Below are 236,855 nucleotides of genomic sequence, written 5' to 3'. Positions count from 1 at the left end.
TGATTGTGACCGCAGTTGCTCTTTGAAGCGTTTGTCCAAACTGAGAAGTGACAGTTCTGACTCCACAGCTCCTTACGCTGGGTGAGGAGTCGTTGAAGGAAGGACTACAGAGCTGTGTTTTACCTCTGAGCTGTACAGTCTGACAACACAGGTTGAAACTGGATTCCTGAGTTTTGCTGCCCAAACTTCCTCCATTTTTCATTTCTTAATTTTGAGTCAGTTCTAGGTCAGCTGGAGCTAGGTCTGAAGTAATTTCTTTTTTCCCCAAGGAGAGTATATCGATGATGTACTTTTGAGGCTCTGTGCCTCTGAGGGTATGTTTTTGTTCCATACACTTGTGAGAGCTGTCTAAGCACTATGGGGATTGCCCTTGGCCTCCCTTCTGTTCATTTGGATGACGGTTGAATTTCCATCTCAGACCTACAGCTGCTGGCAGACTGATTTTCCACATCTCCTAGTCTAACTCCTAGTTTTTATCTAGAACTGCTCAAAGACTCATAGAATCTTCCACACTTGTGCTTGTGCTGTCATTAGTTCCTCTCTCCACTCTGCCTCTCGTTTTGTCAGTTTTCAAGACATTTCCATTTCTGCAGTGATGTAGGAAGAGGTCTTCATGGTGTAGTGCAGGATTTCTCAACTTCGGCCCTCTTGACATTTTGGGCTGGATAATTCTTTGTTGTGGGGGCTGTCCTGTGCGTCATAGGATGTGAGCAGCATCCTTGGCCTCTGCCCACTAGATGCCAGTTGCATCTATCCCTCAAGTTATAACAACTAACTGTCTCCAGACATTGCCAGATAGCGTGGTGTAGAGGGTGGGCCCAGCACCCTGGCTGGCTCAGGAAGCGGCAACTGCACTTAGAAGTGTGGCTGCCCGTTTCCTGCTTGGGAGCAGTCTAGTATTTTTGATCCAGGCAACAGTTAGTAGAGGAGAGCAAAAGGCCTTTTTATTTTTAGATGGGCATGCCCACCTCGTTTCTAATGGCGTCATACAGGTAGTCCACCAATTATGTCAGTCTGTCATCCTTGCAGTTTATGACTGTTCCTCCCAACTCCTGACAACAGGTCAGCTCTGAACGTCCGATATTTATCTTATGTGTCTCCATAGTTATTTGTATGCCACAGAGACTATTGAAACCTTTTTAAACAGGAACACGTTGAAATCTTTAAAAGAACTTCCCATTCATTCAACAATGTAGTATGGTAGGTGGTTAAGAGACTGAGAGATTGGTTAAGAGAAGAATGTTATACTACTGTTGCTAAGGGGTGGCTATATCTTATAACTACACACCTAACTTTTTTTCTATTTCTAATTTATAGTATATTATAATTAGTAGAGTTCTGAAACTGGTTAACAGAAAACAACATTGGTGTCGCAGAATTGCTTCTGGGCTAACTTTCAGTTTTTCCAGCCCACCTGTATAATTCACCATATTAAGCACTCTTTTACACCAGGCACTGTAGAAAAGAAAAAGCAGTAAAAGTGGTGTGAGGAGAAAAGGGAGAAGATGGGAATGGTTCAGTCTCTGCTCCCCTGCCTCGCCTATTCCCTCGGCCCAGCGTGGAGATTCGCAGGTCAGGTTTCTTCCCCTCTGGGTGGACATAACTTACAGTGGATATGGTGTTAATGGGTTTTCTCCTCTGGTTCTCATCTGTCCCATCCTGGAGAAAGACCTATTTGGATTGGGTCACAGAACATCACCCCAAGGTGTAATGTCAGCTGCAGCAGGTCTGGTTTACATGCAGGGGTCAGATCTTACACGGTGCTCTTGGTCCCCGTCTAGAGCACAATCAGTCTTCACTCATTGCTTCTCCCCAATCTGTTACAACAGAAATGGGGTGAGGGACGGTTAGCTCTCGTTTCCTTATTTCCTTCAAAGGCTCAGTAAGAGGAGCCAGGGATCTAGTGACTCATCTATTTTATCTTTCTGAAAGATTAATAAATTAAATTGACTTTGGTTCATGATACATTTTGAGCAAAAAACATACTATCTGAACTCAGAATATTACTATGGCCTTTATTTCTGTTTTCAAGAAGAAAAAGGCCGTAACAATATATAGAAAAATCTAGCCTAACACCTTTATGTTTTTCTTCTCAAATTCCAAGGTTGGTTGGACACAAACTGAATTTTAAGGAGTATTCTATTCAGTAAACAATAAATATTAGAATTTCTCATGATTTTACAATATACTGCAAGTAATAAGCCACTTTTACAAATAGACCATCACATATCTATAGATAACAATAATATTAAAGCGATGTCTCCCATTATATAAGAATTTCTCTAGATTTTTACTTACAGAAAAGGTCTATTAGTTTATGCATCATGTATTGAAATAGAGAGAAATTGCTAGGCTTTAATCCAATCATCAGTAATTGCCTTTGCTGTACAGGGTATTTGTGTTAGGTTTGTTCAAGATTCTTTCACAAACATTCCATTGATCCCCAGTGAAGAGAACAGGTGTTTCCCCCATTTTATAAACGATGAAGCCAAGATCAGAGAAATCGAAGTGACACGCCTAATCTACCATATCTAGGACAAGGCAGGGCTGGACCTGAGGCTCTTCAGCTGTGCTGCACTGCCTGCTTGGTGAATCACTTTAAATTACTTTACCAAAAGGGGAAAGACGCTGAAACCAAAAACCCTACAATCATCTTTGACCCAACCAGACTCGTTTCCTGAATTTACTTGGGTTAATTTATTATGTAACAATTTATTAACAAAGTATTTGTTTGAACAATCTATACTTTCCTGGCAAATATATTTTACTAGAAAAATGGGATTGTTGATTTCTCTTTGAAGGTCTACGTTTGCTACTAGATGATCTAGTTTGCTACATAATGCAAGAAAAACTGATTAACAAAAATGTATTAATAGCTGAGCTGGTTATTCTTAAAGTTCTTATTAACAAAAAAGCTGGTTACAAGATAATATATATGTTTCATAGTCTGCTCTGTAGCCAGCCCCTCTCCTTAGAAACATACATTTCAATATTTGAGTTACTTGTGAAAAATCACAAGTTAAAATCTGAGATTTTGGGGGCTGGCCCTGTGGTGTGGTGGTTAGGTTTGGTGCGCTCTGCTTTGACGGCCTGGCTTCGTGGGTTTGGATCCGGGTGTGGACCTACACCGTTCATTCGCCACGCTATGGTGGCGACCCACATATAAAGTAGAGGAGGATTGGCACAGGTGTTAGCTCAGGGCTAAGCTTCCCTAGCAAAAAAAAAAGAAAAAAAATCGTAAAAAAAATTCTGAGATTATGAAGCCCCAGCTTAAAACTTCACAATAAAATGTAACATTTGTAAAATGTTCTTTAATATTTGAACAAAAAGAATGTTGGCTTTGGCAAAGCCAAAGCAAACCTCAAATGCTGCATGCTCTTGACTATGGTTTAATTTAAAGACAGCTGTGAAATAGCTTTATACTAATTCAATTTTTTTATATTAAATAAGAATGAAATGGAAATTGGTGATTTACTCGACAGATATTGGACCTTGAAAATGAAATAATTGTTCTAAAAACATTAGCTCAATGCTGATTTGAAATGCCTGCTTTGTAATTAGTCATGAGTGAAGTGTATGTTTAGTTCAAGTTGTGTTTTTGGTTTATATTAGCATGAGTTGATTATAAAGTAAAGGAAAAATACAATCCAAATATCTCTGCAAGCCTCTGAGTTTGTTTCATCCTAAAACACTAGTTAGGTTGATTTTTTTTTTTTTTTAACTCTTCTGTTAGTCTCTTAATTATTGATTTTCCTTACTATTCTAGTTTCTAATCAGGCAAATCTGGTCCTGATAATAGAGTAAATGAGGATGTGTGTGTGTGTGTGTGTGTGTGTGTGTGTGTGTGTGTGAGAAATCAGGAAGCAGTCAACTTTCGGGTTAAAGAACTAGTAGAGAAGGCTTCCTAAGTGGAAATTTGAGGGTACCTGTGGCCTCTTTTAAAACAAAAACTTTGAGTACATTTCTTTTATTGGCTGAATTATGATGAACTTGTGGCTTCTCGGAATAGAACTGATTCTTTGGTTCACTTGAAGTCAGTGCATTCGGCAAGCATCTCCTCTGTGGCTGGCCCTGTAGTAAGTGGAGAGCAGTCTGGTTCAATCTTCTGGAACATGTGGGTGCAGCTTGTGTTATTTGTCAGCCCGGGCATGGAGTATAGGTGAACTAGTCACATACCACCCTACCCCTACTGGGGGCAAGCTAAAGCTCTCCCTGGTGGAGAAACTTGGGGGAATTCTTGAGGTAAGAAAATCGGCCTCTGACACTTCTTTTGGTTGTATACCTCTAAATAAACCAAGAACCAACATGGCCATGATGTTGCTGGGAGCTCAGATACATAGTCTCCTACATCCTCAGGTTCCTTATCTTCAGAGTTAGTGTCAGGCTTCAGAGTGTGAGATAGAGGCCAGATCTTTGAGGACCAAGTAAGGCAGTGAGAAGGAGGAGAGGGATGGATGCGCATGGGGAAGGCAACTGGTAAAGAAGACACACGGTTGACAAATTCTGCAGCATGAAAAGATCCCAAGTCTTTCAGCACAGGTGGTGTGTGTGTGTGTGTGTGTCTGTAACGCGATGACATCTCCCACGGGTCTGTGAGTCCTTTTAGGTATCACAGGCTCTATCCAGTGTTTTGAATGGATAATGGAGACATCACATGAGTAGAGAATCAGGGCATCCAGCAAAGTGTAATGAACAGCAGTCCAGGGTAATTGCTAAGTCTAGACATTGTATGAAACTTGCTTTTATGTGCCAGGCATACGGCACAAGCAAGCCCACTGAATATAAGGCACCAAGGACAAAATAGACAACATACTGTGAAGGAACTACATACGCAAGTTTAGTGCTAATGGCTCTTCAGAATCATATATATATATATTTTTGTGTGTGCGAAAGATCAGCCCTGAGCTAACATCCACGCCAATTCTCCTCTTTTTGCTGAGGAAGACTGGCCCAGGGCTAACATCTCTGCCTATCTTCCTCCACTTTATATGGGACGCTGCCACAGCATGACCTGACAAGCGGTGCCTCGGTGCGCCCCCGGGATCTGAACCTGGGCCGCCAGCAGCGGAGTGCGCGCACTTAACCGCTATGCCATGGGGCCGGCCCCCTTCAGAATCATATTTTGTATGTATAATTTGAGATCAGCACCAGCACAATAGGTGCTCAGTAAGTGTTAAACCATTGAATGGTATGTAAAATCTAGAATGTCCGGGTGATCTGTTTCCTTTCTTTAAAAATTGCCTTCTTTTTAAACATTTTCTTCTATATTTTTTAACTTATTTCTCTATATTTTAAGCTTATTTCTCTAACCTTCTAGTATTTGTTCATATATATGCCTAATTTATATATTTGAAGCATGAATACCTCACATTGTATTCTGTTTTTATTCATTATATCACATCTAATTTCTTTTTCTTTCTTTTTTGTTTAAGGTAACAACCCACACATGGTTCAATATTCAAGAAGAATAAAAGGGAATAGAGTGAAAGTCTCCATCCCCCTGTGTCCCCCAGCTACCCAGTGTTCTTCCCCAAAGTCACCCAATACTGTAAGGTTCTTATATTTCCATCCAGAAATATTTTACTAACATACAAGTCGATACATATAAATGGTCCCCACCTTTTCACAGTAGCCTACACTACACACTTTCTTGTACCTTGCCTTTTTCACTGAACGATATGTCTTAGAACTCATTCTATGTTGTGTACATTTTTTAAAAATTGCCCGGGATTTGTCATCACCCTAAATTACTCCAACGTGCCACTGACCTCAGCCTCTCTCTCACTTCCCTACACATGCTTTCTGGCTTCATCATGATCTCTCATCTCCTGACTCTTCACTATTCTGCCAATCTATCAGCCTCCTTTTATGTTTCCTGTCTGCCCAGACGCCACTCCCAATGGCCTTGGTGCGCTGCCTCTTTGCTGCAGGTTTTTCCAGCTGAAGAAACTGTAACCATGGATGTGTCCAAACATCCTTTTCCATTTTCTTACACCTGGGCTGCTGGGTGCTCTAGAGAAAATTATACTAATGTGCAGATGGGTGCCACAACACATTTATGATAACTGATATCATAGGTCCCACAGGCCCAGAAGTTATATGTCTCTAATAAGCTCTTCAGCTCGTGTCTCCAGTCATTCTTCCCGCCAGACTGATTTTTCTAACATGCAAAAATTCCATGAAGTCAATCCCTCCTCCACCCAAGGTAACCACTAATCCCCTCTGTCACCATAGATTAATTTCATCTGCCTTAAAACTTCATGCAAATCAAATCATACAGTAGCTAGTCTTTTGATTTTTTTACTTAGCATGTTTTTGAACTGTATGCATTATTACATATATCAGCAGTTCATTCCTTTTAATGCTGAATAATACTCTATTGTATGAATATACAATAGTTGTTTTAAATCCATTCATCAGTTCTTCACTTCTGAGATAATTTCATCTTGTCTGTTTTCTCTGTTCTCTCTGAAACTCCTACTGGTCAGATGATAGACTCCTGGACTGATTCTCTAAGTATCTTATCCTTACTGTTGTCTATATCTTTGGCTTTTTTCCCCCAACACTCTGGGAGTTTCCTTTGAATTTATCTTTTTTTAAATGACTTTATTTTTTTAGAGCAGTTAGGTTTATAACAAAATTGAGAGGGAGGTACAGAGATTTCCCATATACCTCCTGCCCCCACGCATGCATAGCCTCCCCAGTTATCAACATCACTCACCAGAATGGTACATTTGTTACCAAGGATGAACCTACATTAACACATAATCACCCCAAATCTGTAGTTTACCTTAGGCTTCACTCTTGGTGTTGTACATTCTAGTTCTATGGGTTTGGGCAAGTGTATAATGACATATATCCATCATTATAACATCATACAGAGTATTTTAATTGCCCTAAAACCCCTCCGTGCACTGCCTATTCATCTCCTCCACCCCTGGCAACCACTGATCTTTTTATAGTTTACTCTTTTCCAAAATGTCATTTGTTTGGAATCAAACAGTACGTAGCTTTTCAGGTTGGTTTCTTTCACTTAGTAATATGCATTTAAGGTTTCTCCATGTCTTTTCATGGCTTGATAGCTCCTTTCTTTTTAGCACTGAACAATATTTCATTGTATGGATGGACCACAGTTTATTTATCCATTCACCTACTGAAAGACATCTTGGTTCCTTCCAAGTTTTGGCAATTATGAATAAAGCTATAAACATCCGTGTGCAGGTTTAATATGGACATAAGTTTTTAACTCCTTTCAGGTAAATACCAAAGAGTATGATTGCTGGATCATATGGTAAGAGTATGTTTTGTTTCGTAAGAAACCTCCAAACTGTCTTCCAAAGTGGCTGTATGAGTTTGCGTTCACATCAGCAATGAACGCGAGTTCCTTTTGCTTCACATCCTCCCCAGCACTTGGTGTTGTCAATGTTCCATATTTTGGCCATTCTAATAGGTGTGTAGTGATCTCTCATTGTTTTAATTTGCATTCCCTTCATGACATATGATATGGAGCATCTTTTCATATGCTTATTTTCCATCTGTACATTTTCTTTGGTGAGATGTCCGTTAAGTTCTTTGGTCTATTTTTTAATCTGGTTGTTTGTTTTCTTACCGTTGAGTTTTAAAGAGTTCTTTGTATATTTTGGATAATGGTTCTTTACTAGATCTGTCTTTTGCAAATATTTTATCCCAGTGCGTAGCTTGTTTTTTAATTCTCTTGATATTGTCTTTCACAGAGCAGAAGTTTTTAATTTTAATGAAGCTCAGCTTATCAATTATTTCTTTTATGGATTGTGCCTTTGGTGTTGTATCTAAAAAGGCATCACCGTACCCAAGGTCATCTAGGTTTTCTCCTATGTTATCTTCTAGGAATTGTACAGTTTTGAGTTTTACATTTAGGTCTATGATCCATTTTGATTGAGTTTTTGTGGAGAGTGTAAGTACTGTGTCTAGATTCATTTTTTTGCATGTGAATGTCCAGTTGTTTCAGCACCATTTGTTGGAGAGACTGTCTTTGCTGCATTGTACTACCTTTGCTCCTTTACCAAAGATCAGGAGACTATATTTATAGGGGTCTATTTCTGAGCTCTCTATTCTGTTCTCTATTTGTCCGTTCTTTCACCAATACCACACAGTCTTGATTATTGCAGCTTTATAGTAAGTCTTGAAGTCAGTAGCATCCGTCTTCCAACTTTGTTCTTCTCCTTCAATATTGTGTTGGCTATTCTGGGTCTTTTGCCTCTCCATATAAACTTTAGAATCAGTTTGTCAATATCCATAAAGTAAGTTGCTGGGATTTTGATTGGGATTGCATTGAATCTATAGGTCAAGTTGGAAAGAACTGACATCTTAACAATATTGAGCCTTCTTATGCATAAAGTTGGAATAGCTCTCTATTTATTTAGTTCTTTGATTTTGTTCATCAGTTTTGTAATTTTCCTCATATAGATCTTGTATTTTGATAAATTTATACCTAAGTATTTCATTCATTTGTGTGCTAATGTAAATAGTATTGTATTTTTAATTCCAAATTCCAAAGCAATTAACTTTTGTTTATTAACCTTGCTATAATCACTTATTAGTTTCAGGAGTTTTTTTGTCAATTCTTTCAGATATTCTACATAGACAATCATGACATCTGTGAACAAAGACAGTTTTTTATCTTCTTTCCCAACCTGTATACCTTTTATTTCCTTTTCTTACCTTATTGCATTACCAAGGACTTCCAGTATGATGTTGAAAAGGAGTGGTGAGAGGGGACATCTTTCCTTGTGCTTGATTTAGTGGGAAAGCTTTGAGTTTCTCACCATTAAGTATGGTGTTAGCTGTAGGTTTTTTGTGGATAGTCTTTATCAAGTTGAAAAAACTCCTTTCTATTTCTAGCTTCCTGAGAGTTTTTTTTCCCCCGCAAAGCCCCAGTAGATAGTTGTATGTCATAGCTGCACATCCTTCTAGTTGCTGTATGTGGGACACAGCCTCAGCATGGCCGGACAAGCAGTGCATCAGTGCACGCCCGGGATCCGAACCCAGGCCGCCAGCAGCGGAGCGCACGCACTTAACCGCCAAGCCACAGGGCCAGCCCCCTCCTGAGAATTTTTATCATGAATGGGTATTGGATTTTGTCAAATGCTTTTTCTGCATCTATTGAGATGATCATGCGATTTTTCTTTCTCAGTCTGTGCATGTGATGAATTACATTAATTGATTTTTGAAGGTTGAACCAGCTTTGCATACCTGGGATAAATTCCACTTGGTCGTGGTGTATAATTCTTCTTATACTTTTTTGTTTATGATCTGCTAATATTTTGTTGAGGATTTTTGCATCTGTGTTTATGAGAGATATTGGTCTTTTGTTTTCTTTCTTTGTAATATCTGTCTGGTTTGGGTATTAGGGTAATGCTGGCCTCAAAGAATGAGTTAGGAAGTATTTCCTCTGCTTCTTTCCTCTGAAAGAGATTACAGAGAATTTCTGTAATTCCTTCCTTAAATGTTTGGTAGAATTCACCAGTTAGCCCATCTGGGCCTGCTGCTTTCTGTTTTGAAAGGTTATTAATTGTTGATTAAATTTCTTTAATATATATAGGCCTATTTAGATTGTGTATTTCTTCTTGTGTGAGTTTTGGCAGATTGTGATTTTCAAGGAATTGGGCCATTTCATCTAGGTTATCAAATGAATCTTTCCATTTCTGGGGTGTTGAAGTCTCCAATTATGGTAGTGTATTCATCTGTTTCTCCTTGCAGTTCTATTAGTTTTTGCCTCCTGTAATTTGATGCTCTGTTGTTAGGTGCATACACTTTAAGGATTGTTATGTCTTCTTGCAGAACTGACCCCTTTATCATTATGTAATGCCCCTCTTTATCCCTGATAACTTTCATTACTTTGAAGTCTGCTCTGTCTGAAATTAATGTAGCTACTCCTGCTTTCTTTTGATTAGTATTAGCATGGTATATTTTTCTCTATCCATTTACTTTTAATCTATATGTGTCTTTATATTCAAAGTGGATTTCTTGTAGTCAACATATAGTTGGGTCATGTTTTCTGATCCACTTTGACAATCTCTGCCTTTTAATTGGTGCATTTAGATCACTGACATCCAAAGAGATTATTGGTATACTGGATTGATAGCTACCATATTTACTACTGTTGTTGCTCTTGATCTTTGTTTCTATTTTTGTCTTCCACTCTTTTCTGCCTTTTGTAGTTTTCACTGAGCATTTTATATAACTTTCTTTTCTCTCCTTTCTTAGCATATGTTATACCTCTTTTTTAAAATTTTTTTAGTGGTTGCCCTAGAGTTTGCAATGCATATTTACAACGTATATTTACAACTAATCCAAGTCCACTTTCTTTTTTTTTTTTAAGATTTTATTTATTTATTTTTCCCCCAAAGCCCCAGTAGATAGTTGTCTGTCATAGTTGCACATCCTTCTAGTTGCTATATGTGGGACGCGGCCTCAGCATGGCCGGAGAAGCGGTGCGTCGGTGCGTGCCCGAGACCCGAACCTGGGCCGCCAGCAGCGGAGCGCGCACACTTAACCCCTAAGCCACGGGGCCGGCCCCAAGTCCACTTTCAAATGACGCTATACCAGCTCACAGGTAGTATGAATACCTTGTAATAACAAAATAATCCTACTTCCTTCCTCCCATCCCTTGTATCATTGCTGTCATTCATTTCACTTATATATAAGTAGACATAAGCATATATATTCATAATATATATACATAAGCACACACAACTGAATACATTGTTGCTATTATCTTGAACAAATTATTATCTGTTAGATCAATTAACAATAAGACAAATGAAACATTTTATTTTATTTTCACTTATTCCTTCTTCAGTGCTCTTTCTTTCTTTATGTAGATATGAGTTTCTGACCTATATTGTTTCCTTCTCTCTAAAGAACTTCTTTTAACATTTCTTACAATGTAGGTCTAGTGGCAAAAGAAATTCCCTCAATTTCTGTTTCTCTGAGAAAGTCTTTGTTTCTCCTTCACTTTTGAAGGATAATTTCTCAGGGTACAGAATTTTAGGTGGGTGAGTTTTTTTTCTCTCAACACTTTAAATATTTCACTCCACTCTGTTCTTGCTTGCATGATTTCTGAGGAGAAGTCAGATGTACATCTTATCTTTGTTTCTCTACAGGTAAGGTGTTTTTTCCTCTGGCTTCTTTCAGGATTTTTCTTCATCTGATTTTCTGTAATTTGAAAATGATAGGCCAAGGTGTAGGTTTTTTTGGCATTTATCCTGCTTGGTGTTCTCTGAGATTCCTGGATCTGTGGTTTGTTGTCTGGCATTAATTTGGGGGAAATTCTCATTCATTATTGTTTCAAATATTTCTTCCATTCCTTTCTCTCTTTCTTCTCCTCCTGGTATTCCCTTTATGCATGCATTACACCTTTGGTAGTTGTCCCACAGTCCTAGGATATTTTGTGCTGTATTTTTCAGTCTTTGTTCCCTTTGCTTTTCAGTTTTCGGGGATTCTATTGGTTTATCCTCTAACTCAGAGATTCTTTCCTCAGCCACGTCCAGTCTGCTAATCAGCCCTTTAAAGGCATTCTTCATTTCTCTTACAGTGTTTTTTATCCCTAGCATTTCTTTTTGGTTCTTTCTTAGAATTTCCATCTCTCTGCTTACATTGCTCATCTGTTCTTGCATGCTATCTATTTATCCATTAGAGCCCTTAGCATATTGATCATAGTTGTTTTAAATTCCTGGTCTGATAATTCCAACATCCCTGCCATGTCTGGTTCTGATGCTTGCTCTAGCTCTTCAAATTGTGTTTTTTGCCTCTTAGTACGCCTTGTAATTTGTTCTTAATAGGTGAACATGACCTACTGGGTAAAAGGAAATGTGTAAATAGGCCTTTAGTAATGTGGTAATGGTGTAGAGGGAGGGGAAGTGTTCTGTAATCCTGTGATTAGGTGTCTTTAGTGAGCCTGTGCCTCTGGACTGTGAACTTAACAAGTGTTTCTCATTTTTTTCTCCCCCTTAGGTGGTACAGGATGGCTAGAGTAGGCTGCAATTGGGTATTTCCCTTCCCCAGGTAGTTTAGGCTCTGATAATACCCCAGCAGGTTAGGTTCTGCCTAACTAGTTTCCTGAGTGGGCAGGCCAGGTTCTGCTTAACTAGTTTCCTTGGTGGGCAGGCCTTGTTAAGAAGAACAGAGTGCTCTGGGGTATTTCTAGATGGTTCCACCTCTCCACCCCCCAGTAATCAAGAGAGTTGTGCAAAAGCATAGACATGGAAATCAATGGAACAGAATAGGGAATCTAGAAATAGGCCTACATAAATAAAGATAATTTATTTTTGACAAAGATAATTCAATGGAGAAAGGAGAGTCTTTTCAACAAATGGTGCTGGAACAATTAACACCCATATGCAAAGAAATTAACCTTCATCCATACCTTGTACCATATGCAAAAATGAGTCATAGACCAAAATGTAGACTGTAAAACTACAGAAGTTCTTAAAGAAATCATAAGAGAAAATCCTCGTGTCCTTGATTTAGTTAAAGATTTTTTCGATAATACTCCAAAAGCACTATCTATAGAAGAAAAAATTGATAAATAGGACTTCATTAAAATTTAAAAGTTCTACTTTTCAGTTGCACATCCTTCCAGTTGCTGTATGTGGGACGTGGCCTCAGCGTGGCCAGAGAAGCAGTACGTCGGTGCGCGCCTGGGATCCGAACCCCGGGCCGCCAGCAGCAGAGCGCGTGCACTTAACCGCTAAGCCACGGGGCTGGCCCCTAAAAGTTCTACTTTTCAAAACAAACTGTTAATAGAAGAAAAGACAAGGAATATACAGAGAAAATATTTGGAAAATATATGTCTGATAAAGGACTTGTTTCCAGAATATATGAGGAAATCTCAAAATTCAATAATAAGAAAGTAAATAACCCAATTTTAAAAATGGACAAGGGATTTGAAGATACTTCACCAGAAAAGACATAGGAATGGCAAATGAGCACATGAAAAAAAATGCTCAATCTCATTAGTTGTGAAGAGAATACAAGTTAAAACCACAGTGAGATACCACTACACATGACTAAAAAAACAAAACCAAAACTGACAATGCCAAGTGCCAACAAAGATGCAGAGCAAGTAGAACTCAAATTCTGCTGATGGGAGTACAAAATGGTACAATAACTTTGGAAAATACTTTAGCAGTTTCTTACAAATACACACTTAACCGTATGACCCATCAATTCTCCTCCTATCCCCAAATGAGATGAAAACTAGGTTCACACAAAAACACGCAAGTGAATTTTTATAGTAGCTTTATTCATAACTGCCTCAAACCAGAAATAACCAAAATGTCCTTCAACTGGTGAATACATAACTGTGGTGCATCCATACAAGGAAATATTACTCAGCAATAAAAAGGATGAACTGCTGATTCTTACAACATGAGTAACTCTCAAATGTGTTACACTAAATGAAAGAAGCCAGACTCAGAGGTCTATATTCTGTATGATTCCATTTACATGACAATGTGGAAAAGGCAAATGCAGATCAGAAAATAGGTCAGTAGTCGCTAGGGACCACAGGAGGAGAGAGGGACTGACTATAAAGGAACCGGGAGAATTTTTGGGGGTGATGAAATTGTTCAATATCTTGATTGTGGTGGTGGTTACAGGTCTGTAAGCATTTGTTAAAACTCATAGACCTGTACATGAAAATGTGATTTATTTTATACAAATTTTACCCCATCTAAAAAAAAAAGAAGCAAATGACCAATAGACCACTTTTCTTCTAAGATTCAGCTTTTCTGCACTTTTCTAAGATTGTGGTTCTAATTCCCTGTTACCCCAGGGAAATGTTACCTTTGCCTCCTCATGATTCCATATCCATTCAGCTACTAAGGGCCATCTAACCTTCTCATTTTACCTCAAGTTCTCAAAACATAGGAAGGTTTTCATTATGATTGTTAAATCGAAGCATTCTGCTTGCTTTTCCTCATTTAGCTCATCTCCAGTTGTATAATCTGCTGGGTATTCTGGGTGTCCTACCTGGAATTATGAGGGTCCACATAAGATGTTCACTGATTTACCTTCTTCTGTGACCAAGATTACCACCTTTAACTATCTGGAATCAAGGTAAGATTGAGAGAGAGGCAAAAATCTCCTTTTCTCTGTTACTTTTCATGGGTTTGGGAGTTTGGAGCGTGTGCTCATTAGATTTAGTTGTGAGTGAAAGAAAACCCAAAACAACAGTGGCTTAAACAAGTAAAAGTTTATTTCTCTCATGCATACAAGTTTGGAAAGAAGCAATGGAGAGCCGGCATAGCATCTCTGCTTCACCATCTCAAGGCTGTGCTTCTCTTCCTCATGACCCAAGACAGAGGTCCAGATATCACACCCATGTTCCAAGCAGCAGGGTGGAGGGAAAGGAGAGAGAAGGGCATGCTTCTCCCTTTAAGGACATGACATTGTATATACCACTTCTTTTTACATCTCATTGGCTAGAATTGGGTTGTACTGACCACTCCTAGCTGCAAGGAAAATGAGAAATGTAGTCTTTATTGAGGGTAGCCATGTGCCCAGCTAAAAGATGGGAGTCCTGTCTCTAGAGAAGAAGGAGAAAATAGCTAGTAGAGGTCCACTGTCAGTCTCTTCCACAGCAGTGTCACATGCAAGACATTCCCATTCAATCTTGCTAGGATATATCTTTATCCTTGAATATCTTGAAGGACTCAGGAGGTGGTATTCCCATCAGTTCATGGTCCAGCTTTGATGTGGAACTATGGATCTAAGGGCAAGTGTCTATGGGGACACAGGGGTTCTTTGTGGCCACTGGTTACATGAGATTTTAGTGCCCTATTTGCATTTATGTTTGATCATGTTGGCTCCAAGTAGTACTTTAATAGCCAATAAGAAAAAAAACATAGGCAACTTAATATATACATTATTTGTTGACACTAATGGCAGCCAAATGACACTGTACAAAGATTTCTCAATACATCTAAAATAGAAAAGTGGTGGGCACCATCATACGATACCTGATGTGATATGAAAGGCACCAAACTTGAAATTTTACAGTGGCTTATTGAATGAAATGTGCATTGTGAGTCTTTACGTAGTCTAAAAAAAAAAAAAAAATATATATATATATATATAAAATCTATCACATCAAATTAATAATAATTTGGATGGAATTGCCTTTATAGTTGTGCTTATATTTAATTTGTAAACTTGGTTGGTTTTCATGGTCGTATAAGAGATACAGACATAAGGAATTTATACCAAGATTTATGTTTGTACGTCTTTAGATAACATATATCATCATCATAATAGCCATGGTCTACCCCCAGCAGGCCACAGAGAATCTCTTCCTTTTCAGAAGGGTCAACACATTACTCAAGGAAAGGACACGGGCCTGGAATTGTCAAGTCTGGATCCACAGCGTGACAGGTCTAGACTGCAATCAGGACCCTGACCTTTAGTCAATGGGTGACCTTGGGCAATGGTTTCCTCATTTGTGAAAATGGTAATGACAATAATGTCCTCCTTGGGATTTGTGGAAGACGAAATGAAATAATATACTGAAAGTTCCTGCCTGCTACGGCGCCTGGCTCACTGTAGGTCTGCTTCCCTTCTGCAAGAAGTAGTTCCTATTTGTTCAGTTTTCATCAGGTATCAGCCCCAAATAAGTCTTTAGGAAAGCACTCCAGAAAATGCTCACTGCAACCTAAAAATATGGGAAAGACAAAGTGGAGAAAAAACTGCAATAGAAATTATTCCTTCAGAAGACAATTTTGTCAAGGGCACTGATGTTGAGCTGCACAGCCCTGGCACAGCCAGGAACTGTGTACTGTCCAATCGCTATTAATCAATGCAGAGGAGGAGGAGGAGAAAGAGATGGTCCTCATCCCTATAAATGCCATGTTGACCTCCATTTTGACTTGGCTCTCCACAGTGACTAAACTCACTCTGTGTTCTATAGTTAAAGATTTATTTCTTCTTGAATATTGCGTTAGAATTTCCAGTTGCCAACAAATTGTGATTGAAATCACTATCTAGGTATTTTTTCTTGGCTAAATGCTTGGAACCAAGAAGTGTATTACTGACTTCTTATTAGACTGTATGCATATGTTTTTATTTCTTATTATTTTAAGATTCTGTGTGGCTTATTTTATTTCATCCCTATTTTGTGAGGAAAGGAAAAAGCACTTTGAGCTTTTGGGATAAGAGGGAAGGAAAAGGCCATTATTTTAATAAGACAACACTCCTTAACTAGCTTATTTTGAACAAATGAATTGTTTCCAAGCATCAGCATGGAGAAAAGTAAGTATTGTTAATGCCGATTTCATAAGAGAACCAAAGAAAGATTTAGAGAAGAAACCAAAACACCATGTGATTCTTGGGGAGCAGCCAGCAATTTATCCTAAGAAACAATGCACTTAGCCCTTACTAAAGCAACTTCCTTAAACCTCCAGTGACTCATTTTCTGAGAAATAGTGTGGATCTCAAATCCAATGTAACTCACATAATTTGCAGTATGGGGGGGGGGGTCTATGAGATTTATGGATATAATAAAACTGTATTTTCCTCTAATTTTTAGTGGCATATTAGATTCTCCCCAGCTGGGAAATTAAAAAAAAAAAAATAGGAAGGAGAAAGTTGTGTTCTAGTTAGGGCATTAACAGGAGTTCAGTTTTGGGTTAATATTGACACAGAGTTTTATTTTTTATTTCTAGCCTATTTTATTTTTTCAGAATTTCTTAGTAGACATTTACCATGAAAAACTTTAGAAAATATCTCTTGATTTTTCTGCACAATATTGCATTGTGAGATTATTCTTTTTCTTCCTTCAAGAGAAAATGAACTCTCAAATCCTCAAAAATAAAAACTCTACAGAAAAAGAGAATTTGCTGAGAAGAATGCCATTATCCTCTTGCAAATCCTTTCCTTTCTCTTATTCTCGGTCCTGCTGTCTCATACACTGACAATAGTACAACATAGTTTCAGTGTGGTGATTGGTGCTATAGAAAAGCAGAGTTAAACAGAGACCCACAGGAGCCTCCTTCAGGGTAACGATGGCTTCTGTCAACAGAGAAAGCCAAAAGCCTCAAAGCACGGGAAAGCACAACTCAGAATTAAACACTTTCTGGATCCTGATTATTTTTAACACAGAAGCTTTAGATGCTATATTTCCAAGCACAGAATGAAAGAGAACAAACAGTTTTTAATCACTACTGAGGAGAGGTCAAGAAGAAACACATTTAAGAAAGATGAGACACAACAAGTTTCCTGTTAGCAAGTGTTATTAAATAAGGAAAAATATTACTTTGAGACATTGGTAAAAAATCTTTCTTTAGAAATCCATCAAAACCTTATGATGTGATCTCATCCCCCTGGGAAAATTAGATGTGATTTACCTAGAATATAGAAAATAATAGCACTGAGGAGTGTTCCTTTCTCTGCCCAACCCCAGGAATTGTGATTTAACAAAAATTAAATTTTAAAATTAACATTGAATGTTTCTGTCCTACACAATAATGTTTACATTGTAGTTCAAGAACAAGTTTTAAATGTTTGTTTTTAAGTTACAGTATCCCATGTCAATGCAAACGGCCAAACCCTGAGGCCTTGATTTTAACTGTGGATGAGTTCTGTGATATAACTCACCCCACTTCAGACGTCTCTGGTCTGGAATTTACTTCCAATCTCTGAGGAAGACTCTAAAAGACAAGGCACTCCAGAAGGTCAATGTTTTTAAATAACAGTCTCTGATTATAAATGTTCCAAAATTTACTTGGAAAACACAAAGAAGAAAATTTAAATTACCACTCCCCGATGGCAAAAAGATAAGTACTATGAATATTTTTCTCTCCAAGATGTGTGTCCTTGTATTTCCCTCCAATCGTTCAGACGTATATCGTCTACAAATTGGGGTCATACTAAGCATTATATTATGATTTTTATAAATTAAATATCTGTCATAAATATGATTTTAAAGTCTGCATAACATTTTGTTATTGTGGCAGTACTATAATTTATTATAGTACCACTCTACTGTTGGTAAATGTGGGCAGCTTAAAAGAGTCACAGGTAAAGTCTAAAATGGTCAGTCCTTAAGCTACCTTTGACACTTGGGAAAGCACAATTTGGCTGACAAAGTTAAGGACAAGTACGTGGACAGAGATGAAAACGGGGAGCAGAAATAGGAATTTGGGCGTCTGGATCCAGGGGATGAGGCCTAAGGCAGCTCCCTTCCCCAACGTATTACACACACACACACACACACACACACACACACACACACACACACGACATCTAGCTAAAATGAGCATCAAACACCAATTCGGAAGAGAATAGAAAATAGCAGGGGAGCCACAAGCCGTCTGGAGGAGGAATCTGGAAAGTGGCTCTGGGTGTGTGAGGAGAAACATTGATCTGTACCCACATTATAGAATATACAGATACAGTATATACCCCATAAGCGCAGATGAGGTTCCTTTAACAGTCTGGAGTTAAGTCTTTTCCCCAACCTATTGAGTCTTGGCATCACTTCTAGCTGTTGAATAGCTAAATCCTCAAAACAAAAGTCTGGGGCCTAGGCCCGCTTGTTCTCAAACTTGGCTGCCCGCAGACCCACGGGGGAGGGGCCTTGTCTTGTGTGTCCTGGGCCCCGAGGCGCCCACCACTGACGCTGCCGAGTGTGAAGGTGAGAGGCGGCCGGCGCCGCGCGCCTGTAACCCGAGCCGCAGGTGCGGGCCCCAGAGGGCGTCCCGGGAGGAACTGCCAAGCGACGCCCAGCCCCACGTCTGGTGGGCGGCCCGCGGGCCCGGGCCCCGCCGTGCTCCCCCGCGGCCCCGCCAGAGGGCGCCAGGACCTCGCCGCGCGACCTGAAAACGCCCGGGCGCGGCAGGCGCGCCGCGGGAGCCCGGGGCACCGCCGGCTGGAGGGGGCGCCTCCTCCAAACCCCTGGGCGCTGCGGCTCCCTCGAATCTCGCCCTCGCGTAAGATCTTGTTTTGTGTTTTGTTTTAAAAGCCTTCTCCGCCCCCGTACTGCTTTAAGGCGTAAATGAGAGAGGGTGGGAGGGGGTGGGAGGGGGAAACGGAGAACAGAGGCGCTGGGGGACTGAAAGCCTTCTTTAAATTACTGCTGACACCTCGGTTCCAGGCCCCTAAAATCTCAATCAACAATCCATTAGAACTCAACAGGAGTAAAACGAAATCCTCGTTTAAGTGTATTTATCCGATCTCCTTTCTCTCTTTCAAATGCTAAATCCATTTCAGCATATGCCCCCTTCTTTCTCTCGCCTTTCTCTCCAGACTGGCAGCCCATCCCACTCTTGTAAATATGAAAGATGCTAATCATATGACATATCACGTCTCCGTCGGAGCCGGAATAAAGCCTTCAGATTTGGGATCATTGCCTTCAGACAACAGCTTCATCAGCCGGAAAGTTGGTTTTTTTCTCCTTTCCTTCAACTCTCAATCCCTTCTTTGTCTAGAGGAAAATGCAGCCGACTCGAGCCACCCAGGCCATATGGTTCACTCTGTATTTTCTTAGTTGAATTCTGAATTGTTTCTGTGACTTGCGAAGTTTTTTTGGAAGTGCGTATAAAGACATAGAAGAGCTACTTGTGCTGCGAGCGCTGCCCGCGCGCCGCGGCCGCCCCCTCCCGGCCTGGAGCCCCGGCCCCGCCGCTCGGCGAGGGCAGCGTCCGTGCTCGCAGCATCCCCCGGCGGGACCGAGGACCACAGGCCGCGGCTGTCTGTGCGCTGGCGGGGCGGACTCCGCGCCCCCTCGGCGCCTGGCGCACAGTAGGCGCTGGAGAAATATTTGGGGGAGGGAAAGAATGAATAAGGCAGCTATAAGGGTCGCCCCTGAAAATTTTGGGTTCTAAAGCATCACTTTGGATCTCTGAAAATAAAACGTAGCCTCGCTCTTTCCCGGCACTCTCTATTTTATTAGACAATAAATAAATATATATTATTAGACATAAAACACGGTTTTCTGACTTATGTAACTCTTCTTTTTTTTTTTTTTTTGGTCTACTTATTTGAATGGAAGCTCTCTGGGGGTAGGAATGTTGTCTGTCTCGTGCGTGGCATTGTTCCCCGGGGTTGGTCCAGGGCCTGGCACACACTGGGCGCTCATTAGTATATTTTGAATGTCGGAAGAAGGAATGATTGAATGAATGAGTTAAAGTAGTAAACTGATGTCCTATTCCCCAACGATACAGATTAAAGAAATTTCTCTGCTAAAGATTCGAACTTATTTACCCCCAACTTCACCCTTATAATTTATATCAGCAACAACAAGCAATGCATTTATTTCCAGAAGAGAATTCAGTGTTTTGGGGGTTTTCGTTTTTTCCTTGGTGGAGAAGAGAGGGAAAGTCAGCCTTCGGATCTTGCTCCATTGCTCTCAATAAGTTTTGTGTTTTCCAGGTTCAGGACTGTCCTGAGAGGGAGCCGGCTGCCAAATTTCCTTTCTCTCTAACTCCTTACACAAACCCCAAAGGGCCCTTTCACCAAATCATTAAATTCTACAGAGGTGGTCAAGCTCGCACTGCTTTTCATGAAACGGAGAAAGAAAAGGGTCCTTGAGGTTTAGAAGATGCCCAAGGAAAACTCCTTGAATGACATCAAAAGAATGAGTTTCCATAGCTGTTGAAGCACGAGGGCGGTGTATCCGCACAAAGGGGGACCGGGGCACCGGGACGGGCCCACCACTCTGTCCCAGGACAATTGGGTCACTGAAATAGGGAATTAATTACCATTGGAGAGTGGGCAGCCCATTCACCACTGGCTGAGTTTTATTAAACGCCAATATAAATAACAAAACAACTCTTGTGGCTGCACTATTCCTACACGCCAAAGGAAGGATTATGCTGGGGATTAACATCTTAAGGTCTATGAGACTTTCTGACTCAAGGCTCGGAGCTGGTAATCGTGTTTGTCTCCTGGTTCAGCGATTAGTGCTCTCTTTCTTGCACTTTCCCCTGGATAGCCAATGTCCCTTTTTGCAGGCACAGAGGGTTGGGGGGGCTTCTCTCCCTAGTGGGCCCCCAGCCCCCCATTCACGCGCCGGCTGTTCTTTTCCCCTTACCTGAGGAGAACAATCAGAAAGCTGGCGGAGATTGGCAAAATCCCCTACAGTGATCTCTCTCCTTCGTGGGAAAGGAGAAGGGCGCCTGGGTAGCGGGTCGCATAAGGGGTGAAGGGAAGCGGGCGGGGCGCTGCCTTCCTGGGGCGCTTGGGAGGCGGTAGGGCCGGCAGAAGGGAGGGGGCCTCCCAGTGCCTGCCGGGCAGATTTCGCCGCCGTCAGGACGACCTTGTGCGTCAACCCGAGTCCCTGAATGTTTGGTTGGGGCACCGAAGCGCGCCGTGCGGCCTGGGGCAACGGTGGGGGCACGGCGCTCGGCGCGGGGGACGATCTTCCCGGCCTCGAGTCTCCTCTGGGCGAGTCCTCCGCCGCCACCGGCCCACGGTAGCCGGCGGGGCTGGGCCGGGAGGCGGCCGCGCGGCGCTGGGGGTCCGACATCTCTGCAGGCCTCCCTGGATGCCGAATCCTCCCGGACAGGAGTCCAGGGAAAGCGAGGGTGAGACTGAGAATTCCGTGCAGGGCTCCAGGCCGAGGTGGGGCATGAGTTTACGTGGTTATTTCTCTTGGTTTCCTTGGCTCCCGGAAGGGGACCGCCCCAAACTCCGAGCTCGCACCCGCTCCCGGCTCTCACCATCACCAACAAGCAACCGTGGCATTGCGAGGAGTCCTCCGCTGGGGGAGAGCGAACCGTTCCCACCCCGGCCTCCCCGGCTCGGGAAACCGCGTTTCCCGTTCAGCGGAGAACGAAAGATGTTCCGGACTGGCTAACTTTTCCTCGCCATCTTTCCGCCTTTCGGAGAGGATTAGGATTTAGGCTACAAAGCCCCCCTTGGCAGGCACGTCGACCCGTCCTTTTAGCAGAGCGTAGACGCGCCCTCCCCCAGCGGGCAGGGTGGTTTACTGTGAATCGGGGGACAGGCTCGCCGGGCAGGCGAACTTTCGCTCTTGCTCTCTGGGGACAGCGCCCCCCACCCCCACCCCATATTCACCTGCAACAGCGAGAGTCTGGCGCGGGGAGCGTTTGTCCTCTTTGGCCACTTGTGAGGTCGAAGTGTGGATGGGATGTAGCCTACGGCCCCACAGCAACACCTACCCTAAACTTTAGGGCTTTGGGGTCGTCTCAAAGTTCAAGCTTCTTAGAAGCAACAAAGACTTTCTAAAGATCTCCACCCCTTCACCCCTCCCCTCGCTTCACTTTTCTCTCGCTACACGCACTGGGCCCCTTTCTTTCTAAGGCTTGGGGATGCGTTTAAATCATCGTGCTCCCATTTCTTGATAACTGCCTGCGTTGAGCTTTTGTTCTCGTAAAGTAGGATTGCACACTGAAAGAGGGGCTGAAGATGAACAGTTTGACCCTTCGGGACAGTTCACGCAGTGGACAGCAGCGGCCCTCGGCCCCCTCCTCGCTGACGCCATTCACACGCTCCCCTCCCCCTCCGCGCGATATTTCAGCCTCGCTTCATCTGGACAATCTTTCAGACCACACAAGTGCCTCTTGAATTTATTTAAGTTAAAAGAGTGCTAGAAGAGTCCAGCTAAGGATATTTGGCGTTGGTCACGTCTTTGCAAATCTGAGTACAAATCGAAATGGCTTTCTTTCAGCGAAATAGAACAAAATGCTCAACAAATAGAATTCTGCAACTGGGTGTGAATGGTTGGTTTCTGGATTGCACCAGCATCGTTACATTGTTCTTAGGGTTGTTTCTTTTCTTTTTTGAAATAATACTCTTCATGTTGGGAAATATTTCCAGAAGTGTTCTATTATCAAGAGTGATACTTCAGTACAAACACACAACCAAAATTCTGGGATCAGAAATGTGCAATTTAGCCTGATAATATTTTACCGTTACTGAATATCTGCACAGGATACACTTATATATCCATTATTAACTTCTCACAGACAGTACAGAAGGTTTGGATTTTGACAAAGGAAAGCATGTACCCTTTCAGTGCATCATAAAAACATAAAATCTTGGGAGAACATAAAAACTGGGGAGTCAGAGGCCCAAATACTGTTAACAATCAACCAAAGAAATCCATTGTGTATTTCACTAGCACTGAGCACTAGATGGGGCTTTATCTCGGTGTTTGTTTGCGGTTATACAAAGCTCATCAGGTTTTCCTTTAAGCCTCTACTTAACTGGGTTCTGATTCTGTTCTTCCCCCAAATGTATTTTATCATCAAATCAACCCAGCACTTCCTAGCCAAACCAAAATTTATAACCACCTGTCCAAAGAGCTTTCTACTGATACTAAAACTTTCCTCTGTTTTCTGTTACAGTAACCTATTGGCTTTTCTTTGCAGGCAACGCAGTGAGATGTAGATACGTAAAGACTGACTCTCCAGGGTTCCTCCCATCATGCCACTATTTATTTTTCGCAGTCTTTGAACGTCTCCTCAGAACCTAGCTATCTCACCCTCTGTTTCATTCAAATTAACATAAAAATCCTGCATCCACTCGCACGTGTTCCTCGGTCTTTCCCAGGCTAGCCAAGACCTTGGAGGGTTTTCTTTTAGGGGGACTGTGCAGAGTACTTACTTGTTTGTTTGTATCAGTGACCACCACCCATAAAATAATGCTAATATGTCCATGCAACCAAGGTAAGCGCTTCTGGGGTCTGTCACTACTGATCAAACTGTTTTATTAATTTCTCATTCTGCAGGTTCATGATACAGAGCCAGAGACCCAAAGAAGTGTGAGGGAGGCAGATGCTGTATTCTGGAGAGACTGAACGTGTCTCTCTCTTCTTTCTTTTTTTAATCTCTGCACTTCGAACAAATAAAATCAAGCTGTTCTGAAAGGATTGAGGAGGGAACTGGGGAAACAATGCTTTTAAATTTAGGGAATTTATTTTAAAAGGGGAGGAGATGCAAAATACAACTATCAATGGGCAAAGTGAAAATCGTAGAGGAAAGTGGAAGTTGGAGAGATGAGGCAGGTAACAGTCTCATGGGACTCCAATGTTCATTTTCTTTACTTTGTGCCTTCCCATCCTGCTTGTTACCTCCCAGCAGAAAACATTAAACAAATTAAAACCATGCCAAAACACTAACAACTTTCATCTAACCAACACGACTTTCATCATTCTGTTCTCTGAAATACAACTTGTTTCCAATTTCTACAAACCAAATGAGACAGAGACCCGCAGAAAATATTCTTTTTCTCTTGCAACTTTTCAACTCCTAACATTCCAACTGCACCTTGCTTAAACTTAATTTGCAAAAGGCGTCCCAAGGGACTCCTCCAATCTGCTTGAGCTTAGATCCATCCCTGCCACTCATGCACGGTCTAACTCTCTGCCCAGCACACACTTCTGGGGGCTCTAGTTCCGTTTCTAAGGAAAGTCAGCTACGTCGACAAGAGGGTGGGCGTTGAGTGTGGGGAGGAGAGAGGGAGGGCCGACGTGCAATTCAGAACAAGTTTCCTCCAAAGTCCGGTAGCCCTTCAGCTCTTTTTTCCTATTGAAAAGCCAGAGAATCGGGCGGACGGGCCCCATGTCCCTACAACGCCCCCCAGCGCGGAGCAGAGGTCACGGAAGTGTCAGCGCGGCCCATTCGCTCCGGGAGGCGCAAGTTCCCGGCTCCTCCTGCTCGGCTCGCCGCCACCCACGCAGGGAGCCCCCTGGCTGCTACGCCCTGACGTAAACTGGGGCTAATCTAGAAAAAAGCCCACCTGTGTCAGTGACCGGGGTCTCAGTGTATCACAGGTAAAATGAGGAGGTCCCTTTCCGCTCTAACATGTGAGTGCTTTTATTCTCACAGCCCCTAAAAGCCCATCAGCTGCTCCCCACTCCATCTCCCCTTCCAGGAGACGCCTCTGTGAATCCCCCAAAGTCCTCTCCCTTCTCCCTCTCCCGTTAGTCTCTCTGGAACCTAAACACGCTTGCCCAGGATGTGCCCACCGCTCGCCACCCACACCCCATTCCTCCCTTAACCAAATGAATGCGTTTAAAAATCATTTACTATTTGATACAGCTCCTAAGAGGCTTTGCCAAGAGTCGTCCGGCAGCACCGGGATGCTGACCCCCATTAACTAATTCCTCGGATCCCGACGTCCGGGAGCGAGGAGGCCGGGCCGCGCCGGGTGCGGTGCGTGCGCGCGCGCCGGGCAGGGGGTGGGGTGCGGCCGCGAGGACGGGGGCGGGGATGGTCTCCTCGGTCCCCCCACCCGCCCCCAGCGCCCCGGCCCCTAATGAGCCGCTGAAAGGGAGCGGGCTCCGGTGCGCGTGGCTCGCAGGCCTCCCGGAGTCCAGGGCGCCCTGATTGGCCAGCTGCGCCTCGCGACCTCCATTCATTAATAAATTAGCGGCACGCTCCAGCCGAGCGCGAGCCACCAATCACAATGGGCAGCGGCGGCGACAACAGCCGCAGCTTGAGCCGCCGCCGCCGCCACGGCTTCAGCCGCTGCGACCGCAGCCTCGAGCTCCAACAGGAGCTTTAGAACCATTTTATGCTGATTAGATAAAGGGGGGAAAGAGAGGCGGGGGCGATGGGAGCAGGATGGATGGCAGGGCCAGGGGAGGGGGACGTGGGTGAAGAAAGAGAAAGAAATGAATGATGATAATGCAATGAAAAGAGTAAGCCCGGGGAGGGAAAAGCGGGGGAGAAGGGGGGCACCACGGGGGGGGAGGGGGAGGCGGCAGCCGGGGGTGGGGGGGAGGTAGGGGCCCCGGGGGCAGATCTGATTGTTTTCTTGGTGGTATATAAGGGGTTTTAAGGAGAGTCGTGTGCCAGACACGCAGCCACTGAACCACAAGCAGCTTCGCTTTAACTGGAGTGCCCGGGAGTCGCGTGCCAGCAGCCGCACGGCCGGGGACTGACTGACAGACAGACACGCACCACCACCACAACACACGAGACCCGGGCGGGTCGCCGTGGCCGCCGGGGCTCTTGGCAAACCCGCCGGTGGGACAGGGCCCCCGCGGGGCCGCGCCGCAGCAGCGCCGGGCCGGCCGCTTCCGAGAGGAGAAGGACGCGGCGCGGCGCTCCCGGCGGCGCGGAGAATCGCTGCCCACGCCAGCGGGAGAGCGACGCCGAGCGCGTGTGCAGAGCCAAGTGAGTGAGTATCCGCGCTGCGGCTCCAGCTTGAACGGTGTTTCCCGCACTCCGTCCCACCACGTCCGAACGCCCTTTGCTCGCGCAGAATCTTTGTCGCGGGGCCGCGGTCCCTTCTCGGGCGGGACCACAGAGTGCGGGACCCGGCTGGCTGGCGGCGGGGTCACAACTGGGGGCGCTCCTGAGCTCGGAGAGCACTGGCAGGGCTTCCTCTTGAGCGCGGTTCCGAACCAGTCCTCTCGGGCGCGCGCAGGATAATGTCCCTGTGGCACCCAGAACGCGCCTCTGCGCCTAAATTGACACCTCGTTTGGTTCTTTCTCCTTCCCTGCTCTCTTCGGTAGGATGTTCGTCAAATCCGAGACCTTGGAGTTGAAGGAGGAAGAGGACGTGCTGGTGCTGCTGGGTTCGGCCTCCCCCGCCTCGGCGGCCCTGACCCCGCTGTCGTCCAGCGCCGACGAGGACGAAGAGGAGGAGCTGGGCGCGGCGGGCGGGGCGCGGCGGCAGCGAGGGCCGGAGGCCGGGCCCGGGGCGCGGGGCGGCTCGCCCGCCGGAGCCGAGGGCTGCCGGCCCGCGCGGCTGCTGGGGCTGCTGCACGAGTGCAAGCGGCGCCCCTCCAGGGCGCGGGCCGTCTCCCGCGGCGCCAAGACGGCCGAGACCGTGCAGCGCATCAAGAAGACGCGCAGACTGAAGGCCAACAACCGCGAGCGCAACCGCATGCACAACCTCAACGCGGCGCTGGACGCGCTGCGGGAAGTGCTCCCCACTTTCCCCGAGGACGCCAAGCTCACCAAGATCGAGACCCTGCGCTTCGCCCACAACTACATCTGGGCGCTCACCGAGACCCTGCGCCTGGCCGACCACTGCGGGGGTGGCGGTGGAGGCCTGCCGGGGGCGCTCTTCTCCGAGGCCGTCTTGCTGAGCCCGGGAGGCGCGAGCGCCGCCCTGAGCAGCGGCGGAGACAGCCCGTCGCCTGCCTCCACGTGGAGCTGCACCAACAGCCCCGCGCCGTCCTCCTCCGCGTCCTCCAACTCCACCTCCCCCTACAGCTGCACTTTATCTCCCGCCAGCCCGGCGGGGTCCGACATGGACTTTTGGCAGCCCCCGCCTCCCGACAAGCACCGCTACGCACCTCACCTCCCCATAGTCCGGGACTGTATCTAAAGCCGCCATCTCTGCCACCCACGCCAGGCCTTAGTGGAGTTCCCTTCCTGTCCCCGACAGAGCCCTCCTCCCACCCCTCTCCTGCCCCCATTTTCCACCACTTCACAGAGCAGATGTAGCCGTTCTGATTCCTCGGTTGTTTGTGGCGTTCCTTGGGTAAAGGTTTCCTTCATTCAGACGGGCTCTAATTTATTGCAAGTGTGATGGAGCTTATTGTCAAAGAGGATGGTGGAGTTTGGGGGGCACTCCTTACGGCTAAAAAGATGCTGGGAAGAGACGAAGGCGGCACGTCTAAGGAGTTTGCCGCGCGGACTGACGCTCCTCCCCTCTCTGTAACGTCGGAGGACTCGGTACAGTGCGTGTGAATCTCCCGGGGGAATGCAACTGGTTCCTGTGATCTCTTCACCTTTGCTTCTACATAGAGATGTTAATGTCGAGTAGAAAGAAATGTATCTTAGCATCTGAATGATTTTACCGGTAATAATATTATCCACAGATTTGCAATGGCTGGCATCTGCTTTCTTCCCATTGCTGTCTGCGGGCTGTGGGAATTTCACCTGTCAAACCGAACTTTCCCTCTCTCATGTGCACTTTGTTCTGTTTCCCAGATTCGTCACAATACCTATTGTCCCGTCCTTCTCTTTCCTTTTTCTTCTCCATTTTGCCATCTGTCTCTTATGATTTATAAGGGGGAAAAAGTTGTTTTGTTAGAGGGCCAGGTTAGAAGTCATTGTATAATTTGTAGCCTTTGTAATGACTGAATGCGAGCGTGGAAATTTAGGCTGAACTCTCTATCAAAAGGAAAAATGTGAAGGAAAAGGGAAAAATCAGGAGGGAGGATTGCTTCATGCATTATTTATCTCGACCTTTTAGGGGAGAAGGAACTCCCCCCTTCTTTCAAGAGATTAAAAATAAATCAACAGACTGAGAACCCAAGCAGACACGGAGCATTATCCAGATCAGCCACACACGTGTTCCTTTCTATTTATTATAAAGAAAATTTTCATGGGAAAAGTATGTATTTTTTGTATATTCTACAGAGTTTATTCTAGTATGTATTTACGTCTTGAAGAACAAGGAAGTTGTTCTTGTGATTAAACTATAAATAAAGTATCTAATTTTCATAACTTTTCTGTGTTGTATTATAACTTTTTCCTGCTTATGTGGTTTTTAGAAGAATGAGTTGTGTTTTTCTGAAATTCTCCCTATATCAAATTGAGTACTTGTATTTTTCATCAGCATCAGTGTGTAGCATTTCACTGACACATAAAGTCTAAGAAATCACAAGAAGCTGAATCATAGTTGAGACACTAACACTGACATGAGTGTAACTCTCAGTACAAACCAAACTTGGTTTTTAAGAAATCAATTTCTGAGCAAACAAGATTAGTAAAAAAAAAAAAAAAAAAGGAAGGGGAGATTTAAATGATAATTAAGTAGTGATAAGCTCCAAAGTTCAGAAAACTTGATTTAAAAAAAATAGTGAAGTTGAAATTTCTTGGAGTGTGTAGAAACTTGGTTCTTACACTTAACTTGGAGCTTCAATGGTCCTCTGTAAACTGAAGGGATTCTAAGGGCCCCTTCCAGCTCTACCATCTGTGAGGTCACTGAGTGTTCATAAATTCCTTACTGGAATCAGTATGAGCTATTTTAACAAGCTTGTTGGTTTGAAAAGCAAACTCCCAGAGAAAAGAAAATATTCAGAGGGAGCTGGACTAAAACAGCATCTGAAAGAAATAGCTCAGATTTCCAATCTTTGTTAAAATAGTTACAATCAGAACTTCAAAGAGAAATTGAAAATGGTTTTCTAATCTTCAAGATACGTAACTCTAACTTGCACCTCAATCTCCACAACAGAAATGAATGACCTTTGATTGGCCTTGGGTCAAGAGGACCCAGTGAAGGTTGACCACCTTCTAGGTTTAAGCCCTTGGGGGGCAGGGGAGGATTTCACCAGTCAAACCAAACTGATGTTTTAAAACTCTCATGCTACAATTGCTTTGCTCACTGGCTTGGCTTTTTTAAACCGTAGAAACATAAACGTGAATATAAGAGAAATACCACTTCTAGTGATGATGATGCTAATGTGACATATGGTGCTCCTTTGGGACACTTGCCAAAGAAACAGTTGACGGCACAGGTCTGTGGAGGCAAACTCTCAGATGCAGTTACTCTTCCAAGACTATGGGGAACCTCCTCAATTGGTGAGGCGATCCCATAACCAGCCGACCCTCGTGGCCTAGTTGGAGAGGCATGGATGTGGAGACGGTCCTGTAATCACAGCTTTGAGGAAGGGTAACATAGCTAACAACTTAACCCATGACCTAGCTGAACCTAGCAGCCACCTCTGCAGTTTCTCCCGGTCTCTGGGCCGGCCCTGGCAGGTCCGCATATACATCAGCACCATGTCATACATGGCAGGAACTCCATCTAACGCCTGTGATCTACACTTAGGCTTCGCCCCCATCTACAGCAGACCTTATTTTACACTAAATTGGCGCGATTATTTTTTATGGTGTCTAATCACTTTTAGCCGTTAAGAGTGATGGTCTTTCTGCCTCATTTCGCGCTGGGAGGAGTTTTCCTACATAACTTGCCACGGCAACCTCCACGCCTACGGGCCGAGGCCCAGCGGTCCTCTCCCCTCCCCTGTAGGAATGAGAATTACAGGGCGAAGCCGCCACTCCTGCAGTGTGGCTGCTTTTCTCTTTCGTCCGTTTCCGTCCCCGCCTGGTGCCCGCACTGTGAGCGGCCGGGTCTGTCTGCGCCCAGCCGGCTCGTGGGGGGCTGAGCCAAGCCACTCTGTTTCTGGCAGCTCTCTGAGGAGAAACGTTTCAAACAAGGCAATGGAGATATTCTTCCGATGACAGTCCCACACCTCCAGAGTTTCTAGATCTTTCCAGCGCCGGCGAGCGCGCTGCGGCATGTTTACCTACGCGCGCAAAGGTGCCAAGGTCGGTTCTGTCCACACTGGAGACGTGGCTTCAGCGTCGCCAGGGCCGTGGCGCTGGTTGCATGTATTTGTTCTGAAGTGCCCAGGCCTTGCTAAGGCTTCTTTTTCTCTCTCCAGATTTTAAATAAATCCATCTGAGGGTCAACAAGGGGGAAAAAGCTGCAGAGAGGCGGGCTGCCTACCACTGGGCGCGCCGCGGGCCCGGGTCCAGGCCCAGCCGAGGCAGGGGGCGGGAGGAGGACCCCGCGCCGGGGCAGGAGCCGGGTGGCGAGGGCGAGGGCATCGGAAGGCCCCGGGCGGCCTGGGCCAGGAGGGAACGAGGGTCCACTCGGCCGTTCCCGGAGTTGAGCCCGATTCACCGCGCAGGGCATCCAGGCCCAAGGCCCGCTCCAGCCGCGCCACCCTCGCGTCTGGAGCGCAGGGGCTCCGGGCTGCAGCCGGGCCGGGGCTGCAGGAGACGCTGGGCGCTGCGGGCCCCCTCCCGCCGGGGGCACCCCCTGCATCGCAGCCTTGGGCAGGTTGTGACTCTGGGCACCGACACCTGGAACCGGTTAAAAGCGCGTCCTCCTCACCCGCCCCCCCCCCCCCAGGCTCCCGGGCTCTAGGCGTGCTTTGAATGCATTAATTAAATAAAGCGGGCGGCCCCTGAATCGCGCCAATGCAGGGCGCTCCCGGGAGCGTGAAAGTCCTGGCCTCCGAATCCGCAAAAGAAAATGTGTGAAAAGAGAATTAGTGAAATTAGGTTAGACCAATAAAACGTGAGGGCTCCACACCCCCTCCCTCTCCCCCAGCCTGGGGCTAGAAGGGCTATCTGGTCTGATCTATTGTTTCCCGCCCTGGCAGGGGGCTCATTGTGTGATAAATAATTCCCCCTCCATTTTATTCTTAAAAAAAAAAAAATGGGTATTTGCATAATCACTGCTTTGATGTGGCCAGAAATCGGAGGCTTGGTCTCCCCGAGTCCGCTATTGGTAGCGAAGCAACAAAGCTCGATCCAGATCTTTCACCTCGCTGACAGTGTATGGGGCAGATTGTCAGAAACGGCAGCGTTAAGCGGCTGCCTCCCTTTTTTAAGGATCCACTTTTAATGATTAAACTTAAGGAATGTCCAAAAAAGGGAGGAGAGGGTGAAAGACGAGATTCTCACCCCGCTGCACCTCTCCCTGTCCTTCGGGGCTCATTGTTCTCGGCAGTTTCTTTTCCAAAGCCCGCGGGAGGGGCTGCACCTCCCGCGAGGCCGCCCCACGTGGCTCGCAGTGGGCCCCGCCGGGGGTCCGCCCGGCCCAGGAGGGGCGAGATCTGCAGCAGCGGGCATCCTCGCCCCCACCCGTTTTTCTTTTCCGCGTTTGGTTTATCCAGCCTGGATGGGGTTCGTCTTATGGAGGACGCCGAAGTGAGCTGCTTTTTAGTCCCCGAGTGGAATCCCGGGGGGGGGGCGGTTCCCCTGGGAACGCAACCGGGGGGCAGTTTCAGATGGTTCCCGACAGGAGAGAGGAGCAAAGAAATTCAGTCATCCGGAGAGCAGAACGGGAAAGCCAGTGTGGCCGGAGCTATTATTCCCCTGCAAGGTGGCGTGAGTCGGGAGGATGGAGTGGGAAAGGATCCTGATGGCGTGTGCGCTACAATAAATGACTTTTTTATTCTCTCGGTGCCAGGGTCGCGGGAGGCGGGAGGGCAGTGGGAGTGCTCCTGTCTGCTCTCGCTCGCACCGGGCTTCTCCAGCCACTCAAGCGCGAAGGGGGGAAAGTCAACTTGGATTATTGAATATGAACAACACGTGAAAGGCCGGGTGTCCTGAGCAGCCCGACAGGCGCCAGCTCTGCGCTCCAGCCTGGGTAGGTCACCCTTGCGGGAGAGAGGCTCAGCCTCCCCCAACCTGAGCGCAGGGATCCGGGAGGGCTGGAGGCGGGGAGATGGCAGGCGGGAAACGAAGAGGATCCGAGAAGCACCTGCACGTCCAGGGCCGCGTTCCTTCTCCCGCTCCCTCGCCCCAGCATCTCGCCGAGCTGACCCCGGGCCATTCTTCAGGCGTCCCACCAGCTTTTGCATCGCCGAGCTTCAGCGGTGGTTAGCTCAATATCAATTCCCTTCTTGCTTACCCTTCCCTTTTACTTTTCAAGGCTGTAACTGTATAAGCATTCGGTTTTCTTCATGTCAAGTTTCTCACAAAAGTCATATTTCTTAAGAAATAAAAGGACTCGAGAACTAAGATTCCTCCCAGTGGGAGCATGCTTTTAATTGTGGTTGGACTTTGGGGGCAGCGCCTTAGATTCATGTTACCTGGCAGACACTGAATTCCAGGGATGTACGAAATCAAGAGGCAAAAAGTTCAAGTTATTTCAAAGGACGCACCTCCAAGAGAGGCTGTTAGGACTGTAGCTGGCCTTTCAAAGATGCAACCGCCTGTGTGTATCTCCTCTGATCTTGTTGAACTGTAGAGCAGGCTGTATCACCAATATTTTCCTTCATTTCTCCTTCCTTTCTAAGGATTCCATCATCACTTTCCCTTTGTTTCTCTTCACTCCAGTACCTGGAGGCATACCTGGAGATATTAAACAAAGGATCCAAGAACCAAAACCTTTCCCCTAGTTTATTTGGTCTAGCAACAGTTTGTAAAAGTGCTGCAGTCTGTATAAAGTGGAAACAGGAACCTTCAAAATAAGCAGAGAGAACTGGGGGCTGGTTTCCATGGCAGCAGCTTGCAGCAAAGCCTAATTCCTTGTGACAAAGAGGTCATCTTCCTTTTCCACTGTGTTTATGATCCCTTTGTGCATTGTATTTTGTCATAAAAGCCCCTCTGCATTGTCAGGGCTCCTCGGGCAGCTCTATGACTCTCGAGGGTGTTTATTGCCTCCTTGGTGTGAGAATAGCAGAAAGAAGCCAAACTAGTGCCAGTGGGACAAAAGAGTAACCCCATAGGCTTGCCATTGCTTTCTTCCTGTAAGACATAAATCTTGCCATGCATTGAAATAATTAAAAAATGAGGGATTCTGGGATAACTTTAATTTGATTTTGTGTTTTTTCAACCTTTTACATGTACTGAAACAACCACATGCAAACAAATACAAGAAAATTGATTCAATGGAAGGATATGATTAATTTATTTTCTTGGCTTACTTTCCAGATAATTTTGGAAAAAGAAATCAAATGAAGTAAACCTTGAACATACCTTTGAAACCAGGTGGAGGAAGTCTAACCACAAACTTTAGATTAAAGTTCTGTGTTCATGCATTAATACTTCCTTCATATCATGGTTCCTAGAACATGATCAAAAGTGTTTTTTGAGTCAAATGTATCTAAACTAATAATATTTTCCTTAGCTCTCAAAATTGCCATGGCAGCAGCTTGGAAATAGACAAGGAAACATGATTTGCTGGGAGAGCAGTTAAGCAACTCAAAAGTCCTGAGTTCAAGTCCAGCGTTTCCCATGAATTAGAAAGAAGTGATTTCACCACGTCTGCATGACAGTGGGCGTGTGCACAGGCTAGCCTCTCCAGTGGAACTCTCCTTGGCAGAGGGAGCTTCTATCATTTTCAGTGGACCTAGGAGAGTCCATCTGACAACATCTCAGTCTGAGAAGTGTCAGAAAGACTGTAGTGAAATGAGTTTTATTTTTCTGTGAGCAAATAATTTAAAGAGGGTTTCAGTTCTACTTGAGTAAAACTATTCTGGAATCTTAACTCTTCTGCTCTCCTACACTGGGGAGAGTTTTCTAGACTTTAGAGTTTTTTCAGAGCAAAATGGTTCTAACCTCCAGAAGATGAAATAGAGCTGATGAAGGCACTGACCAGTGAGACCCACCTCACCTTCACACTACCCTGAACTCTTGGACTCTCCTGTCTTCCATAACAACGTCTATAAGATGGTAAGGACGATAATAGAGACTGGGGCAAATCCCTATGGTGACAGCTACTTGTCACAGCTCCCCAGGTAATTGCTACTTCTGTATCTTGTCACCCAACAGAGACCAAAGCTCAGTTTTCTTCAATAGCTCCCTTTTCCTACCCCAGCTAAATAAGTGATGCTACAAGATCTTCAATAGGGGACTAGAAAGAGAGCATTCATAAGCATTAAGCGTCTCGACTTTTTTCTATTCATGACACACTTTCGAATCTTAGAAATTTTGTTAGTATATTTGAAGGGATTAGGGGTCTCAAAGCAACGTTGAACAAGGCAGTTGTGATTACACCACAGAGCATCCTCACTGTGTAGCACAGAATCTGCAGCATTCACAGCCATCAGCTGTTGCCCTTCAGCATTGTATCACTGTTTGAGTAGAACTATTTCTTGTCCTGACAGAGCCTCCCTTATACACTAGACAATATTCTGCATGTTCCAGGAAACGTAATTTCTTTGGTACTGTCTTGACACAACACTGCAACTCTTATTCAAAGCCTCTTATTTCATTTCATTCCATCTGACAAAACCCTGCCGCTGGACATTGTAGAGGACATTCCTAGACTCCACCACTAACTGATGTTCTAACCCTTCTGGGCATGCTCAGGCGCCTTACAATTGGGTGGGGCCCCGTCTCTGGTCTATCTTCTTGTCTTGAGATGGTGAGGCCAAAATATCAAAGCTGGTTGGGCTTCTGAGTGACCACATAAAGAGCAGTAGTCCCCATGAGTCACCTAAACTCACAGTGGCTACTGCATGAGGAAGGAAAAAACGTATGAGTTAAAAGCCACTAAGATTTGGTGGTTGTTACTGCATCATTCCAACCTATTCTGATTAATACGGATATATATTTATTTGAGGCCTATATAACTTATTTGTAGCAAAAAAGAAAAAAAATTCTTATTGACCAAGACTTGGTGGCTCACCTAGGAAGAGTTTGAAGATTGTGTTATAAAAGTCATCTTTATTTTTATTTTTATTTTTGGCCATGCAAGAAAGCTTTAATACCTCCAAGTCTACAGCAGTCATAAAAGCAATTTTAAAAAATTGCCTTAACCATTTTTAAGTGTACAGTTCAGTAGTGTTAAGTATTTCCACATTGTTATGCAACAGATCTCCAGAGCTTTTTCGTCTTGAAAAACTGAAACTCTATACACACCAACAACAACTCCTGTTCCCCCTCCCCCTGCCTCTGGCAACCACTACTGTACTTGCTGTTTCTATGAATTTGACTACTTTACATACCTTATATAATAAAAGCCATTTTTATTTTTAAAGCATAGAGTGTCCCTGTCCCTATTTTCCTCTATCTCATTTTGATAAATTTTAATTTTGTTTCTCCACACTGCTGGTGTAGAAGTAAGCATGTGTAAAGTTGTGTCATTCACCACCTCTAGCCTTTCTGCTATCTCATGGGAAATAGTTAATAATACAGAGCTGCACTCCCCTTTGTATAGTGTTATTGATGGATTGAGGGCAATTTTGCAGGAGGGCACCCGTTATCTGGGTACTTGTCCCTCTTGAACGAAGCCTCTTGAGAGAGCCTTGCGGGCGATTGTGTTTTTGCCCCATTCTATCCAGAATGTGCTTGAGGTGGTTCGATAGGTTCTGGAGGTTAGTTTAAAGAGCAGATTGATTCCTGGGACACTATGGGTAAAACTCACTGTGATAACGTCATTTGATCCTGTTGTACCCAAGCCTATAAGAGGACAGTCTGGTTAAACCACACATTTAACTGAAGTACTATCATTAGTTTATTAACTTAGAGTATGTGATGAAGCTTTTTCGTTTTGATGAAGCCAGAGCACTGGCTTGAGTCAAGAGGCTGAATTCATGGCGAGAGTCCTTTTTGTCGTTGAGTGGCTGTGTGATCATGAGAAAGTCTCTTAGCCTGAGAGGCTTAAGGTCAGACTACATATTTCCAAAGTCTCTTCTAGCTCTGATTTTCAATGCTTTTATGAAATACAATAGGCTTGCTTTTAGCGACACTTTTGGACAAAACCTATCAGTTATATCTTGATATATTTTCAGAAAGATTTATTTAAAAAAATTTTTTTAAAGATTTTATTTATTTATTTATTCCCCCCAAAGCCACCGTAGATAGTTGTATGTCATAGCCGCACATCCTTCTAGTTGCTGTATGTGGGACGCGGCCTCAGCATGGCAGAAGAAGCGGTGCCTCGGTGCGCACCCGGGATCCAAACCCCGCTGCCAGCAGCAGAGCACGCGCACTTAACCGCTAAGCCACGGGGGCCGGCCCAGAAAGATTTATTGTTAAAGGAGCCATATCGTTTTTCAAAAAGACATGAAGAAACCAAACGTTAAGTTGCCTTTTATAACTTTGTCTTTAAAATGAAAACTGGAAGCTTGAGGAAGGCAACTGACATGTCCCTCAAGCTAGGCTAATATTTAACACTGCCATCTGACACATATCATGCACATTGAATCCAGTCTTGTTTTTCAGTTCAGCCCTTGCACTGCACGGAAGCCAAGCATTTTAGGGGGGGAGATAAGCAAACCTTTAAAAAAAATTTCTCTCTTTTAAACTGCTTCCAGGCAGACAAGGACTATTTCATTTATTCAGAGACTCATACTCCTTCATCTACCTCCTTTCTCCCTCATCTTTAAAGGTGTCTCTTGATTCATAGATCATGGATCTATGAACACATCACACAAGTATTTTAAAATTGTTCTTCTTGGGGGGAAAACAGATTAAGTCTCAGCTCTCCATGAATAGCTCTGCTCTCTCCTTTTTAATAAAGAAGAGTTAGACTGGACCAGTGCCGATGGCATATTTACCTTCATGACCTAAAAAAAAAAAAAAAGGAAAAAAAAGTTAATTACTGCTCGGAGCAAGTTAGTCTGGCTGTCCTGAGCTGTCTTTTATTAGTTGTTCCCTTCATTAATTTCCTTCACTGGATTTGCTGCTAATAGCTGCCTGGTCCCAGTCAGCTCAAAGCCGCATCTGTGCCATTGAGCAGAAAAGTAGGAGCCTGGCCAAAGGGGGGTGAGACAGGGTGAGGGAGACACTCTTTACAAATCAACTCTTATTAACATGATGATCTGGTTTTCTGAAGAGGGGAGAGGGTAGGGTGTAGAGAGCAGTGAGTTGTAGAGCAGAGGAGAGAGAGAGAGATCTGAAGGATCCAGCACCCAGCATGGCGGCTGGGACGTTTATTTCACTCCTAGGAACTAGTGTTTTCCTGGCATCATCTTAGAATTGTCCTTTTTCTCCCCAAAGGCTGGATGAAGTGTACTACTCTGTCACTGAACTTCAGGAAAAGTAACAAAAGTATTGATCTTTCAGTAGGAAGGATCGATTTTCCTTATCTGATGCAGAGACTTTGAGAGATCCAAGTCAACAAATGACCTTGTTCCTTTATAAGCCCATAGCTTATTTTTAGATATTAGTTCAGTTGGAGACAATGTATTGAATCCATATATAATTTTTTACTCTTCTTCCACTTATGATCTACTCCACTTTGGAAATGCCCAACTGTCTTTGTTTTTCTCGTACTTATCACCAACAAGTATACTATCTTATTAATTTATTTTGTGTACATTGTCTCCCTTCATTAGAATGTAAACTCCAGGAGGACCTGTGTGTATATGTGTGTGTGTGTGTGTGTGTGTGTGTCTGTGTATGTGCTTTCTTCAATGCTGCTATCTCCAACATCTGTAACAGTGCCTCCCACACACACAGTAGGAGCTCAATAAATATTTGTGGAGTTATTCTTGAAGAATGAAGGAATTTTTAATAGGTAAGGAACAATCAGTTCTAAATTCCTATTTATATGCATACTGAATTAAGACACATCTCAAAGACCCTTTTATTTCTCTTTGATAAGAAGCAAGTATGTAGTTTATTCAAATGTTAACCCTTCCCCCAACCTCTGTCATAGATGGATGTGGTCATAGATGAGTCTGCCTAAACAGTAATTTTTCTTCTTTGTACAATAGTTCATCTTTTCAAGCTGCATCTAGAATCTTCCAAAGCTGAGAAAAGCATACTTGCAACAATACTGCAAGGTAGTGGATGAGGCGAGAGTTAGGGGTTCAGAATATATTCTGTATAAACACAGTTGCTTGAAGAGATTAAGTGGTAATAGTACCACCTTTCTGTAAGCATTGTAATATACTTGAGCTTCCACTCACATTACTCTATCACAATCACATAGGAAAATTAAATTTTAATATTACATGACTGGGCTTGGCTTCAAATCCCACTTCTAATATTTATTAGCTCTATAGTTGTAAGCATCTAATTTTGGCCTTAGTTCCCTATTTTTAAATAGAGTTAAATGAGCTAATACATTTAATGTGTTTGGCACATAGTAAGTCCTAAAAAATGGTTGCTATTTCGTTATTTTCTTAAAATAAATGAGTAATAAATGTACATAGTATTTTAAGTATTAAAATTATAGAGCCTTTAGATTTTTAGTTATTTAAAAAATAATGTTTTATTGACGTATCAAAGAAAAATCCAAATTAGTAAAAATCTAGAATAATCGTAACTACCATTGACTTTAGAGTAGTGTTATTTATAGTTAATAACTATAATTAACATAATTCTTTGGAGAGGTGAAACAAAGTACTTAATCCTTTGATAATATACCATGGAGCAAGAGAGGAGCCTATGTGGTGTGGTTTTGGAGGGGGTGTTTCAAAAATTAAAAAGCATATGCCCTTTGAACCAGAAATTCTATTTTTAGGAATTTACTCTACAGAGACTCTCTCTCCCACTCTTCATCTTTACACACACACACACACACACATACACACACACACGGATGTTTGTTATAGTGTTGCTTGTAAAATAGAAAGTTTGGAATCAATTTAAATGTTCATCAATAGAGAATAAGTTAAATAAGACATGGCACATTCAGGCGGTGGAATACTACATACCACCATAAAAGGATGGAATATTGCTAAAGGAACTGACTCGCCAGGGTGACCAGAAGCTCATCTTCCACTACTGTTACTGCTAATTCACTCTCCAGGAAACATTGATGGTTCCATTGTCTCCAAACGTGGCTGATTGTCAGAATCACTTTGTTATATTTTATAGATTCCCAGCCCATTCCCCAGAATTATAGAATGAGACTTTTTGAAGCTAGAGCCAAGAATCTGTATTTTTTAAAAAAACTGAAATGATTCTGATGCAACCAGCTTGGCACCAGTTCTGGGATCAGCATTCAGAAACTGTGGAGTAAGACAGTCAAGATGAATGTGCAGGATTGTTTCCAGATGGCCTTGGTTAAAGTACACGTATATAATTTGGGAGGGCTCTTTTGCAAGAGGGGCTTTATTAGCTATGGAAATGCTTTACATTTACATTATTCTTGGGAAAGTCTACCCTGGGCAAAACTGGGAAAAGGTAAATTGTCCACAATATTTTAATAAATGAAAATATCAAGTTGTAGTACATTGTGTACGGAATCATCCAATTTTAATAAAAGTATCAAGATATTTTTGTCTATATCCACACATTCATATGAGCACAGAGAAACATGAAAAGGTACACATCAAATAGTAATAGTAGCCATTGTGGAGTGGAATTGGATTGCTGGGGTAAGGGAGGCCCTTTTCCTTCATGATGTACAATAGAGTATGAAATGATACAGTAGAGCATGGAGTTTTATAAGTTTGTATCACCCGGGTAATAAAAAGAACCAATAAACACATTAAATATGGTTGAGACAAGCCTTCTAAGGTTCTGTCAAGGTGTATATTTGGTGTTTCCCAGGTTGGGATTTGACTCCCTTCTTTAAACCAGGTCTTATTTTGCTTTAGCAGTGAACAAAGAGGCAGCGATTTCAGGACACCAAGCACCCTGGAGAGCAGTCAAGGAGCAATCTCACTGCCACTTTATTTCCTGCTTCTCAGCCTTCAGATTAATCCAATTAGTTTCAGCCCCTTCCTTTGGAAATTTCTTCCTTTCACCTCTAAGCAAATCTAGACTCTCCAGTAGGGTTTGCCCTTAACCTGGCATCTGCTTCAATGTCACCAGAAAATCATCTCAAAGCCGCAGCTCAGGCAAACAGGATGGGCAATGAAAAAATCCAGTCCCAACTTCATGACCTCATTGAGCCAGGGTGAATGGGTAGGTAACTCTCTCTTCTTTGGTAGCAACATTCAACAGTAAGCTGGCATAATTTTTGAACAAAGATTACCCAAAAGAACTTTGCAAACATTACATTCAATTTGTTGCTGTGTTGTGAATTTTTTTCTTTCTGAGAAAGATGCACAGTGATTATGGTGGGACTTACTTGAGAATAGTTATGATGTGTTATTTCAGCTTTTTATGAAAAGAAGGGAAAAGTCATTAAATATATTTTGAGTATTAAGGGAACTTTAGGCCTGTGAAGGGTAATTTGACAAAAGGTCTCCCGTAAGGTGACCACATATTCAAAACGTCTGGTGTGCATAAGGCTCTCAACTGGATGATGGTTTGAGAACAAAGCAGGTGCGCGTGTTGGAACAAAGTTCTGACAATGGCCTTTGCTAGGACAACTGGTAGAGGGGAGACTGAGAATTCCCGCAAGCTGATCTCTCTCTCAAAAAAGTCAATGTCTAACACTCTCGCCTATACTGTACTGATGGTTAATGGTTTGATATCAAAAATACTATATTGAGAGAAAGAGCAGAGCATTTGTAATGGAAGGGTCTGGTTTGAGTTTTGGCTTTCTCTGTATAATTCTAAACAAGTTCTTTAGCCTCTCCGAACTCTTTTTTTTAAATTGACGTATGACTGACATATAATATTATATTAGTTTCAGGGGTACAACATGATGATTCCATATTTGTATACACAGTGAGATGATCCCCACAATAAGTCTAGTTAACATCTGTCACCTTACATAGTTATGAAAAATTTTTCTTCTTGTGATGAGAACTTTAAAGATCTGTTCTCTTAACAACTTTCAAATATGCAATACAGTGTGATTAACTATAGTCATCATGATGTACATTACATCCCCAGGATATATTTATTTATTGTTTATATTTTTTAGTTTTCATCTCTTTTTAAAAAAAATTGCAGTATAATTGGCATATAACATTATATTAGTTTCAGATGTACAATGTGAAGATTTGATACCTGTATGTATTGTGAAATGATCACCACAATAAGTCTAGTTAATACCTGTCACAATACATAGCTACAAATTTTTTTTCATGTAATGAGGACTTTAAAGATCTACTATCTTAACAACTTTCAAGTATACAATACAGTGTTATTAACTATAGTCACTATGCTGTACATTACACCCCATGACTTACTTATCTTATAACTGGAAGTTTGTGCCTTTTGATCCCCTCCACCCATTTTTCTCACTCCCCACCCCCTGCCTCTGGCAACCACCAATCTGTTTTCTGTATCTATGAGCTTGTTTTTTTTGTGTGTTTTTGTAGGGTTTTTTGGTTTTTTTAGATTTCACATGAATGAGATCATATGAGAAATAAGTCTGTCTGACTTATTTCACTTAGCATAATGCCCTCGAGGTCCACCCACGTCGTTGGAAATGGCAAGGTTTCATTCTTTCTTATGGCTGAATAATATTCCTGTGTGTGTGTGTGTGTGCACGTGTGTGTGTGTTTATCTCACATTGTCTGTATCCATTCATCCATTGACGGACACTTAGGTTGTTTCCATATCTTGGCTATTGTAAATAATGCTGCAATGAACATGGGGGTGCATATATCTTTTTGAGTTAGAGTTTTTGTTTTCTTGGGATAAATACTCTATTTAAGGATAAATTTTACAAAATATGGGCAAGATGTGTATGCTGAAAAATAAAAAACGTTTATGGGAAACATTAAAGAAGACAAATAGATGGAGAGATATATGGTACTCGTGGAACAGAAGATTTAATATTGTTAAAATGCCAATCTTCCCCTATTGTGGTCAGCCTGCAGATTCGAAATGGATCCCCTGGCCCGTCCAAAATTTGGATTTCGAGACTGATGGTGTCACACATGCACCAAAAGGGCGTGAAAAGATTATTACTCACATAATAAGGCTTTCTGGGGAGAACAAGGGAGGCTCCAAAGCGAGTCTAAAATATCTTGAAAGAATGGGCTTAGGGTTCTATGGTGTTTGGACAGTGGGGCTGGTGGAGGGTGCTTTCCATGGGCTGGGGTTTGCATGCTTTTAACCTCCTGCTGGTGCCAAAGGAGAGTGCCTGGGCTTTCTGGTCAGCTTGCCTAGATGTGGGGCAGAAAGGTGACGGGGGTGGTGGGGCTTCAAAGCCATCAACAATCAAACATCAAAAATGGAGTCAGGCACTTTATTAGATTCCCGGTTTGATCTACAGACTCAATACTATCCCCACTAAAATCCCTCTTTATCCCTGATAGTAATCTGTTTTCTGAAGTCTCTTTTGTTTGATATTAACACAGCTACTACAACTTTCTTTTGATGAGTGTTTGGTCGTGTCTCTTTTCACTTTTATTGATGTGGTTGGATTTAAATCCATCATCTTTCTAGTTGTTTTCTCTTTGTCTCGTGTGTTCTATGCTTCTCCTTTTTCCTCTTTTTTTGGTCTTATTTTTGATTGAGTATTTTGTATGATTCCATTTTATCTTTGCTATTGACTTGTAATTATATTTCTATTTAAATTTCTTCATAATGCTTACTCTAGGATTTACAATATCCCTTGTGAATTTACCACAGTCTGTCTTCAAACACCATCATTTCACTTTATGTATAATGTAAGAACCTTACAATAGTTATTTGTTACATTTACTATTGCAATTTTTGCTTACACAGTCAATTATCCTTAAGTGATTAAAAATAAGAAAATCATTCTTTTTTTTTTTGCTGAGGAAGACGGGCCTTGAGCTAACATCCCTGCCCATCTTCCTCCATTTTATGTGGGACGCCACCACAGCATGGCCTGAGAGGCGGTGCGTCGGTGCACGCCTGGGATCTGAACCGGGCCGCCAGCAGCGGAGTGCGCGCACTTAACTGCTATGCCATGGGGCCGGCCCCAAGAAAATCATTCTTTATATACACATTTACATTTATTTATTTATCATTAACTAATTAATTTTTAACATTTCTAGCACTCTAGTTTTTGTAGATTCAGCTTTCTGTCTGGTATCATACTCCTTCTGCGTGAGGAAATTCCTTTAAGATTTCATGCAGCATAGCTTTGCTTGTGATGAAATCTTTCAGCTATTGTTTGTTTCAAAGTCTTTGTCATCATTTTTAAAAGGTATTTTCATTAGGCATAGAATTCTGTTTAACTTATTTCCCCCCAATACTTTATTTTATTTATTTACTTTTATTTATTTATTTTTTTTGTGAGGAAGATCAGCCCTGAGCTAACATCCATACTGATCCTCCTCTTTTTGCTGAGGAAGACCGGCTCTGAGCTAACATCTATTGCCAGTCCTCCTCCTTTTTTTTTTTTCCCCTGAAGCCCCAGTAGATAGCTGTATGTCACAGCTGCACATCCTTCTAGTTGCTGTATGTGGGACGCGGCCTCAGCATGGCCGGAGAAGTGGTGCATTGGTGTGTGCCCAGGATCTGAACCAGGGCCGCCAGTAACAGAGTACACGCACTTAACCGATAAGCCACCAGGCCGGCCCCCCCCCCCAATACTTTAAATATATTATTCCATTGTCTTCTGGTTTGTATAGTTTCTGACAAGAAATCTGTAATTCTTAACCTGGTTCTCTTGTCTGTCTTATCCTACCCCCATCACTGGCTGCTTTCAAGATTTTATCTTTCTCTTTGGTTTCAGCAGTTTGCCTATGATGTGTCTAGGTGTGGCTTCTTTTGATATTTATACTTTGGGAGATTCTCTGGGTTTCTTAAATCTGTGGAATTTTGTCTTTTTTTTTTTTTTTTTTTGGTGAGGAAGATTAGCCCTGAGCTAACATCTGTTGCTAATCCTCCTCTTTTTGCTGAGGAAGACTGGCCCTGGGCTAACATCCATGACCATCCTCCTCTACTTTATCTGGGATGCCACCACAGCATGGTTTGACAAGCAGTGCGTAGGTCTGCACCCAGGATCCGAACCTGCGAACCCTGGGCCACCGAAGCGGAATTTGTGCACTTAACCACTGTGCTACTGGGCCAGCCCCTGTCTTTTTTTAACTTTGGAAATTTCTCACAAATTATCTCCTCAGTGTTTCTTCTTCTTCTTTTTTTCTTTTTTTTTGTGAGGAAGATCAGCCCTGAGCTAACATCCATGCTAATCCTCCTCTTTTTGCTGAGGAAGATCGGCTCTGAGCTAACATCTATTGCCAATTCTCCTCCTTTTTTTTTTTCCCCAAAGCCCCAGTAGATAGTTGCATGTCATAGTTGCACATCCTTCTAGCTGCTGTATGTGGGACATGGCCTCAGCATGGCCAGAGAAACGTGCATCGGTGCACGCCTGGGATCCGAACCTGGGCCGCCAGCAGCGGAGCCTGCACACTTAACCGCTAAGCCATGGGGCCAGCCCTCTTCAGTGTCTCTGCCTCATTCTCTATCTCTCCTTTTTCTGGAAATCCAATTACACGTATGTTAGTTCTTTTGATATTTCTACACAGCTCTCAGTAGCTCTTTTTTTTTTTTAGTCTTTTGACTCTTTGCATTTCAGTTTATATGATATATGCTGATCTATCTTCAAATTCACCAATTCTTTTTACAGCTGTGTTCAGCCTGCTGAATAGCCCATCTGGGGAATTCTTCATCTCTGGTAATGTGTGGTTTTTTTATGTCAAATATTTTCGTTTGACTCTTTTTTAAATAGTTTCTATGTCTATGATGAAATTCCCTGTCTGTTCATACATGTTATCAACCTTTTTAATTAAATCCTTTAAATATTAATTAGAGTTACTTAAAGTCTCTGATTGATACGTTCAACATCTGAGTCATTTCTTATTCTCGTTCTGTTGGTTGCTTTATCCCTTAACAATGGGTTGTTTTTTCATGCTTTTAAAAGTTTCATATCATTTGAATGAAGGCTTGACATCATTTGTAGAAAATAGTAGCAGCTGAGGTGAATAATGTTTACGTCTGGAAATGAGCATGCTTCTTCTTTGGTGCTGTTATGTTGGAGTTGAGTTAGTCTGGTCAGAAGTTCAGCCGGGTTTGGGTTGTGTTGCTGGTCTCATTTTCTTCATTGCAGTGCACGCTTATGCTCCTTCAGTGGTGGCTGTTGTTCTTTGTGCTCAGAGTGGAGGGGGCCTGGGTCAGTGGAAGGGTCTTTTTCTTCTAGCCCCTGCCCCACCTGCAGCTTTCTGTACTCCCCACATGCCTGTACCCCAGAGGGGTCTCCTCCCATGTCTCTTGTCCTCCTTCAATTGCAAACTACTGTTGCTTATTACTGCATGCTGACTTCGTGATGAGGAAGACAGGATCTTTGTTTTCTTGGTATAGCTTCAGTCTTTGACAGAGTCTCTGTGCCTGATCTCAGGAATGGGGCTTTCTCAGTGTTTCCTACCCCTCCTCCCAATGCCTGCTGAGGTCTGACTTTGGGTCATGGATAGAAAAGGGTTTCCTGTCTATTCCCAGAAGTAGTACACCTCTCCTTATCCCAGTGCAGGATCCTGAGTCCAAGAGTTTTCCTGCTTTTCCCCAGGGGCATAGAGCCTTTGCTTCTGTTCATACCCCAGAAGCAATAGGTTTGACTTTTCCTCCAGACTTTTTTCCTTTTTATGAGAGGAGGATCCAAGTCAGTGGGTGAGTTTTCATACCTCTGCCCCAGTGGCAGCCAGAAATTTCCCATATGCCCATACCACTGATCCCCTCCTGCCTGCCTTCTCTAGTTTGTCTGTAGTTCTTCTCGTGAGCTCCCAGTGAAAAGGAACTTGTGAATTAGGGCAAAACCGCTTGGTGTCCTGGACTCTCAGCTATTCTGAACTGATGCTTTAGTCCACACTTGACCTTTAAGAATTCATTAAACTTTTAGCTATTTCTCCTTACTGGCTTACATGGTGGTCATCTCTTTCTTCTGTGCTCTGCCAAAGGTAAAAGAGTTTGCATTTCTGATATCTCCCTGGAGGGGCTTGTTATTCTTTGGAACTTAGTTTATTTGATTGCCTTGTAACCTCAGCTCTCTTACGGCTCAGGAAAAGTTTGTAGATTTTATAGCCTTTTCTGGTTGCTGAGGTGGGTGGCATGTTTCTCTTCTGACATTCTACATCCTAAGTAGAAGCAGAACTCTAGAAATTTAAACTTGAAAGACAGAAAGGAGCCAATCAGGGAGAGTGGCTAAGTTATGTTAATGGCAAATCACCAGAGCAAAGATTTACTAACTCCTGCTATGGGGTCCGTGTCTGCTTTAGGTCTTGGATTTTCATGTGAGACCACTTCCCTTACTATCTCATGTGCACCCAAATTAACTCTCCTTAAAGAAGTATCTGTTCCTTGCAACTAAAAACCTTAAAGCATGTACGAAACCCAGTATCCCAGAATCAGGAGAACCGAACTCGAATTGCATGGTAGACAGAATTCTAAAGATGGCTCCCCAAGAATGTCATATCTTGATTATTCAAACACTTGTCTAGGTAATTCTGTAAAGAGATTTTGCAGATGTAGTTCAAGTCTTGAAGCAGTTGAGCTTCAGATCTGGAGATTATCCAGGTGGGCGTGACTCCTTTTAAAAGGTGACACTTTTAAAGCAGAAAGTTTTCTACAGCTGGTAGCAGAAGTCAGAGAGACTGGAAGCATGAGAAGGATTCAGTGCACTGTTGTTGGCTTTGAAGGTGGAGGGGGCTCTGGGCAAGGACCAGAGAGTGGCCACAAGTAGCTGAGGGCAATCCCCAGCTAACAGCCAATGAGGGAATGGGGACCTCTGTTCTACAGCTGCAAGGAACCGAATTCTGCCAGTAATGGGAATGAGACTGGAAAAGGAACTCAAGCTCCAGATGAGAACAAAGCTAGCCGACATATTGATTCCAGCCTTGTGTGATCCTGAGCCAAGATCTCAGCTACACCATCCAGGGTTTCTGATCTTCAGAACTGTAAGATGATAAATGGGTCTTGTTTTAACATGCTAAATTTGTTACGCAGCAATAGAAAACTAATACACTTTGATTTCAGGTGAATGGAACTCTCTGGAGCTGTGCAGTGCTGCGGCCCTGATCATGAATAATTTTGTGACCCTGTATTACCAGAATAAGAGACATTTGGAAAGACACATTTTCATAATCAGGATGCAAGATTCTTCGTGTTGAATGGACTTAAAGCAGAGGTTGAATCATAGAAAACATGGAGGAAATAGCGTGAAACAACACTTGAATTAGGGGAGGTAACTTTGCAGGAAGCAGATGCTCTCGATAAACAAGAATTAGAGCAACTCGCGTTCATAGAGAAACTAGCCTCAGCACAAGCGGAAGACAAAACTGAGGTTGACAGCGGTGGCTCTACTTTGGCTTAGACAGTGAAATATGGTGGATAAACAACAATGATGATACTAAAAACAATAGCAACAACGACAATTTATGGGACATCTACCCTGCGCCAGGTGATGCTGTAGCAACTTCTCATGTGCTCTGTCTAATCTCACAAAACCCTTGAGGGTGATACTATTAATCTTCATTTAACTTTTGGGTGGTGGTAATGAAGAATGACCCTGAGATTAATCAGGAAAAAAACAGGAAACAAGGGCAGCGTTTGGGTACAGGAAGTTGAAGTGCCTGTTTTATGAAGTGCCTTTAATCTCAATAATGCTTATCTGCTCTGGCTAAAGGGGGACCTACACTCTTTAATTCATGAAACTTGAAAAGCACCCTTCTTAATGTACTTAAAAAAACCTGGTTTCTGAGCCAAGACCAATAAATTAGGCCTTCTTTATTACTTATTTTTAAAATAGTTCATGCTTTATCTGAAGCATATTATGTAATAATACATGTAACGTGGGTTAGTAACATTTATCGATTATCTTAAAAAATTGGATTACCAACACATTTTGGCCACACAGTAGTAGAGCGCTCCTAGAGATAATTATGCCTATAGCTAGAGTCTGAGAAGAGATGGTAATCAATTTCTCCAGCGTTATCTGATTTGCAGATATATAAGATAAAGATAAAAATCAACATTGATACAACACTAGGAACTATTATTTTTTTCCAATTTTTATTCATGTACTACAAATAGTTTAATTTTCTTAATTAAAGAAGCACTAAAATCAAAATCATGGAAAACAGAGAGGACTGAATCTCCCTAAGGAATGAAGAAGTCAAGCATTTTTACTTTTTCACCCAGACAAAAAAACAGAACAAATAACAAACAAACAAAAAAAACCTGTCCAGCCAGGAGCTAATCCATTTTCCACACACATTATCATTCAGATGGGCCTTTTGTAAGACAAAGATGTCGGCCTAGTTTTTTTCAGTGTCTGAAGATGCCTTTTTTGTTTGGATTGTACAAATAAAGAGGACCCTCTGGATCTAATTAAGAGATTTTTCACCTGCCATCATTCATGCAGTTCACAAACATTTATGGAACACGTGCTCTGTGCAAGGCACAATGTTAAATACTGTATTACACTAAGAGTTATGCCACAATGGGCCAATCATAAAACTACACTCTTAATTAATCTTGTGATTTTTAATGATTTAATTCTTTCATTCAACAAGGCCTTATTAACAACGAAGTGCCAGGCCAGGCACTGGGGCTGACAATAAGAGCTCACAATCTCTGTTCTCATGTGCTCATAACTTAATGGGGGAGGCAGATACACAAACCAGTAATTACTCTGCCTTGAGGTCCCACCATAAAGGTTTGTGATGGCGTAATGGAGCCTCTGTGTGTGTGTGCGTGAGTGTGTGTTTGTGTGAATGAGCACGTACCTGTGTGTGTGTGTGTGTATGTTCCTAGAGGGGAGAAGAGTCGGATAAGGTCTCCCTGAGGAGATGACCCTTGAAAGACAAGGGAGAGCTTCCCAGGGGAGGCAGGGGAGGCAGAGGAGGCTATTTCAGGTGCAGGAAGGAGCCTTGGGAAGCACAGTTGTGGGAGGGCACGTCATGTGTGGGGAACTGCACTCAGGCAAGGCTGGGAGGACGTTGGGCTATGTGGAGATGAGGTTAGAGAGATAAAGAATGAGAGGATCATGTTTGAGTATTAATTAGGTTGAACCTGTGAACTTGCCAATATTATTTTGACTTAAAAAACAGCAAATCGATATGGCTTAAATACTATTTCAAGGTGCAACAATAATGATGAATGAGCATCAGTAAACAACTACATGAACAGACTCTATTACTATTGCTGTCCTTGTTATTATTTGCATTCCCCACTCCCCACCCTGATCAGAAATCACTTCTCCCAGGACCGAGGCTGTTCCCTGTGTCTGGGGGAGATTCTGAGCCTACATGCAGATGACTAGTCTCTGCCACCAAAGTTAGGGAGTGTGGGACTGGGAAAGTGAATTCTGCAGGACTGCACTGGGGGAAGAGCTTGGATAATAACGATAATAAAACCCTATCCTTTACTGAACACCAACATGTGTCAGCCGCTGTCCTAAGTTCTTCACAGGCGTTATCTTTAAGCTTCACAACGCCCTCAGGTGTGTCTTTTTAGACCCACTGTGCACGTGGGGCCTCTGAGGCTCTGAGGGGCTCGGTGCCACTCTTCTAGTACTTAGCGGAGCTGTGATTGCACCAGGCACTGCCCTTCAAGGAGGCCTAACAAGAGTGACTGCAGGCAGAACTAGAGGGGACCTGACCACCAGCTGATGTTCAACAGTTATTCCCAGAGGAGTAAAGACCAGAAAGTGCATGTAGCCCCGTGAATTACTTCAGTGTCAGAAGTCATTGCTTTTTCATTTTAAACTTTTTGGCCTCAGGGAGGTGGGAAGGGAGAAAGAGGGGAGGGGGACGGCATATACAGGAAGGAGTTTGGTGATAAGGGATGAAAGTGAAGGCAGGGCACTCTTTCCCCTCCAACCTCCCAGGCAAACAACCAGCTGGCTCTATCCTTTCACTCTGTTTACTGTGGCAAGAACAAAGCGCATTCTGCTTAGTGACGTTCTTCTCAACAGCAGCTACATAGCAGAGGGAAGATGATTTGTGGATATCAAGTGATGAAAACATTTTCCTTGATTTATTCTTCTAAAGATGTGCATAGAAAGGAATATGTAATCAAGAAAATATAATATCAAAATTGAAGCAGGTTACTAAGGGAGTGTTCTTAGCTGGGAGACGAGCCCATCGCTTTGGGATGGTGGTCCAGCGGAGATGCTGCAGTTCCCTGTGGCCTTGTATCTCGAAGCCACCCGGCACACTACAACACGCAGTGGGAACAATGCCTCGGGAGCCACGTGATCCATGAGCGCAGCATCTCATCTATTATCCCAGGGGCCTATTCTAGAAACCATCTTTTGGGTGTGTCTTTTCATTTGTTTCTTCTGTCCCACATGCTGAGAGTGATGACAAGGGTCATTTCTAGTTAATGCTGTGGACAGTGCACTCGAAATGACCTTTCCAACTGAGAAGCGGCCATTCACAGTCTGTGTTTTTAAATGGTTTTCTCAAAAAAAAAAAAAAAAACGTGGGTACATTTCCTTAAAGGTGACACTTTTGAATGTAGACTGAGGTGCCTGTGTCTGTCTGAGTCTTGCCTCCTTTCATAAAAAACGTATGATTCTGTTAGGATTGAAAGAGAAAATAACTCTTGGGTTGCTTTGCAGGGGCAAAAGGGAAGCCATTTTCCACAGAGTGGAAAATATGTTTAATCTTTTCAATGGAAAAACACTCTAGTCAATAGGCAAACATCTTAGCAGGGGCTCCTCTCTCTTTCAGCAATTGCGTGAGTCAGCTGCACCCAACTAGGAAATGCTTCCTGAAAACAATATTTTCTTAATAACTGGACTGATGTCTTAAATTGATAAAACATTAACTTTCCTCAAGTGCCTTTTTCAGTTCTTCTTTTTAGTATTTGATATACACTCTGGTTGGTAGATGTACACTCTGAGCACGGCATTTTGGGCTCATCTTCGAAAACCATCAAGGAAGTAAAACAGTTGACATACCCCGAATGAGCAAGCACTTAATTCATCTTGATCTGTATTTTAATTTAATTTTTAAGTTATTGGTGACTAAGTCTGGCATTCTCCTGATGTCCAGGGCAATTTGGATCTGTCTATCTCCCAGTCATCAGCTACCATATAGCCACCGAACGATATAAAAAGTTGTTGGCCTATGTAGGATGGGTCTTAAACAATAGTCTTCTTTTTGATTGTTTGCATTTTTTCTCTCCCCTCTGGTAATCAAGAGTTGAATGTAATAAAAGCTGATACTTGGCAGTGCAGAGTTGTAGAGACGCCAAGTTTAATTCACCTTTATATGTGATCCTGTTGTCTCAAGATGCTTAGGAATAAGTCTTGTTTGTTGAGTGTGTGTCCTTGCTCAGCTCAGACAGTGTGGACGCTGAGCTACCGGGATGGAGGGAGGAGAGGAGGCAGGAGGGGATGAGCTTGGGTCTCTGTATTTTGCAGGAGGTTGTTGAGGTCTTGCTGAACTGGGGAGCTCTCTCTAATATCCAGTGAAATCTCAGGTCATCTTCCTTGGTGCTTGTGCAAAAGTCCTGGACTTTGATATTTTAAATTGCCTTTGTCAGAACAATTTATGGCTTTGAGTCTTTGCACAAGGCATGTTTCAAAGGCTCCTGAGCTCCATTGCTCTTAGACTTTATCTATCGCCATTAAAGGAGCTTGCTAACTTGTCTATGACAGGGCAAAGAGGCCAACCGCTCCTATGGACGCCTGTGTGCTGGTCTGTGCTGGGCTGGCTCCTGCACGAGCATGCCCCGGAGGCTGGGGAAGGATACAGCCGGCCAGAGGCTCCTGGCCCTCATCTACCATCCTTTCTGATGCAGGTGGCTCAGTGACTGCTGTCCAGCCCGAGGGAATGCTGCACATGATCCAGGTGCTCAGCCCAGAGAGAATGTTCCCTATTGAGAACATGTTGGGAACACGGCCCTTCAAAGCCAGTCGCTGTGGGTCCTTCTGTTATTTGGAAAAGACCATGTCAAATGTCTAACAAAAGTGTTTAAACAGTTCCTCTCCTTGTTGGTGATTTGTGTAGGAAAAGGTTAAATCTGGTGTCTGTCCTTGGCAGAGAAAAATTATGTATGGTGGTGTCACTTACTCTTACAGAGCACTTATAGAACATAACAGCTGGTTATGGATAAGCAGTTTTTGAAAATTTGGTTAAAAATAACAAAATAGGGCATTCTTTGATTCTAAATCCCTTGACTAGAAAAATAGTCTGTACTCAACAAAGAATTTGGCACGGTAAAATATGGGCAAATTGTAAATCATGAAGTTATTTCTAATAACAGTGTTGCCTAAAATTCATCAGAACCTAAAAGAAAACACAAAATTCTTTCTCTTTAACATGTGTCAAATTGAAAATTACTTTAAACAACAAATATAACACAGTTCTAGATTCAGTTATTTAAAAAATACTATTTTCTATAATATGATAAGTCTTTGCTTTGGCTTGGGAAAGTAAAGGCTGTATCCCAGCCTTCCTTTGTGAGCTCATTTCTGTATGAGATTCATTTAAAATTTTATTACTGTGTAGACCACACAATGGAATAACAGTGTTAATAACTTGATACTGTAGCTGCAGGATTTGCAGGCTACTCTTATGAAGCTAACTGCCCCGGGGCCAGCGGCTGCTCATTTATTTCACCATATTTAAATCAATTGTGGAGGCAGTCAGACAATAAATTGTGGGTCCATCTCTGGTAATAAAATTGGCACCTCAAACAGCAGAGGCGTGTACAAAGGAACAGCTCCCCTTTCAGGATGGATTCTCCTTTGTACCATCTCCTGCAGGGAAGGTGCATAGATGTACAGTAACTTTCCTTTTCTGTCTTGTTAAATTCTCTGTTTTACCTCCATATAGTTGAGTCCAACTTTTTCAGCTTCTGTAAAGCTCCCACTTACTGCTGGAGGGGAATTCTTTTGTCTGAACAGCGGAACAAGATAACGGACTTAATCTTCCTAGTAACACGTGAGTCGTCATGTATCATTTTAATCTGCAAAACACTAGGGCTGAGTACTGTCACATGCTGATTTTACTTTTCTATGAGAAAGTGACTCCCTGATTCAATGATGGATTGCTTGTTCTCTTTAAACAACAGTCAAGATGGTGAATGCCCCCGGGTGATAGACAGAGTGTGCAATGGGAATGGGGGCAAATCTGATGGCCCAGTTCAAGTTCACCTGACAAAGCTGGAGCAGTCTGCAAGCAGCACTCGAGAAAGGATTATTCACACTCGCATTATAGTGTTGAATGCATTTTTCTCCTTGTGCAGCTGCAAAGCTCCCTCACACTGAAGGTTTATGCACCATAATAAAGAGATTTATTTTTTTTTCTCTCACTCTCTCTTGCTTCTTACACTTACACCTAGTTTCTGCTGAACTGTTCAGGCAGAGGACATCTGTACATCCAAACTACATGGAAGAAACATCATCTTCAAAACAATAGCAGTGCTGAAAGACAGTAACAAAAGCCTGACATTTGTGATGTCTGAAGGGACAAAAATTAAGTCTCCTTAAGTTGCACTCAACTCTTGAAACTTAGCTTTTTACACATTGTCATTTCACAACTCTACACACAAAAGATTGAAATAAAAATGAATCATTTAGTTCAATTTGGAAAAATGATAATGGGGTTTTTATGAAAATTACTTGAAAATTTCCCAATATCCATTTTGCTATGAGGAATAAACATTAAAGAAAGGGGGGAGGAAATTAGAAAAGTTTAAACAAAAGGAAGCAAAACAATTTTCCTTATAAATTAGAAGTGGGACTGAGGAAATTTTATTTGTCCTTCTTTCCTTCCAACTTTCCATCCTTCTGTCCATCCAATTATCTGCCCCCATCCCACCTTGTTGCAGAATGATTTTCTGAAGACTGAAAAGCTTAGACATTCTTTACTTCTGTAACTAAGACATAAATCCTTACTGCCTCTTGCCTTATGTAGCGAGAGGTAGTTAGCTAATAAGGACTTATTGAGCATATAAAATGCATAGAATTATCATGAGGTCTCATTCATTTACTCACTTATGCACACAAAAATGAAATAAGCACCAGCCATTAAGCAGACACCATAATAAGCAAGTGCTGGGGGTACAAAGAGGCACAAGGCTCAGTTTAGGCTGAAGAGATAGAGTCACCACCAAGACAGCCTCCAGTGATCCCAGCCTCCTGGTTTCATGCCCTTTTCGTCTCCTCTTACGTTGTACCAGGCTGGTCTGTGTGACTAAGATAATACAGAAGGAGTGATGGTGTGTCCCTTCTGAGGCTAGGTTATAAAAGACATGGTGACTTCTGCTTCTCTCTCCCTTGGATTTTTCCCTCTGGTTGAAGCCAGCTGGCATGTTTTTGTATGGACAAGCCCATGCGGTGAGGAACTGAGGTCTCTGACCAACCACCAGCAAGGAGGAGGAGTGGCCTTCTGCCAACAGTCACATGAGAGAGCCTGGAAGTAGACCCTCCAGACCCAGTCAAGCCTTCAGATGAGTGCAGCCCCACTGACATCTTGACCCCAACCTCAAGAGAGACTCTGAGTTGGCACTACCCAGCTAAAGCCACCCCCCAACTTCTGATCTGCAGAAACTGCAAGATAATAAATAAATGTTGTTCTAAGCCTCTAAGATTTGTGGTAATTTGTAATGCAGCAATAGATAAATAATACAACAGACAATTATAATTCAACTAAAGTGTAGATAATATGACACAAGTGTATATTAGCTTCTGTGATAACTGTGTAGTGATAGTTACAGTTATGTTGGGAAATCAAAGGACTTACCTAGGTTGTGGAGGGGGAGGGAATGGGAATAAAGGATATCAGGGAGGATCTTTTGAAGGAGGTGTTGGTTGAGGTGTCTTCAAGGATGAGAAGATATAGGGGGTATGGTCCCTGTAGGTTTAAGAAAAGCATGAGAACACTCACCAAGTGACAAAGCATCTTGCAGGTGGGAGGGGGAGGGGCAGGGTGGTCTACACACTGACACCATGAGCAATTCAGTGTTTCTGGAGAGTATATTACAAGACTGGGAGTAGTGATGGGCTAAAGGAGAAAGCCCTATAGGCTTGTCTAATAATGTGCACTTTCTATTGGAAACTTATTAAATACTATATTTTATATAAGTAATACATGCTTATTGCAGAAAATTTGGAATATTGATGATGAAGAAAATAAAATCCACTACCACAAATTCACTAGTCAAGGAAAAACACAATGAACATTCCAATATAGTGTATACTATTTTTTTTTCTATTTACATATACATATATACCGAAATTGGGATCAATACTATACATGCTATTTTATAAATTGCTTTTTTTTTACTTGAAAGTTTATATATAATTAAATATTTTTGAAAATATACAATTTCAATGGATAAATAATATTTAGCCATATGGATAAATTATATAAAACTATTTCCATGCTCTTGAAAATTTAAATTATTTCATTTTTTACTATCATAAGTAAAATTATGATAGACATACTTGTATATATAAACATTTCTTCATATTTCTGATTATTTCCTGGTTAGAGATTTGTAGAAGTAAAATTACTGGGTCCAAGAATGGAGATTATATATTGCCAAATTCTTTTCCATAAAGGCTGTCATAATTTGCATTCCTATCATCAGTTATTAGAGAGTTTCTTCCAAACTTTCCAGAATTAAGTATTACTTTTTATCATATTTGCAATTTGATGAGTGAAAATAGTATTTCTTTTTTGTGAATCATTGTTCACGTCCTTTGTCTATTTTTTCCTTCTTATTTGCTTGTTAGTGTTTCATGGTAGGATTTAAAGCAAGTTAATGAGATGATAAAATTTGTTTTAAGAGAGATCACCAGTGTCTCAGAGGAGGATGTGGGGCAACACCAGAGTCAGAGATCATGTGGACCTCAATTAAGGTTCTGGTTGTAGGGACAGACAAAGAAGTGAATTCTAGAAGAGCTAGACTGAAGGACTCAACAGAGAATTTCCACTCATTACTACCTACATAGCTATTCATGCCCATGTGCATTGTACCCAGGACTCTGCCCTTTACCTGTTAACCATGGATAAACTCTCCATGCTTTGGTCTAAAGCCATTGCTTTCATTTGTGTACTAGATTCCATCCCTGTCACCTACTCAAGGGCATTGCATCAACAATTCTCCATTCTGTGTCCCTATATCATCATTTCTTCAATCTCTCCTGTAATTCTTCCATCAATATGCTGTAATTTCTCCCATCTATAGAAAAAATACTGCTGTATTTCTCTTGATTCCACTTCCTCCACTATCTACCATGTCATTTCCCTGTTCCCTGTTGTGGCAAAACTCATAGAGTGTTTTATGTTCTCTTCCTCCAATTCTTTTCCTCTCTTCTCTCTTAAACCCTTTTGTGTGAATATACTCTAAGGTAACCTCCACTGAATCACACCCGGTATAATTCCCTCCCCTTGAATGTGGGTGGAAGTTGTGAGCTCCTTCCATTGAATAGAATAGACTCTTAATTAGGTTATGATACACAAGACTCCCTCTTAGCCTACTGGAAAGGAGAGGGATGCTCTCCTGCTGGTCTCTAAGAAGCTCAGCTGATGAGAGGGCCTGTGAGAGCGTCCCATGGTAAGAAGATGCAGATGGCCCCCAGGAGCTGAGAGTGGCCCCCAGTCAACAGCCTGCACAAATGTGGGGACCTCAGTCCCACGACTGTAGGGAGATGAATTCTGCAACAACCCAGTGAGCTTGGCAGTGCACACTTCCCTTGTCAAGCCTCCAGATGAGAACATGGTCTGGCCAAAATCTTGATCACAGCCTTGGGGGGATACTGAGCAGAGGACCAGCTAAGCGGTGCCCAGACTTCTGACCCATGGAAACTGTGAGATAATAAACGTGTGTTGTTTTAAGCTGCTAAGTTTGTGGTAATTAGTTATGCAGCAGTAGAAGACCAACACGCCTTTCCATTTGGCTTTCACCCTCAGGACTCAACCATATTTGCTCACATCAAGTGAACTCCACATTGCTAAACTCAACAGTTGAGCTCGCAGGCCTCATCTTACTCACCTATCAGCAGCCTCTGACACCTCTTATCACGTCCTCCTTGACTCGTTTTTTTCACTTGACTGAGAGGATTCCCTCTCCCTCGCTCTCTTTTTCTCCTTCTAGAACCCCCACTAGTAAGGCTCCATCTCCCTCCTCCTCATCTCTTATTCTCTCTTTTGTATTTTCTATCCCTTTATCTTTGTGCTGCATTTGGTTAATTTCTTCACATTTCCCTTCCATTTCAATAATCCTTTCTGGCACTATGCCTAATCTGCTGTTTAACCTTTCTATTAAATGATAAATATCAATGACCATATTTTGCATTTTTGGGAAAGTCTGTTTGGCTCTTTTAAATCTTATCTGGTCTTTTTTATATTTATACAAAGCTTAAAAGTATTTTTACAAACCTAATACTGGATATTTATTGTTACTTTTATACAAAATGTAAATGTGTAACAATATTAAATAAACATAAATGTGTAACAACATTAAGAGGAATGAGAGCCAACAATTTCAGGACAGGGATTGCCTCTTGGGTAGGGGAGGAGGTAGAGATCAGAGATGGATCCATTGGCCGCTTCAACAGTAGTAATACATTTAGTTTCTTAAGCCAGAGCTTGGGTATGTGGGTGTTGATGTAAATAAATAGCAATTTAAAGAGGTTTTAAAAATGTAATTTCCTGCAAATTCTTCTCAGTAGTTCTATTCATGCCCTTTGTAATAAAGAGATATGCACTGTTTCAAAACCTTTACTCCTTTCAAATTCCTGACTTTGCCAGTGTCATCTCACTCAGCAGATATCCTAGTTTTTTCTTTTTTTTTTTGTGAGGAAGATCAGCCATGAGCTAACATCGATGCCAATCCTCCTCTTTTGGCTGAGGAAGACCAGCCCTGAGCTAACATCTGTGCTCATCTTCCTCCACTTTATGTGGGATGCCACCACAGCGTGGCCTGACAAGTGGTGCGTTGGGGCACGCCCGGGATCCGAACCGCGGCCGCCAGCAGCGGAGCGCGCGCACTTAACCACTAGGACACAGGGCCGGCCCCCATATCCTAGCTTTTTGACTTCACAAAGAAAAGGGTGCTCTGACGTATGCTTTCCATAAACTTCTTTCTCTATCACCTCCAATTTCCAATTTCTTCACCCACTGTTACCTCCTTTTTTGGGTGTGTGGGTAGAAATATCCATATTTCTTTGTTGGTGTAAACATCCCGAACTTTATTCCTGATTTCATCTTCTACAACAAGGGATGACAAACTTTTTCTGTAAAGGACCAGATAGGAAATATTTTTGACTTTGTGGGACATACAGTCTCTGACACAACTGCTCAGCTCTGCCATTGTAACACAAAATCAGCCAAAGACAATACATACCTGAATGAGTGTGGCTGTGTTCCAATAAAACTTTATTTACAAAATCAGATGGCTGCAAGATTTGAACCATGGGCCATAGTTTGCGGTTCCTTATTCTACAACATCCAAATGGTTGCATCTGTACCGAACATGTACAGACTTTTTTTCTTGTCATTGTTCCTTGAACAATACAGTATAACAGCTATATACATAGCATTTACGTTATATTAGGTATTATAAGTAATCTAGACATGATTTAAAGTATATGGGAGGGTGTGTGTAGCTTATATGCAAATACTAGGCCATTTTATAGAAGGGACTTGAGCATCCTCAAACTTTAGCATCTGCAGGGGTCTTGGAAAAAATTCCCTGCATATACCTAGGGATGGCTGTACTTAAATTTACCGGTTTATTTTAAGAGGATATGATGAAGGATATAGATGAACATCCAGATGGAAAAGCTGTGTAGGGCAAAGTATGGGGGAAGAGGCACAGATGCAGAGCCTCCACGCCCTCTCCAGGCACCCACCCTCCCAGTACCTCCATGTGTTCAGCAACCAGAAGCTTGAAACCCTGTACTTTTGGGATTTTTATGGAGACTTCATGACGTAAGCATGATCATCATTAACTCAATCTCCAAGCCCTCACCCCTTCCCAGAGGATGGGGGTGGGGCCGAAAGTTCCAAGCGTCTAATCATGGCTTGGTCTTTCTGGTGACCAGTTCCCATCCTGCTATCTAGGAGCCCACCCAGAGTCACCTCATTAAAACAAAAGACATTCCTGTCACCCATGAAATGCCAAGGGATTTAGGAGCCCTGTGTCAGGAACCGGGGTCAAAGACCAAAAATTACAGCAAAAGACACTCAATGCTCTTATCACTTAGGAAGTTACAAGAGTTTTAGGAGCTCTGTGCCAAGAACCAGGGTCAGAGACCAAAATATATATTTTCCATTTTTTTCACAAATGTTGACTAGGGGTGGGATAATGAACAAATTTGTCGTATTTCCTTTCTCAAAGGGAAAACTTTAACTGCTTCACTATTAATTATGATATTGTTCTTCTTTAAGAAAAAATTTTAAAAACCCTTTATCAGATTTAGAAAGTTTTCCTTTATGCCTAGTTTGCAAAGAGTTTTTTTTTTTTTTTTACCATGAATTGATTTTCAATTTTATTAAATGATTTTTCTGCACCTTTTGAGATTATAATATGATTTTCCCCTTTTATTTTGTTAATAAGATGAATTTTTTTTCATTTCTTCAATAAACTTGTGCTAGTTTGGGTTTTTCAAGAAGCAGATGCCAAGAAGGGATTAGACACATAAGAAGATATTTTTTAGGGGAAGTGACTGTAAGAGCTAAGTGGGAGGGAACAGTACGCAGGGAGGCCAGGATGCGGGTTTGACAGCCGTGAAAGGAGAAGGCAAATGAAGGAGGACTGGGCAGGAAGGGGCTCAGAACACAGAAGGATTTTGGTCAGGCCACTCGGGAGACTTTGTGCGCAGTCACCTGTTAGAAGTCTTCTGAGCCTGGTATCCTTGCCTTATTGGTCACTGGCTGAGGGCACACTGGGGGAGCATGACTTCATCGAGAACACAGTGGTGGATCCAGGGGAGTGTAAGCTGGGGGTGTTGGTCAATTCTCTCCCCACAGCAGGAGATCTGAGGGGTTCCCGCTTGCCCCAATTGCAATTGTGAGCAGACATGTGCAGTAACACCAAATTGAGAAAAGTATAACTATCAAGTATTCAGAACCTTCATGTATGTAGGTCTGAATCATACCACTAGGTCAGCCACCAAGACTTGCGGAGATAACAGCTAAGGGTGAGGGAAATTTAGAATGAATAGTGGAGGAGGGAGAGTGAGCACCAGAGCAGCCCCACGGACTAACTGCAGCAAGGGAACATCTCACCATCTCCCTTCTGTAAGTTCCTTTCACAAGCTCATGGAGCAGCTGCTCCCCAAACCTGTGTGAAGAAGCAGATCTGTGTGATGCAAGGGGCGGACTGTGGGGGCCGTTAGAATGCACCATTCTTCCCTCATACCTTTCACACATGTAAATGCACTAGAAGAGAATATGGGAGGATTAAAAATAAAGAAACCCAGAGTAGGGAGGGTCTACATATGACATGTAACCTAGAAGCTGTAAACAAAAGATTGATGAATTGAACTATATAAAACAAATGCTGCATGAAAAAAAGTTTCAAACCAAGTCAAGTGTCAAAAGGCAAAGAGAAAAAAACTGGAACTGATATCACAAAGACCAAAATTCTTTAATATACATAAAGAACTCCTAAATCAATAAGAAAACATCAGTAGTATCAGTCTTGATAGACAGTGACAAAAAGCTCCCAAATCTCAACGGCTTAAGCCACAGAAGTCTGTTTCTCATGGTCTTTATGTCCACTGTGAGTCATGGGGCTCTTTTCCGTGTTATCCTCACTGCAGGACTTATGATGGGCAGCTACCCCCCGATGTGGTCTTGGTAACGGTGGCAGAGGGAGAGACTCTGCGGGGTCCTGCACTGGCAATTAAATATGGGCCTGAAAGTGGTTCTCAATTCCTCTCCCAAGCCACTGGCCAGAACCAGCCCCATGGCCCTGCCTAAGCCCAAAGGGACCAGGTGACACGATCTGTGTGTCTGGAAGGTGAGGAGAACCCGGCATCGGTGAGCAGCACCGAGGCTGTCGCTTTACCACCCTAGAAGGTCTGTGACTTATTTGGTTTCTCAATTGAAGGTCTTGTCAAAGAAAGACGATGGCATATTTCATTACATTCCACATGCTGGTTGTTAAAGAAGTAAAAAATTCCTCTCTTTCCAAAATTAGTAGTGACATCTTGCTGACCAACAGAGTGAATCTGGGGATCTGTGAGGTAGATGAGCCCTTTTCCATTACCAGTCACCCAACCTAAAAGAGAAATAAATGTCTGAGAATTAAATCCTCTATAAACGTCAGTAAAATGTTTCAGAAAAACAAAACAAGAAAAAACCAAAACAAAAAAAATATATATACTTAAAGAGACACTTTAAAAACTTGGTCATCCTGTGGTTTATATTTAATGAATTTCTGTTAGGGGATTTGGTCTTGCATATTCCAATTATTGGTTTAAGAATGAGAATTGAATATTGGGTAATTAAATTTGTCAAATATGACATACCCAGACCACCAATTTTCAAGGAATTAGAGAGCAATAAAATGCACTTAGTATAATTACTAAAATCGCAATAGTGAATATTTCTTGCATGATTCAGAAGTTTCTTTAGTGCCTTATTCATTAAATTCTACATTCATCTGTTCATTTAACAAATATTGGGCCGGCCCCGTGGCGTAGCGGTTAAACGTGCGCACTCCACTGCTGGCGGCCCGGGTTCGGATCCCGGGTGCGCACCGATGCACCGCTTCTCCGGCCATGCTGAGGCCGCGTCCCACATACAGCAACTAGAAGGATGTGCAGCTATGATATACAACTATCTACTGGGGCTTTGGGGAAAAAAAAAATAAATAAATAAAATTAAAAAAAATTAAACAAATATTTATTGAGCGCACACACTGTACAAAACACTGTTTTGGGTGCTGGGGATACAGCAGTGAACGAGTGAGTAAAAAATCTCTGTACTCACTGAGCCAACGTTCTTGTGCAGGGGACAGATACATAACCAATATGGGTAAGTGACATACATACTGTGACAGAGAGTGATGATAAATGCTACGGAAGGGGAATGGAAAGGGCTGGGAGGATGGTCATAGAATCATTACTAGAAATAATTATGACAAACCTCATTTATCATTTAAATTAAGTCTAGATTATTGGCTAGCTCTGAAAAATAAAATACTAGACGAACTGAAATAAAATAAAAATATTAATGCAGATTTTAAAAGAAGTCACATTCAAGTACACACAGCTTTCTGTTCCATAGTGATCCCAATTATGAAACCCAATGTCATACTCGTAATGAGGGTAAAAGGCTGGAGAAAAGGACGTGTGGAACGATTCTGACACACTGAAACATACCGTCATAAGCAACCTACATCACTCAAATTCATGTGAATGAAATAAAAAAGCTGTTATGGATTCACTCTAGAATTAAGCCCAACAGAATATGAGCCCGATCTTCTCACTGATTATTTGACACCTTAGATGCTTGTAGAAGCTTTAGATATTTTTTCGGGCATCATTTGCTACATACAGTAAAATTGACTAATTTAATTCCAAATAGTCGCCTATGCACTGAACATTAAGGAATGATTGGCAGAGCTAGTTTCAAGACCTCACATTTACATATAAATAATACTAAAAATAAAAAATAATTCCCAGTTTCACATACCTTGTAAATCGACCACAACATCTCTATGGTTGGAAAACTCATAAGAAAAATGGCCGTAAGCCAAGCCATATTCTGTGGCTTTGTATTCTGTTTTCACCACTTTCGTATTATTTGATAATTTTACGAATTCTCCCAGTATGTAAGGTTCCACACTGACACACCCCTTTATTGTCTTGCCCTCTAAAATCTGAAAAACAGAAACGGGAGGCAGTATACCATAAGGGTGAAGGCTATGGGCTTTGGGGTCAAGCAGATCTCACTCTGAACTTAGGCTTTGCTACGTAGGAGCTTTGTTACTTCTCTAGATTTTGGTTTCCTTATTTGTAAAGTGAGTATAATAATAGCTATCTTTTAAAATTGTTAAAAGGATCACATGACAAAATGCATGTAGACTGCTTAACATGGTATGTGGCATATAACAGAATCTAAAATTATTATTCTTTTATTAAAACGCACACATAAAAATGAGGCCATGAAGTGACCTATCCTAGGGGCTGGCTTGCCAGGGCGGGTAGCTAGACCATGCACGGGACTCGAGGTTGGGAGATCAGCTCAAGTATTTCTGTGCTCCGTGCTCTGCCTGCACAGTTGTTTCAAAAGTTAGAGTTAATGTTTGTTAAATGCTCAGCATAGTGCTTGACATAAGAAAGTACAAAATGGATGCTAGCGATTATCATTCTAAGTAATAAAATATAGGTCTAAAAATGTCTCTGGCCAAAGTAAAAAAATTCTTTAGGTGTGAATGAGCTAAGGATCAAACATCTTTGGGGAAGCAGCGTAGTCTTAATCCAAAGAAGAGAAGAGTCAGTGGGGATGGCTGCCTTTTCATATTTAAGGGGATATCTTAGTGAAGAGAGACCGGTCTTAGCGGTCCCAGAAGCAGAGCTGTAATCCACAGGTAGAAATTAGAGGAAGACAGATTGGGATCAAATTTAAGAACTTCCTAACAATTAGAATTATTTGAAAGTAAAAAGGTAATAATAATTTTTTCTTACTGAAGGTGTTTAAGCTATGGCTTAGTAATCCCTTGGTTGTGAGGAGTAGGGGTCAGCAGATATAAAATAGGGGATTTATGCATCATATTGAGGGGATAATTCGCATTAGATATGATCTTAGGGGCCTTTCTGAAAGTACAGAGACAATACAAAGGAAAAGTATACTAAAAATGCTAACTTGACCATGTGAGACCAGACACCAGGATCGACAGATATTCAAGTGTGACTTGGAAGATCCAAATGACTCGTTCAGGGTACAGAGGTCATATTTCTTACCTATCTGTCTAAGTAGATGGAGCAGATGAAGTAGATGAGGGAGGCTGGTAACTGAGTTTATTGGATTTTACCAGAATGACGGTGGAGGTGGATGGATGGTAGGTTGGCAATAGAAATCTAACCTAATATATATTTATAGTCCTGTTTAACCAAACTGTTGCTTTCTTTAATCTCACCAGTAATAATGTGGATGGGATGTAGAATATCTGTGTCGGAATCTTTTGTTCATAGAGCCTTTTGTTAAATGCTGTCACGTAGTGCTGGGCAGTCATCTGCCTCTCCACATCGATGAAGTGGTGCCAGAGTTCCTTCGGCTCCTTATATTCTTTCCCAACATATCTGTGAATGGAGAAAACCACACAGAGAAATGCAAAAGTGACCTTGCTATAGAGCAAGAGAGAGGAGATCAAAAGAGATATGCAAAAATGCTTGAAAGATGTTACTCTTTTTCTGCCTTACCCAGTCAATATCAATTATCTTGACTTATCTCATGACTCAAATAATTTTGTAAGAGCCCCCTGAACAGTGGAACGCAATGCATCTAGCTGACTGTTGGTTAATTTAATGTGTCCTCTTGATTTGGCCACAGGGTGCCCAGATATCTGGTCAAATATTATTCTGGGTGTTTCTGTGAGGTGTTTTTGGATGAATTTAACATTTAAATTAATAAACTGAGTAAAGCACGTTGCCCTCCCTAATGTGAATGGGCCTCATCCAATCAGGTGAAGGACCAAATATAACAAAAAGGCTGACCTTCTTCCAAGTAAGACTTACCTCACTGCGTTTGAGCTAGGACATTGGTCTTCTCCTGCCTTTGGACTTGAACTAAAATATCGGATCTTCCTGAGTCTTGAAGCTGCTGACCTTGGGACTAGAGCTACCTCATCAGCTCTCTTGGATCTCCAGCTTGCCAACTGCAGATCTTGAGACCTGTCAGCCTCCATAATCGTGTGAGTCAATTCCTTATAATAAATCTCTGTCTATATGTATATACATGCTATTGGTTCTGTTTTTCTGGAGAACTCTAACTAATACACTGACCTGGGATGATATCGATTATAAAGAGAAAGTGTCCACTTAATGTAGCAGTTCGCCAGACGTCTTTGGTAAGCCAAGGCAGCCAGCGTGGGTACTGGAAAGTGCAGGGTCTCTGGCGCGGTATCTTTCACTACCTGCAGTGTGGCCTTCTACAGGTCAGTTAACCAATCAGAAGCCTGCCTCTTTCCCTTCCTTTCATGATTACTTCGTCTCTCCATATACTTGTTTTCCGTCATCACCTATTACGTGCACAACACTGTGCTAGTCCTGAGTGTTTGGAAGAAAGTATGAGACGTGATTTGTATATTTCAAGGGCTGAGGCGTAGTTGGGGACAGAAGATACGAGGCACTAAACGATTAAGTGTTGAAATGAGCAAAACAGTAAGTACTACACTTTACTGTAGTTTATATTTGCTATAAGCTGGTGTGACTCTGTGAGTAATTCACGTGTCCAGAGTGATCTTCAAAAATCAAAGGGAATTGTCAGAATCATAGACCTCAACAGAGAAAACTGTCTCCCGAAATTTCTGAGTCCAATATGATAAAGGAATCCAAGTTCGCTGCACTTTTGGCCATTCACACTCCCGGGGTCAGAAAGGGAACCTGAGGCTGCAGAGGAGGAGCCCGCAGGCCTCAACGCTCCTGCAGAGGAGCTTTGTCATAATAGTGGTATTCTGCCAGGGCTTCAAGCTTTTCTGCTGTGGAGACATCCCGGGGCCCGCAGAGGCTTTGAACCAGCTCAGAACTTGGAGCAAACCCTGTGGGTGCTGCTCCTGGAGCATTTCCTGAATATTCTGCTGGAGGGTCATCAGTCTGCAAACAGAGGCCCATTCCTTCTGGCATCTTATACCATTTTGCTGAGATCATTCTTCTTCAGTAAACATTTGTTAGCAGTAAACTCTTTTTACTTTGACTGCTTTTAAGATTGTTTCTTTGTCCTTGGTGTTCTGAAGTTTGACTACCATGTACCTGGAAGTGAATTTCTGATGGCTTGCCTTCCTTCCTTCCTCCCTTCTGGTTTCTTCCCTCCTTCCCTTTCTATCCTACTTGGGATTTATTGTGATTCCTGTGTTTGAAGATTAATGTATATTGGCAATTCTGGAAAATTATCAGAAATTATCTATTCAAATAGGAATTCTTTTCTCTTTTCTCTGCCACCTTTCCTGATCAGATGTGTATTGGACCCTCTCATTCCATCTTCCACGTCTCTCGTTCTCTCTTTTATTTCCCATCTCAGACCCTCCCGTGACGTATCCTGGTGTATTAGTTTCTTAGGGCTGCTGTGACAAAGTGCCACAACTTGGGGGGCTTAAACAACAGAAATTGATCCTCTCACAGTGCTGGAGCTTGGAAGTCCCAGATCCAGCTGTCAGCAGGGCCACGCTCCCTCTGCAGGTGCCAGGGAAGGTGTTCTGGCCCCTCTCCTAGCTTCTTGTAGTTCCTGCCTGTGGCAGCATAACTACAGTTTTCACGTGCATTCTCCCCGTGTATGTGTCTATCTCCAAATTTCTCCTTTTTATGAGGACACCACTCACAGTGGATTAGGGGCCCACCCTACTCTAATATGACCTCATCTCAACTTAACTAATTATATCTGCAATGACTCTATTTCCAAATAAGATCACAGTCTGAGGTACTGGGGTTAGGACTTCAACATATGAATTTTGGGGGGGCACAGAGATGTTAAGAAATTCATTCCACCCATAACACCTGGCTCCACCACTTTGATGTGTGAGTTGGGGCAAGTTTCTTCACATTTCTGTGCCTCAGTTCCCTCATCCATAAAATGGGGATAGTAATAATATCTACCTCATGGTCTTTTGTGAGGATTAATTAAATTAGTATATGAATCACTTAAAACAGGGCTTGGCACATAGTAAGTTCATTTACATGTTTACTACTATTATCATTATCAACAACCTTTTCAAAAAATGCAGTTCTGCTGCTTAAGATTCACCCAATTTCTCTCTCTCTCTCTTTTTTTCCCTCTCTTCCTATTTATTTCTTACATTATTTGGATTTGGGTAAAGAACAGAGTTTACTTAAAGTTCTTGGCTTATAGGTCTTCTTAAATGCACAAATAGTATAAAATTAGGCCTCAAACCCAATGAGGACCACCTGTGGCCACTAATTTTTCAGGTGAGTTTTTGCTTTAAGCTGTCATTGAGAACTAAGGCCAAACAAAAAACTTTCCAGGCCTTTGCTTCAGGGGAGTGGGACCTTTTAAGATAAGCTTTTCCATGAGGATGTAGCCATTCCTGAATCCCTGCTTTATATGGGTCATTTCTGAACTCATCTCTTCCCTGTGTGACTTTTGTCCCTAGCTGCTCCTCATCTACCCCTGCCCAAGACTCCCAAGGAGGATGTCTCAGGGGCTCGGTATTCACTGATATCCCTGGATAAGCTTCGTCCCTGGCCGCAGAGGATTTTCCGCCTTTTTTGCAGGCTCATTCATTTACCTAAAAGAGTGGCTTTCAGAGTTTAACTAGACTTTTTGCCAGCGTTTTTAGTGAGAGTGTTTAAGGCTCTTTCCTGCCATATTGCCAGAAACACCATTTTTCTCATCTTCAGAATGGGGATAAGAATGTTTCCCTAATGGGTTTGAGATCATGTGTATCTATGCAAAATGCCTGACACAATGTTGGTCAATATGTGTAACTTGTTATTAATTAATTAACGAGAAGGAAGGAGTAGAAATCGGAAAACATACATTTTGGCCAACTTTTTCTGCCCTTTCAAAATCTCACAAACGATTAATCATAGAACGGCAAAATCAGCCCATTTGATGTTAATGTTATCAGTGTTTTTAAAACAATACCTCCCCAGTGTTTCTTCTTGATGAAGATACTGAACCCAGAAAGCATTTCTCTGTCTGCCTTTCTTCTTCACATTTAGGTAGTCTCCCAAATACACAGCAGTTTCCTGGGCTGTCCACAATTCAGATTTCTTAGAATATTTTAACAAAAGAGCATCTGGAAAAAAAGATAAGATGAAAATGCATCTTATTTTCAAAAGGATGTTACAATTCATGAACAAATCTTTGCAAACATAATGAAGATTCACAAAATCTCTTGTTGTGATGGCAAGGGATTAAGGTAAGGCCAGAGTTTCTGTATGAAAGTAGTGGAAAATGAAGAGTTTTTAAAACAGCAAAACCCAGAGTCCATCTTGGAACAGTGATATATGTTTGCATCTCTTCTAATTGTCTGCGGGCCCCAGAGGATAGAGGCCCCTGCCTGTGCCAGGTCACACAGATAGAAATCAATTACACAATTTGACGTCAGAGCTTCCTGACGACTCCAGGGACCCTGATTACATATTGAAGTGCACTCTAATTTTCTCTCACTTGTTTTGTTTAAGTTGGGAAAGTTCAGGAATTACTTGAGAAACTATAGCTACTGTACAAACATTCAAACTCAACTGATAAAGGAAAAGATCAGAGGGAAAAGTAAAGCCTGTCTCCACCTCAGAGAAAGGAAGACAGTGCCAGCAGGAAGGCATCTCTTTGAGGGGAAAGACCAAGATGAACCCTGAGGAGGAAATGCAACAGTTTGGGATCCAAGTGAAAATGAAGTGAACAAAGACCTTCTGTGTCTGGGATGTGATAACAGATGAATGAAGGGGAGACTCAGGAGAGAAAATACTTAGAGTAAGATAAGGGGGGGATGGGCTGAAGGAGGGAGGTGACTGGGGCTGGGGGAGATGTGACCAGGGCTGGGCGACCCAATCAGAGAAGCTGGAGATGGAAATGGAAGGTGAGCTGCTTGCGCACACACAGGAAGGGGAGTGAGTTGAGGGAAGAAGATGGGGGGAAACGTATAGCTCATTCTGTTTCTTAAACTGCAGGCCTTGCTTCCTCCAACATGGTTTTTCACCCATAAATTGGCACACAGACATAGCAATAAAGCAGTTGCCTAATGCTAAGAACTGTGATTCTGAGCTTGAAGAATCTCACAGTAAATAGGGAAACCCTACTGGTAGAAAATTTGGCTTCTTTTGGTAACAAGCTGATCTGTATTTCAGTCTGACTTCAAGGTGGCAGGCAAAACGTTGGAATACTTTGAAGCAGAAGTTCTCAGCATTGGCTTTATACAAACTCACTGAGTTCTCTTAAGAAACACTGATGCCTGGATCCATTCCCCAGACCCACCAGTTTAGAATCTCTGGAGTGAGGCTTTGGCAGTTTAAAAAGGGGATTCCCATGTGGAGCCAAGGTTGAGAACTACTACTTGAGTATCCAGTGCTCAGCAATCCACATAGTTTGTTTCTTCTGAAATGCACTTTGCTATAGTTGTTTCTCATTCAAATAATTTTTCAATATCTCAGAGGGCATTACAATGTGATCCTCTGAGATAGGAGAAGAGCCTTGTCTTCTTTTTCCCAGCTTCTCCACTGCTTCTAAGCTGTATTAGACACAGTGACTGCTGGGCAGCCCCAACCCAGGCTCCCTGCTGTGGGACGTGACCTTGGGGTGTTCCTTAAGCAAGAAGTCGTTGCTGATTGCAACAGGAGGGGACACCTGATCAATCCATTAGCCGGCAAGAAACCTCTTAGGTGGACAGGTGTGAAAAATCTCTGCACACTAGAAGGATGATGTTTAACTAGGTCAAACTCTGTGCCCCTAGAATTTGAATGGGGAAAAATATAGAGAAATCAGCTGGTTGGTAATGAGAATCAATGGAGAAGATGGACGCTGAGTGGATATCTCATCCAGAGCTGCTTTAAACCCTGATTGATGACTATTCCTGAGTCCTCCAAGATTCTTTCTCTCTTACTGCCTTGTGTGTCTTTATAGCGAACCCCGAATATATGAGGTGGCCTCTGTGAGCCTCTACTCTTTGCAACCATTAGAGTTCATCTCACAGAGAGCGGGGGGGCCCTCCACATTTCTCTGTATACTCCTGTGGGGGATCAGAATTGGCCACCCCAAAATGTGTCTCTTTGGCTTGATTATTTTTAAGAACAAAAGACTCTGAAAGAACTTTGACCTTCCTCCTAACTGCCTAAAAGAATTTAAGATAGAAGATCTGTCCCAGGAAGAAGCTAATACTATAAGATAACTAAAGTATAATATAAACTAGGTGTGGTAGACAGGAGGGCACTAGCAAGCCCGTTTTTATCAAAGTTCTCTCTTGAGTCTCATTGTCTATAGATGGTCCAGCAAACACCTGCTTTTCCCTCTCCATGTGAATTGCCTTCCTCCCCTTTGAAGTCCCAAGCCACTACCCCCAACATCCTCCTTTGTCTTTAGCTGAAGATGGTATTTGAGCTAGTGGTTTCCACCATTTTGGTGAGTTACTCAGATTTCCTGGGTTTCTCCCATGTATATATGTCATTAAACTTTATTTGATTTTCTCCTGTTACTCTGTCTCATGTCAATTTAACTCTTAGACCAGCCAGAAGGACCTAGAGGGTAGAGGAATTGTCTTCCTCCCTTGCACTCACAAAGCATAACAGGGGCCTACGTCTCTCATGAGCTTTAAGCGATCTACATTACAGGCTCTTCAAAGGGCCCCAAACATACATAGATGCTTCCCGAGCTGTACCTACTAAAAACATTGCACTTACTGTGTGCTCGGTGGAGTTGACTGGGCTTAAAAACTCCTGTATTCTCCAGTCTCTGCAACAGCCAGTCATGCCTCACCCCTGCCAAGAGTTTTTCAAAGTCTTCAGGCTGCAGGGTACGAGCCTCAAGAATCTCTTGCCTTGTCATTCCTGGCAATGAAACAAAAGAGCTTCCACTGGAATTCAGAAAGGACCATGGGCTTTCGCCCTCAGAAGAACCACTGGAAAATACAGGTGATTTCAACCACCACACCGAGGACGAGCTGGAGTTCTGGCTGCAGTTGAGCATGTTTCCAGGTTCCTTTCCTTCCTCTGTGGTAGCGCAGTCCTCGCTGAACACAGGGAAGGGAATGTTGCTGCTTACGGAGGGATTGGGGGTCTCAGCCCCCTGACTATGCTGCTGCCTCAGAGCACCTAGTCTGTGAGAGCCATGTCTACTTGTGGGGTGGACATCTGTGCTGTCGAGCAGTTGACCCTCCTCATCCACCGTGGAGGCATCAGGGTCGATGCCCTGCTCTCTGACTGAGCCACCGCTTTTTCCTGAGTCAGGATGTTGAATAGGCCAGTGAGGAGTGAAAGAGCTGCACGCCATCAGGGAACTTTTGCCCAGAGAATCATCCATGACCATGTGAGAGTCTAAGGGTACAACCTCTGCTGTCTCTGCTGTTTCTCCTTCTGGGTCAACCCAGGAGGGGCTATCTTTAAATGTAGGGCCTGTGCCTCTTTTGATTTTTTCTCCTTTCTCTTCTCCATGCCTGTGTTTGGCATCACAGTTAATTTCTGGAAACTCGTCAATTATTTCAAAGGTTTCTTCTTCTTGGATCGAAGGATATGTGGCCATACTCTTGGGCCAACCAGAATCAGAAGAAGACCAAGAAGCAGAACCAGATGAGGGTCTGGAATGAGCAGAAGTATTTCTGGATCCCATATTTCTGACTTCCTGCATACCTTCTGGAGCTCCTTCTAACAGCCCTGCACCAGAGGCCAAGAAAGTGCCTGTTGTGCTATGAGGAGGGAAGGATGTCAAGGGCACGTGTTTGTGGAGTTGACTTTGAGAAGACTCTAAATTGTCATCCTTGGACACCTGGAGAGAGAGACCATGCATCTCTGAAGACAAGGAGTGCACATCTCTGCTTTCCCCAATGATCTCCAGCTGTTCAGACAGGGCAGTGGAACACTGAGTGTCCACAAGATGTTCTTCTTTGCTAGGTTCTTTTCTGGCTGACCTATCATCAGCATGATAATTCACTTCCACCCAGCTTGCAGAAGAACTAAACCCTGATAACTTGCTCCAAGAACTGGAACTCTGGCTGTCACTCAGAGACTTGTTCAAAACAGCTCCCCCACCATCGCTGTGCTCTAGTGACTCAGCCTCAGTCTCAGCATCTTGGTCCAAGGAGACTCGAAAAGCAGCAGAATGTGTCCAGTTTCTCCTTCCTACCCTCCTGATTTTCTCCTGACCATTCTTAGCCATTTGGGAGGAAGATGTTCCAATGCCTTTTTGAAAACGTGGTTTGTCTTCAGTAGTACTCACAGTATCTATGTTTTTTGTTTCTGTTTTTAGAGCAGTGATACAGATGCCTACTTTTGTATCTTCCTGTTTATTTTTGTTGTTTCCACAAGTGCTTTCGTATACTTCACACACTGAAGTATGATGCTGTGTATAGGTTTCAAGGATTTTTTGGAAATCCACTTGCCCATGCAAGAGGGGTTTATCCAGGCCACACTTGAAACCCTCTGGAACATAAGACCTGTCATCTAAATTTGAGAAGCTTTGAACTTGTAAATGATCCTTCACCTGGGTGATAACAGACATGATTTCCTGAGAGAGAGCTTCTCTCTCCTGACTTCCAGAGGAAGTACTGAAAGTGTAGAGCTTGCCCATAGCTTCACTACAGAGCTGACGAGCTGCATGGACCGTCTCTGTCTCCCCGTAGAGTCTTCGGTGCACTGTGGTGAGACCGAAAGCAGCTTTGAGAAAACTATGAAGCTCCTGTTTTCCAGTAACTGGCTCACCATATCTCTTGGTGAGGAGGCCAATTTCAAAGGCCTCTTTGGCTTCATACAGATAAAAATTTTTCATTCCTGGAGGACAGTCATTAGAACTAGTGTATGACAACAAGCACGAGCCACGGATATTCTGAGGAAAATACCAAATACAAAATCAGACACTGAATTGGAAATCGGAGGTGAATCGGGAAAAACTTTTCATTCCTGAAGGATAGTCATTAGAAATATTATCGGAAAATAAACACATACCACAGATATTCCAAGAAAAAGACACAGCTGAAAACTGAGTTAAGAATGTGAGGTCTGTTTGGTGAAGGGACTGGGATGTATGTGACTGGCTGGCATGAAGGGGTAAGAAATTAACTTTAACTACCAGCCTACTGTAGCCCTGATACTTTTTGATCAAAGATGATAGATTTGTTGTCGTTGTTAGTTTTAGCAAACAGAGTCTACACATGGGATGTAGACGTAATAAGTTTCTCTATGCAGATAAGGTTGCTACATCAAACACATCATTCATTTAATAATAGTCAGAATAGAGTAGTGGCTTCGAAACCCCTCTGTGCATTTGAATCACCTGGGCAGTATTTTAACATGAAAGACTTCTGGGCACGAATCCCAGAGATTTAAATGTAGTGGATGTAGGGTAGATCCCATGTTTACGTATTTTGAAAAAGCTCCTTGGGTGATTCTAATGTGCTTGGGAACCATCGTTCTAGAGCCGACAACATCAGGCTGAGTTGACTTAGCTCCCACCAGGACGTCGCCCCCCCTGACTGATAAAACCTTCTCATACATGCAGTCTGTTTGCAATTATGCAATGATGTGCACAGAGCCTGCTCTAGGTTAGAACTTCCCCTCCCACTGTGGCGTCGCTGGGGAGAAGTCTGTTTACCACAGCAGTGAGCACGAAGAGGGGTGTGTAGAGACTGAAGGCGGCTGCCAGCTTGCAGGCTTCTGCGGCTGACAGCAAGTGGTGGTCAAACTCCTTCAGCAGGCCCTGCGAGAAAACAGGAGGCCAAGTGTAGTGTCAACAATCATTTCTCCATTAGCAAAAGACAGGCTAGGAAATTCCTTTGCTTTTCTGTCAAGACTCTGAGGGATGCCCTGCCCCTCATTACAACTACTTCAGAACAGTGCCAAAGAAGAGTAAGTGGGTCAAAAGACCCCAGGGCACTGGCTGTTCTCTCCCCCAGCACCCATACACCAACCACCCCCACCCCACAAGGGTCTAATATGTGCACAAGGTCACAACGCCCCCTGGTGCAAAAGAACTCAGACACGTTTCCTCGGAGGATGGTGGCAGCTCTTTGTTCACAGGAACTCTGCAGCCAGATTAACTGATGATTTCTGCATTGTTCTTGGCAAAGAGCTCTTTAATTTATGATTTCACAGCAATTAAGATTCATTCGAGAAATATGTATTGAGTACCGCCATGTGCCAGGCACCATTCTAGACCCAAAGGAGACAGCAGACAGTGAACCTGCAACGAGCTTACCGTCTGCTGAGGGCAAGGGATGGGTCGATACAGAAAATATGTAAAATGCACAGTATTTGAGATGGCCATAAGTGTTCCAGAGAAAAATAAAGTGAGGAAGAGGTCAGGGTGGGAAGGCAGTTTGCAATTTTAAACAGTCAGTAGAAACAACGTCTCTGAACTAAGGACAGGATCCTTTTCCCGTGTTTTGGTCTGACAGCAAAAGCAACATCTTGTGAAAATTCAGATTACTAGCAGCAAGTTGTATGTGTTCTTATGCTACACTAATTAGTATTGAGTATGGTTACAGCTGTCACTTTGGTATTTAATAAAAAAGGCAATATTGATGATAACGTTAAAATCTCAATTTCAGGGCAGTGCAGAGAGCAGTTCAATGTCTGTGCCAATGCTCTGGGCAGGTCAGAGACCTGGGTTCTGCTCCCAGTTCTCTTTCTTACTGGTTGTGCAAATTGTAGAGGTCACTTAATTTCTCTGGACCTTAGTTTATTTTTTTTTTAAAATGGGAATGATAAATTTTGCTCTACTTACCTCATAGGATTTTATGTGAACCCTATACAGATATACACATACGTTTTGAATTGTAAAGCCATATACAAATGTTAGTAATCATTACTATTAAGGATAAGAGCCTGGACAAGTGACGGATGCAATGACCTGAACAGATGGTAATTAAAGTTTTAAAATTATTACCCTTTACTTTATCATTGAGATGGCCCAAGTGTGGAAACTGAATTTCGTGATAATTTGAAATGACGTAAATAGGGTTCAAAGCATTTATCACTTTGGTGATATTTATTCATTCATTCCCCAGTCACTTTTTGAGTACCCTCTGTATGTCTGGGGCTGTACCAGGCACTGGGGTAACAAAGCCAAACAGGACAGTGTAGGAACCATCTACAGATTGCTCCAGCTGCTCGAAGAGGGGAGACACCGCTCCCTGACCCTGGAAAGAGAATGGGATCGGCCACCCAACCTCCAAGAGAATGGTGGCAGTTTTATAGGTGATGCCCCTCAGCCCCCTGGTTTTGACAAGTGATAATCACCAAGTTAATTTGTGGATTGCTTTTAAACTTTTCATAATCTTTCTTGCTCATGGAAACAAAGATGTCTGCCAGGATCCCTAGTGACGTGGAGATACCCTGTAAGGAAAAGACAGATGAAACAAATCAGGAATTCACGGTCAGTTATTGCTCTCATCTCATGGCCTAAAGGCAATAATTAGCTCTCCATATGAACCACTGCTTATTATTATTACTATTATTGTTATTATTATGACACTAGAAATACCTTTAAACTGGATACCACAGGGCTCGAAAGAGCATCACGTCCTGAGGACATGATCTCATGTAAACACAGCTATTTCTTAGTTGGGCCTCTCTGGATCACCAGCACTAACCAGGCATACTGCTAGGCCTGAAGAACTGGCCCAAGCAAGAGTCCTCATATCCCATTCTGTCCGAGTAGTAACAGGATTGTAAGCAGCAGCGCTGCGGACACAGCTCAGGGAAATGTGATAACTTGATGCTTCAGTTCATAAGGAGAAGATTCCCACAGAGTTACAGAGAAAGAAAACACCAGGTAGCAAAGCAAATGTTGCCTCTCAATTTCTTGCATAAAGATGCTATGTAAACAATTAATAGACATCTTTGCCCACTCAACTCAAGGAAAATGATTTTACATACAAGCAACTTTGGCCATGTCAACTTTGCTATGGAATCAGATAAAGGCTAAATATACAATGGAATAGATAGATGAATGGATCCGTAGAAATAAATATATAAATAGATAGTTACAAATGGATTTAGAGACACTAAAATATGCCAGGAGTCTAGCAGTGAGTGAGGACAGAGCAAGACACAGGAGGAAGTTACCAAATGTTCCTCATCCTACGCCCACATAGAATCAATAAACACAGGACCAATAGACTGATAAACGATAAACTGAATTGTGCCATAAGGAGATAATCATCCAAAGATAAACATGAGAAAGGATAAAAAAAGCAGTAGACAAAAAAGTCACCTTTTTATCTGGATGAGGAAGTGTCAAATATCCTATGATCGAGGCCCATGTTAGCTCTGCTGCTTCGTACCACATCCCTGAAAAAAAGGGGGAGATGGACACACCACTAGTATCTGTGCTCTTGCGTTAGAAAATACCTTTGCAAACTAATACAGAGAGAAGATTCATTTTCCTGTTAGGAAAATATAAGGCGAGATTAGATTGACAGCCATCAGCAGACAGAAATCTGCTGGAATAACACCAATCTGTTTTTCCAGTTGGTTTAATATAAACAATTTTTCCCTTTCATAGGAAAACAGTAAGAATTATTATATAGTATGTATATATTTTTTAATATATAAATAATTATCTCCATTATTTAAACGATTAATAATTACCATCCTCTGTTAAAAATTTTCAAACACTTTAGTTTGCATTTTAAAGTATAATTAGGGTTCTACAAATGTTGCTTGAAAAACTCAAGAATATCCCCTGAGGAATGAACGGGTAAGGTGTCAGGTGGGTTTAGAATAAGGTGTCACTATATCACACAGAGTCCTGCTGAACTGAGAGTCAGATGCCGGAAATAACACCGAGAATCCTATGATTAATGATCACCATATGCAACTGCAAATTTCTTTAACAAAACTCAACAGGAAAATATTTTGTTTTATTAATGTTCATAACACTCTCTTTTCGATGATGAAATTAAGGGAAGTGGGGATTAACAACTTTAACCAGAACATTCCACAGTAAAATCTCATAGCCAGACTTTGTCGACGAGCCTTGAGAGGAGCGAATGTTTGATGACCGTACCCAGCTTTTGCAGAATTTGCCCTCTGATCTGTATGCAGACTGACTGCACCAGGACCTTGTCACTTTCATTTCTGTACAGCCAGGTACCTACAATAAAAGAGGGGAAAAGGAAAAGCATTTTTGGCTTTGAATTATTTAAGAAATAGCCTGATAAGATAAAATTATTTTCATAGAAGCCTTCATGAGCACACACAATATAGATTCGAGAGACAATCTCTTCTGTACATTTAGAGTAAGGTCCTTGCTGTAACCTACAAGGCTTTACAGAGACCTGACTCCTGCCTAGTCTCCAACTCTCCGCCTTACCACCTGTGCTCTGCACGCCGGCTTCATCTGTGTTCCTTATAACAGCAGCCGCTCTTGCTTCGTGGCGTCTGTGCTTGTATTACCTCTGCCTGGGACCCACTTCCCTCTGGCTCCTGAGGAGACCTCTGCTTCTCCTACTTCAGGTCTCAGCCTCAATGCTATTGCCTCAAAGGCCTCTGCAGATTAATTTCCCTACAGTATTACCCCGCTGTCCTGGGGTCGCCTCCTGGAGGGCGGGATCCATCCCATCCACCCAAAACTGGCTTGGAGGAAACTGATGACTCCACACAGGCACCAAGAGGGTGTGAAAAGATTTACTACTCACATATGCGCCTTTCTGAGGAGAGCGGGGCAGGCCCCTGAGTTGGTCCATTTGACTTGAGTGAAGAGAGTGGTGAAGGGCTTTGGCTTTTATCATGAATAGAGTGTGGGGCCAGGATAAAGGTTCCCACAAGCTGGGCCAGAGTTTACTGATGAGCTTTCTTTAAAAAAGGAATCAGCCTATCCAGATGTGAGGCAAAAGGAGTAAGGAAGGCTGAGGCCTGAAAGCTGTCAGTGATGAAACATCAAGCGTAGAGTCAGATTTATTACTCCCCCCTCGTTATTCTCTGTCACGTCACCCTCTTTGTTTTCTCCCTAGCCTTTAGTCCTGGGGTGTGTGTGTATGTGCACGTGTGTGTAGGGTGCAGAAGATGGGAAGAGTGCATACTGTAGGTTAGTGATGGTGGCTACAAATGAGGCGTGAGTGGTCAATAGTTATGTTCCAAACTGCCTCCCCACTGGAAAGGTCTGCGAGTTTCAAGGAGCTCGGGACCTTATATCTGAATGTATTGAGCTTAAGAGTCCACTGGAAACTGTGTTCAACTGACCGGGGTAGATGTTGACTTAAATGCCCAGAAACACAGACAAGATATCTGAAGGCTGGGCCGGCCCCTGGCCCAGCGGTTAAGTGCGCGCGCTCCGCTGCTGGCGGCCCGGGTTTGGATCCCGGGTGCGCACCGACGCACCGCTTGTCAAGCCATGCTGTGGTGGCGTCCCACATAAAGTGGAGGAAGACGGGCACGGATGTTAGCCCAGGGCCAGTCTCCCTCAGCAAAAAGAGGAGGATTGGCATGGATGTTAGCTCAGGGCTGATCTTCCTCACAGAAAAAAAAAAAAAAGATATCTGAAGGCTTAGATTATTTGTTACCAAACTATTAGGACTGGATTCCTTTCATGTATAATTAAATATCAAAAGAAATCCATTTTAAAATAAGCTCTTATTAAAGTTCTTATGTAGCAAAACCACATTTATTTTCCAAATCATTTCAATACATAAAGCCGTAAGTGCACTCTTCTGAACTCAGAGGCTCCATTCCCCGCCAGCACTCTTTTCGAGGCTGCTGCGGAGCTGTTCCTGGGGCCCGCACAGCTACCTGCTTTAGCAGCTGTTGTTCATTGGACGACACACTCCACAGTGAAGCAGGGAAATGTTAGAAGCCTCGGTGTGTTTGTCTTTAATTAGAGAAAATGGAGACACCGAGAAGTAGGCTGCTTGGCCAAAGCCACTACACTTATCAGTGGCAGAGCCAGTCCCGGGTAGTTCTGGGAACATCCAGCGTACAGTAACCATCAGGTCGTAAGTTGCTCTCAGGCTAGAACTCTGGTGGGGACTGAGGGTGAAGGTCGTTGTGAAGACGTGAAAACACCTTACCTGTTGCTCCACGGTTGCTTATTAGGCTGCTCAGGATATACTCTGCTTTTAAAAGTTTCCCTGAAAAGAAGCAACCAAATGCCACTCAATTAGTTCTGACTGTGTGCTTGAAATACCACTAGTAGTTCAGGCTCTAAGATGAATACATTATAACAGGGACCATGACCGCTCTTGGAAACATGCTATTTTAAAATTTAAAATCAATAACTACATGATATATAAGAGTGAAAAGCAAGATGGTGTTTTCAGGAATTGGGAAGGTGGGAGTTGCACAGGATCTGAAATGGCAATTAGATTCATATATATTCACTCCTGTGAATGAATAATTCATTCATACAGAGTAAGGCTTGAGAACTCAAGGCAAATCTTTGTACAAGGCTGTGTCTCCGTTCTGCGAGAGCCACACCTCAAGAAGTGGAACAGAGTTGCCCACGAACAGGGCTATTTACAGAATTATCAGGAAAGGATTTATTTAGGGGGGAGGGGAAGGAGGTTCTTTCTAAACTTTCCACTTAGTTTGGTGACCACTGCATAGGAGGGGCCTTATGTATGGACAGCTGTTGTTCCCAAGGAGGAAACTCAAGCATTTACCCTTTTACCCATCCCTTCTTCCAGGAGCCTCTGGGGCCTACCAGACCTGGCCCCTGGGACTGCTTTGGCCTCGTCTCTAGCATTCTTCTCCTCACTCACTCGCTCTTCTTTGGGGACAGTGGCCTCCTTACTGTCCCTTGAACCTGCCAAGCTTGTTCCCGCATCAGGATCTTTGTATAATTATTTTAGTCTGGAATGTGTTTATCCTAAATATCTCCAAGGCTTGCTCCCTTCTTCAGGTCTTTGCTCAAATGTCCCTGTCGCATAAGGCCTCCCTGACCACCCTATTTCAAATTGCACCCACAGACACACGCCCGGCTGAGGTAGCCTGTGTTTCCAAAGGAGGTCACATCCATAGCTTCCACCCCACGTGCTCTTTTGCAAGGTGACCCTGCCATTCCTCCATCAAGAAGTGGAATCTAGAGTTTATTTCCCTTCTCCTTGGGTCAGAACTGGCCCTGTGACCTGTTGTGAACAATGGAATGTGGCAGAAAGGACACTGTTATTGTTTCTAGTCTGGGCTTTAAGAGATCTGTAACTTCTACCTTCACCTCTCTCAGAACCCAGCCACCGTGCTGCGAGAGGCCCAGGCGGGGCGAACCGGGGCGCTCGCCTGACAGCCCCAGCTGAGCTTCTCGCTGGCGGCCGGTACCACAAGCCTGCTGTGGGAGTGAGACCGCTTTGGACCTTCTAGCTGTCCCAGCTGCCCAGCCGACACTACTTAAAATAAAAGAATTATCCAGTCGAACTACAAAATTATGGGAAATAATAAATTATTATTGTTTTAAGGCAGTAAGTTATGAGGTGGCTTGTAACATAGCAATACATACAGAAACTGGGCACCCAAACCGGGACGCGACTGTAACGGAAACTTCAAACATCCAGCACTGGCTGAGGAACAGGTGTCAGGTGGAGGCTTGAAAGACGACAAGGAGACTGAAAGGGCAGTGAGGGAATCGTCACCGGAGGTTTGAGAAAAGGGAACACACGTTATCTAGTGGTGGAAATTTGGGCAACATGGTCTCCAGGAGTAATGTGGAAAATAGAAAATATAACCAATGAACTTGTGTGTCTAGAAAGGGGATACCCAGGAAGAATGCTGGAAGTCCCAAACGGACCTCTTTTAGCCACCAAGATGTAGTGTGGGAAGAAAGAGATACGCTACAGAAGGAACTAGTTCATTTTCAAGCAGGATTTAGAAGAAACATAGAAGGCCCAGAATAGCCTTTCCAGCCAGCAAGACATTCTCAAAATAAATTAAAACCTGGGAGTAAAGATCAAATCCAGGGCACTGGCAGTAAAATGTGGCCAAGATCAAGTCAAGGGTGTGGCTATAAAGCCTTTGCTAAGACCTCAACCCTCTTGACCAGGCAAAAGAGCTCTGAAGAATCTCAAGGGTCCTGTTCTATAGCACCTTGATTGTAGCCCAGAGTAGAGCCCACAGATAATTGTAGGCATGGCTTTTGTCTAATTCAATGCATTAAAAGGCTATAAAGTATTTGAAGGAATTATATCAGCTTAGTTTAAGAAGGGCAGTGATAGCTCAAAATGAAACCCAGCTGGGAACGCACCTTTCTGTGGGCATGGAGCAGGCTGAGATACGTTCATAAGAAACGTCCTGTGGAAAAGGAATGATGACTCACAGGACAAGTCCAAGAACTGAGGGGACCCACTCCCAAAGAGAAGAAAGGAGTCTTAACGTCCCCAGAAGGAAGACTTGGGACATATGCCTGGCTGGATCTTAGATGAATATGGACGTAGTGACTGCTGTGTGACTCTCAGGTCCCACCCCACCCCCCCAACAGCAGTGTTTGAAGTTATCTCCCCATGGCATGCTGGTTGTGTCGGCGGGTAGATACTTGTCTTTTAGTTCACAAGTCTCTGTATCCCAGAAGTGGCACCTGAGAAGACTTATCTGTCCCTGGACCTGATCCAGAGGACGAGATCCTGAACTTCCAGCCTGATGCCTTCATGGGATGACACTCAGGGAGGGGTAAGGCTATTTTGCACTTGGGAGGGATGTGAATTGTTGTGGTTAGAACATAAACTACGACTAAATTTTTGTTTTAAGCCACTAAGTTTTGGGGTGGTTTGTTATGGAGCAAAGGATCACCAAACACTGGCACTCTCCTTCACCTTCTCTGCTGTATTTCTCTCCAGTGCACTTACTGCCATGGTATATACTACTTATCTCAATGATTTTCTTATTGCCTGTCTCCCCACTAGAATGTAAACTCCAAGAGAGTAGGGGTTTTGTTCATTTCATTCACTGCTCTGTTGCAGGTACTGCTAACATGTTTGGCACATAGCAGATACTCAGTAAATATCTGTTATTCAGCCAAGCAAATATTTGAATGTGTCAGGGACTGTGCTAACAGCTGGAAATGGGAAGGGGAACAAGACAGAGCCCTGCCTTCAAGGTCATAATAGTAAGAGCTACCATTTATTAACTGCATATTATGTTCTAAATATGGGCATTGTTCTAAATTACAGTAGTCCCCTTCACCTGTGGTTTTGCTTCCCGCAGTTTCAGTTACCTGTAGCCCAAAAATATTACATGGAAAAGTCCAGAAATAAACAATTCATAAGTTTTAAATTGCGTGCAGTTCTGAGAAGCCTGATGAAATCTCACACTGTCTCTCTCCATCCCTCACAGAACGTGACTCCTCCCTTTGTCCAGTGGATCCACGCTGTATGGGCCAGCCGCCCGTTAGTCACTTAGTAGCCGACTCGGTTATCAGATTGACTGTCACTATATCACAGTACTTGTGGTCAAGGGACCCTTATTTTACTTAATAATGGTCCCCAAGTGCAAGAGTAGTGATGCTAGCAATTCAGATATGCCAAAGAGAAGCTGTAAAGTGCTTTCTTTAATGGAAAAGGTGAAAGTTCTCAACTTATTAAGAGAAGAAAAAAATCATATGCTGAGGGTGCTAAGATCTGCAGTTAACTTTTATTACAGTATATTGTTATTCTCATTCTATTCGTTATTGTTGTTAGTCTCTTACTGTCCCTAACTTATAAATTAAACGCTCATAGGTATGTATGTATAGGAAAAAACACACTGTATATAGGGTTCAGTACTATCCTCGGTTTCAGGCATCCAATGGCGGTCTTGGCACACATCCCCTGAGGATAAGGGGTCACTACTCTATATACGGTACTTTTATTATCTCCATTTCCCAGATGAGGAAATGTCCCTACAGAGGCTGGTAACACGACCAAAAGATCTGAACCAAGGATGTGAGCTCTCCCCTGTGCTAAGCTGCTTCCCAGAGGTACCAGTATTTCAGATCAGCGTCCAGTATGATAGCTTTGTAGAGGCCTATTTTCAGCCATGTAGGATATAATGTTCCTTGCTCACAGTCTCTTTCTGTCCTCAGAGGAAGAAACATGCAGCACAAAGCAGTATTTCTGCAGTTTTTCCAGTTTCCTACCTTTTCTTCCCAATTTTTTTTAAGTTGTTGAGCTCCTCCCTTCTTTACTCCCTCTCTTCCTCCTTCCCTTTCTCTGTCACTTCCCCTCCTCTCCCTCCCTCCCTTCCTTTTTTCTTTCCGTCCTTCTTTCCTTTCCAATTTTCTCTCTGCTTTAAACCTCATTGTTTTACTATTTTTTGTTGTTTGTTTATTGGTCTGTCTCCTCCTCTAACTTGAGCCACCTGAAAATCGTGAGTCATGTCTTGATCATCTTTACGACTACCCCCAAGGCCTAAGGTCATTCTTGGCACACAGCAGATTTTCAATACAGATTTGTCAAAAAAAGAAAATCAGCATCTGAAATCGTGAGTTAGGGTCTGGTTAAAATTCATTCATACCAATGTATTTAAAAAGAGAGCAATAACGTGCAATACCTGTGTGAATAAATTTTATCAAAGCTCTCTCTTCTTAAAAGTTATATTTTCTAATTAGGTTTTGCTGATATATAAGGATGGGCGTTTAAAAATATGTTGACCTTGTATTCACCAACCGTTCTGAATTTCTTTTTTTTTTTTTTTAATTTTATTTATTTTTTCCCCCAAAGCACCAGTAGATAGTTGTATGTCATAGGTGCACATCCTTCTAGTTGCTGTATGTGGGACGCGGCCTCAGCATGGCCAGAGAAGCGGTGCGTCGGTGCGCGCCCGGGATCCGAACCCGGGCGGCCAGCAGCAGAGCACACGCACTTAACCGCTAAGCCACGGGGCCGGCCCTGAATTTCTTCATTCTAATAATCTGCAGATTTCTTGAAGTTTTCTATGTGGGCAATCCTGCCATCTACAAATCATGATAATATTGTTTATTCATTTCTAATCTTTATATCTCTTATTTCTTTTTCTTTTCTCACTGCATTGGGATGACTTCCAGGTCAGTAATGAATAGAAGTGGTAATAAGATACATTTTTTTCTTGACTTGATTTTAGAAGGAATATTCCTAATTTTTCATCATTGGTTTTGCTGAAGGTTTTTGGTTGCTTCGTTTTATCGGGTTAAGACAGGTCCCTCTTGTGTGTTACCACTTTATTGCCTTTCAGCTCCAAATTCACCATTCATTGCCTGCTCTGCAATAACGGGTCTGGTCCTTGTAAGTATTTCTCCTTTGCCAAGTTTGTATTAGAGGGTGTGGAGAGACTGCATGGGGAAGGGGCTTCTCTTCCTGATTTTGTATGCTCATCTTGCCAGGCTCCTATAGCGCATCTAGCTTCTCCAATGCATGCCTCCTGTGGCCTTCCTGGCTTCCTCTGTGTCCAACTTACTGCAACACAGGTGCCTTCTCCAGCACCTGGATCCTCAGTGAGAAGAGGTCAGCAGCACCCAGAGGCCAGCTGCCCCCTCCAGCACCCTCTCAAGTGACTTCACAGTGGCATGCTGCCAGTGAGGCACCTCCCCGTGAATGTTTCCTCCTGGCATTCCATAAAGGCAGCTTTGTAGTGAGTTCCAAGGCACCTCTCTGTGGATGGCTTCCCCCAGCACCCAAGAGGGTGGATTTCCAGTGAATTCTGCTGACATGGAACCTCCTTGACTTCTTTGCCATCTGGTGAGCTGTGGCTGTGCCCTCTTCAGCAAGGTATGGGTCTCAGTGCAGGTGTGCTGGAGTGGGGTTGGGAGCTCTTTCTCAGGTGTTCTCTCGGTCCAGGGAATAGTGGCTTCTCCCTATAACGGCTGGCCTGTATTCTTTAGAGGTCTCTTTACTTCTTACTAGCCATCCCTCATTACTCTAATCCCCTGATACAGTTAATGATTCTTTATACTAAACTTTCCTTGTTCAAATTACTGCCTGATTGCTGTCTCCTGATTGGAACCTGAATGATAACATTTCTAACTCCAGTTTCCATTTTTAACCTAAACAGGTTGAAAATTTTATAAAATATTTCTCAAATCAATTTTAGTAAACACATATTCACTATCTTTATATATCTGGAATAAACCTTACTTGATGTAATGTATTATTATTAATTTAATATAATGCTGGCCCATTTGATAATATTTTAAGATTTTTGCATCTTCTAAATTATACAAGTGATATTGCCATATAATTTCCTTTCCTTTCAATATCATTTAGATTAACCTGTGCATTTACCAAATTCTTTATTCACCATTGCTTTTTGAATCCCCCACTCTATCTTTATAGTTCAATTTCTCCCTAAGAAAATACATCCTTTACTCTGTGTGTGTGTGTGTGTGTGTGTGTGTGTGTGTGTGTGAGAGAGAGAGAGAGATGTTTTGAGAGTAATAAATGCTTTTAGCCTTTGTTTGAAAGCGTCCATTTTGTCTTCGCTTTTGAATGATGACTTTTGCTGGGTATAAAATTCTAGGTTGAAAGTATTTCCTCTCTTTTTTTTTTTTTTTTGGTATATTCCATTGCTTTCTGGACTCTGCTGTTTCTGATAAGATGCCTTTTGTCAGTCTAAATATAGTTCTGATATAAATAATGTGTCTTTTTTCTGTTTCCTTTAAGATTTTCTCATTGTTTGTTATTCTGTAGTTTCACCACATTGTGTCTAGGTGATTTTTTAAAGAAAAATTTTGCTCAAGGTTGAGTTTACTTCTTCAGTATATAGACTTATGTTTTTCTCCAATTCCGGTCAGTTCTTCTGGAAATCCTATTATGCTTATGTGCTTTTTTCATTCTATTCTCCAAGTTTTTAAAATTTCTCTTTCATATTTTCTTCCACTTAACTCTCTGTGCTTCATTCTCGGTATTTTCTAAATACAATTTCTACTTCCATAATTTTCTCTCTTGCTGTTAAACCTGCTGCAGTAATACAGTTCTGGTAGGTCAGTCAGGGGGTTTGAACGCCTGAGAAACTGGCCCTGGGAATTTATCTTTATTGTGAGGTTGTTACCAGTCACTTGTACCAGGTGGGCAGACAGGCACATGTCTAGAATCTTTAGAGAGTCCCTTGCTAGTCAAGCGAGGTCCACGGAACTGCAGCATCAGTGCCATCTGGGAACTGGTTAGAAATGAAGAACCTCAGGCCCTACCACAGACCTACTGAATCAGGGTCTGCATTTTAATAAGATCTCCGGTGATTCCTAGGCACATGGAAGCTTGGGGAGCACTGCTCCAGAGCATGGCTGTTTGTGACTTTTTGTCACTGGTCTGAGATGAGATTAAGTGAAAAAAGGAGAGAGAGCATTTAGTAAGTTTTATCATCTTTTGCCAAAGTAATTTTATGACTTTTGAATCTAATGATAAATACTTTGGGCTTGTAGTTGATGTATCTTTGTTTCTTATTTCATTTCTCTAAGAATCTGTTTTATTGCATCTGCCCTAATGAAACAGCTTGTTGGGCAGTTGGGGGCCCTTATCAGCACTTGAGATGCAGAAGCCTAGCCCCCCACTGGGATGGCTCCTGGGCTTGAGGCTCCCTCCAGCCAGATGTCATCTGTGGTGACATTCTTGTAGCCTGTAACTACAAAAAATGAATTTACATGTTCTGCCTATTTTGTGAGCAATTCCACATCAACTACTATAACTTTCTGACAACCACCTTGATTTTTAATTTCAATGGCTATATTTTTTAATTTCTGAAAGTTCTATTTAGTTATTTTTCAAATTAGTAAATTTATTTTCTTTCCCTATTGTGCACTAGTCTTTTAAACAGACTATTTTTAAGCCATAGGAGTCTTCCAGGTCATCTTATTTTTGTGTTTTGTTTTGGAGCACCATTTCCCTGTTTGTTGTATATGCTGTTCTTCTCTCACATGTTTCATTTCTGTTTGTTGCTTATGAATTTTAATCTAAGCAAAAATTATTCTGTGGGATTCCTGTGCCCCTGGGGTGTGGATGTCACTCTAGAGTATAGTTTTGCACTTGATCTTCTGCTGGGCCCCAGAAATTTCAATCCTAAACTAGTTTTTTCTTAGTTTGGTGGGGGATTCACTCCCTTGTGGGTAGGGAAAATTCAGACTCCACGTGGACATTTGATGCAGACTTGGGATTATTATTTCTTTGGGGAGATTTTTTTTTTTTTTTTTTTTTTTTGCCTCCATCCCAGAACTTGGACAGAGAGCAGGCTTCCTCACCACTTCTCTGAGCGGGCTGGTGGAGCTCTTCAGTCACCTGTCATAGCCTGTGCAAACCTTTAAGAATTCCAGCTTTGTGCAGATATTTCACTCCTAACATAGGCTCAAGGCCCTGTCTCTCATCCTTGCACAGGGATTAAAATGAGAGTCCCCACCCTTAGGACTATATCCAAGTGTAAACCCCTTTGGCTGCAGTGTGGTGAGCAGTAGTCTACCGCTCTGACTTTGAACATCTTCTATGTTACAGGTGTGGGGGATCAGAATTGGCCACCCCAAAATGTGTCTCTTTGCTCTGATTATTTTTAAGGACAAAAGACTCTGGAAGAAACTTTGACTTTCCCCCTAACTGCCTAAAAGTATTTAAGATAGAAGTCCTGTTACAGGAAGGAGCTAATACCATAAGACAACTATAGTATAATGTAAAATAGGTGTGATAGACAGAAAGGTACCAGCAAGCCCATTTTTATCAAAGTTCTGTCTCTTGGGTCACATTGTCTATAACCGGCCCAGCAAACACTTGTTTAACAAACATTTGCATTTCCAACTCCATATAAATGGTCTTCCTTCCCTTTGAAGTCCCAAACCACTATCGCCAGCATCCTCCATTGTCTTTAGCCAAAGATGGTTAAGGTGGTGGCTTTGGCCATTCTGGCGAGTTACTCAGCTTTCCTGGGTTTCTCCCACGTATACATGTTATAAAGCTTTGTTTGATTTTCTCCTGTTATTCTGCCTCATGTCAATTTAATATCTGGACCAGTCAGAAGGACCTAGAGGGTAGAGGAATTGTCTTCTTCCCCTACATAGGCACTTTAAAAAAAATCTTTAATTCACCACATTGATGTAATGGGAGAAGATTCTGCACTTGCTCAATCCTCTATGTTGATGGAATTGGAAGTCTGAACATTTATCTATCTCTAACTGTTCCTTGAAAGCTTTTGTCTCCTAATTTCAGGCAAGAGTGAGCTGGGCAGGCCCAGGGTGTTCTTTCTTGCCTCTGTGTTGAATCCCACTACGTTGAATGCTTTGCCCTTTGGAACGTGTTTTGGGCAGATACCAGGAAGGGCTGGGTCAGAGGGGATAACAGGAAGACTGTGCTGTCCCCTCATGTTACCTTTCTTCCTCCTCCCTACCCCCTGCTCAAAGTTCCTCTCTCTCTGAGACCCCCAGTGCAGGTGGAGACTCAAGAGATGTCTGGGGGCAGAAGCTTACAAAGAAGCACTTAACTCTGAAGCTGTCTTTTTGTGGCACTTCTGGGAGCATCTTTGAGGAAAAGACAACACCAACCATTGGGGAATAAGATCTAGAACCTTTATCTTAGATATAATGTGTGCGAGCAGAGGAGCATACTGCTCACGATGCTATCAAGGCTTATGTGTTATCAGGAGGAAAGCTCTATCCCACCTTGGTTTGAGACATGAGAGAAATAAGAAACCAACCAACCAACCAGCTTAAGATTAGTTTGACTGTGTAAAAGCAAAGCTATCAACACGCCTGCTTACCGTTTGACCTCAATTTCCATGTCACACCATAGCAATTGTGTGTATTATAAAACATGCCACATTGACTCTGTTCCACTTGATAAGAACAAACATTAGAACTCTGCTTGCGCACACGTGGCCCTCACCATTCAGCCCCCCACCCCCCGCCCACCCCAAATGCTTGGCTCTCGCATCATTGCCATCTGATGCCATCAGAAGGAACTTTAGTTGTTAGGTCTCCCTCATATCCCAAACATTATAAACCCCAAACATATATGTCCCAAATCAGGAACATTTGAAGGAAGAAATTTTTCCTAAGTTCAAGTCTGTCCCTGCAGTTACTCTAGAAAAGTAAACAATAAGATGCGGGCACAATTTATGTACAGCTGCAAGAACTGGAAAGAGAATGAACTTGGGCTTTTGAAAGTTAACCTCCACAAGCCCATTTCTCCCATGTCCCTTTATCTCTGTCCCTCTCTGCATTCAGCAATTGTTCCACTTAGTATAGTTAGTACAGTTCCTTGTCAAAGGAAATGAAGTAAAGATATTTTAACCTCTTAATGACCAGAATTGTTAAAACAATAACAACGGCTAAAACCAACAACAAAAAAAATGAGCTAGTCCTGTTTCTGGGGGGAGCAACTTGCCTTCTATTTTCCTCCTTAATTCTTTCACTCTTGGAAATGAGAATAGCAGGCTACCCAGTTGCTAAACCTCATAGTTAGGGGGAATTTAAATAATTCATGAATCCCATGGAAGTGGACTTTGCTGTAATACACAGCAATAGCAGGCCCCTCTCCCCTCCAACCCCCTCTGCATTACATCCTAAGTTAGAATGTCAGCCTCATTTTTCATTTCATTCAAAGTGACAGAAGGAAAAAAAAGGATACTTTAAGGCCTAATCAGGTACTGTACCGGTGTTCGGAGCGATGAAAACACCCGCAGATTACTCCAGTGGGGTTGTCAGCTCTATTGTTAGCATAGTCAAGTGGCCCTACAGAAAGGAGACAGGAGCGCTAAGAGAAAATAGGAGAATTCTAATCTGCTTTTTAAAGGCCCTTGGTCAGAAGTATAGCAATTCAGACACCCCTGTTTGAAAGCAGCGGGACAGATTTGTTAGAAGACAAAGGCTCCAATTAGTATTTTCCACACCCTTTCACAATTTTCTCTCCTGCTTCTGGCTCTGAACCCCTTTATGCCGGGGCCTTTGTGCCGGCGGAGGCGGTGGAGGCGCGGAGCCCGGGTCCTCCCGCCCTGGTCCAGCCCCGAGGGCGGCCCGGAGGAGGAGGGCGGCCCGGGGGAGGAGGGCGGCGGGCGCTACCTGCGTTGACGGAGACGCGGGCCTGGCGAATGACCACCTGCGGGGCGATGGGCGCGGCGGGCTGCAGCCGGTGGAGGCCCTTGGCGACCCGCAGGAGCGGGCGGGAGGCGTCGAGCCCGTACAGCAGGCGGTCGCTCAGGAAGACGATGGCCGCGGCGGTGGCGCCGTCCCGGGCGCGGATGGAGGCTCTCAGGGCCGCCTGGGGGCCAGGGGGACAAATGAGCGCATGAAATGGAAAGAAGGCAGTCCCGGGACCCAGCTTAGTCTTCTAGGTGTTTGTATCCAAACCAGCACAACCAAACCTCGAGCTAGAAGAGACAGGCCTTAGGGGGCGACTGAACCACAAGGAGAAAAATAAGGAAAAGTCCAATGCAGTTGTGGGATAGAGTGGTATTTCTTTCATTCCAGTTTCTCCATTACATTTCTAAAATTATACGAGTGATAAATGCCTATTTCTTGTTCTTAAAAAATCCAAACAACACAAAGTAAAAATTAAAAGTGCCCCTTAGATTCTCGCCTCTTTAACTTATTTTTTTCCCCTCCTCTCCACTATCACTCTTCATGATAGTGGTTTTGGAGAGATCCTTCTAGAAACTTCTTCTACCCTTTTATGTATACTTAGAAATTAATTGATTCCTTGTCTTGCCTTCTCCCTCCTTTTCTCCTTTTCTCTCTCTCTCTCTCCTCCTCCTTCGTAAAGGAGATTACACTAGCCCTACTGTTCTGCTGCTTGGTTCTTTGAGTCATCCTAACCTCTAGGAGAACTTCCCACATCAGTTCATAACACTCTGCTTCATTTATTGTCTGCATTTTACTTGAGAAGAAACATAGAATTTTAGGTAACATTTTAAATTTGATTTATATGATCATGCTTAGTTAATGAATAAAATAAGAAAAAGAAGGAAACAGACATGAAATGAAAGTGTAACATAATGAATGAGAAGTAGAGATAAATGAGGCAAACTTTGATGAAAGACATCCTCTTTTGGTCTCTTAAGGTGTTATACCAGACATTCAAAGTCATGCAGCTAATAGTGTAAATGAGTTTACTACCCAGTAGTACTTTCTCCATTTGCCACACTAAATCAAGCAGAGTGTTTTCTGGGCACATCAGCTCACATATGAAGCCTAGAAAGCGTTGTAAGCGTTGCCCATTTTCCCAGCACAACGTTACTACACAAACACTGCTTTCCTCACCACATTATTCTAAGTACTAACGCTTCCTGGGCAAAACTAGGTGCCAGGCACAGTGCTGAGTGCTCTATATGTACTAATTCATTGAATCCTCACAACCATCCTAAGAGGCAGATTCTACTATTATCCCCATTTTACAGAGAGAAAACCCAAGACTCAGAGAGGTTAAATAACATACGGGGGGTCATATGACCTGTGACTAAGAGTGGGGGTTTGAACACAGGAAGTCCAGGTCCAGATCCCACTGGTCAAGTCCTGTGTTGTAGAGCCTTGTCTGTGTTAGGAACACTGGAGGAGTTGGATATCAGTTATCTGATGCTTACAGTAATGTCAGTAAATGCCATATGTGCAGTCGGTGGTGTTGCATTGCTGGTCTAAGCAGGGTTTAATTTAACCAACTGAAAATAAGAGAGGGTGCATTCAAATTGGGAGAGAGTAATCTCTGGTTTTCAAAAGAGCTGGAACACCTCTTTTAGAGTTTTACTTTGACACTTGCATATCTATAAGTAAAACTGGCCTCAACTTTTACATCTGGCCCATTCCAGAGTTCTATCTACAGTACTTGTCCACATGATTTGATTTCTGAGAGATTATCTATCTATCTATCTATCTATCTATCTATCTATCTATCTATTTATCTATCTACCTATCTACCTACCTGTAGATAAATGATGATCTACAGCACTGCATACAGAACATAACATTTATATTTATAGGTGTTCATCAGTAGTCAGGCAATACCTACCAATAACCAGCACAGTAACGCTTCTCTTTTCAAATTGATGCTTTCTTAACTTGTTGAGGCTTTTAACCTATTACTGTGCTTATTAAGTCTGGAAAGTGATAATTTGCACTTGTATTTATCCTTTTGTTCTAAGCCAATCACTGTTCAGATTGTGATAGAGATGCCAGTTGTTAGGGGCGACTATCACTTCTCTCCTCTTGATGTCTCCCTTCATGTGAAGGGAGCTGGGTACTGTAGCACTCCTGGCCTCTCTGCGCTCCTTTGCCCACTCTGCTGCAGGGAAGGTGGAGTGACTACTCTGATTGGTAATTGGGAAGAAGAAACTGGGCACGCATGGCTTAGCTCCTCTTTTTTCTATTGGGAACAAGCTTTCTAAAGGAAACAGGGATTCTACTCTGCTCTTCTGCATCACAAGTCTTATCTAGAAAGCCCTATACGGTGTGTTATGCTTGGCCCAGTAATTCCTGTGACTGAATGGGGAAGTCTACGTAATTCTGGGGTTCATCTAGCAGACCCCCTGTGCCCTAATACAAAGTTATATCTTCCAATTTAGCCCTTATCAGATTTAAAGATAATATTTAATCTCTTGTCTGCCTAACTCTTTTGTTATATTTCTCAGTTTGCTCAGAATCCAAGAAGGGAAGAGAGGTCCTCCCAAAGACCCCAATATTGATCACTACCCGAGACATGTAACCCCTTTCTAAAGGAAACTGCTCTGCCCACAGCCCCTGCCTTGGACACAGCCATGTATATGTGTATATGGCAACTTGACCTTGACCCCATCACCAGCTCAAGGCTAACCTAAGAGTAGCCACCTGATACCTGGCCCCATGACTCTGTGGCTGGACTTGAAAAAATGAATTTATTAATCTGAACTAAGAAAAGTAGAAAGAATTTGCCAGTAGTTGTAGGATGGAAAGAAGCAGCAAGTGAGTAGCTAGCAAGTGAGTAGCTAAGTCATATTTATGGGCAACATCAGAACCAACATCCAAGAATGATGGCTCTGAATCCTAATCTACTTCTCATGAGTGTCGTTTACTTAGAGTTACAGGTCTCCTTTACTGTCCCATGTATATCTTTATGATAATGTACACTCCATTTTATGAGTTAGTGCTAAACTAAAATGCTCAAAACTCCTATTGAGGTTTGTCAAATAAACCACCAATCGGAAAAACACAAGTTTTAAAATGAGAACAATTCAGTCATTTGACATTCATAAAATATGAATTCAAAGATGGAAAAGAAAATTGATGGATTTACGTATGCTCAGCTCTGCTTAATAAAGCCAGCCTCTGATCCAGAGTCCTTCCTGTGGTAGGTGCACATAATTGGCCGTTTGGTTTGCAACCTCAGCTGCTACCTGCAGAAGAACTTGCAGCTTCTGCCACCGCCAGGCTCCCTTAAACCTTTGCTTGAAAAGAGTAACCTTATTCCTTTCACCCTGCTCATGGCCATGTACCTTGGAGGATATTCAGCAAGCCACAGTGAGTCCCCTCTCTTTGACATTGCATGCTGACGCATGCTCGATGTCTGCTCTCCCTTCTCATAGGTACCCCACTTCGGTTTTGGGGGACCTGTAGTACCTACTTGGGATGCAATGCTTAGAGGCAGGCTAGTCTCCCGAGGTGATTCTCCCCCCTTTCCTCCCTATAGTACTTTGTAGCACTATCTAGCTTATGAAAAATGTTCACACACATTATCTCATTTAAATTTATAGTAACTATAAAATCTAAGATATGAAAACTGAAGCCAAGAGATTAAATGACTTTCAAAAGCTACAAAGTCAAAAGAGTCAGGGTCAAGAAGGAAATTGAGCCTCTATTTTTTTTGTTGTGGTAAAAAACACATAACTTAAAATTTACCATCTTAACCAGTTTTAAGTGGACAGTTCAGTAGTCTTAAGTATATTCACAGTATTGTGAAAGAGATGTCCAGAATATTTTCATCTTGCAAATCCGAAACTCTGTACCCATTAAACAATTCCCCTTTTCCCCCCTCACCCAGCCCCTGGGAACCACCATTTTACTTCCTGTTTCTATGAATTTGACTACTCTAAATATCTCATGTAAGTGGAATCATACAGTATTTGTCTTTTTAAGACTGTTTTACTTCACTTAGCATAATGTTCTCAAGGATCATCCATCTTATAGCACGTGACAGAATTTCTTTCCTTTTTAAGGCCAAATAATATTTCATTGTATGTATATACCACATTTTGTTTGTCCGTTCATCTGTTGATGGACATTTGGGTTGCTTTAATCTCTTGGCTATTGTGATAGTGCTGCTATGAACATGGTATGCAAATATCTCTTCAAGACCCTGCTTTTGCATATATACCTGGAAATGAGATTGCTGAATCATATAGTAATTCTATTTTTAATTTTTCAAGGAATCTCCATACTGTTTTCCACAGAGGTAACATCATTTTACAATGGAACAGTGCACAGTGTTCCAATTTTCCTGCATCCTTGGCCTACACTTGAGGAACTCAGGCTCTTGAGGGTCAGTTTTTCTTCTGCTTTCCCCCTATGGCCTGATCAGGGTGATTTTGAGCAGTGCCTATTCTGGGCATAAGAAGCTGGTTCTTCAGAGCTAGGGCTAAACTCACCAGTCACTATGTCCAAACAGTGGCTCAAAGGAACCCATATTCTCTATTATGATGAGAAAATGCTAAGAAAAAAAAAGGACAAAAAAATGAAACAATTGAAAAGAGCGTTCCTGTTATGTATTTAAAAATAAGAGAAAGAAAAGAAAACTTTCCAGGAGAAGGCCTTTAATTTCAGTGTTTTGAAAGTCTCTAGTGACAGTTGGTGCCATGAGAGCAAATTATGATTCGGTGATTAGCTATCAGAGCTGGAGTTATTAGAGACAATTCCAACTGGGCATTCCTCAGACCAAGCTGTAAGGACACTTTACAAGTCCAGTGCAACGCTCTATGAGGTGGTCTTCCTGAGTTGAGGAGATGGAGCTTCTAGGAGTCTGGGGAGGCCAAGGTGGCCAGAGTTCACAGGGCAGAGTACCAGAAGGAGAGAGCTCTACAAAGCAACTTGTCCAGAGATCTGGAGGGGGTCTCCCTTGAGTCTTCAGCAGAATAGTGATCAGCTTGTGTAGGGAAAGACAGCACAAGGCTGGGGAAAGAACCACCTAAAAGGAGCTGAGGAAACCATCCCCAGGCCTCACGCAGCTTGTATTTCCATCAGCCAGAGAGGAAATCTTGTCGTCCACAGGGCACAGGGTAGAGTATTCAGAAGGATATCCCCTCAGTAGTGAGAAGAAATGAGCCTTAGAGTAAGACAGCTCTTGGCCCGTTCTGAAAGGTTAGAAACAAGCTTGGAAAGGATCAAACTGCTTCCTCACTTGACCGAGTCCCAGAACAAAACTCAAGAATATTTATAGGCACACAAATTATCCACCATCCTAGAAGGTGAAATTTACAATGTCTGGCACCCAGTCAAAAATTACCAGGCATGAAAGAAGACCATATTGTGGAGAAAAAGAAATCAACAGAAACTGACCCCCAAATGACAGTTATTGTAACTGTGTTTCATAAATTCAAGAAGGTAGAGTAAAATTAGGTGGAATTAGGGACATGGGGGAATATAAAAAAAAAGTCAAACTTCTAGAGATAGAAGAATATAATGTCTGAGAGGAAACCGTAGGTATCTGAGTTTGTTTCTGAGCTCCACCATTTACTTGCTGTGTCAGGTTGCTTCAGCTTTCTGAGTCTCAGTCCCCTCATCTGGGAACTGCAGGTAATGTCTCTTTGACTGTTCTTTCAGGATTGGAGGAAATGTGAGTCAAATGCTCAGCACAGAGCCTGGCACACTGTGGGGGCTTAGTAAACGACATGGAGCCCTACCAAAAAAAGGAAATAGAAGTCAGTTCCCGCGTTCTCACTCTCTTGTGTGAAAAAATAACAACAAGCAAAGACAGCCCCTAAAATAAGTGTCAGTGGAATTTTCAATAAAGTAAAAAGGAAAAAACAGATCATACATATCACCTCTATAAGGCTTATCTCAGAAAATGGCTAAACCTCTCATTTCTTTTCATCTCTTTCTTCTCTTCCCCATGTCTGAAGGGTGATGTTATTGGAAACGGAGAAAAAAAAAAGAAGGGAAATGAGCAGGCTTTATGGCAGTTGGTGAAGGAAAGCTAGTTCCTGAAAGGGAGGCTTCTCAGCACACACGTGCGTGTTGCTTCTGGCCATCGCCAATGGAGGAATCCCTCCCCAGGCACCTGTAAGCCGATGCTGCAAACACCCTGTTCTGCATCCTGCACGAACACGCCATATATTTGAGCAGAGAACATTGCCTAATCTATTTTTTTCCCCTTCTACTCTTAATAGGTTGGAGCACAAAAGCCTGAGAGAGGGTGACCCGCCAGACAAAGGGCCTTTGAGTTCCTTGGAAAAGTAGACTTGGAGGAGGATGGAAGGAATCCAAGTGGCCCTATTATTTCCACTTGCACTAATTAGACATTTTTCTGTCAGCTATTGAGCACTGCTGAGAGGCCAAACTCACTGAATTCATTTCTAAAGTGTTTACAGAAGTTTGCATCTGTTTGTGTCTCTTCAGGAGGAAAATAAGCACTTCAATAGCATTGTGGAAAATCTAAACGAAGCATCCTGTTCTGGGGGACCAGGCATCCCCCAAGCTGCATAATTTCACTCCGTTCGGGGCCCGAACCTCTAGCATCTCTCTCCAACACTTAACAACGCAAAATGCAGAGACGTCGACTCAGGAGAATCTTGCCTTTCTCGTCGTCGTCTTTACTCTCCCTCTTTTGAATCGGCGGCGTGCTGGGCGCTACATGCAGAGTGAGGTGGGTATCGTCCCTGCAGCCCCTCTCTCATTTCCACTAGCGCTCTGAGAAATTAATACCCACTTTCATTTGCTGCCAAGTGAGGGGATAGTAAATTCCTCAGCAGCAAAGCAGAATACATCACTCTCCTGGGAATCTCCCCAAAATGGACACCGGGGGAGCCTGTGACTTTAGAAGAGAGAATAAGAGAGGCCAGAGTGTGTGGTAGGGATGGACACTAAAGAGAAAGTTCCCTGCATGGTAGAATGTTCCTGGGTTATGCACACTTAGATTAACACGAAAGAGGGTCCCCCTCCCTCCCCCACACCCCAAAAGAGAAAGAAAACAACACAGAAACCCTAACCCACTGACTACATGGGCAGTGCCTTTGAAATGCATATTGGTCTACATGGAACTTGATTCAGGATTCTTTTTGTTTGGGTTTTCAGCCCCACGACTGACCTGCCATCACAGAGGACTCAAAAATATGATCTTTTTGGGTAGTGTCACAGTAACAAAATTTTAATGTTGGAGCCAACACAGGATAACTCAAGAGAACACATGAGCAGGAATGTTATTCCTTTATCTTTCCTCAGAGGCTGACTTAAGGGGAAGATTGTCCAAATAGCCACCAAATCGTGTTTTTCTTGTTGAGCGATCATGTTTAAATAAAAATATGTGGATGTAGATAAGGGAGTGTGCTGCATTTCTAAAGAGACAGGCTCACAAATGTGTACACATGTGTGTGCACACACACACCCCACAGTTGTCTTTTTCACATCTGTTTGCAGGATGGGAAATACGGGGTCTAATTGAGTTTGTGGCACAAAGGGAACTTCATGGCTAGGAAGATGAGTCAGGTGGTAAAGGAATTAAACTCCACAATGAGATTTCAATACACAGATGATTGAAAAAATGCTCAAGACCCTTTTCTAAGGGCTTTTGCTGAACAGCAGCAAGGAAAAGCATGTGCTGTTTTCATGGTTCCTTGCATTAGCGCCAGCCCCTCCCGATGCTGAGCATCAAGTTGGGGTCCCAGCTATGGGTTCAAAGCCGCGATGTGTTCACAGCAATGACAATGGCAGCTGTTCTCAAGGGGGGCTGGGTGAGGGGACTCAGAACCGAAGCCATCTGGCATTGCGATTGGCAGGAACAGTGTAAAGGGAAATTATTGCTGCATAGCAAATTGGGAGATTGAAAAAAGGCAGGAGAAAGGGGGGGAAGATGTCCTGAGGTGAGGTATTAGCCGAATAAACAAATGAAAAGTGATCAACGCCTGTATAGTTATGCATCAACAATAAAAGCAGGGTAAGAGTCGAACGGATCAAACCGGACTACTCCAGGTAAGTGGAAGACCGAGCATGGCATGCTCCATGTTTGTCCACCCACTGAAATGAGAGGAGGAGGAGAAGAGAAGAAAAACAGAACTTTCCTAAGGTTTATGCCCAACCTGTTAACATGTCATGGGCCTATCCTTCATTTTATCAGGGGAACATGCAGATTCAAGCACTTTTGGAAAATAATCATAGTCTTTTTCTCAATCTCGATACCTAAAGATAACATTTTGGATCATCTCTTTCTGCTTTCTTACTCTCCCTCTCTCAAATCTACTGTCAATGGAGCTGGCTAGATGTTAAAAGAAAAAGAAAGCAGTATCAAAAGAGACAACCACCAAACCAGGATCCTGGTGAATTTCATGCCCTGGGAGCCCAGGACCCGCATGCCTCACCTCTCCTCCAGGTTGCCATGGCCACCATGATTCCAGTCATCATTCCTGGTGACTTCAGCATCCACACTGATGATTCACTCAGCACATCGGTCTCTCGTGCCACGGCCTCCTTATCCGACGATCTTGTTCTACGCCCAACCTTAGAGACCTCCTCCCACAGGCAGTCAAACCCAGAACCCACCATTTTGGCAGCATCACAGTCAGAATCTCAATTTAACCATTTGATTCTCTGATCTTTATCTCTTATTCTTCTAGCTCCCTTTCTCAATATCCCAGCAATTCTGCAACCCTTTGGAGACAATCCGCACAATCCACTGACCCTACTATATTTTGCTGTGCCATCAATCCCCTAATACCTTCACTTACCCCTTTAAATTCCATGGTGCATCAACATAACAATTTTTTAAAAAGCATTCTCAATTCTTTTGCCACTCTCTGCTTCTGTTGTATTTGTCTGGCAATTCCAACCGTATTTATTGTTAAGGGAAAATTAGAATCGCCTAGGGGATTTTCAAAAATCCAGATGCCCAGATGGTACCCCAGCCCAGTTAAATCAGAAGGTCTGCAAGTGTACCCATGCATCAGTTTCTTTCAACAATCCCCAGGTGATTCCAGTGTGCAGCCAGTGTTGAGAACCCCTGAGCTAGCCTGACCTGCAGCCTCTTTCCCCACCCCTGGCTCCCCTCGCCCTGCTGGAGGTGGAATGAGTTTATTGCGAGTGGCAAACCTGGCTCAGACCTTCCTCTCCTCTGTTCAAATCTTCCTGCCTGCAAAGGGTGCATTCTGGCCTGTTCTACAACAAGGGAAGGGGCCCGCCAGCAATAAGATGGGTCTAGAGCGAAGAATTTTCCAACTCATTTGCCTGAATGCCTAAAGCTACATTCTCCTACCCATTTTAGAATAATAAAGGTTGCTCTTTTGCGTCTATCTTTCAGATTATTCTGAACACAGGGGGAGAAGATGAATGGTATTTATTGTCACTTTAAATCCTCAAATTATACATAATTCTCTGCCTAACCCAAGCTTCTATCCAAGCAAGTGAATATGCTGGAGAAAAACGCACAGCCATGACACTTCAAATTTATGACCATAATCTGAAGTTGGCCCTCAGCATGGCCTGGCAATCCCAGCTGCATTTACACCTTCTGCTCTCCTCTCAAGCTGCCACAACCCCCTTAACCTCCTCACTCTCAGCTAATGACTGTGCTTCTTATTTCACTAAGAAAACAGAGTCAGTGAGAAGAGACGTTCCTCATCCTCCTCCTGAAGTTTACCAATCCTCTTGCATTGAATCCATGTTCCCGCCTACCTTCCTAGCGGTAGATTTAAGGCCAGCCCCTCACTTACATACTCGATTCTATCTCTTCTTCTTTACTCCGGGACATTATGCCTGTAAACACCCTCTTTCTCTTCTGCATCATTAATTTACTCATCTCTACTGGATCATTCTCATTTGCATACAAACATATTGTAATATTGTCCATCTTAAAAAGTCCTCCCTTGACGCCATACATCTCCTAGTCCATTCAGGCTGCTAAAACAAATATACCAAAAACCGGGGGTCTTAGAAACAACAGAAATTTACTTCTGACAGTTCTGGAAGCTGAGATGTCCTAGATCAAGGCACTGGCAGATTCAGTGTCTGGCGAGGGCCTCCTGCCTGGTTCATAGACAGCTGTCTTTTCTCTGTGTTCTCACATGGCAGAAGGGGCCAGGGATCTCTCTGGGGCCTCTTTTATTAGGACACTAATCCCATTCACGAGGGCTCCACCCTCATGGCCTAATCACCTCTTGAACCCCGAACCTCCTAATACCATCACCTTGGGGGGTAAGGTTTCAACATATGAATTTGGGGAGGACATAAGTATTCAATCCACAGCAATCTCACTCCAGCTCCTGTCCATTTCTCTGTCCCCCTTCAAAGCCAATCTCCAAAGAGTTGTCTAAACTCACTGTCTTCACTTCCTCACTCTCACTCTCTCTCAAATCTATAGCTTTCATCCTAAAAACTCCATTGACCCCATTCTTTTCAAGGTTGCCAACAACCTCCAAATCCAATGACCATTTGTTAATCCTCATCTTATTCAAACTGCTAGAAGCATTTGGCTGAGCTGATCAATCCCTCCTTTTTTATTCATGTGACTTTGGCATTTCACACTCTCCTGGTTTCCTTTCTACTTCAAGACTACTCTTCCTCATTCTACTTACTGGAGCATCCTTCTTTTCCCAGCCTCTGAATGGTAAAGACCATAGCACCAAGTCTTGAGACAGCTTCTCTTCTCTAGCTATGCTCACTTAGACTGTTCCATGGCCTCAAGTATCATTTCTGTTGATGAATCCCAAATTTAAATACCATCCTGTGTCTCTTTTCTGAAATTCAGGCTTGTATATGAAATTGCCTAGACAATAGCCCAACTGGGATGTCAGTTAGGTATCTCAAACCTAACATGTTTAAAATAGAACTCTTTATTTTCTCTTCTCCACTTGCTTCTCCCTCAGTGTCCTCCATCTCAGTTAATGACAACCCATTCATTTGCTTAGGACAAAACTAGTTTTGACTCCAAATTTGTGACTTTTCTCCTTCTCTCATACTCTACATCCAATCCATCAGCAAATCTTGTTGGCTCTGCTGTTAAAATATGTACAAGATCTGATCACTTTTCATCTCCTCCAGAGCAAACACTTAAGTCCAAGTCACTATTGTCATCTTGCTTGGATACAAGCAAGTGCTTCCTAACTAGAATTCCTGCGTTTGCCACCCAGGTCTCCCTCCCCTCCCCGCCCCCTATCCCTCATACAGCAACCAGAGTGATCCCTTTAAAATGTAAATTAAATAATAATGTTGATTTCCTGCTCTCAACTTCAACATGGCTTCCCATCACATTTAAAATGAAATTTAAATCTGTCATCATGGCCAACAAGGCCCTATATGTTTCCTCTGACAACTTCACTGACCTATTTCCTCTCATTCTCATGATTTCTCATGTTCTCTAGCCTCCCTCTTCATCCTCCAATAAGTCAAGCATGTGCCTTTGGGCCTTTGCATTTGCTGCTTCCTCTGTCTGGAATGCTCTTCCCTCAGCTACGTGTATGGCTCCCCCATTCAGATCTGGGCTCAGTAACCCTTTCAAAGAAGCCTCCTCTGACCATTCCTCTAAAATAATAGCATCTACAATCACTGTCTACCCCTTGACTCTGCTTTATTTATCTTTATAACACTTATCACCGTCTAATATTAAATTATGTATGTTTTTATGTTTCCCTGTTTATTTCCTGTCTTCACACCAAAATGTAAGCTTTTCATTTACACTGAATGTCACTGCCCATGCACCGCGTCTTGTCTCCTGCTGCATCCTCAATGCTTTGGAGAGTGGCTTGGTAAGTAATTGTTGAATAAATGAAGTCATTCACAGCTCTCTAGGTGTTTCCTTGATTCATTTATTTTCACATATGCATGCATGGCTGACATAGTACTACTTCAGCTTTTAGATCATGATTTAGCTGTTATACAAGGCATGAGTGAAAATATTGATAGATCAATGTTTTTTTCAGGGATTAAAACACCAAATAATTAAAGGAGATCACAGCAGACTATAAAGAAGACAGAAGGGATTTTGTTTTCCAAACTACCTTCTATAAAAATATAGACTTTTGTCATTGGGCATAAAGTCCATATTTTTACAAAAATATTTATTAGTGATGACAATGACATAATTAGGTGCAGAGACAAAGAAATGTTAGGGAAGCCTGAGAAATTGGGATTCTTATTCCTTCTTATCTAACTATGAATATGCCTATAAAATCATAGCAAAACTATATTTTCTTAGAGGGACTTTCCATTGGAAATAATCATAAAATGAAAAGCAAAATAAAAAACCTGTGTTAGTTGATGTAAAACTTTGCTGTGGGCAGAACTAACTGATTTGGGCCCATGAGCTTAATCTCAAAAATGAGGGGAAACTCATCATTGCAATACATTCCATTAATAGGGGAGAATGTTGCACTTGAAACTATAATGTAGCAAATGATTCTTGGCATATGATTTAGTGGAAATTCATTCGTTATTCGGCAAAATATTTATTGAGCATCTTCTAGATGCATCTGATAGACGTTGGAGATGCAATAATAACAAAGACAGACATAGTGTTTTCTGATCTATAAACAATTTGAAGATGAAAATTCCCACCTAAATGGATTGGGTAGCTTACAGAAAATATGGAATAGATTAATGTCAGAGTTGGAAATAAAAATTTAATATTTAGCCCACAAGTATAGGATTCTATTCTGAGTCAATGAATTGTCTGCTAGTCAAAAAGGTGGGTCCCCAGAGGAAGAGTTATCTGATGAAGAAAAGGATGCATTCTTCTCCCATATCCCAACCACCGGCTCCTGGGGAGATGCCCCTCGTCTCTAAAGAGCACGAAGTCAGGTCAAAGGCAAAAGTCCTTCTTATCTAATGTGGAATTTGAAGACATTTGTAACTGGTGGTGGAGTGTTCCTTTGTTTCCTGGGAACTAAGTCCACTCTATGTGGATATTACTCCTCTTAATAATCAGTGGGTTCTGTCAGGGGTTAAGGCTATGAAATCTCAGGCTTGGCTCCAAAGGCATTCCAGGGAGCATTCCAGAATACTGGGTCACCAATACCTGTAGCTTCTTCTATCTCAGTGGCTGTCAGCGGTTGCAGAGGAAGTGGCTAGCATGACAATCAGTGTCTTGCAGTCCGGGGTTCTCCCATGACTACATTATTGATTACCTTTTCCCTCCTTTTTTAAAAAAAATAGTGGTGATGTGTGCATCTGGTGGTATGGAGGGAGGGACTCTTAAGGAGAAGTTCAAACTGACAGATTCACTAACATACTATTTAGAATGTTAACTTGTTTGCATTCTTTCAAACGTTGCCTGTATGTGTTAATGGATAATTCTGAAAATACATCTCAGTCATTTTTTGATGTCCTGATAGCAAAATTCAGTTAGAGGTTTGATTCCTCTATTTAATCTTAGCTTTTGCCTGTCTTATCTCATAACTATAGCAGTCCCATGTGGCCCCAAGCCATGTCCTTTTGTCAATTAGCTTATACAATAATAATAGCTACCATTTATTGAGTTCTAGGCGGTGTTCTAAGCATTCATTGTGTTGTCCACTTACTTAATCCTGTAAACAATCTATGAAGTAGGTACTGCTATTACTACCATTACAGAGGTAGGAAAATGGAAGCCAACAGTTTAGATAAGTTGCCCCAGATGACAGAGCTAATAAAGGACAGCCCTGGGACTCAAACGAGCTCCCGAGTCAGCTTCCTTAACCTCTACCTTTGCTGCGTTAATTTTAATGACAAAGATTGGCATTGCTATGAACACCATATACTAGAACAGTGGCAGATATATAGTACGAAGAGTGCTGTTTGGGCCCTGTTGTCCCTATGGATTTTTACTTCTTCTTAAAGTAATAATTATCACTGAAAGGATTAAGAGCTTACTTATGCCTGCTGGAATTTTAATAGCTATGCATACTTAGAGAAAGAAATGGAACTGATTTGTCACTTTAAAATCTTATAATCCAAGAGAATCACATTCACATAAGCACAGCAGAAATAAACGTTTACTCAGTAAGGGTTAGCCTTGTTTAATAAAATGTCCTATTAAAAAATCCCAGACTACTAAACTAGGAAGTGTCAATTTAAGGAATTCATGTCACAAAGTAGTCTTCATGATTCACCGTAATATTCTTAAATAATAAGCTTCCATAATTTATTTAAAATACGATTCAATTACAAACATGTTAATAATGTGAATAATAAGATACTTCAAAGGGGGAGTGAAATAGTGGTACTTAAACCAGGTTGTACGTTAGAATCAATAGTGATGTTTTATTAATACAGATTCTTGGATTTCAGTAGAGATCTACTAAATCAGAATCTCTGGGTAGCAGGACTTGGGAATATATATTTGTAAGAAGCTGCCCTTTTCCCCATTCTCCTCCCTTCCCTCCCCAATACACACACATCCCAGGAAGCCTGATTCAGTCAGCCCCTGGAGCAGTATGTGGAATCTCTGGCACAAGTCACTGAAGTCATAATCAGGTCAAAGTTATGTGCATTTTAAGCATATTAGGCAAAGATATGGCTTTACACGAAGAGTGCAGAGAAGCTGCCACAGTCTTGTGCTCAAAGTAATAAAATGGGAGCGCTGCTGAGAGAGGGTAGCAGAGTGACTCACAAGCCCTTTTCAAGTTCTACCTGACAAGGACTACTCCAGAAGGCCCAGAGATTTCGATCTCATACACAAAGCCAGAGGGAACAATTCGCGCCTAATATGATAAGAGGTTTCCAATGACCATGAAAGAAACATATTTTCCTTCCGGTCTTTACATGGTGAATAAATATTAAAAATTCCAGAACTCAGTTGGTAATACTTTCACAATGTGACAGATTATACGTATCTATGGAAAAAAAGCTGATTTGCTGAGACCATTCTCCTGAGGAAGCTGGTCGACTCAGTCACTAGAGGGAGATACTGGGGGAAAGTGCAAAAAAATGGGGCTCTGATTGCACTGAGGCAGTGCTTGATTTTGGGTAAGTTACTCAACTTTTTAATTGCAACTTTCTCATATACAAAATGAGGATAGTAATATCACATAGATTACTGAGATTATTTAAAAAACATATACATGAAGTGCCTAGCACTTAGCAATAAATACGTATTCAATAAATGATAATACATTGTTTTGAGAGTAGATCTGTGGAATCAGTCTCTGAGATCTAAAAATACAAAGAAAATTCAGAAAGTTTCCACTGAAGTCTACCAATGAGAAAGAAATGAAGCTTTACTAACATTTAAAGCAGTGGATGGACACCAACCCCTTACTTCGCCTATATGTCAGATGCTTTCTGATCAGAGATGGAGCATGAGAAATTCCTCCTCTTGGAGGGGCTGTCGATGAGAACTCACTCATTCAACTGTTGTCAGCTTACTGTACTGCCGTTTATTTATACCTGGTTAAGTAGATTTACAGATTATATTATTACAAATCACAGATACTTTCGAATAATTCATCATGAGAGGGAGAAAGACTATAAAAATCTCAAGGCAAAGTTCTTTAAAGAATGAACAAATGTAAAGAGTTTCGACATTTTTCTTTTATTAACAAAGTGCCAGCTTTGTGCAGTGGCAGTACTGCAGCCAATGAGGTATATCTGAGGTGATTCTTGCTAACTGAAACAGACAAGTGCTCCAAATTCGCCAGCCTTCTCTGTGATGACAAGCAGCTGACAACAGTATGCTATCCAACAGGTATTTTGAAAAATATTTTTCAGATGATAAGGGCTGGGAGTGTTTTCATCATTGTGATTTTCTTACTAAAAACAAAATATCACTTATAAAAAAACCTCACACAGGGGCCAGCCCAGTGGGGTAGTGGTTAAGTTCCCTCACACTGCTTTGGTGGCCTGGGGTTTGAGGGTTCGCATCCCCAGCACGGACCTACACATGGCTCATCAAGCCATGCTGTGGCAGTGTCCCGTATACAAAGTAGAAGAAGATCGGCACAGATGTTAGCTCAGGGACAATCTTCCTCAAGCAAAAAGAGGAAGATTGGCAACAGATGTTAGCTCAGGGCCAATCTTCCTCACCAAAAAAGAAAAAAAAAACCTTACACAAATGAGAAACTTTTAAACTTGTTTAAAAATCTTCCAAATGAAGAGTCTGAATGGGTTTTGACATCCTTTGTTAAAAAATAATGTCTTCTGATTACCTTGCAGAAATGCACAATTGACACTAAGAAAGGTGGAAATTTGCTAGTTGAATTTCAACAACTGATTTTTCATAATTGGTGTATGGATTGAAATATGAATAGCATGAATTAGTAATCATAGTAATAAAACATCCTCTTTTATTTGGATCTACATATCTTTGAGAAATCATTTGTTCAACTATTACAGCTCTTAAAACTAAGTATTGAAACAAACTGTGCTGGCCACATCTTGAAGGCACAGTGCTAAGCCAAGATTTTAAAAACTAATTAAACATATTCAATCACAATTTTCACAAGAGCAAAAAGGTTCTCATGCCAATAATGCAATTTAAAAAATTATTTAAAAATATTCCTTTAATCTTTGTCTTCTTCTTCTTAAAAGTCTATCCTATAGAAATATATATAACACAGTAATGCATAGTACCTGCATATAATTTATTAAATAAATCAATGTATATCAGGGTGCTTGCACAAAAGTTTTTACTGATGAGCAATAAAAAAATTTAAAGACACTTGATTCAGAATGATCAGTAGGGATAACGTAAATTATCTTTTGTGCTGTGCAAACACATCCTAAAAAAGAAAGGACTAATTCCAAATATCTATGAATTTGTTGAGCTTAAAATTTTTTGGTTTCTGCCCCCTGAGGCAAGTTGGTTCAATACGTAGGGCAGGTGATTCCAGATCATGAAAGGATGGTGGCCAGCAGAGGGAGGTGCACAGAGCACAGGCCTGGGGTGTCGTCCAGCTTAGCCATACTTTGCAGCGTGGTGTGGGATGCCTCTCAAGCTCTCTGAGCCAATCACCTCATCTGCATAATGGGCATAATCAATTCCATTCTGCAGGGTTGTCATCAAGATGATATGTTGTGAAGAACATATCAGATTGAAGCATGTGAAATTGCCAGTATCTGACGTCTGTTGACATACAGACACAACACTTATGTCCAACCTAATATAAATAGTGTCAGATACATGGAGACCTACATTTAGAGAAAATATCATTGTTTAAACTCCTTATTTATATAACATGTAAGATGTGGGAGGGGATTAGGAGGTACAAACTTTGAGTTATAAAGTAAATAAGTCATGAGGATGTAATGTACAGCACAGGGAATACAGTAAGTAATATGTAAGAACTTTGTATGGTGACAGTAACTAGACTTATCATGGTGATCATTTTATAATGTATACAAATATCGAATCACTATGATGTACACCTGAAACTAATATGATATTATATGCCAAGTATACTTCAATAAAAATAAATCAATAAAAAGATGTGGGAGGTGATGTTATCCTTAGTTGCTGACAGGACTGAATAAACACATCCCTAGGATTTATCATTTTCTGAAGGTCATTGCTTTCTTCTGTCTGCCAACTTCAACATGTTCGTTTTCTGCATTTTGAGCTGGGTTGTTCTGCCCACTCATCTTAGTCGGATCAACTCCTCCAAGACTTGGCTCAGCCTGTGGGCCTCATTAGGGGGAGACGTGAAATTCATGCCATAGGGTTAGCCCTCATCAAAGGGATAACTCACATGCCTGCTTCTGTGGCAACCAAAGTTTCGCTGGTAGAATTGTAAGGACAAGTCACCATTTTAATTTATCTTCCATTGAAACTTGAAAGTACAGTATTAAAAGGGGCAATTTTTGGCACAGTTTTAGAGCAGGGTTTAAATCCTTGGTGATTTTAATCATACTCCATCTTAAAGTCTGAACATACATGGGCCTTGGGGCTAATATTTGTCCCCCAAAGACTCCATTCTCTCAGAGCCTAATTTTCACTTATTTAATGAAATTTATTTTTGATGAACCTGAACGTTTTGTCTGGCTCCTTTTCAAAAGAAGAACTATAATGTTCAGCAGAGGAAACTAAAGTTTTAAATGTTGATCATTGGAATTGTAAAACTTCTGTCTTCATTAATTCTGCTCTGAGTAAAATAGTCATGTCACAATGAGAGGGGGGCAGAGGGTGGGCCTAGGGCAGCAGCGAGGAGAGGACTGCAACAGAGAGGCTGCTCCAGTCCTCCCACAGCCCGTGTAAAGGACGGAATCGTGTAGATTCAGGGAGGACACGCGGCCCAGGGTTGGGACACCTGGGGTTGTAGTCCTGTCATTCCCACTCACTGGCTGTGTGACTCGCGGTGGCCCCCTTCTTACTGTCTCTGTTTTTCAGTTTCCCCACCTGTCAAACAATGGGCTTGAAATAGATGATCTCTAAATTTCCCTCTACCTTTGATGTTCTATCATTTGATAAAGAAATAACTTGTGTCCCCGAATACCAATTATATAGATATGTATGTATATTGCATATGTGTGTATACGTGTGTGCACACGTGTGTGCTAAAGTGTTCTCCAAAAACAGAACAGGAAAATAATGACACCTAGCTTATAGCAGGCTATCAAATGGGAAGAGAGAAAATTCGGAAACAAGCACAATGCATTTCCAATCTTTTATCAGTGAAAAGATTCACTGTCTGCGTCATTTAATTAATGACTCCCGCTTCTCCCTGGTGAAGATAGGAGCAGCTCAGTAGTTGTACTTGCTCTTAGAGAAGTGGTGCAGCAAAGCCTGACCCTCATCCCTTAGGTGTCTGAACACTTGACCCTATCTAGACTTAAGCGGCCATGACTAGAGGTAGGGAGAGGGAGCTGGATAGGATCTAGGAAAGAGATGATAGGGTCAGAACCAGTAGAGCTGCAGTAGAGTTGGAGAAAGGAAGATGCATTTGAGAGATATTTAAGAGTAGAATCAATAGGTTTTGATTACCAATGAGATATGAGGGTTGAGGGAGAAGATAGAGTTAAAGATGATTCCTAGGTCTTGATCTGGGTATCTGGGTGGTTTCTGGTACCATTTATTGAGATTGCGATCACTGGAGGAGGATAAAATGTGGTTGGTGGAGGGGAGGGAGTTGGAAGATGATGAGTTCAGTTCTGAACATGCTGGACTTAAGGTATCTGGGACACCCAGTTGGAGACGTCTAGTGGGCTCTTGACTGCACTACAACCCAAAACTGAAGTAGGAAGACTGATGTGTTTCTTCCAATCTATTTTCTCCGGTCATGTTTAGGGATGAAATAATATAGTAGAATCCACTTTTTGTTTTTCTTTTAGAAACAATTTTCGTTGAAATGATCCTTTGAACAAACTCTTTTCTTGACTGTGGACTGTGGTTTATTTTGCCTTCTTCTCTATAGAGGCATAGGATCACATGCTAAGAATCTGGAAGTCATTTGAGAGCTTTCTTGCTTCATTATCTTCCACATGTGCATAAGCTGGCTTCCGCTTGGTGTGTTAGTTTCCTGTGGCTGCCATAACAAAGTACCACAAACTGGGTGGCTTAAAACATAATCCAAGGGCCGGCCCCGTGGCTTAGCGGTTAAGTGCGCATGCTCCGCCGCTGGCAGCCCAGGTTCGAATCCCGGGCGCGCACCGACACACCGCTTCTCCAGCCATGCTGAGGCCTCGTCCCACATACAGCAACTAGAAGGATGTGCAGCTATGACATACAACTATCTACTGGGGCTTTGGGGGAAAAATAAATAAATAAATAAAATTATTTAAAAAAAACATAATCCAAAAAGCACCTATAACTGCTTTTGAATTCTCTATTATTAATATGAAAACTAGCACCTGAAATAAATGTTTTTTAAACTAGTTTTAAGAATATCTTTTAACCCAGAGCTTATTCACGGAGGGAACTTTGTTGTTCCCATGGATATCATCTCACCTCTTACCACATCCTCACACCACGTATCTTTTTTCAACTTGACATTTCATTTCCTAATAAATTCATACTTTAGTTGTCTTTTGCTAAAGACCCTTTTCCACCTCTCTGGTCCCAGGTTAATCACACTAGATGTTTTTAAAACATTTCCCTGAAATCTTGTAATGACCAACTCTTATATTTATACATGTTTATTTATGTTTTAACTCTTGGCCCTTTAATATTTAAGTAGTTCAAAAATAAAAATATCAATAAGTTAAAAGTATCAAGATTCTCCGAAGAGACATTAGAAAAAATATTCTGAAAACTAAACTTATCAAACCTGACATACCCACAAAGATTTTTCACCCAGGACAGCATAAGAAAACAACTAATCATTTATTTTTTTGGTCTCTCTTCAAATTACTGCAAGGAAGCACAGATAGTTCCAAAAACATTTGTGGAATAAAAGTTATCAGATTACTCGTTTTCATGGTTGTAAAGTTGGAAAGGAAATGGAAAAAATATCCTCATTCTGAGCCTGCTTCATCTCCTCAGACTGTACTTTTGCCAACCTATAAAAATTATCCTGTGTCTCCTGCAGAGGCACCACGCTCAACTCAGTTCCCTCCCTCCACAGAAACAGGGCTGGGGACAGGCCAGCCCCAACCAGCCTCAGGACCCCCAAACCTCCAGGGAAGGCTCAAAGCAGGGTCTATCAGACACCTCTCCTTGGCCTCGCAACCCAGCCTGCTCCCAACTGCCACAGACACGCAGATGCAAACATGCCCTTTACCTCCTGTTCAAAAACTTTATTTTCATATTTTCTTTTAGTTGTGTAGAAATCATCCTTCTTAGAAGTGTGAAAGTTACTGAAGAAATTACAAAGTTGGCATTCACCTCGAGGCCGGTGCCTTCATTCCCTGGCACCTCAGAAGCAAGGATGGGTTTTCTAGTTAGAACTCTCCTGTGCCCGCCGAAAACCAAGCTAAACTGAAGCTCAGGCTAAATGCCTTCAGTACTTTTTGAAAAATCCATCAAAGGTTTTGCTGAATGATATTTATAAGGGCCTTACTGTTCTCTTTCAGAAACTGAAATGCCCTTCTCCGACACTTGAAAAAAATTGCTTGTGCTTTTCATCTTTCCCTCTCAGAGTGTAAACATTGTCTTGAGTGAAAAGAGCTGAAGGAGCGCTTACTTTCCCTTGAAATTTTATTTTTAAATAAGAGAGGGAGAAAATCCTTTTTCTGACTAATACTAATAATACAGGTCAAAGTGGCAGGCGATATACAATTAAATGGAAAACAAAAAAGGTTCCCCCTCTTTTTCCCACAGTACAATGGCACTGGAATATAAATTACCGATGAGGATGAAATAATACTTCAAAGCCTGTAGTGCAGGGCACTGCAGTGTTTACAAAGTATTCTCTATGGCGCGATGAGACGTTACAGATGACGGTAACCCATGGACTTGAGGCTGTTACTGAATAGTCTAAAACTAGCATGAGGTAGGATTTTAGAGTTTTATAGCCTGTGACCCTGTGATATGCTTTGTTTCACAGGGCAGCTGCAGTTATCAACAGATGTTTCAGCAATAAATAATTGGTATCATCTCGGGAAGACCCATCTACCTGGGGAGAGGGCATAATGTGCAAATACTGACCGGCCATTACAGACACATTAATCTCCCATCTCTCCAGGTTTCTCCGGGGGCCTACTGCAGGTGTTTTTTCTGGGAGAGAGCGGACAAACCCTCTCAAGTCAGCAAGCTTTGTGTAGAGTGTAAAGGAGGTTGGCCTCTGCCATAAATTTCTGTCTGTGGCCACACACCAAAGGAGAAAAGACTGGGGGTGGGGGAGGAGAAGAGGGGAGTGGGGAGGGAGGAAACGGGGGAGGCAGTGGAGAACAGAAAGCAAAGCACAAAACACATATAATTTTCCTTAAGTTCAGCTTAAGAGAGTAACATTATAAATGACCCTTAATTTCACCAACTCAGGCACTGAGCACAATTCTATGCTTAACTTTGAGCTGTTATTTGTGGAAATAACATAAAAGGCACAATGTCTACACTCCAAGTGTAATGCTAATTTTAAAAATGGAGGGGAAACTTTTCATGAGAAGGATTGATTTCAAGGCAAAAAAAGAATCATGGAAAGTTTAGATTTATGAAAAAACACTAAGAAGAGATAAGACAATGGAAAAGACAAACTCAGCAGCCTTTAAATATTTTTTATGTGAGAACAGAATCTCACAATTAATTGATTATTAGAACATGGTCATCTGGCTTCAGTAAAGTATAATATTGAAACCAACGGATAATGGGACAAAAACTAATTATGGAATTTATTCAAGATACTTTTGACAGACTAAGATATTAAAAGTATCATGAGTTCGCAGGGTGCTATAGTTCTCTGTGTTTACAAAACAGAGTGGGTTAGCAATTGTGCACTTGGGGTCTGACACAATAGGAAAGCATTCTAAGAGTCTTGAGGAGGTGTGGTGGCTTAATTTATAGCTTGCTGGGTAAGCTAAAGAAAATGATGCTCAGAGTTCTAAAAGCTCTCAGGTTAAATACATTAGGGGCTAAAGAAGCCTAATGAACTGATTCTTAGAGCTGCCACTGTGTGAGCGTGTGAGCTGGGCACAAACTTCTTAAATTCTCCGTGCCTCTATTTCCCCCAGTTGTCACATCTGTGCAATATATAGTGGGAAGGTAGAAGGAATAAAATGGACTCTTAAAACAGTCTAACAACTACAAGCAGCTTGTCTCCCAACTCACACTTACCCCCAAATGCAGCGAGACAAATGTTTTAAAACACCATCTTCAGTTCTCAGCTAATGTCACTATTGGCTTTGAATGCAGGGAGGGGGATCTGGTGACTGCAGGATGGAGCGACAGGGGGAAACCCTGGTAGTGGGGTGCTACATCTCGGCCTCTCAGCCCATGTTCGAAATTCAGAGGAACTTTCTAAGCCCTAAAGGTCAAAATAAGGGTCCCTCCCTCTGAGCAGCTGTCCTACTGTCAACTTCCTTGGAAGGCTTGTGAAGTTCTCAGATGCCACCAGCCAGATCACACAGGGCTTTCCAAGCAAGTGAAGCGACTACCAGCCCTGTGCGAACTGGCTCCAGTCTAAATGACGGCTCCCGGAATTGATGGGGAAGAGACTTCTCTGGTTGGTCTCCTACCACCTTCACTCTGGAGTCCCCTCTCCTCCTCTCCTCTTCTCCACTCACACCCCTGGTCAGCCTCTCTGACTTCCCCCCTCACTCGGCACACTATTCTCTTCTTTAAGACAGTGGTTCTCAAACCCCAGCATGTATCAGAATCATCTGCAGGGCTTGTCTAATGCTGACTGCCAGACCCTCACCCCCAGAGTTTTTGATTCAGTAAGATGGGATGGGGGCGGGTGGCACAAGAATGTGAATTTCCAACGAGCTTCCAGCTAATGCTAGTGTTATTGTTGGGAGGTCTTCCTTTAAGCATCACTGCTTTCAAGCTGCACTGTCCAGTAAAATAGCAGCCCTGGTCACATGTGTCTGTTTATATAGAAATTGATGAAAATGTAAATAAAACTAAACATTCAGTTCTGCAGCCATACTCACTACATTTCAAGTTCTCAAGACCCACATGTGGCCAGGGCCTAATGTGTTGGGCAGCAGTGACACAGAACATTTCCCTCACTACAGAAAGTTTTCCTGGAAGCCTATAGCTCGCTTTAGAGTAAACAGGTCTCAGGGCTTCTACTTGTGCTTCCAATTCTTCACGTGGGGCTTCCTGAGGGAGAATTGGAAGTGGGACGGAGGAAGGGGCTCTGAGTCACGGTCAGACCACTCACGGGTCTGTTCACCTGGGCAAGCTAATCTCCCTGCACCTTAATCTTCTCATCTGTAAAATAGAGATGATAATGGTAATAATCACTGGAGGGCTATTTTGAGAATTAAAGGAGATGATGCATGTGCAAGCACCTTGTAAACTCTACAGAGAGATACAAACTACAGTTATCACTCCGTCCCAGTTCTCCACCGATACCAAGCACACTTATTTAACCCCCTGGCTCTCCACTGCATTCTTCCAAGTATTCACTTCTCTTTGCCTGCAGACCCCAGGCTGCTTCACCCCAGTCTGTTTGGTTTTTTTAGCGGGGGAGGAAACGTGGAGGTTTCTATTAAGTCTCCAAAGATGCTGTAATGTGTACACAGATCAGGGGATATTTCCAGGATTTATGTTTTGATAGGCGAAGACAATATCTATACATTTATTTCAGGATGACCCAAAAACACATTCCCAGGAAAACTGATAAAATAATAGGATATTGTCATTGCTCGTAATGCCTGGTCTCTGGACAAATATATATATATTATGTGAGAAAAAATACATATAAGCCTATAGACTCTCTTTCTTGACAATCATCTGAGAGAATGTAGGTAAAAAACAATGCTACCAAAAAGGACAACAGCGCTCCTTGTGGCATCCCCAGAGCCTGAGCCTGAAGTCTGAGCTCCCATCCGAGTGCATGTGCTATTCTTGAGGCCCACTCCTGTCCGGGCTGGAGGTCCGAGCTGATTAATTTCCAATAGGTGAGCTGAGGGAGAAGCATGTGAATGACTTTGACTTGACGCTTCCTGAACAGCCTGCCTCATGAGGAAATAAGGGAGTGAAGAGGATCCTAGGTCTGGGAAGGGACGTGCCAGACTTCCATAGCTCAGACAGCAAGTCACATTGATGAAACAGTGGTGAATTTGTTTTTAAGCTACCCAACTTTTAGAAAGGAGCATTTCAGAATAAAAATGCTACGAGGCATGGCAGAATCGAACTACTGCTTCTGGCCCACTGAGGATCTGTAAATACTTCAGGGTGACAGGTTTCTCCTTAGACCCTCTGACCACCCTTCTTCACTTTTACTTGCTTTGGCTTTCCAACAGACGGTCTTACAGGCAAGAGACGCTCTCTAAAAGCTATTTCCCCACATTAGTCAATCTGGCAGAGCTGACCATAAGGGTAGGGGCTGTCTGATGCTTCAAAGAAATTTAATCTATTAGACTGCTTAGAGGCTAAATGCCTCACTTGGGGAGTCAGAGGCACAGGTGGTGCGGCTCTTCCTACCAGCAACTGCTGCAGCCCGGCGCCAACCACGTCCTGCAGGTTTGTTTTGTCCTCTGGGCCCACGGCTTGTTTGTACTGCCACTTTTCAGGCACGAAGGGCCACTTCATTTCCTTTGCCTCCTGGATCAGGGTCCTTAATTCGCTGGGGAGTGAAGCTGAAAAGGTCAGAGTTCAGGTAAGGAAATTGCAGTCAAAGAAAAGGCTGTTGAGTTACCAATGTTATGTTGAAGCACCTCAGAGGCCAAAAAATGTTTTTCTACCTCTTGCTGGCTAGTCTGAGCTGGTGGCTCTGACTCGAAGGATAATAGCGCAAAGCTATTTGTCAGGCGGGCCCTGGTCTACTTTGCCCTACAGGTAGATTGGGGTAGTCAGGCATTAAGAAAGGTTTTTAGCAGGAAGCAAAGCACTTTAGTGACTATCTCTGCATGAAGAATCAGAGAAAGGAATGGAGGAAATATTATTTTCCCTGTAAAATGAGAAAGGGACTGAGATGGAATGGCATTTGTGGCTTGCGGCAGCTGGGTCATGCAGAGTCAATTTGTACAAGCTCTTCGTACTTCTCCAAGACCTCGCCTTGCCTCGCACTTTCACTGTGGACTACATTTGAATGGAGACATTGAATACGAAAAACCCAAATGAAATTGGAAATGGTATCAGTTTGTTCTGAAATGACCTTATTTCACATTAGTAGATAAATTCAATCTCTCTATGGGTGCCAAGCCCACATATACAGGCCCACAATCTCCTGTCCCAACTTGGGAAACCTCAAATGCTCTGGAAACTAGAAGATTTTTTTCTTAAGTTTGGCACTCAAACCAGACTTGAATTGACTGGAGGCCGTTTACAATCTTGTTTATCCTACCTAGCGAGATTAGTTAAAGATTTTGCTGCAAAATTTTAATGTTTGACTACAGATGCTGCCCCAGCTTCTGCTGGAATGTGAATATAACAGATAGTATGTGCACCATACTATCTTCCTAACATTTGAAAAATTCTGAATTCTGAAGCACTTGTGGGTCCCAGGGTTCTGAATAAGGGATTATGGACCTGTATATAGACTTCCAGCTACACATCTCTAGGTGCTTCTCTTGCAGATATCTCAGACTTGACATATCTAAAAGTGAACTCATCGCCTTTTTTCTAAATCTGTTTCTCTCTCTATTCTTTGTTTTGACGAATGCTACCATTCTCTGAGTTACCCAAGTCTAAAACCCTGGGGTCAGTCAGGGCTTTTGCTCTCTCTTCCTCCCTGAACCTAACTGGTTATCCAATTCTGTGGATCCTAAGATCCATTTCCTCCTTTTCATTATCAGTAATTCTTGTCTGAATCTCTGCTTCCTATCTCGCCCCATCCACTCCATCTTCCACATTGCTGATCCCCGTTTTGCCAAAAACAAGATGGACCAGGCCACGGCCCTGCATAAGATTCTCTAACGGTTTTGCACATCCCGTCCTTGCTGTTTGCATTGCCCTCCTTCAACCCCTGGTGATCAAGCTCAGGCCCACTGAGTTCAGCATTCAGTGCAAACATGGCCGCTTCTGGTCAGCCTGCCATGACCTCCAGTGGGGTTGAGATGCCCTTCCTGAGTGCTCCCGAGCCCCTAGGTGCATGCTTCTTTCAGCCTTCATCCCACTGCTCTGTAACCACATCTGTGCTCTCACTGGGCTTCAAGATCCCTGAAGACAGTCATCGTATCTTATCACTTTTGTAAATCACACCATGATGATTAAAAGAAGGATTAGTCTTATCTCTACGTGAGATGTGCTAAACAGGGCAAAAAGGATATGACAGAGAGAGTGAAAAATGAAAAGAAGAGAAGGCAGAAATGTAAGGAAATCTCCTAATGGGGAGGGACTGCTTGGCATTGAGTGGATATCATACAGACCACACCAGTAAGTGATCCAGATTGACCACTGAGGATGACTTACAAATATCACCCTGAAATCACCCTCCTTCTATTCATCACCTCAGAGCTACTGAGCACCTATGCTGAACAGCACTCCTCCAACGAAAGCAGAGACGTGGGGCTAGGGACCTATGTGGTCACAATCTGCTGGAAAGCCTGGCTCTCTCACCACTGACATAATTTCAACCTCTGAAAATGTTTCCAAGATATACGTAGGGAGAACTTCTTAAATGACATTTCTAAATAGTTGGGAATAGGATGACTATTCAGTCCTATTTGCTTAGGACATTCCTATATGGTCTTAGTGTACTTAGTAAAGCACTCCTTTGTGCTCTCAAAAGTGTCCCAGTTTGACTGATAAATTATTTGTTCACTCTGTCCGCGAACGTCAAGCTTAGGGGTCAAATGAGCAGTCAAATGACAACAGAAATGGGATTTCTGGATTCATAGAATTTCACCATATTTTGGCACTGAATAGTTTAAATATTTTCAAATTTCTTCATGATGATGGAGCAAATCTATTCTTTACAACTGATTTTTGCCTCCTCCACACCACCCTTTTCCTAAGGTCATGACAGGACGTGGATAGGCCATGGGGCATACTGAAATAGAAGATGCCTCTGAAATACGTTTTAACAATATATCTCTGTTTGGATTTCAGTTCCTTCTCTATCTCTGGGGAAGTTTCTAGGGGTAGTCACCCATGCTGACAGGGACACTTTCTGAGGAAAAAGGATGGGGTTGAGAGGAAGAGGGAAAAGAATAAAAACCATAGTGTTCGTGTTGGAGTCCGCTGGCTTGCCCTGTCGCCATAAGGGACCCTGTACTAATGCCTTCCTCTTGGAGCACATGCAGTGGCTAGTGGCGGTACAACCGGCCCACTGGAGCTGCTCAGAAACCACCTGCCAAGGGAAGGGGTCTGCGTTCACCCTGCATCCAGTTGCGCCAATAGTGCTCAGTGGACCACAGAGCAGCCGTGGGGATGGTTAACGTTGAGACTGTCGATGGCTCAGCATAGGAGTTCCCTCCCTGCTGGTTTATGGGGTTCAGCCAACCCCAGCAGTCAGCCCTGACTGAGCAGAACCTCCTCTGCCTCTCTGATCACTTACTTCCCCAAGCAGCTTACCTGAAGGCCCCTGGCTAATTGAGTGATTTCGCAGCCATGATTTGCCTTATCGGGAACTAAACTGATTATTTCTCTTATTCTGTGGCACTTGGGATGAAAATGCTACCTGACTAGGGGCTCAGAGTCTTCACTGGGGAGAACACAAAGCTTAAAGAAATTGGGGCTAAAGAGACAAAGGACGTGATGTAGTAAAAGGACAAGAGAAAAACTTCAGTGGAAATAACAGAACAGAACACACTGGCCCTGGAGAGAACTAGGACCAGCACTTGAGAATTACTGGGGGTGTTGAGTACCTGCCAGTACCTGACAAAGGACTGACACCTGCCTGTGTGCACTCAGGATGACTGGCACGTGTAACTGACAAGCCAAGTCTCACACTAGGGTATCAGGCTAGTAAAGAAAGAAAATGTCTAAACTAAGATGGTGAAACGACTGGACATGGGGCATCTTATCTTGAAAGGAGCACAGGTTACATGAATGACAGGTTACAGAAAATTAAGACTTCTACAGGCACCTAAAAGCACCTGTATACAAGAACATGGGGAAAGGACTCTCTACCAGAACTTTTCCCATCACATCATCACAACAACAACAGAACAGATGGGGGGTATGCGTTTTATACGGGACTCTTACTTCTGTAAAGTAAGCAAATCACTAAAAATACCAAAAAAATATTAAAAGCACATAAAAGGGACACATTTATAGAAACGGAGGAAAATTTATTTGAATGCTAAAAAGAAATCTAAGGAAAAAAGATTACCTCTCTAAAACTTGCTAAAGAAGAAATAAGAATTGCTTTAACTTTCTGGACTTTGTGATTGAAACTTCCTAAACAATGACTCATCTAAAACTATGAATGGCACAAACTATAAAATGAGCAAAAAGCCAAGTTCTTAAACCCTGATAATGATGCACTAAATATTTATCAGTATGAGTGGATTTATTTTACGAATGGCATGTGAATACAACATGAGAAATACATTGATGATCAAAAAGAAGGAGAGATTGGACAGATGAGATGACACATTTATGGAAACCGTAGAAGTCTATGGAAACTGATGAGGCACAAAAGCCTAGTTTGTAAAAAAGTATGTGCCACCATTCAGAAGTTGCTTCCATTTTTTAATAATTGAAATTTATGTGCACCAGCCCAGTTGGACCCTTTGTTCTTCTTGAACTAAACTGTTTCTTGTAGCCTCATGTTTACTGAAGCCTGAAATTAGAACTGACAGCAATTCACTGCAACAAAGTGGGCTTCCTCCCATGCCCATCCGCCCGCAGCCCGTGTCCCATTCATGCCCTAGAAATCCACTCATCTCTCGGTGGTCGTCTGCCAAGAGAAGAAAAATAGGGCAGAGATGAGAACGTGTCGTTCAGGCTGGGGAGAGGAGAGTGAACCTGTGGGCTGCCCTCCCCCCAGCGCCTCCTGTCAGGACCTCACCTCTGCACCGCTGGTTCTCGCTCTTGTCCTCCTCGGACACATCTGCCGTTTCCGACAGAAGCTGGTCCAGCATTTGCTTGCACTCTTGCAGCAACACAGCTACAGCTTTCTGATTATTCATGATGGTTACCCTCCCTTGACGATGAGTCAAGTGTCCCTGGGTCTACGGTGATCAATTACTTAGGAGAAGACATCGATTCTCAATAAAAGAGCCCCTTCAAGGCTGAAGTACCTGGTGAACAAAAGAGGGGGAAAGATGATTAACTGAAGCATCATCAATTATGTGTAAGACTCAAGCAGGGAGGGATAATAGGGCAAACACATGAAAATACATGACAGCCCCTGAGGACTTTATTAGGGGAGTGTGTGAAATGACTGCAGGCCTGGTCTAGATGCGCAGCACCTCGAAGGCATTGGAGAGCAGAAGGGAGAGGGTCCTGGTGCAGACCCCGTTACCCAGGGTGAAGCCAGTGGAATCACACAGAGCTGAGTGAAATGAGTATTCCCTATGATTTATGTATCTTCTGCATACTTCACATCAGAGCCTCTGGATCCCAGTGGTACCACACTTTCTGCCTCTTTGGAAGCCTACAGGAAGCATCTGGCTAACAGTTCTAATATTCAGACACAAGCACATGGTCATATGAAGTTTAGCACTCTCATAACCCACCACTGATTTCCCCTGTGCAGTATTCTTCATGGTATTTAGCATCATATAATTTGGACCAAGATAGGCAATGCCAGATGCCAAATTTAAAGCTCTTCACTGTCAGGCACATTGCTAAATAAAATAGAGAAACGATATCCCAGAAAACCCGGTTTCCTAGATCTATAATATGGATGGATCTATCATATGAATGGATGGATCTACTTATATTCCCATTTAACATATATATTGAGAGATTTATTTCATAAATACGAGTATATTGTAATGAGCTATTGCAGTCAAGGTAACTTCAGAAAAAAAATAATTCACTGACAGTACAAAAATGCCTTACAGATAAATACCAAAAATTTATTTGATTAACAGATCATTTTGTTTGCCTTTCTTTTATTAAAGAATGTACGTTATAAACAAAACAAAGGAAGTTATTCTCTTTCTGAGTTTGCCAGAATAGACAGCAGAGCTGCTGTCTGGTTTAGATGTTCTTGTAAGGCATGCAGAATCTTATTACCCAAGCAAGAGAACCTGAAAGGGAAGAAAGTCATAGTCATACAGATGGCGCTGCTCGCTCTGTCTCCTAGCATCTCCATGCAGTGAAGTAATCATGGGAAATTTAAAGTAGTGAATTATTGTGTTGGTGTTGGGGTAAAACGTGCTTTACTACCCGATGGGCTCACTCTAAGAAGTTGGTTTTGAATTTGAAACAGCAAGAAAACATTTTTTCTATCTTTTTTCTATTCCATGACTTAACAGGAACAGAAAATGAAGTGTGAGCTAACAGTGTAATCTAAATTTTGTATTTTTCATGCTAACCTGGCTGGTATATTCTGTATGCATTGGGTTTTAAAACACATACACAAACCCATACATTCTTTACACACATAGAACTGTCAAAGCAAAGTTTTAGGAGGCTACAACCTTGTTTCATTAAAAGAATCATGTATTTGTTGATGAGGAACACAAGTAGGGTTCTTGAACACAAAATTCTTGTTACTTGAAAGAGCATTCACATACATGAGATTGTGAAGAATTAGTTACTGGAAGCATCTAAACGTGTGCGTGTATATACATATGTATATATTTTTTTCTTTTGCTGAGGAAGATTCACCCTAAGCTAACGTCTGTGACCAATCTTCCTCTTTTTGTATGTGAGCTGCCCTCACAACATGGCCACTGACGAGTGGTGTAGGTCGATACCTGGGAACCGAACCCAGGCAGCCAAAGCAGAGCACGCTGAACTTAACCACTAGGCCACTAGGGCTGACCCTTAATCTCTTTTCTGTTTAGGCATTTCAGAAAGTATCCCTGCATCAATTGGGTTCTTGGGCTTAATGGTTTTCAATGGCACTTTTACCTCAAATGTTTATTAGTCAATGTTTTATGGTACAAACTGGCCATTAGCTTGCCTTTCTAAGTAAAGAACCAAGCAGTAAGGGCTGGTCAGGGAGCTAATTAGTGGACTAGAGTGAGCAAGAGGCCTTGCAGCAATGATATCCCATTCCCACCATACCCTGAAAAGGGGAGACGGTGGCTATACTGAAAAGTTAGTATGGAGATTGAGAAATGCAATTGGTTGTTGAGAAGGTTAAGAATAAACTTTGCTTGGGATGAGCTGTGGGTGAGTAGGACACTCACTTCAAGTCCTAAATTAAAGCAATAAGGGAATTTTCTTTCCTAGGATCCTTTTTTAAGGACTTCCTATAGAAAGAGAGGTGTAATATGAAAATATGAAGAGCTCATGTATGAAGAAATAAAACTGCATTATAGTATAATTTTAATAGCACATCACCCCGTTGTCTAAAGGCTTATGATCATGTTTTATCGGTGCTGTTTCATCCTCTTAAGGTAGGAAGTAGTCTTCTGTTATACTGGCAAATTAAAGTGAACTTTAATTGCTCTGTTTCTATAAAGGTTTTAATCAGAGACAGTACATAGCAATGAAAAGAGGACCTAGAAGAAGGAAAACTAGTACACGTAATAGTGCTCAGCAGATATTTATGGGCTAATTCCACTTCATTCTCTATCATTTACTATTTATGACAGCTCTGAGATTCACTTTTGAGATTCACTCTTCTCATCTGTAGTTTGAGGGGTTGGTTAGAACCATTGTTAAGATCCTTCCAGGTCTTCAGTTACATACTCAGCAAGAGTCTGGATAGACCAGGTTGTCTACTGCTGAAGAATATCTGATATTTATTTACTGAAAAGTTCCTGGTTCTTTTAAGAAACTTTAAACATAATACTTTTAGGTATACTTTTCTCTGTGGTTTAGAATTGTTGGCTTGAATCTTAGAGGTTGATTACTAAATAAATACACATCTTTGCTTTTGTTTCCTCACTTGAAACCCCAATTCCTAATGCACCGGATCATAAATCTCTTCCTTTTGTCCAAGTGCTGTGAAGTAGAGATAAGATACATGGTTTTGTGAGGGTAAACAATAGGACTTATCTTAACCATTTGGGTAAGGCCAGGGCAGGTGCAGGGCAGCTTCCCTGAGGATGTGACGCCTGAATTAAGCTCTGAAAGAGGAACAGGGCTTAATGAACTTAAAATGGTGGGGAATGGCCCTAACATAGAAGGAAATACAGAGGGACTAAAAGAAGGCCAGGTTGGCTGAACTAGACATAAAAAGAGAAAATTGATAGGCAGTGAGGCAGGGGCTTTGCAGGGCCTTGTGTGCCAGGTGAGGATTTTGTGTTTACCCTCAGAGTGCTAGGAAACTACTGGAAGCAGTAGGAACACAACCAGATTTGCATTTGGAAAAGATGGTTCTGTTTTGGCTGTAGTATGAACTGGGGGCGAGAGGAAGAGGGTGACTGCAGGTAGATCTCTTAGGTACTCATGGCAATAATCCTGGTGAGAGACATCAGGACTTTGGACCCGAGTGATAGTATTAGAGAAAGAGAAAATTGGACAGACCTGAGAGCTGTTTGGGAAATAAATACAGTATTGGTGTTGGATGGATATGAATAGTCTTAAAGATGAATCCCAAATTTCTGCCTCACCATAGCTCAAAACTGAACGGATGATGTTACCATACTTTGGGCCAGGGATCATAGAAGAGATCTTCTAGGAAAAGACATAAATATATCTTCTATTTTGTATTTCTAGCAATAAAGATAGTATGGAAGATAAATCACGCTGTCCAAAATAAGCAATCAGACTTTAACCAAGAAAGCTTTTTTAAAAAGGAAGAAGAGATGTCCAGGATAATTAATGTTTAGTACTTGTGACTCCCCAAAATGTACTAAAGATATTCTTTATACTTTTTAAAAGTTATAGCATTTTCCCCTTTCTCTGTAGAATTTAGGAGAAAAAATAGGAAGAAAATACTGTAATATGAGAAACACTTTGGAATCCAACCATCTGTCCAGACTTGTATGGTTCATTGTTAGACATAACAGAGGCTGGATCCCAGGAAATTTTCCTTCAGGCAACAGTCTTGCTGGAAATTTTGGTCAGCTTCATTTATAAAAGAATCATTTTCAATTTCAACACATATCAATTTTTTGCCCCCCTGAACTGTGGCACTCTGAGCTATACATCATTCTAAATTGAATAACGGGAGTTTACCAATATTTTTTGTAATCTATGGATTATGTTTTCTATTTTAAAGTCCGCCTCATATCTTTTTCTTAAAAATCAAATAGAAGGAGGCCAGAAAAAACAATCAAACATACAAACAAATAAGTCTAGAATAACACTAGATACCCAACAATGTAGAATCATACAGTCTAAGGCACACAAGCACACACATAGCCATATGGTCATGTATTCATATATTCTGTGTTTTATTTTGACATATGTATGCTTTAGTTCTATTGATGACTTAGAATTTAGCTGAGTGGCTGAGTTATAGGATAATTGATAAATCAACCATCATTAAAAATAAATCAGTGGATTATTCAAAGTCCCATTTCTTTTAGCCTTTGTGTTTGAGTTTTTTTCACTGGACAATTAGTATCTCTATTAGGGGGTGAATCAAAGAAAATAAAAGAACTTTAAAGATTTCCATGGTCTGCTGGCTGCCACTTCTGTAATAATCCTCCAGCCAACTAGTCAGAATCCCTAAGTGTGAAGATGTGCGAAAGTGTAAAGTATAAGAGATGGTCTGTACTGTCAAGGAGTTTACAATATAATTAGAGGAAAAAAACATAAATACATAAAAAAATGAACTCTACAAGGCATATTACAATTATAATTGTATTCCAAAAGCTCAATTTAAATTATCTTTGCTGGGATTCAATTAATGGTTGGTTGTATTTATAAGCAAGTTCACACAGCTCATTTAATTCATATGTACATGAATACTTATACTAGAAGTACTTTTTCATCTACATTCAAAATCATTTATCATATTTTTTTTATGAGAAAAGGTATTCTAGTCTCCAGTGTAGGACAATAAGAATACATTTCTTCAGTCAAGCACCAGCAATGACAATTGAGCCTTTTCCACCCTTTCATCCTCCGCTGAGCAACCCCACACACAGACTCTGACCACTTTCAGAGGTGAAAGTGGAGAAACAACAGGAGAAAGAAAAATCTGATTGGAGAGTAATCCAGCTGTGGGGCTTGGATAGATATTTTTGGGGTAACAGCCATTTGTTAGCATTTTAAAATTGCAGAAAAGGGAAAAGGAGAGGCAAGTTCTAAGTCACCAAAAACATAAGGAGCAGACTTTTATTTCTAGCAGTATGGAAGACTATATGCCCTGACCAACACTCCTGCTGAAAATAACTAAAAATGCTAGAAAAGCATTTAAAAATCTCTACAATATATCGATGAAATGGCAAGAAATGAAGGACTACTCAGAAGACAAAAACCAAGTAGAAACTGGAACCCAGAAAGTTAACCAACAGAGAAGCTAGCGTCTGCCTTGAGTGTATTTGCCAAACGCTGTGAGCTGAAACTTTGGTTTTCAATATCTTTGAGTGTGGGAGGATAGGAAATAAAACCAAAGGCCTACCCAGGTGGGAAGTATAAGAGGAGACTGCCCCCCTGCATAAAACTGAGATCCTAAAAGGCTGTACCTTCAGTGTAACAGTGGGCTAAAAATAAATCCTCATCCTCTCCCCCTACTTCCCAGGAAAATTGCCTGTGGGAAAACATGCTACTTCATGGAGGAGAACAAAACTTTTTCCTGAGAATGTGATGCCACACGGTCCACAAAACCTCTAGTTGTTAATTATTTTAAAGTAAGTTATTTAAAAATAATCTACGGTTGGTAGTTTTCTCAGGCAACTGGTGAAATGAAACATAATCTTCTCTAAAGGAATCTGCCTTCAATACAAGCTTCAAAGAATTCCCACCTAAAAAATACCAAGAAATATGAGCTCCTGGTCAAAGCTCACAAAATGCATAAGGCAAAAAGAAACAACGAATGAAAGCAGAAACAACAGATAGTAAAATCAGACCCACAGAGACTTTAGACAACGGAATTATCAGATATAGACTACAAAATATACAGGTTTTGAACTGAAAGAGTATGTTGAATGTGTGAGTAAAGAGCAAGAAACTATACAAAGGTACAAGCAGATTGAAAAAGAATCAATTACAATTTCTAGAAATAAAAAATATAATAATTAAAAATGTTAAATTCAATGAACCGGATATATTTGAAAAGATATTAGCTCTGGCTGAAGACAGAATTTTTGAACTGGATGATAAATCAGAACATCACCTAGAAAGCAACAGAAAAAGACAAAGGGATGGAAAATACAAAAGAGAGTTTAAGACGGGGCTGACCCAGTGGCATAGCGGCTAAGTTCACGTGCTCTGCTTCTGCAGCCCAGGGTTCCCTGGTTCAGATCCTGGGCTTGGATCCTGAGTTCATCAAGCCATGCTGAGGCGACGTCGCACATAAAGCAACTAGAAGGATGTACAACTATGGCATACAACTGTCTACTGGGGCTTTGGGGAGGAAAAAAAGGAGAAAAAGAGGAAGATTGGCAATAGACGTTAGCTCAGGGCCAATCTTTCTCAAAAAAAAAACTTAAAAAGACAAGAAAGTTCATAGGAAGAAATGTAAAAAAAAAAAAAAAGAGAGAGGTTAAGAAACAGGGAGCATTGATGGAAAAGGTCTAGCATATGTCTAATCAGAGTCCTAGATGGGAAGAACAGGAAGAAGCAGAAGAAATGTTTGGAGACATAATGACTAAGAACTTTTAGAACAGGGGGCCGGCCCTGTGGTGTAGCAGTTAAGTGCGTGGGCTCCGCTGCGGTGGCCTGGGGTTCGGATCCCAGGCGTGCACCAATGCACTGCTTGTCAAGCCATGCTGTGGCTGCATCGCATATAAAGTGGAGAAAGATAGGCAGGATGTTAGCCCAGGGCCAGTCTTCCTCAGCAAAAAGAGGAGGATTGGTATGGATGTTAGCTCAGGGCTGATCTTCCTCACACACACACACACACACAAAAAAACCTTTTAGAACAGAAGGAAGACAATAATTAAAATACCCATAATCCTCAAGCAGGATAAATAAATAAACAAAAATCCAAACCTAGAAATATCATAGTGAAATTAGGGAACACCAAAGACATGAGAAGATCTTTAAAATAGCCAGAGAGAAGAGACAGATTACTTTCAAAGAAACAACAATGGATTTATAGCTGGCTACATAAAACCACCAATGAAAAACTAGAAGACAGTGAAAGGATATCTTCAATATGCTGGGGGAGAAAGCTCTGCAAAGTAAAAATATTTAAAAATAAACATTAATTGTTCTGTACTAAACAAATCTCTAAAGTATGTACTTTAGATAGAAGGAAAGTGATCACAGATGAAGGGCCTCAGATTCAAGGAGAAATAATAAACAACAAAAGTGGTAAGTTATTGGCAAAATATAAACAAACATTGATTGTATAAAGCTACAACAATAACAATGTCACATGGGATAAAAAAACAGAAAAATGCACATACAAACACAAACAGCATTTATGGCAGGAGGAGAGTGAGTGATGTTAAAATGTTCTAAGATCTTTGAATAGGTTAGGAGGAGGGGAAACATTAACTTTAGGCTGTGATAAAATTTCTAAGATAATTCCCAAAGGTTGAAATAAAATATATAACTTTGAAACTAGTAGAAAGAAAAAAATGAAAAGAAACAAAACAATCTAAAAGAAGGCAAGAAAAAAAGAAAATTAAGAAATATACTTCTAGGGCCGGCCCTGTGGCTTAGCGGTTAGTGCGCACGCTCCGCTGCTGGCGGCCCGGGGTTTGGATCCCGGGCGCACACTGACGCACCGCTTCTCCGGCCATGCTGAGGCCGCGTCCCACATACAGCAGCTAGAGGGATGTGCAGCTATGACATACAACTATCTACTGGGGCTTTGGGGGGAAAAAAATAAATAAATAAAATCTTTAAAAAAAAAGAAATATATTTCTAAATAACTCACAGGTCAAAGAAGTCATAATTATGGAAATTAGAAAATATTATAGTGGAATGATAAATGCTACATATCAAAATGTGTCGAATTCAGTCAAAGTGGAATGTAAACAAGGAAGAGTTAGGATAAATACGAAGCACAAAATAAGAAGGTGGAAATAAATTTAAATATATCAGTACTTCCAATAAATATAAATGAACTAAATGCTACAGTAAAAAGATAGACTAGATTAAAAAAAATAGCTACATGGATTTAGTTAAAGTGTAAGAATATAGAAAGGTTAAAAGTAATAAGATAGAAAAAGATATGGTAGAAAAAACTTAAAAGAAAGCTGGTGGGGCTCTATTAATATCAGACAAAATAGACTTTCAGGCAAAAAGCATTAGTAGAGATAAAAAGGTCACTTCAAAATGACACGTGGTGCAGTTCACCAGAAAGGGATAGCAGTTCTAACCTTGTATGCATCTAGTAACATAACTTCAATATATATGAAACAGAAATTGAAAGAACCATAAAGAAAAACATGTAAATACATAATCATATTGGAAAATTGAACACACCTCTCTTAGAGACTAATGTATTAAGCAGACAAAAAAAAAAATCAGTAATGATATAATTGATTGTATCAACACAATTAACAAACAAACTTGATCTAACAGATATTTATGAAACAACATACCCAACCCAATAGCAGAATATACATTATTTTCAAGCACACCTGGAACATTCACAAGAATTTAACACTTACTGTGTCATAAAACAAATCTCAGCAAATTTCAAAGGTTAATATCATACAGATGACATCGTATGGCCAAAATGCAATTAAGTTGGTAATCAATAACAAAAAGAAGACTAGAAAAACCCTTATACAGAGGAAAATTAAGAAATATTCTTCTAAATAACTCCAAGGTCAAAGAAGTCACCATTACGAAAATTAGAAAATAATATAATGGAATGATAAATATTACATATCAAAATGTGTGGAATTCAGGCAAAGTGGAATGTAGAAGGAAATGTACAGCTTAAATACTCATAACATAAGAAAATTATGGAAAATTAATGAGTTTAGCTCACATAACCAAAAGTAAGGAAATGAATAGAAAAAGTAAACTAAAAGAAAGTAGAAGAAAGGAAATAAAGATAAGAATAGAGATTAATAAAATAAAAAACAAATATTAATAGGAAGGTCAACAAAATAAAATTCCTTCAGAAGACCAATGAAACTGACAAACTACTGGCAAATTTGATTGAGAGAGATAAATAAAGTAGGATTAAAAATCTTGGGAGGGGGCATTACAGATGCTATGGAGATTTTTAAAAAGCTAATAAGAGAATATTAGAAACATTTCATACCGATAGTTTGAAAACTTAGATTAAATAGGCAATTCCTATAAAAATATAACTTACTTAAAAAAATCAAGAAGAAATAGAAAACTTATATGGTCCTATAATCTTAAAGAAATTCAATCAGTAGTTGAAAAATATTCCTACAAAAAAAACACAGCAGGAACATACACTTTTACCAGCAAAATTCACCAAACATTCAAGGAGCCAATAAATCCAATCTTGTGCAAAATATCCTTGAAATCAGCAAAAAATGGCTAAAAAATGTAATTGAATAAAAATATACCATTTACAATGGAATAAAATTTCAATTTATAATAAAAAATAATGTATATGTGTATATAAGTATATATAAAGTATTTAAGAATAATTCTAATAATAAATATGCAAGACTTTTAGAGAGATATTATAAAACTTACTTCATTGAAAGACATTAACGAAAATCTAAATACATGAGGCGATATCCCATATTAGTAGGCTTGAAAACTCAATATTATTAACATATCAATTTTCCCCAAATTAATCTTTATCTTTAATGCAATTCCATTCAAAATCTCAACAGCTCTGAGTGTCTTTGTGATGATTCTAAAATTAATGTGGAAGAACAAAGTTCAAGAATAATCAAGATATTCCTAATGAAAAATATCAAGGGAGAAGAGAGGGTGTCCTACCAGATGTCAATAATTAATATAAAATTATATTAAATGATACAAAAGTTATTGGCACTAGGATAGACAAATCAACCTTCTAAATAAAATAGGGAGTCCAGCAAGAGATCCACATACATATGGAAACTTGATTTATTACAGAGCTCAATATATGGCATTGAGCTAATTGTTGTTTTGAATCAATACTAGTAAGATTAAAGACTTAAATGTGAAAGACAAAACTATGCAACTTCTAAAAGAGAATACTTAAAAAGAATATTTTCATGACCTTCCGTTAGGGAAGAATTTCTTAAACACTTGCAAAACAGCAAATCATAAAAGAAAAGATTGATATATTTAATTAATTGGAAAGATGAACTTCTGATTAGTAAAATGACGTCATAAAGAAAGTGGAAGACAAGTCACAAACTGGGAGAAAGTATTTGTGACATACGTAACTGAGAAAGGATTTCTATCTAGAATATATAAAAATTTCCTGTAAATCAATAAGAAAAGGACAACCAAATAGAAGAAAAAGAATGAGCAAAAGACTTGAACAGACACTTCACACAAGGAAGCAGGAATGGTCAATGAACATATGAAAAGTGTCCAGCCTCTTTAGTAATCAGGAAATACAAATTCAGACCACATTGAAGAACCGTTGACAACTTTTTGATTGGAAAAAGTTTTAAGTTGGATAATAATTGTCAAGAACTGTCAGCAGGGCCGGCCCCGTGGCTTAGCGGTTAAGTGCGCGCGCTCCACTGCTGGTGGCCCAAGTTTGGATCCCGGGCGCGCACCGACGCATCGCTTCTCCGGCCATGCTGAGGCCGTGTCCCACATACAGCAACTAGAAGGATGTGCAACTATGACATACAACTATCTGCTGGGGCTTTGGGGGGAAAATAAATAAATAAATAAAATCTTAAAAAAAAAAACAAAACTGTCAGGGTTAGTTAATCCCATCCACCACTGTTGGAACCAACAGTTTGGCATTATCCAGTAAAATAAAAGATGCACATACACTACAACCCAGTGTCTACTCTTAGGTGTATATTCTAGTTTAGGGAAACTCTTGGATCTGTGTCTAGGGGATATGTATAAGAGTGTTCACAGTGACACAGTTTGTAATACGAAACAAACAAAAAGAAACAATCCATATGTCCATCAACAGGAGAATGGACCAGAAAATTGAAGTATATTCATACACTGCAATAGAATAAGCAAATGAATGAATTACAGTTACATATAACAACATGGATGAATCTTAGAAATACAAAAAGCAAGTCACAGACGAAAACATGCATAAAATTTACAAACATTCATAGCTAAACAATATACCATTACAGGGTACAAGTATATATGGTAAAATTACAAAGAAAAGTAAGGGAATGATAGACTAAAAATTCAGAATAGTGGATTTATTGAGAGAAGAGTGAAGAAGACGGGAAGGAGCTGTATGTACACAGAAGACTTCAAAGTAAGTGGTACGTTCTTTTACTTAAATTGGTTGATCTGGGGATATTCGTCACGTTTTGTGTATATTACACCTATTTTGTAATTTTTTTTTATCTATTTGACATTTAACGAAAAAATTAAAAAGAATAAAATGGAAACCCAAGTCTAGGAGTATTGCATAACTATCTAGGAGTATTGAAAAATAGGTAATAAATATCAGTTCTTGCCCTTAGGGTTGGAGCCAGCGATTCCATTGAGAGACAGTAAAAGAGCATTTCAGAGCAGGGAGGGGCACTTGAACAGGGATTTCTTAAGAGGGTAGGATTTGGAATAGCTAATGATGGAAGCAAGGAAAAGAAATCCAGTTGGGGAATGAGGCGAGCAGAGACTTCAAGGAGGAGATCTTCACCTTTTGTTGGGAATCCATGAGTAAGCACAGGCTATTGAAATAATTGATAAGACAGGCAGTTTGAACTATTAGTTTAGCAAACACTAGATTGCCAAGAAATCTTTTCATTGCATTTATAAAGAAAACGAAGGAGTGTGCTGTGATTTTGAAAAAAAGAAAAATTGATTTTAGGAAATTCTATGAAAAGTGAAAATTAAGTTCTTTGCTATGGCTCTTTCATATCAAGATTTCCAGCCTGAGGGCCACACCTTGTTACAATGAGCGGTCCGAGGCCAAAGCTGTCCCTTCCCTCCATCTCTCTTGCCCTTGTGCCCCACCCTCTCCAGTTCCCGGCAGCTAAACGTGTTTAGCAAACTTGACTGCACAACAAAGTGCAATGCGAGTGTTCCGGGTCACGAATGGGTTACCTGCCAGCCTCGGGAAGAAAGAAGAGGAAAAAGAAAAGGCCATCACTGAAGGGATGGCTGCTCTTTCTCCCCGGCTACAGTTACCCACTCCATCAGCCATGGTGACATCTGATGAACTGTTAGTCCGGCCCCCATGGCTAGAAGAGCCACATCTTAGGTCAAGGTGAGTCAAACCTGCCATCTGGTTCCGCTTAAGCCTCCTGTACCTATGACTTTCAAATGGTCCTTCTAGGAGAGTTTTCTTTGCATTTCTGCACCCCGAACGAGAGAAGAGCGCTCACGTATACTGACTCCGTATGTCCCAAAGCCAGAGCCGCCAGGATACCGGGAAGCATTCACAGAGCGGGAAAAATGATTTTATAAACTTTGAAGGGTCTTTAATCTGAGGAGTATCCTCTGGGAAGCAGATATTGTCCACCCTAACTCTAGCTAAATGATTTGAGCCCTGCAGAGGCGGTGAAGAGGCAGGAGGAGGTTGAGTAACTTTCCCAAAGACCTAAGCAGGGATCAGGTAAGAATTCAGGGGTTCTGACTTGTCCTCAAAAAACACTTTGCTTCCCATTTAATAAATATCAGAGTTCTGGAGCAAAACACAGCAAGCGTAACTTTGCTGAAAGAGAGACAGTTCTCTCGTAAAAGAGAAATGTCTTTAAATGAAGAAATGGACTGGTCTGTGCTGCAGTGGAGGAGGCAACTGAAACGCTCTGTTTACACCTACGCTGCTGCTGGCTCCAGGGCTGGAGTAGGAGGAAGTCCAGGTGGCGGTGTGGTATGTGTATGGAAATGGCATGAAGCATATTATGAAGTAAAATTGCCAGGGCTGTGAAGCATTACATGCTTTTGATGAGGCCAGCAAATGTGAGGATTAAGGTTAATTTTGCAACAAAATATTTTCCAATCTGTGTTTATAATTCCCACAGCCAAGAGAGTTATTTTGCAAAGAACCATGTAGATTTTGAAGTTAGAGACAGCCCACAAAAGAGTAGTCTATTCTGGAGGAAAGGGAAGAGGGGGCTCTGAAATTGTTGGAGCAGAAAAATGAAGCCATTGAACTGAAGAAGTGCAGTTTAGCTGTCTAAGTCATCCATACGCAGCCAAGTTAAACACATGCGCTTTGCAGTCAGGGTTCTAGGGTTTAAATTTCAGTTCTGCTACTTGCTAGCTGAGCAGCCTTCAGCAAATCAGGCTTCAGCTCCCTCATCTGTAAAAAAAGGGGCAACCATGGGACCAATCTCACAGCGTGTCAAGAGGATCAATTGAGTTAAAATACGTAAAACAGAGAGAGCATTGCCTAGCATGTAATAAGTGCTTCATAGGTATCAGTTATTGATATCAATAAAGCTTTCAAGAAATAAAATTTCAGTTTTTAAAAGATCACCCAATTTCTCCTTAGTTTACCTTATTTAGATTTGGTTTCCTTGTTGGCTTCATTAGTGTTTATGGTTTTGAGAAAGAAAATTGCTTGGCTTTGCAAAGACCTCAGGTGCTTGATATTTTTCCTGTATAAAGCCGTGACATAATGGAATCACTCCCTAAATGATTCTCCAGACCCACATTCAATTAACGAATAGAAACTCTGTTAGAGAATTGAAATATTATGACCAGTTAGACATTTTCAGGAGGAAAGATGAGAGTTTTATTTGCTTTTAAAAAAGACTTAACCCCAGCCCGCTAGATTTAATCAGCTGTTTGCCTCCAGCGCGCAGCCGCTCCTCTGTCTGAGGTGTCAGAAAAGCGAGCCCTGAAGTGGGAAGAGAAAGGGCGTCCATCGGATTACAGATCACAGCAACACCCAGCCCCTGTCCTCTTCTTCACTCTGAGACAAAAAGCTCTGTATTTATTTTATACTTAAAATGTCAAGGGCACCTGGGGGTGGGCCTCTGCACTGGGGTTGGCAGACCACACTCCCGGGCTGACATAATACAAGTCCACCATGTGGCCGCATGATTCACACAGCGTGTGCATGTCACCAGCAACCATGGGTCTTAGCAGGGAGCCTCCTGCTGGCCTGGGAACAAGGGCTGAAGACTTGTGTTTCCTTGAGTGGCAGGCGACTGTGATGGAGAACCGCGCGGAAAGCCACACACTTGGAGGGCCCAAAGGCAAAAGTACCCTCAGTGGGGCAAACATCCTCATTCCAGACTACTTCAACAGAGTGACAACCACGTACCACCCTGCAGCCAGGGGCTCTGCAAGACAAGGAGGCACGGCAGGAGTTTATTCCTCATGTGGGATCTTAAGGGGCAAAAGAGTGTCTATAAAGAAAAGGTAGCACATTTAAGTTTTTGTTTACTTGCCTCTTGACAAGGCTCCTGAGCATCCCACAGTATATGCAAATAAAGAGTCCTTCACGTGGCTCAGCTTAGCCAAAAAGACTTGATTAGAAAACCTGGCCTACTTCTGCTTTGTCCATAACCTGCAGAGAGCGTCCAGGCCCTCCTTGCATCAGGCTGACTCGGAAAATGAGGGCAGTTTTAGAATTTCAGGATTCTATACTTTCTAGAAGAGTTCTGTTACTGAGTAAAATGCTGCTCAGTCACGGAGCAAATGTGCTCAGAGCGTCAGTCACCTGATTTGGGGGATAACTTGATTGTTTTTGAGCCACTTCACTCACTTTCTTTGGTAGCTCCTCGAGCGGAAGACCTCTAATTTGCTCCTTTCACTAATAAGGAGTATGGAAATCTGAGACACAGCGTTACCTCTATTCTTTGCTTTTAGTTAATGAAGGAATATTTGCTAGTATAGCACTAACAGTGATACAGAAAAATTTTTAAAAATGAGTAAATCAAAATAGGCAGTGAAACACATGAGCTTTTACGCAACCTATTACTGGCAAAAAATAATTATCTGTTTCCTACTGTTTCCTTAATGCTTGGCATTAATAGCTAACTTAGAGGTTTAAAATATAAAATAACATGTACTGTATTTGCAAACTCTTGAATGGTAGTTAAGCATTTATTGAGTACCCATTATATACTGTTCTTGATAGTTTTAAAGGTTACCAAGAGATAGAATAAACAGTTCCAACCCTCAAAGACAACCTCATTGGGGAAGTAAAATAAATATATAACTCAACCTGAGAAAAATTCCAAAGCCACAGTCTGACTCACAGGATGAGTTTACTTAAATTTACACCAAGTTGAAGAATTCATTGGATCCTTCCCACTATTACAGAAGAAAAGGCATGCATATTAGATCTTGGCAAAAGAACATGGAAGAATTGGGGTGATTATCTTACTTTTATAAGATTATGTGAGGATGAGGAAGGTAGCAAGTAATATCGTCCCCATTTGAAGAAAGTCAGAAGTTCACACAGAAGCTGACCGGGATTATCTGCTGGGGTTAGACACAAGCTTTCAAACATCCAATCTGCTGTGGTTTTACCACTCTGTGTCCTGGCTTTTTTTGGGAAGGAACCAATAACCACACTGAAAACCAGGATGTATTATTTTGGTAGATTGTTGATTCTATGACAGAAATGTAAATTCTGGTCTGTTTAAAGAAATGAGTCTGGTGTTTGATTCTCAAATTTTAAAGCACTTAAATAACAATTGCTGTGTTTTTCCTGGGGAAAACGTATCCTAACTTTGACCTTGTTCACGCTGCAATATAATTCCAGAGGGATCAATGAAGGGGAAGGAAAGAATTGATGAGGTCTAATTGGTGATTGCATTTATAGATTAATACTGACAGGGAGCAAGTTTGTCTCCTCCCAGAGGCCCCAAAATAGTCTACTGAGAAGTAGGGTCATTATTTATGAGCACAGTGATTTTTCCCTTTACAATAAACATTATAATTATTATAAGTGAAACATTCTTTTTAATGGTAGTAAGCTTAAAAATTAAGTTCTGTACTGTCACGTTTTAAATTTCAGCTACGTATGCAATCCTCTCTTATTCTTTGCACCATTTCACACAGCAAGTTGTCTTGCCCTGAAATCAAAATGTGAAAATAATATACATTTATTTAAAAAGCATTTCACCTATCAAAACCAGTAAGACCCCACATGGGGACAGAATGGGCCAAATGAGTGGTCGCCAGCATGACCCCAGAGCAATTTCATTTCCATCCGTTTTAGATAGTGGCCTCCACGTATAATTTCATTTGAAGCTGATAAGTTTGGAAAACACTTATCCAAACAAATCGGTGAAGGTGGGGTAGGAGTAGAATAATGATGCAATTTTTATTTTTCAATAAGATGACAAAATCTTATTCTAGGAGATTCTACCACATATCACAAAAGATACCAACCACATAAATCCACAATGAAAGTCATCACGAAAGAGTATTCACAAAATCGTTGTGTCATGGAAGCAAAATCATTAATTTGTAATGTGAGAGGCAAGTAATCAATTTTCTTTAAAAAAAAAGAGTCCCCGTTTTCTGACTGCTAATATTAGGTCACAATAAATGATATTAAGGAATTAGTAATTAGTTAATTTTTAAAGTGAGATAATAGTGGTTATGTTATAAAAGAGTTCATATCTTTTAGGGAAACACTCTGAAATACAAATGGAATTATCTGAAGTCTGAGATTTAGGGCATGGAGGTGGGGAGAAAGTAAGGGTATAATTTAGGCAAGATTGGCTATAGATCATTAAATGTTGAAGCTGAATAAAAGTACATCAGATTTCTTATACTGCCCCCTCTACTTTTGTACACTTTTGAAATTTTTCATAATAAAAAATTTTTAAAGATTCTGTTTTGAGGACTGGAAGCAAAAAGGAATGGTCTTGATGAACTCCGACAAACAGCAAAAAAAATTCTGAAATTGTTTTAAATCCACTATTCCCTGGTTTAGACAGCCAACAAAGTCGGGCTTAGACTCCCGAACGTGAACTCCACTCACAGTGAAGCTACTGCTTCCTGCAATTCTGTAATTAGGCCAGACTGCGACTACGGGCCTTTGGAGTGTCTGCGTAATGAGTTAGCAACAATACATTGTATTTTTTATCACAGCCCCGTTCCACCTACACGCCCATCATGGAATCCTTCTTGGCTACTCTACTGCATTTCCCTGTTAGTATGTGGTTCAGATTCACAACTGAATTTTAATATTATCTTAAGCAAAATATAAAGAAAAAGTTAAATGTGGTGCAAAAATAATGATACCAAATACTTCAAAGCCATTAGCACGGGTAAACGAGCACTGTCTATACAACACGAGAAGCATGCCCCCTGTTAACACCGTCTTGGGAAATCGGGGCTACGACTGTGAATGACTAAAGAAGCTGTGTCTGCTTTTACCAAAACTATGTAACACATTTCTATTATTCTGCTTTCTACAGAATTAACAAGGTAAACAGCTTAAAACAAAAATTCCAAACTGTGGAAAGAAAACCTCCAACTTCATCTCTCCCTAAAAATGTTTTAAATATGAAAAACTAGTCTGATTGATTTGAATGCTTGGAGTTTTTGAACTAAGTTAACTAATATTTTTAATCCACAGTTTGCTGTCACAGACACCAAAAGGCAGGCTGGAGAGGGAAATCATCATTGATTGAATACTTTCTATACTTTAGGTACTGTGCTAGATACCTCAGACACAAAACCTTATGATGTCTTTATTATTCCCACTTTAGAGATGAGAAAGTTGAGGGTAGTAGAGGTTAAGTAATTTGCCCAAGGTCACATACTTAATAGGGGCATATTTAGACTTTCCAGAAGATTTTTGACCCCATGGGTGAAATTTGTGAAACTATTTGCCTTCCATCCTACTGACACAGTCCTTGAATGAATATTTCAATGTATCAATACATAGACAGACAGGATTAATGGAAGTCCTTTTAAGTACTCTTAGTCTTTCAGTAAAATAATTCTGTATGTATATGTATATATCACATAGGTACTCCTCCGCTTTACTGATGAATCAATTTCCACCCAGCCTGGTCCAAAGAAGGTTAATCAAATTCCATAATTTCCTCTAAATATACTAGCAAGAGATGGCTGAAAAGTCAGAGACTAATTCAACTGGTCGCTCCTACAATTTTCATGGTGGAAAGAGGATTGCTTACAACCGAATTCTCTCTAGACTTCCACGAGCAATAATTCAGGCCAGAACACGTTCTCCTGTCACACTCCGTCTTCTCCGAGTTTGGGGGAGTTTTGCCTCATAAGAGAGAGTTCAAGACGTGGCAGAGCCCCTTGCTGGGGTTTTTCTCCTTCTCTTTTACCTCTTATAAAAGAAGAAACTTTAGTTAAGATTAGATTTTTTTTTTTTTCCTTTTTCTAAAGCTGGGTATACCAAATGGCATCGGCTGTATTAAAATCAGGAGAAACCTCCATGAGACGGCCCCTCTCGGAAGGCAGGCTTTCTTGTTAATATGCACCAACATGAAAGGCTTTCTTTTCATCCTATACAACTACAGTGTGTGTAAATTGCAGGGGGCTCATTGGCATAAATCTTGGCTGCGACCTCTGAGGTAAACTGGATTTACATTACTTTCTGACAAGAATTAAATGAAGGCCTTGTGGATATATGAACAGCCTTCTAGGCTGCAACAGATGGGCATGAATGTGCTCCCTAGGAAAACTATCAGTGACATCTGTGTCCTCCAAATTCTGGTGGTCTCAGCCAATTAACAGGGAGAAGGCGAGGTGGGGGTTGGGAGGCCCCTGAACAGCCCCCAGCCAAACCCAGGCAGAAGTGTTTGTGTTTGAAGATGGGATCAGGCTGGCCCTCGCGCCGTGAGGTTAGCACTTTATTGTTATCATTCAAATGGAGAATGTGGCTTACAAGCTATTTGTATACCCCAGTGAGGATAATATGATTTTTCTCATTTGACCGGAGGAGATGGCCCTCTCTGGCAGCTGATATCATATTTCAGCGCAATCTCTTTGACACGGGTGTTTACTTTCGTCTACTCCGAGGCAGGCTGATGGTGCTGCTGTCTGCTAGTTTATGTGGTGCGTTCACATGTCACCTGCGTTCAAAGCAGGTGAACTCCAAGACAAAACAGAGATCTTTCCCCAGAACATTCTTCCTCAAAATCAACATCTTTCCTCCTCCATTGTGGCATTTACTGATTTCACAACGAAGTCAAAGTCAAGGTTTCGTGGTTAAAACAAAGTCCAGAGAAATTACATCAGAGATCTTTAATGAAGCAATGGAGGACTCCTTGAAAAGACTGCATAATGAACCATGAACCCTACTGTCTGCATTTATCAGATCTTGGCATGTCAATCCCCGTGTTTAACATGCAGACAGAAGGAAAACTGGATAAACCCAGGCAGAGGACAAGATTCCCCTTGCAATCCAGTCCCATTTCCTGCACTGTCTCGTCCCATTTTCTTGGATTGTGTGGAAGGAATGACCAGGATTGGGGAGCTGAAGGATGGGAGGGGAAACGAGAACTAACATTTCCTTGTGCAGCACCAGGAGGAGTCAGGAGAGGACTATTTAGGTATTCCAGGTCCTGTGTCTTCTAGGCTCTAGCATGAAGAACAGAGGCTTCGGATCCAAAGTACCCAGGTCTGGGCCGGCACTTCCTGGATGTGAGACTATGAGCAATTACTGAAGTTCTATGTGCCTCCCTTTCCCAATCTGTAAAATTCAGCTGATAATAGTATCTACTTCTTAATAAGGATGAAATAACCTAACACATGGAAAATGCTTCTGACATTGCTTTGAGAGTTATTTTTATCCTGACATTACGGAGAAGACTATCGAGGGCCCAAGGGGAGTCCCAAACCCTTAAACCAGGTTTTCAAAATCAAAGGCATTATGCTCTATCAGTTTTTGTAAATTCAGAAAACTGACTTTTCAAAAGAAACAATCTCTATTGCTTTTAGAAGCCTAAGGTCACACTTCAAAATTATGTATTTCCTGTAATGTATAAGATTTTGAAATTACGATTTGCTAAAGTGAACTTACTAATTAGCAAAAGCATCTGGATATCTCTAAATTATAAAATAGTCTGCCAAGAGGCTAATAAAGTAATATAAATAAATAAATAAAAGAAATTAAGCCGTTTTCACCTCATTTTCCTAGCAGCAGAAATGGAAGTGAGTAGATTGTTCTGTCCTAACTTGAGGTTACTATATGTGAAGTTTTAGAAGACAATAGTTAATTGTTCTAGTTTGGTTGTAAACTATTTACCCTTTGGTCCTAGGTGTTGTTTAAAATGCAATAACTTCACGTAACAATTGTTTAGAACTACAACAACAAAAGGAGGAACAAAAGCTCAAGTGGACCTTCTAAACGAGAGAACCCACTACCCAGCTGGAAATGCTCCTCTTGGTATGTTTCTAAAGCAAATTTTCACATATGAATTCTTATTTTCTGCTCTGTATGACTTTCTAATTCTCCAGTTATAAGAACTTGAGCAAGCTGACCCTCAACACAATGTCAGATTGCTTCTAGGGGAAGCCAAATTGTTGGTCCACAAAGAAGTCACTCCCTTTCTCCACAGTCCTCGTATGCTGGCTTTCGAAACCCATAGACTCTATGGTGACAGTGAAAACAGTTACAGGCACAATTTTCATACAACTTGTGAAGTTTTCATCTTGATTAGGCTACAATACCAAATATAATTTTGTCTTCTCCTGTGGGTGCGAATATCTTTATGTGGAGCCATAAACAGCAGAGGGGCCTTTGTCCGCACAGGGCCTCAGAAGATACTCGACACGAAACAAAAGCACCTGTTGTTTCGTTCTCGTCATGGCCTCAGAAGTGACCAGTTGGCTGCATTCTTCCCGCACTCCTCCTTAGGCTCTCCCAACACTACCGTCTCACACATCATTATTGGATGTAAAAGGAGAATAATTGAAGAGAAGATCAATAAATTTAAAAGCTCTTTAAGGATAGACATAATGAATTTGGTACAGCACATATTTTTAGATCAAAGATGCCTTTGAAGTGACAAAACCCTAATCCATAAACTACTGAAGCACTTCCTTTCTCTCCCAAACTGCTTGTTGTCAAATAAAATGGAAGTTAAGGAAATTATCTTTATCTGAAAATGGCCAAAAGAAGCCATCACCTAATGACAGCCCTGTCACCAGCGACAATTGGGGAAATTGTCAGGAAGGCAAGGCCTAACAAGCAGAGGAGTGGGCTTGCTGTTTGCACTAATCTGGCCGTGCAGCCCCCCCACACAAGCCCAGTCAGCTTGCTGTGTGAAACAGCTAAGGCTTTGTCAGTGGTAACAGGGCCTGGAAAGAGCCCTCTTTCATGAATATGTATTACCATCCCTCCGTGTCTACAGAGATAAACCCTTCAAAACTGAGATATAAAACAAACGCACACACCACTGACCAACAAACACGGAGAGAACCTAAGCTACTTGGTTGAGCGTCGTGAAATTCTAGTAACTAATGAAAGATCACGTGTTGGCAACCGAGCCACAGGCACTCAGTTCCGTGTGTTAGCTGGGATCTTTATTTCCCAGCAATTGAGATGAAATCTTTAGAGGGCTTTCAATCTTTGGGAACCACGTGTATGGATTCCAAGATGCTACGCACTGTTACACGGATTGCAAATCACACGGTTTATAATGAATTCACCTTCCCAATGCCAAACAGGTTCTGAAATTCTAAATCTGTGAAAATAACTTTACTATTAACTAAGTACATATGCAAATTTTAAGAAAGTGATCAAATCTCATATTGGCTTCCTATGAAGAAGTAAAAACACTATATGGAAAATTATGATAAAGATACAGCATTTTCCAATACTGACCAGAAGGACACCGTGCAGGCAAAAAGTAAAGATGGCAAATAAAAATTTTAAGGTGAAAATTCTGCAAGCCCTTTGTAATCCTAAAATAGTGTTTAAAAAATAATAGTGTTAAAAATACTGTTTAAAAAATCCATATTATACGTATATACTTTTTTACAAAGATGAATTATTTCACATCCACCCCTGAGCGTAGATCTAGTTAAGATATTTTTGAATGACTGAACTTTGGTTTTTCTACTGACTTTGCAATTTAATTTAGTTTAAATATAGATATGTATGTATCTATATTTAAATTCACTTTTAATAGAAGCAGATACTTAAGGCAGAAAAGTTTAAGGTCATTTCTTTTTTACTTTTTCTTCTGATATGATAAAGTTTGGTTTCCCACTGAGCCAGAGACAAAGCTTGGTTTGGAGGGTTTGTGATATTACGCAATGTTTGCCGTAGACATTTACATTTCATTAGCATATTCCGCTCCCCGTGAAATCCAGAGCTGAATGCTCCCAGCGCTAAGGCTAATCCTCTTTAAAGAGCTACGGGCTGTATTACATGTGGCCACAGCAGCAGCCGCGCCGTGGCTGCATCACTTTGAAGACGATGAACAGAGTTCCCTTGTGCTTCTGTCTGTACCCAGCCTCGTGAACCGCTGCTTTCTATGCTGTGAAATCTTTCTGTTTTCATCAAGGAGAATCACTGAGGAGACCGAAATCCACGTTACCGCTCTGAAAGGTGGACTGCGCTTGAAGAGGAGAAATTATGCTGATTTCACTTTTTCCTAAGTGTCTATCCACAATCTTTTCAACTAAGCTTAAAATGAACTCTATCCAAGTATTTTTGGTCCGTTGATGAGGATCAAGTGCTAACTGTATCTTCTGTCTAGGAAATCTGATCCTGGATAATCAGAGGAAGGAGACTCAGTGGTGTCACAGGTCTTTTTTCCTGCACGCCTATTTTTACAGGATAACATTAAACATTTAGATGCAGTAATTCATAGGTAGCTCACTTTCCTACAGGTGAAGGTGACTCAGCTGACGATATCCAATTAAGCATCGGATAGATAATCCAGTATCCAATTTCAATAACGTGTAACAAACTAAAAATTGTACACCATTGCAGAAAATGTCATGTCTTTTTTAGCTAAAAACAAAGGAAAACAAGTGAAGTCCATCATTCTACTGATGATATTCCCTTAATGCTTAGATTATTTTTTTAAAGGACAGTGCTATTCTGTAAACAAAACTGATCTTATTTGTTTTTCTTATTTTATGGTAATTAATTTGTAAAAAAAATTGGCTTATAAATTGTTTGTAATTTTGAAAATCATTATTTGTTAAACATTGCTATTGAAGATGTCCATTATACTGCTTAATGCTATTTTACTTAGAGTTCTACATAGTGAATTCTCCTATGATTAAAGCAGGAGACACTGACATTCATGCCAAGTGGATATATTTCTTTTTATTGGATTATGAGGATCTAAACCTCACTATAGTGTCTCTTTTTGCCTTTAGTCCCAGGAAACTCAGAGCCAGATTTTGTGATCAGTTCCCTGGGTGTCCTTCACTTAATCTTGTACAAACCATCTAACCCAGAACTTCATTACTTGGTCCACATTCTTTACCCTTGGTTTAATAGTTCTAGACACATCTATGTTTCTCATTATAGGCAATTTCAAATATTTTTGAAAGTGTGTGCAAATTGAAATACATTTCACAATAGCGTTCCATATTTAGTTTGTCCATTTTCTTCATGAGCCTATGTTAGAAAGGCTTTATGACGCAGTGGAAAGAACTCAGGGTTTGGAGCCCAATGTGCTAGATTGACTGCATACCTACTACGTGGCAGCCATTATTTGCCTGCTCCTCTGGGGTCACTAAGTTGTGAGGCAGGTAACCAATTATATCTGTTGCCATGGGCCACTTTGGCACTTTCAGAAACTAAAAGAAAACTTTGCTATAAGTCTTCATGCTCTATCCTCCTTTAATGCTGGCAATACCTAAATTCAGACTGAAGTCTCATTTACAGTTAGTATAATTCTCTGCTTGTTTTTTTACATTTCCAAGGTAAAACATACTCAGGGATTTTATTGTAGTCCTCCAGACAGTAGCAAATACCTTTCCTGGTGGTGTCCCTCCTTCGATGTCTGTGCCACTTTAGGAGTTATGAAAGCACCTTTGTGTGATTTTCCTCTTCTCTCTACACTTCTTCCTGATTGTTGGCTTAGTATCACCTTCTTCCCGCACTTCTAACTTAAACAAGGTAGGAAAAGAAGTAGGCAGTGTGGTATGTTTACAAATGTCTGTGATATTTTACTCAAAAGCTATCTTCCTAGACAAAAACAGTAGGTATGAATATACTTAAGAATAAAAAATGATGTAAAATAGCTTATTAATCAAAGTGATTTTAAAAATGCAAACCCTTCAACTTGGAATTCAAAATATATGTATATTTAAATGTATATTACTACCCAACATTTATAAAAAATTAATAATATATTAGGCCCAAAAGAAACTTCACAAATCCCCAAAAGGAAAAACTTATTTGACCACAATGCAGAAAAGCTCTAAATTATTAACAAACAATTAAAATTTATAATTAGCCCACTTGAAAATTTCAACAGCACTCACAAGTCATCTCACTGTCCTTTTCCAATACACTTCCAAATGCAAGGGATGCAACCAAAACTGTACTCAGAAAAAAATCCACAGCATGACAATCTTTTATAATAAAAATGAAGATATATAAACTGTCCTTTCACCTTAAAGAAAAGGAACACCAAACTAAGTCTTAGGGAAGCAGGAGGAATGAAAAACATAACATTTTTAAAATAATGATTTATAAAACAGTAGATACATCAAAATGATAGTTATTTGAAAAGGCCAATAAGTTGGCTTTCAGGAAAATCTAATGGAAAAAAAGAAGAAAGAATCTTTTCAGAATGGGAAAAGTGGTATAAACACCATTACAGTTAAGATTTTAGAAGTATAAGAGACTATTATGTACAAATCCACCTAAAAAATGTGAACATTTGCATAAAGTGTATATTCTCTAGGACAATTTTGATATACTATTCAACCTGAAGAAAAATCTAAGATCTAATCAAGACTAAGTGAAAAAATTTTTCTATTATTTCAAAGAGATGTGCCAGGTTCAGATGATATCATAGTCAATTTCCACCAAATCTTTTAGAAATATGTGATTTCTAGGATATTTACATTCATACAGAGGATAGAAATATATAAAAGACCTTCCCAGTTTATTTAATGAGGCTGACAGAACACTATTATTAATACTTGACGAAGACAATGAAAAAAGATAACTACAGTAGACACAGATGTTGCCCACCCATATCTGCAAAATATAAACTGTCAAATAGAAATTTAATAAGAAATGGATTTGAGCTATAAGAGGAACAAAAACTTTACTGAGGTGAATTGAAGAACAATCAACCAAATAATATTCATGGATTCAAAGCCTTAATATTTTAAAGATGTCATTTTTTCCAAAATCATCCATACAGTAGTGCCCCCCTTCTCCACCGGGGTTACGTTCCAGGACCCCCAGTGGATGTCTGAAACCTCAGCTAGTACAGAACCCTAGATATACTGTGTTTTTCCTATAAGTACATAGCTATGCCAAAGTTAGTTACAAATTAGGCACAGTAAGAGATTAACAACAATAACTAATAATAAAATAAAATAATAAAATTATAACAATATACTATAATAAATGTTGCCGCCGATCTTAGCAACCTCACCATATGATTTTTTTTCCTTAAGTGGAGAATTTTCACATTTTTACTTAAATGAAACATTTTATGACTTCTCTTCGGCGTATCCGAATTGCCAGCATCACTACTCTTGTGCTTTGGGGCCACTGTTAAGTAAAATAAGAGTTCTTGAACACAAGCACTGTGATACCTCAACAGTCAATCTAATAACCTAGATGGCTACTAAGTGACTAACGAGTGGGTGGCTGATACAGCATGGATCCACTGGACAAGGGGATGAGTCATTTGCCGGGCTGGACGAGCATGAAGGCGCAAGATTTCATCACGCTACTCAGAACGGTGCACAGTTTAAAACTTACGAGTTGTTTACTTCTGGAATTTTTCATTTAATATTTTTGGACCACAGTTGACCACAGGTAACTGAAACCGTGGAAAGCAAAACCGTGGATAAGGGGGGACTACTGTACCTTTAGTAAATTTAGTTAAAAAAAACACCAACAGAATAAATTTAGAGCTGGTAAATGTTTAACAACCAGTTCTCCACTTTCTAAAAGACATCTGTCTGAATCTCATTTTACCCACTCTATTACTGAATCTCCTCTCCATCATCCAGGATACTTTCTTACCCATCCCCACTGTGTGTAGGTTATACAGACCCACCCATGTGTTAAAATTATAAAATAAAGACCAAACTAAAGGTCACTGTTAAAATAAAGATACGTTTTTTAAAATCTATAAATTTTTTATAAATACATATTTAAAAAAATTTTTTTTAAAATAAAATAAATAAAAATAAAGCTGATATATGTTGTTTTTCAAAAGAAGAAAGAAAGAGAAAGGGAATAGAAGAAAGAAAAAGAAAGGAAGAAAAGGAAAAGAAAAGAAAGAATCATGGAGCTTCAATGTCTTACCTCTTGAAACGGCAGGGCTGGGGTATCTAAAGATCAGAAGGAGAATCTGACCAAGTTATCCCTAGAGGAGCAGGCTTACACTCCAAAAAAAATTGTATGATTTTTTTCTAATTTATATCAGCAGAAACCAGGGGAATATGTGTGACAATGAATTTTGAAAGGCTAGACCAAGGAGGAAGAAAGGAACATGGCTCCTTTGGGTCAAAATTACTAATGTGAGTACATTTACCAGAGATTCTGGACTCATCGTGCTGGTTCCTATGGGTGGGATCGGTTATCACAATTTGGTCAGAAAGTAGCAAATCCATAAGACGCCTCAGTAAGACACATGTGTATGTGACTGAGGATAAGAGAAAATCCATGGAAGTCCAGAGATCTGCTAATTCACTGATGTTTCTGGGAGTCTAGAGATCCAGGAGATACTGAGGTATCCCCCCCGAAGAGAGGGACAACTTGCTTCACCTTGAGTCCAGTCCCATGAAGAAAGAGGCACACACATTTGATGGGATTTTAGTATTACAGAGGCTAAACAATATCACATTGGTGTTGCTCCTTCCTACTTATTGAATAAACCATAAGCCTTCTATATTTAAGGAAGGCCCAAAGCAAAAGAATATTCTTCACCAAGTTCAGTTTAAAGAATAAGCCACTCTTGCTGCTTAGATCTTATGACCCAGGAAATCTAAGGTGCACAAATTGTCGGAGGCAGATCACTGAGCCTATGGAACTCCTGAATAAGAGAATAATAGTACAACCTCTAGAATTGAGAGCAAAGCCATACCTCTTTGACAAATGACTATTTTCCTTGAGTAACATCTCCTGGTTTTTGCTGTTGGGTCCTGATAGAGACTGAATATCTGGCCATGAGAAATGAACTGATAATGAGACCTGAGCTGTCCTTCCCAATTAGATGCTATTTGATTGACCTATTTTTAAATTTGGTTGTGCAGAGGAGCTCTCCATCATCAAGTTGAAGTGCATATACATGATCACACTCAAGCAAGTTCTAAAGGCACAAGAAAGTTTCATGAGCAAATGGCTCCAACTCTCATGGCACCGAATTTTGCTGCAATGCCACCTCTCCCCAGACCCACACATTCGGGGATTTCGTCATGGACAGGGAAGAAAAGATTCAAGACTGATTTACTAACGATTAAGTGTGATGTACTGGCACTAGCCATAAATAAATCGACGCAGGATTAGAGCTCTCCTCACTGTTGGTCATGAAGAACAAGTAGGAAATAAGTCTTCACAATAAGCAGAACTTTGAGAAGCACATCTAATTGTACATCTTGGCCAGAATAAGATACTCACAGTGAAGATGTATAGATAGAGCCTAAAGGTGATGATGAGCAAGTTGGTAGGAACGAGATTGGACGACAAGGAGGTTTAGGGTAGAGGTGCATGTATGGACTTCTCAGAATAGGTTCGTGATGTGAGAATACTTGTGCCCCATGTGAGTGCTCACCACAAGGCTGTTACCACAGAGGAGATTCTCAATAATCAGATGGGCAGGAAGACCAGCACTGCAAATGTCAGCTGTCCTCTTTCCCAGAATCACTGCTAGTCCTCAGTGGGCTCAAGAGCAAAGCGGCCATGGTGACAGACATGGAGGTTACCCATGGGCTCAGCCACAAGAACGTCCCCTTACCAAGGCAGATTCCCTTACTAAGCACCACTATTGAATGCTTAAAACACCAACAGCAGAGACCCAGCAGAAAGCCCTCCATTCAGCTCCAAACATGGGGGACGGGTGTCATGGCCAGCCTCCTGTTGACTCATTGTATTGAACCCCTTTCATCATGGACTTGTAGCAATTTTTCTCACTAGAATTGTTATTTGTTCTGGATGTAGATTCGACTTCCCTCAATGCTTCGATTAGCAATACCTTCTGTGGACTTAATGAAAGCTTAATTCACCCTCAGTAATCCATACAACATTGCTTCTGGCCAAAGATGTTTCAGGATTCCCACAGGATTCATTGGTCTTACCATAACCCAGGAGCAGCTGGCCTTGTAGGCAGTGCAATAGTCTATTGAAGACTGAGTTACTGAGCCAGCTGGAGGGCATCGTGTGAAGTGGGGAGACTGGTCTAGGGAAAATGGTATATGCTGCAAATCAATAACCAATATGTGGTGTTGTTTCATGCAGGGACAGATCACATGGGTCCAGGAATGACAGGGAAGAGGTAGGAGTGGAACCTCTCACATTCTCCTCCCCCTTTACTGAGAGTGCAGGAAGGAACTTAGAAATCTAGCCTCATAATCAGTTGCAAAAACGGCACTATGGACAACATTTATATATTTTTTTGCTTGCATGGTAGTGTATATGTTCATACATTAACCTATTCCTTTTCTCCCCTCTCCTTGTCACTTCTTATTTTATATAGGGCATATTGGTGGCAGTTACCTTTATAGTTTAGCCTATGAATAACATGTATATAGCTTTTACAAATCTTATCAAATGTCGTCTTCTTTGTCTTAAGTGTCCATGAAATAAATTCTTTCTAGAATTAAGTTCCAAGAATAAGTGTGCATTTCCAGACGAATTTACAACCTTCCCTTTACTGACTGATGAGAACTGTACAGTCTAGCACGTGTCATTTTTGACTGGTTGTCAGGAAGCTCAGAGCTCCTATAAGCTCCATTGTTAATGATTCGCCCACCTCAGATTTCCAGGACATTGCTTTCTTCCTTCTTTCTAAATGGTGTCTGATCAGTCCTTTTCACTTTAACTCTTCCTGCACTGGTTTATGTACGTTTTAATAGTGCATGTCACTTCAGTCCTTTTCATATGTACTTAAGTAAATACATAAGTAGATAAATAAACCCTGCCTTTAGCGAAGCAGTTCACGGCTTCCCTTAGCAGTAGCTCAGCCACACAATGGCCTGTCCATTCAACCAGCAGTTATCGAGTGCTTACCATGTGCAGACACGACCATCCAGTACTCTCCATCACTGTGCACAGTCCACATGTCCTCGATTATCCCTATTATTTCACGTCAGATGCCCCATTGTCAACTCCATGGGCAACACTGGGGTAACATGTGGCTCCTTTTATTTGGACTGTCTTTTGGAGTCTTATTTCTGATTGTTCCTCACTCCCGCCTTCTAGGATCTGCCTTTCACCAGTGGGTGCCCATAAATCCCAGTCCACTCTTAGACAAGATCTTACAATTTCTGAATTTTCTGATAACTTCATTATTATTATTTTTTGTGTGTGTGAGGAAGATCAGCCTGGAACTAACATCCGTGCTAATCCTCCTCTTTTTGCTGAGGAAGACCGGCTCTGAGCTAACATCTATTGCCAATCCTCCTCCCTTTTTTTCCCCAAAGCCCCAGTAGATAGTTGTATGTCGTAGTTGCACATCCTTCTAGTTGCTGTGTGTGGGACGCGGCCTCAGCATGGCAGGAGAAGCGGTGCGTCGGTGCGCACCGGGGATCCGAACCGGAGCTGCCAGTAGCGGAGCGCACACTTAACCGCTACGCCACGGGCCGGCCCTGATAACTTCATTATTTATCTTAGATTAACTGCAACCTTTTAGAGGCTACCTGAAAACCAGAGATGCTTCATCCTGAGAGCTAGGGACTTTCCTTGTTTTGAAATAGATGAAGATGTGAAATATATGAAATTCGGCAAGGGCAAGGCTGTCAGCTAGACGTAAACATTGTCATCTCTGGCAAGATGTGTTCTCCACTGGAAATAGTGGAGCACGTTAGTTTATAAGTCAACCTCTTGAGAGTCTGGTTGGTAAAAATAAGTGGATTGGGCTGGACACAATTTATGCTCTTTTCTCTTCTTCTATACCTTAGGAATAAATCTGTCTCATATAGGTGTGATTCCTCATAGGTGGTTGGCTGATCTTCCTCTTTTTTTTTTTTCCTAAATTGGTCTTTCCTCCTTCCTGCCTGCTTGTTCTTCCCAAGCACATATATTTATTCTTTAATTCATTCAGCATTTTCATAAGTACCTACTATGTGTCAGACACAATCTGTTTAAAGATAAACAGATGATCACACTACTGATTCTGGACTCCAGAACTACATGGTTGTGGGGAGGCCAATGTACAGACAATACTCACAGCCATGTGATAAATGACAGGGCCGAGGCACCATAGAAATCTAGAGACGTCCCTTCACCAGACCCACAAGCTGAGAGGCACTTAGGGGACAGTGACCCTGCTTTCTAATGCAGCAAAACGTTGTCAATCTATCATGTTGGGTGAGTCGCTGGGCATTTTCTCAACTGAAAGAACCAACAAAACCTCTCCAGCCACTGCAGGAGCAGGCAGTTTGGGAAAGTCACACTGCTCTTCCCACAAACACAGATTACATGTAGTTGTGATCTGAGATGGTAAAACCAGTACCCCAGAGCAGAATTTTAAGTAAAAAAACCTGTTTCTCCAGTAGGGTACATAGATTACACAAAGTATTACAGAGCTCCTTTAGGAGGCCCGAATGCCCAGCGCGGTACTCTAGAAATCTCCGTCAGCCAGTGAAATCATGTCAGTAAAGGATGGTAATTGGTCCCTGAAGGATTGCCTTGGGGAGTGTACAGAACAAATACCCAAGAGTGGCAATAAGCGAGCAAGGGAGGAAATAATTATTTATATAGATCAAAAGATGTGGCTACTTTGGACATGTACAATGGGTTCAGATAATTAAATAGTGTTACATATAGGTATTCTGAGACGGTAACATTTCTGTACCTCTCGAGAGACTTACAAGAAATCTATTGATGTTCCCTACTTGATCTTCCTCTCTCTTGTGTCTGACCAGCAGCCAGCATGAATGCTCAACCAAAACATTTCCACCAGAAGCTAATGCAGTCTTGTCTCTCACCAGCACACATGACTGAGGGTGGACTCACTTCCACAGACAGATTGACGGTCCCTTGGGAAGAAGGAACCCAGTGTGTCAGCAAAGAATTCTTTCGCCTGGTGTCGTGTACAGCCTTTATTAATGTATCGATTTGACTTAGTCCTCCCAAAACAAAACAGAAACCACTGCTTTCTTCTCTGGGTAGTCTTGCTCAGCATCACCCTAGCCAAGTTCGCCATCTACAGGTCACAGAGTTTCCGGTTGCTTTTCGGGTCTTGAGAAGATGGCATGTGAGAAGTCATACGGGCCTCCTGTTTAGGGAGTTTATAGTGCTGCTGATTGCTGATGGCTATTTACTGCATAACTACTGTCTTGTTAGACATTTACTGGTCTCTTCCTTTACACTTCTCTACCATAGAGAGATTCATGTTAAAAAGGTAATAGCGAAGGAGAGCTAATAAATACAGATCTTCCTTGACTTACTATGGTTACATCTTGATAAACTCATTGTAAAAGCTGAAAATATAGTAAATCGAAGAGCATTTAATCCACCTAACCTACTGAACATCCTGGCTTAGCCCCACCTCCCTTCAACGTGATCAGAACACTCACATGAGCCTATACTTGGGCAAAATCCTCTAACACAAAGCCTGTCTTATAATAAAGTGTTAAATATCTCAGGTAATTGATTGAATACTGTACTGAAAGTGAAAACAGAATGGTTGTGTGGGTACAGAAGGGTTGTAAGTGTATCGGTTGTTCACCCTCCTGACTGCGGGGCTGACCGGGAGCTGTGACTTGAGCCTCTGCCCAGTATCATGAGAGAGTATTGTAGCTCACATCGCTAGCCTGCAAAAAGATCAAAATCCATAATTTGAAGTATTGTTTCTACTGAATGCATATTGCTTTTGCACCATTGTAAAGTCGAAAAATAGTTAAGTCAAACCATTGTATGCTGGGGACCATCTGTATAAGTTTTAGTGTCGTTTCTCAACTTTAAAAAAAATTCAATCTCCCTTCTGGTTAACATAAAAATAACACACTTTTCGTTAATGCTTGTATTACAAAACACTGACAATCCCTACCATTTACTGAGCACTTCGGTGGTACCCTGGGCCTAGGAACTTACAGACATTATCTAATACTTACAGCAAATTTATGAAGTACCATTATTCTCATTTTGTGCATGATAAATCTGAGGCGAAGAAAGATTAGGAGGCTTAACTAATGGCGTAGAGCTGGTTAGTAAGTTGGAGAGCTGGTTCTGGAGATCTTCCCACTTCAAACCTGTGCTCCTGACAAACCCACCATCCTGCCTGCAAGTATTCTATTTTTCTGTTTTTCAAACCTGGCATGATTGCCTATGGCTTCTTCAACTCTTCCCTCCTTGAGGTCCATAAGCGCCCTTCTCTCCCAGGCCGGGGTTGTCTCCCTGTTGCTTTACTGAGCAGGAGAGAAGAACCTTTCTCCTCGACATGCTGTGGGCTAACTGAGAGCACAGCCAGAAGCTGCAGAGAAGTCTCCTGCTTCCTGAGTTAATCCAGTAGCTTCCAGAAGTTGGAGTGAAGCTGTGACCTGCTCCTCCTCCTCCTGGAGCTTGGCTTGGCCAGTGTCTTCTGATCATACCTGATCCTCCCCATGAACTTGAAATAAAGTCATGTTCAATCAACAATGCCTAAGGCCCAGCCCTCTCTTCAAAAGGATCCTCAAGATAGAGTTTCTGTCACATTTTTCTTTAGAGGTTGCCTTTTAAGAAGATCATCAAGCTTTATTTTTGGAGGTAACTTCTTTATTTTCAGTTGAATTTGAGTTTCTAGTCTTTTCCCTGTCCCAAAAAGGTAAGGTTCACTTAGGCAAAGTGGAGGCATGCCCACTTGTGGAATTCAGTGATTTCTGGACAAGTCACCAAGATGTCTGGTTTCCATGAGGAACCATAGCTCCCTGGGGACAAGCAGGCTTTAAAGACTGATGATTGGGAACCCTAGATTAAGAGATTCTGGGGTTTATTTTAGCTTTAAGGAACAGAACACACCCCAACTAGCTTTAGTATAAAGGGGAATTTATTGGATGGACACAGGGATATCTCCTGGACATAAGGACAGGACATGCAGAAAATCCTCATGAGGGATTACAGCCAGGAAATGGAAAGCTGTTGGAGGTGGTAGTAATTTCTCTCTCTCTGTCTTTCTCTCACACTCTACAGTCTGTTTTATGCATTCCATCAAAGCTTACCAAGTACCCACTGTGTGTCAGGCACCATGCTATGTATAAGAGTACAAGGTGACCAGAACAGACGAGGTCTACCTTACGCCTCTCTGTAGGCCATCCTTATCTGACCCACTTACCATGGCTTTATGTGCCCTCCTGATTCAAGCCCTCAACAGAAACAACTCAGTCTCAGCATCCTGAGTTCAAAGACAAAACCTGGGACCTGCCCCGTGGCATAGCGGTTAAGTTCACGCGTTCTGCTTCGGCGGCCAGGGGTTTGCCAGTTCAGATCCTGGGTGCAGACCTACTCACTGCTCATCAAGCCATGCTGAGGCAGCGTCCCACATAGAAGAGCTACAACTCTATAACTACGATGCACAACTATGTACTGGGGCTTTGGGGAGAAAAAAAGAAAAAGAAGAAGATTGTCAACAGCTGTTAGCGCAGGGCCAGTCTTCCTCAAAAAAAAAAAAAAAAACAGAGACAAAATCTCAGCACAGCACATGGCTTGTTCCCTTGGCATCAGCTGTCCACCCCTGCTCCAATCAGGTATAGCAACAATGACTTTGGGGGTGGTGATGGGGGGAAGGGGATTTGCATGAGACAAGCTCAGCCATCAGGGAAGACTAGAGCAAACTGTGTGACAATGGGGTGTTGGTAAGAGGGTCTGGCTGGTGAAGTAAATGATGACCTTCTCTACTGGGAAGACTGTCGAAGTTAGAAGGATGAGGAAGGTTTCCATAAACTTAAGGAAAGAAAAGGAAAGAGCCTCGGGAAGGCTGAGAACTCACCTTGAGGTCGGGAGAGATTCCCAGACATATGGTCTCTCTAGGGACACGGGTTTGAGTCTGAGTGGAAGGCTCTGAGTGAGGCAGGGGGTTACTCAAAAGCCCTCTAACCTCACCTCGGGGGAACCTGGGTGACATTCCTTCGGAGGGGGAGGACAGAGGATGGGAATTATAGATCTTAAAAACAAGGCTTTCCTTGGAAGATCTAAAAAACTTGAGCTGCTTCAAAGTTCAAATTATCTAAGGTTGGCTGAAACATTTGGGAACCCTGGAGAGAATCAGTCTCCAATTCTGAGAGCAGCAGATGGAGAGCAGTGGCCCTGCAGCAGTAGCTCGTGAAGACTGGAAAACATCCAGAAACAATGGGGAGTGGGAAAGGTAAAGTTGAGATGCACAATAACAAACCCTTGTGTCACTATAACCAAAGTTTTTTAGCCACCAAGGCTGATGTGGTCCCTAGTCCCTGGACTTCCAACCACCTCACTTCTATACTCTGACGAGAGATTTCAGGCTAATTCCTTTCCTTCAAGAGAATCTTGAGAGGGTAAGATATTTCATTTGTTCAACTGCAAATTTCTAAGGAAGTGTTTAATTCTGATCAAAATTATTAGCATAATCTACTTTGATTTATACTTCAATTTACTATTTTGAAAAAGTAAAAATCATGTCTGGTAAAAGCTCCCAAAGGGGCATAGTATCTAAAGTTTTTTAAAACTTTCAATGAAATTTGGGATGTGGCAAAAGGCTGCAGATGTGAAGAGCTGTAGTTACTGTGATTCTAACTGAGCCAGCTACAGGAACTGCCTCGGGCTGTTTGGACTTGATCAGTGATTATTTTGTGTTTGAGTCCTAGACCCACTTCCCATGAGGTAAGGTGTTTAGAAATTGTATTTGTTCTAAAGCCAGGTAGTCTACAGTCTTAGTTCTCATTATCCTTCTGATTTTTCCTCCTAATAAGGTCTGAAATCTGGAACTGTTCCCTCAGGGGATTCACTCTATTCGCCTTTTTTCACTTGCTCCATAGTTCCCCGTCTTCTCAGTAATTAATTAATTTGATTCAACAAATACTTATTGAGCCCCTCTGATGTGCCAGGATAACCCCAATCCTTACTCTCACAGCATGTTTCTGGGAGAGGTGATCCTCCACGGGCTGTGGGCATGTCTGCAAGTTCTTGCAGGGTGTGTCGAGAATGTGGGACCATCTCTCCTTGCCTGGGCTAGTTATCAGGATTGTATATGCAGCAGCCTTGACAGATGAGGTAATGTTTCTCTCTGGGACAAAGAGCAGGCTTGCTATAAAAGCAGTGGATTCCTCAGGCTCAATGTTCCTTGGCTGCAATACAAACCCACTCACATCCACCTGGACCGCTCAGCATCGCTCCTTTGGCACTTGGAGGACATGAGGAGCTGATGCTAACATGATGCTTATGCTGCTTCCTATGCTCTGAGTAGTAAAGCCCTTGTCTTTGACCCAAGAGTCTCATGTCTTCTACCAGCATCCATGAAATAGTAGCAGGCTAACTTGTGAACTTTAAGGAGAGTAAAGTAAAATCCCAGACCCTGAAACTTAATCTTAACTTCTGAGAATTTCATCACCCCTAAATAAGCCCCTTGCAGAGGAAAATTTTATGTAATTTCCTAAAAATCTGTCTTAGAAATAGGACAAAGGCAAAAATGTCAACTTTGACATAAATTTTTTTCACTTTCTACATTCTCCCAAATTTGTAGCCTGCATATTACAAATTCCATGCTCTTAAAAAATAAAAATTCTTTAAAATTGTGGTTTGTGGCACTTTTCTTCCAACAATGCAAATCAACCAAAATGTCCATCGTTTCTGCTATGTGCCAGGGTCTGCAGGGGATATACGGATGAATATGACACAGTCCCAGCACTTTTAGGGCTCAGAGTTTAACAGAGATGACAGAGAGATGTGTACCTCAACTACAAGACTGAGTGTGATCAGATATAGTTGAATTCCAAGCAAAGAATGGAGAAGGGGAGATTTAGTTAAGTTATTGTTTATTCAGAAGGTCAACTATGAGCTAAACATTGAAGGATGGGTAGGACTCCAACAAGAGGTAAAAATGGGAGAGGCAAGGTGTGGGGAACGAGGGATGTGGTGTGAAGAGATGCATTTCAGACAGAGGGGGTGGTACAGGGACACAGCAAGAGCAAAGGCATAGGAGGGCCTTGCAGATCAAGGCTGGAGTAGCAGGTCGTCCCTGTGCCGGCAGCACCACCAGGAGATGATGAGTTCAGACAGTCCTGTCTGAAGTGCCCATGGAACCTTGTAGGGAAATGCAGCTCTCCACACGAGGTGGGAAATGTGAATTAAACTCAGGAGAGAGATTAGAACTAGAGATGAATTGGGGATTCATCCACGTGGAGATGATAATTGAAGCCACTACGTGTCATTAAAGGAGGCAAAGGTAGGATATGAAGAAGACACGAACTTCTAGATAATGCTTCTACCAGGAGCCAAACAGTGGAATAGGGGCCTGCACAAGAAGCAGCTAGAAATGTGAGAACTAGGCAAGTGTGGAGACATGACACGGTGCAGCAAGTTCTACAGGAAGCCCCAGGGTGAAGACTGGGAAGAGGCAACTAGATTGGGTTATTGGGAAGTTCTCATTGATCTCGTAAATAGATGATTCAGAAGGGGACAGATCAGAAGAAGTTGATAGATGCATGTTAAACAGGAAATGAAAGGAATAAATATAGACTGCTATTTTGAGAAAGAAAAGAAAAAAAGATGAAAGGGAATATGAATAATGAGAAAAATTCCAACAGAGGTAAAAAGGGGTTGGTTCAGGAAAACAGGAGTAGGCTTGAATACAAGGGAGAGCATTGTTTCTCTGAGGCAGAAGGGAAGGAGGAAAGAATGGCTAATGATTTAGAGAAAATCTGAGAGTTCACCATGGATAGCCCAGTATCCTAAGTCAAATAGATAGAAATCTGAGAGGTAGGGCGGCAAGAGTGAGATTGGCTTGAAAAGAGGGATCCTGGATTGAAACAGGTGCTGTGGAGAATTGGAAAGATAATCAGTTAAAGATGAATAAAAGAATTGATGAATTTCTTTGAGACCCCAGCTATGGTTCATCAGTAATGGATCCCATCAGAGTCAGCTAGGGACTGTCTCAGCTCTGGCCTAGAGAGTTAAGTTAACCCAGGTCTGAGAATTGTATACAGCGGAGGTCAAAGGGACAAAACACAAGTCTAAAGTGCTAGTAAAAATATAGATAACCTTTTTAGCCCAGAGGTCTAGACTCAGAGGGAGGCTATAGGGGCTAGAATTGGGCTCATAGCCTGGGCTAACTGGGAATCAGGGATGTCAGAGACGCCAATGAAGATGAATGAGAAGAGGAGGTGGGGGATTACATTCACACAGGTGTTTCTCAGGTTTGGCCTCTGGGGTTTAGAGTGGATCAAGGAGGACAGAGTCTCAGCTGCAGCTGGGGCTGGCCTGATCACCGACATGGCATCAATCTAGCGGAGGCAGTCAGGGAGGCACGCGGCATTTGACCACTCCAAACTGGCGGAATGTTTCATTGCTGCATATCAACTACGTAAACATTCTTTTGCAATGTTCTTTTCATAAATCTGCAAATGTTACCTTATCCATTTTATTTATTGTTAAAGGAAATAAATAATATAAATGGGTATTAAGAACTTAAGACCAGTTGTTCTGAGTCCTATTTTCAATTTCACTTAATTTCCAATTTTGGGGTTGAGCTCCAACTCATTTATTTGCAGCCCTGTGGTAGACTGCTTTCCATTTTTCTCAGTTGTAACTAATGAACTAATTGTGCTGTTTGTTTAATGTCTGTCTTCCCCACTGTAATATAAACTCCAACAGGGCAGGGAAGGGGTCTGTTTTGTTCTCTTCTACAGTTTGGAATATTCAGTACCTGGAATAATTCCTAGCACATACGAGGTACTCAAAAAATATTTGTTGTTAAATGTTCATAAAAGGAGATATAAGCTGACTGTGGTCAACCCCTCTTAGTTGCTTAATCCTATGCATTGCTTACTGTATATTTGATATAAGTTGGGAATATTTCTTTTTATTTCAGGAATATCTGTAATGTTCAAAGAAGATGCCTTGTATTGTCTCTGTAAACTATTAAATTCTCCGCTTATGCTCTTGAAGTGACAAGAAACAATATGCTTACTTTTAATTCATACTTTAACCTTTTCCCTTCAAACTGATGTAAAGTTTTCAGAATCTCTTAGCGTTGATCCTCATCAATCTTAACAGAAATTTCCACAAATTTATTACCTTAATCCATTATAGGGATATCATCAGATTTTCTGAAAATTTTGTGACAGTGTTTATGTCATAGTCTCTGGCTCAGAAAATGAGTCAGTTAATTAGGACGTCAGCCCCAACAAATGTTTATGTCATTCACATCATGGTCTGATCTGCCTTTCTGCAATTTAAGGGCCTGTAAATTTATTCTTTCTAGCGCCTCACTGCCGCCCTCTTCTGGTGGCACATAACAGCACAGGCATAAGAGATCACTTTTAACTAGATATATATATTTACTTATTACTGAAAACAAATGTGGCCCTCTACAGGACAAAAAAGACCTAAATAAATTATAAGACTTAGTAATGACCTAAGAAAATGGAAAACTTCTGTGAAACATTAAAATAGTGATGCATATTCATTACCTGACCAATAATCTTTTTTGAACTCTCAGTAAAAATTCACTAATCTTTTTGAATTCTATTATAGAAAAAAAATTTCACTAATCCATTGTCCAAAACCTATGATGTTTCTATATAACAATGATAAAAATTACACTTGTACTATCTGTGGAGAGTTTGCTAACCAAATTAATAGTGTAAATAGCATTGCAGGGCGTATTTAAACTACATGGAAGAAAAAAATCTATTGAACTATGCTGTTCAAGCTGTTCTCTTGACTCCTACCTTATTGTCACCACACAGTTGACGAATTCTGTCAACTTCTCCTCATAAAGAGGGTCTCTGCTCTCTCAGTCTGTCCTCTTGCCGCCTGTCCCAGGTCCTCTCCATCACCAGTTTGGACAATTAGCCTCTAGATGTGTTTTCCTGCCACCTGTCTCTTTCCCCGTTCCCACGCTCTATCCTTCTCGCACTGCCAGATAGCTTCCTAAACGCAGAACTGTGTCACTTCCCTACTTAAAAACGTCTGCTGGCTTGCTGTTGCCTATAGGATGAAGTCTGAGCATCTGAACTTGGCATGGAGAGTCCATCCGCTGTGCTCAGCACTACCTGCCACCGTGCACTTGCCCTACGACCCCGGAATAGTGTCCCCGGCACTCTGGCACAAAGCTCTGTCATAACATCAGCTACTTGACTGTCTCTCGAGAGACCGGGATCCCTGAGGGTGGTCAATCTCTCTCTCATTCTCTTTTAAAACTCTGGCACACGGCTGGAGCCATCTGTGTGACCAGCCCACAGGAGAAGGTCAGTGCAGGATTGTGAATGGGTAAATGAATGAATGAATGCTGCTCTCTGCATTTTTACCTAATGAAATCCTCAGTTTTCAAGTCATGGATTATAATGCCACTTCTTTAAAGCCTCTTTTGACTCTCATCTGGCAGAACTCATTGCTTTCACAGATTTTTGCTCACGTTACAGTTAGCTGTATGTACCCCTGTCTCCTGTGCTAGGTCATGAGAGCCAAAGGCAACTGGGAGGGTGAAAAGGGCATGACTTTGGAGGCAGATAGCCCTGAGCTTGTGTCCTAGCCCTGCCACTCACTCTCTGTGTCAGCTGACAGGTGGCTCAGCCTTTCTGAAGTGAATGTTAATTTCCTTATCTCTAGATGGGGCTAACACCACATCCCCACAGGAGTGATGCAAAGATTAAAAAAGAAAGTGAAAGCTCATGACATATACAGACTTACATTTCATTTTAGTATTTATTCCTTTCCCTGAGGGTGAAGTCTGTATCTAATTTATATCTAGGTTCCCAGGGCTTCAAAAACTACAGACTCAGTAATGTTTGCTGAGTAAATAAATGAATTCTAGAGTTGTAGTAGGTCAAAAGTAATATAAGTATATATTTTAACAGTCTTTTAAACTAACGGAATTGGTTGTCATTCCTTCCTACTCACTTGGTATGAATATTGCATCCTAACACTCTGGCATGTTTTAATCAACTTTTTCTCATGTTTATGACTATAGTGTCTAAGGTATACACAGGTCACATAGTTTGAAGCATAAATATTTTCTAATCTTTCGCTTATACTTCCATTTGTACATTTTCCTTTATGTAGTCATTGTAAGTATGTTTATGAAGTGTTTGAATAAAAAGAAGTAATGTTTATTTTTTAATGGGATAAATGTATTATAATGTTAAGTAAGAAAAAGCAGAATATAAAATTGTTCATATGGTGTGATAGCAACTATGTAAAAAAAAGTCATTGAAGACTAATGACTTCTTTACAGAAATAGAAAAAATCCACCCTAAAATTCATATTAAATCTCAACAGACTCTAAATAGCCAAAACAATCCTGAAAAAGAGAAACGAATTTGGAGGTCTTGCACTTGCTTATTTCAAAACCTACTACAAAGCTACAATAATCAGAACAGTGTGGAACTGGCATAAAGACAGACACACATTCTATTCAATGGAATAGGATAGAGAGCCCAGAGATAAACCCTCACATATAGGGTCAAATGATTATCAACAAGAGTGCCGAAAACATTCAATGCGGAAAGGACAGTCTTTTCAGTAAACGACGTTGGGAAAACTGGAGATCTGCGTGCAAAAGGATGAAGTTGGACCCTTACCTTATACCATAAACAAAAATTAACTAAAAAAAACATAAGAGCTAAAACTATAAAACTCTTAGAAGAAAACATAAGGGGAAATCTTCATGACATTGGATTTTGCAATGATTTCTTGGATATGACACCAAAAGCACAAGCAACAAGAGAACAAATTGATAAACTGGACTACATAAAAATTAAAAACTTCTGTACATGAAAGGACACAATAAACAGAGTGAAAAGGAAACCTATGGAATGAGAAAAATATTTGCAAATCATATACCTGATAAGGAGTTAATATCCGGAATATATAAAGAATTCCTACCACTCAACATCAAAAATACAAACAACCTGATTAAAAAAATAATCAAAGGACTTGAATAGACATTTCTCCAAAGAAGATATACAAATGGCCAATAAACACATGCAAAGATGCTCACTAATCTTTATCACTAATCATTAAGGGAATGCAAATAAAAATCACAATAAGATACCATCTCACACTCATTAGGATGGCTACTATGAAAAAAAAAAGAACAGAAAATAAAAATTGGTGACCAGGATGTGGAAAAATTGGAACCCTAGCACACTGTGGGTGGGAATATAGAATGGGGCAGCTGCATTGGTGGTTCCTCAAAATATTAAAAATAGAATTACCATATGATCCAGCAATTCCACTTCTAGGTACATACTCAAAATAATTGAAAGCAGGGACTTGAAGAGATATTTGTACACCGTGTTCATAATAGCGTTATTTACAACAGCCAAAAGGTGGAAGCAACCTATGTGTCCATCAACAGATGAACGGATAAACAAAATGTGGCATATACATACCATATAATAATGGAATACTATTCAGCTTTAAAAAGAAAATTTTGACAAATACTATACATGGATGAACATTGAGGACATTATACTAAGTGAAATAAGCCAGTCACAAACGGACAAATATTGCATGATTCTACGTATATGAGGTACCTAGAATAGTCAAATTCATAGAGACAGAAAATAGAATGGTGGTTGCAAAGGCAGGGGGAGGAGAGAATGGAGAGTTATTGTCTAATGGTACAGAGTTTCAGTTTTGCAAGATGAAAAGAATTCTGTGGATGGATGGGAGTGACGGCAGCACAATGATGTGAACGTAAATTAACACCACTAATGCACACACTTAAAAATGGTTGTGATGTTCAATTTTATGTGTATTTTACCACAATTTAAAAAAATAATTGAAAAATAATCAGAAGGAAATACACCAAAATTTGAGTCTTTGCCTCTAAGTAATATTTGTTGATTATTTCCCCCTTCTTTTCATATTTTCTACAATGACCATGTATAGCTATTTAATTAGAAAAAAAGAGTTCAATTCAAAAGTCGCATCATGAAAACTTATCCAAAAATCTGTGTTCACTAGATTTCAATCCATTTCTGATTTAGAAGAACTTTCTAGTTAAGAGGAAAAAAAAAAAACCCATTAAACACAGAGGACTTGGTTATAATAAGATAATGGACAGAATAAGGAATGATCTCTACTCTTTATGTCCTGCATTATGTCATGGGCATTGTTGCATGCTTGTTGTTTGAAACATCTGGATACGAGAACAGAGAAAATTCACATTCCTGAACCCACATGAGAGCAGAGAAGTTACAGTTGCTCATCACTGTCAATCACCCTAGATACACAAGGGGGAGGAATGTCACATTGGGGAAGACCAGATCCTCTCCAAAGTGCTTGACAGGGCAAAAATCTCTTTTGGTCTCTTCCCTCCATCCCCTTAAATAGAGGAGGGCTTTCAAATCTCTCCTTAGACTTTTGAAACAGCTCAACCATAGAGCAGAGAAACTTCGCCAGCAGAGGTCTAAACTAGCAAGGGTGGTCTCTCTGATCATGTTATGCAGAAAGCAAAGAGACTTGGCTGAAAAAACCTTCTGGATGATATCTTGTCTCTTGAAGTTCTGAAATTTTCCCTTACTAACTTAAAAAATGTCTATCTATAACTTTGGGGGCTTGCCGAAGAGAGGGAATTCCCTCTGGTTATTTATACAAAAATTCCGCCAAAAGAGTTTGCAAAAATGATCACTACTTTTTCATATGTTAAAAATGGCAATACATTACATTTCATAGTGCTTTACATTGTTCAACCACCCTAAAAAGTCTCTCAAGGGGCAGCTTACGCTCCCACAGCCCCTGAACGCCCGGCTCCGGATAAGCAGCCTCCGGTCCTTCTCGGCCACTCTTGAAACTTGCTTTTTTGCCTTCCTTGTTTAATCTGCACACCCCTCCCCATCCTTGAATCTCATGTTCTCATCTGCTGCCCCTCATTGTTGCTGTCAAGGCCAGTACCCAGGGCATTTAGCTCCTGGACCATTATTACTCTCTCCAAACCACTCCTACTCTTGGAGATTCAGTACTTACGTAGTGATCAGGGACTCTCGGCTCCTTGAAATCCTTTCTTTCAAAGATCTTCTCCTTCACCTAACCTCAAGCATTCACTCCTAAGGTCACGCAGCCTGGACTTTGTTATTACCAAAACCTGCAACTCGTCTATCCTCTCAAATTCGTGTACCCCACTCTCTGTCCACTACCATCCATTGTGTCCCCTTTTAGTCTCCTAAACCTAACAATCCTAAAACCCTACTGGGACTTCTAATCCGTGGATCCTCCCACCTTTCCATGGATCCTCAGCCCCTTCAGGTCCTCTCTCCTCTCCTTACCCAATTTAATTTCCATGGTCAATTTATACTTGCATACAATTTACACCTGCATACACCTTTGACCACTTTGTTTGTAATATTTGTATGTCAAAATCACAACTCTAGTTCAATTCAACTTTCACACAGCTGAACAATGCTGGGAAAAAACACATAAGCATGCCACCTGGGCTCACTCTAAACTTCGGACGCTGAACATCAACAGTTTGTGATGATTAACGCTGCCAGGCAATCACACTGCGCTTCTCGGGTCCACTCACTTTCCACTCTCTTAGGGGCCTATTTCACACTTTCTCTCCCGTCCTCCTCCAGCCACATTCTCAGCAATCAGAAGAGGACTTCCACAGACTCCCACCCACCTGTACCAATCTAACAGCAGCTGCACCCCATATTCTGCTTTCCCATCTGCTATTAGAGATGAATTGCTCATTCTCTTATCTAAAACCAATCATTCCATTCATGCAATAATTCCACCGCTCTCCCTACTCAAGCACATTAATGCAGATTTCTCTCTCCTCTCTCATGTCATCATTTTTGTTCTCCATTGGTTCATTCCTATCAGGTTTACAAACATGCCATTATTTCTTCCATCTCAGAAGAAAAGTCTTGACCACTTTCATCAGTAGCTGTTGCCCTTTGCAGCAAAACTCCTTGAAAGAATTATTCCTACTTGAGCTTTCAACCTGTCTCTTCCCATTCCCTCTTAAATGCATTCCAATCAGACTTTTGCTCCATCACTTCACTGAAAAACTGATAAACTCCATTGTTGGAGTTTCCTTGTCAAGGTCACTGATAAACTCCACTGCTAAATGAAATGGTCAATTCTCATTCCTCATCTTAGTTGACCTCCCAACAGAATGTGACACAGACCCTCCCTCCTCTATTGCCTTCCAGGACACCACACTCTCTTGGTTTTCCTCCTACCTCACTGCTCATTCCTCCTCAGCCTTTTTGGCCGGTTCCTCCTCCTCTCCTAGACCCCTTAATGTTGGCATATGCAAAGGCTCAGTCTCCAGACCTCTTCCTTTCTCCATCTAAATCCACCCCTTGGTGGTTTCATTCAGTTGAGGGCTTTAAATATCGTGTATTGTTGACAATCATTAAATTTCTGTCTCCCGTCCCAACCTCTCTCTTGAACTTTCAGATGCATATTTCCAACTGTTTATTTGATATCTGCACTTGGATATCCAATAAGCATCACATTCTAAACGTGTCCACGTTGGACTCCTGATCTGCCTCAGGAAATGACTCCAGCTTTCCAGGAGAGTGCGTTGAAAGGGCAGCTATTGAGAGGCTGTGCCTCCTGAAGAGGTTGAGTGGGACAGAAAAGGTGACCTGTGGGGATACATCTTTCAGAAAAAATTTAGCCAGGGGGGCTCTTTGGCTCCCCCGTGCCCACTCAGCCTTTCACTTTCTGCACGTGCAGCTGCAGTCTAAAAAGCTCTCCCTCTGACAACCGTGACTTGGGGGAATAACTGTGTTGAGACACTGCGGGGCTTCTGAAATCTATCTGTTGTGTAATAAGTGACGCTTTTCTTTTCCTTCACTATGACTTTCTTTTTCATACGTGGTGGCTACTGGCTGGCAAGCGAGCGGTATTACCAGCCTACTGGGTGCTTCCCAGTAGGCTCAATCAACAAGTATTTAAATCATAAAAGTCTTGAAGATTGTGGCATAGATATCTCTGATATATTTTTTAAGAATCTAGAGTTTTGAAACATTTTACTATTATGAAAGCAAAACAGTGTTATTGGAGAAAATTTGGAGAAAAATATGATAAAAAAGAAAATAAGAATTACCCATAGTCCCACTAAGAAATAAGCACTATAAATATTTTGATATCATTGGTTCTCACATAGTTATATTTATAATGAAGTTTTAAAAAGTGTAAGTTTTCAAAATTTAACTAACTAATCTTTGACTATAATTGAGCACTCTGATTTTTGCCTCTCAGTTGAGATGCCTAGTGTATTCAGAAGTGATTTAGCTAGACATTGTGACACTGTACCTATGTTGGTGGCACTTCCTTTCACTCATGTCCTATGGTTAACTTAGGGGTGGTTTCTGCATGTGTTATCTTCTGGTTTTCTTCCAGCCTTGCTTTAGAACTAGACATCCTCACCACTCTGCCTGCCCCCCACATCCCACCTAAATGAATTATCCCGATAGCCAACCCTCATCAGCAGGTGTTAACCTTTATTAACCCTTTACTAGGAAAAGATCTCTCGTATCGTGTACAGGGCAGGCCTGGTGCAGTTAACAGCAGGATGGAGGAGCCTGGAGTGGGGCTATCTGTTCAAGTCAGGAAGGCACTTTGAGGGCAGACACAGCTGCAGGTACTGGGGAAAGTCTGCTCTGGCAGGTATGTCATCTCAGTTAAAGCAGATGTGAACAGACAGTTGGCATGGTTCTAGTAAATGGTTGGAATTAGAGATGGAAGAAGTGTACAGCATTAGGTAGAATAATGGAGTCATGCTCGTAGCTTAGCATAGCAAAGAGGTGGAAATCATAATTATTACCATTTATTGAGCAAATACTACTAATAATAGTACCTGACTCACAAAACTATAGTGAGTATTGGAAAAAAAACAATGAATATAAACCTTGTGGCAAAAAGACTGCCATACAGAACATGCACAATAAATACATATTAATGAATAATGGATAACTATAATGTTATTGTTAACTACCATTATTTAGCATTGGCGAACAGATTGAGAGTGTAATTTAGGGTGAGGAGGAGAGTCCTGCTTCCTTGGCTTCTTAGATCTTTAAATACTGCCTGTTCGTGAATTCTCTCACTCTGTGATCTAGTCACTTCATGTTGGATCCCAACCACACAATAAGCCTCTTCCTCCCAAGCCAAGGCTCTTTCCATTCGTCACACACTAGGAGATCTGGGTTCTAATTCTGACTCTGTCACAAACCAGCTGTGTGAATTCAGGCAAGTCACCTCTCCCTGCTAGACCTCAATTTCCTCATCTCTAAAATTAGGGGGTTTTGCTAAGGTCTCTAAAGTCCCTTCCAACTCTACGGTTCTCTAATGCTATGTCCACACTTTCAAAATTCAGCAGCAAGTAACTAAAGACCAGTGTCAACCTGGTTTGCTAGCATAAGATCTATAGAATCCACAGGACTTAATAACAGCTAACATTTGTTATTACCAAGTACTGCCATAAGAGCCTTAATGTATTAACTCATTTGATTCTCATAAAATCTGTAAGGGATGATTAACATGATTATCCTCATGTTAGGAATGAGAAAATCGAGGCCCACAGTGATTAGGTCCATTGGTCATGGTGGCACAACAAAGAAGGTGCTTTTAACAGGTGCAGTCAATTTATTAGATCAAAAGCATCCTATATTGTAGAATCGCACTCACACTTGATAAAGGTAGCCTAGAACAGATGTTATTTTGAATAGATAGTAAAATTTAAAAAAAAATAACCTAATAGCACAAAAGCCAAACTTGGCCATGTTGTGGATAAGCTGCTTTAAAATGTGAGCCTTCTGATACAGAATATATGGCACTCCTTTTGGGAATCTTTAAATATATTTAAATGGAGCAAAAATTCTGGATATGTTGTTTTATAAACAATACCAAATCAGAAGAGGCATTTGGCGGGGTCCGAAATCTCTCAAATGTCACAACCTTCTACTATCTCTAGCTGAGGAGGTATCATCACATATGTGTGAAAAAATGGACGTAATTCTTCAAGTGTTGAGTTGATGAACGTATTTTTCAATTTAATCCTCAGGAAAAATTATTTCCTTTGTGAGATAGAGAGCTTTAAGTAGTGGTAAGTCTCATTAAAGAAAAGAAAAACGGCAGAACAGTAGAGATCCATGAAATTGTGTTGAGTTAGCAAATCCACATGGGGCACCTACAAGGTGTCATGTGTTGGGCTAGGTACTGGGAATTCAGAGATAAAAGATCAGTCTTAGTTCTCAGAAAAGGTTAACTGTGGACAGAGAGAAAGAAGAAATAATCACAATCACTACAATAAGTTCTGAGGTAGAGGAATGCTCTGGGCCTTAAGAAACGTCCAATCCAACAGGATAAAGCGGCCACCCACTCTGGTAGAGAGCAGTGATGTCAGTCAAGTCTTCCCAGAGGAAGTGATGCTTGAGCTGGATCTTAAAGAAGAGAAGGCCATAAAAGAAAAAAAGATCTTCCAGGCAGGGGAAGCAGGAGTGGTGACAGAGAGTATGGCATGTTCCGGAAAGAATGAGTAGCGGGGTGTTACTGGAGTTTAGATTCATCTAGGGTATTGGAGAGAGAAAAGACGGGGCTGGAGAAGTATGCAGACGGCAGGTCATGAAGGCTATTAAAATACGTGCTAAGGAAACGAGAAGCCTCTGAACAACATGATCTGATATAAACTGTTCAAACACCACCCTGCAGGCAGACTAGAGATCGAGGAGATCAGGGAACAACGCAAGATGTTGAGGGCTGGAACCAAGAATAGACAAATATGAGTAGTTTCCAAAGATATTTAGGGAATGGAATCAATGTGACTTCAAAATTGATTAGATAGTGCTGGTAAAGAAATAAGGGGTCTAGGGTGCCCCCCCAAGTGTTTAGCTTGGGCAACTGGATGGATTTCAGTGCCGTATATCAATAGGAAAAATACAAATGGAGGTGGCCACTGATGAGTCCAAATGTCGAAAATGTTGGGTGTGAGATGCCTGTGGGATGCAGAACAGAGATATTTAGTTGTAGATAGACGTTTGCATTTGGGTGTAAGAGTCTAGAACTCAGGGAGAGGAACAACGGGGACTTCGGTATATTGGTGCAAATTGGTGCACAGGCATTCTCCCAAGGCGAACACACAGCAAGAGAGAAAGGAGGCAGAGAGCAGAACGCAGTGTATGAGGCGGGCAGAGAAAGAGAGTACAAAAGGGAAGCACAGCCAGACACGTAGGAGAAGGGTTAGAAACGGGTGGTGATGTGGAAACCCAAGGAGAGAATTTGGGGAAGAGGAGTCAACAGTGTCAAAAGTACAGAGAAAGAGAGAAAGATGAAGTCTAAAACGTGGCCTTTGGATTTGGATGAGGTGAGGGAGGGTCACTTTGCTGAGTGGAAATATATTCAAAGAACGAGCCCCAAGAGGGCCCCAAGGAGAGCTGGAAAGACGAGGCGCTTTGCCTCATCTGCATAAAGAGGCTGGAGGCCTCCAGGCCCAGCATGAATGGGGTAAGGGTGTTCCTGACTGCTTCCCAGCTGCCAGGCAAGCTGTGCCTTTAGAAACCTCTACCTGGTTCCTAGGGTCCACCTACCAGTCTCTCTTGCCCACTGGGGAAGGGGGCAGGTGCAGAGTGGCAGGGAATCTGAGCTCAAAGGGTTTCAAATGTTTCTTTTTTTTATGTACGTAATGTATGTTTATTTATTTATTTATTTTGGTGAGGAAGATCAGCCCTGAGCTAACATCCAATGTCAATTCTCCTCTTTTTTTTTTCTTTTTGCTGAGGAAGGTTGGCCCTGAGCTAACATCCATGCCCATCTTCCTCCGCTTTATATGGGACGCCGCCACAGCATGGCTTTGACAAGCGTTGCGTCGGTGCGCACTGGGGTCCTAACCTGTGACCCTCGAACCATGGAAGCAGGGCTCGTGCACTTAACTGCTTGCGCCACAGGGCTGGCCCCTTCAAATGTTTCTTATGATACAACTTGCAACTTTTGGAAGTGCGCATCATACATGCCATTCGCCTACATTTATTATCCCTCACAGGAACCTGGGGATGATTTAGGGAAGCAAATTTCTGGGTAGGGATATGGTTATCTTGGAAAATGATGACCTGCAGCTTCCAACATTTAATTAGAGGTTAAGTTATTTTGAAGAAGTGGCCAAATAAAGGGACACATGATGAGGCTCTAAACATTTTCTTTTTATATAGAAAAAAAGACAATTATGAGTGGACAAGGCTTTTGTTGGCAGTTTTACAGATTTTTGGGTGCTTATTATGCACTAACGGAGAATGCGCCACAGTAACTAGACGTGCTGGGGTTGAGATTCTAAGCAGTGCTTCCTGGGCAAGCCAATGACACTGTACACTGTGAGGTGCAATATGAGTACATATAAAGGTATGACAAAAATGCCTATGAGTACAACACGTGCAGACACAAATTCACGAACCTAGGTTACGGGAATCCATGAGAACGAGTATCTAGTTCAGAAGGTACTAGCTCCCATATCAGGGAAAGTTCTCATTCTTCCTTCCCTCCATTTTTCTCTTCTTCAAAACAAAAGGATAGCCGACTGGGCTAAAAGCTGTGGTTGACGCTGAAGCAATCACACAAGAAAAATCAACTAAGAGTAGGTGTTCAATTGGTATTTCCTCCTACATTCTCTGACTCCGCTACTCCTATTTGTTCTAGTGGGGAGACTCATTCCCCTCTTCTTTCAAATAGCAAGTTATCTGTATGTCCAATAAGGAGAAGTTAACGACATCTTCCAAAGACTGCACAATTTTATTTACTATATGGCAGCATAGTTTTATTTAATGCATTCTATTAGTTTCCTCAAAAAAATAAGTATACTATATAGTAATATAGAAAGCCAATATAAAAATTTCATATTTTATATATATAGAAATAGAGAAAAGGAAGGGGAAGAAACGATCTACCACTACAAGACGACAACCACTTTTAGGACGTTCCTGAATTTATATCTATGCCATTTCAGGTATGCATTAAGTAGTTGTCAGCAGAAGAGTTAATCCATCCTGAACCTGTTTTGCACTCAGCATTTTCTGCACTGGGACTATTCTTTGTCCGTCATGTCTTATGGGGAATACTACAATTTGCTTAATCTTTCCACTTTGTTAGAATGCTCGCAATTCTTTGTTATTATAAATACCTTTATGATGAACATCTCTGTGAATTTTCTCCATCTTTAGAATTATTTCTTCCCTAGAATGGATTCCCAAAACAAAATTCCAAATATGACTTTTTTTTTTTTTCTGGTGAGGAAGATTAGCCTCACGCTAACATCTGTTGCCAAGCCTCCTCTTTTTGCTGAGGAAGATTGGCCTTGGGCTAACGTCCACGCCCATCTTCCTCTACTTTATATGTGGGACACCTGCCACAGCATGGCTTGATAAGTGGTGCATAGGTCCGCACCTGGGATACAAACCTTCAAACCCCGGGCCGCCAATGCAGAGCGTGTGAACTTAACCACTATGCCACGGGGCCAGCCCCCTAATATGACCATTTTTTAATGGCCATTGGCACATACCACGATACATTAGTGGCCCTTGACCTAGATGATGTTTAAGGCCCCACTCCCATCCTTCCCACCCCTACCCTCACACCCCAGTCCAGAGAGATACCTGTGTCAGTGAAACAGGCAGAATGGAGCTGTAATGCCTACTCTGGGGTAACTCGCCCTCTCTGTGACTCTTATTTCAAAAAACATTGGCTACCTTCCGCATCCCCCCACTTATATGACATTTCATGAGGAAATGCGAAGCACTACAGCTCTGATAAAAGTGTGATAAAACATTTCTTTATCTATCAAATATTTTGTACATCTATAATTAAGAAATTCAACAGATTATATTATCTGTTGAGCTCTGTAACCAAGGACCAGTGAAGCTCAAAGACACTGGTTCGGAAAATATTCACTTCTCGAACATAGTAGTGCAGTATTTCCAAAGCTTTAGCTGTTCACATGCTACTTTTACAATTTTTTACCAAATCTTCATATTACCTGTAATATTATTTATTTAGTCATTTCCTTAAAATCAATAGTAAATTGGTTCACTTTCTTTTTACTCAGCATCTCCCTGAGCAATAATATCCATGAAATGATAGGTTTTATAAGCTAATTATATTTTTATTTCACATTAAACTAAGCCAATAAGTCAAGTTTTCAAAGTTTGGATACGTGCCACCTAAAATCAGTTGCCGGTATGCCATACTTTGGGAAAATTGTATTAATATGTAACTAATATTTAAGCCATAATTGTCTCTTTTTGTTCTTCAGACACAGAAGAATGATAACTCAAGATAATATTCTTACTTTTAAATTTGTCTATCCCACAGAACTCCATAAACAAAGCAAATCACAACATCCTGCACAAATAGATGTCACTGTTGATGACAAGAAACAAGTGCCCACGTAGGGAGGGAGCAAACGCAGTAACAAAAGTACAGAATGAGTTTACACCAAAAGTTGGAATGCACTTTCTTGTAAAAGTTCTTCAACCCATAGATACTTAAAATTTCAGGAAAGAAAAGCATTTACAATGAACATTTTATGCTGAAAAGTCATCATTCTCCAAAATAAGGTAAGGGAAAGTAAAGGAGTACATGTGCTGTGTTTGGATAAAGTGGTTGGTGAAATTCTTTTGGAATGGAAGGAGCCATGGGATCTCAGAAATATTTTGAAATGTGCACACTTATCCTTAAGAAAAAATTCCAGGTTTTAAACCCAAACTTAGATCACATAGCATGTAAAGGAAGATTGTTACAGCTTAACACTTCAGGCATGCCCATTACACAGTATTATTTTACATGAGATTTCCATCATGACTTACATGTGGCTTTTTTATTTTAAAATATATATATATTTTTTAAATTTAAAGTAATTATTGGCTCTCTACTCATGCAAGTAGAGGATACTATAAATTTCCAGCGTCTCATTGGGGGAAGAACTTGGAGGATTCGTCTTAGACTCAAAAGATATTTGAAGTGGAGAGTAAATTATTGCGAGAATAATTTTTAGTATTTTGTTTCTCTTGAAGCTGCAGATTGACAGGGTTTGGAAGGAGGAAGTGGGAAGAGAGAGGTAGATTATTTTGGTCAGTGGATATAAAGACTTGGCGCTTGTTTAGGTCTGGAATGTCTCTCAAGTGGTAAATTAACCTACACCCACCTGTACCCAAAATCCTACACCCCATACAGACATGTAATTTGCTGACATACCACCTAGACTTAGGGGCACAGAGCTTCCATACAATTACTAATGCTCTGTATAGTCCAATAATTTCTGAGGCCAAAGAGGAAAGAGGAGAAACTAAAGAGTAAGGAGATTATGCTGCAGCAACATGTATAGGCTTGTACAGCAACAGTGATTACGTGTAAGGAATTAAACATGTTCTTAACAATGAGGTATCAGCCAACCAAAGGTGGACATGGTTTCTCAGAAGAGTGCTAGCTGCACTAAGTAAAAAGAAAAGAAATGACAGGGGAGATAGAAGCAAATACTCCAAACAGAGGTGCCATTCTGCTGTGACATATAAAGTCCTCTCCCTTCTGATCCTGCCTCTCTGCACCCTCACCCACCTGCAAATCCCAAACAATTCTAAAGGTTTTAATTTGTGGCTTTCCAAAGTAATGTAGAACCCTAAATTCAAACGCTAAAATTTGTTAATGAAAAGACTCTTTGGAACAGAAACACGAAAGAATTTAATTTTTCTAGATTGCTTTCTCCCTACATAATGCTTCTCCACACCCAGAATTTCTGTCAGTTCTTCCTATATGAGAAGAGTAATTCTCGAGCCTTATCTGTCTGTTTCCTGGCAAAATTAATGAGGCCATCATAAAAGAGATAGTTTCTGTTATCACTTGCTATGTACTCCAGGCAAAAGTTGTAGGGTTAATTTTTCAAATAAGAAATCCCAACTTCTTTAATGCTTTAATCAAACATCTCGATTCAGTGACATATAAAGCCAAATGTTCACTAGTAGGTCTAACAAGTCCCTCGAGGTAAGGACTTTGTTATTAAAACCTTCTAAAAACTGGTTCCTTTTCTTCTGTTTGTAATAACCTAAATCTAATGTTGTAGGCAGTCCCCCGCCCCCGCCCGCCCCCTTTCTGTGGAGTTTCTAGAAGTGAAAACATTCTGAAAGCTTTAAAGTTATTTAAATACAGACAAGACCGGGAGGTGGAAACAGGGTCACAATTTAAGAAAATCTCTCCTTACACATCATGCAATCTTTTGTACCCACATCTACTGCGTTTTGTCATTTAAAGGCTGATACTCACCTTTGTCTCGAAGAAGAGGAAAAACACTTTAAGACCGTCAAATCTAACTCTGAAAAAAGTTAATTCTGGCACAACCTCCCGGTTGTTTCTTATAAACAGCCTCGGTTTCAGGAAGCAGGAATTGGAAAGAAAAGGAAGTCACTATCTCAGAATATGATTGTGTAACTCAACTCTGGGACTTTCAGTAGTTTGCACATAAGACACACCCCTTTAGGAACTGCTTTGGTGAAAGGTATTCTGGGAATTGTATTACCACAGACAATTTCCTTCTTTTAAAGACAGTGCAAGAAAACCTTATTTGGACTAAGAATGGAAAGTCAGTCCTGAGAGGCAGAGAAAGAGAATGTCAGTAAGAAACAATAAACATGACATTGTTTTGATCTATTATTAAAAGACAAACTCACGTTAAGGCTCCATTCAGCACTCCATCTATTTTAGAATTAGAGTGGAGAAGTGAACGTGTTGTCACAAGGACACATATATTAACAGGCTTATTTGAATTGAAAAATGAAGTTAGATTTTTTCTCATAGAAAACCTCATTAGGTTGATTGGTTTGACAGTGAGGACCGTCTATGTTACATGGTGGACACTGTCAATCAATTGAGCAGCTACAAATTTTGACAAAAAATATCAAAAGTATATGAAAATATTTTTAAATGTTTGACAACATTTTCTTGGAAAAGTTCTTGAAGTCAACAATATTTTAATTTTCTCAGTCCTTTCTGAGCCTGCTGGGTTAGAGAAGTGTTCTCTTAGGTGAAGTAGGAGGAGATTTCATTAGTAGTAATTTGATAAACCTGGATAAAGCCTTTTTGGTATATTTCCCCAAAACTGGGAAAGTGAATAAGTCTAATAAGTGGGTAACAAATCCTTTGGCAAGCGGAATGGTTTCCAACTCTGCTTCCCAACAAAATAGGAGGAGGAAATACTCAAGTGTTCAGCCACTCAGTATTTATACTAATACTAGAGTACTAAATACTCAGTATTTAGACCACTTAAAAACTTGTATCGTAGATCACTACATAATTCTTAATATATGACCTTAGAAGAAGCTCAAACAAGCAAATGACATTGCTATGATGAAACTCTTTCTCTCTCCATTTATTTATGTGAAGATTTTCTCTTTTCCATGTATGCATTTTTGTGGGATGCTGTTTTATTTTAGCTATCAGTAAAGTTCATCCATGAACCAGTTTTTTTTTTTTTTTTTTTTGTGAGGAAGATCAGTCCTGAGCTAACATCCATGCCAATCCTCCTCTTTTTGCTGAGGAAGACCGGCCCTGGGCTAACATGTATTGCCAGTCCTCCTTTTTCTCCCCAAAGCCCCAGTAGATAGTTGTATGTCATAGTTGCACATCCTTCTAGTTGCTGTATGTGGGATGCGGCCTCAGCATGGCAGGAGAAGCAGTGCGTCGGTGTGCGTCCGGGATCTGAGCCCGGGCCGCCAGTAGCGGAAAGCGTGCACTTAACCGCTAAGCCACAGGGCCGGCCCCTGAACCAGTTTTTTTTTTAAACCCAGCAAATCTCATTGAGAAATGTATTTTCCATAAAATTTTATTCTAATAGTTATTCATCAAAATATATCATTTATTTTTATCTTTCTAATCCATTATGAATTCATAATTCTTGTAATGTCTAACTCAATATTTAAAAAATTTAATAAAGTGTATGGCCAGAGGAAACAAAAATGTTTAATTTCAGTATCCACACGTTTGTATTATAAAGAAATATGATAAAGAAAACTTTCAAGCAGATAAACCTAATATTAGGAGAAAATTCTATGGAGGAAGTAGAATGGAAATACACATTTAAGGAGACAAGGGAATAATATAAAATTTCCAACTGTTAAACTTGTACATACACAAGAACTTGTACATGTGTTTTTAAATGGATGATAGGTAACATCAAAGCACTACTGTGTATAATTTTTATTGGATACATTTAAAAAAGGGTTATTAAATATCTGACTTAAATCCTTTGCAACTATTTAAAGTTATGATAAAAGATGAATATCAACTTAAAAATGTGTGAAAGAGTTATTGTTTTTGTAAAATTCTGTTTGAGGGTAGGTGAGGAAAAATGTTAGAAATTCAGTATTTTGGGGGAAGGACTGAATATTCTAGATCCTAAAAGAGGGCAGTGGATACTTGGGAATGTAGAGAGAGAAAAGGGTACTGACACTTCCACCATCCTTATTGGAGGGATACAATAAGAAGACCTTCATCTTCCTTACCATTTGGACAATGGCCAAGTCTGTCTCCAATATGGATTCCTAGTAGAATCCCCAGAGCCACGAAACACAAAGATGGAATGTCTTGTTTATAATCACAATGCTGAGCTTTAGAAAGATTTCAAAGATAAAAATTCCTTGAGATGGAAATCTAACAACACAAGCCTGAACTGCTGTAAGTGACTGAGATGCACACCTATAAAAGAAGTACATTATGACACACTAGAAAAACTGGCTGCACCATCATATTCATTTTGGTTTTCTAGGTTTTATAATCTTGAGCACAAATTGGTGAAACAAGCTGATATCATTAATTCATTCAAATAGCATGTTTAGAGCATTTATGTTGTGCCAAGTGCTACACTGGTGCCCTGGATTCAGACTGACTGCATAAGCCATACCCTCAAGGCAATCACGGTGATAGATGGATTGGTGGAGATGTGCCTAGAAATTAGGTGGGAAAGTAGGAGTTAGCTTGGAATATGAGAGCTCTGGGTTTCATTCCAAGGAGTTTGGACTTTAATCTTGAAAACACTGGGGAATCATATAAAATTTTAAGGAATACAGTAATAAAATGGTATAACTATTTTAGAAAGAACACTCATTGTAGTAGAAGGTTGGATTATGGAACAAGGTTTATACCAGGGAGAGATCATGGTCGTGGATGGATTAGAAGGCAAGACTGGAAAATGAGCTAGAAGCCTACTGCAACAGTCTAGAGAGAGATGATGACTGGGCTTAATTAATGAGAGCAACAGTGGAAATAAAAAGGCAGAGAAAGAAATATTTAGGAGACAGATTCACAGGCTGGGGTGGGAGACATAGAAATATGGGTAAAATAACTTAGAGGCAATCAAACTGCAACTGTAGCTAGTGATTACAAAGGGAGGATGTGAAAGAAGGCCACAGAGGGCAAATGTGGTAATACTGGTATTCATGCAGAAAAAGAGGGGCCCACAAAGGAGATGGGGAAAGAATGACCAGAACAGTAGTAGAAGAATCAACACAAAATTATGCTCTAAAAACAGGGCTAGCTACATAATTTGGACTAGCTACATAATTTGTGGGGCCTCTTGTCCAAAAATTAAGATTTTTAAGATGGCAACAGCAGAACCAAGCATGGGGCCCTGAGTGTGGGGCCCTGTGGGCCTGCACAGATCACACCCTGGTGAAGCCAGCCCTTCCTAAAAGCCAAGTAGGTGAGAGTGATGGAGAGGCTGGGCCACATTTCAATGATGTGGGAGTGGTCAACAGTTCTAAATGATGCAGAGAAGTGAAGAAGGATGAGGACAAAAAATGTCCACTAGCCTGGCAAGTAGGGCAAGGGTAGCTTTAACAAGAACAGATTCAGTGGAGTGGTGGCAGAAAGCAGATGGAATAGTTTTAAAATCCTAGTAAGACAAATAAGTAGACTAGAAAGAGAATCTTTCCATCCAAACCTAGATTAAACAAAATATACATGTGGAGCCTACTTTTGGAGGGGATTACAATCTTTCTGAGGGTCCTTCAGTGTTGGAGTAAGATGATCTCAAGACCAACTTAACCCTTTTATTATATAATTAGTAACATAATAAACTTGAAGTCCACAAACAGCAGGGAATAGTGATATTTCTGTGGGGAAAATGGCCAGAATGTCATTCTGGAACTTTTCTCCCAGAATTATGTACCTAGTTGGCAGCACAATGATGGTAAACATAAAGAGAGAACCAGAGATGGAGGATAGAAAGAGAATTTATTTGAGACAATATTTTCTATTTTATTTTATGATAAAATTAAATTATTGTGTTATAAATTGAATAATGTACATCTTCTGATCCCTCATTAGTAGTATAAAATGTTGTTATTTGTTAGGATGCTAGTAATTCATTAGATTTTAAAAATTAATGAAAAAGCACTAGCAAATGAAATGTAAATACCTAAATATAATATTAAAGAAGGGAGGTTTTTGGTTTCTGGTTTCTTTTTTACTAAAAATTACACTGATAAGGAGTACTATATGACAAAGGTTAGACTCAACAAGGGAAAGATGAAGTCACTTGGTTTGGAAGATATGTGACAGGTAGAAGTAATGCCCCCCACCCAATCAGCCCTTCTTTCCTGCTTCCATAGCATCTGGCTCTCATTAGGGGTGATGGGGGCTTCCAGGACCAGCATCTATTGGGGACTCTCATAAATCACTGGGGTCCTCTAAGAAAAAAACTATATTAGTGATCTATTGTTGCATCACAAATTACCACAAATTTAGCAACTTAAAACAGCACTCATTAAATTATCTGTTCTGTGGACCAAATGTAAAATATTTATAAATGAAGATGCATTTTAAATGTTTATAAATGGTATCATAACTAGAGCATAGATGTTATATAAGTATTTAAGAATTTAGAGGAAAAATAATAAAGGTTCTATGATATACAAAAAAAACTCAAGCACCCAATTATTCCGTCAAGGTTTCTGTGGGTCAGAAGCTGGGCACATTAGAGCTGAGAATGCTGCCGTTCTCAGCTAAGGCCTGGGGTTTCCTTCAAGCCCCCTTCAGGTTGTTGGCATAATTCCAGTTGTAGGACTGAGGTCCCCATTTTCTTGCTAGCTGTTGGCTGGGGGCCGCTCTCAGCTCCTAGATGCCACACACAGTTCTTTGTCACGTGGTCTCCACAGGCAGTTCCTAGTGGGGATGTTTGCTTCCAGGACAGCAGGGACGTGCGTCTCTGACTTCCTGAGGGGCTCAGTCCCTTTTAGGGATTCACATGATCTGGTCGGGCCCAGCCGGATAATCTCCCTTTGGATTAACTCAAAGACACTAATTAGAAACCTAAACACAGGAGTGTTATCCTGCCATATTCACAGGTTCTGCCCAAGGGGCGGAGATTACACAAATTGTGTACACCAGGGGGTGGGAATCTTGGGGGCCATCTCAGAATCTTGCCACCACAGCAACTTTGCCACAGCTGCCTCCAGGGAGGGGCAGGCTAGATGGCCCCAGACAGGCTGACCCCTCCTCTCCCTCCTCCCTCCAGGTGCCCTGCCGCTGGGGCTCCTATGTTCTCCTTACCATCTGACCACTCTCTTGAAAGCCTGAATTTTATTGCTGTCCTCCATCATATGAAAAATATTGAGGCATTAAAGCACTAAGTGAGACCTTTCTCTGGGAAGACTTCTCTTACTTGTCTTTTCTTAAAAAAGCTTTTTTTTGGTGTGTAACCATAATGCACGCCAATGAGACGAAAATCCAAACAGTTTGAAAAAGTACATGATGAAAAATACCTCCCCACCTCCACCTTCTGCCCTCTCTCTCCCAAATTCTTTTTCTCAGATTAACCAGTACTGTCTGTTCCATTTCTTAGACCTCTTTGCAGACGGTTCTTGCATTTACAGACACGTTGATTCCACAAATGGTAGCATTTTTGTTCGGCACTTTAGTTTTTTCTTTTGTGGTGTATCTGGCAGATCTTTCCACATAGATCTAAATTGTTTGTTTTAACTGCTGTCACTTGACTCCAGGACTAGGGAGGAAGAGAAGTCCTTACTAACTTTTCTGCATTCACATCCAACACTTTCGGCTTCCTCCTGTCTCCCATTTAGGAGACACTTATGGACAAAGAGCGAAGTGAGATGTCATGGGGGATCCTGAATGTTTTCACGGGTTGATGGCATCAGTGGTGAGATGGGGCGCTCCTGGGCTGGGTGACCCCAAATCTGAGCATCGGAGCTGGACGATGTGGAGAGTTAGACGAATATGTCTCCAAGGGCTTAGAGCACCTCGAGCAGAAGGTGAGTATCCTGTAACCCAATCACCAGTGAGCAACATAAACAAGCAACACTTTTTAATTTTTTTCTATAGTTTGTGATTGTATTACCACAAATTAGCTTCCTCTGTTTTTGATTTTAAGTGAAATACAATAGGCTTTCAGGTACATCAGTTTAATTATGGGTTGGTGAAAGTATCTAAAAATTATTTTTAAGATTCTTACCATGGACAAATATTTTTATAGTTCCAAACAACCAAGGAACTGAATTAGAATTATGTTGTAACCTGTGTCATGGGGGTGGCGGTGGAGATAGTAAGGGGAACAGTTTTGAAGGGGACACCATCAGTTGAATATGCGAGCTGAGACAGCATTTTACTTTATTTTTTAACATTAATACAATGCAGAAATTTCAAATTGTTCAAAGTTAGATAGAAATATATCGGATTTCGGGCATTTTACATTACTTTCAAATTAAGTCATTCATCACTGATAATTCAAATGGTAAATCCGTCTTTTTTCGTGTCAACAATATACATGCCTGGTGTTTTCTTCTGTTTTGCTTTGATAAACAATTCTAGCCTGACTTTTGGGATACCATTTCTCTGAAGGGTTCTTTTTACTCTCTTCCTAAATGAGTAGCCTAGGAATAGTACTTAAACCTTCCAGAAAGCTCTTAGCTTACTTCGTATACCCCCAGCAACACTCATAGCCTTTGGCTGTATCAGGTGAAGTTGACCAAGTTTAAAAGCCACCCAAAGCCTTCGTTAAATTCACAGGAAAGGAGTTTCAACCACACACTGTCTAATTTAAAAGATGTTGGCAGCCCAGGAGCAGTTTCTGAGTGCAAGAAAGAGTTTTTGCCACTTCAGGATCAAAGAATGGGTTTGTCAAAATGACACAACCACATGGACACCAAAAAAAAGAAAAAAATATTTTGTTCCTTTTTGAAAAGGAAATCTGCAGATAAAAGAGCCTCAAAAGAGATTTGCAGGAGGCGGGCTCTCAGCAGCAGCCTTGTGGTGGTAGCACACACTGGGAGCTTTACTTCCTCAGCCTGATGTGACTTTGGATGAAGTCCTTTCACATGGGCTTTTAGTAATTCGCTTGTTTTTAGAGAAATCATAGCCTGAGACGAGGATATCTGTATAAACTCCTTCCTGTAATATCTAGTAAACCTTCCTTGCACAAAGTCCTATTGTGTTCCTTCAACACTATCAAAGAATGATGTTCATGTTTTTCTATAAGTGAAACCGTTACCTTTTTCGTTTAAACTTTGACCTTGAATAACAAGGTGTTGTTAGTGCCATAGAGTTGATTCTGACTCCTGGTGACCCTGCGTATAGCAGAGCAGAACCCTGCTAGGTCTTTTTGCGCCACCCTCTCACCTTCTGGGGCCATATCAGACAATGCTCGCTGCTATTCACAGGATTTTCATGGCCATTTTTTTCAAGTGGGTGGCCAGGTCCTTCTTCCTAGTCTGTCTTAGTCTGGAAGCTCCACGGAAACCTGTCCACCACAGGTGACCTTGCTAGTATTTGAAATCCCGGTGGCATAGCTTTCAGCATCACAGCAACACGAAGCTGCCACTGTGACAACTGACAGACGGGTAGTGTGGTTCCCGGATCAGGAAACAGAACCCAGGCTGCTGCTATCAGAACGTAGGATCTTAACCACTAGAGGACCAGGGCTGGCTTGAATAACAACGGGTAGTTGCTAAGTTTGAGTGCTCTGCTTCAGCGGCCAGGGGCTCCCTGTTTCGATATTGGGTGCGGACCTACACATGGTTCATCAAGCCATGCTGTGGTGGCATCCCACATACAACATAGAGGAAGACGGGCACAGGTGTTAGTTCAGGGACAATCTTCCTCAGCAAAAAAAAAATGTTTTTAGTGGTTTTACACAAAAAGAAATAGAAATTACTTTGTCTAATTTAGGTATTAGTGATTTAAAATTGCTTCTTTTAAAATATCGCCTGGGGATCCTCAGAAAACTCAATAAATTGAAATTACAGAAAGAAATGGGCACATTTCTTTTTGGCTTTGGCCCTATCCAAGCTTTTAGAAGTTTTCGGGGCCTTTTGTCAGTTTTCACGAAGTCCCTGAAGTCAAGGTGGCGAACGTCTGTGCCCGGGTTACTAGTTTGAAGGGAAACGAGCAGGGGGTGGTAACCACAGCCACTGCAAGTGTCCCCTCAAGCGTTTAGGGAAGAGAAACTGTTCAATTGTGCCCTCTTGGCTGTTTCTCAATGTCCATAAGCCATTTTCGGTTTTAAGACCCATTATTTTTAACCAGTTGTCAGTCAGAGGGAGAACACCATTACCAAAATTAGGTTCTGATTTAGATTGAAGGCTTATTCAAAAATCTCATTTTGGGTCATTTAGTAAGTCACCTTAAGGGAAACAGAAAAATGGAATAATCTTCAACATCATGAATCTATAAAGCATTTTCACATGTTATTTAATTTTAAAGGTTAGAAATCAGAACCTTCAATTCTGATACTATTATTTTATTGTATGAGTTTATTGGTATTGTCAAATTGCTGGTCTTATCTTCCACCTGCTCTAATGGTCTTTAGCTGAAAGAATACACACTGGCTGTGTGTCTCTTTCAGAGAAGAAATGATAAATGTTGTTGACTAACAAACAAAATTGCAGCCTTACGGTAATCTACCTCACTTGTAGAGGCACCTTCCTTCCTCACGCTTACGGTTCTTGATTGTACCTAACTAAAGTTCAAAGCTTGACCGCTCCCCAGAACTTCTTTATCAGATGTTGACGTCACTTCATTGCCGGTGAAACTGACCCATAAAGAAGCACTCCGCTGAAGTCAAGGGCGGAACCCAGACAAATAAACGGCTTCCATCCGTTTACCAGAACTGGTGGGCAGTTTCCCAAGCCTTGAAGTAGGTAGACTGGTTGACCTCAGTCACCGCATGCTTTGTCCTCCCTCCGCTGTTCTCAATCCTTTTCTCCTTGAGTCTCCCTCCTGTCCCCATCTAGACACCTATTGTCTTTAGGCTCTCTCCACCCTCAGTTCATTCCAAACCTGCTTCCTGAGGCAGAAAAAGTGTGCCTTATTCACTAAGCTATAAAGGACTCGTGGGAAGGCGAGTGTTTCCCATGGCACCTGGTACCGGCCTTTACTTGTGGAACCCCAGACCTGGGCGTCGAGGGAGGAATCCCTCCAGGTGGACTTCCAGGAGGAAGCGCCCGGACTGCTCGTGGTCAGGTGAGGGCATCCTGGGCAGCAGCAGGCTGATGAGGAGCTCTGGAGCAAGTTCAGATCCTGCCTCTGCCCTTGCTCGGCCGGACGCTTACCCACTCTCTGGGCCAGTTCACTCATCTGCAAGGGGGACCTACTCTTCTGGCTGAGGATGGGATGAGATGACGCATGCCGTGCACCCGGCTAGTTTGGTAGATTAGTTCAGCTCCCCGCCTCCTCCCACCCCCATCCCAGGCCAACACTTGTTGAGGGGGGTTGGGGCAGTCGCGCTTAATGCGGAAGAGATTCCATTCTCTTTTCAAAATCAGGCTCGTAAGTCACGTCCTCTCGGGAGGGGCCCCTTTTTGGGGCGGTGCGGTCGAGAGGCGGTCGGGGGCCGGGCCTCGGCTCTGAAGGGCGTGGGCGGCCGGGCCGGGCGGAGAGGGAAGGGCGGGCGGAGTCCGGGAGGCCCCGCCGCCGGGCTGCTACAGGCTCCGGGGGGGCGCGCTCGGCCGCGAGCGGAGGCGACGGCGCGCGCGGATCGGGAGCCGCAGCCCCGCGGCCCCGCTCGGTCCCGTGTGCGCCCCCCACTCGGCCCGTCCTCATCGGGCTGACCCCCGCCCCGATAGCTGCGGCGGGGCCCCGGGCGAGGCGGCTCCGGGAAGCCCACGGACTCGGTGCCCAAGGTACCTGCGGGCGGGGTCTGGGGGTGCAGTGGGGACTGTCTTTTCTGTGTATCGCCCAACGGGGACGCTTCGTCCAGGAGTCTCTCGGGGACTCGGGAAAGTCACCGCCCGCTGCTGCTGCCGGCGGGGCCATCGCCCAGGCGCCCCGACGATGATAGAGTAATATAGGGCATGACCCCAGCTTCACAAAATACAGGAATGTGTATAAACGGCGGGGGAAGCACTGAAAGGAGATATGGGAGACGGGGTGTGTTTTCTTTGTACTTTTCTGTGCTTTGCAAGGTTTTTTCCTAATCGGAAGACAAGAGTCCCAATTACGCAGCGTGGCTCACAGCGCCCCCTCGCCACCCTCCCCGCCCCTCACCACGTGTCTGCGGGCCCGGTTCCCTGCAGCGCCGGGTTCTCTGCAGAGGGTGCTTCTCGACCTGCCCCCCTCGCTTCAATCTGGTTTATTAGGAAAATATAGTAATCCGTTGTTTTCTGGGACTTTCCCCAGCTTTCAGATTGAAAGGAGGGATTTCCCAAACCCTCTGGAAGCCGGAATCCACACCGAACCTCACGGCGGACGTTCGCGGCCGCGGAGAAGCTGGGCTGCGCGTGTTTGATTGGGCGCAGACCCACCAGGCACCGCCTCGCAGAACAACCGAGCTTTCCGAAGCTTTCCCTCTTGCTGTTGGAGTTTTCACGACTCCTGCTGCAAGATCTCTTGTTTGGTAAGTATCGATTCTGCTGAACAGCACGGTTCACGGATGTCTTCCAAGTCACGCGGGGTGATAACCGGTGAGGGGGTCAGGCAGGAGGTTATCTGTGTCTTTTGCTGTGCTTCCAAGTTTTTCTTCCCTTCTTAGCTCAGTGTTGGGCAAAAAGGACAGAAGTTTCCTTTGAAGGAAAAGGAAACTTCTACTTGCCACAAGGCAAAGACATACTCTCTCTTGGGAATATCGATAGGGTGGGGGGCGGAGGAGGGATGAAAGTACAAGTTTTAGAGAGAGACTTTCCTTAACAGGTCACCCAGAACAAACCATTATTACAAGGGAGCTTGTTTTAAAAAACCAAACTCTTAAAGCAAGAGAAACCCGTTGGCACACTTGACCACCCAGGGGAGCCAAGCTTTCTGTTAAGCTGCTGGGACACCTGGCTCCATTTAGCAAAAATATGTCTATCTTTTTGTTCATCACAGCTGAAGGCCAAACAGCCTTCTGCAGGATGAGGATAGTGTGTCTCTTCACTGGCTCTGCAGGCCTTGGGAGGGGTAGCTGGTGTGTGTGTGTCTGTGTGTCTGTGTGTGCACAAACGTGTGTGTTTGGCAGGGGTGGGGAGTGGGAATGTGAGCAGGGGTGGAGAGCATGTTTTTGCACATAACACCTGAACACATATCCACCCTCCTTTCCTTTGAGAGGAGTCGGAAGCCGACCCGAGTCCAGCCCTTCTGTTCCAGCTCTGAGACTCCCTTAAGTGTCTGATGTCAGACATCAGTTTACCGCTTTAACCATACTTGGCTGATCTCCAACTCCATTTAAATGGAGTTCCATAAAAATCAGATGGTTTGTGGTTTTGTAGAGAAACTATTTGTTAAATGTTCGAATAGATATGAAGTGTGATGGTATAAAATCCCAAAGGTGCAGTGTGCAGTCCCCTCTCCAGCCCGACTCATTTCCCTCTCCAGAGGCCACCGCTGTTACCACTATGTAAGCTCATTGTTCTTCTGTTTCTTCCATAACAAACGGATTTGAAAATCTGCTTTTGAGCATTTGCACACTAGTGATTTTTTTTTTAAAAAAAGATCTACCAATTTTAGTTTATTATTTTAGTTTTTTGTTAGTTTCCGTCTTTTCTGTTTTTTTGCTGACGCCTCAGACATGTCAGAGATTCAGGCCACTTTGTAGCGGGACCTGGCAGCCTGGAAATAATTAATGAATAGATTAATTTCTAAGTTCCTTGAGGTCAGAGACCATGATTTATTCAACTTTGGAGCTTCCCAAACAACCCACGGCAATTACTAGTGCGTACTAGGTCTATGCTAATATCCTACACCCGGGCTTCAGGATAACTGATGCTCCCAGTAAGCTGGTGCTTCAGAGCCCCCTCCTCTTACGAGGCAGCAGGAATAATGTATTTCCCTCCCCAAGACTGGAAACTAGGTTGGTATCTTGCTTGTTGTAACACACATCCGTGACCCCCTTCTCTACAGGTTAGCTGCTCTGGTTTGTGAAGTACCTGGTAACAGGGAGCAGTGTTGTAGGGGGTAAGAGAGGGTGCAGTTCTGTTCTATTTGAATCTTGCCTTTGACACTGGCTTTGTGATCTGGGCTACTTAGCTAAGTCCTCTGAGACTCAGCTCCCTCATCTGTGAGGGTGATTCGTAGGGTTGTGTTGAAGATTAGGTAGGACAGTTATGTGTAAAGGGCATCACTGCACCTGGTGCACTAATGGCGGGTGGTGAGTGGTAGCCGTTATCGCTGTCAGGTTTGCAGTCTGTTGTACTTTCATAAGATAGGCGACTGCACATGGCAGGCCACCTTATGGCTTAGCAACTGATGACCTACAGAAAGAGGGGTGGATTTCTTGCCCATATTACATGTCCTTTATGGCATTGGGACCGAGGCAGAACTGGTCCTTTTGGGGACTGCTGATGTGGCGGAAGGAAAGAAGAGAGGTGGAACTACACAGTGGCTTTTAAGGCTTCTGCTTGGAAATAAGCTTCCTTGTCACTTCCGTTGTGTTTCATTGACATGGCTGTCAATGGAGTGGGAAGTGTCATCTTTCTGAAGGAGCAGAACCAGTAGGGACAGGCCTGGTGGGGAGGGGCAGCCAGTATTTGACAGTAATACAGTCTACCTCTGTGTTTCTTGGAGGGTCATGGTGGTGAACCCAGAAGTTCATCAAACCCTGAGAATTGATTCACACCAAGACACTTAGAGCCACTGCTTTGTAAACTGGAATGCCAATTTTTTCCCTTGCAGTGGATAATATATCTTTGCCCTGGGTGCTAGGCAGAAGAGCCTGTATGGGGCAAACTTTTCTTGGTGGCAGATTTGCTCAAAAGACTGAATTCTGAACTAGTAGGTTACACAAGGACACAAAAACAAAATTGGATTTTACCAAAAGACTATATCCAGAATACATCGTGGAACTGTGAGTGTCCAAAGTCCGAGAATGAACTGGAATGACGGCAGTATGTCCTAAACAAGGCTGAGACCACTGACAGATTCCTGCTCTTCGTTTTTAGGCTCTTCACTTGTCAACAGCTAATTCTTTTCTTGTCAACCACTAATTGCATCATCTCATGGTTTGTTATAATTAGTCTTTTATTCTGTCTGCTTCTTGAATAGTGAGACTTCAGCATCATGATTAAAGGATCTTCAAATCACAGTGTAGGATGGATTAACCAATTCTACCCATTGTGTATTTTCTTGCTGCCTTCAGTTTCATAGTAGTTTTTATTACCCTTTGCCCAAGATTTTGAGGATTCCTCTCATTTTTTCTACTTATAGCTGGGCATCTGTTGCCTGCTTAGGTGATGCAATATGATGTGATAATGTCCAAAAAGAATCTATTATGAAAGTAAATTTAAAACTAAAGATAGATTTCCAAATCAATAAAAAAGAAATTTTGCTCAGCTATGTCATTTGTTGAATAATTGAATAAATTGGGAGTTTGATTTTTAGCAGCATAACTTTGCAAAATGGAGGGAAAGATTGTATCTTAAAAGTAAATAGCAGCAGAGCCGGCCTGGTGGCTTAGCGGTTAAGTGTGCGCGCTCCACTACTGGCGGCCCGGGTTCGGATCCCGGGTGCGCACCAGCGCACCGCTTGTCCAGCCATGCTGAGGCCGCATCCCACATACAGCAACTAGAGGGATGTGCAACTATGACATACGACTATCTACTGGGGCTCTGGGGCAAAAAAAAAGGAGGAGGATTGGCAATGAATTTTAGCTCAGAACTGGTCTTCCTCAGCAAAAAGAGGAGGATTAGCATGGATGTTAGCTTAGGGCTGATCTTCCCCCCCCCCCAAAAAAAGTAAATAGCAGCAAGCATAAAAAGAGAAAGAAAGCATTGTTCTTTTTTTAACCAGCGTAGTTTTGATACCCACATCTAATATAGATGGCAGACAAAAACAATAAAACAACCAATTAACTTCACTTAAGACTCTTGATCCCCAAACCCCAAATACAGTCTTTAAGGAATGTAGGGGGACTCAATGTCATTCTATCTATTCGTATAATTTACCACTACACTAGATAAAAGGAATTCTATGCAGCTGTTCAAAAATGAGGTATATTTATGTGTAGATGTGGCAGAAAATCACCCATTTGTATGATTAGCTGAAAAATGCAAGGTCTAGAACTAAATACAGAATATTCCTATCTGTGTAAGAAAATTTTTTCCCTGCGTAGAAACGTGTGTATGTGTCTGAGCACACACTTAGTTATGCTTGTTGTGTAAAGACAATTTGTGTAAGGATAAAAGCAACTTTTACAGTAGTTGACTCTTGATGGGGACACTAAGGATTAGGGTGGAGGGAAGATACTTTTTAAAAAATCCTTTTTTACTGTTTGAATTTTTAAATCATGTGCGTGTAATTCTTTTAAAATAAATTAGTTGTAAAATGGCAGTTCTGTGTCAAAATAACCTCTCAAAGATTTTAGTAACTAGTTCTCCTATCCTGTTACACTGACTCCTCCACTGATTATTAAAGGTGCATGTGGTGCAGTGGAGGCAGAGGGCACCGCGGGGCGGTGAGCTCTGGAGGACTGTGGTTAGCAGCAGTTAGACTACACTGCTTGTGGTTAATGACAGTTTGTCTGTCTGGTCATTAGGAACCATTGACAAAAATAAACAGTTCCAGTACGAGTACAGACTATGATATTTGGAACTACCTTGTGGAGATTTATTTTTTTAAAAAAGTGTATAATGTCTAAATTTTTAAATTATAGAATAAAATAAGCTTTTAAAATATTTACCATTTTTAACTTTACGTGCTAGAAATCTAAGTGAGGATATAAAGGACAAATGTTGCAATTATTTGCTTATAACTATTTTTTTATTTAATCAGGTTTCACAGTTCATAATACATCTAATTATAATTCAGTTAATAAACTGTAGGCTTTCTTTGTGTGTATATCTTCTGAGGGCATTCAAACTAAAGGGAGTCTTTATTCTGGATTTTCTTTTTAAAGAACAGCTGTCATATTTTCTCTGGGTCCAAGTCACTCTATTTAAGTGAGAAAGGAAGTAAAGTTTCTTTATGCTCCCCCAGATCACTTTATTATCAACAACCATTCCTCGTTAGTGTCTGGATTATATGTATGGTCTTATCATCAAGCTTGAAATGAAAAATAGAGAGATAGGAAAATGTAATACACCAGTTCTCATGGGACTTGGTGTAAGTTTTCACATATCTACTAGTTAATTGAAAGTATTCTATGTGTTGTTTTCTTAAAGTTCAAATAAATCACCTATGAGAAGATTTTCATCAAATTATTAGAATCAAAGATCTCAATGCCTGAAGTATGGGGGTGAACTAACGTGTGGTTTGCTCGCCGCAGGGGCGTCAGATTCTGGTGCGCACCATGTCGAATTTTGAAGATGCAGACACAGAAGAGACAGTAACGTGTCTCCAGATGACTGTTTACCATCCCGCCCAGCTGCAAAGTGGAGTATTCCAATCCATAAGGTTTTATAACCGAGAGAAACTCCCCTCCAGCGAAGTGGTGAAATTTGGCCGAAATTCCAACATCTGTCATTATACCTTTCAGGACAAACAGGTTTCCCGAGTTCAGTTTTCTCTGCAGCTGTTTAAAAAATTTGATAGCTCAATTCTCTCTTTTGAAATTAAAAATATGAGTAAGAAGACCAATCTGATTGTGGACAACAGGGAGCTGGGCTACCTGAATAAAATGGACCTGCCATACAAGTGCATGGTCAGATTCGGCGAGTATCAGTTCCTGATAGAGAAGGAGGATGGAGAGTCATTAGAGTTTTTTGAGACTCAGTTTATTTTGTCTCCAAGATCACTCTTGCAAGAAAACAATTGGCCACCACAGAAGCCCGTACCTGAGTATGGCACTTATTCATACTGTTCCACCCAAAACACTTCTCCTACAGAAATGGATGAAAATGAATTGTGAACACAGACGGCTAAGAAGAGAATCGTGAAGGATGCAGAGCTCTGTGGACACTTTATAGACACTCCACAGACACTCCACGTACTAAGTGGTGTGCCAGTACTATTAATCGGTGTCAGTTTCTGAGTGTAGTCTATTATGGTCGTCTGTTATGGTGGCAAATTTGGGATCGGGTATTATCATTTTGAAGTCTGTAAATGGCATTAGTCATCGATTTAGTCACCTGTTGCATTCCTGGATGTATGAAGTATTATTTTAAGTGTACAACTGTGAGGCTTAATGTACAAGAAGTATCCTTTGTGATGAAAGAATAGTGTTCTCAAAGTAAGGTTATATTATTTTCTTTTTATGCTCAACTTTAGTCCTATGTTTTGTTTTAATTTTGTTTGTAAGGAACTGTCTCTTTGGTCATATTATTTTACAATAGCCATTTGTTTTCAAGGTCAAGACTATGGGCAAGTTGTTACTGGTGTTGTAGCCTGTTGGTACTCGTGGTACCAGAGTACTGGAACGCAGCATAATGTGTTTTGGAGTAGTGTCCGTGTGTCATTGTGGTTTTAATATGGGAAGACTTATTTGAGCAATAATACCTTGATTTTCTATAGAATTATAGAGTGCTTATTCCTGAGAATACAGTTCTCTTTATCTGTCTTCAGCACCTAAGCCCAATATTTTAAACATTTTAATGTACCACTCTGTTAAGTTTAGAATTATTTTTCAGTTTTCTTACCAAGTTTTAAATTATTTGATTTTTATGTACTATAAGTTGTTAAATTTGAATTCACAATTTTAACAGCATCCCCCGCGCACATAGTAAAGTCTCATTCTCCAACCATTTGCTTTGTTCTCTGACTGCTGGAGGGAAGGAGTGCAGCAGGCCTCAGGCGGCGGCTGTGCTGGGGACTCAGACGCCTCCAGCTCTGCCCTCCGTGCGTCCTGGCTACATTCTCTGTTTGTCCCTCACTCCGCGTGGGGCACACGGCCCAGTCGCTCCCAAGTGTTACATGCTATTGACCAGCCACCCAAAGAGAAGCTGATCGCCCAACTCCAGTTCCAGGGAAGGGCCAGCTTGGGTCCGGTGCCCACCTTCTACCCTCTGCTCACTAAATAACGGCTGCTCCAGGCAGTGACCACGTGGACAGGAAAAGCATTTTCTCAAAAAATGGCCACAATTGGGGCCGGCCGGTGGCGCAGCGGTTAAGTGTGCGCGCTCAGCTTCGGAGGCCCGGGGTTCATAGGTTCACACCCCCGGCGCGCACCGACGCACCGCTTGTCAAGCCATGCTGTGGCGGCGTCCCATATAATGTAGGGGAAGACAGGCATGGATGTTAGCCCAGGGCCAGTCTTCCTCAGCAAAAAGAGGAGGATTGGCATTGGATGTTAGCGCAAAGCTGAGCTTCCTCACACACACACACAAAAGGCCGCAGTGGATGGTGGTGGGGGCAAACAAAAGTATTAGTGTTTGATACAAGATACTGCAGCTACGTTGTGAAACTTTCAGTACACCCCTTAAGGACTCATTTGTCCCAGGAAATTGATTTTTCTTGGGCTCTTTAAGTAGAGGGGTGTATTAATCAGTGCCAGTGTTAGTCGTAGGCAGTCTCTTCTAGAACCTGCATCTTTATGACAAGGTGGTGCTCTCCAACAGTGAAATCTCATATACCATATGATTATATAACCATATTCTAGAAGATTCTGTCTCTACTATCTAATGCATTGACTGACTTGAAGAAGCATTACCTTGAGGCTCTAACATGAGTGGTCGTGTTTGTTTCAATATGTCTTGTAGAAAAATTGGCCATAATCTTGCTACCAGGAGATAACTATTGTTAACATGGTGTGTATGTGTTTATGTGGTAGCTGCTTCCATGTTATCTCATATCCCTTTCTACTTTTCCAGTTCTCTAACAGGGGTTTAATTCCTTACAGTAATTATCTGTTAAAATAACAGGTGTGGTGACTATTGTACTAACTGGACCCTGACTGAAACAATCAGAGCTTCCATTTCAGTTGGTGACGACCGATGAGCACGATCAAGTGCGGTGGAATCTGCCGGCCTTCTAGTTGGTATGCGTAGTTACCAAGTACATCGCTCATCATTCTACTATTCAGCCTACATGAAAATATTTATCTGGCCTTGTATCTCTTAAGCAATGAATTTAGGCCAGGAACACTGGTGAAAAAAATGGGAAAGCAGTGATTTCAGCTCTGTTGCTGGTTTCCCACTGAGGGCCTAGAGATGAACCATTTTGGCACTGCCTACTAGCATCTTCACGGGAGAGAAAATCGTGAGATGCACGGGAACACAACAGCTTTCTTAATACTGTCAGTGAAATCACTGCTCAAAAGCCAAAATCAAGGCAGTAACACTTTAAAACAGAAAACTTCTGAGGGTAGACAGTCAAGATAAGGTAAAACAGTGCAACTTCACCTTAGGTCAAAGTGCCTTTTTATAATATCACTTTTGATTTCTTAATACAATTTCCAATCATCCAAAGTTAGTTTAGACAGACTTTTTCTAACAGCTAAGCAAAAAAGCCCCCAAACCTCAAAAAACCCTCAAAAACAATACTGATCTAATTCCTCTAGAAAGGAAGCATGTGTGGTGTTGAGTGTGGGCTCTGAGTCACCCTGCCTGGTTTTATCTACCATTTCCTGGTGAATTTGTCACTAACTCTGAGCTTCAGTTTCCTCTCCTGAAAAACAGGGATTCCAGTAGTGCCTCCCTCACGGGGTTTCTGTGAAAATCACCTGAGGTACAGTGTGCAGTGTTCTCACCACGGTGTTACACACAGTACGTGTTATTGTGAACAGCACTGAGCACAAGCAGTCCTTCTATTTAATGGTCACAGATAGAAGATTATTGAAGTACAGAGGACATTATTACGTCTGGGTTCAGAAAAAAAATCAGCAATATTAATAAAAATACTCGTGATAACTTATTTTAATATCAATTTCCTAATTTAATTTCACTTTCAGCTTTAATATTTCCTGAGGATACAAGAATCAGACACAGGAAATCTGTGTTTTTCACTGAATTCTTCTGTGATCTCCTTTACTGTCAGATAATTAACCAGAGGTACCAAGTAAATACTATATTCTTGATATAAAATCTTTTTAAGATATGTGTTCTTGAATTATGATTAGAACATCTTTACATAGTTAAAGTAAAATAAAGTTCTGGCCTCTACTAAAAAAACATTTCTCGAATGACTGGAAAAAAAAGAGCAGGTACAATTCTAGGTCATACCATTTTAGAAGTTCTAGCATCCTAAATAAAAACCCTCACATAGTTCTAAATTCCCCTCCAGCTACCCCATCTCTCTGCTCTCTGACAGCAACTTCTCAAAAACATTGTCTACACTGGCCATTCTTTATTCTTCACCCGTTGTGAGATACTCCCCAGTTTCCATTCCCTCATTTGTAAATACGATACCATGCAACAAGCTTTGTGTTCCCAAACCCGGCTGGCGCGCCTGTCTTCTCTCGCTGCACCCGCAGCAGCGACGTGGTTGACTCTGCCCGTTTCCTGGCTCCTGTGACAGCACATTCTTCGGTTCCTTGCATTCCTCCCGTATCTGCTTCTTTTGGCCATTTCTCTACCCTTGACCTCTAAATGTCAACACTTAGTTGGGCTTCTCTGACTATATGCTTCCCGGGGTGATCTCAGCTAGTATAATGACTTAAAATACCATTTGCCTAAGGACTCCTAAACTTGTACCTAGACCTCTTCTCTGAGCTGCAGGCATATACCCCATTACCTACTTGACATCTTCATTCAGATCCCTCATAAAACCTCAAATTTAACTTTCCAAAACAGAACTCTTAATTTCCCCCACTTACCCAAACGTGTTCCTCCCATTACATTTATTAAGTCAGAAACCAAGAAGTTATTGTCAAGTGTAGCTGCAGTTGCTAGGTTGGCTGTCACACTTCCACAGATCTGGCCATCAGGGAGACAAAGAGCTCAAATAGATTCAGACAGTGTATTACTTACACAGAGAGCAAAAGCAAGATCAGCAGTGTCTGTGTCCCACCTCTTTGAACCCTAGGGATGTCCCTAGGATGACACTGAACCAGGGGGGCCAGATGACAGATGATATATGTGGAGGGTAGCTCTGTCATTGAGGAGCCAACTCTAAACTCCAGCCAAGCAGTTTCATTAGCCTACATCTGTTATCTGAGTGGGGGCAGGGTGGGAATCCCATGCCTCACTGGAACCTGGGAGTTGGATGAGAAGTTGCCTCATGGCAGCCTTCTGCAAGATAGGGAAGCAGATGACAAATGTCCTTGTGACAGCTCCTCTAAGACTGCCTATCTTGCCAGTTCCAGGGAGGGTCACAGGGCTCTCTGTCAAGACTTGGGTCAGACTATGGTTGAGTATTGCTATGTGGATATATGCAGTGAGCAAGGTCGCCAGGGCACCACACTGGAGGCATTACCTACAGTTATCTCTGATTCCATCCCTTCTTCTGCCCCCCATATCTAACCCATCAGAAAATCTTGTAGGTCTATCTCTCAAGTTAATCTGCTCTGCATTCCTACAGCCATCATCACCCCAAGCCACAGCACACCTCGCTGGGAGTACCACACGTCCACTCTTGCCTCTTACAACCTGTTCTCCATACAGCAGCTAGAGGAATTTCTGAAAAATGCAAATCTGATCACTGTACACTCCAGCTTACAAAACATCAGTGGCTTCCTATTATACATCAAATAAAATTCACTCTTAACCATGGCCTACAAGGCCTTGCATGATCTGGCGCCTACCTACTCCTCCAGTGTCACCTCATAGCCCTCGACCCCACTCCCGATGCTTCAGTCCCAGTGGTCTTTTTATTCACTGTCTCCTACCTCAGAGCTTTGCACTTGCTGGTGTACACAATGTGCTTCATCAGGCTTTCTTACCTGTCTGGTTCCCGCTCAACAATTAGGTCTCAGCTCCAATCTCAGAAGACTCCCTTGACCTATCAAAAGTAGTCACTTGTCCCCAGCTGTTCTGCGCCCTATCATCTTGTATATTTCCTAATTGTGATCAATGGTTTTCTTATTTAATGTTTACTTGTTATTGTCTCCCTCTCACCAGAACGTAAGAAAAAGAGCAGGGACTTTTTATGTCTTTTTACTACTGTGTCCTCAACACCCTACCAAACACAGCAGACTCTCCAATATTTGCCAAATAAATAAATGTTATTTCTAGTGTCTTTTATAAACATACAAAGCAAGAAAACATCCTTTTCTTAGCAGTTAAAACACAAACATTTTTAAGTTTTATTCCATCCTGTGCTTTCCTAATTCACTCCTTTTTGTCTTCACAGCAGATTTAGTTAAATGATTATTTTATAAGTTAGGAGTCAGAATTATTGCATGTATATGGAGTAAAGCTAGTAATTATCAATAATTTATTATTTTTAAATGTAAAAATGTGTTTATTCACAATCCTTGAGAAGTTACCATTCCTTCAAAAAATTCTTTATGAACAAAATGCCAAGAAAAATTACAATCATAGCTTATGCCAAACCAAAAATATACATCTGATGAATATAAACTTTAAAAAGCATAACACAGGGGGCCGGCCCGGTGGCGCAAGCGGTTAAGTGCGCGCGTTCCGCTGCGGCGGCCCGGGGTTCGCTGGTTCGGATCCCGGGCGCGCACCGACGCACTGCTTGGTAAGCCATGCTGTGGCGGCGTCCCATATAAAGTGGAGGAAGATAGGCACCGATGTTAGCCCAGGGCCGTCTTCCTCAGCAAAAAAGGAGGAGGATTGGCGGATGTTAGCTCAGGGCTGATCTCCTCACAAAAAAAAAAAAAAAAAAAAAAAAAAAAAGCATAACACAGGCAATGTGAATATAGATTACATTTAAAATATTTCCAATGACACAGCTACAACTTAAATTATGTCAGGAGACATAAATAATAGCATTACATATATATTTACATATTTAAATGTAAAGTGTCATATTTATGTCTATGAGATAAAAACAGAGATGAAACTTCAGCTGTCATTGCCTACCAGTTCAAATATTGAAAGGGCCACATGATTTTTTTTTTTAAGTACAGCAAGAACTTTAAGTTTCTATTTATATATGGACCTTCCTATATTTTTGAGAACATGCACTGTCATTGTTGCAAGAAAAAGAAAAGAAAAAAACACTAACGAAAAATCAAAGAACAGCTTGCTTACTAAAATCATACTCAATCCTCAGCAAAATCAAGACAAGCAATTAGGGAGTGTCTTATATCCTTGGCCTTTTAAATTGATATGTAAACTTCAGAGAAAAGAAGAGCTAATGGTATATCACAAAATGCAGTTATATATATTGATATACTTAGTTCCATCCCATTAAAGCACCTTGTATTACAAGGCAAAGGAAAGCTTAATAAAATCAACAGATCCTTTCATACAGAAAGGATTTTATTTACTTTGAAATACCCGTATTACCTTTTTAGGTTTTCCTTTCTTAATAAATCATGCACAGAGAATATATTCTGTGTAAAATCTTCCTAAGACCAATCATTGGAAATATAGAATTTAAAAAAATGACACCTAGAAATTTAGTATATCAATTAACTTAAACCAATATTCATATTTATAGTGGCATGTAAAAGGAAGTGAAAGACCTAAGTATATATACTTTCTTAAATATTACTTTTGATTACCAACTTTATGTGTCCAAACTCTGAAAGCTTTTTAACATATCTTATCCTTTGTTCAGACTGAATCAACATTATTATACTAGGTTATGTTGTAAGTGCAGAAAGAAACTGATACTTCAGCCAGTATTTCTTCAGGGCCATCTACTCCAATTGTGCTTACTTCTAGATGATAAAACTTAAATAAGTCACAGGAATAAATAATGCTGGAAAAGGGAACACTATTCTAAATTTGAATCTGGCAGTTCCTCATGCTCCCTTCACATCTGCTGAGAATTAACACAAATAGCCTTAATATTTTCACAGTTAGCTACTGAAATAGGCTTAAGAAAGCATTCAAAGTAAAATTAATAAAACTGTTTTTAAAAAGTGAAATCTACAAACAGTAAACAGGAATGCTATAAAGAAAAGTTAAAATAAATTTAATTGATAATACGACAGAACCATTAAATTGTTTTTGAAAAGCAGAAGGCAGGTGATGAAATTGCACTTAATTCTGAAGCAATTCAGATATAGCCTACCATTCCTACTCCTTTCTAATAAGCATTTACAACATGGTTTCATACCTCCCTCTTACAAAAAGGCTCAGCATAACCATTTATACATTCTAGTTGGTTTTTAACATTTGGTCATAACTGATAGACAGGGTCACACAATTTACCCTATCGTTTCTGTTGATCTGCATCAGATTGCTTCATGCAAGAATCAGACAGTTCTAATACAGGATTTACAAATCCGGAATACTCAGAATTGCCATTATCATCCATTTCGGCACTAACAAAATCATTCTCCCACTCCAGCCCATTGGAATCATCAGAGGCTGAGGTAGGATTACTGCCCGTCTTCCTGTTGCTGTACTTCAGTGCTGCCCGGAGAATGTCTTCCTCTGTTTTGGAACGTTCTCTCACTGGAAGCATTCGATTCATTCCTATTATTTGGGCAGAATTATTAGAAATCTCAGTGAAGATTAAAAAAGCTATATTAAAAGACAACAAGAGAGTTTTTATTTAACAAAGTTGATTTGTGAATTAACTTCAAGGGCCAGTCCTATGGAGGCCTTCTTAACGGAAATTGCTGGGGTCTAATACTAGAGTGCGCCTTGGATACAAACGAACATGAATACTCACCCAAGGACGGTTCTGGTGCAGTGCTGCTCATCTAATACGATGAAATGTTTGAAGAGCCATAAATAAGGCAGAATGGATGCAGGACTTCGATTGCTATTAGTCTTAAATGGCCAAATCAGTGTGTCTGCCAAAGTCCTTTCCTGCCCAGATGACACTTTCATTTCCCAGAGATGATAATAACTCTAATGACAATGATAACAACACACACTTTTCCATTTTCCAGCACCTGCTAGGTTCCAGTTAGGTTGTTTGCACTTCACATATATTAACTGAGCTGATCCTCAACAACTCTATGAAGTTACACACAGTACTACCATTATCCCCCGTTGTACAGCTGAGGATGTGATCTGCCCAGGTCACACAGCTATGGAAGTGATGGAGCAACAATCTGAATCCATTCAGCCTGGCTCCAAAGTCTGTGCTCTTCTGCTATTCTGACTCTATCACAACAGAGACATTTATAGGGGAAGCTGTTCTAGATCTAATTCTGAACAGAAAGAAACTGGTCCGTAAAGAAAAAGTGTCAAAAATCTTGATAGAAAAATAATGTTATTTTGGCAGAAGGAAGAGAGGGATGACAGAAAAGAAATTTGAATTTATAAGTATAGAATGAACATTGGTAACAGAATTAAAATCTCGGACTAGAAAAGAGACTATAAGATAACATCCCTAGACACATTTAATAATTTTGTTTTCTGACCTTAAAGAATCAGATCCTACAATAATAAAAGAACATTTAAATCTGTTATCACTCTTGTCTGTCACTCCTGAAAAATCACAAAGACTCAACCCAGCAAAGCAAGTTATCCCTATAGAAGAGATAAAAATATGAGCTGGATGCTAATATAATTGTGTGGGTTTGTATCTGATTGAATAACACTATGTCGAAAGGAAGCTGGATTGTACATCAGTCTGTCCTCTACCTAGTCTAGCTTAATAACTCTGTTAATGACTTGAATAATAACCTCAAAAGTCATTTTATCAGCACACAGCGTGGCTGCAGAATCAGGAATTAAAAAACCTGAAAGGCTTTGTTCAAATTGAATAAGATGCTAAAATATAAATATAAAGTCTGCTGATTGTGATCCAAATATGCAGTAACATATAAGTACAGGATTGGGGAAACTGTTTAGCTGAGAAGACGACTTAAGGAAGTGAATGCAATCTTTGGTAAAGTTATTCAAGTCCCCTGTATATCTGTTTCTTCATTGACAAAATAAATGGCTTGACTAGAGGATATCTAAGGTCCATTCCATCTCAAAATTCTGTGAAACATTTAATACTTATTATTTTCTTAAAGTCCTATATTCTGTAATCGGTTCTTCCTTTTTGGATTACCTATTTCTTACAATGAAAATGAAAACTTGGGCCTTATTCAGTGAAACATACCTTTTTTTTAAAAAAAATCCACATTTTACCTATAATTTTGACTACTTGCGACGTGCTATATCCTGTACTGGGTGTTTTATATAAATTTTATTTAATCTTCGCAAATAGTCATATGTTCATTTGTTCAAATATTTATTAGCTGCCTGCTGTGTCAGGCATTTTAGACCCTGAGAATACAACAGTGAATAATCATCCTTTAAAGGAGGTTGATTATTCCCTTCTTATGATGAACAAACTACAGCTTAGAGAGATTAAGAAATCTACCTAAAGTAGTACAGCTAGGAAGACATACCAGCTAAAATTCAAACTCATATATGTGTTATAGCTTTTGTACTATCAAAAAAACTAACATACTGCCAATTTATAAAGAACCAAAAGTTAAATAAGTTTTGGCATTACGTTGCCCACAAGGGGACAGTGAGTCTTCTTACTGAGTAATATGATGGGCTGGATTACAAAAACCTTAAAATAAGAATTTAACATTCTTTTTTGAATCTCAAAAAACAATAATAATTAAGCAACTTTCTAAACAATTTATCAACAAATGATAATCACTAATACAATAAGAGACTAAGAAATTTTTATGCTGATTTTTCAAGACCTTGCCTTCATTTCAGTTTAAAAGTAAAATACCAAGCAGATTTCTATAAACCAACACAGATTAAATTATTCAGGTAAAATTGTGAATATAAAATACCTTCTTCATCTTCCCACTCTAGATCTAAGGATGTGCTGTCATCATTTCCACTAGTTGATTTAGTTTTGGTCATTAAATCACAACTGCTTTCTGTATTTGGTGTCAAAACTGTGGCATCTGATGAGAGTCCTAGAATATACACCAAATACAATTAAATGTGGCCATCTCTACTCTTTTACCACAACCATTTATTTTGCAATAATTCTCTCTCTCCAGATATTATTATCCCTTTTAACATCATAAGAAACAAGTATTGAAATCATTACACTGCTAAGTTCTGTTAGGAACAGTATAAAGGGCTTTTTTCCCGTTCTTTTCACTTTTTTGCCATCTAGCACAGTAAACATGCAAATTTAAATGAATTACAAACTTTTCAAATATGATGAACTCTAGGTAATATTTTTAATAGTCAGTTTCAAAGAGGGACAAAAAAACAAATGAAAAAATAAAAATGATAAATAAAAAGCAGTCTATATTTTCAAAAGGAACCACAACTATACTTCCATTACTGGGAAGAATAGGAGTTTTGACTCTTGAAACTTAGAGAACAACATTGTAATCTTATAAATCAATTTGTAATAAGTAAAGTAAGTATCTTTCTGTACTATTTCCTCCACATTCTCTTCTTCTGATGCAAGTAGAAATGGAAAAAGGAGTGCTTGACTCCCTATACGGATCTACAGAAATAGCGTGAGATTGTTCTTTGCCCCAACTCCTTTTAAAAAAGGAGAGAGATGGCCGCCCCGTGGCTTAGTGGTTAACTGCGCGCACTCTGCTACTGGCGGCCCGGGTTCAGGTCCCAGGCGCGCACCAACGCACCGCTTCTCCGGCCATGCTGAGGCCGCGTCCCACATACAGCAACTAGAAGGATGTGCAACTATGACATATAACTATCTACTGGGGCTTTGGGGGCAAAAAAAAAGGAGGAAGATTGGCAATAGATGTTAGCTCAGAGCTGGTCTTCCTCAGCCAAAAGAGGAGGATTAGCATGAATGTTAGCTCAGGACTGATCTTCCTCACAAAAAATAAACAAATTAAAAAAAAAAAGGAGAGATAAAATTGTATAATTAAGGACTAGTTAATGACCTAACTGGGCAACACAAATTGAAGGGCAGGAAGGTCTTCTATAGAAACAGAGCCATGATCTCCAATTATCTGCTTAACATGGCATAAAGTAAACTTAAAATGTACAGAGATATTTTAAAAGACTTACTACTACTTCGAAAAACTTCATACTGTGACTTTATATTTCTCAAACAAGATTCAAAGTCATCTTCTGGTCCTGAACTGTAATACAAGTGAAATAAATTTTTTATATATTCATAGTCGATGCAACATAACCCATGCTTAAGTTAAGGATGGCATTTTGGTTTGAAGGTCTATCCCACACAAATTCATAATCACTGTACAACTGAATAATCTAATGAAAATAGGTCTTAGTTTTCTTAAAGCTAGCAATAAACTAAAAACAATAAGATTTTGGTTGATCTTGAAGTTAAGATTCAAAGCTTTGCCGTAAGCCCAACTTTACAATTTACCATAATGAAGCATGAACAAGGTTCTTTGAGTGAGTAGGAAACACTTGTGGAGACGTGACACTAAAATGTGTCTTCCAAAAAACAATTACACATGAACCTTATCATAAAAAAAGAGAGAGGCTGAGGAAACCACAGACGACCCAGGTACAAACAATGTATCCGAGGCGTTCAGTATGCCACTGCATCATTTTCTATACAGAAGATGTGACCACGCTTAAAAATGCAGTAAAGTCAATTTAAGTAAATGATCACTTTCCAACATACAGGAAGAAAATATTCTCAGTATTCTTACAAGACAGTGTCTTTGAAAAGCAGTAATTCTTTAGGGAACATAAACATGAATATGTATACAAACATCCAGAAGTGAACTGTGTTCTCTCTGGAAACATTTTCTACCACAAAGGGAAGACGTATATCTCACTGTTACCTTTGACAGTCTCCACTGTTGGAAGGCTGGTATCGGTGCACAACTCTCTGCCTTTCTTGCTTTGGAAACATAATGAAATACAAAATCACTCTGTGATAAAATTATATTTTTTAAAACCATTTATGTAACACCAAAAAGTCTTTTTTTCTAGTTTCTAAAAAAACCCAAAAAACTTAAAAAGTTATTCTATTGAAGTCTTTTTCCTTAAATTCATCACTGGTCACTTCTACATCCTCTTATTTATGGGTAGAATTTCTCTCAATTTTTCAGTGTATAATCCTTAAGTGGTCAGAATATTCATACTGTTATTAAAAATAACTTTATAACAGATATATATCGGTGTCTCAACATTCTTGTTACACCTAAGAACTTCTAATAACTAGAAGGATGAGGGGCCAGAAAGAAATCGTTAAGGACAGTATATGAGGTTCTATTCTGGGTGAAATAGCAAAACAAAAGGTCTAGAAGACCTAGCTGAGTTGACTCAGAAATAATAAAAACAAAGGATTTTGAAGACCTGTCAGAATTGTGGCTCTGACAGTTATTAGCTCTGTGTCCCTGGCATGCCCTTTACTTTCTGTTTCTTCATCTGTAAATTACAGATGGCTGTAATACTGCCCTAGCAAACTCATGGGGCTATTGTGAAAATCAAATGAATCTGCATGTACCTGTGTATCTTTGTGCTTCAGTGTATGTTGTGTACTCTGTTATGTGTTCCTATATTTAGTCAGGGAAGAAACAACTCAGGACAACTCAAACAGGCACTATGTATGGAATGCTTTCAGTCTTTCAGTGAATTAATTTTTAAACTTTCCCACTATTTAGAACTTACTAAAAAATAAAAGACACTCTCCATGTACTCTAATTAATCTGCTGAAACACCAAAAAAAAAAAAAGAGAGAGATAAAGGGCACAGGTCACATAGAAATCACGTAGCACTATAATACACATGATTTTTCAGTTTCTCTAAGTTACAATAATTACTATGTGACATGATCAGCTAACACTAGAGAGTTCATACAGGCAAAATATGGAGGGCGATACTAAGTAGGATTCTGGCTAAGCACTCCTGTGCTTGAACTCTGGCTCTGCCATTTACTAGCTATAGGATCAAGCAAGTTACTTAACATCTCTGTCCCTTGGTTTCCTCATTTATAAAATGGGGATTAAAAACACTGCCTATCTCCTAGGACTGTCATGAGGATTAGACAAGGTGAAACACGTAAACCACTTAGAACAGTTCCTGACACTTCGCTAGGGCTCCATAAATGTCTGTTATTAACAATGTCTGGCATTACAGTAATGCCGTATTAGCATATGGCAGGAAAGATACAATAAATCTGTTGCCTTCTCTGATAATACGTCAAAGATTTCTCAAGACTCAAACTCCCAATCTCTCAAAGACACAAGAATAAAGACAAGAAAAATACGATATTTCTATGGGGCAAAATTGCCCAGCTTACCCGATTCTAGGAAATACAAGAAATTCTAGCAGTTCAAGGAATTGTTTAAAAAAACAAAAAAACTCACAAAAATAAACTAAAAATGCTGTAGAAATTATATTTAAAGGCTAGTTTTGCAATGTTTCCATCTAAGAGTATATTTATTTTTCCAAAAGAATACTAGATTTTGGAAAACTAAATTTCATCTTTGGGATAAATAAGAATTAGCTTTTGCTAATTTAAAGCTAAACGGCATTCAGTATCAAGCATATAATTTGATGTTATTTCTGGCTGTGAAAGACAACCAATTTGCCTTTAAAATTCCTAAGGATATACGCATAAATACATTTGTTGTTAAACAAGAAGCCCTTGACTCTAGGGGGGGAAAAAGTCCCAACTAAGACGGGTCAGAGAAAACCAGAAGGAAAGCAGCCCTAACGTATGTGGGGTCTTCTCCCCTCACCTCCAAGAGCTTTCGCTGCTTTGCTGCCCTGGCTGCTTCACGCTGTGCAGCGTATAAAGCTTCTTCTTCTAGTCTTAACTTCTCCTCTTGTAAGGCTAACTGTACATGAACAAAACAATAAGGATTAACAAAAATCAGAACCTGTCTAACTGCTCTAAAAATAAAATGTTTCTATTCATAAAATAAAAAATAAACTATTAAAAAAATAATTTATCTCTACAAAGCATAATAGAATTGAAATTTTTGTGATTTCTCGTTTCAATTTTTTTTACAAAATAATTCAAACGATATCAAACATATTACAGAATTCTTCAGAAGCTGAATTATGAACCAGTAGTGTCTAATTTGCATAAATATAAAACTGTTTCTTTCTTTAGAGTATGCAATGATCTTCATTCTCAGCAATGATTCCAGTGCCTATCACTCTGACGAGTCTAATGGCTTTGGCCCTCCTAAGTCCAAGATCTTTAAAACTAAGGCCAATCACATCACCGTCCACCAAAGTCAAGTAAGCTTTCACAAAGTTCATGTCTCATTGATGCACATGTGTCCTGAATTTTATTACTATCAAGCTACTAAAAAATTACTTTCAAATTTAAGTTCCTGCCATTCATAACAGCATCCAAACTACTTTAGTGATAATCTACTGCGTGTCAAATCAAACTTAAAAATCAAATTTCAACACAATTTTTTTCTTTAGCCTAATATTAGCATCTTTTGTGTAGCTTAAGTTAACGCTGTTGAAATCACTGATAGGTACTAAACAGACTATTTTTAAATGTATAACGGAATATGAATAATTCCATTTAGTTTAGTAAATAGCAAAACTATAATTACAGGCCATTTTCGTAAATACATTAAAAATATATAACATTTATGATCGTTAGAAGTACTTGGTTCACTTACTAAGAATAAATAAATGCAAGACAAACAAAAAGACAAAAAAAATACTTGTGAAATGGTAATATTTTAAAGTTGGTTTTAAACACAAAGATGCATATATCTGGTCAGAGTCCCTACTTGTGAATTAAAAAATTATTTTTATAAAATGTATTACCTTCATTTTGGGGCAGCATTTGATTTCTGATAAATTAAATCAAACTAAAACAAATTATAATAGGCTGGAATAATTTTTTTACTTTTAAATCATTTCCATCTGTATATATCTAAGTATAGGTCTAATGACTGTTCATATGCAATATGTTATTTAATGACAACTTTCCCCTATAAACAGAGGTTTTATGATAACATATACTTAAGCAACATAAAAGACTATTTACCTCCTTTTGAATTTTCATATCAAGATCTTTCTGTTTTTCAGCAATAGAATCATAATGTCTCTCTCTCAGGTCAACAATTTCTTCCTCAGTAAGAGGTCTACAGAGAAAAAAGAGGGAGAAAAAGAAAGAAAACAAAAAGACTTCTGATGAATCCAAGTCCAAATAAAACACTCATAAAACCAGTGAAGTTCTGAAATTTTACTGTAAAAAATGTATTGAAGCAATTTGATGCTATAATTTCAATTGTTAGAGTGAAAAAGCATACATTCTAATACTTGATATAATTTGGGATATAAGTTGAATAAGATGATATATTACCAGAGTATTTGTTAGCACTACAACTTGTAAGAAATGTGGACTCCATTTACCTTCACTTTGGCTCTGCTTCAGCCATCTGACCATATCCCAAAAAGTTCATTATAAAATACAAACTTCAGTACGTGACACTCCGGTCTCAGCCCTCATACCCTCTGGGACTCTTAACTCTCATTCCCACTATTCAATCCGCTCAGTCACTCTGGCCACCCCAGTCTGTCTATCTTGACCCTCTCCTGGGCTCACTTCACCTAAACCAATTCGGACACCATGACAAATTTGAAGTATTTTCTTAGCAATATACTCACTCTCTTGCACTCCTATCATTATGCCTTATTCACCTACCTTGCTCACTCTCTGACCTTGGATCGTTTCTGTGATTGGCCTTTTATGCTGAGAGCTGCTAGAGAAAACCAACATCTATTTGGCCCTCAGCCCCTAGCAATAACCCTTCACTTACACCTGGTCAACTCCCTCTCACATCCTACGTTAACTACTTCAAAATCTTCACATACTCCTTGAGTTCCTCATTCAAACTCTTTTCTCTGAGAAGTTAATGTCACCACACTTGGAGACATGGGGAGCATCAACCATCAACTCCCTCAACTTCTTGCCACTCCTCCTCTTTCTTAAGTCGATCTCCCTACTCTCCCCTCTATCCTCTCAAGAGGTGGCATTCCTTAACCTGTTCAAGGTCACCGGCTACACTTCTACTCTTGGTTCATCCACCACCGATGCACCTTCCCGCCCCCACTCCAGAGAATTCTCTGGGACACTGCTCCATCAATTAACACCTCTCTTTCATTGTTAGCCTAGGATTCGCCTTTCTCCCATGTAAAGGAAGAAGGGAAGAAAGGAAAGAAAGAAAAAAGAAGAAGGAAAACCCTCATTTGACCTGTATCTGTCTCTAGCTACCGCTCCCTCTCCTCGTTTCAGCCAAAATTCCTGAAATGAAACACAGACTGAGAGCACATCTAGCATTTTCTATGTGTCAGGCTCTCTTCTATGTGCTTTACATATATTAACTAATTTTAATCCTCACACCAACCCTATAAGGTAGATATAGAGATCACACACATGAGGGAAATAAGCCGAAGACAGATTATTTCCAAGTAAGTCACTTAAAACATAAGCGGCAGAGCTAGAATTTGAACCCAAGTAAACTAGCTCCGTACTCTTAACTACTGTGCTTCTCTGACCTTCTGTGTCCTTACCTCCCATTCTCTCAATTCACAGCAGTCTACCTCTGCTTTCATTGCTCTAATAACTCTAGCAAAGCTAACTGTTGGCAAATTATGTTGCCAACATAATAGACAGTTTTTAGTCCTTATCATATTCTTCAGTTTCATGCAACAGCGTTGACCCTCCCCTCCGTTCCACCTGTCTGCCCGTCTCCCCAGCTCCTCCCGTGGCTTGTCATGCTCTCCTGGTTCTTCTTTTTGCCCATCGCCTCCTGTGTTGTCTTCAGACTCCTCTTCCAGTGTCTGCCTACTTATTCCTCAGACACTGCGCAGTCTGCACGCTCCAATCACCCCACTTCCTCCTCTTCTCCAACCTCAGGTAGGTGATCTTGATAACTATCATGGTTTTAACCAGGTATGTGTAAGCTAATGTCTCCTACTTCTGTTCCTCTAGCCCTAACTTCTGCCCAGGGCTTTCCTTTTTTTTTTTAGTTTTTTGAGATATAACTTATATAAAATGAAATACAAATTTTAAGTGTTCAGTTCATTAAGTTTTGACAATTGTATACACTCGTGTAACTGCCACCCAAAGCAAGATACAAAGCATTTCCATCACTCCACAAAGTCCCCCTGTGCCTCTTTCCATCAATTCTCCCACTTTGTTCATGCAATTTCTTCTACCCAGAATGCTCTCCTCCTCTGGAGAGTTACCATTAACCAACCGTTCAAGCATCAACCCAGGTACATCTCCTCAAAGAAGTCTCCCTGGACACACCTCCTCTTACACATTTTGGGCAAAGGGCCTCTCCTCTAGGTTTTCCCTGCATGTTTTATAATTACTATTTAATCGCTTTTCCCACCTCATACTGAAATTAGTCATCTCCACGAACTATCTCCCAGACAAGGATATTCTTGCTTCCAATGCGGAGAACCACATCTGCTTTTTAAATCCCAGTGTCTACACAGTGCCTGGCCACATGATAGTTGCTTAATAAATGTTTGCTAAACTAAAAAAGGTAAAGAACATACATTCAATATATAAAACAGAAAATGAAAATATTCTCCTGATATTAAGAACTCTCCTTTGAGTTAAAGACAGATGGTTCTTTTTCAAGTAGATGATGTAATTTTAAAAAAATTTAAAGAGGCTGCTTAAATATTAGTGTGTCAAGGTTCTAGTTACTATTGAAAGATAACGTGATTAGGAAAACAAGTTTTAGAATGTCATAAGGAAGGAAAAGGGAGATAAAGTTTTAAAAATTCAAGGAAATGTACTTATCAATATTAAATGGTTTTTTAAAAACTAAAAAATACATAACAACTTAGGTTCAATAGGAAAGCACCTAGGCACTTAGGTACATTAAATTCTTCAATGTTCGAAACAATCTTTTGAGACATGTTATTATTTGCTTCAGTCTTATAGAAAGAGAAAACTAAGGTCTTGAAATGTAAGCTGTTCAATGCCTCAGAGCAAGCAAATGACAGAGCGTGGATTCTCAGAGAGCTCCTTATAATTCACACAGAAGTTGTTTTTTTCTTTTTTAAAAAAAGTCTTACCTATGACTGCTTCCTGGGCTTTCCGCCTGTACAAAAATTAATTAAACAATTAAAGAAATTTCACTATTTAAGGCAAGCCAATAAAATTATTTAATCAAAATATTTTCTGCTTATCTCTTTTTATCACAGTAAACAAATTTCATTATTAAAAGTGTTTTAAACAAAACGCCTTCAAATTTTACTATTTCTCAAAGGCACAATTTAGTTTAATATCCATCTTAATTATATAAAAACCAAGTGCTGGACGTTTCTTAATTTTTTCTAACAAATATTTATCCTATACCAAATGAACTTTTGGGGTCAGGATGGTACTAGACAACATATTCTCTATGCCCTCATCGTTTACAGTTGATCCTCATTATTTGCAGATTCTGTAATGGCAAATTCACCTACAAGTGAAAATTTATTTGTAACGTCAAAACCAATACTCCCTGCACTTTTGCAATCATTCTGAGACTTCACAGAGCAGCAGAAATTGAGTTGCCCAATGCACACATTGCCAGTGGAGGCAGAACACGGCGATGCACTGCCTTCTTGTTCCGCTCTCACGCTGCGTCCTCTTCAGTCTATTTAGTGCCACGCTTTCTGTATTTGTGTGCTTTTTTTTGGTAATTTCACTGTTTAAAATGACCCCCGTGTGTAGTGCTGTCTAACGTTCCTAATCCCAAGAAGCCTGTGATGTGCCTTATGCAGAAAATGTGCGAGTCAGATAAACTTTGTTCAAGCGTGAGTTATAGGCTATTGATTGTGAGTTCAAAGTTAACCAATCAATAATACATATTAAAATAAAGTGTCAAACAGAAACACAAAACAAAGGTATATATTGATCGGTTGACAAAAATGTTGTGACCGGAAGCTTGCAGGAACCTAATTCTGTATTTCCCCAGGAGCAACGTTCCAGTGTAGACAAACCCAGCATTCACGGCAACTTTACAGAACTTAACTACCACGAATAATGAGAATCAACTGTGTTTGTTTTCTTTTACAGGGTTATGAAACTACCTATACTTTTTTCCTCCAAAGCAAACCATAACTATTTTCAAGACTGATTTGGATTTGTACATCTTTCTTACACATTTAAGCTATTCACATCTGACAGTTAAAATATATGACTAAGTAACAACAGGAATAAAATTCCAAATGGTCCAAAAGAATTTAGGAAATAGCATTACAAGACAGGATGACGTCCAACTAAAACAAATGTGAAATGAGATGAAAGTGGAAAAGGCTGGTTAGCAAAAACAAAGACAGACAAAAACTCAACCAAACGAAAAGCACCTTAGGAAAACACATGAAACCATAAATTCTGTTAAAAAGCCATATGATGCTGGGATGAGCTATATTCAAGGGTGAACGAACTCACATTTAGCACTTGTCAGAAACTTTAAAAATATCATGTTAAGCATTTGCTTACACTTGTTTTAAAAAGTACATGGAATTAAAGTGACCTTTAAAAAGGGAAAGAAACTAGGTTCCATGAAACATTAAAATACTTGGGAGAAATATTACTGGGAAAACAAAAGGCTAAGAGTTTCCCAAATGTGTTCTACCAGATGATAATAAACATGTATGAAGATTTTTAAAAAGGATTTATACGCAAATTAATTTGGAAATGCTTAGTTGAACAAATTTAAATAATTTTAACAGTTTCTTTAATAGTTCTTCTTAGCACTGTTAACATGCTAAGTTACACTCAGACTAGTATTCTGTTCTTTGCACAAACTCATATAGTTAGTTGAGTGAAGTTGGAAATTACCATACAAAATAAAACTCTTCTAACTATACCAGTGCATAAGAAATATACACCACATTTCACTAATTCTAAAAAGCACTTTTTTTTTTTCATATTTTAACGTTTCTGTACTTGGGATGCATCTTAAAAATGACTGAGTTTTAGATGAGATGAAATGCAAAAATCAACAAAAAGAATAACTGATAAAAAAGATAATGGCTAAAGTCAAAAGTGATTACTTTTGCTTAGAATAAGCATGTATAAATCCTACCTTCAGAAATCTATAAAGGCTATGGTTAAAGAATGGGTCTGCTCTGGATTGTTGAGAAATTTTACCTACCTAATGGCAAGAGGTTAGAAATATCCCTTTTTAAATGCTATAGAATTCAATAAAATGCTTTCAAAACCGTTATACATATATCTCTGATATATGTAACTATATATAGTATACTATATAGAGTATTATAAATGTTATATAGTAGAAAATTCTAAATTATTTACTAATATAAATTAGTAAAAGAAGAAAATGGTAAGGGACTGAAAAGTAAAAACAAAAACCAAAAAATAAATATTCTAAAATAGAAGATAATAAAATAAAAATTTTTTAAATAATTGTTAGAACTAATGACATGACTAATGAGAACAAATATGGGTTTTGTACTACTGTGTAAATACTTACCTCATCACTTTCTACTAGATTCTCAAACTGAAACAACAAGAAAGTAAGTATTAGGAGGAATATTTGTCTAAGGAACATATCTCACAAAAAATTATGTCACTTTTTCACTTCAAAAATAATATACCTTTATATTTTTAAGATACTTAAATCATGTGTCTTTTTATATACTAATTCCTTTGATATATTGAACAGTCCTACAAGATAGCTAAGACAAGCATATAATTTATGACTGTATATGAAAAAGAAAAGGAAAATTACAGCAATTTTCTACATAAATCATAAACTTATAAACTAAAACTTCCACCTGAATTGAATATTTCACATGGTGTTTCAAACCTACACTGCCATAATTTTCCACTTCACTTGAGTTCAGAACAAATTATTTAAGGTCATAAGAGGAAAATTACTCAAGAAACAAGGACTTAAAAGATACCCAAAAAAGAATTTCTCTTATAACGTTTATATTTATTCACCTATTCATTCATGTAACTATTTACTGAAAATCTACTAGATGGTAGTCGCTACTCCCTAAAGTCTTTCTAGAGATAAGAATTAAACAATTTGATCATAATGTGATGAACACTATTATGTCAAATGACCAAATGAAAGTCATTACTATATCATATTATATACTATATAATTAAAATATTTGTATTTTATTTATTTATTTTTTTGTGAGGAAGATTAGCCCTGAGCTAACAACCGATGCCAATCCTCCTCTTTTTGCTGAGGAAGATTGGCCCTGGGCTAACATCCGTGCCCATCTTCGTCTACTTTATATGGCACACTGCCACAGCACGGCTTGACAAGCAGTGTGTCAGTCCGCGCCCAGGATCCGAACCTGCGAACCCCGGGCCCTCGAAGCGGAGTGTGTGTACTTAACCGCTGTGCCACCAGGCCGGCCCCAAAATATTTGTATTTTAAATATAAGTAATTTGATAAATAACCACTAGACAGAAAGGAAAAAGTGTTTTATTGCTAATATTGTTTTGTTGTTTAAAGATCAAGAAAACTATGAATTCAAAAGAAAATACAAGAATCCAAAGAGATGACTTAAAACTCTCTAAAATTATTATTTTGAACTTATTTTTTGTATTGGTTTGTGATTTTTTAAAAACTAACTCCGAGTTTACATGCTTCCTTATTTAATACAGAAGTCAGTGAAGCACAGGGTTCAAGTCTGAAGCCAAGCAGCTTAGGACTGGATTTAGGTTCTGCCACTTACAGGCTGTGCAATTTAGCCCAACTTCTTCACCTGTCTAAGCCTCTAATTCTCACCCATAAAAGGGGGTGACTGCCACCTGTTCAATAGAATTGTCATAAGAATTATGTGCAACGACATTCATAAACCATATGGTGGAGTCGCTAGTACACAGTAGGGACTGAGCAAATGGGAGATTCTATTATTATTTTCTACACAGAAGGAATAAGCAACTCAGTGATTGATTTGGTGGAGCTGCTTAAAATCAACTTGCTGCTTTGATTCTTCGATACCTCTCCACTGGGGCAGGCCAACCATCTGTCTCTAGAATCACTGTCTCCTGAGCCACTATAACTGATAGAAGAATACTCTCTCCCTGGTTTGTGTAGGATGGAAAAAAAGACAAAAAACAAAAAACAAACACACCACTTCTTAAGTAGAAATAGCAATTCCATTTGAAAAATGAGACCTTAATCTTCTGCAAACTTCTCCCTATTCACTCCTCCTCCCCTCACCCCAATTCTTTCCCTCTTCACTAGCATCAATAATACTGAAATATAAATAGTCCATACTAAATTTAGGTCCAGATCCTTCCTCCTTAATAAAAAAAAGTCCCTCCTGAAAGTACTTTTATCTAATCAGATTCATGACTCTACTTACCTCTATAGTTAAGTGCTCACCTCTTGAGCATGTTCTAAAATACTTGGATCTGGGAAGAAAAAGAAAAAACAACTTAAAAATCACAATTAATTCTAAAATTGTGTTAATATAGTGGCATAAAGACACTTCCTCAAGAGCCAGCCCTGATGGCCCAGTGGTTAAAATTTGGCGTGCTCCACTTCGGAGGCCCAGTTTGGCTCCAGTGCGCAGAACTACACCACTCGTCTGTCAGTAGCCACGCTGTGGTGGCGGCTCACATAGAAGAACCAGAATATACAACTATATACTGGGGCTTTAGGAAGAGAAAAAAAAAGAGGAAGATTGGCAACAGATGTTAGCTCAGACTGAATCTTTCCCACCAAAAAATAAGACTGTCTTCAAAAAAAAAAAAAAAATTCCTCAAGAGCAACCTGAAATTCTCTAACATATAGTATCTTTATTTATAAAAAGGAACCACCAAATTTATCTAAGAATATAAATAGTCCAGATTTTTAAACTTAGTTATGAGTTTAAAAGTGTTTAGTCAACAAAAATTTTCTATTGGTACTAATATTTACTAAACCTGTAATAATAAATTACTCTACTATATCTACTATGTAGAACAAAGTACAATTAATTTTTAAAGTTTATCTCATTATTTTTACTGTATCAAGAAGAATATCTGGTTAAAATCCTGATGCGTTAAATAATGTATAACAGTATGTTCCCAACTTTGTTAAACATATGCAAAACAACAAAAATCTAAAAAAGATATATGCCAATATGCTATAAGAGTGGTTCTCTCTAGACAGTGGGATCACAAATGTTTATACAAAGCTAGGTCCTTTTTATTTTCTCCCCATGCCCACAGAAATGAAAGAAAAACGCATATACACATCAACCAAATAATCCATTACATTAATTTTTCCAACTAGTGCCAAACATTGACTTCAATTTTATCTTCACAATGTATACGTATACCAAATCACCATGATGTACACTTTAAATACCTTAAAATTTTGTCAATTATACTTCAATAAAGCTGAAATTAAAAAACTGTAATCATTCTCTTTCGCTCCTACTAGTGAAACTTAGATGTAGTCAAATAAGCATCTCTTTTGTTATATCTGCTCCAAAGACATGTCCACACTCTAACTGAACTGTGAAAGCTGATATAGGACAGAGACAGTACTTCCTTTACTACTGGAAGTACCAGGGGATTCTAAGACTCACTTATAATGTGGTTCCTGTTATGGCTGCCTAAATTAAGGGAGGAGAGGACTCTCCATCCCTCATGGGATCCTAAATCACACTGAGAGTTCCTAATGTGTTAGGATTCTTAGACAGAAAGCACTCCTAGAGATGGGAAGAATCCCAAGGTTAGGACAGGTCAAAATGCTTTGTGAGTATTATGTGATACCTGTGTGGGGAGGGGCCAGATAGGTTTAGTAAAAGAGAATGCTATATTATCATGAATAAATTCTCATAAAGAATAAAAAGAGCAATGAAATTATAGGTGCTATTTTTCCTGGTACAATCTCTATTTGCTAAAGGATGCAAAGCAGTTTTATTGCCCATTAAGAGATCACTGGGGCACTGACAACGCCTCTACCAGAGGCAGTGGAGGGTGGAAAGTGCAGGCTCTCAAATACAACCAGAAGCAGCTCAGAACCAAAGTAACCAAAGCCTTACTCAAATAAGAGATCATCGACAAAAAACAAGAGGATTTGGTATTGTCATTCTATAATCTAATAATTCATGGAACATATTCAGTATAAACAAAATATCCTTAATTTTCTAAGCATCCAGTGCCCCCATTCTTCTATTTTCCCCATTTCTCAACAACAACAAAAATGAGTTGAGCCTTCCTGTAGCCCTGTGTTCTGGGATTAGGATTCACGCTTAAAGTGCCACACGCTCTCTCTCTGCAACCATCACTCTCTTCCCTCAATAAGAATCTGTCTCTGATTAGTCTATTTCCCCTTCCAGGCTTACTGAGTGGTATAACTAACTAATGTAAATAAAGTTCAGTAGTCCTAAGTATCTCAGGATAAGCCATCAGTGTCACTTCACTGCTGAAGCAAAGCCTAAAGCTAACTGAGACACTGTCCAAACCAAGGCAGGCAACTCCTGCACTACACTTACACTCGACAGCAGAACACTGTGTTCTGTGCCAGTTACACACGAATATACAGCTAACTGTAATAGAAGGCCAAGGCGTTGGCCGTTGTAAATGTCTCCCTTTTCTGCCTCTCTATCCACATCTACCTATAGTGAGGACGATCATGCTCTTACATGACTCTGACTCCCTGATTATCTCATTATCTGACCAAGGCAGAGCACAGCCATCCCCCAGACCTAATTTGATTGGTTCAGGGTTATAGGGAAACTGAGAAGAGAGAGACAATATCCTCCTGAGAGCTCCAGGGAGCTGCTAGGGGTTTCTGAATCTATACTCACTAAGAACCTCCACCCCATTATTCTTCACTCGTAGTGAAAGAATGTCCTTACCTGACAATACAAGTCCTATACAGTTCCTGGACAGTTATATTTCTCATTCTTCCTTATTAAATTTGCCTTTTGGTTTTCTATATCCAATTCAATAAGGCCGAAGGCAGGGTCCTGGGACATGGTGAAATCACCAATGTGGTTGTTCAGACAAAATTACTGTGTATTAATGGGACAACACAACTAGCCACAAGAAAAAAATTACAGGACTTGTCTTATTTAGGTCTCCTAAGTTCTGGGCAGTATTTCATAACAGTACACAGATCCTGGTTGAGAATATTTTCTTCAAGAATGAAGTTTTAGTTGTGTCTAAGGGAGCTGTGTCTAAGGGAGCACCATTAAAAAAGAGCAGAGGAAAATGAGATAAAGAGAAATTGATCATAGTCTAAACCCAGAAATTTGGTACCAACTAATTAAAGTACATTTTCAACAACCTTCAATAAAAGTTAAATCTTAGAAGGAAAGATAAAAAACAAAATTAGTAAAAGCAGCAATGTCTATTGCAAAGGCCTGACTCTTGATTATTGTTACTTAGTTTAGAAAACTAACATTCTGGTTTCTTCAATTTGAAAAAAAAAAAATCAAAATTTTATTGACATGAAGTTTCCAACTATATATGATGTTACAAAAGCATAACAAGCTGTAACTATAGCAGAGAGCAAAGAGAGACTTACATTTACTGTGTACCTACAATGTGCTAGGTTTTATATGTAGTATGAGCTCAGTTTTTATATGTATCTTAAATACATTTCCTTTCCACAATAGTCCTTGGAGGTACTGTAACCTTATTGGATAGATCTGTACTGTGCAATATGGTAGCCACTAGCCAGTGCAGCTACTGAGCACCTGAAATGTGGCTAGTCTGAACTGAGAAGGCTATTTCAAATACACAATAGATTTTGAAGACTTAGTACCAAATAAAAGAATGTAATATATCTAACTCCAATAACTAAGCTCTTTTCAACATATAACCACGATCAAACATAGATAAATATCTTTTAGATCTTCCTCAATTCCTCCTCCCTCCAAGTTCAACTGATCCCAGTTCTGCAGTTGAAAACACTGCTGTGCATGTTCCAACACTGTGGGTGCAGCTTGGAATCTAAGTGTGCTGATTTTATGTGTAACGCTGCTCACAATATATGCTTTAATATACTCTTAGAGGAAAAAATAAGTTTGTACTATTCATAAAGCATTTATTTTATTATTCCTAAAAAGTTTTGCACTAAATATTAGAGGTAAATAAATCTGATGACATTTATAATTAAAAGAAAATCTGGTCTACCACTTTCATCATTAACTTCTTAAGAATCTAAAAATGAAGGAGAATAGCCATCCTACTTTTGCAGACCTATTGTTAGCATATATGTGGGTCATATTGTACAAAGCTCCCGAAATTTACTAAAAAAAATTATAAAGTAAATCAGTACAGAATAATTTAAGATTTTTCTACTATGCAAACATAATTGCTTAAAAATAGAAAGCTAAAAACCATATTCTCTGTTTTCATATTTGTAATATTTGACTAAAGCTGTTGAATCCCAAATTAATTTCATTTATAATGATAACATAATTCAATGAGAAAACTCCCAAGCTCATATAGACCAGAGACTCTCAGAGGAGTGAATGTTGGTGGGATCACAGAAAATAACATGGGAAAATGGCAACAGTAAATCTAGGGAGGCATCCATCCCCATTCTTGGGCAAAAATCAATATAATTAATAAGTTATTATGACCGACAGGAGACTATACCTCTGACAGTTAAGAAAGAAAAGAGGTGAGTCCCTGAACTAGACACAATACATAAAAATACCTACAATAATACATATTTAGTCCTGACAGCTCCGTTTTAGTAAAGTAGTCATTCTCATACTTTGGCATGTAACAATCACCTTGTTAAAAATGAAGATTACTGAGCTACACGTTGATTTACAGAGCCTGGATATTATATTCTGTTCTGCTCTCCTATTTGTCTAGCCATGTGCCAATACAACAAGGTTTTAATTATTAGAACTTATCATCCGACAGGGCAAGTTGCCTGCCTCAAAATATGTAGGCCATTTTTGGTCCTTTGCTCTTCCATAAAAATTGTTGGACTCAGCTTGTCAAGTTTAGTGGCATTGTTGGAATTGCACTGAATTCAGATCTTTCTATCCACGAACATGGTACTGTCCTCCATTTATTTCAGTTTTTTATTTTTAAATGTTGTTTTAGTCTTATACATCTATTATTGATTTATTCCTAGTTTCTTATATTTTTCATTGCTAACATAGAAAGTAATCTTTAAAATATGTATTATCTGTTTGTTGTTGGTATACAGAAACACAATAAAATTTTAATACAAATATTAGACAGCATTTCACATTAACAGATTAGGAAAAAGATTTGATAATACCAAGTGTTAGGAAGTAGAACAATGAAAACCCACTGTTGGTAAAAGTATAAACAGGTATAATTACTTTAAAAAGTTTGACATTCTCTAGTAAATATGAAGATATGCATGAGCTATGACCCAGCAATTCCACTCCTAGGTATATATACCTAAAGAATCTCTTGTAGATGTGTCCAAAGAGACGTTTATAAGAATGTTAACTGAAGTAGTTTGTAATAGCAAAAAAACTCGAAATAATCTAAATGCTCATCAACATGAGAATACATTACAGCCTATTCATACAATGAAACACTACACAGGAGTAGAAATGAATGAATGAGTCAGAGCTACACATATGAAAATGGGAATTCTGAATGAACGCTCCACTTAAGAATCACTACCCTAAATCAAAGACTTAATCAATGTTCACTGTATTTAGAGTGACTACATGGGAATTAAAAACACCACTCTTTCCTTCAACTTAGAGGAGGAAACTTGAGTCCACATAAGAAGCTGCTCCTGAAAGTGCCAGGAACCATGTGAAGAGAAATGAGCGGGGATAAACGCATAGAGAGTGAGTGAATACATGAATAAGGTATGCAAGTAAATCTGAGTCTAGGCAAGAAATGATGATAGTTTGCACTACGGTGGTGCGAGAGAAATGGGTAGATTAAAGAAATATTTAGAGGATAAAAATCATCCAGTGGGAGGGATGGACTAGAAAATGAGATGCTGGGGAGGAGCGTTGGAATCCCCATAGGGACGTAACAGGAAAGAAGCAGGAGTCAAGATGGAGGTACAAGGGAAAAATAAACGTGACAAATCCAAGACAGACGACTTAAATGTCAGGAGTGAAAAAGATAAAGGACAAAGTGACATGAGACATTGGAAGAGTCCTCTAGGAACACACCAGGTCCACATCAGATAAAGCTGAGCTGTGAAGAAAAGGGTTCAAGTCACATCGTGTGCATTTAACTCGCATGAATTCAGCCATATGCCCTGGAGGGAAGGGGGAGGTGAGAAATAATGTGGGCAACAATCCACCATCCTATTCAAGAGCATGTACATTCAGGAGTATTAATTATGGTGAAAGCTGAGCTGCTGAAACACACAGGCTCCAAAAACAATGATTTAAAGAAAACAGAGGTCTATTTTCCCTCTTTCTTAACAGTCTAGAGCTCCCGAAAGTCATCTATGGACATTCATTGATACATAATCCTTATGTCCCTGAGAGCTGGCTCTAAACAAAGTAAGGTAAGCTTCTGTATATCCATTCTACTACTGCTGACGATGCGGAAGGGGACGCAAACATGTACAGGGTGCTAAAGAGGCAGAAAAGACAGGCTGTGGTACTCTGAATGATGGGGCATGTAAAGGCATTTGGAAGAGTTTGAAAGTAATGTGGTACAAAAGTGGAGATTCTTGTGCCTATATTTATTTATCAGATTATCAAGGAAGATATCAAGACAATCTTTTATTAAGGATAAAATCAGTCTCGTCAAGAATACACTGAAAATGCAGTTCTTTGTGCTTCTATAAGTTATTTTGCATAGCAGGTAAGTGCTCTTTTATACCAAAGTGACTTAAGCAAAAGACCACTGAAAAATTCTCACAAATCCTACACTGATATTTTCCTTTTCTTCATATTCTCCTGCATAATATCTGTTAAAATAAAACAGGAAAGTCTTTTCCCATATCTTCTGTTTGACACTACAAAAAAATGATGAAGCATCAGGGTAAATTGTTCCAAAGTCTATTAAAAATTAAAAGCTTCCCAAGACTCTTTTTCTGAACAAAAAATTGGAAAGGTTACAAATCAGATGCCGGGCAAAAACTATTACAATGAAGATGATGGACACACTGCTTCTCAATTAGTATCAAATACTTCAATGCAGCTTTAATCATTCAAATCTCAAGGGATGATCCATTAACAGATTTTCCAGGAATGGATAGCATAAACATAGGCGGTAATAATAAAGTAATAATATTTACTGTTTAATAAGCTCCTCCCTAATGAAGGCAAATTTAGGAAGAATGGATATTCAGAAAATTTCCTTTATGCCTTGGAAGAGAAGAGACAAATCTTCCTGCTAAATTTGTTGAAGGTAGAAAACGTGGGTTAAAGAAAAAAGTCACTGCCCTTTAAGAGGAGCCTGATTGAGAGGAAACTAATAACTAGAAGGGATCCTGGAGGTCTTTTAGTTCCCTCCTATTCATCCTCTGCAATCTCTGCGCAGCAACTGAAATTGTTGACCCCCTCTTCTTTTAGAAACTGTTGCCACTTCTATGTCTATGATATTGAACCTTCTAATTATTCTTACTTCCCTGGGTTACTGAATGACAGACATAAGTACGTAATTGAAATAAAAAGTGAATAAAAATTGACACATGTACCCAGAGGCTAACAGTCTAACTGGGTAGACACACAGGTAAATTAACAACTACCATGCTCTGAGAGGGATATGTTCAGATGAGGAGCATCAAAAATCAGCCGGAGAAGGAATTAGCCAGACTCCCAAGTAGTGGAAAGGAATGTTTGAGGGCGCAGCAGGTACCCAAGACAAGGGGGAATGAAAAGATCAAGACCATATTCATTAATTCTGTCCACAAGCATTTACTGAACATCTACTACACACTAGGCAAGTAACTTGGAGTTGAATATTCAATGGTGAGCAGAAAGAGGCATGGACTCCTTCCTTTACATTGAGCGCAGAAGACAGACATTAACCAAATAATCATACTGTTGCAGGTATAATTATAACCTGAGGAAGTGCTCAGAAGAAACGGAAGATGGTTTCTCGATGGTGTGAAGACTTATCCCAGAGGGTAGGAGATGGTCTGGGAAGACTTCTGTGGGAAATAATCCTTGAGCTGGCATCCAAAAGATGAGTGGGTAGGAGTTACCCACGTAAAAAGGGAAGAAATGGATTCAAGTAGAATGTGACAGAGATGAGGCCAAAAAACAAAAAAGGAAGGCAAGGAATAGATAATGCAAGGCCTTGAAAGTTACATTAAAGATTTTGGTCTTTATCCTAAAAGTATAAGTAAGCCGCTGAAGAATTTTAAGCCGTGTTTGTATCCTAAATTTGCATTTACGATCACTCTGGCTCCAGAATGGAGAGGAAATTGAAAAAGGTCAGGAATACATGTGGGCAGACCAGCTGGCAGTCCGTCCACTCAGTCACAAATATTTACTGAGTGCCTACTCCGTGGCAAGCACTGTTGGTGCACTGGATCTATAGGAATAAACAAATCAAAGTCCCCGACCTCATGCAACTTATACTCCATCAGTGGCAACAGACAACAGACAAATACTCAGTCTACAGTGATGGAGTGGAAAGTGCTGTCAAGGAAAACAAAGTAGTGTCAGAAAACGGTGAATGAGGAGGAGTGGTATTTTAACACAGGGTATTGGAAATCTCAGCAAGAAACAACAGCTCAGACTAAGGTGGCAGTAGTTAGAGAAGTGGTGGATTGAAAAGCTATTTAGGAAGTACAAAAAAATCTGGTTTTGGGGATGGACTAGAAATGTGGGATGAGGGGAGTAGTAAAAGATACTCCTAGGTAAGTGACTATATGCATGCTATTCTTTAAGGAAAGTACAGCAGGAGAGGAGAAGAGTCTAAGTTTGAGGAACTCCCACATTTGATGACTGAGGTGAAGAAAAATGAACATTCACAGGAGATAGCGAAGACAGATCCATTTAAGTCCACTACCCAGGGAGGTAGATGGCAAATACAGTGAGTGTGAAATCACAGGAGTTAAGGGAGGAGTCAACAGCATCTAATGCTGCTAAAAGATCAAGTACAGTAAGGACTGAGAGCAGCCACTGGATTATGATGGCTGTTTTCATGTCATGATAGTGGAGGGAAAGAGGAGGGCCGTGACAGGGAGAATGAACGTTAGCTTGCTTTGAAGACTCAGCAAGAAGTGAGTCTTCTTCAAGACTAGACGATATCCAGACTAGACAATTCTATAAGTTGTTAAAGGGAAAAGAGAGGAGATAGCGTAATAGCTGGAGATGCAGGAGTCCAAGTAAGGTTTAGTGTTTCTTTCTTTTTGGCTTTCAGATTAGAGAGGCACAAGCTCAAATGGGTATCGGCAAGAGGATAGAGCTACAAGCACAGAAGACCAAAGGGCCTGTACCAAAGCAAGGAGGATGCAGAGGTAGGAAGGATGTAGGGGCCATTTAGAAGTATAATCTACAGGACTTGACGACCTGGATTTGGAGGGTGAGCGAACGGGAGGGGTTTAATATGATTCTCAGGTTCGTGGCTTAGGTGACTATATACTGTTTCACCACACTAAAGGTAGGACACAAACCAGTAGAAATGGTTGGTGGCTTTAAAGAAGAGAAAAAAGAAGGAGGAAAGGGCTATGAGAAGGAAAGAAAGAGGAGCTCAGCTTTACAAACTAAATTTGCGGTTTGCACTAAATTTGATATTCAAGTGGAAACACTCAGTAGGCAATTAGGTATTTCCGAGCTCAGACTGTGATGACTGAGCTCATTAGCACGCAGGCAGTAGGTGAAGCCATGTGTTTTCATGCCATCACCGGGAAAGCACATTAAGGAAGGAAAATACATGAGGTTCAGAAAAGAGCCCTGGGGAGGCTTTAAGGTATAACACAGAATATTCAAGAAACTCATATCCATTTAAGTCTATTACTGTTTTCCTTTCTAACTTCTGAAATTTCAAAAGAAACATCCTACACCTGTATATTTTTCAAAGCTGACAAACATGCAGAAAATCAAAATGATTCTCTCAATAATGACACTACTGATCATTATATTTTAGCAATATATATTACGATAAAATATTTTTTTAATTCTCATCAGTCCTCTATAGTCTTTCTTTTTTAAAAAAAGTAAGTCAACATAAAAGTGGTAGGATGTGTGTTTAACTATTGGAACGAGTGGGGTTTTTGCCAAAGTTAGGGAATTGCCTTGAGACCCCCAAAAAAAGATAAGAGAAAACACTGTTTTCTAGATCTTACAAGTTCATAGATAATATTCTCTGGCTATTTATGCAGCAAACATGAGATACTGAGAGTGGAGAGAGATAAAGATAAAACATAGTCTCCGACCTTGAGGAGCTCTCAACCCATTTCATGGTATACACCAGGAATCAGCAAACTATGGTCCTTGGGCCAAATCTAGCCCAATGCTTGTTTCTGTAAATAAAGTTTTACTGGAACACAGTTACATTCATTTGCTTACATATTGTGTATAGCTGCCGCCGTGCTAAAACAACAATGTTGAGTAGTTGCAACAGAGACCTTACGGCCAAAGCCTAAAATAAGTATTATCTGGCTCTTTACAGAAAAAGTTTGCCAAGCCCTGATATAGAGCACATTTAAGCATATAGAAAATATTATTTCTTCAGGGAGATAATATTGTCTTGGGGGTTGGAGGAGGTTTCATAGGGAAGGAAATATTTAAGGATAAGTAAAAGATCACCAAGAAAAGGAAAAGAAGAAGAAATATCACACATAAAGGCACAGGATGAGAGAACACCGTATTTTAGGAAACAGGAACAAGTATAGTACATCTGGCATATAGGATATTGGGGACGTGGCAAGGAAAGAATGGCAGAGAATACTTTCACCGGCTTCTCCCTGCCTACGCAGCCAGGCTCATGTGCACAGAGAGTAAAATCTACAATTTTAATGCTATACTCTAGGGAAAATATAATTAGAACACACAATTAGACTGGTAAAATAGATTAAGGTTAAGTCATCTTGTCAGGAGTTTAAACTTGATTCTACTCTTAATTGGAAGGTTATCATTTATCAAAAAAGTTAAAATATTAAGATTTATGAATGAGTTGAATGGATTCGATGTTTCCCTTTTAATGTGATTCTCACTGATTTGCATTCTCACATGAATTTCTGAATGAGAGAACAAGAGTGACACTACATGCTTCACCCAAATGCAGAGCTGCAGGTAACCCTGAGTGTACAAATGGACATTATGTTGCATATTTGAATGCCACACAATCATCTGTCACAGAAGGAAAAAAAGGCTGAGCAATTAGTATGCAGAAAACAGGGCGCAGATGGAAGTCGTTAAGCAAGGGAATGGTATGATCCAGCATGGGTTTTAGAAAGCCTAACTCAGATGACGGGAAAGGAAGATGGACTGAATATGAGCGAGACAAAAGGGAGAGCAGTCTAGAAGCAGAGAACCAGGTGATCTGAAAGAAAAAGTTTAAGGCAGAAGTAAGGGGAAGGAAACAGGTTCAGTATGTATTAAGGAGAGACTGAAGAGCTGACTAGAGAGAGGTAGAGGATTATGAAGTTTGGAGCTTAGAACACTGTGAATGGAGCTGTTAAGTGAATTAGGGAATACATGAAGCAGGGAAGAAAAAATCTGGGGGGGAAGAAAACGCACTATTTTAGATACTGATTGGAACACAGATATGAGATATTTTAGATAGGCTGGTTTGAGGAGCCGTGGTACAGCCACGTGTATCTCTTCAGCAGGCAACTGAAAATACAGCGCTGAACCTCTGAGAAGAGGTCTGTTCAGAAGACGTGCGATCGGAAGTGGTGGTGGGTGAAATCACAGGAATGGATGAAATTTCTTTAGGGGCAGGTGTATGTGTGAAGGGAACTAAATACAGAAGAGAAAAGACACAGGAAAATTCCCTATTTAATAGGCAGACAGAGTAATAATAGCCAGGACAGGAACAGGAAAATAAGAAGATAAAAGAGATGTTGCAAAGGTCAAGTGCATAGTTTCAAGAAAAGGAGAACAGCTTATCACACAGAATAAAGAGCCAAGTTGTTGAGACACATGCATAAGATCTTCCGGTGACAAAGTACAAGATAATGCACTGAGAGAGATAGCAACCAAATATTCACCTACAGAAGAAAATGCCATGAGCTATTAGTGGTTCAGGGTAAGGGCTCTAAATCAGAGGGACCTGGGCTGCGATCCCACCTCTGCTGTCTTGGGCATGCTAAACTTGCTAACCTTCAGTTTTCAACCTATAATGTATGTAATAGTACTTACCTTCCTCACAGGATTGTGGTGAGGAATAAATAAGATAATGTAAAGTACTTAGTTGAGTGCCTGGCACATAGGAAGCAATCAAACGTTGGCAGCTATTATTAAAATCATTTTTACCAGGTAAGGAAACAGCACATTATGTAAGCTGTCACGTGAAGGCAACTTTGCTGCTGGAGCCAAAAATGCCAACAAATGTTAAATATCAAGAAAGATACAAAATGTGATCATTCCTTTATATAAAACTATAGTACATCTTAACTGAAACCACTGTGTGGAATTATAAGATAAGATAAAAATAGGAATTAAAATACAACACAACAAAACATACTTGGGTTTTCAGTTTGAGAAAGAAAAAACTAAGAACACGATAAGCATCTATACAAAAGATTTCTAGTGAACTGACCAGCAGATGGAGCCCTCTAGAATGTGTTGGTACAGAAAACTCCCTATAGTGAAGGAGGATGACTCATTCAGATGTCTAAATTTTATTCCTTAAAGATATTTAACTTCCTCTGCTTTAATCACCAAATAATTTTATCAGCAGCAAGGTTTCCAACAGACCTCAACACTGATATTGACATTTTGACTAGTCAACAGACATTCTACAATATAAAATGCTAGAGTTCTCTAATATTTTATAAATTAAAAACTTGGTAGGGGCCGGCCCTGTGGCATAGCAGTTAAGTGCCTGCGCTCCCCTGCTGGCGACCCAGGTTCAGATCCTGGGCGCGCACTGACGCACCGCTTGTCAAGCCATGCTGTGGTGGCGTCCCATATAAAGTGGAGGAAGGTTGGCACGGATGTTAGCTCAGGGCCAGTCTTCCCCAGCAAAAAGAAGAGGACTGGCATGGATGTTAGCTCAGGGCTGATCTTCCTCACAAAAAAAAGAAAACAAACTTGGTAATTCTGGTTTTGAAATTGGATAGTGAAAAGTGAGTGATCTAACTTTGAGACACCCCTGGGAAATCTACAAGGCAAACAAAACAGGCCCTCGGGGCTGGCCCCGTGGCTTAGCGGTTAAGGGCGGGCGCTCCGCTACTGGCGGCCCAGGTTCAGATCCCGGGTGCGCACCGATGCACCACTTCTCAGGCCGTGCTGAGGCCGCATCCCACATACAGCAACTAGAAGGATGTGCAACTATGACATACAACTATCTACTGAGGCTTTGGGGAAAAAAAACGAGGAGGATTGGCAATAGATGTTAGCGCAGAGCCAGTCTTCCTCAGCAAAAAGAGGAGGATTAGCATGGATGTTAGCTCAGGGATGATCTTCCTCACAGAAAAAAAAAAAAAGAAACCAGGCCCTGGATCATAAAGCACCGTTGTGATGTCCAGCTTAAAGCAGCAAAGAAATCCCAGGATTCTTCTACCTGTGGTCACTACCACAACAAACACAAATCAAACAACTTGTGGTAATTACTCCTAAACTCTTTTGCCCTTAGATGAACTGCTAGTTAACTCTCTAGACCTATACCTGAAAGAAAATCAGAACTACTGGATGATAAAAAAAAAAAAGCTACTAAAATGAGAGGCAAAGTTTAACCTTATTCTATAAATAACAATTAACTATATCCACCTGTCTCTGCATGTTTACTGGAACCTCCTAAAATAATATTAAAGTTAATGTAAAACAATAAGTTAATCAGAAGATTCAAGTAAGGGAACTGTCCAAACCTACGTTTATGGATAAAAACAAACAGGATCGATATCACCATCATAGTGTTTTAGATGAATGTCCACACCCCACAGACTCTCATTGCTGCAACAGGACTTGTTTGCTCAAGGAGTTTTGCCCCAAACCAGAAGGGTACAGATCCCACTACTATGTTTTTATGACATATCTACAGACATTTAACACTCACACTGATTTTCCCCTGCCCTTTCTTCCCTATGCTGCCAAGCTCACATGCTCAGGGAATAAAATCTACAATTTTAATGCTATACTCTAAGGAAAACATAATTAGTTGGTAAAATCACCATGAAAGAACAAAACAAAATAAAAATCCCACAGACACCACACAATGTAGTTCAAAGTCAAATATAAATGATTTTTGCTTACCCAATTAGACTATAAGACCCTATTTTCACAGAGTTAGAATTTAACACCCTACAACTACAAGTAAAATATTAAAGCCAGAGATTTTTGGGGCATCTAGTCCTTAGGCAAGCCTATTTAAGCAGCTTGACTATATGGGTGCATCCACCCACAAAAATTAGAAGTAAATTAGATGACTCTGGCTGACAAGATAAAACAGCTGCCAAGTTCCCCTGCAACAGTAATAGCCATTAAGTCAGGGAAACTAAAATACTAAACTAGGCACAAAACCATTAACTCCTTACTTTTCCATTGGAGAGACAGTGTACAACCTTAGCTACTTTGTGACACAATGCCTGATGAACCAATGAATGAATCATATTATATATTATAAGATCTCCATCACCAAAAAATCCAAATTACAAATCATTTGGCTTCAATCTGTGCATACTGAACACATTATTACCTAATAATGTTGATTAAACAAGACACTTTCTGAAAACTTGGCAATCTAGTCCAGAAAGTGCAAAATTAATGTCTGATTCCTTACATAAAGTGGATTGGTTCAGATCGTCAATTCTAAGTTTGAATTCCTGGGAGATATCTAACAACAACAAAGCCAACTTCAAAAGAATTTGTTATAATTTTTTCAATACTCTATGAAATAAAAAACACAAAAATGGAATAATTATGAAATTCTACTATTCTATGGATGGTTTGAGTAGAAAAACCTAAGCATATCCCAGTTTTAATCAAGAGAAGTGAGGTTCAGAAGGACTGCGATTTCCCTAGTATTACAGAGCTTGTGGGTGGCAATCAGTGTATGGCATTCCTCTCGAAATTCCAGAAAATATGAAAAAGCCACACACTGTCCCTCTTGTTGTCAACACCAAGAATCCGAATGCCCACTGGGAACCCAGCAATTCGGCACGTCTTTGTACATATCAGAGTTACTCAAAGTCGGGAACCATATTTTACTCCAGCATCCAAATGACTACTGAGGCATCCCCAAATCCCAAAATCCCTCTGAGCCATCAACTTTTCGAAGCCACATTCTCCCCTGCTCTGTCAGAGCCAGAGAGGATCAAACAGGGAGCTGCCACCTTTGGTATTGAACCCAAGCTCACGCAGGGCGTGTCCGGGATGCCGTGGAGCCTGTTCCACTGCCCGTCCGTGGGAAGGTGCCCCAGGCGTCCTGGAGACGAGGCCTCCCTCGACTCTGCCCCGCGTGCCCGCGCGCGCCCCGCGGAGTCTCGCTGGCGGGGGCAGCAGCGACACCCGCCCTCTTCGGCTCTTTCCCTGGAGGCCCCTCCCGACCCGGGCGTCCACTGCGACCACCCGCCCCGCGCCTGTTTAGCCGCGAGGACAGCGGGGCCCCGCGCCTCCCCCACGCCGCTGGCGGACAGTGACAGGGGTCCTCCGCCAGGGGCCGAGGAGGAGGAGCCAGGGGCGCCGGGCCCTCCCCCAAGGGCTTACCCGCCGCCTCCCACACGCTGCAGCCGCCCCGCTTCCTGGCGGAGCAGCCCGCAGCACTGCGTCCAGCAGCAGTTCCCCATCGCATGCCGCCCGGGCGCCGCCGCTCCTCCTCCCCTCCTCCCGCGCAGAGCCCAGCCCCAGGCCCGGCAGCCGCATCCGCGCGGCGCGAGCCGGATGGGGGTTCGGGCACCGCGGGCGGGCAGGCCGGGGCGACGGCAGGGACCGGCGTCGGAACAAAGGCAGTGGTTACTCCAGCGGCCGCCGGGTCGCCGCCGCGCGAGGGAGGAGCGCCGGGCTGCGGGCTCCGGGCTCCCTCGCCGTCCGCATGGCCCCTCGCTCGCTTCGGCCCCCCAGCCCGGCGCGAGCGACCGCCTCCCGCCGCCGAAGGAGGCCAGTCCCCGCGGGTCGCCGACGCCGCCACACCCCCGCCTCTCCGGGGCCCCCATAGGGCGCGCGCCCCCGGAGGCCCCGCCTCCTCCGGCGGCTGGGCCTGACGTCACTTCCGCCCACTCCCGGGTCGGTCCTGTGCCTGCGCGGCCGGCTCGGTGCTTGGGAGTGCGTGTTTGTTTTGTTGGACCTTGACCCGACTAGGAAGCCTTTTGCCTTGCGGTTTCCGGCCTCTGGGTCCCGACCGTCTCCGGGAGGCGCACCGTCAAGGCTCAGCTTTCGGACTTGAACTGGAGCCTGTGAGCGGCTCGCCTGGAGCCCGGGGCCGGGCGTCGTCGGGTGTGAAGGGCGCTCTCTGCGCAGTGGGTGCTTGCGTTCCTGCACCATAGTGGCAGACAGTCAGGGGACTGACTGAAGTTGTTTTGAACGCACCAAGAATTCTCTCTCTTCTGCTCTCTAGTTTGCGTTTCAATCTCCGTACTGTCAATGTTGTAGGGAAACTTAATGGTGCCCTACTGGCCTCATTTGGTTTTGTTTAAAATATCTTCAGATAATTTCGGATGGGGCACTTGAGGTCCAGAAGAAATGAGAGGGCTGGGGTTTTTCAGGGACACCAGCCTTGCCAGTCCGAGCGTGCTGCCCACAACTGTGGCGGATGGGAAGGGATGGCTACTCTGAGGCGGCTTGGTCCTCGGCACCCTCCTCAAGTGCTCCTGTAAAACTCGGTTTTTGTGTGTAGTGGGCCTTAAGATAAGGTGTAAGGCGTGGATCAGTAAATGCCTCGTCCAGTAGATAGGATGCTTTGTTTACTAACCAGACATGTCAATTTTTAGCCTGTTTTAGCTTAACCTAGGAAAATTGTTACATTTTAGAAGATTATTATTAATGATAAAATATTCATTGAGCTACTCATTTTCTTGCTTCCTGAAATCTAGACCGACCTGGGTTTCAATCTTAGCACTGCTACTTAACTAATTTTGACCGTATTTGGGTGTTAGTCGTTTTTGTAATCAAGTGCATAGGGATACGTTTGGCCGAATAGTCTGCAATCAGCGAATGTTGGTGGAATAACTGGATGACTTCCTATTTAGCAACAAAAAGGACCATACATACTATTGATACACTCACCTTAAATGACTCTGCAGGAAATTGTACTGAATGGAAAAGCCAATCTCAAAAGCTAACATATTGTATAATTCCATTTATATAACATTCTAGAAATTACAAAATTATGGAAACAGATTATGTGGTTGCCAGGGGTCAGGGAGTGGGAGATGGATCCTTTTGATGATGGAAAACCTGTCTTGGTTGTATCAGTGTCAATATCTTGTTTGTGATATTGCACTATAGTTTTGCAAGATGGTACCATTAGAGGGAACTGGGGAAAGGGTACACGTGGTGAATTCTCTACGTTATGTTTTACAACTGCGTCTGACACAATTATCTCAAAAGAAAAAGCTTAATTTAAAAAATGCAGCTATACACACTTGATGGACATTTTTTCTTATAGGCATTCCTATAAACCTTTGCTAAAAGTAAATCTGGTCTCAGTTAAGGATATGAATGATCCTCAGAATCAACACAAATGATTAAAACATTAAAAGATTGACTTCACTAATCAAAACATTGCAAATTAAAACCCATTGAGAAGTTGTTCACTTGTCAGGTTGACAAAAATTTACAAATGAAGGCCGGCCCCGTGGCTTAGCGGTTAAGTGCGCGTGCTCCGCTGCTGGCGGCCCGGGTTCAGATCCCGGGCTCGGATCCCAGGCTCACACCAACGCACCGCTTCTCCGGCCATGCTCAGGCCACGTCCCACATACAGCAACTAGAAGGATGTGCAGCTATGACATACAACTATCTACTGGGGCTTTGGGGGAAATAAAATAAATAAATAAAATGTTAAAAAAAAATTTACAAATGAAATGTTCAATCTTTGCTAGGGTCCAGTGAACGGGTACAGTGAAATAGTATTCTGAACTGTTGGGGAGAAACTCATTCTGAAAAATCATTTGGAAGTATTTATCAACAATCAGAAACAAATAAATGCTCAACAATTGAAGGATGGTTAAATTCACTGGTGTATTGTTATTATATAACCATCAGAGATGTTTTTTGAAAAAACTTTAATAGCATAGCAAAATGCTGCTGAATAACGTTGTGTGAAAAACTCAGGTAGAAGATTATATATATCGTCTGTTCCAAATCATGTTTAAAACAAAGCATATACATTCTTATATACACATGCATTTTTCTTACACATATGCCTAGGAGAAAATAAAGGCTAGATGGGAAATATCAAAATATTAACAGTAATTATCTCAAGATTGTGAATTTGGGGAGATCTTTTCTTATACTTCTCTGTTTTTTCAATTTTTTTTTTTTTTGAGGAAGATTTGGCCCTGCGCTAATATCTGTTGCCAATCTTCCTCTTTTTCCTTTTTTCTCCCCAAGGCCTCTGTACATAATTGTGTATCATAATTGTAGAGTTGTAACTCTTTTATGTGGGACACCCCCTCATCATGGCTTGATGAGTGGTGAGTAGGTCCATGTCCAGGATCCAATGAACCGGTGAACCCTGGGCAGCCAAAGCGGAACGTGCGAACTTAACTGCTATGCCCCCAGGCCAGCCCCTTTTCTCAATTTTTTTACAATGATCATTTAATACTTCTGTATTCAGAAAAAAATATTTTCTAATCTGGCCTATCAACAGAAAGGATTAATTGATAACCAGTTCAATTAAGTGTGATAACAAATGCAGACATTTAGAAAGTGATGAGAACTTGAATGTGGGTAGATTATAATAAATTGAGTTGAGCTACTTAATTTTTTTCTAGAAACATATTAAATTACCAAGCTAGTGTTAAGAGGTTATTGGAATTTATCATGCAATTTTTCACCGAATTGACATCAAGAATCTTATCTTCATTGTAATGTAGCTTTAACATTTTTTATACATTCAGTCGAGTGATGATCTGCTATTAGTCAGGATTAGCAGGGAGATATCCCATAACTGGGAGAGATGTTTGTAAGGCAGATGAACTCCTTCATTTTGCAGATGAATAAGAGGACTCCTAGAAGAATTACATGATTTGCCCAAGGTCATACAAGGAATTAAAGGCATAAAGTGAAGAAAACTCAGGTCTGACAGCAAGGCTTGTGCCCATGCCGTGGCGCAGTATTACGTCCCAACTCTACACTTGGGCATGGGTTTGAAATCAGTAAAGACTGTATCAAGTGTACTCCTATAAGACTTCTGTGTTTAATTCATCACAGGCAGAGCGTTCATTTATATGGCAGTTGGCCAGGCCGCATATTCATTTTACCAGTGAGAGACACACACAGATTATCTACAGTGATGGCCACTTAACGTCGGCTTGCTAGAGAGACCCCACCTGCCTACCTGTGGGTAGTGGGACCTTTCTCCTTCCCCATCCCTTTCAAAGTTCCTTTCTCTCTAGTAGTTTATTCTGAAGTCAAAGGAAGAGTTTTTCTCCTAGATGCTCTGGAGTCAATCAGCATGCAATCTGTACCTCCAATTCTCTTCTGGATTATGTGGTTCCAAATTTGAATCTCTTTTTGCTTAGAACTCCTCCTCTATCAGCTAGTAATTGCTTTGGGTTATTTTGAAATCAGTTGCTACTATCATGTTGTTCTGGGGGGCTAGGGGACCCCCACAAGGGGGAGAATTCTGTGCCCTCCATGACACACTGGTCCAAATGTGGACATAAACTCAGCCTTTTAATTTATTGGAGCAGAGTTTAGATTACCAAAATTTACACAGGATGCTAGAGATGGCCACTATAACATGGAGATAATGAGATAATAATAAAATTTACATATGGGTTTGTTGTCAGGATAAATGATTAAACATTTAATTCAGTGTTTAATATAAAAGCAAGTGCTTAGTATAATATCATTACATTATAATTCCTATAATGTACTATATCTACTATGCTATAATTATCTATAATACCATAAATGTAATGTCAATATTAGCTGTTATTATTGTTATCCACAGACTGAAGGAGATTTTCATTAACCAATTATTCTTTGCTTTGTAGCCACATCCCTGACATCTTATGAAAAATGCTAGCTTTTTCAAAATTCTCCCCCTTAGACGTGCACTCAGGTGTACTCCATGCTGCTACTTGAAGTCAGGCTCTAAGTAAGTGTGGCCTGCGTAGAGGAAAGAGTTCTCCAACGCTCAGGCCCTTCTGTCCCACCATCTGCCTCTTTCCAGGATGATTGAAAATGAGAATATCCACTGACTTATGGGTAGGGGAGACCTCACCCCCTACCAACTAGGAGTGTTTGTCCTGGGAACCAATAGAACATTCTCATCATGACACAATAATTCAGTATCATGGTTCCTAAAGTCTTATTTATTCAATGTTAAGTAATATTATGTGAAAGACCAATAGTCCAGTCCAGGTTTAACTTAAACCAACATTGCGTAGTTCTTTTGTACATATTTACATCCTTATGAAGTGAAAAGTTGGGTGCAGTAAGCCTAGTTTCAGCTCCTTAGTGCTCAACAATGGCTTAAACACAACCACATTGCCATAAGAATAAGTAACACTTTGCAGACACATCACAGCTTAACTCATACGTAAAAAACAAACATGTCTCCAAAAAAAGTCCAAATGAACCAAGTCTGCCTACATTGTGAACGACATTTGCATTATCATACAGAGTGGTTTAGCTCCTTAAAATCACTCCTCTCAAATGCCTTGATTTCTGCGTGGTCTTTTACTTTACATTTGCATAACTAAATAGCTAAATGGACCATTTAAGTGATTTTCCAAGAACAAAGGCATGCAAAGATGTGCTTAAAGATAAAAGGGAAAGTAGAAGGGGAAGTTACTTAACTCTTGCCTCAATCACCAGTGTCCCATTTATTCTGACTTTTGAGTGTGTGATGAACTTCATTAATTGGTCATTATCACTGAGTACAATACACACTAAGTGATTTGCTTCCTTATTGGCTCACTCAGTATTTACATTTCACAAACAGAGAGATTAATAAGAACAGTTATGTGATTAATATGGAGTGTTTCCACCGGGTAGAGTTTGTTCCAGATCTCTCTTGCCTGGTCAGAAACGGCACTAGTAATGTGAACAGGGAAAATTTAACACAAGGAATCATTAAGTAGGTAAGTAGTGGTTAATGCTAGAAGGAAACTTAAGGTCTAACAGATATAGCTACTGCAGGGAGCAGCCACTACCCTGGGACTGAGGAAAAGTGAACAGGGAAGGAATTTAGACATTTAGAGGAAGGCCCTACGAGGTAGACGTTGAGACCTCTGAGAAGACGGTGGAAGCCATAGAGACATGCTACCTTTCACTGGGGTAAAGGAGAAGCTAGGTGGAAAGATGCCCACCCTCAAAGCCACCTCTGTGGGCTAGGGGCACTCACTGCTGAAGCAGGAGGGCTGTGGCCACTGTGGTAAACATTGCCAGGACTCCTTCCTGCTGATCCACTTGCCACCATATGGAGAACAGAACAGCAGAAAGAGAATAAATTGTTTCTTCCAGCCTTGCAGTGTTTCTCCAGCACCCTTATTGGAAGATCCCAATATAGAACCTGCCAGCAAAGGAGGAGGATAGTTTGCCGAGTCCAGTTCTAGCAGCAAAAAGCAGGGCAAAGGAGGATGGGAGTTAAAAAGGGTTGTTAATATTGATGTGATATGGGTTAGAAAAAAAAAAGGCCTGTCTTCTTTCTAGTTAAGGAGTTGGAATTTACAATAACCTCAGAGTCTTGGATCCCCAGGCCAAGAAATTAACATAAAAGGTGGTTGTGAGGCAGTGATGCCCTTGACATTTCTTGCAAAGCAAAAACCAATTCGCTCTAGGGGGGACATACCTTCCCTCTGGGTTGTACAAGATTCCTGTAGATATAAAACGACACTGAAAATGAGCCTGCAATCATATGTTACAAACTACCATGACACAGGCAGCCACAGGAAAAGCGAAAATAGAGAAAATAGAGTCAGATAGACACTATAAAATAAGCATGTTTAAAATAATGTCATAAAAAAGAAAGCAAGGAAATACAAAAGACTAGTTAATTAAAACAGCTAATAGAAATGAAAAAGACAGTGAAATCAAACATTAATGGAGAGATTTCTGCTTCCAGTTAAGATGTAGGACACGAAAGACACATGGTAACAACGAGAAAAACCTCAACAAAATTAAGATCATATTTTTCTATACAGTCAGCAAGGAGTGATGAGAAAAAGAAAGCCTGAATGAACTTATTTTTCAAAGAGAAATGAGGCATTCATAAAGGAGCAGAAAGCCTCGGCAGTTTTCTTCTTGGGAGTAGGCACCTGGTGTAAGTATGGGATGCTGGAGAATTGGCCTGCCAAAGATGGAGATGAGGAGAAGCCAACCAAGATGTAGACAGCAGTGTGGGCTTGTGGGACACAGTGGAATCTGGAAGAAGACTGTAGTAGAGTTTTCCAAAAATGGCTGCTAATATCTCCAATCCTACATTCTTTTTCCTACAATATGACGTTGACATTCCTCCCATTGAGTGGCAGTGTCCATGATTCTTGCCTTGAATCTGGTCAAGTTTGTGACAATGGCGAAAATAATGATATGTGAATTCTGAGGCTAAGTCATAGAAGGTGGTACAGCTTCTGTCTGGCCCTCTTGGGACACATGACTTTGTGACCCTGACTGCAGTGTAAGGAATCCATGGCTGCTGTGGTGTGAGGAAAGGTCACGTGGAGGTGTTCTGGATCATCCCAAGCTGAGTTCCCAGCCAACAGCATCCACCAGCAGGCATGTGATTGGAGCCACCTCTAGATGATTCCTGCTCCCTGCCATTGGGTTACCTCCAGCCTGCTCCACATAATCCCTGAACATGATAGAATGTTTTTATTTCAAATATTATTGTTTTATTTCGGGGCTGGCCTGGTGGCGCAAGCAGTTAAGTGTGCATGCTCCCCTGCGGCGGCCCGGGGTTTGCCAGTTCGGATCCCGGGTGCACACCGACGCACCGCTTGTCAAGCCATGCTGTGGTGGTATCCCATAGAAAGTGGAGGAAGATGGACACAGATGTTAGCCCAGGGGCAGTCTTCCTCAGCAAAAAGAGGAGGATTGGCAGATGTTAGCTCAGGGCTGATCTTCTTCGCACACACACACACAAATTATTGTTTTATTTCAATTCCAATGTCTTCATTTCAAATGTTTAAACTGCTAAATTTGGGGTAACATGTGATAGAGCAATAAATAACCAGAATAAGCTCCAGATTTGAAAATAAACTACTCATCTTGACAATTCTCCCCTCCCCACATACCACTCACACCCAGATATTGCCAAGAAAGCAGCAATGGAGGGAAGCTTGAGACGTAGAGATAAAATACATATTCCTCTGCATCCTTACAATGCTTGGATTGTGGGCCCTATCAGAATTGAATCTAAAGATGAGCCAAAATTATCCAAAAGTAACCCAATCTCCTCCCAGCTCAAATTTGAAAAAACTCAAAGACATAGAGTTAATGTTTTATGAGTTAGGCTAGTTATGGGTGAATTAAAGCTAAAAAAAAAGCTTTTGGCTTGACTCTGTTCAACATGACTTTTGTTTATTTTTTTTTTAAAGATTTTATTTATTTATTTATTTTCCCCCCCAAAGCCCCAGTAGATAGTTGTATGAAATAGCTGCACCTCCTTCTAGTTGCTGCATGTGGGACGCGGCCCCAGCACGGCCCGAGGAGCGATGCGTCGGTGCGCACCCAGGATCCGAACCCGGGCCGCCAACAGCGGAGTGTGTGCACTTAACCACTAAGCCACGGGGCCGGCCCTCAACATGACTTTTAGAAGAATCTGAATAATCACCCTTGCCCTAACTGAGGAAAGGGCTTATACTCTCTGGAAATAATCAAAACAAAACAAAAATTAAACTTTAGTTTTCATTGTTTTACATAAATGTCTATAAATTAATTTTTTAATGGCCATGAAAATAAGAAAAATAAGACCACAATAAAGAAAATGATTAGTCAATAAAAGTAGACCTAGAGATGACTCAGCTACCAGACTCCATTGACAGGAACTTTAATACAACTATTATAAATATGTGAAAGCATTTACAAAAAACATGGACATGATAGGTGAAGATGTAGTATTTCAGGAGAGAAATAGAAACATCAAAAAGAAGCAAACAAATTTTAGAACTAAAAACTGTATTGAAAAATACAATATCAGAGATAAAAAAATTCATCAGTTGATCTTAACAGCAGATTTGATAATGCAGAAGAAAGGATTAGTGAACTTGAAAATAGTTCAATAGAAATTAACTAATCTGAAGAGAAAAGAATTAGGAAAAAAAAATCAGAGTGTCAACAGCCTGTGAGATAATATCAAGTGGTTCGACTTATTTGTGCTTGAATAAGGGGGAGTGGGTGGAGGATGAGAGAATTGGGTAGAAAAAAGTATTTGAAGAAGAAATAATGGCAAAAATATTATTTACATTTGATGAAAAACATCAAACCACAGATCCAAAAAAACTAAACAAACCCTAAACGGGATAAATATAAAGAATCACACCTAGGCATGTCACAATCAAATGGCTGGAAACTAAAGATAAAGAGCAAATCTCAGAAAAAAAAAATTAGAGGAAAAATAAAGACTCACTACAGGGGACAACAATAAGAACTCCATCTGACTTCTCATTAGAACAAATGCAAGCCACAATGGAATATCTTTAAAGGACTGAAAGAAAGAAAAAAAAAACTGTCAACCTAGAATTCTATATTTTTGGAACATATCTGTCAAAAGTAAGGCAAAATAAGGACATTTTCTGATAAACACAAACCGAAATAATTCAATGCAACAGATTTTTATTACAAAAATGCTAAAGAAAGCTCGTTAGGCCCCATGAAAACAATACCAGATGGACACTCAGATTTACAAGAAAGAATGAAGAGTGCTAGAAATGTGGATAAATATAAACCACTATTTTTTTCTTAAAAATTTTAAAAGGATAATTGACCTTATAAAGCAAACAACAATGTATTGTGGGAGTTGTAGCTTGTGCAAGTAAAATATATGATAATAATAGCACAAAGGAAGGGAGAGGTTAAATGGAACTACACAGTTGTAAGATTCTTCTATTAGCAGAGAAGTGGTTTAATATAATTTCAAGATAATCTATGGTAAAATAAGGATGCATATGGTAATCCCTAAAGCAGAATGTCTTAATCTCGGCGTTACTGACATATGGGGCCAGATAATTCTTTGTCAGGGCGCCTGTTCTCAGCATCGCAGGATGGTTAGCTGCAGCAGCAGCTTCTACCCACTAGATGCCAGTCACACCCACCTTCTGTGGTGACACTGTGACAACCAAAAATTTCTTCAGTCATTGCCAATGTCTCCTGGGAATCAATACTGCCCCCTGGTGAGAAGCACTGCCTTAGAGCAATCACTAA

General features: G+C 41.0%; 4 protein-coding genes across 8 annotated transcripts; 2 read left to right on the top strand and 2 right to left on the bottom strand.

Annotated features, from left to right (window-relative positions):
- The first annotated feature begins 26,413 nt into the window (after positions 1–26,413).
- NEUROG2 (neurogenin 2) lies at positions 26,414–28,143 on the top strand. Its single transcript, XM_058549758.1, has one exon. The coding sequence runs from the start codon at positions 26,464–26,466 to the stop codon at positions 27,280–27,282; it is 819 nt and encodes a 272-aa protein (XP_058405741.1). The 5' UTR covers positions 26,414–26,463; the 3' UTR covers positions 27,283–28,143.
- Positions 28,144–59,956: 31,813 nt separating this feature from the next.
- ALPK1 (alpha kinase 1) lies at positions 59,957–173,451 on the bottom strand. Of its 2 annotated transcripts, XM_058549920.1 has the most exons (14): positions 173,320–173,451; positions 119,404–119,635; positions 114,930–115,084; positions 89,897–90,095; positions 79,002–79,061; positions 77,003–77,089; positions 76,208–76,284; positions 75,232–75,327; positions 73,586–73,690; positions 70,684–72,820; positions 67,934–68,087; positions 64,254–64,416; positions 62,807–62,993; positions 59,957–61,388 (listed from the first exon to the last, which is right to left on the bottom strand). In XM_058549920.1, exons 2-14 carry the CDS (start codon positions 119,522–119,524, stop codon positions 61,180–61,182), a joined length of 3,750 nt encoding a protein of 1,249 aa, XP_058405903.1. In that variant the 5' UTR covers positions 119,525–119,635; positions 173,320–173,451; the 3' UTR covers positions 59,957–61,179. The 2 variants fall into 2 exon arrangements, with proteins under 2 accessions (XP_058405903.1, XP_058405904.1); XM_058549921.1 differs by lacking the exons at positions 114,930–115,084; positions 173,320–173,451 and having other exon boundaries at positions 119,404–119,527.
- Positions 173,452–182,167: 8,716 nt separating this feature from the next.
- TIFA (TRAF interacting protein with forkhead associated domain) lies at positions 182,168–189,659 on the top strand. Of its 4 annotated transcripts, none has more exons than XM_058549918.1 (3): positions 182,168–182,197; positions 183,679–183,895; positions 188,732–189,659. In XM_058549918.1, exon 3 carries the CDS (start codon positions 188,756–188,758, stop codon positions 189,311–189,313), a length of 558 nt encoding a protein of 185 aa, XP_058405901.1. In that variant the 5' UTR covers positions 182,168–182,197; positions 183,679–183,895; positions 188,732–188,755; the 3' UTR covers positions 189,314–189,659. The 4 variants fall into 4 exon arrangements, with proteins under 4 accessions (XP_058405901.1, XP_058405899.1, XP_058405900.1 ...); XM_058549916.1 differs by lacking the exon at positions 182,168–182,197 and adding an exon at positions 182,246–182,523; XM_058549917.1 differs by lacking the exon at positions 182,168–182,197 and adding an exon at positions 182,762–182,829.
- Positions 189,660–196,365: 6,706 nt separating this feature from the next.
- On the bottom strand, positions 196,366–227,417 carry AP1AR (adaptor related protein complex 1 associated regulatory protein). The gene is made up of 10 exons (XM_058549914.1): positions 227,034–227,417; positions 211,653–211,701; positions 209,792–209,818; positions 207,381–207,406; positions 204,328–204,424; positions 203,048–203,146; positions 201,143–201,201; positions 200,391–200,464; positions 199,178–199,306; positions 196,366–196,892 (listed from the first exon to the last, which is right to left on the bottom strand). Exons 1-10 carry the CDS (start codon positions 227,111–227,113, stop codon positions 196,627–196,629), a joined length of 906 nt encoding a protein of 301 aa, XP_058405897.1. The 5' UTR covers positions 227,114–227,417; the 3' UTR covers positions 196,366–196,626.
- Positions 227,418–236,855: the final 9,438 nt, after the last annotated feature.

Source organism: Diceros bicornis, chromosome 11 (genome assembly GCF_020826845.1).
Source record: "Diceros bicornis minor isolate mBicDic1 chromosome 11, mDicBic1.mat.cur, whole genome shotgun sequence".
Classification (NCBI taxonomy): domain Eukaryota; kingdom Metazoa; phylum Chordata; class Mammalia; order Perissodactyla; family Rhinocerotidae; genus Diceros; species Diceros bicornis.
The sequence above is the reverse complement of the archived record's forward strand: the minus strand, read 5'-3'. Positions and strand labels throughout refer to the sequence as shown.

Bases quoted from the DNA above. Each gene is read 5' to 3' on its own strand.
- ALPK1 (XM_058549920.1), bottom strand. From the start codon at position 119,524: ATGAATAATCAGAAAGCTGTAGCTGTGTTGCTGCAAGAGTGCAAGCAA. The intron at 77,090-79,001 runs GTAAGGTGTTTT...CTTTTATTGTAG, and splicing joins AAGCAACCGTGGAGCAACAG to GTACCTGGCTGTACAGAAAT. The intron at 62,994-64,253 runs GTGAGATTAAAG...TCTGTTTTTCAG, and splicing joins TCCCATCCACATTATTACTG to ATTTTAGAGGGCAAGACAAT.
- TIFA (XM_058549918.1), top strand. From the start codon at position 188,756: ATGTCGAATTTTGAAGATGCAGACACAGAAGAGACAGTAACGTGTCTC.
- NEUROG2 (XM_058549758.1), top strand. From the start codon at position 26,464: ATGTTCGTCAAATCCGAGACCTTGGAGTTGAAGGAGGAAGAGGACGTG.
- AP1AR (XM_058549914.1), bottom strand. From the start codon at position 227,113: ATGGGGAACTGCTGCTGGACGCAGTGCTGCGGGCTGCTCCGCCAGGAA. The intron at 203,147-204,327 runs GTAAATAGTCTT...GTTCATGTACAG, and splicing joins ATATGAAAATTCAAAAGGAG to TTAGCCTTACAAGAGGAGAA. The intron at 200,465-201,142 runs GTAACAGTGAGA...CTTGTATTACAG, and splicing joins AACAGTGGAGACTGTCAAAG to TTCAGGACCAGAAGATGACT.